Raw genomic sequence first — 218,393 nt, 5'->3', positions numbered from 1 at the left:
CAGCGCATCCTCTCGTGGTCGGCGGACGGATCGCACTTCCAGGTCTACGATGTTCCCCGGCTCGAGATGGAGGTGCTGCGCAAGTACTTCAAGCACGGCAAGTTCACTAGCTTCCAGCGCCAGCTCAACAACTTCGGCTTCCACAAGTGGACCAAGACACGCGCCAGCGTGGCCACGTTCAGCCACACCGTGCTCGTGCGGTGCCACCCGTCTCAGCTTGCCACCTTGGTGAGCCACATGAAGGTCAAGACGGCGGTAGCGGCGGCAGCAGCGGTCACACCAGCGAGGGCCACGACGTCCGCGAAGCGGCCTCGGAGTCTTCTGGCTGCGACGCCCCAGTCCTTGAATGCAGTGAAGAAGCAGAAGCTGTCTCCGCGCGACGTGTGCGCCGTGGACGACCTGACGGAAGTCAGTTTCTCGTCCATGCTGGAGCTAGACCCGCTGTGGGCGCTGGGTGACAGCAGCAGCGACGGCGGGGTTCAGCCACTGAACTCTATCGAGCTAGCCGAGCTTGCAGACCTGGACTGGGACGCTGCCGTCTCGCCACTGGAGTTGTATACTTGCGACAGCGACAGTAACACTGACACTGACGCCAAGACAGACTGCACTGCATCGAGGCTGCTTACCGAAGACGACGTGGCCGCCGTGCTCTACAACCTTGACGCCGCACAGGCGCTGTCGGACTGCGAGCTGGACTCTCTACTTGGCGGTAACTCGGACATTCACGCTGACCTCGCAATCGACGCTGACCTCGCAATCGACGCTGACCTTGCAATCGACGATGCATTCAATATGGACGCCAGCTTGGACATCATCGATGTCGCTCTCGACGTCGACACACTGCTTTTGTGTAGACCTGCACCACTGCCAATGAGCCATACAGCGCTGTACAGTGCGCGTTGGTGGTGCTTCCTCGTATGTATAGCTAGTATCAAGCACAAAATAATGGAACTAATTTATGAATGGACGTACGCACTTCAGTATGTACTTCGTATCCACCAAGGCCAACTCAACGGATCAATCGGCCGTGGTCTGACTAGCACTGAGCGTCGTCGTCCGTCAGCGAAGAGGGCTCCTCTGGTATTTCTCCGCTATTTCAAATTGGATCTCGCCGTTGTTGAAGTTGTTTTCAGTGGTCGTATCCCGGCCGTTTTATGGCAACATTCGACTATGTAACAGTACACTTTGAGTCGTCTACATGGCTACTCTTTCGTGATCGACACTTCGACTGCAATGTCCGGTCCAAATCGCCCCCGAGCTGTACTTACCACTGCATGTATTATATACCACTGCAATATAATGTACCGCACAACCGTTCGCGCAAGGCAGATTGAATCCAGTCTACTCTACTCGATTCTATTCGACACAATATGCAAAGTTGGTGTGCAACGCTGCGCATCCAGCCCAGGCGGGAGGGAGAGGGAGGGAGGGACATGTCGTAGATTTGACTGCAACGTTGAAAGCTCGGTCGGTGTATTAGCGGGGCTACACAGCTCAGACTTGCCCTCTCTCACGAACGAAACATTCGCGAAGCTATTCACGGCGCAGGCACCTGCTTTTTCGGAACCGCGCTCGCCACTTGTGTTCTCGGGGAGTTCCCTGCCAACAGTGCCATACGAGCATAACTAGCGCACACACGCAGCAGCAACAGCAGCAGCATTTTATGTGCCAGCAGCAGCTCTGACTTCAGCAGACACAACCCGAGCAGAAGCCAAAGCAGAAACAGAAGCCTACACGAGCTTTCTTAGATCTTAGCGCCACCTGGCCGTCTACCCTCGTGTGTCGGTCGATCTTGTCAAATGCGACAAAGCGCCTCGCCTTGGAGCTTTGCACGCTCCTCGTCACCCGTATGCTGCAGCAGAAGCAGCCAGCAAGCGAGCTTACCGCACGACAGTTGCCTGCCCGATCGTGGATCTCCATTTGACGTCTCCGTCATAACTCAATCGGGCTCGACCCACACACCATCACCAACACCAACGCCAATACAGATACACCACAAACCGCTCACATCAACGGAAGATGAGTCTTACAGCCAGTGACGCCGGCCTTGTCCCCACCGTGCCGCGCTTCGTACGCGCCGTTTATGACATGCTGGAGAACGAAGACCAGCGCATCCTCTCGTGGTCGGCGGACGGATCGCACTTCCAGGTCTACGATGTTCCCCGGCTCGAGATGGAGGTGCTGCGCAAGTACTTCAAGCACGGCAAGTTCACTAGCTTCCAGCGCCAGCTCAACAACTTCGGCTTCCACAAGTGGACCAAGACACGCGCCAGCGTGGCCACGTTCAGCCACACCGTGCTCGTGCGGTGCCACCCGTCTCAGCTTGCCACCTTGGTGAGCCACATGAAGGTCAAGACGGCGGTAGCGGCGGCAGCAGCGGTCACACCAGCGAGGGCCACGACGTCCGCGAAGCGGCCTCGGAGTCTCCTGGCTGCGACGCCCCAGTCCTTGAATGCAGTGAAGAAGCAGAAGCTGTCTCCGCGCGACGTGTGCGCCGTGGACGACCTGACGGAAGTCAGTTTCTCGTCCATGCTGGAGCTAGACCCGCTGTGGGCGCTGGGTGACAGCAGCAGCGACGGCGGGGTTCAGCCACTGAACTCTATCGAGCTAGCCGAGCTGGCAGACCTGGACTGGGACGCTGCCGTCTCGCCACTGGAGTTGTATACTTGCGACAGCGACAGTAACACTGACACTGACGCCAAGACAGACTGCACTGCATCGAGGCTGCTTACCGAAGACGACGTGGCCGCCGTGCTCTACAACCTTGACGCCGCACAGGCGCTGTCGGACTGCGAGCTGGACTCTCTACTTGGCGGTAACTCGGACATTCACGCTGACCTCGCAATCGAGGCTGACCTCGCAATCGACGCTGACCTCGCAATCGACGCTGACCTTGCAATCGACGATGCATTCAATATGGACGCCAGCTTGGACATCATCGATGTCGCTCTCGACGTCGACACACTGCTTTTTGTGTAGACCTGCACCACTGCCAATGAGCCATACAGCGCTGTACAGTGCGCGTTGGTGGTGCTTCCTCGTATGTATAGCTAGTATCAAGCACAAAATAATGGAACTAATTTATGAATGGACGTACGCACTTCAGTATGTACTTCGTATCCACCAAGGCCAACTCAACGGATCAATCGGCCGTGGTCTGACTAGCACTGAGCGTCGTCGTCCGTCAGCGAAGAGGGCTCCTCTGGTATTTCTCCGCTATTTCAAATTGGATCTCGCCGTTGTTGAAGTTGTTTTCAGTGGTCGTATCCCGGCCGTTTTATGGCAACATTCGACTATGTAACAGTACACTTTGAGTCGTCTACATGGCTACTCTTTCGTGATCGACACTTCGACTGCAATGTCCGGTCCAAATCGCCCCCGAGCTGTACTTACCACTGCATGTATTATATACCACTGCAATATAATGTACCGCACAACCGTTCGCGCAAGGCAGATTGAATCCAGTCTACTCTACTCGATTCTATTCGACACAATATGCAAAGTTGGTGTGCAACGCTGCGCATCCAGCCCAGGCGGGAGGGAGAGGGAGGGAGGGACATGTCGTAGATTTGACTGCAACGTTGAAAGCTCGGTCGGTGTATTAGCGGGGCTACACAGCTCAGACTTGCCCTCTCTCACGAACGAAACATTCGCGAAGCTATTCACGGCGCAGGCACCTGCTTTTTCGGAACCGCGCTCGCCACTTGTGTTCTCGGGGAGTTCCCTGCCAACAGTGCCATACGAGCATAACTAGCGCACACACGCAGCAGCAACAGCAGCAGCATTTTATGTGCCACCAGCAGTTCTGACTTCAGCAGACACAACCCGAGCAGAAGCCAAAGCAGAAACAGAAGCCTACGCGAGCTTTCTTAGATCTTAGCGCCACCTGGCCGTCTACCCGCGTGTGTCGGTCGATCTTGTCAAATGCGACAAAGCGCCTCGCCTTGGAGCTTTGCACGCTCCTCGTCACCCGTATGCTGCAGCAGAAGCAGCCAGCAAGCGAGCTTACCGCACGACGGTTGCCTGCCCGATCGTGGATCTCCAATTGACGTCTCCGTCATAACTCAATCGGGCTCGACCCACACACCATCACCAACACCAACGCCAATAGAGATACACCACAAACCGCTCACATCAACGGAAGATGAGTCTTACAGCCAGTGACGCCGGCCTTGTCCCCACCGTGCCGCGCTTCGTACGCGCCGTTTATGACATGCTGGAGAACGAAGACCAGCGCATCCTCTCGTGGTCGGCGGACGGATCGCACTTCCAGGTCTACGATGTTCCCCGGCTCGAGATGGAGGTGCTGCGCAAGTACTTCAAGCACGGCAAGTTCACTAGCTTCCAGCGCCAGCTCAACAACTTCGGCTTCCACAAGTGGACCAAGACACGCGCCAGCGTGGCCACGTTCAGCCACACCGTGCTCGTGCGGTGCCACCCGTCTCAGCTTGCCACCTTGGTGAGCCACATGAAGGTCAAGACGGCGGTAGCGGCGGCAGCAGCGGTCACACCAGCGAGGGCCACGACGTCCGCGAAGCGGCCTCGGAGTCTCCTGGCTGCGACGCCCCAGTCCTTGAATGCAGTGAAGAAGCAGAAGCTGTCTCCGCGCGACGTGTGCGCCGTGGACGACCTGACGGAAGTCAGTTTCTCGTCCATGCTGGAGCTAGACCCGCTGTGGGCGCTGGGTGACAGCAGCAGCGACGGCGGGGTTCAGCCACTGAACTCTATCGAGCTAGCCGAGCTGGCAGACCTGGACTGGGACGCTGCCGTCTCGCCACTGGAGTTGTATACTTGCGACAGCGACAGTAACACTGACACTGACGCCAAGACAGACTGCACTGCATCGAGGCTGCTTACCGAAGACGACGTGGCCGCCGTGCTCTACAACCTTGACGCCGCACAGGCGCTGTCGGACTGCGAGCTGGACTCTCTACTTGGCGGTAACTCGGACATTCACGCTGACCTCGCAATCGACGCTGACCTCGCAATCGACGCTGACCTCGCAATCGACGATGCATTCAATATGGACGCCAGCTTGGACATCATCGATGTCGCTCTCGACGTCGACACACTGCTTTTTGTGTAGACCTGCACCACTGCCAATGAGCCATACAGCGCTGTACAGTGCGCGTTGGTGGTGCTTCCTCGTATGTATAGCTAGTATCAAGCACAAAATAATGGAACTAATTTATGAATGGACGTACGCACTTCAGTATGTACTTCGTATCCACCAAGGCCAACTCAACGGATCAATCGGCCGTGGTCTGACTAGCACTGAGCGTCGTCGTCCGTCAGCGAAGAGGGCTCCTCTGGTATTTCTCCGCTATTTCAAATTGGATCTCGCCGTTGTTGAAGTTGTTTTCAGTGGTCGTATCCCGGCCGTTTTATGGCAACATTCGACTATGTAACAGTACACTTTGAGTCGTCTACATGGCTACTCTTTCGTGATCGACACTTCGACTGCAATGTCCGGTCCAAATCGCCCCCGAGCTGTACTTACCACTGCATGTATTATATACCACTGCAATATAATGTACCGCACAACCGTTCGCGCAAGGCAGATTGAATCCAGTCTACTCTACTCGATTCTATTCGACACAATATGCAAAGTTGGTGTGCAACGCTGCGCATCCAGCCCAGGCGGGAGGGAGAGGGAGGGAGGGACATGTCGTAGATTTGACTGCAACGTTGAAAGCTCGGTCGGTGTATTAGCGGGGCTACACAGCTCAGACTTGCCCTCTCTCACGAACGAAACATTCGCGAAGCTATTCACGGTGGCGCGGGCACCTGCTTTTTCGGAACCGCGCTCGCCACTTGTGTTCTCGGGGAGTTCCCTGCCAACAGTGCCATACGAGCATAACTAGCGCACACACGCAGCAGCAACAGCAGCAGCATTTTGTGTGCCAGCAGCAGTTCTGACTTCAGCAGACACAACCCGAGCAGAAACCAAAGCAGAAACAGAAGCCTACGCGAGCTTTCTTAGATCTTAACGCCACCTGGCCGTCTACCCGCGTGTGTCGGTCGATCTTGTCAAATGCGACAAAGCGCCTCGCCTTGGAGCTTTGCACGCTCCTCGTCACCCGTATGCTGCAGCAGAAGCAGCCAGCAAGCGAGCTTACCGCACGACGGTTGCCTGCCCGATCGTGGATCTCCAATTGACGTCTCCGTCATAACTCAATCGGGCTCGACCCACACACCATCACCAACACCAACGCCAATAGAGATACACCACAAACCGCTCACATCAACGGAAGATGAGTCTTACAGCCAGTGACGCTGGCCTTGTCCCCACCGTGCCGCGCTTCGTACGCGCCGTTTATGACATGCTGGAGAACGAAGACCAGCGCATCCTCTCGTGGTCGGCGGACGGATCGCACTTCCAGGTCTACGATGTTCCCCGGCTCGAGATGGAGGTGCTGCGCAAGTACTTCAAGCACGGCAAGTTCACTAGCTTCCAGCGCCAGCTCAACAACTTCGGCTTCCACAAGTGGACCAAGACACGCGCCAGCGTGGCCACGTTCAGCCACACCGTGCTCGTGCGGTGCCACCCGTCTCAGCTTGCCACCTTGGTGAGCCACATGAAGGTCAAGACGGCGGTAGCGGCGGCAGCAGCGGTCACACCAGCGAGGGCCACGACGTCCGCGAAGCGGCCTCGGAGTCTCCTGGCTGCGACGCCCCAGTCCTTGAATGCAGTGAAGAAGCAGAAGCTGTCTCCGCGCGACGTGTGCGCCGTGGACGACCTGACGGAAGTCAGTTTCTCGTCCATGCTGGAGCTAGACCCGCTGTGGGCGCTGGGTGACAGCAGCAGCGACGGCGGGGTTCAGCCACTGAACTCTATCGAGCTAGCCGAGCTGGCAGACCTGGACTGGGACGCTGCCGTCTCGCCACTGGAGTTGTATACTTGCGACAGCGACAGTAACACTGACACTGACGCCAAGACAGACTGCACTGCATCGAGGCTGCTTACCGAAGACGACGTGGCCGCCGTGCTCTACAACCTTGACGCCGCACAGGCGCTGTCGGACTGCGAGCTGGACTCTCTACTTGGCGGTAACTCGGACATTCACGCTGACCTCGCAATCGAGGCTGACCTCGCAATCGACGCTGACCTCGCAATCGACGCTGACCTTGCAATCGACGATGCATTCAATATGGACGCCAGCTTGGACATCATCGATGTCGCTCTCGACGTCGACACACTGCTTTTTGTGTAGACCTGCACCACTGCCAATGAGCCATACAGCGCTGTACAGTGCGCGTTGGTGGTGCTTCCTCGTATGTATAGCTAGTATCAAGCACAAAATAATGGAACTAATTTATGAATGGACGTACGCACTTCAGTATGTACTTCGTATCCACCAAGGCCAACTCAACGGATCAATCGGCCGTGGTCTGACTAGCACTGAGCGTCGTCGTCCGTCAGCGAAGAGGGCTCCTCTGGTATTTCTCCGCTATTTCAAATTGGATCTCGCCGTTGTTGAAGTTGTTTTCAGTGGTCGTATCCCGGCCGTTTTATGGCAACATTCGACTATGTAACAGTACACTTTGAGTCGTCTACATGGCTACTCTTTCGTGATCGACACTTCGACTGCAATGTCCGGTCCAAATCGCCCCCGAGCTGTACTTACCACTGCATGTATTATATACCACTGCAATATAATGTACTGCACAACCGTTCGCGCAAGGCAGATTGAATCCAGTCTACTCTACTCGATTCTATTCGACACAATATGCAAAGTTGGTGTGCAACGCTGCGCATCCAGCCCAGGCGGGAGGGAGAGGGAGGGAGGGACATGTCGTAGATTTGACTGCAACGTTGAAAGCTCGGTCGGTGTATTAGCGGGGCTACACAGCTCAGACTTGCCCTCTCTCACGAACGAAACATTCGCGAAGCTATTCACGGCGCAGGCACCTGCTTTTTCGGAACCGCGCTCGCCACTTGTGTTCTCGGGGAGTTCCCTGCCAACAGTGCCATACGAGCATAACTAGCGCACACACGCAGCAGCAACAGCAGCAGCATTTTATGTGCCAGCAGCAGTTCTGACTTCAGCAGACACAACCCGAGCAGAAGCCAAAGCAGAAACAGAAGCCTACGCGAGCTTTCTTAGATCTTAACGCCACCTGGCCGTCTACCCGCGTGTGTCGGTCGATCTTGTCAAATGCGACAAAGCGCCTCGCCTTGGAGCTTTGCACGCTCCTCGTCACCCGTATGCTGCAGCAGAAGCAGCCAGCAAGCGAGCTTACCGCACGACGGTTGCCTGCCCGATCGTGGATCTCCAATTGACGTCTCCGTCATAACTCAATCGGGCTCGACCCACACACCATCACCAACACCAACGCCAATAGAGATACACCACAAACCGCTCACATCAACGGAAGATGAGTCTTACAGCCAGTGACGCCGGCCTTGTCCCCACCGTGCCGCGCTTCGTACGCGCCGTTTATGACATGCTGGAGAACGAAGACCAGCGCATCCTCTCGTGGTCGGCGGACGGATCGCACTTCCAGGTCTACGATGTTCCCCGGCTCGAGATGGAGGTGCTGCACAAGTACTTCAAGCACGGCAAGTTCACTAGCTTCCAGCGCCAGCTCAACAACTTCGGCTTCCACAAGTGGACCAAGACACGCGCCAGCGTGGCCACGTTCAGCCACACCGTGCTCGTGCGGTGCCACCCGTCTCAGCTTGCCACCTTGGTGAGCCACATGAAGGTCAAGACGGCGGTAGCGGCGGCAGCAGCGGTCACACCAGCGAGGGCCACGACGTCCGCGAAGCGGCCTCGGAGTCTCCTGGCTGCGACGCCCCAGTCCTTGAATGCAGTGAAGAAGCAGAAGCTGTCTCCGCGCGACGTGTGCGCCGTGGACGACCTGACGGAAGTCAGTTTCTCGTCCATGCTGGAGCTAGACCCGCTGTGGGCGCTGGGTGACAGCAGCAGCGACGGCGGGGTTCAGCCACTGAACTCTATCGAGCTAGCCGAGCTGGCAGACCTGGACTGGGACGCTGCCGTCTCGCCACTGGAGTTGTATACTTGCGACAGCGACAGTAACACTGACACTGACGCCAAGACAGACTGCACTGCATCGAGGCTGCTTACCGAAGACGACGTGGCCGCCGTGCTCTACAACCTTGACGCCGCACAGGCGCTGTCGGACTGCGAGCTGGACTCTCTACTTGGCGGTAACTCGGACATTCACGCTGACCTCGCAATCGAGGCTGACCTCGCAATCGACGCTGACCTCGCAATCGACGCTGACCTTGCAATCGACGATGCATTCAATATGGACGCCAGCTTGGACATCATCGATGTCGCTCTCGACGTCGACACACTGCTTTTTGTGTAGACCTGCACCACTGCCAATGAGCCATACAGCGCTGTACAGTGCGCGTTGGTGGTGCTTCCTCGTATGTATAGCTAGTATCAAGCACAAAATAATGGAACTAATTTATGAATGGACGTACGCACTTCAGTATGTACTTCGTATCCACCAAGGCCAACTCAACGGATCAATCGGCCGTGGTCTGACTAGCACTGAGCGTCGTCGTCCGTCAGCGAAGAGGGCTCCTCTGGTATTTTCCGCTATTTCAAATTGGATCTCGCCGTTGTTGAAGTTGTTTTCAGTGGTCGTATCCCGGCCGTTTTATGGCAACATTCGACTATGTAACAGTACACTTTGAGTCGTCTACATGGCTACTCTTTCGTGATCGACACTTCGACTGCAATGTCCGGTCCAAATCGCCCCCGAGCTGTACTTACCACTGCATGTATTATATACCACTGCAATATAATGTACCGCACAACCGTTCGCGCAAGGCAGATTGAATCCAGTCTACTCTACTCGATTCTATTCGACACAATATGCAAAGTTGGTGTGCAACGCTGCGCATCCAGCCCAGGCGGGAGGGAGAGGGAGGGAGGGACATGTCGTAGATTTGACTGCAACGTTGAAAGCTCGGTCGGTGTATTAGCGGGGCTACACAGCTCAGACTTGCCCTCTCTCACGAACGAAACATTCGCGAAGCTATTCACGGTGGCGCGGGCACCTGCTTTTTCGGAACCGCGCTCGCCACTTGTGTTCTCGGGGAGTTCCCTGCCAACAGTGCCATACGAGCATAACTAGCGCACACACGCAGCAGCAACAGCAGCAGCATTTTATGTGCCAGCAGCAGCTCTGACTTCAGCAGACACAACCCGAGCAGAAGCCAAAGCAGAAACAGAAGCCTACGCGAGCTTTCTTAGATCTTAACGCCACCTGGCCGTCTACCCATATGTGTCGGTCGATCTTGTCAAATGCGACAAAGCGCCTCGCCTTGGAGCTTTGCACGCTCCTCGTCACCCGTATGCTGCAGCAGAAGCAGCCAGCAAGCGAGCTTACCGCACGACGGTTGCCTGCCCGATCGTGGATCTCCAATTGACGTCTCCGTCATAACTCAATCGGGCTCGACCCACACACCATCACCAACACCAACGCCAATAGAGATACACCACAAACCGCTCACATCAACGGAAGATGAGTCTTACAGCCAGTGACGCCGGCCTTGTCCCCACCGTGCCGCGCTTCGTACGCGCCGTTTATGACATGCTGGAGAACGAAGACCAGCGCATCCTCTCGTGGTCGGCGGACGGATCGCACTTCCAGGTCTACGATGTTCCCCGGCTCGAGATGGAGGTGCTGCGCAAGTACTTCAAGCACGGCAAGTTCACTAGCTTCCAGCGCCAGCTCAACAACTTCGGCTTCCACAAGTGGACCAAGACACGCGCCAGCGTGGCCACGTTCAGCCACACCGTGCTCGTGCGGTGCCACCCGTCTCAGCTTGCCACCTTGGTGAGCCACATGAAGGTCAAGACGGCGGTAGCGGCGGCAGCAGCGGTCACACCAGCGAGGGCCACGACGTCCGCGAAGCGGCCTCGGAGTCTCCTGGCTGCGACGCCCCAGTCCTTGAATGCAGTGAAGAAGCAGAAGCTGTCTCCGCGCGACGTGTGCGCCGTGGACGACCTGACGGAAGTCAGTTTCTCGTCCATGCTGGAGCTAGACCCGCTGTGGGCGCTGGGTGACAGCAGCAGCGACGGCGGGGTTCAGCCACTGAACTCTATCGAGCTAGCCGAGCTGGCAGACCTGGACTGGGACGCTGCCGTCTCGCCACTGGAGTTGTATACTTGCGACAGCGACAGTGACACTGACACTGACGCCAAGACAGACTGCACTGCATCGAGGCTGCTTACCGAAGACGACGTGGCCGCCGTGCTCTACAACCTTGACGCCGCACAGGCGCTGTCGGACTGCGAGCTGGACTCTCTACTTGGCGGTAACTCGGACATTCACGCTGACCTCGCAATCGAGGCTGACCTCGCAATCGACGCTGACCTCGCAATCGACGCTGACCTTGCAATCGACGATGCATTCAATATGGACGCCAGCTTGGACATCATCGATGTCGCTCTCGACGTCGACACACTGCTTTTTGTGTAGACCTGCACCACTGCCAATGAGCCATACAGCGCTGTACAGTGCGCGTTGGTGGTGCTTCCTCGTATGTATAGCTAGTATCAAGCACAAAATAATGGAACTAATTTATGAATGGACGTACGCACTTCAGTATGTACATCGTATCCACCAAGGCCGACTCAACGGATCAATCGGCCGTGGTCTGACTAGCACTGAGCGTCGTCGTCCGTCAGCGAAGAGGGCTCCTCTGGTATTTCTCCGCTATTTCAAATTGGATCTCGCCGTTGTTGAAGTTGTTTTCAGTGGTCGTATCCCGGCCGTTTTATGGCAACATTCGACTATGTAACAGTACACTTTGAGTCGTCTACATGGCTACTCTTTCGTGATCGACACTTCGACTGCAATGTCCGGTCCAAATCGCCCCGAGCTGTACTTACCACTGCATGTATTATATACCACTGCAATATAATGTACCGCACAACCGTTCGCGCAAGGCAGATTGAATCCAGTCTACTCTACTCGATTCTATTCGACACAATATGCAAAGTTGGTGTGCAACGCTGCGCATCCAGCCCAGGCGGGAGGGAGAGGGAGGGAGGGACATGTCGTAGATTTGACTGCAACGTTGAAAGCTCGGTCGGTGTATTAGCGGGGCTACACAGCTCAGACTTGCCCTCTCTCACGAACGAAACATTCGCGAAGCTATTCACGGTGGCGCAGGCACCTGCTTTTTCGGAACCGCGCTCGCCACTTGTGTTCTCGGGGAGTTCCCTGCCAACAGTGCCATACGAGCATAACTAGCGCACACACGCAGCAGCAACAGCAGCAGCATTTTATGTGCCAGCAGCAGCTCTGACTTCAGCAGACACAACCCGAGCAGAAGCCAAAGCAGAAACAGAAGCCTACGCGAGCTTTCTTAGATCTTAGCGCCACCTGGCCGTCTACCCGCGTGTGTCGGTCGATCTTGTCAAATGCGACAAAGCGCCTCGCCTTGGAGCTTTGCACGCTCCTCGTCACCCGTATGCTGCAGCAGAAGCAGCCAGCAAGCGAGCTTACCGCACGACGGTTGCCTGCCCGATCGTGGATCTCCAATTGACGTCTCCGTCATAACTCAATCGGGCTCGACCCACACACCATCACCAACACCAACGCCAATAGAGATACACCACAAACCGCTCACATCAACGGAAGATGAGTCTTACAGCCAGTGACGCCGGCCTTGTCCCCACCGTGCCGCGCTTCGTACGCGCCGTTTATGACATGCTGGAGAACGAAGACCAGCGCATCCTCTCGTGGTCGGCGGACGGATCGCACTTCCAGGTCTACGATGTTCCCCGGCTCGAGATGGAGGTGCTGCGCAAGTACTTCAAGCACGGCAAGTTCACTAGCTTCCAGTGCCAGCTCAACAACTTCGGCTTCCACAAGTGGACCAAGACACGCGCCAGCGTGGCCACGTTCAGCCACACCGTGCTCGTGCGGTGCCACCCGTCTCAGCTTGCCACCTTGGTGAGCCACATGAAGGTCAAGACGGCGGTAGCGGCGGCAGCAGCGGTCACACCAGCGAGGGCCACGACGTCCGCGAAGCGGCCTCGGAGTCTCCTGGCTGCGACGCCCCAGTCCTTGAATGCAGTGAAGAAGCAGAAGCTGTCTCCGCGCGACGTGTGCGCCGTGGACGACCTGACGGAAGTCAGTTTCTCGTCCATGCTGGAGCTAGACCCGCTGTGGGCGCTGGGTGACAGCAGCAGTGACGGCGGGCCACTGAACTCTATCGAGCTAGCCGAGCTTGCAGACCTGGACTGGGACGCTGCCGTCTCGCCACTGGAGTTGTATACTTGCGACAGCGACAGTGACACTGACACTGACGCCAAGACAGACTGCACTGCATCGAGGCTGCTTACCGAAGACGACGTGGCCGCCGTGCTCTACAACCTTGACGCCGCACAGGCGCTGTCGGACTGCGAGCTGGACTCTCTACTTGGCGGTAACTCGGACATTCACGCTGACCTCGCAATCGAGGCTGACCTCGCAATCGACGCTGACCTCGCAATCGACGCTGACCTTGCAATCGACGATGCATTCAATATGGACGCCAGCTTGGACATCATCGATGTCGCTCTCGACGTCGACACACTGCTTTTTGTGTAGACCTGCACCACTGCCAATGAGCCATACAGCGCTGTACAGTGCGCGTTGGTGGTGCTTCCTCGTATGTATAGCTAGTATCAAGCACAAAATAATGGAACTAATTTATGAATGGACGTACGCACTTCAGTATGTACATCGTATCCACCAAGGCCGACTCAACGGATCAATCGGCCGTGGTCTGACTAGCACTGAGCGTCGTCGTCCGTCAGCGAAGAGGGCTCCTCTGGTATTTCTCCGCTATTTCAAATTGGATCTCGCCGTTGTTGAAGTTGTTTTCAGTGGTCGTATCCCGGCCGTTTTATGGCAACATTCGACTATGTAACAGTACACTTTGAGTCGTCTACATGGCTACTCTTTCGTGATCGACACTTCGACTGCAATGTCCGGTCCAAATCGCCCCCGAGCTGAACTTACCACTGCATGTATTATATACCACTGCAATATAATGTACCGCACAACCGTTCGCGCAAGGCAGATTGAATCCAGTCTACTCTACTCGATTCTATTCGACACAATATGCAAAGTTGGTGTGCAACGCTGCGCATCCAGCCCAGGCGGGAGGGAGGGAGGGAGGGACATGTCGTAGATTTGACTGCAACGTTGAAAGCTCGGTCGGTGTATTAGCGGGGCTACACAGCTCAGACTTGCCCTCTCTCACGAACGAAACATTCGCGAAGCTATTCACGGTGGCGCAGGCACCTGCTTTTTCGGAACCGCGCTCGCCACTTGTGTTCTCGGGGAGTTCCCTGCCAACAGTGCCATACGAGCATAACTAGCGCACACACGCAGCAGCAACAGCAGCAGCATTTTGTGTGCCAGCAGCAGTTCTGACTTCAGCAGACACAACCCGAGCAGAAGCCAAAGCAGAAACAGAAGCCTACGCGAGCTTTCTTAGATCTTAACGCCACCTGGCCGTCTACCCGCGTGTGTCGGTCGATCTTGTCAAATGCGACAAAGCGCCTCGCCTTGGAGCTTTGCACGCTCCTCGTCACCCGTATGCTGCAGCAGAAGCAGCCAGCAAGCGAGCTTACCGCACGACGGTTGCCTGCCCGATCGTGGATCTCCAATTGACGTCTCCGTCATAACTCAATCGGGCTCGACCCACACACCATCACCAACACCAACGCCAATACAGATACACCACAAACCGCTCACATCAACGGAAGATGAGTCTTACAGCCAGTGACGCCAGCCTTGTCCCCACCGTGCCGCGCTTCGTACGCGCCGTTTATGACATGCTGGAGAACGAAGACCAGCGCATCCTCTCGTGGTCGGCGGACGGATCGCACTTCCAGGTCTACGATGTTCCCCGGCTCGAGATGGAGGTGCTGCACAAGTACTTCAAGCACGGCAAGTTCACTAGCTTCCAGCGCCAGCTCAACAACTTCGGCTTCCACAAGTGGACCAAGACACGCGCCAGCGTGGCCACGTTCAGCCACACCGTGCTCGTGCGGTGCCACCCGTCTCAGCTTGCCACCTTGGTGAGCCACATGAAGGTCAAGACGGCGGTAGCGGCGGCAGCAGCGGTCACACCAGCGAGGGCCACGACGTCCGCGAAGCGGCCTCAGAGTCTCCTTGTCACGTAATAAGCTGAAAGTCGATGAGTCTTGGGCAACTTGGTAGGTTGAAGGCAAAAGAAAGACTGATGTATTTTGGTTAAGGGAAAGAATGCCGTGCGCTGGTGGTGGTTACCTACGAGCACAGGGGAGAGTAAAGAGTAGTTACTAGCGACTGCTGCGTAGAAGCTGCACCGAAGCCTGACGTCTGAGGAACGGCGAAGCTGCCGATGCTGTCGTGCTCGTCCGTTGGGAACGGATGCTAGATCCGTTACAGTCCCTCCTGTAGACGAGCTGTTGTCCTCGTGGACGGCAAGCTCGAAAGATATCCGCGAATAAGACCACGAACTTGATTGAGATTGGAGAGCGGTTCCCAAGAGGGTTTGATGCCTGAGTCCATCCAGCAAACACGATACTGCTGGGCACCCTTGCGGCGGCGATGCCCCGTAATGGATCGGACGAGCAAGCCCTCGCTTCCGTCGGCGACAATGACGCGAGGAACTCGATTAACACGACTTGGGTCGTCGTCGTGGACGTAGGGCTTCAAGAGGGAAACGTGAAATTCAGGAAAAAGACGTAATCCTGGAGGTAGCGTGAGCCGATATCGCGAGGGACCTGCCACTGCCTCCACTGTGTAGGGTCCGAGGAATCGTGATGCCAGCTTTCGTCGGCCTGAAGCGCCGATGTGCGCCAGATCGAGGTTCTGGCTGTCGAGTAGGACTTTGTCACCCACAGCGAAGCTCTGATGACGCCGATTGCGATCAAATGCGGTACTCATACGCTGCTGAGGTCTTGCCATCGCGTCCTGGGCTTCGAGTAGGAGCGAACGCTGGTGGTCGACGAATGATACAGCAGCAGGAAGCACATTCTGCTGGGGAATGGTGAGGTCGAGCACGGACCGGGGCTGATAACCGAGGTCCGCTTCGAATGGGGACATGCCGATCGATGCATGTGGACGCGAGTTGTAAGCAAATTCAGCGAAGTGCACGTAGTGGTCCCAGTCAGTCTGATGAGGCCCGATGAAATGTCGTAAAAATTCCAAAACAAACTTGTTCGTCACCTCCGACTGGCCGTCCGTGGCGGGCTGGAAAGCTGAACTGAGCCGAAGCTGAGTATCCTGGAGCTGCATGATGCCAGACCATAGCTTCGAAGTAAATTTCACATCACGATCGCTGACAATCGTCCGCGGGAGACCATGTAGCTTTGATAGGACGAGCAAAACAGTTGAGCGATGTCCTTGGCCGTCGCGTCCGTGCGGGTTGGAAGAAAATGCGCGCGCTTCGTCAGTCTGTCCACGATGACGAGGATAGAGTCGAAGTGAGTGTGTTGGGTCTCTGGTAGTTGAACGAGAAAATCCATACTGATGTCGCTCCACCTTCTATCCGGAATATCCAAAGTGTGCAAATGGCCAGGTCGCTTGCCGCGAGGTAGCTTGTTCCGCTGACACCGTTCGCAGGATGCAACGTAGGCTTGAATATCGACAAACATGCGCGGCCAGAAGAATTTCGCCGCCATCAGCAGTCGAGTCTTGTGCTGTCCTGGGTGTCCGCGGGTGACTGCGTCGTGTTCTTCAAAGAGAAGCTGATTGCGAAGCTCTTTGTCCGTTGGAATACACAGTCGACGCGGCGCCGTGGGGTTGACCTGAAAGTACAAAAGCCCGTCTTCTAGGGAAAATTTAGCGAGCTGACGCGAATCCTGTGGGTTATCTTCGCCCAACGCACGAAGAATCGGAGCAAAGTACGGGTCCTCCAGATAACCACGACGACATCGAGTCGGTAAATTTGACCGCGTAAGGCGCTGATACAGTAGCGCGTTGGGCTCCTCATCGGGTTGCGACGTCGTTAAGGCCTGGAGTACTGTTTGGAGGCTCACTGCGCGTGACGTTCTGTCCGACCAGAGTGGGTTCCTCGAAATTGTGTCCGCGACGACGTTGGTGTTGCCAGCCACCCAGCGGAAGCGCGGCTGAAACAGAGAGAGCTCGTTCAACCAGCGAGCGAGTCTCTGTGAGCACGTTTGTTGCGTGAGCAGGCTCTCGATCGTCTTGTGGTCAGTATTGATGAAAAATGGGCTGTCGAGCAGGTATACCTTCCACAAGCGCATGGCATGTAGTGCCGCCAGCAGTTCCTTCTCGCGAGTCGGGTAGATAACTTCGGCCTTGGACAATTTGCGGCCACCGTACGCGATAATTTTCTCGGATCCATCTTCTGCTAGCTGGAACAAGTAGCCGCCGACAGCAAAATCACTGGCGTCCATATTAACGTGAAATGGTCGAGAAAAGTCAGGATGTGAGAGAATGCTTGGCGACGACAGCCTTGACTTCAGCTCGTTGAACACCCTGGTGTGTTCCTCCTCAAACACCACGGGGTCTCTGCGACCCTTTCCTTTGGTAAGTTCGATGAGGGGCACGCTCAGCTCAGCGAAGTCAGGACAGAAGCGAACCACGTAAACGCATGTCCCTAGGAAAGACTGCAGCTCGTGCTTGGTCTGAGGAACGGGCCAATTGCGGATCAGCTCCGTCTTAGCGGGGTCCATTCAAACGCCGTCACGGCCAATGCGATCGCCGAGACAGGGGATCTCCTCAGCGCAAAATGTGCATTTGGACAGCTTGATAAAGAGCTGCTGCTCCTTGCACCGCTCGAACACCTGCTCTAAAGCGGCGAGATGGTCGTCGATGGAATCGCTGGGCGTGAAGACGAAAATGTCGTCAAAATACGTTCGGCAGAAGTCTTGTGTGGCGAGGCGGGTGAGCGCCTTTTGCCGCCCAGGTGTATAGCACGATGCCATGGGGCCGCCCGTCCGGAGAATTACTCCTCCTTACGGATTTTCCCAATGGGGTCAGACTCCGATAGCAGCACTAGGTGCTCCCAACGGAGGTGGCGTGTGACCTTGTGAATCCCTGTAGGTGTCGTTTATCTTCGATAGAACGAACTTCACCTGATGAGTTGTCTTCACAATGATAAGGTCTTGGGTGTAGAGCGCTTACGTTACTTCAAACGTAGGTCTCCACGACTGGGGTTGAGATCACAAGCAGATCCTTCTAGCCAAACCTTCAAAATCAGAGAGTTAATATGCAAATATACAAATATACAGCCGCTACTTATTCTTTGGGGGGCCCTTGAGCGGGGGGCCCGTACACCGGTCTACTGGAGTTTCTTCCGGACCACCGGTCGAGTCCGAAAGCACCCTTCACTCACGCGCACCAGCTCCCGCAAGGAGATAATTAGCTCCAGGCGGAAGACTCTCCAAATGTTCAACTCCAAAAAAGGAGAACAACCTCCGGTCAGACAATATACAATCCTATCACACAGTAGTCAATCAATCGGATCTAGGGGTGACTACACACAACCTCCTAGAAACGCAGTTAATATGAAATGGGACCTCCGAATGGAGGACCAACAACTGGAATATGAAATAGGACAGGTCACTTCGGAGCGCGCGTCGCCCGATCACCGCCTAACTTGGTCTTAGCCTTTGGGAGAGTTCCACGGCGGTATTCGCGGTCACGACGCGTCCAAGCGCAGGTCTTGTAGCTTAGGGCCGCCGGCAGGGTTAATCCCTCCGGTCGAGGCTTGTTCCTCTCGCTTACTTGACAGCACACCTCGTCCCTGGGGACGGGGAAGCACTGCGCCCTTCTTGGCAAATTGAACTCTCTGATTATCTTTTCTTAGGCTTCTGTATCCACTGTTCTCTCTGGAATCAGCTCTTTTATCTTTGTTTCACTATAGTCGGGGCGTGGCGTAATCACGTCGCATGTCGAGCAGGTCATGGATAGGGCAGGAATCTGGTCAGTGCATAACATATCATGGTCGGTCGTCTTGGTCGGTCGTTAACATCTTGGTCGGAGTATACTTGAAACTTGGAAGGCCTTTCTGGGTACAAATCAGGCTGGGACAGGGCGCGACCGGTCGCCCATCGAAGATCTTCGTCCGGAGCCTGGTGTCTGGAATCCTGCGTCCGGGGTCCGGAGACCAATGAGTCTGGGGTTTGACTTGATTTCACTATGGCGGGAGTCTGGACGATCTTGAGCAATCTTCTTCGGCTCTCTGTCTGGACTTGCTTGAGTCTTCTTTCTCGCTTGTGTCTTCGCTCTTCTCTTGTGCTCTTCCGTCGCATGTCTTACGGGCCTGTCGCTGGCCGGGTCACTGAGCAGAGACTTGGGCAAATTTTCTGGAGCCGCTTCGTGTCAACCGTCCCTCTCATCCCAATCTCTCATAGAGGAATTTACTCCCGAACTGATAGGTTGCGATGAGACCACGCGTAGCAAGGCGGACGAAAATGTCCAAACGTCGGAGTGGTCCGGAGGGCGGCAAGGTAGCCCAGCTCGCAGAGGTGGCCTCCCTTCTTTGTCCCATGTCGCGTCAGCCAATCGGGTCGCAAAACATCAATCGGAAACTTCTTTCGTCGAAACGCAGCCAAATCGCGATTTCCCATCAGCCAAACAAGACGATGGTGGTCGCGCCTGCAACGAGCGCCGCGAGTAGCGCCCCAGCCGGGGCTGGCTCCGCCACATCAGGCGTAGGCGATGGACCTCGTCCGAGCGCCTCTCGTAGCTCGAGCGATGAGAGCGAGGCGGAGGAAGAGGAGGAGGAGGAGGAGACGGAGTGGCAGCCGCCCGCCCCGAAAGGGGGAACTCCGGCCTCCGGATCCAAGAACAAGACGCCCACGCCTCCACCCAGCAGAAGAGCCTCGAGCCCGGCGAATCAGCCACAAGGGTCAGGTGCCGCGGTCCTCAAGAGCCTTCAAACGCTCGACACTGAGCAAGCGAAGGTTCTCCAAGTGCAGGGTCGGCTTTCGTCCGGGCAGGGCTCCACGCCTAGTCAGCCTGCGGCGTTTGACATCGCGCCAGGGGAGGCTCCAGACACCACCGTCCGGGCTGTCGGGATTCCGGCGACCGAGAGACACAACGACGGCAGGACCTTCCTGCAAGATGGCTTCGGCGGTCTGGAGGCATTGGTCCAGATGGAGAGTCTGGGGGCTGCTGAGTTGGCTCACCTCTATGACTTCTTCGAGGAAGACGATGTCATCAGCGACTTCATCTTGACTCCGCGCGAGGATCCGCTTTCGGAGTCCGAGCTCACGGCCCAACTCAAGAGCTTCCGTGTCAAGCGCGAGCTGGCGAGCATCCTGTCTCAGTTCGACGCCAAGCAACTGGCCTATCGCACATTCGGAACGGTATCCCTCCTTCGGAAGGTGACAGCCAAGTACGACATGATCAAGCGTCGACTGGGACAGGACGCAGCAGTGAAGTCGGAGGTCGAACTTCAGGAGGAAGTTCTTCGGCTCAAGCGCGCAGCAGTTCCAAGCGGACTACTGGGTTTCCAAAGTGGCGGGGCTCCAGAAAGAGAAGAACGCGGCCATGGCTCAAGCGCGTGCTGACTTCCTACTTCTGATGGAGGAGCGTGAGAGCGACGTCCGGGGCTTGCGCGCTCAAGTCAAGACTTTGGAAGCGGAGTTGAAGGTCGCGCGGGCGTCTCGACCACCCCTGGCTCCACGGTCCCAAGGACCGCGTCTCCGAACGGCTCATGTGATGAACTTTCTCCACGCGCACGCGGCGGTCATGATGAATTGGCCTAGGCTCCGCGACCTCCTGGACCATCTGGAGTCTGGAACCCCAGTCCCTCCAGATTGGCAGACTGTCATTACGGTCATGGCCAACGACAACCTGGGTTTCCAGGCACCAAGCTTCGTCCGGCTGGACCCGCCTGCGGACGAGGACGAGGAGACCAAGGAGAGTGAGCCGCCTCCGCCGGGTCCTGTCATCGACTTGTCGCAGGGTTCACCGTCCAAGGCGTCCGGGTCCAAGCGCAAGCGTTCGGGTCAAGCGGAGTCCCTTCCCAAGTCAAAGTCCAAGTCGAGCAAGGTGGCTCCGGACCAAGCGCAGGAGTTCCCAACAGACTGGGTTCCGGACTCGAGCTCTCGGTGCCGTCCAGAGGAATCGCCTCTGCCTTTGTCGAGCGCGAAGGCCCGGGCGCACTTGGCGGACTATCCGGTCGTCTGGAAGGACTTGCGTCCAGATCTCCAGCTCCTGATGAAGGATGGTCTGGAATTCCCGGATGCACTGGACTTGATCAATCAGGACAAGTGTCTCCACTCGAGGTTCCCCTTGTATCACCTAGTGGCCATGCTCGTGTCGATGATGCGCTGGCACCGTCTGGATACTGCGCTGTGGACTAAGCATGTGCCGCGTCGTTACCTGTCAGTCGCCTCGGTTGCTCTGGACAGTCTGCGCAAGGTCGACGACGATGTTCCAGAGTGGGATGGCTCACTCCCGAGTCTCAATCCCGACGCAGCCGAGCTCGAGGATGACGAGGACGACGATGATGACGAGGCTGAAGACAAGGACGAAGAATACGACCCTCAGCAAGATCCGGATGACGGTGTCGACGACGAATATGACGGAGGCAACGGGGATGATGACGCAGGCGAAGTATCCGACCACGGTGAGGCAGACGATGATGATGACGGCTCTCCGGATGGCATCCCTCCTAGCATTGCTAAGCGAGCCTCCAAGCGCCGACGTCTGAGTCAATCCTCAGCTGAATCGGGCACGCCCAAGAAGCTCAAGCCGGAGACCAAATCCAAGTCGTCGTCCAGGAAGAAGTCCAGATCCGGGATCAAGGCGGAGTCCAAGTCTGGAAAGTCGAAACGTCGCAGCTCTGGAGGCCCGACTGCACTCGCGGCCAAGCGTCCGGCTAAACTGACGGCGAAAGAGCGACGACTGATTGAGTCACCTGGCCCGAATGAAGTGTCCTGGATGTATTTTGGTGTCCGCACGAAACCTGGTAGTCCGACCGCACATGCACCGTTCCAGACGCTGGGTTTTCCGGATTTCGAGACGATCTGGACATCTTGAAAGACCGTTGTCAACCCGACGAGCTCAAGGAATTCCTGGCTACACGCCCTTGGGTCAAGATGTCCGGCGAGCGCCTGGCGGAGTTCTTCTTCCACCGACGTTCCAGTCTCAGCACAAGTGCGATCAAGGCAATCGAAGATTGGATTGATTTCATGGAAGACAATGCAGAGGCGTTTTGGCATGCGCTCCACTGGATCGTGCTGGATCGAGACTGCGACTCCAAGTTTGTCCGGAAGCTCAGCCTCCGGCGTGGCAAGAACCATGAGAGCGTCAGGAAGCGGGCTGCCACCGAGGAGAAGCACATTGACAAGGTCGTCCCGGCTTCCATCTGAAACGAGCCGGGCATCTGGAAGTTTCCCAAGCGTGTCTGCTACTGGATCCTGATGAGTCGGGACCACACCAAGCCTGGAACCGATGTCCGCTACACTCTGAAGGAACAGATGGAGCTTCTGGATGCTCGCGAGCCGGCCCGTACGGAATGGGGACTCTGCTCTTCGGACGACGAGCGCATCGCCCATCTGCCGGAAGATGTTCGCCGCACTCTGATTCCAGCCGGACAGCGTGACTCGATCGAAGATTAATCTCCGGACCAAGTCGCAGGCGTAGCGTCCGCACTCATTATGCGTAATTCCTCTTGAATACATCTTCTACGTTTTCCTCATTCTTATCCCTTTGTCACCTTAGTCCTGAAACTCCAAACTTCTCAAACTCCAAGCTTCGTCTTTCCGAAACTCTCCACTCGTTCTCCACTTGGCACTCCGAAAATATCATATCTGAACTCACATCGCAAATCTATCGATTCAAAGCACATTCCGTCGAGGGGCACATCCACGCAGTCGATCCAGTTCAGACATGTACTAGGCTCTGGGGTGATCGTCCCCAACCTGCATCGTCTGGAACCGGGCTCGTGCGCGTGCACCTTGATTGAACGCGTACAGCAATGCTCCACAACTGAGTTGAGATACGGGCAACCATTCGGGGTCGTCATACCCTTTCCACTTAACGAGGTACTCTCGAGTGCGTCTAGACGTTCGGGTCCGTTTAGACCACCTGAGGTCCAGAATATTCTCCACTTCATACTCGTCACGCTCGGAGTCTGGCTCCCAGCTGTCCTCCGGAAGTAAGGCCGCGTCGAAATCATCGTCTCCGGACACTTCGACCTCTCCGACTGGACGCTTCGGGAAGAGGGCACGTGGCTTAAGTCGACTGACATGTACCCAGGGATTAACCTGGTACCCAGTGTCATCAACCTTGAGCTTGACTCGGAAGTTGTCGTGCATCTCTTCAATCCGGAAGGGGCCATGCCACATATGGGCAAGTTTGCGGCTGAGACCCGGCTGGACTTTCGGAATGTATAGCCAGACCGAATCTCCCTTCTCGAACCCAGACTTCAGTCGTGCGGACAGCTCTCTCCACCTTTGCGTCTGGACCTCAGAACGCTGGCGTTTCGCCTTCTTCTGCAGATCCTCGGCACATGCTTGCGCGTAGCTATATTGTCGTTGAAGCTTCCGACGCCACTCATAGGCAGTCCGCTCCGGAACGCTAGAGGGTTTCGGACCCAACATCGCAGACAGCGTCCCTTGAGCGTCCCAACCATGCACTAGGTAGAAGGGTGTATCCAGACGCGTGGCATCGAACGACGTGTTCAGAGCGAACATGAGCCTCTCCGCGTGGTCGTCCCAGTCACTTTGGTCCGCCTCAGCAATGTACGCTCGGATACTTCGAACGACAGTCTGGACGGACCGCTCCTGTTGACCATTAGCTTGCGGACGATAAGCGAGAGTGGCTCGCTGCTTGCTTCCCAGAAGTTCTCTGAACCGTGTGAAGACCTCACTCATGAAGCGGGGTCCTGATCATGTCGGACCATGGAGCTCGCTCCAAACCTCCGGAACACACATTCTTCGTAGACCTCTGCGACGTCTTGAGCAGTAGTCGACCGCATGGGCTTGCACATCACGAACCCGGAAAACGCATCCTGGAACAACAACAGAAAGGTGTTTCCACGTTCGGACTCCGGCATGTGAGTGACAAAGTCCATCGAGACAACTTCGAACGGACGTCTGGGCTCAATATTTCCGGGCGACGGTCCTTCGTTGGGCGGTCGTCCCTGCCACTCGCACAGTCGACACACTCCTTGACACAGCGCTCAACATCAGCGTACATCCCTGGCCAGTAGAATTCCGAACGGAGTCTCTCGTACGTCCGGGTGATGCCTTGGTGGCCACCTTGGAAATCCTCGTGTGCGTAGTGCAGCATGTCTGGCCGCAGGGATTCCGGGATCACCAGTCTCGGCTCATCTTCAAAGTCGCGAGGGCGGTCTCGGGTCGATCGGGCCAGACGGTATAACACATTCCGAGCATCTAACGCAAACAAGTCCGCCACCTTAGCAATCTTGCGGAGCCTTCTCGGCGAGAATCCGTCGATATCCCCTTTCAGGAACGACTTGATTTCGGACAAGTAAGCATCCTGATCCTGGTGCGTCCTGATACGTCTCCACCGTTCGGCCTGATACTCGAGGGGACCCATGGGTCGCTGAGGTTCACCATCACCAGGAGGAGCAATGTCCCCAACTCCCGGATCCGGATGTACGGCGTCCCTGGCCTTCGACCTCGTCAACGCAGCGAAGACTCTTGCCGCACGAGAGAGCGGCGCGGATTGTGAGTCTGCAGCCACTGCGTCACTTTCCATCCGGGCCGAAGTCTCAGGACGCGGAGATAGGTCTCCTTCCAGATGGACCACCTTTGGCTTCATCAGCCTCTCCGCAATCTTCGACACTCTTTCCAGGTGTGTCCGCTCTTCGGGATCCTGAACAGTCCAGGACCCTCCGAGTGCCAGCGTCTTCGACGTCAGGTAGTCGGCAGCTTGATTGTACTCGCGCTTAACATGGACCAGTCGCAACGTCCGGAACTTATCCCTCTGGACTTCACACTCAGCCAAGTGTTTCTGGAGGTTCGGCTGGTGACAGTTGATGAGACCTTGGACTTGTTGAATCACGATCCGAGAGTCTCCCACAACCACCAAGTCTTCGACCTGACGGTCGAGCGCCATCTGGACTCCTTTCAGGAATCCATGATACTCCGCATCGTTGACTGTCACGTCGTCCAAAACGAAACCTCGGGCTTCGAGCACCTTCCAGCCGGGGAGCTGCCAGAGAATACACCCGCAGCTTCCTTGCCGAGTCGACGTCTTGGCCGCACCATCGAAACTCAGGACGACGCCCTGATAGGTATCGTCGAGCATCTCCACACTGAGAACTGGGGGCTTCTGAACGCGTCCCTTGGCAGGTATCAGTGCTTCTGCGACTTCGTCCAAATGCTCACGCGGGGTGATCCCAGCTCCCATGATAGCCGCCAGACCGTCTTCATCCTTCTGGACCTTCCGGACGGTGATGTCCCAGTGTGAGAGCATAACCCCCCACGGAACACAGCGTCCGTCAGCAGACTTCGACTGGAGTATCCACCTGAAGACTGAGTGCCGAGTGTAGACTTCCAGGTGACAACCCTCGAGAAGTGTTCGGAAGACTTGAAGGACTCTTAGCACAGCAATCACCTCCTTTTCAGCTATGTGATAACGGAGCTCAGCATCATTCAGAACTCGTCCAGTAAATCGCACCGGTTGGATCTTTCCATCGTATTCCTGACCGAGGACCGCGCAAGCAGCCCAACGGTTAGCATGTGGGATGATCACGAACGGCTTTGTCCGGTCTGGATGCCGGAGCGGTGGGGTTGAAACGATCTTCTTCTTGAGAATCTCGAACGCAGCCTTGGCCCTGGTGAGATCTCGTCCGGCTTGCACTTGGTCGTCTGAAAGCTCGTACAAGACTGCAGCCACTACCGGAAAGTCTTCAATAAACTTATGATAGTAGTTCAGACTTCCAAGGAAGGACTGCACTCCTTTCAGAGTCTTCGGGAATGGCAGGTCTTGAACTCCCTTAGCGATTTTCGGAACTGCCCGAATCCCCTCTGCACTAATTTCGTGCGACAGGTATGGAATCGACAGCTTCCCAAACTCACTTTTCGGGAGACTCACAGAAATATTCCAGTAGCGCAAGCGGAATAGAAGAGCATTCAAATCCTCACAAAGCTTGTCCCAGGTGGGCGCGCCATGTGCGATGTCATCAATGTACGAGCTCCGTCCCAAAACCGGACCCATGCTGTCTGGAGCAGGGATGTTCCTCTGGAACACCGTCGCTGTATCCGTCAGTGCCAACACTTGGCCTTCGGAGTCACTCCTGGACGGGTCCAAGCTCAGGAAGTCCAGAACATCTTGGTCCACCTCCAATTCTTCTTCCGGGGACAGTCTCACGAAACCCCACAGGCAGTTATTAATCACTGCCTGGTAGACGAGAGGGCATTCTTGAGTCCAAACGGCATCCGAACCCACTGGAAGTGCCCGAACGGACAGACGAAGGCCGAGATCAGCTTCGCACGCTTAGTCATCCGGATGGCCCAGAATCCACTCGCCATGTCCAGACTCATAAACCACATTGCACTCTCAAAGCCAATCAATAGATCGTCGATCAAAGGCAGAGGATAATTGGACAGTTGAATGAATCCATTCACCACTCGGTAGTCGATACACATCCGGATGTCCACGCCGTTCTTCTTCAGGACGATGACGATCGGGGAAGCCCACAGCGATTCGGAGTGTTCTATCAGCCCTGTCTCTAAGAGCTTCTTCAGCAACTCGTAGACCTTGATCGCTAAGTGTGGGGCGATTGACCTCGGACGCTGAGCAACTGGTTTAGCATCACCGACATCTAGATCACACCACACTCCACGAGCCGGCGCGGGGCAGCATTCCCGTCTCCCAAGAATATCTTGTGGTGATACCTCAGGTGCATTCGAAGTTTCTCCTCTTCGGCCGAAGTAGTCCGTCCAGGTTCTCCAACGTCGGCCTTCTCGATATCACACCTTGGACTCAACTCTTGGAGTTCCGGAAGCATGGCCAGTTCGTCGCGCAGCTGAGCCAGCAACTCACTACCTTCGTGGATGTACACGGCTGGTTCCAGGTTCAGTTCTTCCGCACTCATCTGCATGCATCGTTCGTACTCCACTTCGAGCCTTCGGACCGGAATAGACGATCGTTCAGGGCTCCGATCAACATTCGGCTTGACTCCAACGGGGATTTCCGGAACGTACTCGGTCAGACACTCATCGTCAAAACTGATCGCGTCATAAAACTCGTCCAAGTCCGAACCGGAGTCCTCATCCGGGTTCCTATCAGGATCTTCGATCGTTACCAGCTGGACCTTCGCAACTTCGGACACCGAGCTCGCATTCTCAACATTCTCGCCTGGTCCGGGTACCTCACCTGGAGCAGCCTCAGGAACCGTGTATTCTCCTTCGGACGCTCCGGATATCTCGGTTTCCGAAAGGCGAGGAGTCTGATCCGGGCAACGACCTTCCGTCTTCACGCCAGGTTTAGGCTGCAGGCGCACCATGTGCACCTTCGCCGAATCAGCCGGTGACCGAGTGAGTAACTTCGTGGGCCACGTGTAATCGGGAGTTTGGACACACGGCGGTTCGGAACTCTGCTGCGCTCGAGCGAGCCGTTCCTCACGCTCTCTGAGCTCCCTCGAGTTGGTACTTTCATAAATCATCACTTGCCATTCTCGATACCTCCGTAATCCTGGACGGACAAACCTTCCGGCTGTCGGGAAAATCCAAACTCCACAACCCGGGCCACCGCCGTTCGAGGGTCAATCCAGACTGTCTTGTCCGAGATGTTAACCACCTTCACAGCAACTGGCCAGGACTTCGCAGCATAGATAATCTGCGTAACCCAGCGGTCACCTCGCCCAGCCCAAACGACTTCGCGTTGCGGATTGCTCTGACCGTAGTCAATTCGGACGACGGCCGCCTCACCTGGGGCTAAGTACAGACTCTCTTTCGGAGTGACGGCCAGGTCCAGGCCACGTCCCATGTGGTCCGCAGTCCGACCAGCTAACAGTACCGTCTCTTCGTCCGGCAGCTTGACCAACCCTTCCTGAGCACACAATCGAACCCCAGCCGAGTACATGAAGTTCATACCGAGAAGCACATCCACACCTTCGCCAATGTTCGCGACCCATAGTTCCATAATGTAGACCACGCGAGGTCCTAAGGTAATCTTCACCTCGGTAGTAGCCGTGATAATCGTCGGGACACCACCCAGTCCAGACACCCGGAGCTGTTTGCAAAACTTAAGCCGGAGTTTGAGCCTACGCGCAAGGTCCAAACTCACCATGCTAACAGATGCTCCGGAGTCCAGGAGGATATCCGTTCGATAATTGTTCACAGCGCCATGCACCATCGCCACTTTCTTGGTGTCCTCAGGGTTGTGCTCTTTCCACCATCCATACCTTTGGCCGGGCCCCAGTCGGAATTCGGGAGGGTCGTCTGAATTATTATCCCCCAGACGACCTTCTTCCAGCCGAGACCGCTCCAAACGCTGTTGATCGGATAGGTACTTGTCGTTTTCCTCTGAAATCACAGTCATGCATTGATGGTTATCTTGGTGCTTGTCCCTCAACTCTGGTCCAATATACACTAGGACACACAATTCCGGGGTAGTCTTGTACCCGACGCGTTCTGGATCCCCATCCAGCGGGCTTGTTAGTTTAACTGTTGTTCCCCAGAGTCGACGTCCCCATCCAGTAGTTGATTCCGGATAGCGGACGGAAGGTCCAGTGTCCCTTGACGAGCGAGAGTCTTCACAGCTTGGAACTTCTTCCACTCTTCACATTGGTCTTCATGAAACTTCTTGCAGAATAGGCAAGGTCGAACTCTGCACAGGCGGGCAGGGTGCCCTTTCCGGCCGCAGCGATCACACTTGAGGTCGGTCCAGCAGCTCTCCGTAGAATGTCCAAAATCATTGCAGCGCTCACAGAACTTGGTGCGGTTCGCAGTGTCGAAACGAGGGGACCGAGGTGGTGTTCGGAAATCTCCGCTCAAGGGAGGTCTCCAACCTGAATTCTCCATAATCCGGAAGACAGTGCTTGAAATATCTTGCACGCGATCTTCGTCTCGCCTGGAATCACCTCCGGTTGGCGCTCCTCCAACAGCCGAGCTTGCCGTCGACGGAGTGGCAGGAACTTCTTCCACCGCATCTTGGAACCGCACTTCCCGATCATCTTCACCTTCATCCGACACATCTTCGTCCTGAACCACATACGCGCGGCCGGCACGCTTCGACTGGAACCGTCCGTGCGGAACATTGTCCGCCCGGAAGTCTCGCTTGGCCTGAGGAGCATCGTAGTCGTCGCCTTGGGTCATCTCTTCGTGCTGCTTTAGGACGTACTCCAAGTCACGTAGTCTCCGGATGCGTTGGCCTTGCAACGTCGATCGAAGGCGTGAGTCCAAGAGCTTCTTCGTGAATACCTTCAGATGACGTTCCCGCTGCTTGGACGACGAGTCGAAATCGATACCCGCCTTATCTGCCACCTTGTTCAGGCGATAGTAAAACTCTAGTGGGCTTTCTGACTTCCTTTGAACCACCGTGCCACCTTGTCCGGACCGCCAGCGACGCCTTCTCATCGAAATCCTCCAGGCTGTTCGCATTCACATATGGCCGGAACGTGAATAGCGTTCCTCCGGGCCCTGCAACAGTCGGCGTGTTCGGGGCGACATCTTCAAACGACGAGCTATCGGGGCTGTCGGAGTCCGAAGAACTCCCGTCGGAGCTTGAGCCAGAATCGGAACTATCCGGATCACCACGGTGCTTGGGGGCTTCTTCGATTTCTCTCCACGGGACAAGGCGTCCCTTCCCCCTCGCTCTGTCGACTTGCCACTCGCAGACTTCCCCCGTCTCGCCGAGCCAGCTTGTGCCTTGCGCTGTGGCACGCCCTCCGCCTGCGCCTTTCGTTCGGGGCGCGCGTCGGCGTGTCCTCGTGCGGAGGCGTCGGGGGCGCTCTCGGTCTTGGCGCGCGTCGGCGCGGCGTCGGCCTTGGTGGCGGCGCTGAGAGTCGCCCGAAGCTGGGCCGCCAGGAATTCGTCGAGGTTCGTCGAGGTCCGTATGACATCTCCCCTGATTACGCCACTGGATTCTGGACGCCTGACCTGACGACTGGTCGCCACTGGATTTTCCGTTGTCACATGAGGGTCCCGAGTTGCCGAATCAGGTCTGAATGCGAATGGTCGCGGAGGCGTCTGGGCGGATGTTGCACGAAGGTCGCGCAACTGTCCAGTCAGAAACTTCTGGACATTCTTGGCCGCCTCTCGCTCCTGGGCCCGCCCCGCGCGCATGTCTTCTAGCTCGCGCTGCAAGGACTCCATCATGGCCACCACGCGCTGCGCTTCTTCGGCCTGACATGTCTCCGTCTGGGCACGATACTGTGCCAAGAGTGCGTCCGCTCGCTCACGTTCCAGACGCGCGGCTTCCAGTCGAGCGGCTTCCCTGGTCTCCACCTCGCGGCGTGTCCAAGTGTCGTCGGCCGGGTTCCGGGTGGACTCCTCCTTCGCAGGTGGGTCCCGAGCCGGCGGTCCGAACCTCCGAGCGACTTCCAAGTCCAGCTTGGTGTTCAGCTTCTCGAGCGCGGAGTCCTGGTGCCTCTCCATCCTGGCGACCGCCTCCTGCACCTGGAACATGGCGTTCAAGGCAACTTGGGTGCTTCCAGAACTGGCTGAATCATGTGACCGTCCCGAGCGGTACGAACGCTCAGACTGGGAGCGCCGGCTGGACCTGCGGCGGCGGCTATCATCGTCGCTGCTGGAACTGTCGGATGGCGACGGACTTCGACGCTTGGAGCGACGCCGGAATGTCTTCGACCTCCGTCCCCGGGCGTGCGATCGTTCGGACTCAGACATAACGACATCGTCCTGATCCACGCGCACCGGGTTCGGGGGGAGAGCTTCCTGGGTGACGTACATGGCCATCGCGGATTCGACCGGAGCCACTCCACCAAGCGTCTGGGCAGTCATCGCCATCGGAACGGCCGGCATGTGCGATCCAGCGTCTTGACCCCAGCTCAGTCCCGAAGAACCGGACGAGCTGTCCCTCGAGGTTCGCAATCCTGACGTGGCGCTAGCAAGCGACTCGTCCGAGCCACCTGACGTTCCGAAGAGGCTTGACGATGCTCGAGATTCCGACTTGACCGAGGCATCCAGACCGGACGCCACACTGCCAGGTCGAGCACCTTCCAGACTTCGGAAAGCAGACGACGACACAGACTGCGGGGACTCAGGCGTCGGGATGGACGACGAAGGTGCGAGCGCCGGCACACGTTGGACGCGCTTGGGTCCAGGCTCACTCACCGCGGGGCTCCTCGGACTTCGCGGCGTCTGAAGTCCAGACACCTTGAGCATCTGGATGTAGCCGCGTCCCAGCAACTCGACTTCGTGGTCGGTCATCTCCGCGTCAAGCTCCGGTGCAGTCAAGTCTGGACGCGATCGTTCGGGGCGAGCCGTCTGCGCTTGGACTTCGGTCGCCTTGATCATCAGCTGCTTCAGCTCGGCCATCTCGATGGACAGCAACAGGAGCATCTCTGCGACGACGTGGCGGACCAAGTCCGGGTGCGCCTTGTTAGCTCGTGTCCGGAACCAGCCAGGAACCAAGTTCAGAAAACTGAAGCCGGACTCGAACAATTGCGTCTGAAGGACCGCAACACCCTCGCGTGGGGAGAAGAGTCCGACCGGGATCGTCGCAGCCGTCCAGTCTCGGGTGACCCCAAACGTCCGACGTGTCAGTTCCATCTCGGCGATCCAAGCGTCCGCCTCCACGGCCATCGACGTCCGCTTCCGTAAGTACTCAGATGTAGTCAGGATAGCAGACATGTAAGCCGTTGAATCCAAATGAGCTTGAGGCCATTCATACTTGATGTTCGGAGGAACACTTCTTTCGGAGACGTCCCTCTCCCATCGTCGCACTTGGTCAGCCACATACGCCTTCACTTGATCTTCCGATGGAGACACCGGCGTCGGTCGGACTTGAGTCGGCATTCGGGCAGAAGCCGTTGCGGAGGACATCCGCGAAGACACTTCGGTGTCCTCGAGCACTTGGTCTTCCTGAACCGTAGACAGGTGAGCTTCCTTCCTGACCGCCGGTTCGACCTTCACCAGCTGCACTTCGTCGTCCGGCTCGGAGTCGACTTCGACGACTTCGACGTCGTCAGCCGGACCTTCTAAAGGCTTCTTCGTTCCAACGTATTGGACTTCGTCGTCGACGTCCGAAGCCTCGACCTCATGTTCCGGTTGGGGGGAGTCCGAAACTCGACCACCCACCGGGGGCTCAACCACATCGGCGCCTCCCGCAGACGCCTTGGCGGACATGTCCGGAGCGGACTTGTCCTCGTCATCCGGACCCAACTTCGAGTCCGCCGACATGGAAGTGTCAGCATCTCCCGGAGCCGTCTCCTGATCGCCGTCCTTGGACACTTGGTGCGCGTCTGGAACAGCGGGTCCAGAAGTCGTCTCGCCTGGAGCCGACGCTGCCTTCGCTTCCTTGGCAGCCCTGCGTTTTGCCGCGTTGGCCTTCCGGGCGTCACGTTCGACGTCTTCCAGAGGTCGATGCGGCTCGACTCCCAAGTTCGCGACTCGGCGCGACTGCCGGCTTGGTTCAGACTCCGCCGACTGCCGTCGCCCTTCCTTCTTCCTGCTTCCACTTCCAGCCATATCAACCACGGTTAGAAGATCGTTAGCAGTCAACACCCTAGATCTCAATCAATATAATATAAAAAACAACTCGGTGAAATTACACGGACTACCAAATCCGGGCACGCGCACCAGCTGTGACGAGGCGGGTGAGCGCCTTTTGCCGCCCAGGTGTATAGCACGATGCCACGGGGCCGCCCGTCCGGAGAATTACTCCTCCTTACGGATTTTCCCAATGGGGTCAGACTCCGATAGCAGCACTAGGTGCTCCCAACGGAGGTGGCGTGTGACCTTGTGAATCCCTGTAGGTGTCGTTTATCTTCGATAGAACGAACTTCACCTGATGAGTTGTCTTCACAATGATAAGGTCTTGGGTGTAGAGCGCTTACGTTACTTCAAACGTAGGTCTCCACGACTGGGGTTGAGATCACAAGCAGATCCTTCTAGCCAAACCTTCAAAATCAGAGAGTTAATATGCAAATATACAAATATACAGCCGCTACTTATTCTTTGGGGGGCCCTTGAGCGGGGGGCCCGTACACCGGTCTACTGGAGTTTCTTCCGGACCACCGGTCGAGTCCGAAAGCACCCTTCACTCACGCGCACCAGCTCCCGCAAGGAGATAATTAGCTCCAGGCGGAAGACTCTCCAAATGTTCAACTCCAAAAAAGGAGAACAACCTCCGGTCAGACAATATACAATCCTATCACACAGTAGTCAATCAATCGGATCTAGGGGTGACTACACACAACCTCCTAGAAACGCAGTTAATATGAAATGGGACCTCCGAATGGAGGACCAACAACTGGAATATGAAATAGGACAGGTCACTTCGGAGCGCGCGTCGCCCGATCACCGCCTAACTTGGTCTTAGCCTTTGGGAGAGTTCCACGGCGGTATTCGCGGTCACGACGCGTCCAAGCGCAGGTCTTGTAGCTTAGGGCCGCCGGCAGGGTTAATCCCTCCGGTCGAGGCTTGTTCCTCTCGCTTACTTGACAGCACACCTCGTCCCTGGGGACGGGGAAGCACTGCGCCCTTCTTGGCAAATTGAACTCTCTGATTATCTTTTCTTAGGCTTCTGTATCCACTGTTCTCTCTGGAATCAGCTCTTTTATCTTGGTTTCACTATAGTCGGGGCGTGGCGTAATCACGTCGCATGTCGAGCAGGTCATGGATAGGGCAGGAATCTGGTCAGTGCATAACATATCATGGTCGGTCGTCTTGGTCGGTCGTTAACATCTTGGTCGGAGTATACTTGAAACTTGGAAGGCCTTTCTGGGTACAAATCAGGCTGGGACAGGGCGCGACCGGTCGCCCATCGAAGATCTTCGTCCGGAGCCTGGTGTCTGGAATCCTGCGTCCGGGGTCCGGAGACCAATGAGTCTGGAGTTTGACTTGACTTTACTATGGCGGGAGTCTGGACGATCTTGAGCAATCTTCTTCGGCTCTCTGTCTGGACTTGCTTGAGTCTTCTTTCTCGCTTGTGTCTTCGCTCTTCTCTTGTGCTCTTCCGTCGCATGTCTTACGGGCCTGTCGCTGGCCGGGTCACTGAGCAGAGACTTGGGCAAATTTTCTGGAGCCGCTTCGTGTCACTTGTTGGTCGGCGAAAATGTGCTGCACCAAACGGTTGAAGCACGAAGGACTGCTAGACACGCCCATCGGCGTGACTAGGTACTCGTACAGTCCATCGGGCGTAGCAAAGGCTGTAAACGGAATTGAGTCCTCGCGCAGTCGGACTTGGTAGAATCCCCAGAGTAGATCCATGGCGGAGAAAACGCGACCCTGAGCCATTGCACGGTAGATATCGTCCTTGCGCGGGATAGGATTGGCCGGAACTCGCATCTTGGCATTGATTCCTCTGAAGTCGTGCACGATTCGCCACTCGCCGTTCGCCTTCCGAACGCAAAAGGTCGGGGCGCAGTACGGGGAGTTTGAAGGGCGAATTATCTTGGCGGCGACCATCTCCTGCGTCCACGCACGTATGGCCTCGCGCATTGCGGCAGATAGGGGGTACTGCTTGCGGTGAACTGGCACGTCGTCATTGAGCTCGATTGTCGCCTCCATTCCGGTGAAGCGAGTCGGCGGTACTAACGGCAACTCCGAGCGGAAAATAGAGTCCTTGTAGCGAATTGCAAGTGGGTACACGGGGTTATCGACGAGATTTTCCCATGTCAGCTTCTCTGGAACCGAAGCATTTTCCTCAGCATTTTCGCCCGCAGTGATGAAGAAGCAGAATTTGTTATCGGAGGCACGCAGCAGTTTCTTGAGCCGGTGACTCGACACCAACCGAGTCATTCCGCGCGCCGACAGGTAACCGTGCTGGTTAATGTAGTTGAGGGAGCCCTGGTCTGTAGCCGAGGGAGCGCGGTGTACAGCCGAGCGGCGCGAGCCCCCAGCCGTACGAGCTCGAGCAGGTTGCACGCACTGCTGAAAAGCGAGACGGAGGTCAGTCGAGCGAGGGCGGACCGTGCGTTCGGACCAGTCGACGTCGGGATTAGCCGTACTAAACCACGGCATGCCGAGCAGCACTTCGCGCTTCTCGGGGACGTCCATGACGAAAGCCTCGGTCTCGTAGGGTCCGAAGCCAGCGATCTGAACCGTTATTGTCGTTACTTGCCGGGGAATTGTAATAAACTTGTTGCCGCCCAGTTGAAGCTCCAATGGAATAGGGAAGTCGCGAACAGCGAGTTGAAGCTGGGAAGCAAGCCGTGGGGCTATAGCATTAAAAGAAGCTCCACAGTCGAGAAAAATAGAGCAGACTCGGTCACCAATCGAGCCTGTCTGCTCCAAAAAACCATAAACACCACGTCGCTTGCGGGGCAGTCGAGGGTTGTCTGTCGCGTAGTTGAACGAGTGCGAAGACTTGACCGCGGCGCTAGCAACATGGTTGGCTGGCTCGCCTGCAGGTGTATGGCCACCGCCTACAGGGAGTTGCTCAGCGGGGCGCCAGCCCGCCGAGCCACTTAGTTTTTTGCCGCGCGCGGCTTGCCCTTGTCTGGACAATCCGGCGCGATGTGGCCCTTCACGCCACAGATGTGGCAGATGGCGTTCTTCAAAAACTCGGGATCGTGGCGGCGGGCTAATTTCGGCTTCGTAAATTCGGTCGATGCCGCGGCAGCCTTGGCACTTGGACCACGATTGTTACTCGTTGCGCTCTTCGTTGCCGCGGCAGGCTTCCGGGCATCCTCGAAGCGCTGGGCATGCTCAATAGTCTCCCGCAGAGTAGTTGGCACATTCTGGGAGATATGAGTGCTAGTGTCCGGTCGTAGATTCTGCTGGTAGAGCCAGCGCTTCATCAGGTCAGGCAACTCCAGCGAGGATTGGGAGAGTAACAGCATAAACTTAGCTGTATACTCCTGCTGGGTGCCCGTCGCACGCAGGTCATAGAGACGGGACAACAGCTTGTACTCGAAGTCGCTGTCCCGGAAGCGAATCCGCAGCTGTTGCTTGAACAGGTACCAGGTGCGTGGGTGTTCACCAAGCGTTTGTTTGAACTCTCGGTACCAGGACATTACGTCCGTGCCTAGGTATGGCACCACCAAATCTACGAAGCGCGAGTCGTTGCCGTCTCGCTCGGCTGCGTAGCTGCTGAAGTGCTCTTCAATCTGGAAGAGCCACAGCTCCAGATCCTCCTTAGCCGAGCCGTTGAACTTCGGCGGCTCGCCCTTGCTCCTCTGTCGGCTGGCCTTGGCCTGCTTCTCGAAGAGCTCATTCTGTACTCGGGCCTGGTGCTCCAGGAAGGCCTGGAACTGCTGCTGCTGGGTCTGCATGGCCTGCTGCTGCACGGCCATCATCTGCATCATCTGCATCAGCACACTCTGCTCGGAGACTGGAGGTTGGGTTGTAGACGAACCCACCGGAACTCCCTCAGCCGATGGCATGCCGGCCCCTACGGGTGGCGAAGTACCAGTTGTGCCACGCGGCGACGCAGCCGGTGCACTAGAAGGAGCTGGATCATCCATGTCCGTACGAGGTTGTTGGTGTGGGCGGAGGTTGGGCGACTCGTCTTCGGCAGGGCGAGGTGTTTTCATACCCCGTTTTGAAGTTGAAGTGGTCGAAAATAGTCGGGTCCGAAATTAAGAATCCGGTGCCTTGAATTCGGTCGATCAGAGTTTTACTCTAATTTCGAAATTGTCACGTAATAAGCTGAAAGTCGATGAGTCTTGGGCAACTTGGTAGGTTGAAGGCAAAAGAAAGACTGATGTATTTTGGTTAAGGGAAAGAATGCCGTGCGCTGGTGGTGGTTACCTACGAGCACAGGGGAGAGTAAAGAGTAGTTACTAGCGACTGCTGCGTAGAAGCTGCACCGAAGCCTGACGTCTGAGGAACGGCGAAGCTGCCGATGCTGTCGTGCTCGTCCGTTGGGAACGGATGCTAGATCCGTTACACTCCTGGCTGCGACGCCCCAGTCCTTGAATGCAGTGAAGAAGCAGAAGCTGTCTCCGCGCGACGTGTGCGCCGTGGACGACCTGACGGAAGTCAGTTTCTCGTCCATGCTGGAGCTAGACCCGCTGTGGGCGCTGGGTGACAGCAGCAGCGACGGCGGGGTTCAGCCACTGAACTCTATCGAGCTAGCCGAGCTGGCAGACCTGGACTGGGACGCTGCCGTCTCGCCACTGGAGTTGTATACTTGCGACAGCGACAGTAACACTGACACTGATGCCAAGACAGACTGCACTGCATCGAGGCTGCTTACCGAAGACGACGTGGCCGCCGTGCTCTACAACTTTGACGCCGCACAGGCGCTGTCGGACTGCGAGCTGGACTCTCTACTTGGCGGTAACTCGGACATTCACGCTGACCTCGCAATCGACGCTGACCTCGCAATCGACGCTGACCTTGCAATCGACGATGCATTCAATATGGACGCCAGCTTGGACATCATCGATGTCGCTCTCGACGTCGACACACTGCTTTTTGTGTAGACCTGCACCACTGCCAATGAGCCATACAGCGCTGTACAGTGCGCGTTGGTGGTGCTTCCTCGTATGTATAGCTAGTATCAAGCACAAAATAATGGAACTAATTTATGAATGGACGTACGCACTTCAGTATGTACTTCGTATCCACCAAGGCCAACTCCACGGATCAATCGGCCGTGGTCTGACTAGCACTGAGCGTCGTCGTCCGTCAGCGAAGAGGGCTCCTCCGGTATTTTTCCGCTATTTCAAATTGGATCTCGCCGTTGTTGAAGTTGTTTTCAGTGGTCGTATCTCGGCCGTTTTACGGCAACATTCGACGCCAACTTTGCATATTGTGTCGAATAGAGTAGAGTAGACTGGATTCAATCTGCCTTGCGCGAACGGTTGTGCGGTACATTATATTGCAGTGGTATATAATACACGCAGTGGTAAGTACAGCTCGGGGCGATTTGGACCGGACATTGCAGTCGAAGTGTCGATCACGAAAGAGTAGCCATGTAGACGACTCAAAGTGTACTGTTACATAGTGCAACGCTGCGCATCCAGCCCAGGTGGGAGGGAGGGAGGGAGGGACATGTCGTAGATTTGACTGCAACGTTGAAAGCTCGGTCGGTGTATTAGCGGGGCTACACAGCTCAGACTTGCCCTCTCTCACGAACGAAACATTCGCGAAGCTATTCACGGTGGCGCAGGCACCTGCTTTTTCGGAACCGCGCTCGCCACTTGTGTTCTCGGGGAGTTCCCTGCCAACAGTGCCATACGAGCATAACTAGCGCACACACGCAGCAGCAACAGCAGCAGCATTTTGTGTGCCAGCAGCAGCTCTGACTTCAGCAGACACAACCCGAGCAGAAGCCAAAGCAGAAACAGAAGCCTACGCGAGCTTTCTTAGATCGTAACGCCACCTGGCCGTCTACCCATGTGTGTCGGTCGATCTTGTCAAATGCGACAATGCGCCTCGCCTTGGAGCTTTGCACGCTCCTCGTCACCCGTATGCTGCAGCAGAAGCAGCCAGCAAGCGAGCTTACCGCACGACGGTTGCCTGCCCGATCGTGGATCTCCAATCGACGTCTCCGTCATAACTCAATCGGGCTCGACCCACACACCATCACCAACACCAACGCCAATAGAGATACACCACAAACCGCTCACATCAACGGAAGATGAGTCTTACAGCCAGTGACGCCGGCCTTGTCCCCACCGTGCCGCGCTTCGTACGCGCCGTTTATGACATGCTGGAGAACGAAGACCAGCGCATCCTCTCGTGGTCGGCGGACGGATCGCACTTCCAGGTCTACGATGTTCCCCGGCTCGAGATGGAGGTGCTGCGCAAGTACTTCAAGCACGGCAAGTTCACTAGCTTCCAGCGCCAGCTCAACAACTTCGGCTTCCACAAGTGGACCAAGACACGCGCCAGCGTGGCCACGTTCAGCCACACCGTGCTCGTGCGGTGCCACCCGTCTCAGCTTGCCACCTTGGTGAGCCACATGAAGGTCAAGACGGTGGTAGCGGCGGCAGCAGCGGTCACACCAGCGAGGGCCACGACGTCCGCGAAGCGGCCTCGGAGTCTCCTGGCTGCGACGCCCCAGTCCTTGAATGCAGTGAAGAAGCAGAAACTGTCTCCGCGCGACGTGTGCGCCGTGGACGACCTGACGGAAGTCAGTTTCTCGTCCATGCTGGAGCTAGACCCGCTGTGGGCGCTGGGTGACAGCAGCAGCGACGGCGGGGTTCAGCCACTGAACTCTATTGAGCTAGCCGAGCTGGCAGACCTGGACTGGGACGCTGCCGTCTCGCCACTGGAGTTGTATACTTGCGACAGCGACAGTAACACTGACACTGATGCCAAGACAGACTGCACTGCATCGAGGCTGCTTACCGAAGACGACGTGGCCGCCGTGCTCTACAACCTTGACGCCGCACAGGCGCTGTCGGACTGCGAGCTGGACTCTCTACTTGGCGGTAACTCGGACATTCACGCTGACCTCGCAATCGACGCTGACCTCGCAATCGACGCTGACCTCGCAATCGACGATGCATTCAATATGGACGCCAGCTTGGACATCATCGATGTCGCTCTCGACGTCGACACACTGCTTTTTGTGTAGACCTGCACCACTGCCAATGAGCCATACAGCGCCGTACAGTTGCGCGTTGGTGGTGCTTCCTCGTATGTATAGCTAGTATCAAGCACAAAATAATGGAACTAATTTATGAATGGACGTACGCACTTCAGTATGTACTTCGTATCCACCAAGGTCAACTCAACAGATCAATCGGCCGTGGTCTGACTAGCACTGAGCGTCGTCGTCCGTCAGCGAAGAGGGCTCCTCCGGTATTTCTCCGCTATTTCTAATTTGATCTCGCAGTTGTTGAAGTGTATTTCGACGACGTGGGTGACCTTCAGACTTTTGATTCGAGTCACGAAAGTTGTGCTTCTAGCTAGCAAAACAATAATCATGTATTTCCTACCTTCCTGCGAGTCACTTAGTACTCGATCTCGGAAATCTTCAAGGCTAAGAGAAGTGCATCCTCCTCCGACATGATGCCGGCTTGAGCTGCATTGCTATTATCGCTCGAGTTCCGCCTTCCACCTCGCGGAGCCGTCGTCGACTTTTTACGTTTCCTAGCAGGCTTTGATGTCGTCTTCGGCTTTGTCTTGGATGTATCTTTCGCATTTGAGAGAGCACTTGCATCTTTTGGTTGTGATTTCTTCAGCACGTTCGTGGGGTCTGCGACGTCATTATCTGCCTTCAACAGAGGTGCTGGCGCAGTCCCGTCGGATGTTTTACGTTTCTTGGCAGGCATTGACGTCGTCTTCGATTTCATCTTGGATGTGCCTTTCGCATTTGGGAGAGCGCTTGCATGTTTTGGTTGTGGATTCTTCAGCACGTTCGTGGGGTCTGCGACGTCATTATCTGCCTTCGACAGAGGTGCTGGCGCAGTCCCGTCGGATGTTTTACGTTTCTTGGCTGGCTTTGACATCGTCTTCGGTTTCATCTTGGATGTGCCTTTCGCATTTGGGAGAGCGCTTGCATCTTTTGGTTGTGATTTCTTCAGCACGTTCGTGGGGTCTGCGACGTCATTATCTGTCTTCAACAGAGGTGCTGACGCTGTCCCGTCGGATGCCGACATCTGCAGTGCCAATAAGATGGCGTCCTCTTCTGACAAGTCCAATTGATATTCTTTCATCAAGCGAACATCTTCTGGGTTCTCGTTCGTAGAAGTAGATTCCTCTTCGACTTCATCGTCGGACACACTAGCACGATCATCATCAGAGCTGTCCCCCATCATCAGCGACAAGTCCGACTCCTCTTCCTCGTCATCTTCCTCTTCAAACTCTGGCTCCTCTTCTTCTTCGACGCTGTCCTCCAGCTCTATTTCTCCATCTTCCTGGATGAAAGACTTCTTTTGCTGCTTCCCTTTTCTTTTCCCAAGTGACGTTTTCTTGTATTTGCTCAAGGCTGTATGCATACCTTTAGCTTTGGCAAAACTCCCAAGTGTTCGTGCTTTTCGCGCCCCACTCATCGCAGCTGCTGGCACAGGTCCAGCTTGCTTGCTTGCTTCCGTCTCCAGCTCGTTGAGACCACCAACTGCTGTAAATACCTTCTTCGGCCGACCGATCTTTTTGGATGGTGGCAAGAAGAAAGTAGAGATCAGCGTGTCAAGCACCTCCTGCATCTCGAGCAGGATCACAAGCCCTGCATGGCCTCCAGCCGCAAGATAGCACGGGTAATCGCCTGGGGTACTGGAAGATAGTCGCAGACGATGTAGAGCAGCATCCCTTTCGCAAAATTCGCGCGTATTTAGACTCGTAGAATCGGCAGTCCCCAGCACTGAGTGTTTGTTGAATGATACGGTTAACGACTTGAACGGCTTCTCAACGCTGGGGTCCTTTTCTCCTGATAGACGGCAGATTTCGACGCAGTTCTGGGGTGCCCGGTACAGTTTTTTGGCCGGAGCCGCTCGGATGCTTCCAGACGTGCAGGATGAAACAAGTAATGGCACGGCACCACGTCGAGCGAACTGCAGATCCCAGACAGGTGAGTCAATTTGCGGGTGGAAGTGCAGCTTTTGATAGCTTCCACTCTGTAAGCAACACGCGAACAAAAGCTCGTAAGTGGGTGACCAAAGTATACCATTTTGCGCAATCACATTCAACTCTTACCAAGATGTCATACATATAGACGGAGCCTTGGTCGCCAGATATTTGAATTGACGTTTGATCCATCCACTGAAGAGCAAGCCCCCAGGTTGATCGTATTCGGTGTGATCGAAGGCACACTCGAGGCTCACGGACGTCCCATACTTTGAATACTGAGTCCTGCAAAACCACACCCAAGACCTTAAGGCCAACATCACTCGATGATAGCACCATACAAACGCTACGTACATTTCCGGTCGTCGCAAAGAGATGTTCATCAAACGGTGACCACGCTACGGCACGGATTGCGACCCACCCACAGCCCCAATCGAAGGCTTCCTGCTTTCCGACAGTGTCGGCTATTCAATTCGTGAGATAATCAGCTTAAACATTGATTGATTTACATGAACAATACGAACAAGCATACCGTCTTGGAAGCGCCGTTGTGGTTCGATTGGTTCGGGGTCCCTGCGCTCGTTGTTCAGGCTGTCGCTTTCGCTGACAGCTGTTTTAATATTCCATAGCAACACGGAGCCTACGGGATTGACACCAAAAGGTTCACGCAAGATATCAGCCTCGCTATTTCCGCAATAAACCCCAAAAGCATAAACGTACCATCGGATCCTCCAGTGAGCAGCATCTTCCAACTGTGTGGAGACCACTGTAAACTCAGCTGTAAAATTCGCGGTAACCTGGCGACGACGACGGGGGAGTTCCTTTCCACTACCCCCTCCTTGCTGATCTCCTCCTGTAGACGTCCTTCAGGAACCTCGGGGATCTCGAAAACTCGCATGCTTCCATCGCCAAAGCACGCCGCCAAAATCCCCAAAATATTCTCCCTACGATCTGCCTTCGGGAACTTTTTCACCAGCGGACACCATTGCAAGTCCCACACCACACCACTCTCGTGGTCTATGGCATACACCATCCGAGGCTTCACCGCCTTCCTCTTGACAGCCTTGCCCCTCTTCTTCCCTGTATTAACGACCTTCGGTCGGTGCACGGGCACGGCCCAGATCTGAATCAAACTCCGGGCACTTTCCGGCACATCGTAGTAGTGGTCTGGAGGCGTGGTCTTCACCACCTTGCCGTCCTCTACCTGGCACGGCGGGTGCGCCGCCAACGCCAGGAACCGCCACCGCTGCTTGGCGTCTTCTTCAGGCTCCGCACTGCCGTTGGAGGCCCCTGTCGTCTCTCCGTCGACCTCCTCCGGCAACTCCACTTTATTGTTCTCCTTGCCTTTCGCAGCAGCTTTGGCCGCCGCCTTGGCAACTGCAGAGCCCCGTCGAGCCTTCTTCTGTTTAGGCTTCACCAGAGCAGCAGCCACCGCCGCCGCGTTGGCCGCCGGCTTGGATGGCAGCCAGTCCATCGCCCACACGGGGCCGCCCACGTTCAGAGCCATCTGCTGGTCGCCGTCGAGGCACTCACTGGCGTACGGAGGTATCACCGTGGCGCCTGCGGCGTTGAGTGTCAACGGATCTGCATTTTGCGTAGTTTCTGGGTCTGTGGGCGGCTCTGGAGGCGACGGATCGGCCGGGACTCCGTTAGGGGAATGCTCCGAGCACTTTGCACGGGCCTGGGACGCCTTCTGCGCCGATTTGGACGGCGATTCTTGGCAAGCAGGTGAGGCTGAATGCAGTGGATTGGATGCCGCGATCTTCAGGTGGATCGGCTGCATGTACGCGCCGTAAGGCACTGCGGCGCGCCACGCGCTGAGCTCCATGACTGCCGCCGTCCAGTGCTCGCTGCTTCTAATTGGGCATGCCCGTCTAAGTGCGGACTTCAAAATGGTGTGGCGTACGCCATATCGCACTTAATACGGGGTGGCGCTCTGGTATAATAGTTTAAGGAGTTTAAAAAAATAAGGGTTTAGCCCCTAATGGGTTTCGGGTTAAACCTTATACCCTTACGCTTTTTAGGCCGCCCATGAGACCTTGGAGTGTATAATAGGACTAATGAATCATGAGTCATGATACAGCGCCTTCGCGATTCAGCTGAATTTTGCCGTTATAATAGTAGTTTCATTGAATGCATAAGACGTGTCCTATCAAACCGTTTACGTGGCTGGGTGGGTCACCGACGACGCCCCACTGGCGATATCGAACTCCAAGCAAGACTCTGCCGGTACGTCTCTGACATGGATGCTGATATCGATATGTTCTTCTGCCAGCGAGCATACTAGGTGGTCAGGGGGATATCGCGCTAGGTAGGATGTAATACCCTGGCAGGGTCGCAAGACCCTGCCTACGTTCGGGCTTTGCTCGTTGTCTAGATTAAGTGAACAAACACCTCTAGAATTAGCCCTAGTTTGAGTCCCAACAGTTGTTTGACTTGGAGTCCAGTTTATTGTATTTCCTTTCGCATCACCAGCCCATGTTGCTGTTTTGTTCGCTTGCTGTTTTATGTTCTCGAATGCTTGGTCTTGCTCGACTTGCTTTAGCAAGTCTATTTCCGCTCTCGATCGCTATTGTTCTTAAAGTTTGGATACATTATGCTTCAGTATATTGAATGATAGAAGTTATTAAGGCACAGTCCCCACGGGAAGTATTCCCGTTCCAGCTGACGGGGGCACGGCGCCGGCGGCTGAAAGCATCGCCGTCCACGCAGTAGCGGACGGTTGAGCGGGCGGGACGACCAAGGGCACCCCCTGGCCACTTGCAGCGTTCGAAGGCACTGTCCCCACAGGAGGGATTAATATTAATAATTAGAAATTTAGGTGAATTTGCAATTCGGTCAGATGTTTGCTAATCAGTCAGGGCGCGAAACTTAGAACTATGACACTCCTAAAATTAGAATGACTAGACTGCAGACATGCAAGCAACGCCCCACCACCACTCCACAACATACTTTCGCTTCCAGGCAAGAAATCCTAGTCATGGAGGACGCAGACGATGATGTGGAACTTGCGGTTGGCATGGAATTCCTCAGCATCAAAGAGCTGAAGGCCAGAGTTGCGCGATACTGCGTAGTTCACGCTGTTGCTCACGATAAACCCTCAAATCGATGCGACTTCTTAAAAGTAGTCTGCTCCTCACACGCCGAGTATTCCTTTCAGCTGCGTGGATCTCGATCATCGAAAACAGGAGTCGTGCGTATAACCTTTCTGGACAAGACTCATTCTGCCACCATGTTGCGCACACGGATCTACGTCAGCGGCTACCATCCCATATAAGCCAGGCATTCTTGGTTGAAGCTGCTCGAGATTGCATGGCGTGTAACCGAGACGGGAAGAGTCCGAAGCTGGTTGTCAACTGGGCACGCAGTGCTTATGGGCTAACGATTTCTTACCATGCGGCTTGGCGTGCGTTGAAACAGTTACATGAGGGATCGGTTCTCAGCCAACAGCACAGCTATCAGTTCCTTCAAAGTTACTTGGATATGTTCGTCGTAAATAATCCCGGAACGATTGCAGATTACGAGCGAACCAACAACAACAAGTTCAAACGTTTGTGCCTCATTTACGGCATTTATATCGACACGATCCAGTACTGTCTACCAATAATTGCTCTAGATGCATGTCATTTGCGCGGAGCGGATAATGGTATTCTCCACGTTGCCGATACGATGACCGGTGCGCACGACATTTTAGTAATTAGAGTAGCAATATCGAATGCGGCGGAATGTGGCGAGGGCTGGACTTGGTTTTTGCAACACCTATTGGAGGCTCTGTCATGTCTAAAAGATTTATTTGGTCTTTTCTTTATGAGCGATCGTGACAAGGGTGTCACGCCATCGGTACGTCGTGTGTTCCCGGATTGTCTGCATTCGTGCTGAGCATATTAAACGCAATGTTATCGATGAATGCAAGACCAGATTTGGTGATTTAATTCATAAGTTAGCTCGAGAAACAGACAAGCGGAAGTTGGACGCGGTTTTTGAAGACATCAGGGCCATCAGTACTGATGCAGTCGATTACTTTAAAAATATTGACGAATCGATTTGGATTTCAGCCTATTTTCCGGTTCCCAGATATGGAATAGTGACGTCGAATTCAGCTGAGTCTGTCAACAGCAGCATCGGTGAATTTAAGAGTGGATCTCACGTTAAGGTCGTTGCTGGTATCAACGAAATGATTATGCGAAGATCGTTCGAACTTCAGCCGAAGTACGACCGCCACGACGCAATGGATATCATTCCCTTGTTGTTGATGAAGCTGAATGTCAACAAGAAAGCAGGACGCAAACGAATGGTGGTGCCTCTGGGAAATGGCAAGTTAGCTGTTCAACGCACGAATGGTTTGAATCGGATAGTTGACTTAGATGCGAAGCATTACGCCTGTGGCCTTTGGGCGGAGTATCAGTATCTATGCGTGCATGGCTGTGCTGCGTTCCAAAGTATGCATTTGTCGGTGTTCACTTCAGTTGCACCGTATTATCGCTACGGATGCCGACAAGCCACCTTCGTCAACTCGATGGTCCCTATAGATATCGAGTCGGCAATCGGTGATGGCACGACAAAAGGTTCAGAACCATACCGTAGAGCAGGTCGCCCAAAAAACCAAAACGGATACGCAGCCGAGCCGAATGTATACCCGATGACTCGCCGATCGTCTGCTCACGCTGTCGCGAAAGGGGTCACAACGTTCGGACCTGCGAAAGAAGACAACAACTGAAGCTACAACGCCACCAGGCCCCAAAGTAGTTTTAGCTTCGCATTTACTTCTACTTGAATTCCATCAGTCTAAACTGCTCCACTTAACCCCTTAACTGTTGCTGGAGTTGATCAATCGAATGGAGTATGCTTTTGATGTGTAAGGGGTAGATGATGAAGAAGTGACCGCCACGGTCCCCTCGAGACCCTTGGTGAGCAAATTGATGAGCAGTGTCAGCAGCACGCGGATCTCGGTAGCTCCATGACTTCGGTGTTGTGAAGTGGTGGAAGGACATCGCTTGCATGTCTGCAGTCTAGTCACTAATTTTAGTAGAGTCATAGTTCTAAGTTTCGCGCCCTGATTGATTAGCAAACACCTGACCGAATTGCAAATTCCCCTAGAAATTAATTGATTGATCAAAGCGCTATCCACCCAAACACCCAGTTACCACTCAGGAAGTGTCCGAGGTTGGGTTATTATTGCTGTTACATCTGATTGGCTGAAATATTGTGGGCGGGAAAGCCCATCAAGAGGAAACATGGTGAAGCTGGCCTGCGCGATCGTAGGCGGGGGTGGAAGCGCCTTCGGCGTGGATATCGATGCAAGCAAGTGGGTGGATGACTTGAAGGAGGCCATTAAGAAGAAGCTAGATTCACCTTCGCTGCGAGCAAGTTGGAGCTGTTCCTCGCCAAGAAGGGCGGCGCGTGGTTGAACGAAAACGAGGTCAAACAAGTGACTGACACCAACGGCCTGAAGCATTTAAGTGCTGCTCGAGCGAAGCTCCGCCGCGTTGGCTTGTCTGATGAGCAAGTGAAAGTGGATGAAGACAAGGAAGCAGAGGAAGTAGAAGGAAATGGCCCAGTGAATGTGTTGGTGGTGGTTCCGGAAGGTTCAGGCATTTCGCAGATGGTCGAGCGGAGCGCCAACGTCCTGCTTGAAGCGTCTCGAGATAGCACAGACGAATGGCTGGCGGAGTTCCACACGAAAAGAATCAAGTTTGGCTTGTTGCCATCGATTGCGTCGCTACCAAAGTTCATCGAGCAATCACTGCCTGTGAAGATTCGCATGCCAAGACACTTGCTTGCCTCATGGTCTTCCTCGCCAGTATCGCTCAGTCGTCAATTTCAGGAAAAGATGTTTGCGATAGACGACGAATCTCCATGCAATCGTTTCAGGTCGCTGGTGCTGAGCGATCGCATGTTGGAACCGCTGCGAAGTGGAGACACTCAGTCTTCTTTCATTTGGTTCTGGGATACGGCGATTCGCACCGTGTTGGATTGTGTGTTCGTCGACGCTCGCGTAATCCGTGATACGAGCCATCCGTCATCTACCGCAAAGAAGCGAGCAGACGTTTTGTTCTTTTTGAACGAGGTGTGTGTATTCCGTGGTGAGAGAAACAACCTGCTGTTGATATGCAGACGCCTCGTTCGGTACCCACCGAAATGCTGATCTGGAGCTACGGAACGGTACCGTACTTATTCGGCTATGCTGCCTCGGGCTACAAGATCCAGCTTTTTGCTATGGTTCACCCTGGTGATGGCCTGACAAACGTGAACACCAACTGGATTGGGTCTTTCGACTTGGAGCGTCCAGCAGATCGATTTCGACTGGTGCATGCGCTCCTGAACTTGTGTCTACTCTTTCCCGCCGTCACAGAGGTTTGTCCAGATTTTGGTCGAAATGAATACAGGAGCATTCTTTGTTCCAATGGTGTCGTTGTGCGATTGAATCCAACATACGTCGAGAAGTTTTTTTTCGAATGAACAAGGCTTCGATCAGCTGGAGCGCATCTATCGCATTATATAAAATGCCGATGTCCCCAATGTTGATCGTCTTATCAAGCTGAAGCGGACGAAGAAGACGGCCAGATTTGAGCCTCGTGGTACGATGGTAAAACCATCCAACTTGCTGGAGTTGCTTGTTGCCCTTCGGAACGTCCTTGAGGCATTGGTTGTACTTCATCGTGAATTGGTGATCCATCGAGACATCCGCTGGTCGAACGTGATCAAGCGATGTGATTGTGATGCGTGGTTCTTGATCGAATTCGCTGATGAAGCCACAAGCCCGCAACACTTCCCCAACGGCGAACACCTGAGCAAGGAAGAACATGTACCTGAGATTTTTGTGAGCGGCAGCATTCATACAACTGCTGTTGACATCTGGGCAGTGGGATACTTGATTGAGACAAGTGGTGTGCAATGTGATGACCTCGCTAGAAGAACGGCATTTGTGAAGTGGTTGATGCTGAAAGACCCGACCATCTCTGCGCGATCTGGTGGAGCTCCAAGAGGAAGCGAAGCAGGAGCAACCTATGATTGAAAACTTGGGAAAGACGCAAATACAGACACGCAAGCGCAAGCAAGAGCAGGCGTCAAAACGAAAAAATAAGAGATATTTGCAATCTGATCAAGGCAACACAACAATCGGTCGAAAACGTATGAACGTCTCCTGAATCTTCATCTTCTTCTGAAATCTCTCAGCTAGATTCGTGCACTTTGCACGAACTTCATGAATCGCGTAGAACTCGCGCAGTTGCTCCTCGGTCGGACCGTCATCAATATGCGTGGTGAAATCTAAAACTTCACGATGGACCTGTTCAGTCATATCCCATTCACGCAGAAGCTCCATCGTCTTGACCTCCACCTGGCAGCTTCATCTTCACGTATAGGACCCGTTCATGTAGATGACGTGACAGAACTTCTTGCGGGTCGATGCCATCGAAACATGGACGATCCTTGTCTGACAGCCAAAACTGACACGTTCGTTTCTTCTTGATTGTCGTCGATCGCGGATCGCGAGGGGCGCTTCTTAGGCGTAGCTTTCTCTTTGCCAGACTTCACGTTCTTGGATGGCTTCGTCGTGCCCATCTTTGCAATGTTCTAATGGCACGTGTGCGGGGATAAGCTCATCAGGTCTGAGGACGAAAGCACAACTTTGCTTCATCTATAACCTTTCGAATTCGCTTACGTCGTTTTGCCGACGTTTTGCCCTCAGTTTGCCATTCCTTAGAGTACCTGATACTGACCCACCAATCGCACCATCAGGATAGAGGAACAGCTCCTTGTTTCTCTCTATAACCATTCAAAATCGCTAGCGTGTGGAGATGTGGCTAGGCAACTATTATAGTGTTTTATACAGATATGGTTGGTGGGTGTTTTTAAACACTTTGTAATATATTAAAATATACAATGTCATGTATCAACAAATGGGGGAAATGAAGGTGTCAAGGAGATGCTGTTAATATGCGTTCAAAGCCCGCATTTGATTTTGCCCAATCGCATGGCACTGTGGCGAACGACTGTGTTGTCAATGGAGTTAGATAACCGAGCAGGTATGTACAATCACTGGATCCACTGCATCGGAAATCGCTAATAGTCGAAGTCGTCCCGCTCAGTATAGTCGTCCTCGGTGTTGAGCCAACGACGTCTCGCGCCGATCTACGAAAACACAAAGACACGCACGTGCCCTCTGAATCACATCCGGAAATACCGCAAAACTACCACCAGCGCTTGCGCGTACCTCGTCAAGGTCCTCGCTGTCGGCCAGGGACTCGTCCGATGACTCTTCGTCAGGATAGTCGTTCGCGACATGGTCTTCGTCGTTCGAGTCCTCGCTCAATCTACATAGCACGCAACACGACAAAAGCAAGCGTTAAAACAAATCCAGCAGAGGTCGCCATCACCAGCTACCCGCCGCTTCTCAGCATTATGATCTTTAGATCGGTCCCGTTCGCGCCCACGTGCCCTCGTCACGCGCGCCTCAGCGGTCCCAGGGATATCTATACAGGCATGCGTACCCGTCCACTTCTTCGTTGCTATCAATGTCGGACTCCAGCATGTACTCCTCCACCTCGTCACTCGGCTCTTCGGACAGCCACCGATGCACCTCCGAACTCACACTCACAACGGGCACTCCACTCACGCTCGCTTGTTCAGAAGCACCCTCGGAGGTCGTAGCAGTGTCATGTGCTCTGTCTTGCTGCTCGCTGGCGGAGATGTCTACGCAGTAGACGTCGTACACGTAGTCCTTCTCCTGCTCTGCCTCCTCGCATGCCAGCAACGCCGTCTCCACATTCGCGTGCCCCCCACGCTTCGCAAAAACCGCGGCCGTAGCTCCCTCCCAATCTCGTTGAAGAACACTCGCAGTTCCGGAGCGCAGCAATACTTCAATCACATCACTTCGTCCATGCAGCGCCGCCGCCATGAGAATCGTACTCCCATCCGCCGGTCTCTGAAATGCCACGGGGTCCACACGCAGCTCCGGCCTCCGCCCATGGTAAATCTGGAAGAACGGGGCAAAGTCGTCGGCGCGGAAGGCGTTCCAAATGGCCTCGTCCAGCTCTCGCTCGTGCGGGTTCAGCACCCGAGTGGGCTTCAGCCGCGCGCCATTGACCGTGACCAAGTCCGCCTTGCTCTTCTCCGAAGCACCGTCCCATTCCCGCTCCTCCTGTTTTTCCTTCTCCTCCTTATCAGGGACGGCGGACACCTGCAGGTCCACGAGTCGGATGCCGTGCAGTTCCATCGTCTGCTTCTCCTTGATCTCCACCACGGGCTGCAAGCCTCTGGACTTGAGCACGTCCTCGCTGCGCCGCGCCTTGAGGCGGCTCTGCTGCTGCTTGACGCGCCTCTCCGTCTGCTTGGAGGCCGTCGGGTCCTTCTGGAACACGGGCGCGATCTGCCTCCGAGCCAGCATGTCGGCGCGCTCGTCCTTGAGCGAGCGCGCCTTGCGCTTGAGCCGCTCTGTCCACTTGGCGCGGCCGGGCGCCAGCAGCTCCTCCATCGTGTCGATGTGCTTGAACACGAAGCGCTTCTCGGCGGTCGACAGCTTGGTGAAGGCCTGCAGCAGGTCCGCGCTCTGGCCGCGGCTGCGCTTGGCGTCGGGCTCGCTGTGCACCACCAGACACTCCATCGGGTCGTCCGTGCGCTTGCGCTTCAGCCGCAGGAACACGAACGACGCCGGCTTCTCATTGGATCCCTCTGCCTTCGACTTGGACGTGCGGGACGCGCGCGCGGCGGCGGCCGACGGCGCGGCGCGGGCGCTGGCACTGACGCTGACGCTGACACTGCCCGAAGGTGTCGCCGAGGTCGACGCCTTCTCGTCCACCATTGCAGTTTTGAACACGTTTTGAACACTGATTACTCAGGTGATCGATTGGGCTCAGAGCGTACTTAAGCGGGGATTTTTGTGCGTGTACCTGTGTTGTGGTACATGTTTTGGCTGTAGACGAATGGGTGTAGCCATTTTTGGACAAGTAGCAAAAGTGCAACGTGTGTGGGGAAGCGTATTAATAGCGGGGAGTGAGCGGCGGGGTGAGCCATGCTGGGCTAGTGCTGCAATTGACGAGGAGGTTTCGAGCTGCTGGAGCCATGAGCTCGGTCGTGGTGGATGATCTGCGCCACGAGATGGACGAGAACGTAGTCGCCGCCTCCGCGACGACCAAGCGGAAGGCGAGTGTAGCGGCCGGACCCAAATCTGCGGATGTCAAGGCGAGCTTCCTTATTCGAACGCTGCCCAGAGATTGCAACCCAACGCCGGTCCCTACAGGTGGCATGAGTGCGAGCGCGTCGGGGTTGCTGTCGCCACTGATGAGCAAGATCGGCAGTCGACAGGAAGCGGAGCTGGAGATTCTGCAGCTCGACAACCCGTTCGACGACATTACGGAAGAAAAGTTGGTGCGTTGCCAGGTGTTGCAAGGTGTTGGTGCGTGTTTAGTTCCATTCGTCTAATGTAAGTTTTGCTGTCGATGTTGCAGAGACAACTGACAGGAAGTCAAGACCTCGAGCGGGTCACTTCGCTGCAGATTTCGGTCGACTCGTCGAAGCAGTCCGTGGAGACGATCGGAGAGCTCTTGCCATCATTGCAGCAGCTGCGACTTCAACAAAGCACGCTGAGCAGCTTTCGTGATCTTGGCACGTCGCTTAGATCGCTGCGCATTCTGTGGGCAATGCACTGCCAGATATCCGACCTCGACGGCATCGGGGCGCTGCTGAATTTGCAGGAGTTGTATCTCCAGCACAACAATGTGAGCGATATCAGTCCATTGACAATGCACGATGAGCTCCGCGTTGTTGGTGAGGACAAAATGAATTGGAGATGGAAGGGAGTGCTGAAGCTCACTGTATTCCATTGTTGCTGTTGTACCTGTACAGATCTGGAGGGGAATCGCGTTGCTGACATTGGGCAGACTGAGCAACTAGGTCAGCGGTCTTTGCGCTAAGTATCGTGTAGCCGAATCTAACGGTGTGTGTTCACTGGTTGTAGCTTTTTGTCCGCAACTAACGTCACTGAACTTGGCCGGAAACCCCGTCGAGAGCGTCGAGCGGTACAGACAAATTGTAGCCAACTTTGTGCCGCAACTCGTGTCGCTAGATGATCGTGCATTCTCCGAGAGTGAACGAGTCAAACTTTCGGACTCTCAAATTGACGCTGCCATTCTCAAACACCGAGAGCACCAGCAAGCAGATCTATCGAGTTGCGAGTCTATCAATAATTTAAGAACGATCGGGTCGAACGATTTCAACAGTCCTCGCCAGCTTTCATACTCGTCGAGCGCTGCAAGCCTCAACGGGCTACCAGTTGATTCGCCGCGCAACGATGACTCGGGCAGCCGTCTCACGCACGGAACTGATATTGTGTTCGCTGGAAATGTTTCGAGCGCTTTGCGCCGACATCGACACGAAGCTGAAACAGGATTGACGTGTGACCTGCAGAGCTCCTCCGGGACCAATTCTGAAGGATCTACCGATGCTCCCGACTCGCGCCCCTCTTCAGCCCATGGGCTACCTGACCGTCCAAAGACACCAGCACGGCGTATTTCCATCACCGACACATTAGATCGAGCAAAAGAGCTCGATACCCAGAAGCACAAGTCGCGTGATGCTATCCTCGACGAACTGAAGTCGTGGCAACTAGACAGTGTTGGAACTTCCCAAATTGGGGTTCCTCGTGACGCCGACGAAGCGCTTTACACGGAGTTGGATAGCTCATCGAACCGAAGTAGATCTCGGAGAAAAGGAAGTGTCAATATCGCCGGGAGTGATGCAACCATTGCTAGAGCAGGACTTGAGCGGCGTCCTAATACTTCCGCTGGAGTGTTGCGTAATGGTGTCAACGTGCGAGAAGCTTTTGTCGAGATGTCAACAAGTAAAAGCAATTGTCCACGGCCGATCTCTCGAGGAGGATCTTCGAGACAGCGCGGTTCACCATTGAGTTCTCCAGGTGTGGACATCCTGGTCTTAGATGGCAGTGACGACACTAAAAGACCTTGCTCCCCGACAAAGACACCCAGAGGAATTTACACAACCGCATCTAGTTGCACGAAAGCCTTGGGCCACCATCATGATTGGAATTTGGGGGTACTCTCCCCCAAAGTGGATATCACGACGGCAAAACGTCACTTGCCATCTTCATTAACCAGTAAACAGCAACTTGAGCGCGCTCAAAAACGAGGATCCAGGAAAACGGAAGGCGATGAATCTAGTGACAGTGACGCCGACGATGAGTAAGTATCCCGTGAGTATTGAGCTTGCTCGCTTGTCATGGTGGGATTACTATACGTGGGTGCCTCAGTAAATAACGTTTGCCTTTTGTGTGAACTTGTCACTTCAGATCAAGCGTCTGCCCAGCCGTGTCAACCGAGTTCGGTAGCCCGACACCTGTGCCCAAGACCGCGTTCTTCAATGTGGCTGAGAGTTTGAATGCCATTGAAAAGTGGAGAGACGAAATGGAGTACGACGCAGAGGACACCGCCATATTGAGTATCGCCAGTCTTCAGCAGAGTTGTCTTTCACCACGCACCGCAAGCGAGTCCACGAGCTTCAGCGGGTCCGATAGGAGTAATTGTGACAGTGGTGGCAATCAACAGCACTCACCTACACGTCAGCAACAACAAGACTCAAAGTTAGTGTTTGGCCCAGGAAACCACGAAAGTGATCAACACAATGTCCAGCTCTTGAAAGAAAAGCACGGCCAACTCAAAACTCGTGACGGCTTCCGCTCCTACTTCCGCGGCATCGAAGAAGAGCGTCTGGAGGGTATTCTACGGCAAGCATTTGCAGAGAGCGACAAAGTGCGGCGTCGAATGCAGCTCATGAGCGGGTTCTTCCGCCACGAATTACAGTAAAACTAGTGAAGCAATACAGCAAACAGTGAACACAAGCAGTACGTACAGTAGTCACCTGGTGTATTAGGGAATAGGACACGGGTGGCTTTGGTGCGTTAGTTCCTTCTACCTCGTTGGCAGCCGTGTGGTCACCCAACAATGCAACGCCCCCGCGTTAGTGGCTCCAGCCAAGCCGTTGACGATAATTCACGCCTAATCTGGTGCAATCTACGACCGGTAGTCCGCGTTAATGGCCACGTACTCGTGCGTAAGGTCGATACCCAGCACCTGAGTCTCCTCGGAACCAACACCCAAGTCAATCTCCATCTGCCATCAACTCGCAGTTAGAATCATCGCTCAGTAGATACAATAAAACAATGAAATGCGCGTACCTCGACAAACTTCCCGTGCGGCGGGTAGTTGTGCGAGCTAGCGTCAAGGCCACCACGGGTGGGCTCGATCAGCATGGCGTCGCGCATGTGGGCCACAAGCTTGGCCTCAATCTCGTCGTTGAGCACCATCTCGCCGTTCTCGAAGATTTCGACCCCGCCCATGCGGATCGTCATGCGGCGCTGGATATCCACGTCCTTGTGGTGCAGGCCCATGTACTTGCCAACGGCCATGACAAGACGGCCCACGTTCGGGTCGTTACCGGCCACAGCGCACTTGAGCAGCGGCGAGTTCACCACCGACTTACCCACACCCTTGGCCATCTCCTTGGTCACGGCGCCACGCACGCGCACGCGCATGACGTGGTGCGCGCCCTCGCCGTTGCGCACGATGTCCTCGCTCAGGCCCAGACACACCTCGTGCAGCGCCTTCTTAAACTCGTCCAGCTTGTCCATGTCGAAGGGGATCTGGTCCGACGACACGAGGGTCACCGTGTCGGACGTGCTCTGGTCCGTGTCCACGCTGAGCGAGTTGTACGTGTCGCCCACCACCTCCGTCAGCAGCTGACGGAGCACGTCACGCGGAATCGACAGGTCTGCAGCAGCAACCACCACATCCCCGTCAGCAACGCATCAACTCCGATGCACTATGGTCATCCATCCACTCACCCGTGAGGATGTAGGACAGCATGGTGGCCATGTTGGGCTCAATCATGCCGGCGCCCTTGGCAATGCCGACGATGCGGCCGCCGCACACGTCCATGGAGCGGATCTTCGGGTACAGGTCTGCCACCAACGGATTCAATTGTCAAAACACAAGAACTCAATGAAAACCAACTGCGGCCGACCGACTCACCCGTGGTCATGATACCCTCGGCAGCCGGCAGCACCGAGTCGGACTGCAGGTTGGCCACGAGCCTGGGCAGGTTCTCGACCATGGCGTCCACGGGGATGCGCCAGCCGATGACGCCCGTGGAGCAGGGCAGCACCTGCGCGCCGCCGTCCAGCCGCAGGTGCTTGGCCAGACCGTCGCAGACCTCCTCCGCGTCGGCCACGCCGCCGCCGCTGGCGCAGACGTTGGAGATCTTGTTGTTGACGAGGATGGCGCCGAGCGTGGGCTCGTGCAGGCGCTTGCGCCCCACGAGCACGGGCGCGCCCGGGAAGGCGTTCTGCGTGAACACGGCGGCGAAGAGCGGCGTGGGCTTGGCCGGCTTGATGAGCGTCATGGTCATCTTGGCCGGCAGGTGCGGCGCCTCCCGCGGGATGAAGTCGAACTGGGTGGTGGCCACGGAGAAGCCCCAGGGCAGGCGGCTCTGGTGCTTCTGCAGGTACTCGGTGTACTCCTGCCGCGACTCGAACACGAACGGGTGGCCGTGGGTCGACATGCAACGCGCCTGCAGCAGCGCACGCGGACGCAGCGACAGCGACGACAACCGTAGGAGCGTCATGACCGGGAGGGAGGAGGTGGAGGTGGAGTGGGCGGGCGGACGCCGCTTGGGAGGTGTGACCACCAACGGTTCAACGGGATCTGAGGATTTTTCCTGTGGCGGAGCGCACAAGATCGGCCTCTAAACGTCTGTTTAGCGCCTCGGCGTGCGTGGCCAGGTCGACAGTGGGCGCATTCCCGCTGTACTGGTACTAGTACACGAGAGAGAGCTCGCGAGTTGAAGACTAGAGGAAGGGCTGGTTGTGTGTGCTGCACAAGTTGTGCAGTTGAGCTCAAGTGGTGGGCAGCGACTCGAATTTGCCTTTAAGCTGCGGAGTTCGTCATGGCGTCTTGGGACTGTACTGTTTCTAGGAAGAAGTCTTAGTGTGCAGGGGGCGAGGCTTCGACAACTACGACTACGAGATGAGTAGGAAAGTAGCGAAGTTCTTGATACTGTAGTGTGCCTACATATGCACGTGTGGGGCCTAATGCCGATGTTGTTTAGCAGTCGCTGAGTGTGCTTGCAGTTGGAAATGGGCGAGTCATATCGCTGTGTGTAGGCTCCAAGACACTATTGCATGTATAGCGAGTGAGGGGCTTAGTCTCTGAGCCGCATAGCAGCAATTACAAGCCGTAATTTACGGTCCGTAAATTACACGGTGTGTCGTGCAGGTTGAAGTGGTTGAATTGTATTACTTAACCAACCACAGTGCAAAAACCACATTCCGCCGCTGAATTTCCTCTTTTCAACTCGAAAATTTCAGCAAACAGTCGCAATAATGACGAAGGACGAGGCGATGGCGCCGCCGCCCGCGCACGAGGACGGCACCGACTCGGAGGCGCCGCTGCCTCCCCCTCCTCCTCCGCCGCCCCCTCCGCAGGTGCGCCCCGAGGACGAGCTCAAGAAGAAGCGCGCGCAGCCGCAGCCACAGCCGCTCAAGCCCAAGCAGAAGAAGAAGGACTTCCGCGAGATTCTGGCGCTCTTCCACGACGAGAGCGCGGACGCGGCGCGCACCTCGCGCGTGTGGGGCGCGCTCTGGCAGGCCACGCTGGCGGAGGCGCAGGAGGACCACAAGCGGCGCCGCCAGCAGGAGCAGCACGGGCTCAAGCGCAAGAAGGACGAGCTGGGCGGCCCCATGCGCGGCTCGCTCTCGCGCCACGGCAGCCTGACCCAGGACCACCTCAAGCGCGCGCGACAGGTGCGGGCTTTTCGCTCGCTTTTGTATTCTTTACGGTGCATTTATTGTGATTTTTTTGTTTTTTGTGTTTTTTCAGGGCTCGTCGGCCAGCACGGACTCGTCCGAGTCCAACAAGGCCGGTCGACTGGGAGGCAGGTTCCCCAAGAACGCGCCCAAAGGGTCCAAGCTCATGCACAAGTTCGGTGGCCGTAGTTAAGTAAATATATAGATACACATGGGGTCGGAGCGACTTCACTGCTCGATGGAGCGTCGTTTTCGTGGCTTCTCGGCGTCGAGAACGCCGGTCCCAGAGATTCGGGGACCTTCCTGGCTCAGGTTGAGTGGCGTCACGGACGATGACAGGAGACTGAAGCTGCTGCGCGGCGTGCTGAACACGGTGCTGGATCGACGCCGTGATCGTACGGTTGGAGACTCACTTTCGGCTTGGAGACTGATGCGCTTGTGCTGCTTCGTGAAGACGCCCCAGAAACAGACACGCGAGTGCGCTTCCCCGTCGCGAACCATGACGCCGAAGTCTAGGGCGCAACTCGGACTCACTTCGGGGAGACCGTGGCTGTTGGTTTTCTCGAGCTCCATCGAGTTGCGAATTATGCTTTTGGCTCGCACTGGACAGTTCAAAAGCACTTCTAGCTCGGACCGTTCATACCGTGACCGGTGTTGCTGACTCTGCTGTCGGGTACTGCCAGTGCTGTCGAGTAGGTCCTGCATGGAGGGAGTCGATTTCAGGATCCCGGACGCAGTGACAACACCCGGGCCTCGTCGTTCTCTCCATATCGAGCTGATCCACGCGGCGACGCGATTGTAGTGCATCAAATAAGCCGTCTTGAGTACACTGTAGAGCAGGAGAACCCCGAAACTTGTGCCGATAATGCGTACCAAAGGCCCATACTGCACCCAGAGAACATCCGCTGGCGTGATCACGACCGAGTCCAAACCCAGGTTGAAGCTGTTGCTGTGCGCCAGAAACCCCGGAAATGACGTGAAGTCGTACAGCCGCTGGCGTTCAAGTGTCCACTTGATCTCACACATCGAGAAGATATGGTTTCGCATCATAAATGACACTACCGTCACGAGCGCTAATATCTCCACGCTGGTAAGATACGTTCGTCGAGCTATTCGGTAAGCGCGCTCCTCTTGAGCGGCGACGAGAAGTCCCCACAAGCCATTCACCATTAGCAATAGCAACACCCACACACGAATGCTGCTCATGTAGGCTTGTAATTTCTGTGCAAATGAATCGCTCCATGTCCAAACGACCGAATTAGGCTGAACGATCTGCCACGAGAGTAACTGGGACACGCAGGTTGCAGCTACCACCCACGGATTTCGATACAGGGATCTCGAGAAGAAGGAGTAAAAGAAGTCCTCGTTCAGAAGCTCCTCGTTTACGGTCGCTGTGCGAGTTGGGCCATGTTCGCGAAAAATTTCTCTGGTTTGAGGAGAAACAGCGAGCTGGTCCTTTGGCGCCGAACCCAATGACGAGCGACGTAAGGTAAGCCTAGAGCTACTATCATTTTCTCGAGATGACAGTCGCTCACGTATTAACGTAAGCCGCTGAATGACCCGGAGGTTTCGAAAATGGCGTGCAGTGGGGTATAGAACCCAGGCTAGCACCTCGAGCGAGCTGAAAAAGTGAAGCAGTAGTAGGCTGATGTCTATGACTGCTAGCATCACGTATAACTGGCCAAAGGAGCTGAAGTTAGCCGTTGTGTGTGTTGTCAAGCGCACGCTCTGACCAACCGATCTCAATCCATTTGACGATAAATTCGACTCGGTTGTCAACCCCATAATGTAGTAGCCATACGTATTTTGGCGTATTCCCCAGCGGATGTTCATCCATTGAATAACGTCCATTGTGAGCCATGCCTTGTCACGAAGCAATCGCTGCACGCCTGTATGCTCAACCCCCACAAAAGCGCTACGATGCTGGTTTGGACTTCCACATATGTACAAGTTTGGCACATACTGGAGTTCATCTGTCACTCCATTCTCTAGGGCAGATGTGTCCACCACAAAACCCTCGGCACACGTGGCTCCATGCAGCGGGACGGCGAAACTCAGCAAGTCCAGTACGTCCAACAACTCCTCTTCTGCAGTACTGCCCACCGGAGCCATCCAGTTCACCGGGATATCCGTAGCTGAAAACACGTAACGATGATTGAAAAGCGCAACAACCCCCTCTTGACAGATTGGCGGTCTTCGAGAGACAAACAGTAGCGAGCAGCTAGCCCATGCTACAGCATCAGCCCGGGTGTCCGCTATCACCACGAAGGAAGACACAACCTTGGTCATGTTTGTCTCCGAATCTCCGTTCAGACGGCAATTTTTTAAAAGTGCACTCAAGAAAAAGGTGCTTCCAGGCGAGCAAAACGGTGTAATGGAGTCGCAACGCGAGAGAAAAGATGACCAACCCGAAGCCATCGTCACGTTATTCGTTGCAGTGGCTGAAGGTATCACCGGCGAGGAATGGAGGTAGACTGTACTACCCATTCCGAAATGATACGAATCTGATGGGCCGACCCAGATCAACTTGTACAAGGCGTCACGAATGTCAAGGCCAAACAATAGTAAAATTGTCGCCAAACTCTTGAGTACAGGAGTCGCATGCTTGAGCCGCTGCCATCGCCTAGTCCAGACCCCTGGTGGCTTCACATACAACGGCGGAGGGATCTGCAGCCCACTGCTTGCGACCATGATAAGCTCACACGGCTACAGAAGGTGAACCTGCTGTGGTATTTGAAGTCGCCGCGAGGAACACCACTCGCTACACAGAGGATCATGAACTGACACAGCAAAAAATAGCAGCACATAAATACATTTTTGGCTCCCCATCCGCATCGAGTGATCAACCTGATCAACCAACGCTGGCCCGAGGAAGTTTCTCGCGACTACCCCTTTTGGACGCCTTCGAATTCTGCAACAAGCGCCGAGCTGCAGCTTGTGCGACTGGGCTCGACAGCAACGAAACGCCTGCACCGCTGTTTTCACTGTCACCTGAGCGCAAATCATGCAATAGCTCACTAAACCCACGCCCATAGCTGATATCACTGGAGAAAATGTAGCCTCGGGCCTCTCGCTCAAGCAGTCTACCCAATGTTGAATCTACACCTCGCGGCCGCTTGGAGAAATATATCGGTACAATTGTCTTGCCTTTGTCTTCAGCAAATGCCAACTGGTCACTGACCAACTCGGTCTTAACGCTGCGTTCCGAAAGCACAACGAGAAAAACGGAGCTTTGCAGAATTGCATCTTTTGCTGCCAAGATACGCTCCTTTGTGCTGGACACATTCGTCATCGAATCCACCACGAACGGTAACTGGTGGCGGCGCAGCTCTGTGCACAAGCGTGTTACGAAGTCACGGTGGCAGTCTCCGTGCGATACAAATATGGAGAACATTGGCCCGCCAAAGGTATTCCGTCTCGCACTTCCTCGCACAATCACGGCATTCACAATCTCATCCATTCGCCGGCGTCTTAGAGTTGCCGCCCTACTCAGCGGCTCGTGCTTACTTAACACCGTGTGAGCAAGATCTCGATCGCCTCCAAGCCGATGCATCTCCACTTCGTCACGTAACCCATCAATGAGGCTCCTGAGACTTGCCTGAAACTTATCTTCGTCGATTTCAAACTCAACGTGGTCGACAGTCGATGTGTCTGATGAAGTAGAACCATCGTCACTTGTATTGACCATTTTCGAGTGGTGTGAAGTCACTGCCTGTCCAAAGGGCACGATCTGCCGCGTGAAAACAAACAATTGCAATTCCTCCGACATTTTGACGGACTCGCACGAAATCGGCACCACCGGGACCTCGCGCTGTTTTGCAAACGCGAGTTCGTCCATACACAAAACGCTCTGCGCGTATCCTTCGCTGAGCATGCAAACAATAGCAGAAGCATTCTTCATCACTTCTAACGATTTTTCAGATGCACCGCCACCCTCTCTTCCCACTGTATCTTCAGCCTGACTGCGCATATACACAGTCATAAAATTTTGCTCAATGCCGATGCGCACACGTTCAGCGAACGTGCGGAACACCGGATCAAACGAAAGCACCACATCAACACAACTACCCGCAACCTTGACTGCATATTGGAGTTCCGCTGATGCGCAGCACTCCACTGCGCGACGACCGTCTCCATTCAATGCGTATAGGTCAGCTTTACCCTCCACAAGCAGAGCTAACGCAGTATCCTTGTACCCGAATCGCAACGCGATGTGAAGAGGGGTTTCTTCGACCTCGTTGGGAACAAGCGCGTTGACATCTGCCCCAAAACGGACAAACAGTTCCACACAGTCACCCCGCAACAGCCCGCCATCCACTGCAAACGCTAGCGGCGTCATTCCATCGTGGTCTAGTAGCAAGTAGTCTGCATCCACGGCAAGAAGTTCCTCGACAGCCCCAGCGTAGTTATGGCGAGCTGCCCAGTGCAGAGGTGTCCGCCCATGGCTATCCTTCGCGTTGACGTCCGCACCATGCTTCACTAACTCGCTAATCACACGATGTCTTCCCATTACCGCCGCCCAGTGCAGTGGAGTGCGGGTGTTCACTCCACGCTGAAATTCGCCCAATATATCAGGACTGATGCCCCAAGACAACAAATGTTGCACGGCAGCCAAGTTTCCTGCTGCTGCAGCTTCGTGTAGCGGGGTAAGAGCAACATCAGCACCCCACTCCTCAAGTACAGTCGCGAGTTCGCGACGACCAGAGAGCTGGGCTCGTTGAAGCACCGTCGTGCTGGCCGCATTTCCACCGCCCGGGACAAGGAGGATGTTGGCTCGATGTCGAATCAGGCATTCCACAACGTCAGCGGAGTCTGCCAGAAATATTGGAGTGACCCGCATGGAGCGCGAGAAAAAGCTCGACCGGGCTAGGATGTCCAAGTTAGCTCCATACTTCACCAAGAGATCAATAACCTGCGTGTGGCCGTGCAATGCGGCTACATGCAGTGGAGCTCCTAGTATATGCGTAACTTTCTTCACGCGGAGCTGGCACAATTCGTACAGCAGCTCCAGATTCAATGTAGCGCCTGAGATTTTGTCGAGAAAGTTGGGATTTAATCCAGCTTCCAGCAGCACTGACACGACTCGCACGTCGCCGGCGCGGCACGCCACGTGCAACGGGTTGTGCGTCCGATGCGAGAACATCCAGCACACCAGCGTAGGCGTCGTGTACATCCTGTTAAACAGCATATCCAGCTGCATCTTGGATCCGAGCACGTGCTGTGCGCGCTCGAGCAATTTCTCCACGGCGGCGCAATTCCCACTCGCGGCGGCATCGTACAGCGCGCCGCGCAGTTGTTTCTCCACTGTACGCACCGTGTTCTGCGTCGTTGCCCACGGATGCAGCTCCTGGTTCAGCGTCAAGTACGAGTCCACGTGGTTCGACTGCAGAATCGGCGTGTTCACGCTACTAGCAGCCGTGGTCTTGTCCGTCGTAGCATCAGCGTCACCAGCAGCAGCAGCAGCTCCGTTCGTCCCCGCCAGCGCCGTGGGCGCCACGGCCATGAGCTCGTCCTCCTCCAGCCCCGCTCCGAGCTGCAGCTGCTGGTGGGCACGCAGCCGATCGAACTGCTGCGCGTGCAGCGCAATGGTAAGGATGGCCAGCAGCGCGACGTACGACATGGGGTCCGTCCAAATGGCCCACACGCCGTCCTCCGTGAGGTCGCCGAAGGCCCAGTACATGCCCAGCATGAGCACGACGATCCACGTGAGCGACACCGTCTGCACCACCACGATGGCCTCGAACACGGCCAGCGCCAGCGTGCGCTCCAGCGTCACGCCGGGCGCGTCGAAGGCCGAGCGCGAGAGCGAGAAGGAGCTCACGGCGCGTGTTCCCAGCAGCTGCTCGCTCGTGGTGGCATCCTCCGTGGCAGCGGGAGGCTCCACCACCCGCACGCGGTAGAGCGCCACGCACGGGAGGGCGGCGAGCCCCAGCGACACGTTGAGCGCCTGCAGGCCGAGCCAAATGTTGAGCACCACGCCTTCGTTGCTGGTGAAGAAGAGCAGCAGCAGCGAGCCCAGCGACAGCACGGCCGTGGCCGCCACGCGCCACGTGTAGTACGAGTTGGACCACTGCAGATACGCGTCCGTGCCGCGCCAGCCGCCGCGCGGGGAAGAGGGCGGCGGCGCCGGCGAAGGAGACGTCACCCGATCGGCGGCGTCCGCTGCCATTTTGGTTTTTTCGGAGTGGTCCGCCCTGATGTTGATTATCGGTTTGTAAAGGATATTGGTATCGGTTTGAAGAGGGGAAAAGAGTTTTGACGAATGAGGGACAGAGCAGCTGCTGCAACTTATCCGACGCGGTCGGATTCTGATACAGTTTGAAGGACAGAGTGTTGGTGCGTTGGGTGCGAAGGGTCCATACGCGTAAGTTGCCGAGCAACCGTGCAATTTTTCCGCGAGGAAAGGTAAACACTTGCATATTTTACATGTCCCGCGCGAAACGCCCACCATTCGCCTCCGCCGCGATTGGCCAAAATATTTTTAAGGTCCACCGGCTCGTCTGCTCGACGCGGTCCGGAATTCCGCAACACAAGGAAGGCGCACAGTAGCGAAGCTCGACAGGCGTTTTCCGGCATACAAAGGCGGTCGGTCAACCAATCAACCGAACGCCGACTTCAGAAAGGAAGAAGGGCGGGACGAGGAAGAGTGCTCACGTCGCAGACGCAGCGCTCTCGCGGACCCCACAGGCAGCGCCAGACAGCAGCACCCACAGCGCCAGACGCACAGCTCTCCCAGCTACTCGGCGACCCCCTCACGCCCTCGAACAGACCAGCAGAAGCGCAGATAGACAGGGTTGAATTGAACCAACGGGCCATGGCCAAGCGCATCCGAGTGACCAAGCAGGACGCGGCCGCACCGGCGCCCACAGGCCTCGCAGACGCAGCCAAGACGAACGCACCCAAGGCCAAGGCGGCCACGCCCACCAACGCGGAGGGGAAGCACGTGATGCTTCCCGCGTTCCTGTCCAAGACGTACGAGATCTTCAGCATGCCCGAGTTCTCGCACGTGTGCGGCTGGAACGCCAACGGAGATACCATCATCGTGTCGCAGCTCGAGGCCTTCGTGGCGCTGGTGCTGCCGCGCTTCTTCAAGCACCGCAACTTCCCGTCGTTCGTGCGCCAGCTGAACCTCTACGGCTTCCACAAGACGGTGCTGGACTCGAAGCGCCTGGAGTTCCAGCACCCCTTCTTCAAGCGCGGCCGGCCGGACCTGCTGCACAACATCAAGCGCAAGGTGTCCAGCAGCAGCCACCACAACCAGCAGCTCGTCAGCTCGTCGCTCCAGGTGGGTTACGACCGACGATGGGACTGGAGAGGTGGGACAACAGACTTACTCTATTTTTTTTTACTTTTTTTTTTGTGTTACAGAACTCGCGACTTGATGCGCATCGGGAGATCTCCGACACGCTGCTGCGCGAGATGAAGGAGCTTCGACAGCGGAGTGATGCCATGGAGAAGCGACTGCGCGAATTGGAGATAGACAATGCGGTACGGGTGATGGGCTACTGTGCATTTTATTTTGCCATTTTTTATTGGAGAAGACTTATTGTATTTTATTTTGGATTTATGTAGATTGTGCGCAGTGACAACCTCAAGTTGTGGAAGCACCTGGAGTCGGCGAAGGATAAACAGCTGATCATGCAGGAGAAGATGAAGAAGATCATGTGGATTCTGTTCCAGATCTACCGGGGAAAGCAGCAGAACCTCCCCAAAATCTCCAGCAACGATGCTACGGGCGCCGTGATCAGCGAAGAGTAAGTGTCGTAAACTTGCTGACCTGGCTGGCGTGTTTTTGCAAGGCGGAGTATGTGATTTGTGACTAACCAGTTTTGCTGCTGTGTGGTGTTTGCAATTCGTGCCTGCTTCTCGTTGGCTTCGAACTTTTCTTTGACCTATTGGTAGCTGCTACATCAACAGTAGTATGCTTGGTCCGAAGGAATTCCGAGACGTACTGCGATTTTTGGCGATGGACGAGCCCGCGTTGCTGCCTGGAGCCGCTACCAATGTAGCAGCTGCAACAACGGGATCTCGAAAGCGAAAGTTTGTTGAAGTTCCGTCCGATATCAGCACTGAAAGTGCTCCATACAAACTAGGTGCGCTACCTGTCTTGCATTGCAGCCGATGGATTTTGTGATTATACTGACTTATCGTGTTTTCCTAGATGTAGAGCCGTCGTCTGTTGTTGAAGTGCCCAGTGCAGTCGAGGACCCCAACCCGTTCGCTATGACTGTGCCATCAAACCCGCTTCCTGTCATGCATCAGGACGCTGTTCAGAACAATATTCTGAGCATCTTCTCACCGATCAAGAACAGCAGTGTGCCCAGTGTGGACTCGACGCTCAGCGGATTCCTTACAAATGGCGTGGATACTCTATCGGTACCTTCTGTATCTGCACCGAAGGTATTGACCCCAACAGTATCAACGCCGACCCCACCTACTCCCACCGTGTCGACGCCGACAGTAACCACGCCGGCTGAAAGCCAACCACCAATGGAAGCTGCCGCCGCAACGCCGAACGGTGCCACGACTGAGTCAACTGGTGACGCTAATAGCAACAATCAGCTGGCATTTTTGGACGAAGAACTTCCTTTGCTGCCCGACTCGGACCACTACAACTTCACTGATGGCGAGCAGGTACTGTAACGCATCCTGCGGTCTTGGTTATCTGTTTGTTGGTTGCTTTGTGATCAGTGGTGTAATGAAGTGTCTTTGTTGCTGGACTGTGCATTAGCAGGCAGTAATGAAGAAACTCGAGGATTTTGAGACGTCTCTACTGGACGAGTACGATGTCAGCTGCCTCGATACACTGCTGCAGCAACTGAAAAACTCGAATGGAGACAAACCAGCAGGCGTTTCAGTGGCAGACCCGGAGGAGGTCGTCGTTGGACCAACCAACGCGTTACCACACGACGCGTAATACGGCAAACCTACAGACCAATACCAGCTACTATCGTGGCTGTGGTCTTGCTCGGGAAGCTGGTGAAACCTGTGAAGACTACCTTATCGAAGAACTTACATATCCACGTACATGTCAAGCGAGTTGCCGCGCGCGCGTGTCGTCACTGGTGAGAAGAGCTGCGCAGCGTTGCAATTGCATGCCTGGCGCTCATTTTGTCAGCTGATAGACAAGCTACAGAGCGCGTTGACCCGCGTCTCCTCGTCCGGATAGAAACAGGTCGAGTGTGGGAAGTCAACAAGAAGAATATCAAGCGGAGCGGTGGGCGCGAGAGAGGAGCTACCTGATCGCGACGCGAAACTAAGAGACGGAGACGAGTTCGTACGAACAAACAGCCAACAGTTGATGCGATGGGCATTCGACGGCAGCGAACGAGCGCTCCGAGACGATGACGAACACATACACGCGGCTGTTTTTATTTATGCAAAGATTGCGAGAATCGAGACAACCAAAACGAGAAAACAAGAAAAATGGTTTAGTGTAAATACTCTTCCTGTCTGGCTGCTGCATGACCAGTGCTCTTTATCCTCTAGGTGCTGTCTGTTGGCGGGTCTGTGTCTCCAATTGACTACGCAGTCGTTGGATCTCCTTGTCCTTGCGACTGAGCTCCAGTTGGGCCGTGGCGAAGAGCGTGGAGATGTTGGTCTCGAGCTGTTTGTTGGCTGCTCCAAGCTGTCGGTTCTGCTCCTGCAGCTGCGCCAGTTCGTCCTGCAGCCGCGTGTTCTCCTTCTCCACTTGAGTCTTGAGGTCCAGCGCCTCCTTCTTCTCCAAGGCACTGGTGGACGTGTCCAGGTCGCCGTATAGGTCTTCCTCGGTATTGCTCATTGTAACCGATTCACAAGTGTGCCATACAAACTCCAAGTCATAACGCATTCGGAATTAGACGGAATTCCAGTAACAGTGTGTTCGTCTCTACTCAACTGTACCAGTAGCGAGACATCATGGACTCGAGGTGCACCAAGTTCTGGGAAGACGGCCAGGCGCTGGTGGCGACCATCTCCGGCCCGGACAGCGCTGCGAAGATGGACACGACGCAGGGCAAGATCTTCAAGGAGCTGCGCACCATGAGTCGCTTCTTACAGCGCAACCAGAGCCAGCGCTTCAGTGACGCGGCGCAGCAGAAGCTCGTGGACTGTGTGGGGCACTACGTGGGGCTCGGCAAGCAGGGACGAGCCATGCTGCCGGTGGCGGAGGCCACGTTCCAGACAGTGAAGGACGGCCTCGCAATGCCCTTCAACGTGGTGGGCACCAAGCAGAAGAAGCGCCTTCTCAAGTGGTACAACGAGCTCATCGCAATCGTCGGCGGCGACCCGGACGCGGCCATCGCTGGCGAGGTGGTGGTCGTCCCCAGCATCGAGTGGAGCGTCATGGACATCGACGGGGACGGCTTCCTGTCACTCATGCAGGTAGAAACGGGAGATACAAATGAGAGCTTCCAGGTCAAGAAGAAGAGCGCAGAGTACAAAAAGATCAAGAAGGCACTGGAGGACCGGGAAGTCATCGTCGTCACCAGTGGCGACGACATCGAGGAAATCCGCGTCCAAGATGAGTAAATGGGGAAAGCTTCCTGCCTGCATGTTAGAGCATAATTAAGGGTAGCCCGAACGCATCGAAAGTTCCAAATGGCTGCGTCATTAGAACGGACTGGCAGCACCCGACTTGTCACGACTCTCACTCCACGCCTTGGCGATCGTGCGCTTCATCTCGTCGTCACCTTCGTCGTACATGTTCTGCCAGGAACAATACACCAAGTCAGAAGATATCACAGCCTTCCACAATTTTATACAGAGCCCAGCACGCACCTTCATCATGTCCATGATGCCCGCCGACGGGTCGCTCGTGTCAGGCTTGCTGGTCTTGAGCGGGTTCTTGGCAGTAAGGTTCATCCACGTGTTGTCCTTGTCCGCCTTGTGCAGCGAGATCGTGACGCGGTTTTTCTTCACGCGGAACGAGCTCTTGGCCGGGTCGATCTCCTTCTCCAAGTGCTGCTTAATCAGACTGCAACAACAGCAACACCAGCACGCAATCATCAGTTCTTCTTTCCACCTTACTCCTGCCTCTCCAGTTAGCAACGCACCGGTAGTTCTTGCTCTCCAGCCCAATAATCTGTCACCACCACCACCACAACAGCAAATAATCATTAATGCAATCTACTACAACTGTCCAGATCCTCGCCTGCCATTGCCAACACACCTTGAGGTCGAACGACGTCTTGGTGAAGTGGCACGTGACGTTCTCCTTGGGTAGATTGCCCACGCCGTCGACGCCCGACATGATGTAGACCGCCACCTTGGGTTTGCCGTAGCCGTCGTCCTCCCACCCGAAGCGGCTGATCTCCGAGAACGTCGCCACGTTGCTGGGCTTGGGCGCAGCAGGCTCAGCCTTGACGGACGAGGCGTCCAGCTTGGGCTTGGGCGCCTCGTCCACCTCCATGGGCTCCTCCTGTTGCTGCTGCTGCTCCGCGGCCTCCAGCGCCTTCTGCTTGTGCTGTAGCAGCTGCTCCAGGTCGCGGCGGTTGCCAGGCGTCTTGGTCTGCGCCAGCAGCGTCTGCAGCTCGGCCACTTCCGCCGCCAGGTCCGTCGCGTCGCCTCCTGCCATTTGGTCCGTAGCTCTTGCGATCCAAATCGAAAAGTGAGGCTACCGACACACAAAATTTCCGAATTTTCTCGATCAGGACTATTTTTTCACCATGCGCACAAAAAATAGTCCTGAGGATAAAGTGCGGACTTATTTGTTAAAAGTATTATTATTAATAATACAAGCCGGCGCGAAGCGATGGAGGGAGCTGCGGGCGCCTCCGAGGCCGCGCCCTCTACGGAGGCGGCGGCGTGTGCAGGGCCGTCTTCGTCCCCGAGCGGATCTCCCGGCCAGTCCTCAGCGCAGCAGCAGCCGCAGGACTCGCCCATGACGCCGGAGACGGCCTCCTCCGGCAGCGACGGAGTGCCCACGCCCACCGAGAGCACGAGGAGAGGCGGCGCCGCGGCAAATGGCGCGACCACGGACCAAAATGGGCCCAAACCGGCCGCTAATGCCTCGGAGACAGCGGCCGCGAGGCCGCAGGACGGAGAGAGGAGGAGAGACGCCGCAGCGGTGGCACCCGCAGAGCCCGACAACAAGACGAAGCGCTGGTTCGAGGTCATCCCGAAGGTTCTGCACAACTTCCGGTCGCACGACCGCGAGCAGATCAAACGTAGGAAAAAGGAGAATTGAGTTTTTTTGTGTATTGTGCGTTGGGTAATGGGGCTGAGCATTTTTTTTTTGTGTATTTGGTGCTTAGAGCTGACGATGCCGAGGTGTTCGATCTGTATACGGAGCGAGCGAGACGTCAAGGCGGAGTTCAGGTGCAAAGAAGAAGGCTGTACTCTACTGGACCAGCCGCTGTGCTCGTCTTGCTGGAAGAACACACACCAGTCGAAAGACGGGAAGGAACACAAGCAGCTCCCAGCGTCGAGTGAGTTTTCTGCGGTGGATGGGGATGGAGGAATTGTGTTGTTAATATTTGTGTGTGTGTGGCAGTTTGTCCGCAGTGCCAACTGGAGCGCATCGCGTACTGGTGCGCAGAGTGCGACCTGAAGTTTTGCAGAGTCTGCTTTGACCAGATTCACAGCGTGGCCAAGGCCAAACAACACCGCAAGCTCGCCACGGAAGGTTCGTGCATGGCATGTTCGATGTCGCTGTACTTTGAATTGTCAAATCGTTTGAAAAACTCAACCCACCCTGTACGCTACCTCACAGGTGCACCCGGAACCTGCTTGGCAAAATCGGACTGGTCGGCACCTTTTCAGAATGCGATCATGCAGCTAATTACCGCGCGAAAGCATCCAGCTTCAGGTCCCGCTACTTCTGAAAGAGATTCTACTGGTCCCAAGCGGAAGCGTGAGGTGGAGGTGATCGTTATAGACGACGACGACGACGATGACGACGATATGGATGGTGGAATGGCTAGTTCCTCGTCTGCTGCCAATGGAACTCCAGAGGTGCCTGTGGATAGCAGTGACGCTGCGATGAATAGGCAGAACGGCAATGTCAGAAATGGGGTTATTCGCCCCAGTGATGTGTTTGCACAACTAAACGTGCCGGTGCGAATTGCTCCCGCTCAGTCCCCAGTTGCTGAGCACTCGACGATTGAGCCCATTCCGTTCCCGCAAGAGCTAACAGGAACAGCACCTTCACCTTCTGTCCAACCCAGCTTGCCGTACAGCTCATCGTCGATGCTGAACGGGACCCACACAGCAAACATTAGCTCCAGTGTGGACAGTATGCAGTGGAACAACAGTGTACCTCAGTTCGCCGCTTCAGCAGGACGTCCAGCCGCAAGTACGGGCTACGGAGCAAGTGCCACCAGCAATGGTATGATGGAGATGTCGTCGAGCTCCGCATCTATGAACTCGGCGAACGGAGTGTGGTCAACAACTTCTGCCATTAGCACAGATTTGGCCAGCATGTCCAACCCCACCAGTCTGCTGCCTCTCGGTGGTGCTGTTTTCGCGGAAAACGCGTTGGTTGACTCGTTAGTGGACCGCTATCACGAGGTGAACCAAACTGTACTTAATTTGGAGCTGCAAACCGAGCAATTCACCAGACAGATAGCCGTCGCAACATGCCAAGGGCCATTCGCGGCAGGGAACTTGATGGCCAGCCTCAACAGTTTGCAACCCATACTGACGTCAGAACGGAACAGACGTGATAACTTGTTTATCGCGATGATTATCCAGTCCCAAGACATCATGGCTGCTGTGCGTCTTCTGCGCCTGACTGAGCTTGGCGACGTGCCGCAAGTCCCCATGATTAGCCATCGCAAATGTCTGCAGATATCAAACGAGATCAACCAACACAAGAAAAAACTGATCGAGCTGAACCAGGAGCTTACTGAGACGCTCACCCAGTCCAACGCGGTCAGCTCCAGTTGGGAAACCTCAGTAATTCGGACGACTAGCGCCAACATTCAGATGCATGAGAAAAGCATCAAGAAGCTGAAGAAAGACCGCGAAGTGGAAATTGTGCGGATTGTGCAGTTCAGTCGCAATATCCGCGAGACGCTGAAGAAAACGTTTCAACGCACGGTGGAGCTGCAGCGTCAGCGGCAGCAACAGCAGCAGCAGCAACAACAATTTCAGCAGTATGGATAGTTTTTAGTCTGAAGAAGGGTCCTCGAGTACACGGTGACTTGGTGATCATCAGTTACTGAGCCCGAAAGCGATTGCAGCGAAGGAGTGACAATGTAGGCAAAGATGATTATTTAAAAGCACTGAATGCGAAAACAACAAGTAGCTGTGTCCATCCGTGTCGATACACGAGGTAGCCGATGTGATCCAGGAAGAGATATAGCATCCTACAGGAGCGGAAGGTAAACCCAGATTGCAAGTGTGAAGGATCACGGTTTGCGTGAATTGGTCGGTCGAGCATCTTCAAGTTGGAAAGGCTGAGATCAAGTGTTACCTTCATGAGTAGCGTCGGTGAACTGAAGCCTCCTGTCAGAAGACAATGGAGGCAACTGGTCGAGTCTCGATCATTCACGAAGCACCGGTTCGGAACGCGGTTCTGGAACCTCGGAAGTACAGCAACTGCGTTGTGAATTGACTACATCACCGCCGAGCTCAAGCCGAAATACTCTCGTCGAAGCTGTTCGACTTTCTTGTGCTTCCATGCCATGCACGTGCAGAATATGACTGGATCTTCAACGTGGACCAACGTTTTCATGACAAGTGGATCGCTCGTTCTAGTCGACTCGTCTTTCAGTCGTCCCAAGAGGACAGCATAATGGTGGCTGTGCACCGACACGTGCAGATCGGCCTAATCGAAAAAAAAATTAAGTCTCTGTCCTCATCCAAAAAGTGGCGTGGACATACCTTGTATCTGTTGTCAAGAACTGGGCCATCAGATACCGATATGACTTCCATATTGACCACAGGGAAGTCGAAGCCCAGCTTATCGTAAGCACCATGCATCTCACGAGAGAGAGCGAGTCGATTGTTGTCGTCATCGTCATACTGGGCATGACTCTTGAATCGACGACAATGAGATCTTGACATCAAGTGAACGCTTTCAGCCTTGCCGTGTGGACCAAAAAATCCTTCAGCTTCAATTCGTTGGTACTTGAAAACAGGATCATCCGGATCAATAAAAGAGAATTCGATCGGAACCGAAGATATTGCTTCTTGAGGCGACTCAGATTCTTGACCGACATAATCATGACTGAAAATGCGCTGCTGATGCCTCGGACAAGGTGCCTGAGAAACAAGCGAAGTGATCGGGATCGTGATGAATTCGGCGTTCAAGCGACTTTGGAAGAATAAGGCATGCGCTTCTGCACAAAGCGTCAGTTGTCTTAGCAGCCACAAAAAAGTAGATGCACACACTCACCTTCCTTGAAAAGAACATGAATATGTAAGTCGGTGTTTGTGTACCAGAATGCTAGAACTTTGTTGTCGGACAGCACATTTGCTGGGTCATAATATCCGAGTTCTGCATCAGCGATTCGATATAATCTGCTGCGAACGTCTTTTGTCTGCAGTGCGTTCTCGACCGAACCAGTCACCAGCCAAAACACAGCTCTCATCGTCGTTCTACACTAGCCGCAGCTTCTGAGCGTTCCACCAGCACGTGAATCTCTCCGTCTATTGTATCGAAACCTACTGTGTGAGTTTCAAAGAAGAACGCATTTTCTTGCAAAGTCTGTCGACATCTCCTCTCAAGGTGGTATCCAAACCATCGTCGTCCTTCAACCACGCGCCGTTCTTCCACGCCAAGTACAAAGTCAGCAACCTTGGGGGACAGTGTGCTGCTCGGTGCTTAAGACACCAGCGATCTTATCCCGCAGCGCCTCCACATATGCATTGTGCTCGATCTCGACGGAGAAGATGCTCCCCTCGCTGTACACACCACAGCGTAGCTTCATGTTTTCACGGAAAGTTCTCGGCAGAGACGCGAGCAGTTGTTGGAGTAGCTCCTATACTACTACAGATATTGTTTCAGAAGCTGAGTCTATTGAAGAACTGTACGGTGAGCACACCATTCAGCGCATTAAATCTGTTGATAACTACAAGTTGGGAGATTCACGAGTATTGTCACCAAGTGATTGGATCAAGGCGAAAATGCACGCTGTTGGTGATTCCATCGACTACAAGCACAGCAACCTGACTTTGGAAAAGACGGATACACGTATCCTTACCATATCAATTCGATCAACTCGATGAATTCTTGACAACTTGTTCTACAAGTCCAGTTAAAACCGTGGATCGTTCGAACAAGCAAACGTTGAATGCGGAGTGTACTACTTAGTTAAACTGTGCGTGCGTTAATCGAACAGACTTTCCTTTCAAAACATTCACGGCCTGCGCTCGACTAAGGTTGACCGTTGACTTTGTGATCATTAGTTGCTGAGCCCGAAAGCGATTGCAGCGAAGGAGTGACGATGTAGGCAAAGTTGATTACTTAAAAGCACTGAATGCGAAAACAAGTAGTTGTGTCATCCGTGTCGATACACGAGGAAGCCGATCTGACCCAGGAAGAAGTACAGCATCCTACAGGCATCGGAAGGTAAGCCCAGAATTGCAAGTGTGAAATGGGTGAAGGTGAGTGTACTTACTTTTTGACCTCATGAGAGACGAAAGAGCCGAAGGACTTGCCGACGATGACATGCCACGCGCCCTCCTGTGTCTCCTCGATTTCGTGCTTGATCTGCTGTGCAACTTCTGTGAAGTGGTTCTTTTCACCCTTGTACAATGCCTTCAGCGCGTTTGTGGCGCTGGAGAGGATGAGTTCTTCCAGTTCCTTGGATGTATCCTGGTACACGATGCGCAGACCGCCCACCGACACGTCGTCCTTCTTCTGAGCCTTGGACATGTTTGAACTTGTGTCCGAGCGGATCTTTGGTCGAGAGTGGCGACCGACCGTTGAGATCGTCTTCCAGCTAAATCAAGGAAAGCGCTGTGAGAGTTTTGGCAGAAGACCATTGAGTGACTCGCCGAGTTGGGGCCATGTCGAGGTCGAGGGACATTTTGGAGCGCTTGGTGCAGCAAACTGTGCGCAATGTGCTGTTCCGTGTGCCATCAGACCAGCCCACGCGGAGCCAAGCAGTAGTCGCTAAACCTACTGTCTTGGCGACCACTGCAAGTAGCATCGACCACCCTACGGCCCTTAAAACGGCAACCCCGATCGAAATTCGCCCAGACTCGCTTCTCCACCTCCTCGTTAGCTCGAACTACGATGGCACCGACAACCCAGCTGAGGATGACGGGGACAACAACGCTGTAAGAACTCGTTGCGGGTCGTGGATCACGGATTGCGTGAATTGGTCGGTCGAGCGTCTACAAGCTGAAAAGGCCGAGATCAAGCGCTACCTTCATCAGCAGCGTCGTGAAACTGAAGGCTCCTGTCAGAAGACAATGGAGGTAACCGGTCAAGTCTCGATCATTCACGAGGCGTACGCGATTCTGAAGCTTTTCCTACTCGAACGGGACCCCGACTATCGCCAGTGTCTGCAGCAGACAATTGGGGGCAGCAACTCGTTCCTGACGTCGCTGCATGTGCTACTCACTCTGTACGCGACCTGCTTTGAACGCGCTCACGGAAGACAGGTGCGTCAAACACGTGCCAACCCTGTATCCGTGTAACTTCAACGTCTCTTATTCACCTTATGACTCGCATCTACGTTGCAGATCTCCAAGAAAGCCGACGTGAAGCCTATCGAGACGCTCTATGAACTCTTCCTCGCTCACCACTGCGCGCCAAAGTCGCAGTAGCTGTAACCGAGTAAAGAGAAATGCACTTGCTTTCACTTTCTTGTTGGTCTTGTGTGATCTTGTCTTATCTGATGCTCTACACGAATGAGCTGTGCGTGGGGATGATGTCGTCCTTTTTTGAGTCCATGCAGGGCACCGACAGCCACGCGTAATAGAAGGCCGCGCCTCCCAGCACGTGCATCAGGCCCTTAGCGAGCCCCAAGGCGGCGTGGTTCTCGTCGTCTTCGAAGAAGATGGCGATGACGCCCACCACCGCAGCAGCGGCCAGGCAGCCCACGCCGTACGTGGCGTTCTGCTTGTTGAGCGGCGAGATGTTGCCGCTCTGCGTGAACAGGCGGCGGTAGGCCACGCCCAGCAGGTAGCAGACCACGAGCAGCCCCTCGTAGAGCGTCGAGTCCCAGCCGTCCTTGGCCTTGAAGAGCCAGGCGCCCGCGAACGCCACGTAGCGCAGCACGATGTTGTGGTTCTCGTCCTTGTAGCCCATGAGGTGCACGCAGAGCAGCAGGAAGTACGTGACGGACAGCACGTCCGAGATGAAGTGCCACTCGTCCTCCTTGAGGAACAGCTGCGAGTCGAAGGCCTCGGCCGCGTTGAAGCAGAAGGCGATCACGAGCTGGAACACGCCCACGAACAGCTCGAAGTGGCGCCGGTTGCGCTTCATCACGTCCAGCGCCGGCAGCATGGCCGCGTCCGTGAGCGCCAGGAACACGAAGCGCCCGAGCTCCAGCAGCATTTTCCCCTGGTGGCAATGGCGAGCGTCCAGCACAGCACTGCACACGTACGTACGACTCCCCTTCTCGCTTCTAATTGGCGAATAATTGAATCCACCAATCAGAGCGCGTCGGGCCAGCATGCACCTGACTAAACCGTTGCATCGGTTTACAAGGGGACCTGCTCGTACTGAATGCGAATCAGTAGTCGAACAGAGACGAGCCACTTTTGAAGGTCAACCTCCGGTCACGGTCTCACTTACTAATTTGCGCAACACCGGACAAGGACCTCGTCGAGCTTGGAGCGCAAGACATTGACACTGTACAATGACTGCCACTGGGTCGAACTCTGCGCTGCTGCTGGACGGCAAGGCCGCGAGCGACGCCATCCGCGAGCAGAAGCTCAAGCCGCAGTGCGCCGCCTTCCAGCAGCGGTATGGCCGCCCCGTGGGGCTGGCGGTCGTGGTCGTGGGCGCCCGCAAGGACTCGGCCACGTACGTGCGCATGAAGCAAAAGGCGTGCTCCGCCGCGGGCATCGAGTCGTGGAAGATCCAGATCGAGCTGCAGCAGGGCGGCGATGAGAGGCCCCCGAGCAGCGTGACCGACGAGCTGCTGCGCACCATCCAGGAGCTCAATGCGCGCGCCGACGTGGACGGCATCATCGTGCAGCTACCGCTGCCCGCGTTCTGCGACGAGGACGCGATTCTCGCCACTATTGACCCCAAGAAGGACGTGGACGGCCTGCACCCGGACAACCACGCGGCGCTCTTCCAGTTCGCGACTAAGAAAGCCGCGAACCAGCATGAGGAGCCACCGTTCGCGCTGCCCTGCACGCCCGCGGGCTGTCTCGAGCTGCTGGACCACTACAACATCCCGCTGGAGGGCAAGCATGTCGTGGTGCTCGGCCGCAGCCAGATTGTCGGCCTGCCCGTGTCGTTGCTCTGCCTGCACCGCAACGCCACGGTCACCATGTGCCACTCGCGAACCCAAGACCTCAAGGCGCGTGTGCTTGAGGCCGACATCGTCATCGCGGCCATCGGACGCGCGCGCTTCGTGCAGGGAGACTGGATTAAGCCCGGTGCTACCGTGATCGATGTCGGTATCAACGCAGTGGAGGACGCGTCCAAGAAGAGCGGCTACCGGCTCGTGGGCGACGTGGACTTCGACGCCGCCGTCAAGGTCGCACATGGCATCACTCCTGTGCCGGGCGGTATTGGCCCGATGACCGTGGCCATGCTGCTGAAGAACACCATCCAGTGCGCCGCGCGACGCGTGCAACAAAAGTAAAGCGGAAGGATACGGCGCGTGAAAAACTACAACTCTTCTTTGGTTTTGGAGAACCACCCGGGCCCAGCAAGCGCACTACAGCTTGCTCGGTTTTGGCTGTTTGTCCTAGATGGTTAGGCGACGCCTTTAAGTACATCGTCCCCTGACCCTCACCGCTACTTCTTCCTGTCCGATGATGCCTTAGAAATTGAGATCGTCGTCACCGTCGTGGCCGAAGAGCAAATCCTCCTCGTCCTCTGACGAGAAGTGCCCGCTCTCTTCCACGAGCTGCACGTCTTGGTGCAGCTCCTCCCAGTACCCGTGCGATTGCTCAGCTTGCGATGCCGCTTCACGATCACCGTCTGCGTCGTTGGTGCTGAGAACATCTAGATCGCTGTCCTGATAAGCAGCGTGATTTGAGTGTGTCGAAGCCTGCCTCTGGTGAAGGTGGTTCACTGCTTCTTCCAGCCGTTGCAATGCTGTTTTCTCACTAGCTGGTCGCATAAGCGTATGCTCTTTCGGTTCACTTGTGGTTACCGCCCCATATCGTCGCTGAGCTTGGAGTAGAAGTCGCATGCAATCGAGTTGGCCATACGCCGCAGCAATTTGAGCTGGCGTCTCCCAGTCGCTGTTGACTAGCGTTGGATCTGCTCCGAGTGTCAGCAAATTTTGTGCCACTGCTGCGCGACCAGAGAATGCTGCCCAATGCAATGGAGTATCACCTCTTTCGTCGGCCACGTTCACAGTAGCTCCGTGTTGAACCAATCGAGCAATGATCGGGAGAGCTGCGGGTGATTCCACCGCGTAGTGCAGCGGAGACCGATGCAGGTCATCGAAGGCATCCACGTTCAAGCCCCCTCCCGGAGTCAGCAGGAACGCTGTCATGGCGGCATCGTGCGTCAGAACCGCAAGGTGCAGTGCAGTTCGGCCCTGGGCATCACCTTGCGCTTGGAGCATACGATTCCATTCGTAGTTCGCTTCGGTAGGAACGACGATCTGCTTCGCACACTCCACGAATCCCTTTTCGGCCAGGCAGTGCAGTGGATACCGCCCTGTGCTGTCTGGTGTGTGAAGTGAAAGTGCTATTGGCGCGAGAGTTGAAACAACCTCGATCGGGATGATGATCTCCGCGACTGAGTCTTTCATCATCAACTGCTGCAAGAAGCCACAGATTTCAACTTGATCATCTTCACACGCTCGGTGTAGTACGTTTTGACCTTTACGGTTGGTCTTCAAGATGTCAGCTCCGTGCTCAAGCAGCTTCTGCATGAATTCGAGATGACCTAGCGAGGCATATAACATTAGTGGTGTATCGCCGTTGCAGTCGACGGAATTCACGTCCAACTTGGCGTCGCAAGCGAGCAAGAACTCCAACATATCGGCACGAGCTCGGTAGTTTTCTTTGGAAAAGGAGAGCATGTGCAGCGCATTGCGCTGCATTTTCGGTTCAACCGCTGCTAGGTTGGCACCTCGTTGCTGAAGAAAAGTGGCGTCTTCCACCGATGCGTTTTCTACTGCAGTGAAGATTGTGACTTCTTTTTTGGCGCGTTGTGAAGGAGAAGACGGCGCAGATTTCCCAATCGGAGAGGACGGGACTGACTTCGCCACTGGAGACGGTGGCGACTTTGGGGGTTCCTCAAAAGTTGTGTCTATCTCCAAGAGCTGCTGGCGTCGATCTTGGGCGCGTTGTTGTGCCATTCCCCGCAGCAGTTTAACTGAATAAGGAAGTTCTATCTCTTCAACGTCGTGGTAACGCAGTTCAGGCCTCACGTTTTTGTGGTCTTGCGCGCAGACTGGGGACTGAAGGATCGGCACAGCGTCAGCCGCGATCTCCTGCAAGACTTGTTGAATATCAGACAGTGCATACTCTTCGCTTGGCTCGAACAACTGCAGCAATCTCCGTGTCAGTTGAGAATCGAATCGAAGCCGCAGAATCGCAGCGGCTTGGTTCGTCGTGTCAGTTCTCAAAAAGACAGACTTGGCTTCGCCACATTCCAGCCAGGCACTAGTCCTCTTGAAGTAGAAATGGAAGTGCTCGGTGTTAAGCTTCCGGTCGTCGTCACATTGTTCACTTGGTAAAGCGATATCACCCGCTCGTTGGAAGTAGATATGCAGCTGCTGTCGTTTTTGATACTCGCGAACGCACTTTTGAAGCACCGCCGCAACATCATGGAAGAACATGATCTGGTTCATGCTGCGGGTCAAAATGTGGGGAAGCTCTCGGTGGCTCCAATTATCAACTGTCATCTCCACACCAGCACGAGTAACATCCTCCTCTGGAATCTCCATCAGTTCTTGGTCATCTTCTGCAGGTTCTTCAATTTGAGGCTGGTCATCGACTGGTTCTTCACTAAGAGGTTTCTCGGCCGGCTCTTCATGCTCAACCACCACTTCCTTCTCTCCAACCTCCTTCTCGGATACATATTTGATATCTTGCAATCTCCTTCGCGAAGCTATAGCTCTTTGAATTCGCTTTGCCGCCAAAGAACGCTTAAGGACAAGAATTTTGCGTTCAAGAGCTTTCGTCTCTTCAATCATGCGAAGCTCATTATCCTTGACAACTGCACGTTTAACTTGTCGAACTCCACCGTGCCATCGACGCCAGCAAACCGGCAGTTTAGTCACGAGTACCGATACTGCCAGTCGATAGGCACGAACCTCTTCAGCGCGTTTTGCTTCCAATGCGTCTAAATAGTGCATCCGATACAGCTTCGCCTTCCACATTGCTTCGATTTTGGTCGCCGCACTATCTTGTCGTCGCATCTGAAGGTACTTCTTGACCGCACGCGCGATACATCTACCATACGTTCGGTGCTTGATGGTGTCTAGCTTCTCATCGCGTTCCTGTTCGTTTTGAAGTTTCGTAGCATCGGAGTGGAGTTGTTGTTCTGCTGTCGAGCTGTCAGCTGACTTTTGTTGGTTGGCACTGCCACTTTTCCCCCTGCTGTGTTGTTCACGCTGAAGATGATACCACCGTCGCCAGTTCTTTTGAATCTTAAGAGCACTTAAATTCTGCTTGTGCCGGAGACGCTCCTCGGCCAACCTCCGTCTGTGATGCGAGATTCTCCAGTGTCGCTGATTCTTGATAGAGCTTTCGTACTGCTCTTGACGAATGAATTCTCTTTCAAGCTCTTCTTTCTGTTCGTGATGCCACCTGAGCCAAAGCGTCTGAATTTTGAGCGCCGCCATGTATTGTTCATGCTGGATGCGCTCTCGCTCCATTTTGCGGCGATGCTGTCGTATGCCCCAGTTCCGCTGAATTTTCAACGAGCTCGCGTTTTGTGTCTGCTTTACACGTTCCAGCTCTTGCTGTTCGCTTTTGGCTATTTGCACCTGAGTATCATACTCGTTTCGAAGTCGTTCGTCTTCCAGCGCCAGACTCTCCTGCGCATTGCGTTCCTGTCTCAACCGAGTCAGTTCGTTTCGAGCAGATTTCACTGATTCCCACCTTTTCCAGGCTCGTTGAATCAATACCGCACTCATACGCTGAGCTTCCGCCTCAGCGCACGCTTTAGCGCGTTTTTCTTCTTCTTGGTTCCGTCGAAGACGTTGCTTCGTCCAATTCTGCTGAATTCGGAGCGCTATTGCACGCTCTTCCTTCTTTTGCTTTTCTTGTTCCGCTTTCGTTAGAGACCGCTGACGCCATCTTCTCCAAGCTCCCTGAATTCGAAGTGCAGATCGTAATACTCGTCGTTGGGTTTGCCTTTCCTTCCACCATCGACAGCAAGCACTTTGTATCTTTGCCGAGCTGAGTTGCTGTAGATGACGCTTTTGATCCTGCTCTTTTTCAAGTTGTCGCTTGTGCTTCCACCGACGCCAAAACTGCTGTATAAGTCCGGCAGCCAGCATTTGTGCGTCTCGTACGCGCGCTGCCTCCTTCTCCTTCTGCCACCTCTCCCAGCGCTTTTGTATTCGCCCTGCGCTTCGTTCTCGTCTCTGTTTCCACTGACACCACATCTTCCACAGTTTCTGAAGTTTTCGAGCACAGGCCTGTCGTAGAATCCGAAGGCGAGTCATCTCTCGCTCGGCTAATTTCCACTGGTGCCACTTCTTCCACGTCCTTTGTATCACGCGAGCGCTGGCATTACGCAAAATTCGGGTTCGTTCAGCCTTTTCTCGCTGTTGCATCTGCCATTTCATCCACCATTTTTGTATGCGAATAGCACTTGAGAGAAGAAGTTTTTGCTTTCTCTGAGCCCAACGTCTCCATGCTCGTTGAATTTTGCGTACGTTGGCCCGTAGTAGAATTGCTTCCAGATGTGCATTAAGCATCAGCTGTTGCTGGTGCTGGCGCTCCTGTTCGCTTCGTATCCATCGCCTCCAGGATCCTTGGATTTTGCGAGCGTTTGCTCGAGCTCGTATTGCTTCCAAATGAGCATGAAAAGCTAATAGCTGTTGACGTCTCCGCTCATATTCAAATTGAACCCACCGTCTCCATGCTGCTTGAATTTTACGCACGTGTGCTCGAACTCGTATCGCTTCAAGGTGCTCGTTAAATTCTAGCTGTTGTTGCTGTCTTCGGTCTCGCTCACGAATGGACCACTGTCTCCATGCACTTTGAATCTTGCGAACATTGGATCGAGTACGGATAACTTCCAGGTGTGCTTCGAAAACTAGTTGCTGCTGTTGCCTTCGGGCTCGCTCGCCTGTCACCCACCGTCGCCACACTACCTGAATTTTGCGTGCATTTGCTCTGACACGGACAGCTTCCAGGTGGGTTTCAAACGCTAATTGCTGTCGACATCGACGTTTTTGTTCACGTTGAACCCAATATCTCCACACACCCTGAATTTTGCGCGCATACGCTCGATCTCGTATCGCTTCCAGATGTGCCCGGAACACAAGCTGCTGCTCACGCCTCCGTTCTCGCTCACGCACTATCCACTTTCTCCAGGCATGTTGGATCTTACGTACGTTGGCTCGAACTCGTATCGCTTCCAGATGAACTTCAAATGCAGCTTGCTGTGCACGCCGCCGCTCGTTCTCACTCCGGACCCAGCGTCTCCATGCTTCCTGAATTTTGCGTACGTTTGCTCGGACTTGAATCGCTTCTAAATGCGCTTGAAACTCGAGTTGCTGTTCTCGCCTTCGCTCTCTTTCGCATGCAATCCAACGATGCCAACAACCTTGAATCTTACGAGCATGGGCTCGAATACATATCGCTTGCAAGTGAGTTTCGAATGTCCGTTGTTGCTGCAGCCTTCGCTCCTTTTCCCGAGTGGCCCAACGTCTCCACACTCCGTGAATTTTGCGTACACTGGCTCGTACTAGAATCGGGTGCAGGTATTCATCCAAGGCAAGCTGTTGCTGATTCCTTCGCTCTTGCCCATACTGAACCCAACGATTCCTCGCTTCAACGCGGATAGCCTCCAGGTGAGCTTTGAACGCCAATTGTCGCTGGCGTTGTCTCTCTCGCTCGTATACGATCCACCGCCTCCATACACCTTGAATCTTTCGCGTGCTGGCCCGTGCACGTATTGAATACAGATGTGCTTCAAACGCATGTTGCTGCTCCATCCTTCGGTCTCGCTCAGATTTCATCCACCGTCTCCAGACCACTTGAATTTTACGCACGTTGGTTCGAACACGGATGGCTTCTAGGTGAGCTTCAAACGCTTGTTGTTGTTGAATTCTTCGCTCTCGCTCACACACGACCCAGCATCTCCAAACTCCCTGGATTCGACGAACGTTAGCTCGAACACGTATCGCTTCAAGATGAGCCTCAAACGCTAGCTGCTGCTCGCGTCGCCGCAGCTGTATCCACTTTCGCCACCACGCTTGTATCTGCCGAGCTAATGCCTGACGCCGTCTAGCCAGCTCCAGCTGAGCTAGTTCCAGCTCTTCAGCTCGCTTTACGTATTGTTGATGGATCCATCGATGCCATACCCGCTGGATCTTTCGAGCAGAATTCATGCTACGCAAGTACTTCAGTCTCGTGTACTTGTGCTTCGTGGCCTTCTGCAAATTCAACACACCACCTAAGCCCTGCATAATGCCTTTACTGCTTTCGCTCTCGGACAGCAACTTGGCGGCGATTATAACTTGCACTACTTGTGCTCGAGTACGCTCAGCGTTAGCCTTCTCAAAGGCAGACTTTTGCTGCTGCTGAATCCGGATCAGTTCTACTGTTCGGTTGTTGCGGTGTTGGCTGATGCGCTGGTGTATGGTACTTGAAGCCTTTATCGAGGTAACCTCGCGGATCTTGGCTTCCATCTCGCGGCGCTGTCTGCGTTTTTCCTCCTCCAATTCGTGAGCTGCCGATTCACGGATCGCAGCTTTCTCCTTCGTGAGTTTTGACAACTGAACCTGCCCAGAAACCCATGAAGCTATCTGCTGCATACTGGCATCGATTCTGCTGCGTTCCAATGCCGCTGCTGCTCGCTGGGCCTCCTGCTCCTTGTCCACCTCCAATTCATATTTTGCTACTAGCAGAGCTTCCGATCGCGCCTCAAGTTCAGACACACGCTGCTGAAGATCGGATGCGACTGAACTTGCAGTTCGTCGTTGTTCCATTTGATCTTCACTAGACATGAATTCGACCTCAATCTTCTCCGCCTGCAGATAGGTTTGTTGTCGCAAAAGCAGGTGCCGCTCCCGCTCGGCTCGTCTACGTAGCACGCGACCGTCAACAAAAGCCTTGATCTTTTGTCGGGCAGCACGTTCTTGCGAAACTATTTCTCGGTTTTGGTGCGCTTGGACAACTTGACGATGGCGTGCATCGGTTTGCAAAGCTTGTCGAGTCATCCGATCAAGCTTACGCTCCAGCACCCGTACTTGGGTGCGGGTCTTCCCAGCGTACCTCTGAGCTTCCATTCCTAGTTTTTCTTTCGCGAATAACTCGTCCTGGAGCTGCATTTCATACTTTTTCTTCTCCAATTCAGCACACTGCAACTTCTTGTGAAGACAACACACCCTGAAGAACATTTGGAGCTTCAACGCGGCAAGTTTTCTTCGCCTCACCTCAACCGCTTGCTGCTGCTGCTGCACAACGCGTTCGTGGTGTGTAAGCAGCTGGAGTCTTTCCTCTTCAGAAGCTTTCCACTTGCGGTCAAGATCTGCCAGCCTTGTATTCATATCTGCGATGAGCTCACGGCGATGCTTCGAGTTGATCTTCATGCTCCTCTCCACATCTCGCTTCGCCTTTGTCCACTTCAACTGCTCCTTGAACAAAATTTTCTTTGCCATCTCTTGAGCTGCTTTCAATTTGCGGCGGAGTAAAACCTCCTTCACGAATCTCCGGATGTCTTTCAGAGCCCTCACTCTTCGCTCTTTTTCGCGAGCAAGTTTTTCCTCGCGTTGTTTTTGCTTCCTGGTTCGCAAGCGCTGCCGTCTCCACCACCGAACCAACTTTTCCTTCGCAAATTCTCGGATTCGCCGCCGCTGGGAAATGCCCACGTAGAATAATGCACGATAAAATGTCATGTGCACAACTCGAAAAACAGCTTTTCGTTGACTAACTTCATCGTTGTGACGATACACTCTCCAGTTCCGCTGTATTCGTGATGCTGCAAGGGATCGAAGGCGGTTTTTCTCGTCTATCTGAGCCTGCAACCGTCGCCGATAGTGGAGGCTAACGAATTGTCTGACTTTTCGCCTTGCAACAAGTCTGCGAACGACGACCCTCGCTCTCTGTTGCTCACATACAAACACTTTCCAGGATGCGAAGTTGCGGCGCAACATCTTCAGCTCGCGCTCCAGATACTTCGGGGCAATATCGACGACAACTGGTCGAGTTGTGGGCGATGAGTACCCCATCAACGATGAGAATGGCTGAGCCACCGACTGAATGTGGTCTTCCACCTCGCGCTGAGATACCCAATGGCTCATATCATACGCTGCTACCTGAATGTCTCGACAGAGTGCGAAGATGCGGTTAAACTCAGAAGGCTCGCTTTCATCATCACCTTGATAGCTGGTAGTTGTCGAGATATCACTGCGAGATGAAACGGGTGGCGCTTGTGTATCCGTGTCACTCCGAATTGAGCTAGATGAATAAGGTAGTTCTTGATCGTCAACCACAACTTCCTCCGGACCGACATCATCTAATGATGGATGTTCGTCCCCCAAAGATCGATAGGTGCTGAGTTTGGTAGAATCAATATCTGTTCGATTTTCTGACTCTCGCTCTTCACGACCAGAGAATGCGTTGTCTCTCCAAGTACTTGGCAGAAGACTCAATGCCATAGCAATATTCGATATAGCTGTGCTTGATGAGTACGCGTACTCATCGTCTTCTGGCTCAGGAGCCTCCGCTCTTTGTTCGACACTTTCCAGCTCACTTGTAACATTTTCCATCGACAGAGTTAATTCATTTAGCGTGGACCGGCCGGTTGATGCAGGGGATACGTTGACGCTCAACACTGTTGTTGATGCACTCGGTAAGGCAATATTTTCAGCAAACGCAGTTTCATGTTCATCCGTTCTGCTTGATATCACACTCTCATAATCATTTGGTGGTATAGCCTCCTCGGGTTTTAACACTTCATCATCTAACGCTGAATCCGTGCTCGACAACGTGAAGTTAGGAAGCATTTGAAGTGCCATAGCAATACTGGATAATGCCTCATTGGACGAGTATTCGAAGTCGCAATCGTATCCGTCGTCAGTGCCCGCCATGACGTTAGCGTTAGCTTCCAATTCATGTTCGAATTCAGTACTTGGTGTTGCCACGATATCGACGACACCACTCAATCCTTCATCAGTTATGTCACGTGAGGAATCTACAACAGAGCGTGAAGAAACGTGCTGTTCAGCTGTAACAGTACTCAATCGAACTAGATCGGTGCAGCTGGCAAAGTCGTCAAGTTCCCTAGATTCCGGGAGATTGTTCTCCATAGGGTCGGTAGCAGGGTTGAGTTCACCGGTTTTGGGCATGCAACCGTCTTCTCGCTCAATTAGAACGGACGGTCTCCTTGCACTTACAAGATTCGTGGACTCGTCTTGATAAACCTGCACCGCTTCATCTCGCATACGCCGTGTGAGAGCATTTACTTCTGATCGTCCCGATGTTGGCATATCCTGTTTTCGAGAAACAGCCAGCGATGGTGTGCTGCGCTCACTTATCTGAGTTCCAGAATCGATGAAGGATTTACGGCTGTCAGGCTTTTCGGTGACCTTGCTGCTTCTCCTTTTCGATGCCGCCCGCTCGGAATCGGTGCTTCTGCAAGACGATTTGGCTATTGCCGACATATCGAGCACGGGTGGTGGTAAAACCGAACGAGTAATTTCCACTTCGGCACTTCCTTCATTCCCAACAGAATCGTTCTCGGCAAGTATGTTTCGTGCGGACGGTGGGGTGCTAGAAGCTGGTAGAGGAGTATTAGGAGTGGTGGATACCGTCCTCGCAGGGAGAGACTCAAGCGAGGTTGGCATTGGTATCCATACCGACGACGGTCGTCGAGTGTCTTCCTCTTTCTTTGTCGAACTTCGAGATGCATCATTGGAAGGCTTGGGCGACGACGATTGTCGGTGAGGTGTATTCTGTGCAGAAGCTGCCGAGAGTGTAGACTGGGGTTCAGGTGCAACAGGAGCCTTCGGTATTGGTGAGCCCGCCCACGCTTCAACCACAGGTATCCCACGAGGAGGGCCATAGTCACTTGATTGAGATACTTGAGAGTCCTGACGATCCAGCTGGTGTATCCTTTCGTCTTCAAACGTGCCGTACCCATACGACGCATTATCCACTCCGCGGGGTTGATGCAAATATCTCTTGCTGTCGATTTGCGATTGCAAATATCTCGGGATCATTCGAACAGCATTGAACCGCGTTTCAAGGTCCATCAAATGCAGTAATGCTGCTGCCACACGCTCTGCTGGTAGAATTTGCCATCCCGGAAGGTATCGTTGAGTTTGCAGCGCAAATGTCTCCAGCTTTTGCTTTAATAGCCGCAAGAGAGACGAAGGGGTCGACGCAGCAGAGCAAAATAAAATGCCGGACGTGGCACTCTGATGACAGGAACAAAGCAGTACCTCTGACGAATCCAACGATAATCCGTCTACGAATGGGTTGCGCGTCAAGTTCACCTCAAAGTCCTCGAAAAAGCGCTGGAGTTGTGGCGAGCAAGCCAGAAAATCCGAGTCGGACGTCATCTGCAGCAAATACCCGAAGAAATCTTGCTCCAAAACTTCATGCTCGACACTAACACCCACAATGTTAGAGTCTCCCAGCTCTCCGCTCAAATACACCACCGCTTCAACAACTGCAAGAGACAAACTTCGCATCCTGTTCAGCAGCTTCACCACTCGTTGCGGCACATTCTTCTCCACGTGAGATGCTCGATGCAACGGCAATACACCCATGATCTCTTGCTGTAAGTGAGCGAGTACCTGGTCGCGTACATGCATGTTCTGCCGGATTGACTCCATGACGAGATGTGCTGGTGATTGCTGCATGGTGGGCGAACGGATTGCACGCCGCGTGGAGCCACCACTGCCCCTTTGAGGAGATTGCTTCTGGTGGGGTGTTGAGTCGTTTCGAGTGACCAGCACCTGCTGCTTCAACTTGTATGGACTTGACAGCCTCTTGGCATTAAGCTGCTGCATCTGACGCTCCGTGAGTGGCTTGGGCACTGCACCTTGAGGATTCCTTGACTGCAAGCGCTGTCTTGGTTCGGCCACGTAGTCACTGTGCTGGAGATGTCGACTGTCTCCGGCGTAAGTTGATCTCCTATCTGGAGTAGGATACCACGGCGCGCGATGTTGCTCAATTCCAGCTTGCAGGCTGCCTTGATACAGCGAGTCATCCAGTTCTAACTCCACCAAAAGTCGTTGCTGATCGTGGCGTCGACGCCCGTCGAAGTCCGTCGTTCTGCGCTGCGCGGGAGCTCTTCCATCTCGGCCGAAGGTCCGATCACCCATACTACCCTTTATATATAGGCAAAAATTGCCGAATGCTGCTCTCGCCCATGAAGCTCCTTCGTCGCTTGAAACGTTTCGTGAAAGCGTTTCGGGGCCTTCGCAATACCTGCGCAAAAACTATCAAGATGAAGCCAACAACGAAGCGGTAGAAAGCTAGCCGCGAAGGCTAGATCTGATAGCTGTCTTTAGTTTTAGCGGAGACAATGTTAGTTCCAGTTGTGTCTAGATAAGCATGTCGTCATCCTCCTCTTCATCACCGTTGGTTACAGTCGTGAGGCCCTGGGCTCGGTACAAGTCGGCAATCTAGCATGACAATCGAATACACCAACGATTAGCTAGCTACCCAATAGCATACGGTAAGCAATGACAGTCAAGTCGTACCTGAGAAGAGTTGGTCGCCTGCGTGGTATCCTTGTCGTCACGGATGCGGATGAAGCGAGGGAAGCGCAGCGAGATACCCTTGTCCTTCGCCACGAGGCCGATGGCTGCCGTGTACTTGGGCGAAATCGAAAGGTCAGCACCTAAGATTTCCCACACGCAGCTAGCCTCGAACCAGACGTCAGGCTTGATTCCTTCGCCGATAGCATAGTCGCTAGGTGGCTTGTCCACCACCTTCTCCTTCAGTTGGTCGTAGAACTGCTTGAGCACTTCATCCGACAAGCCAGTGCCCAGCTTCGTAATGGGCTGGAACATCTCGGTGTCCGGATCATAGCATGCAAGCAAGTACGCGCCGTAGACACCAGTACGCTTGCCCCGACCGTGGAACGCACCGATCGGGACCAGATCAGCAGAGTCACCAATGCCATCGAGATAATCCTTCTTCAATTTGAGCCATTTGTGTGAACGGTTCGCAGGTTCATAGGTTGCCTCCTTCTCGAGAGTCTTCACCATCAAACCCTCGCAGTTCTCACGCACGGCTTCCTCCAGGAACGTGCGCACCTTATCCACGGCTTCATCCATTGCCTCGGGGTTATTCTTCACATCAACGCAATCCTCTACGTCCAATGATGTAGCGAATTCGAAGTTGCCCGGCTTCACCTCAAACATATCCCGAAGCTTCTCACGGCGTTGTGCGAGCGGAGTGGAGAGGAACGACTCACCGTTCAAGAACAGCAAGTCAAACGCGTAGATACACACAGGCACCTTAATGTCTTCCACTTTTACGTTCTGCAGGTAGGGCAAATAGGCGTAGGAACGGTTAGTAAGTGCAAAGTACATCATTAGAACTCGATGCCGTACCTTTCGGGAGCGCGTGCTCAGAATCTGGAATGGCAGGCGCTTGTTGGTGGCACGATCCACAGCCACCACCTCTGCGTCGACGATGCAGCTTTTGACAATACCCTTCTTCTTGGTAGCTTCTGAGATGGCCAACTTGACGTCTGGGAAACGCTCCGTGGAGTTTTCGAAGTTACGCGAGAAGATGGCAATTTCTCCGTTCGGGAGGATGTGGATTTGGGCACGCTCACCGTCGTACTTGTACTCACACGTGAACGGTTTGCCTTCAAAGCGATCAAAGACCATTGCGTATGCCTTTGTCGGTCGCGCAAGCATCGGTGACACCGGTGTACCTGGAGTCAGCACACATTTCTCGGCGACCTTGGCGAAGTCCTTTACACGAAGGAAAGGGGCACTAGGCACCTCCTTCTGGACTTCATAGAACGCAGCAACGAGAGCGTTGTAGCTGGGACACTCAGCGAAAGCCTTCTTGACGAAGGCAAGAGCCTCTTGCTGCTTTTCCTTGTCTTTGTAGGTCTTGTCCGTCATGAACGCGTACGTCAGCCCCATCAGAATTGACTTCTCTGCCAGACCGATTCGAAGTTTACCCTGGAGTCCACGAATGATGTACTTGGCTCCTTCGGCAGACTGCGCGCCGTTGGCTTGAGATTTCTTCTCCTTCTCGCACTTCACCAACAGGCCCTTGATGATGGAGCACTTCTGCTGCTGCGAGTTGTTTCCTGTCATCTTGGCAATCTTGACGAACTGGTTGTACACATGCTGGACGGTGAGTCCGCTGCCTTTAGACGCTGCGGGTTTCATGGACGCGAACGAGAGCGTTTTCTGCTTGGACCGCGCATTCTGGGCAACCTTACCGAGGTCACCCTCTTTGTGGTACATCTCCTTGATGAACTTGAGGTTTGCGCCCGTAGCCTCACCAATGGCCTTCATCAGGATAGCATCGCCAATACCGATCTTGAGGTTCTCGAAAGGCGGGGCCAGGTCGACACACACGCACAGGTAGATACAAGCCAGCAGGTCATCAGGTGAACGCCGGATGACGTCGCGGAAGAACGCCGTGAGCAGATCCTGGATGACAAGACGGCCCGTGACCTCCTCGATCTTCGCGAACAAGTGCGCCAGAGCGAAGTACGGGGTTTCCCGGGGTTCATCGCTTTCATCGTCTTGGGTTTCACTAGCATCAGTCTTCGCCTTCGGTTCCAGGTCATCCGTAATTTTCTTCTCTTTCTTGGCGTCGGCCGGGGCTGCCTTTGCCTTGCTGTTTTTGCTAGACACTGGCGAGAAAAAGCTGGCCTTCGTGCCAGCAGGCGACGTCGCTTTTTCTTTCTTCGTCTCCGTCTGCTTCACCTCCTTTTTCTCTTTCTTCTCCTTCTCCACCTCCTGTTTCACCTCTTTCTTTGTCTGTTGCTTTGGCTTGACCTCTTCCACTTCTTCCACCTCTTCAACTTCATCCTCGTCGTCCTCCTCCTTCGGACTAGGCGGCTTCACCGTCTTCTTCTTTTTCTCCTCCTTCTTGGGGCTCTTGGCTTTCACCGGCTTCTTCGTCTCCTTCTTCTTCGGACTCTTGGCCTTCTCAGGCGTCGACGCCGGCGACGTCATGTCAATCACCTCGTCCTGCTTGGTCTTCGCCGTCTTCTTGTCCGTCGACATGGGCAGCTCCAAGTCGCTGTCCTCGTCCTCGTCCTCCACGACGCGCTGACGCAGGCGACGACGGCCAGCTAGCAACGACAAAAAGAAAATAAACAAAATAGTCAGTCAGCCTCCAACTTTCTCCTCCTTCACCAATAAAAAAGAGAAAATCCACGTACGCTTCGTCTTGCTCTTGACAACCTCCTCTTCCTCTTCCTCTTCTTCTTCTTCTTCTTCTTCTTCTTCTTCTTCTTCTTCTTCTGCGCCCGGCATCTCAATGTCCTCCGGTTCCTCCTCCACGTGCTCCTCCTTCTCTTCTTCTTCCTCTTCTTTTTCTTTCATCTTCTCCTTCTCTTCTCTCTTCTTCTCTTGTTTCTCCTCCTTCTTGGGCTTCTTCACGGGCTTGGGCGGCGCCTCAACGGATTTCTCGACGTCGTCGTCGTCCGCAGCCTTGCGCTTCTTGGCTGGCGGCGGCGTGGACGCCCCCGCGCCGAAGAACGACCTAAATAATAAATAAAAAATAAAAAGGTTACACTCCTGTATTTATTTATCCATCCAAAGGGGTTACGCTACGCTACGCACATGATGGAGCGCTGCGTCTTGGGCGCTGCTACATGTCGCAACCACCAGCACCATGTCAGCTCGTGTATCTACCCACAGAGTACCCCATATAACCCCATACGCACCTTTCTTCCCCATAACCACCAGTCACTCCCAACACCTGCAGCTTTTTTTTTCGCTACTGAAGCAGCAATTGGCGCGCTGAAAAGTGTACCCAACATACCCCACCATACCCCCATCAAAAAAAATGTAGCCAAAAAAGCAGGTTACTTTTGTTTTTGGCGGGAAAACATTTCCAAAAGGGTTACACCGTGACGATCTTCCAGCAGCGACCGTAACCTCCATGACCCGCACGCTGCTGGCGCTGGTGCCGGCGGAGCTGCCGGCCGCCGCCGGCCTCTCTCGCTTCCACGCGGACGCCACCGACGCGCCGCTGCTGTCCGTGGTGCGCTGGGCCTCGCGCGGCGCCGCGCGCACGCGGCAACTGGCGCTGAGCCGCGACCGGCGGCGGCTGCTGGAGCTGCAGCGCGTGGAGGACGCGCGCAGCTGGTTCGTGGGCGGCCGCGTGCTGCAGAGCGGCGCGCTCACGCTCTTCTCGCCGCTGGACGCGCTGTTCGTGCTGCTGGACGCGGCGTGGGCGCATCGCGCGCGCTTCTCGTCCCTCTACGACCTGCTGGCGCGCAGCGGCAACACGTGGCTGCTGCAGCTCGAGACGCTCACGCCCGAGGCCGTGGAGCGCCTGTGCGACGTGCAGCGCGTGGGCGGCGAGCAAGAAGTGGACGACATGTACGTCAAGGCCAGCGAGGAGAAGGTTACGCGCTGGTTACGCGCCAAGGTGGAGCGCGCGGCTGCCGTGCTGGCCAATCAGGAGGCGCAGGCCAACGCTATTATGGCTACACAGGCGGCGGCGGTGGAGGAGCAGGTGAATCTGCCTGGAGTGGAGAAGAAGAGTAACCAGGAGGGTACGCAGGGGGTTACGCAGGAAGATGTGGTGCGCCACTACCGACAAGCCATCGACGTGGTGGGGGACTACCTCCCCACTGAGTGGATCGACCTACTGTGCAAGGAATTCGGGTAGGTTTGGGTAGAGTGGAGGGTAGAGTGAGGTAGAGTGGGGTAGTATGTTGATGCTCGGTGTTTTCTTGTTGTTGTTGTGTAGGGTGGAGAAGCAGGTGGAGGTGAAGGTGGTGCCCAAGGCGGCGGAGGGCGGACCACTGGACACGTTCAAGCGCTTCGATCGGCGCCAGACGCCGGAAAACACGGCCAAGCGCCCCACGCCCTCGAGCGCCGGGGCGGCCAAGAAGAAGAGCAAGCTGGCCAACGTGGATCGCACGGGCATGAAGTCGCTCACGTCCTTCTTCGGCAAGAAGTAAGCGGGTGGGGGCAAGGTGGTGGATGCATTAAACCAATATATAGAGCTCTTTACCGCCGCGACGTGGAGCCCTCCACGCTTACCCGATGCACTGCCACGAAGTCGTTCCAACCGGAGAGGATCCGGAACTTGACGAAGGACGCGTCGGTCGGCTTGACGTTCTCGCTCACGATCTGCAGCTCTCCGTCCGACTCCTTCAACTCTGCAGGTGGACAGCACAACATTACACGTACAGGACAATTAGACAAGACGGACACAACAGTCGACACTTTCAACCTTACTGGTATCGAAGAGCTTCTCCCATTTAGTCGGCGTCGGCCCGCTGCAGGACTCCACAGACACCTCCTTGGCATTCCGCGTCCACATCTTGGCTCGTACAACGGAGGCCGTCGTTGCAAGCTGAACCACGATCTCCTGCGGAAAACTCCCCGTCGTCACCCACTTGGACGATTGCTCTCTATCATACGCAAACGCAGCAAGCACGGAGCAATAAGGAACGCAGTTGCAAGTCCAGCGTAATAACTACAAGCTCACCCGTCCAAGATGTTGACCGGCGGGAAGTTCGAATCGAAAGACGTCACGGCAGTCACCTGGGCGCCCTCTTCATCCAAGGCAAGCTCCATCACGAACACAACGACTCCGGGCTTTTGTGAGTATGCTTAGACCCTCCCTCCCGTTTCCTGAAGCCCCTAGCAGAGGCTTAACTTAGAACAACCGCGGCATGACAAAACCAAGTAATAATAGGTGAAGGCACGCACTCATACTTATCATCTCGATTTTGCGCTGCGCAGCGCACATGCACTGCGACTTACTTGAACACCCTCCTAGATACCAACGTCACAGATGGTCGCACGAATCCTTCGGCGCTGTTGATCACTTCCCGTGGCTTCGATGCTCCCTCAGTGAAGTTTTTCAAGCGTCCAATCCACGCCACTGTCGACATCCTTCTCACGAGGACAGAGGCCGCTGAATGGACTCTTTGTACAGACGCTCGAAACCCGCGGACAGGATGTCGGCCGCACGCGTAATCCCCGATCCATCGTCATTGAAAAGCTTGCAGTTCGACCACATCAGACGGATATCGTTGGCGAAGTGCGTGGAGTCCAGTTCCTTCACACCAGCAGCGACAGTGTTGCTGTCCACGACGTACGCGCCCTTCTTTAGTTTATTCTCGATCTTCGACAAATCCATCGGCTGCTTCACCACCCGCGTGTAGAGCGGCACATTTTCCACAGGCGTGAGGAACGGCTTGGAAAACGGATGCGACTTTAAGCACTCGACAACCTTCAGGCACCTATCCAGCAAACTCTGCTCTGCAGCCACAGCAACGGAGTAGGCGTCGAACCGCGAAGGTTTCTTGCACTCGTCACACTGCCAATCACCCTCAGGCAAGTCGTTCTCCGTCATGTGCAGACACTTCAAGTGGTAAGAGCGCGGGCACTTATCGCAGCATACCAGGTCACCAGCGCGTTGGCAAACCTCACAGAAATCTAGGTTGGCGTCCAACTCACTGTCCGAACCGTCTTCGTCTTCATCTTGGTCTTCGTCATCTTCGTTGTAGGCCTCATCCTCTGTGTCATCATCGTCATTCTGCGCGCGCTTGAGGCGTTTAAAAGCACGTCTACCACGGCCTCTGCCCCTACCTCTTCCTCTGGCCTTCGGGGGCGGGGAAGTCTTACGATCTTGTGGGATCTTCTTCTCCACGCGTGGCATAGCGGGGGTCCCATCCTTACGTGGACGTCCTGGTCCACGACGCATCGGTTGCGGTTGCAGTTGCGATGTCTGAATAACATGATGCTCCTTTTCAGCCTTGGGTGCACTTTCCCTTTCATGATCGTTTCGCTTTGTACTCAGCAACGATCTCGGCTCAGATCCATACCGGTTCTTGGGTTCATTATCTTCTTCAGTTCCGGAATCTTCAGCGCGATGTGATGCCCTCGAATAATCTCGTGATTCCACGTCGTCCGATTCGCGTGGGGCAGCACTGTCTTCGCCATCGCTATCGCTAGCACTAGCATCATGCTTCCGCGGTTCACTTTTTTCGCCGTCGCTGTCGCTTGCTTTCCGCTTCCGTGCCAGATTCGCCTCACCAGGCCGTGCACCCTGTGAACGCTCACGGGGAGTGCTATCACCTGAGTCCACTGAGCTGGTGGATGATTGATCTTGGTAAGAGCTATCCGTTTGACGACGCCTGTCAGCGATGCCACGACCAGCATACACCCGAGGTGTTGTTCCCGCTTCCGCCTCGCCCGAAACTTGCGCATTCTCGCTATTTCCGTTTCCATCAGCAATTCCATTCGTACCGTGGCGCGAATCACTCTGGGGGTGGCTGCTGTCTTTGCTGGACTGGCTGCTGGCGTCCATCGCCGTCGAAGTCTTGGGAGTTCCATTTTGATGCAACGAGCTTAAAAGTCGAACTAGAGATTGCTCCGACTCGGCACAATTGATAACAGTAGTCGCTGGCGGAGAATCCACGGAGGTTGGGTGAACACGTGGCGAAGCAACTCTAGGACCAACTCGGGAATCAGTGGCTTGCGCACTATCAGCCATTACAGAGAGCATATCAGCAGGGGTATCCTTGGCTGCTCGCTTCGGAATGGGAGGATACTGCGACGGAGTCTTCTGCTGCGCCTGCATGCTGGGATATTCATCACGACTATTTCGTTCATCTTTCGGACGTTGTTCATACTCGGACTGCTGAGGCTGCATGTGTCGACGCCCTTCGAATGTTTTTCCTGGCTCCGTGGTTCGAGCAGAAAAGCCGTCGCGCCGAATAGGAGGACGGCCTTCTGCCGATGAAGTGGGAGGGTACTGTGCGTACCGACGACCGTCGCTCGTCCCCATGCTTTGAGCACTAGCGTACGCCATTCGCCCCTCGGGTGTTGGCGCTGAGACGACGGTGGACGTGGCAGCAGCAGTGGGGGCAGCAATAGCGCGGTCGCCCTTCATTGCAGGTGTTGAGCCTTGTCCACTGCGACGAAGTGTATCCAGCAGATATCGCTTGTATTTCTGAACTTCCTTCTCCTTTCCTGCAGTGCAACCAGTGCACGGGCATCCGTGGGTGCAAATCAAGCAGCGCAGCAAGCGTCGGTTGGGTGCGGATCCGTTCCGGCCGACGAACAACGCCTCCATCCTCACTCTGTAAACACTGCGTAAATGCTCACGACACAGCGAATGGTTCTCATCTGCGTGCGGGCAAAAGTTCACCACCGGGACGAAGTGGTTCTCGCTGATACCGCACAAGTGACACAGTCCCTTCGCCACAAAGTTGGCTTCCTTTTCCGGGATCAAGTCTTCCATCGCCACTGCGAACGCATCGTGCAGCACCGACTCGTCCAGACTCACTTGCTCGCGGAGCATCTCCTCCACCCTCGGGGGCAGCTTCCTCTCCCGCTTGTAATCCTCCGCCAACTTCCCGGACGAGCCTTCCTTCGTTCTACCCTGATACATGTTACCAGCCGAGCCGTCCACGACTCGCCCCTGGTAGCCTGCTGGGACCTGAACCACCCTGCCCTGGTAACCTGTAGCTGCTTCCGGCGGTCTCGCTGGGTACCCCGGTCTGGGCTCGTTCGTTCTACCCTGGTACCCCGGCGCTCCATCACTCGGTCTACCCTGGTATCCCGCAGGAGCTTCGCTCGTTCTGACCTGGTACCCCGGCGTTCCATCACTCGGTCTACCCTGGTATCCCGCAGGTGCTTCGCTCGTTCTGACCTGGTATCCTGGCGGAGCATCGCTCATTCTACCTTGAGGCCCTGGCGGTCCATCGCCCATTCTACCTTGGTAGGCCGCCGGTCTCCCCTGGTATCCAGCCGTTCTTTCGGGCATTCTACCTTGGTATCCCGCCGCTTCCATCGTCGTTCTCCCCTGGTAGGTCGGCGCTGCGTCGTTCACTCTCGCCTGATACTGCATCGTTCTACCTTGGGGGTACGGGGTAGGGCCCTCCACGGGGGGTCTCCCCTTGTACCCATCCACGGCTCTGGCGGGGTACCCCGTCGCCTTCTCGGGCATTCTCCCTTGGTACCCAGCGGGAGCTTCGGCCGCCCTCCCCTGGTAGGGCGTGGGGCGTTCTCCCGCCCTCCCAGCGTACGCAGCAGCGTACTGCTGGTACTGCACGGGCCCCTGCGGGGCCGCCGAGGCCGGTGGGGGGCCCTCCCAGTCGGGCGACGGCCTGGCGCGGCCCTGCCAGGCGGCGCCCGAGGGCGGCGCGGCGCTCACAGCCGCGTTGTAGCCATCTTGTGCCTTGTAGCCATCTTGTGCCTTGCCCTTGCTCATGATGGCTTCCATCCACACTTCGTTGGGCGGGGGCGTGAGTCGCTGGCGCTGGGAGGAACCGTGGAAGTTTGTGCGCGGAGATAAGGTTAGAGAGGGAGGGGGCGGGGGGTATAAAGACTCAGGGGGGGAAGAAGACGCACCTTGTCCCCGCGGTCCCGAGGCGCCCCATGGTACATGCTGGCCGCTGGCTGCGTGGCGCTCGCTTCCTGGCTGAGGCGTCAGCCGCTTGTCCGGCCCAAGGCTTCTTGAGATTTGTTAGCACTGCGAGTCGTGGGTTTGGCGCCGCTGCGGTCCGTGAGAGTTTATAATTTACCTTGGATAGTTGATACACGGTGAAAACGGATGTGAATGCGGTGTAGAGGATGCGTTTGTGGAGGTACCCATCGCACTCGGTGCCTGCAGAGGATTTCAGTCTGCTCGATAGTTTGTGCTTTCCGGCCATGTGGTAGCGTCAACAGGACTGTGCTGGCGTTCGAGTCGCGACACCTGGCCGCGCTTTCCCATCTCGCGACAACCAGAGCGCGCTCCGAATCGCCGATTCGGAATCGGAAGTTCCGAGGCCGCCCGTGGCGGTCGAGACGCTGCATGCTGCCAACGATAAATAATCATGTTGAAGTGGTAAGGGCGGAGCTGCCTGCGACAGGACGACAGAGTCGGGGGCTTACGAGAGGAAGCAGAGGTGGGAGTAAACTTAGCTTCAGTTCGGTTGGCGCTGGTTCCGTTCCATATCATTAGAACATTGTTAGGCGAAAAGACTCTTGCCTTCGCCGCTTCTTCCGCGGTGCCATTTTCCGATCATCAAGACTCGATGGGCAACTTTGCTATTTCGGTTCAGTCATTTCTTGGTCATTTCAAATTTGTGGGTGGGCTCCCTTTGGGAGACGCGCTGTTCGCTGTCTGAGCTGGTGTATCTCCCAATGTATCGGAGAGTCCTGTGTTTCCCAACTAACTGTATATGATGCGTTCAAGGTTTGTGTTGGGCCACACTGCTTATAAAGTCTGACACTGTTCAGATATCCATCTCTGATGCCGTCAACTAGCCAAGTGTCGTCGCTTTGCAACGGTAAGTTTAGTTTGGTTGGAGCGCTCCGCTCGCGTTGTGGGCGCGCTGCACTACACGCAGTGTTAGGTTAGTAAGTAGTGCAGTGGTTGACCGGCCCTGTTGGGCCCGCAGCGCAGTGTGACGAGGCCTTCGGCGGGCGGAGGCCGCCTTCGCTGCGCTCGGCAGCAATTTTGAATTCACGGGATCTACGCGCAGACAGCACGTCGCTCTGATTGATTCTTTGGTATTTTAACGTCCACATGTACATGTATCAAGTACAGGTGCAAAGTATCCCTACCCAGCACTCATGAAATCTTGCTGTTTTTCCAAAGGTACAAAGCTAGGGATGTGAAACCACGAAAGCCACTACCCTGCCCACCAGACCGCGAGATATGAAGGAAACCTATACCGAGATCTGCGGAGCCAGCAGACTATCGCCTACAATCATAGCGCGGCTTCGATGTTCAGCACTAGCTAGAGTATTCCTATCGAATCAACTATCTCGGCTAGCCTTGTACTAGTAATTGTCTCCGTTGGTTGTCTCGGCAAATTGTCTCCGAGAGCTGTTTCAGGGACGCGATCCGGCTTTCTATGATTCAGACTCCATGCAGTACCGTACTCGCTCTGATTTTAATTTACACATCTCGAAGTTGATCATTGATCAAATTCAAGATGTGCAAGTTACGGAACGAGGTTCTGACTCAACGGATTCATCCAAGTGGCTTTTCCGCGTAATACATGTACTGGCCGTATTGTATACGACGCAGAATCATCACCACCCTCGAGCTACAGAACCCCTCGATACCTATATCTAAGCGTTTTAAAAAATAAATAGATAATGACATGCATTTTTTTTCAAAAGGAAAATAATGGTGCTAGCCTGCGATGTAACAACACGTAAGTACTCGAGATACAGTATTGCTCACGCCTGTTGTCGTAGGTTCGCTAGAAGCTACTGTAGTTTACTAAGCTACTAATGTTATCATGCTGGAGCGGTCGAGTGGTGATTGTTTGGCTCGTTTGTTTTAAGTCGGTAATGTGGTAGGCTAGACCATATATAATAAATAGCACATGCGCGTGTCTAGAGCGCGCATCAGTTTAACTGAATATGTTCTTCGCTTTGTATTCAGCTACATTTATATTAATACATGTAGTGAATAAAGTACAAAAATTAAAATATCAACCATGGTGAGTATTGTACTACTGTACTGTCCAGAACGAAAACGAGGTTGCACTGGGGCCTTTGAGTGTGTGTTTTATTTACAGAGAGAATTGCGCGGTGCATTGGATGAAAGCGAGATTTTCTCTGCAGCAGCGAACAGGATCAAAGAGCCCCACCGAGTGCACGAGGGCAGATCGCCACGATAAAGCTGACGCCGGTCATTTCCTAAATCAGTTTACCCCCCCCCCCCCCCCCAACACACACACAGCGTGATTCAATTGGTTCTGGTCTAGAACTTCTAGCGTTCATTTCGGCAGTGCACGCCTACTTGATTCTTTTGACGAGTGCTCATTACCGGTGTGGGTGGGTGGAAACCCTAGTCGGACTATAATAACAGCGTGATCTCATGCAAAGACTGCGTATGTAGCCGTCGTGAGAGAGAGGCAAGAAATAGACCCACATGATACGTCATCCCAGGTACATTTTTAATTCAAATAGGCTCTCATCCGTTTTAGTATCAAACACGACCGCCTTCAGATTTTCTCCAAAAAAAACGTGGTGCTGAATACATGTGCACACTTACGATCAACACGCAGTCAGTTGGGATCATAAGCAATTCCGAGTGCGGCGACTGAATCCTACACTTGCACCAGAAGTCTCAAACAAAGGTTCACGGGTCACCCTACCCGTCCGACTGGTGTGCTGATCTGGTATCAGGCACCCGCACCCGTCCAGGAGGTTCCTCCGTGATGTTCGGATAATAATAACCAGCAAAGCAAGTAATCGCTATGGAGTAGATTATGAGAAATACAACATATAGATCGAGAACTGACCCTTCAAAAGGCTCACGTTCTAACCAGAAACGACTGCGATTCTTGGCAACCATGTTTGGATCTATACCTATCCTGCACCTACCGGGTCACCCTGCCCGCCCGCAAGGTCAATCGAGAACCCGTACCCGTCCATAATGCTTTCAGGCGAGTCGGGTCGGGCGGGTACCCGACTTTCGGGTACCTATTGCAAGCTTTGACTTGCACCCAAAACTGTGAAGTTGAGCAATATTATTAGGTCTTTGAGCTCTTGATGGCAGATTCTGATGGAACCATTGATTGAAGCGCGATAGCCCATACAAAATCAAGCACTCCATCTCGGTTTCATTTTCCGTGAAGGCTGCAGAAGCGAGCAAGGCCAACAACTGTGCCGGGGATGCTGCCTCCGGTTAAGCCCGCAGGTGCATTTTGTTAGAAGTAGTGTCTGGTTATCTCATTATGCTGCGACAATGTATATAGTAGGGGAAATTGAGCTACATGTAGAAGCAAATCCAAAAGCAGCCAAGGGGATGAATACCGATCATGTGCACTAAGAGATGCGTTTTCGTGCAGCTGAAACTACGGGCTGGAACGTTGTCGTTTTCTCGGTTTTGTGAACGTCTCAATTAGACGACACTACCTGGGATAACGTCACCAAAAGCAAGGGCGATTTCCTTTTCTGGACAAACGTCGATTTTCCATCGCGATGCCGAGCGGCTTCTGCGCCGGAGAATCTTCAGAGTCATGCAGTAGACAGCTCTGTAAAGATGTCTGGGTATCTGGCCATCCAGGACCTGGGCCATGTGGGCTTTACAAGTCGCTCGACCGTCAGTGCTGGATACAATAGTTCTGTAAGTACAACCTGGGTACATGTGTGTCTGTAGTTTAGCAACAGTAGCCAAAGTAACTAAGTTTGCAAGTGCTCGATAACATTGACAGCGATTTCAGCTTAGTTAGTTTGCAAGTGCTCGATAACATTGACGGCGAATGTCAACTTCGCGTGCTGCACTTCCGTGGACCATAATTTGTGACTACTGTTTTCTCACTAAGGAGCGGTGTGCCTCAACGCCGTGGTAACCACGCAGACAAAGGAACAACACGCAAAGACTGCGGTGGCAGCACTTCAAGCGTCTCGCAATCCTGCCATCCAGATTGAAGCTGCAAAGCGCGAAGCAGAGCATGATGCTCGGCAAATCGAACCCGAGACGGCGAAGATTCCACGCTGCGGCTTTTGGAGCCATCCATCGGCTGTCTCGTAACGCCCTGTCCCCCCGTGTTTGAGTGGAGTCCTGCAATGCTGAGCGCTTCCTCATGAAGTTCCTACGATTCTGAGACCCGAGCGCTGGCTGGCGGGCAACACTCCGCCGACATGGTGCGCGTATTGTGGGTATCCGCTGGATATTTTGCGTGCATGTGTGTGTGCCGCACACTGTGCGTGCATGTCGCCTTCGTCGCACTTCCCATGGTCGTGGGTCATCACCATCGCGAAAAGGATGTGGGGCGATTACGGCAGGAAGGGAGGCCTCGCAGGCGATAAATTACTTAGTTGGCTATCGTATCGAGCGCTCGCCGAGGGCGGTAGGTGTCCGTAATCACCCGCTGCCGGGAAGGCAGAGCGCCCGCGTCTATTTTGTGGGCGGGGTCTACATGACCCGCTGGCGCTTGAGGGGCCCACCGCACGAGAGCGAGGGCGCGGCCTGGTACTTGGTCCACCGGCGGGCCAGAATGGCCTCCTCCTGCTTCCGGCGGATGTAGCTGCTGTGTGCCGGCAGGTTGGCCACTGCAAGGCGTTTGGGCGCGGCGGGCGCAGCGGTGCACTCGACGAACAAGCTCGGGTCCAGCTCGTTCAGGTACTCGTCGAGGCTGCGGATGAGCACGCGCTCGGTCGGCTGTTGTTGCTGCTGCTGCTGCTGCTCGAGCTGGTGCTTGCGCTCGAGGAAGTCCTGGATCTCCTCGTACTGGCTGCGCGAGCGACTGTCGTGCACGCCGAGCAGCAGAGTGGAGGCCTCGTCGAGGCCGCCCACCTGCGCGCAGATGTAGCGCTGCACGTGGTCCATCTCGGCGCGGTACTGCTGCTCCTTGGCGGGCGACGCGAACTGCAGCGGGCGCCGCACCACACGGCGCAGTGGCGGCTGCGGCTTGCTGCTGCTGCTGGGCATCATGGGCTTTCGGGGCGGACGGCGAATGCTGGAATGACACCGAAGCTGCTGCGGCCGGCACCGAGCGAGGTCCAACGGCGGCTGTTACAGCCGCTTCAAGCACTGCGGGCGCCCATCACGCGACGCGACGACGCGCGTGACATCTAGGTATCAATCAGGGCGGGCTGGATTTCTTTTTTACTGACCTACACCTGAAACATAAAGGTCTGCTGCTGCAGTGGGTGTATCGAACATGTAAAAACAGATAGGGATGTGATATGGGGGGTATGTGGTGTAGCGGGTCCGGGGCACTGTCATCTGGTTCTAAAAAATCGGGAAAAACAAGTCGACTTTTGCTCGAAAGCGCCATGGAGACATCTTGCCAGCGCTTTGCCCCGATTTGCCCTGAGACGCCGGGGCTGGATTATTATATCGCGCCGCACGGAACTCGCGTCGATAGAGGCGGGATTTTGTTGCCGCCACGCCGGTGGTCGAGGTGATCACTACCTCGCGCTGTCCGCCGACGGGCCGACGCTGTGGATTCACTCTGCACGAGCCGCAGATCGGATCGGGGCGCAGTGCTCCTGCCCGTGTGACTTCGGTCCAAGTCGCTCCGAGTCGAATGTCAGATGGCTGCCCCGCCTCGGCTCACCTGCCGGCTGGCTGATTATTATTGACGCGCACAGGCCGTTGGCGAGAGAAATCCGCCCAGGGTTGATTCCTGGCAAACGAACGATATGAACCTTCGGTGCAGTAGCCACTTGCAGCTACATTCATGTACTATATGAAGCGAAGATCACAGGCAGCGGATACCAGAAAGACTCGACTAGCTAACGCCATTAGCTACAGGCCCCGCCACTGTAGCTACACAGCAGCGGGGCCGAGCTGGTCTGGTCCTGTCATCGGGATCGGCCACGCACGTCACTGGTCAAAAGCGTCCCCCATTTCGCCCAATCACCCGTCGCATACGTCGATGCGTGGGGTTCCGCAAAGTTCAATCAAGCATCACCCACCCACCCACGCTCGCTCCATGGCTGTGGCTGTGGCGGACGGCGCCGAGCGCGCGCTGCTGGCTGGCGGCTTCCTGCTCTTCTCGTCGTCCGTGGCGCTCTTCTGCCTGGAGCGCAAGCGCCACCGCCAGCGCGTGTGGCGCCAGCGCCTCACCTACAAGAAGCTCTCCAAATCGTATTCTACACTATAATTTAATTAATTAGCCAGTATAATAACACTAATTAAATAAGGATATTAACCCCCGCTGGTGGCCTGCTGCAGGTCGGACCTGGGCGCGTCCTTCGGGCTGGACATCGGTGCGTCGCGGACGGGAAAAATCCATCGCTAGGCCTTCTGACTCATGAGCTGTGCTGTGCTGTGCTGTGGTAGGGGGTACACTGGCCAAGATCGTGTACTTCGAGCGCCACGACGCGGCCTCCGACACGCGCAAGCGGCCGCGCTCGGCGTCGCTGGACGTGGCGGCGGGCGAGATGAACAAGTTCCTGCGCGAGAACCAGTCCTTCGGCAGCACGGGCGTGCAGGACGTGCGGCTGAGAATCCACTCCAAGACGCTCAACGGGGTGGGCGCTGCAGCTGCGGCTGCTGCTGTGGGTTGACCACGGACTCACCAGTGTTGCTGTGTATCCATTCTGGTTGCAGATCTTCCACTTCGTCCGGTTCGAGAGCAGCAAGACGCGCGAGGCGATCGAGTTCATCGCGGTAAATGGGATCAACCAGTCGCTCCGGATCCTGCCCTGCACGGGCGGCGGCGCCCACAAGGTTCGTGCTGCTGGGTGAGTGGAGTGCCGGTGGAGAGAGGTGCTGACCTTGTTGTGATGTTCTGCGAGTAGTATGGACACGCTTTCAACGAGATTGCTGGGGTTGAGCTGGAGAAGTACGACGAGATTGAGTGCACCATTTTGGGCCTGCACCTGCTGCTCACGACGCTGTCCGATGAAGTGTACACCTTTGAGGTGCGTACGAAATGCTGCGCCTACAGGTTCATTACGGTGGTGAGGCTAACTTTCATTCTTGTTTTGCCGTGCAGGTTGTGGATTTCAACTCGCTTGCAGCGTCGCGCGTGAAGGTCATCCAAACTGACGTGAACGAAGACGTGTACCCGTATCTGGTATGTATCGCGGTTGTTGTATTTCTTTTATTGCATGCAGCTCAGATATTCAAACTCACTATCCCTGCTGCAGCTTGTCAGTATTGGTTCTGGTGTTAGTGTGCTTTATGTGAAGGGCCCCGGAGAATACGAGCGTGTGAGCGGCAGCAGCATTGGCGGCGGTACCTATTGGGGACTTTGTCGTCTGATGACTCATTGCGAATCCTATGACGATGCGCTGGATTTGTGTGTCCACGGCACCAACAAAACAGTTGATATGAGCGTTGGAGATATCTATGGCGGAGCGTACGACAAGTTTAAGCTACCAGCGTCCACCGTGGCTAGCAGTTTCGGCAAAATGATCTCGACCTCCCGCGAAAGCGTGAGCGAAGCGGATCTGGCTCGATCGCTGCTGGTCATGATCACACAGAACATCGGTCAAGTCGCCTTTTTGAATGCGACCTTATACAAGACCAAGAACATTTTCTTCGTTGGCAACTTTCTCCGGCACAACAAGATTTCGTCACGGACACTGGCGTATGCTATCAATTTTTGGTCGAACGGAGCGATGGAGGCTCGCTTTTGCAAGCACGAAGGCTATTTGGGAGCGCTGGGTGCGTTCTTGCGGCACGCGGAGGTAACTAACGCTCACGGGCACGAATTCGTGTCAGCAACTAGAGTATCGAGGCGACCATCTGAGATCTAGGATGGACGAAACTCGTGCAAAGTACTAGCGTGGATAGAGCGCTGCGTGCCAATAAAAGCGTTTATGGCTGTGGCTATTGGGTTGAGGCCATTGACAGCGTTTCATAGCGAGCACTAGGAACCTCTTGAGATAAAAACCTATGAAGGATAAAAAGAAAGTTTGCTGGGTGAAAACCAAACACGACAGCAGCTATTCCAATAGGGACATCATTGATGTCACATCAATAGGGACATACATGTAGCAATTGGGCATTCCGCGTGGAACGTGGAACTGCCACTGGCAGGGCAAGGGCGCGATGAGTGCCGCTGGTAGATTACGGGTCACCCCCGCGTGCGCACAGCATACCATATAGGTACACTCGATTCTCCTAGATGAAGATGGTGGATAACGCCAAATTGTTCAGCGTTCATTCTGCAATTTCCTACCAAGCGACTAAGCACCGCACTGCATCGCCCAACTAGACCCAAACAGCCATGCCGCTCACCGTTCCTGGCATCCACACCAACACGCCGCTGGACGCGACCTTCGACAAGGACATCCGCGACCTGCACCTCATCTACGACTACGACGCCGAGTCGGCAGACGGCAAGCCGGAGAAGTGGCGCTACGAGCTGTGGTTTTTCTCGCATGACCGTGTGGCGTACGCCATCCACGGCGGCCCCATGGCCGGCCGCGTGAACTACCAGACGTGCTCGTACCAGTGCATCCGCCCCGGCGAGCTGTGGCAGTGCAACTGGCTGGAGGAGACAGGCACCATCGTGAGTCTGGTGTTTGACATTAAGGTGCAGAAGCTCACGACCATGATCGGCTTCTCCAAGGGCCACTGGGAGCACCCGGTTGAGGCTCACGGCGACAAGCGCAACGCCAATGACTTCGCTCGCTGGCGCAATTTGGCCGAATACGGCAACCAGAAGGACCGACTGCTATTGTGCGAGCAGGCCGACATCCTCGAGTCGTTCAAGGGCAAGGGAGATCTGGAGCCCATCGTGCCGGACGCCGAGACGCTATAAATTGCAGCTGCCCCAGGTTCGCAACATGCGGCATTGTCGCTGATGGTTGCCGTATCCTATGCGGCGAGTGCCGTGATCTGTAGTGTAGTTAGCTGCCAGCGAGAGGGTGAATTGACCTTTTTTGCTTGTGTTGCTAGCCGTAATGATATTAGTATAGGATTATAACTCATGGTGACAAATGCCTCAAGATTCGATCACTACCACGAAATAGAAGAGACTCGAGCACATGTTGGCTGCGCCAGCGTGTGCTAAAGTATTGCCACTGGTATGTCGAAGGCATTTCGTTAGGTAAGTCCCCTACACTTGATAGTGAGATTTCAGGCTGCTGCAGCAGTGATGATAGAAATATGCGTACTATGCTTGGTGTGTGTATGCGTTGTGAGATCAACGAGATATCCTATAGCAATCTGGCTGCCAAGGAACTAACCGGGGTGATTCTAAGGGAAAGGTTCTTATCTGATCAAACACACGGGTCCAGATATTGAGGCTAGTCTACGGAACTATCCCAGCGACCAAATACTCGGTGCTTAACTGTGTCAGTTGTCGTCGCTTGCCACCTCGCTATCCGAATTCACAGGCGGTACCTCCATTGCCAGGCGCAGTTGCCGCCTCTCACGAGCACGGCGGTTCGTATCTCGTCTCCTTGCGAGCTGTGTCGTTCCGATGTAGCTCAGGCGTCGCAAATAGTCTCGGTAGTGCTCGCCATCTTCTGCTCCAAGCGGGTACGCTCGAACTTGCACATTTGTTAACGCCACGCACGCTCTAAAGTACATTTCGTACCTCGCCTCCTTCCACCGATACTTATCACTGCATAAGGCCCACAGCGTGCAGAGCCGCCCGAAGTAGTTTGCAATAATGCTCCGATCCGAGGAAATGTTGTGGTTTGTAGCCTCTTCTTCGAGTGTCAGAGGGGCGGATGGAAGGCGGCGTTTGGGGTGCACCACTCGGTGGGTCTCAGCAAGACCCTGGTAGCCTTTATCAGCGATAATTATCCACGCCGATGGATATGTTTCCTGGAGGGGCCCGTCGTCCGGCAGCGTTTCCTCTGAAGCGAGTTTGGTAGCAGTAGCTTCATGAAAAGCCTTGTTGTTGCGGAAGATGGTTATATCAGCCACCGAGCCACGGTCGTGCGTCGAGCAATTAATTGCGATGCCGGTGGGTGTTACCGAGAGTTCCGTCTTGTACCCGTGCAGCTTGTGTTTAGCGTTATAAAACCCAGCACGCTCTTCTTGCGTACCACCGCTCTTCACAGTGGACTGCTGAAATATCACGTCGACCGCGTAACGAGCAGCGGGGTAGTGGCGAAAACTATGACCACTTAGAGCCACCTTCTTCATCGACTCAGTCTTGGCGGCGTCCTCTACGTACAACGCGTACAGATGTGGAGATAGGATCTCCAGAAAACGCACAATCATCTTCTCGAACGCGGGTGGTTTGGCTCCGAAAGACGTCGCCAGGACCCCCCAATCGCCTCCGTTCTTTAAGACACTCAGTGTCATAAAAAACATGTCCACAGCCGTCTCACTGGACCTTTTCCTCCTGCCAACGTTCAATCTCGTCGACATAAAGTCGCTCAGAAAGCCGTACAACCGCACTATCTCAGTGGGCGTAAAGTTTGTCATGCTCTGTATGCCCTCGTCGCCGATGCTGTCGCGGAACGTGTCGAGCAGCGGGTGGGGCGAGTCTTCCTCCTCATCGCTTGAAGGCAGTGGGTCATGGTGATGGCGGGCGCGCTTGCGAACGCGCTCCGCCTCTCGTTCTTGGAGTTGCAGGTAAGCTCGACGTGCGTCTTGGCCGTCGAACGCACGTCTTGAAGCCCTCGAGGCGGTTGAGGAACCGCTCGGGCTTCGGCCACGTGGCCCCGAGCCTTGACGTGTCGACGTGGAGGCAGTACCGGTCGAAGGGCGGCTTGAGTTAGGTGCCAGGCGATAGAAAAGCGCCGTTTCATCGAAGTTGAACACATCATCGGGTGCAGACTGTGCTACCAGCTCTTGTAGCTCTAGCCTGGCACCACGCACTGCATCATCTTCTACAGCTCCACCTTCTCCGTGTAGCACATGGGAGCGGATACCATTGCGCTTCTTAAAGCTTTGGAGCCAGCCGTTGCTAAACCTGAGTTGCGTGGAATCGATGCCTAAGCGCCCCGCCAGCTCGTGCGCCTTCAGCAGGAGCACGTCGTCCGCCATTGCCGTTTTAGCTTCGTTCTGAAAGAAAAATTCCCTCAGTTCCCGCTCGAACTGTGGGAATTTCACTCGGCGCCGCTTGGTTGCACTCAGGTCGACGTGGCTGAAGTAGGAAGAAGGCAGGTTGCGCAGTCGGGCAAGTGTGGCACGGCTGACCCGGGCCTTGAACGTCGCGTAGATCCACTCAGCGAGCATGGGGTTGTTCATGCCAGGATTCTGCTTGAGCTTTAGGTGCACTTGGAGCTTTTGTTTTAGCGTCAGACAGGTGCGAGGAGACATTGCGTTGGGCGTTGAGCAGTGGGGGCTTTAAAGAGTGTGTGGTGTGAATCAAATAAACAGGTTAGACCTAATTTGGTCCTCCAAAATGTGACTCATATACCTTGTATACATTTAAACAGCGGTTATACAAAAACGAAGTAAAATATTTGGTAGCAACAAAGCTTGCATCAAATAAATGGCAAGGCTCAAATAGGGAGGATCATATAAACAGGTTTGACTGTACTGTGCAGAAGGCGTTTTTACAGATTTCGCTAGCTCGCTCTTTCGGTACTGTGATTATCTAATAACCTTGACCTGATTTATAGTATTATTTTAAGGAGTGAGGGAGAGGTCCAGGTGGCCAGTTTGAATTTGGGCGCGAAACACGCTTTCATTAATAAACGAATATCCTCAAATTTTGAGGATATCCGGAGCTACATACCATGGGAGCCCGGATGAAGATCGACGGACGCCGTCTACGTCGATCCTTCAACCAAGCCGACGACAAGATGAAGGTGTCACAGATCGTGAAGCTCACCTCTGGCTTCTGGCTCACGTTCTTGGTGCCGCTTCTGTAGCCATTCCAATACGGTTGGTCCACGTCGCAACTCAATCTCGACACGTTCAATAACGAAGATGAGTACCACGGTATAGCGCACGGCCCGTAGTCGACGGCACCTGCATCATGTTTCCTGGCCACAGCAAGAGCTCCTGGACCTTGGCCGTTAACGCCTGGGTTGTAGGCGGTATGGTGGGAAGTCTCTGCTGTGAGCCTCTTGCTCAGCGCCTCGGTCGACGAAAAGTGTTCTTTATCAACGCGCTTGTGATGGTCGTCCGCACCATTATCCAGGCCGCGTCGTTGGACATCGTGCAATTCATCGTCTGTCGGTAGTTCATCTCGGGTCTCGCTTCCGGGTCGCCACGGGTCTGATCGGCAGCTACATCTCCGAGATTTTGCCGCCGCACTTCCAGTCCGTACTGCACCTGGGTCTCCAGTGTTCATTCACGTTTGGTTTGTTGGGTGGTCGTGGTGTTCTTCTTCTTTGCGAACACTGTGGTTGGATGGATGGCGCGTCATCGCTGGGTTCCCCATCATCAACGCGGGACTCTTCCTGATCCTTGCACTATTCTTCATGCTCGAGAGTCCAGTGTGGTTACTTGCTCAAGGCCGCCGCACACATGCAGTCAAGGCGATTTCGCGTCTATATGGACATGACGGTCTCCAGCACGTGATGCAGTGGCTTGAAAAATCTGATAGAAACTCGGGTGATAGTGCTTAAACAGAGCGTGAAGAGGAGAAAGAGACATTCAACGTTTGGGGTTTGATCAACTCGCTAAGTACCGCAAGCCGCTCGTGATTGCCATCGGTGTTGCTTGCGCGCAGCAGATCACGGGTATCGATGCTATCTTCTTCTACTCGGCGACGATATTCGCCCGTGGTAGCATTTCGGATGGCCGCGTAGGCTCGATGATTGACACAACCTGCTCATGATCCGGCTGAGTTTTCGCTGATCGCGCTCACGCAACGCTTTGGCAACCGGAAGATGATGATTGGAAGCTCCGCCGGTATGTTCCTCAGCGCCACTGCTCTGACCGTTTCGTACATCTGCGATGTGCCAACGCTCTCGATCGCTTTCACCGCTACGCTCACGCTTTCGTTTGCACTCGACTGCGGGCCGTTGGTCTGGGGTATCACCTCGGTCTTGTTCCCTTCAGCGCAGAGATCCACTGGTGTCCATCTGCATTGCTATCTACTGGATCTGCAACCTTTTCGTCGGTGTGGTCTTCCGTTACATGAACGATGGCCACGAGGATTACTCGTTCGTGCCCTTCATGGTCGTGACCCTGCTTTACGTCGCCTTCTTCATGTTCTGCATGCCGGAGACTATGGGGAAGACGTCCGACGAGATCCAGTCTTGGTTGCATGGGGAGAAGAGCGAGCCAGCCAACCCCAACTGTAAGCGGCACAGCTCCAAAGTATAACCACGGGTGAGCGCTAATACTCAGTGAATATTAGTTACTGTACCTGTACGGAGGACCCTCGTCAATCACTAGCAGTACGATACGGCAAAAAATTGTTTCCATTCGTCGAGCAAACCAACTCGCACCAAATCTTAATATATTGCCTCCTTGGGTAGACCTCGACCTGGTGCTTTAACTGTGTTCGTTCTTCCCATGACGCGTGACTGATATATATCGCGAGTTGCTCTCCAAATCTTAGACAAATCGCATCCACTACACGTTTTCGATATGCTTGAAACTGGCGGCACTGCTTTCCAGATCAGCGTTCAACCCCGCAGCCTCAGCCATGCCAGTGGCACTGGGACCCGACCGAAACCACTCGAGAGCGTACTCCTTGTTCTTCTGGAAGCATAGGTAGGCCTCCACCATTGCTGCATTATCAGCCAGTGCAGCCTCACGCGCAGGACCTTCTGTACGCACGAGCACACTGTAGATGTTGCTCCGGACAGTTTCGCCACTTGACGACGCCGCTGGTAGCGACAGCACCATTTCAGCGTAAGGTGCAATAAGCGGAAATCGCAGCTGATTTGTCTTCCACCACGTCAATGGGTCCACATTGCGCTCCGACACAGGAAGGCTCAGGAACGCACTCAGTTCCTTCTCCCATGTCGCGATCATCTCGTTCTCGCCCTGCAAAGACGACTTCGACTCGGACGGAAGGTGCGAAAGCAGATCGTCATCTTCATCATCAGCGAGAGACACGTCGTTGCTCGTTGGACTGACCGAGTCCTTTCCTAGCTCTACATAAGTTGCCGCGGCAGCTTCGGTTGAGGACTGCGGATCGCCATCAGACGTAAACATCTGCCGAAGAAACTCCTTTCCGACGTCACATTCGGTCTTGGGGGACAAATAACAGTATTCGCGGTTCTTGTATCGCGGATCAAATAATGTGGCTGCGTAGCAGACCGGTGGAAGTGTGGCGAACTGCTCACGTAACTTCTTCGCGAGGGAATCGAAAAAGCGCCTCCACGTGGCTGGTTCCAAGTGAGCTGGCACACTCTCCACGGCCGAATTCGCTTGCTTCTGTGCATACGTGACTAGGGCCGCCGCAATGGTGGAAATACTCGAGATGCCGTTCTTGTTCACTTCCTTGTCACTGCCAGTTTTCTTGCTCTTTTCTCCCTCTAGCGCCTCCGAGTATCGCGAAAATGGCCGCAGCTTCTTCACTAACAGACTGATGAATTCCACCGTCGATGCCGGTAGGTACTCCACTAAATGTGCGTTTGCGATCTGCTCCAGTGTGGGCAAGTGCTCAAGGAAATCGCGCAGGAAATCGTAGTAGGAAATGGACTCTTGTCCATCTGGAGAGAGTTCGATGTTGAAGAGTGGGCACTTCCGGCTGAGGGCCACCATCGCCTCCTCGCTCTCTGTCAGTCGAGCCACAAACTCCTCGACCTGATTCACCACCACGGGGAAGGCCTTGGCGAAAACCTCCTGGGTCAAGCAGACACGCAGGTGCTGCACCGCCGACGTCAGGAGCAGCGTGCTTTGAGCCGCATCGGGCGAGACGATCCGACCATCAAAATTAATGGGCACGAATAGCGACGGGAGGTCAGAAGCAGTGAGCTCGACCTTGTCGGGCAGCTCGTCCTTGACGCAGGCGATGACCTTGTCCTTGATGCCGAGGCGCTCGAGGTACGAGTCCAGAATGGCCTTGACCGTCTCCAGCCCCGCCGCGTCCTCGAGCGGGGCCACCCCGACGGCGATGTCGAAGAGGCGGAAGTTGACGCTGAAGTGGACCTTGACGGCCAGGTACTGCGTGGGCTTGGGCTCCACCGTGGCCGGGTGCTGCCACACCTCGAGCGACACGGCCACGCTCTTGGCGCGGGCCAGCACCATCTTGGTCGTGAGGAAGACGCTCTCCTGCAGCAGCAGGACGCTCTTGGCCAGCGCCTCCTCGGTGGGCAGCGGCAGCTTCTTGTCCCCGAGCAGCTGGTTCAGCACGTACTGCAAGCCCGGGCGGGCCGTGAAGTCCAGCGGCAGGTTGTCCATGAGCGCCATGAGCGCCAGGTCCTGGCCGAACTGCTCGGCGTTCACCTGCGCGGCCTGCACGCCGTAGGCGGAGCCCAGCGCCTCGCGCTGCTCCTTGCTCATGGCCGGGTACGCGTACAACGCGTCGCGCTTGAGCGCGGCCGAGAACATGCTCGGGGAGCCGCCGGCCGCGGCCACGGCGGCGGCGGCGGCCAGCGCCTGCGAGGCCGCGGGCGGCGCGTACACGGCGAAGTCGGCGGCGGCCGGGCCCGCCGCGTTCACGGCCTGCAGCCCGAGCTTCTGGCGCTTGAGGTGGCGCTTGGTCTCGCGGTGCTCCTCGCACACGCGGTTGGCCTGCTCGTGCGCGCTGTCGGTGCGGCCGGCCGTGCGCAGGTGCGACAGCAGGTTGGACGAGTGGTGGCCCTTGATCACGCGCTCGCAGAACTTGCAGACCGAGTTGCCGCCCTGGTCCTTCTCGAAGTACGACCACACGGCCGACACGCTGGCGGGGCCGCTCGCGTGGCCGGCCGCGGGCGTGGACGGCGCCGAGGACGACGCAGCGGCCGCGGCCGAGGCCGCCGACACCGCGGCGGCGGCGAGGAAGTCGCTCGTGCGCGCCGCCTTCACCACCATCGGTACCGGTAACGCCACGCAGGTATCGGTACAACTGGCGCTGGGGTGAGACTTCCCACTACTAAATTAGATGTCGCCCGGCCCGAACCGCGCGTCATCCCTCCTCACCGCGAAGAGTGACAGGAAGAGTGACACGGATGATGAGCTTCAAGGGACAGTGAGGTATCTGCTTTACCAGCGCCGAGTCTCAAGTCTCTCGTGGCAGTTGGCACTTGCTCGGTTGTCAGGTCCTGAGTGCATTGAAGCCATGCTGCGTCGAGCTCATCTTCGTGGGATTGCGTTGATCGGAAGCCGGAGCTTCTCTGGTTGAGCTTAGATTTCATGCTTGTCACTCTTGTCGTAGGAGGATGGCCCACTGCGTGCTGAGCTTTTTTTTCCTCTGTGATGCGTGCAGCTTCGAGCGCAACGTCTACGGTCGGCTTCATCGGTCTGGGCAACATGGGCTTCCCCATGGCGCACAACCTGCTGAAGGCGGGGGTCGACGTGCTGTGCTTCGACGCCAACCGCGCCAATGTCGATCGGCTGGAGCGGCTCGGAGCCAAGCCCGCCGACTCGGTCGAGCAGGTGGCCGCTCAGACGAGCACGATCTTCTCAGTGCTGCCCAGGGACGAGGTGGTCACGAACGTCGTGCTCGGAGACGAAGCCAAGCCTGGCTCCGGTCTGCTGGCCAACCTGGCGCCCGGCGCGCTGCACGTCGGCTGCTCCACGATCCACCCGAACACTTCGCGAGCTCTGGATGCCAAACACCGCGAGGTCAAAACGAGCTATGTGGCTGCGCCGATCTTTGCGCGACCCGACGGAATGGAGGCGCTGCAGGCGAACTTTGTGCTGTCGGGGTCCGAAGCGAAAGCTGTGGAGCAGGCAGCCCAGTGGCTGCACAAGTGCACGAACGGACGCGTGGCGCCATTCAGCACGGAGGACCCCGGCGCCGCCAACGCAGTCAAGCTCTGCGGGAACTTCCTCATCGCGACCGCCATCGAATCCATGGCCGAGGCGCTCTCACTGCTGGAAGCCAACGGCGTGGATCGCGTGCACGCGATGCAGTTCTACAGCAGCACGTTTCTCAACTCGGTGGTCCACAAGGGCTATGGCCAGCGGGTTTCCGAGCGCGACCACCGTCCTGGAGGCTTTGCGCTGGAGCTGGGCTACAAGGACCAGCGACTGGCTCACCAACTGGCCATGGAATCCCAAGTGCCGATGCCGTTCCTGTCCACGCTCATCGACCGCTTCCTGAGCGAGCGCGCCAAAGGCCGCAGCGACCTGGACTGGTCCGCCATCGGCCTCGGCGTCTGCGAGTCTCGCGGCGTCGATGTCTCGGAAGCTATCGACCGATCTCGCGCAGGACAAGCGCCACCTCCACGTGGTCACCCGTAACACGCGCAAAATATCGCGTTGGATGCACGCAATACCTGCCTGGAGACTCTCGATCCATTCCTTCTGCCTCTCCTTGTGCTTGGCCGGGTGCAGTATTATGATGCAGGTGCAGGCTTTGCTGGTCACCATACCGGTATATTACCACCGTGTTTTGGAACTAACGTTAGTTGAAGTTGCAATCCATCGTCTTTTGAGAACTGGTGTTACCTTCGCGTTACATGGAGTACCTTCGCGTCACATCCTAATCGAGTCCGAGCCATTTCGGGTATCGGAGGACCAGGATGAAGCTGCTCAAGAAGCAGATCAGCGAGAAGGATGGCGCCGGCTCCGTGGTGCTGCGCGCCGAGGAGCCCGAGGACATGTGGCATATCTACAACCTCATCCACGTGTCGGACTCGGTCAAGACCACGACGATCCGCAAGGTGCGGCACCTGCAGCGTTAGGAGGGCGAAGCTACAGCAACCCTATTTCGTACTTAAGAGAATAATCGACTCGTTATGGTCTCTGCAGGTGGTGAAGGAAGGCGTGACGGGTTCCACCAGCAGCCAGCGTGTGCGCATGACGCTACAGATTGAGGTGAGCTACGGTAGTTGCTGTGTTCCTGATGTCAGAGCTGCTAATTGATAATTGGGTTGATGATGATGATGTGTAGGTGGAACAGGTCAACTTCGACCCAGTGCTCTGTGTGCTGCGCATCAAGGGCAAGAACGTGATGGAGAGCCAATACGTCCGGGTATGACAACGGTGATATGGTGCCCATGTGCTTGAGGGCTGGTGTACTGACGGGTTCAATGCTGTAGCTGGGAGCTTACCACACGCTGGATCTGGAGATGAACCGCGACTTCACGCTGGCCAAGAACTGCTGGGACGTCATGTCGCTGGAGCGCATCGAGATGGCCTGCGATATCGCCAAGCAGGCTGAACTGGCGGCGGTGGTGATGCAGGTCGGCCTAGCGCACTTGTGCTTGATCAAGGGTGACATGACGGTCATTCGCGCCAAGATCGAAACGAGCGTGCCCAAGAAGCGCCCCGGAAGCTCGGCGCACGTCAAGGGCACGGAGAAGTTCTACGAGAATATTGTGCGCTCGATTCGACAGCACATTGACTTCAAGCTGGTCAAGTGTGTGCTGCTTGCCAGCCCGGGTTTTGTCAAGGACGACTTTTTCAAGTTTATGATCGAGCAGGCGGTCCGCCAGGACGACAAGCTCATCCTAGAGAACAAGCCCAAGTTTGTGCTGTGCCACTCATCCTCCGGTCACAAGCATGCACTTGATGAGGTACTCAATGACTCATCGATTCAGTCGCAGGTGGCAGACACGAAGGCCGTGGAAGACGTCAAGTGCCTGGAGCGCTTCTTCAACATGCTGCACATTGACCAGGATCGCGCGTACTACGGCTACAAGCACGTCGTGCGTGCCAACGCGAACATGGCGATCGAGACGCTAATGATCACGGACGCTCTATTCCGTTCGCAGGATATCGCCACGCGCCGCAAATACGTCGACCTCGTAGAGAGTGTGCGCGACAACGGCGGCACCGTCCGCCTGTTCAGTAGTTTGCACGTGTCAGGCGAGAAGCTGGGCCAAGTGAGCGGCATTGCTGCCATCCTGCGCTTCCCCATGCCTGAGATCGACGAAGAGGACCAGGACGAGGAGTCCGATTCCGAGGAGGAGGAAGACGACAAGGAGGACGAGAGCGGCGTGGGCGACCTGTCCGTCGAGGCTCTGGGTATGTAGAGGAGGCTGTCAGCAGATAAACAAAAGCATACACGCAGTGCACAACCCAATGAGAGAGAACGGAGCACGGCCGCATTCCGCTTAGCTGGCTGTGTTGTGCTGTACGACGAGGTTCGACACGCGCTTGTCGAACGTCTGCGACGTGAGCCGCTCCCCCAGCGGCGCGAACGGGTTCGACATGGCGTTCACGTACAGGCGGTGCACCTCCGCGAAGAACTGCAAGCACGAAACACACAGCAGCAGCATGAGACCACAGCTCCCAGCCCCGATGGCGATGGCAATGGCGCTGCAGCTCACCGGTCGGAGCTCCGACTCGCGCACGGGCGCGTCCTGCAGCACCACGACGAACTTGACGGACGTGTTGGTCACGTAGCCGTAGACGCGGTAGTCCTCCACGGGCCCCAGGAAGCCCAGGTACATGTCGTCCTTGGAGCTGGTGATGCCCGCGCCGCGCAGCTTCTCCTCGATCACGTCCAGCGACACGTGCGCGATGTAGTGGAAGCCCAAGTCCTCGCCCTCCTCGCCGAACGTGCGGATGTACAGCGGGCTGTTCTGCGCGGCAAAAGAGCGGCAACGTTCTGCGGTTAGTAGGCGATAGTACGCAGGGGTTCATGGGGCTCAAGACGGCCGGGAAGGGCCCTTACAGCGGCGCCGATGACCGCGACGCATGCGATCATGGTGATGAACTTTGGGTTAGAATAATAATTATCTGGAGAATGGAGCGAATGTTGCACAAATGTTGCGTGAAAAACGGAGGGGTACCAGGTACCAAACTGACGTGGTGTATTGAGCTATGTAGTTGATGGAGATCGAGGAGTTCGCGGCGTTCGTGCAATTCATGGAGTTCATGGAGTTCATAGAGCTCACAGAATTCGAGGGGCTCGCGGCGTTCGAGAAGTTTGAATATTTCGCGTATGCCATCGTGGACGTGGAGTTCGAACATAAGTACTCGATGATCGTCAATTACGTTGAAGTTTCCTTTCCTCGGTCTCAAGTGCTTCTTGGCAATGGAAGTCAGGGCGCTGGAACGGCTTCGTCAGGGTGCAAGCGCTTTCGCAGCAGAGGCCAGGGCAAACGGTCGTGGCGCGCAGCTAGAGAGCGCTGCTCGTCGAGCATTAGCCATCCGGCATGGTGGCGTCCACATGGATGCCGAGCTGTCAACCGCTGTAGTTCAGCCAACTCAGCAAGCGGTGTTGGTGGACGCCAGGCCTCGGTCACCATGTAGCGTCCTCATCGCCTGCTGCGTCCGAGTCTCGCCCGGTAGATGGTGGGGTGTAGTCTGGCGTGTCGTTTTCTGCAGGGGTCTCGGCTTCAGACTCCCGAGGAGAGTTCTCGTTCGTTCCTGGCGGGCTGGCGGGCTCTGCTGGCTCAGGCACTTCGACCATGTCCGCGTCAGCATCGCCAAACGTTGGCATATCGTTACCCGACGAAGATTCTATCTGTTTTTCGTCTGCTACAGCCTCCACCTGCGTTGATGTTGGTGCCGTCTCCTCAGCGTCGGTAAAGCTGTTGATTGGCTCGCTGGCGTCTCCGGTGCGAGGATCACGGTTCCATACAGTCCCTTCGCCTCCGTCTTCACCTTCACTATGGCCATTGGTCTGCGTACTCTCAGGTTCAACTACTGGATCGGTAGCGACTCCACTGGGATCCAGATTCCAAGCGTTGTGTTGGCCTACTTCGCTTCCGAGATTGTGGCTACTGGAGTCGGTTTGGGCTAAATGATCATCGCCACCTACATTCGTTACCTCCGGCACACTTGGTTCTTCGTTTTGCACAGGTTCTAAAGACCCTTCGATGACAGAGAGATTTGCATCGGTAGGATAAGGTGCCGAATGTGACGGATTCGGGTCTATATTCCAGGCACTCGATTCGCCTTCCTTGGTAATTGCGGGTTCTGCGATGGGCGTGATGTCCGGTGAATTTTGGTCAACAACCCGGTGTACGTCAGCGCTAGTTTTATCCTCGGCTGCATCATCCTCGGCAAATTCCGGATTAAATTCTTCAGTTTTAACACTATCCCTCGAAGGGGGTAGCTCGGGACTCGCGACAATGTCAGGTACAGAATTTGGATCTAAATTCCAGACTGGTTGCTCCACTTCGTCGCTACGATTGCCTACCGGCTCTATTGTTGCTGAAGGTACCGTTGACACTGATGACGGTGTAGGATCCAAGTTCCACGTACTTCTCTCATCAGCGTCATCAATTATTTTCGATTCTTCCTCTAGGTCAGTTTGCACTTCTGCTGGGTAAGTGGTAACCGTATTATTTCCATTCGTAGGAACTAAAGGACTCGGATCCAGATTCCAGGCAGTATTTGAATCGTCATCTTCACTTGGCACCGAATCTTCTGGTAGTAGTACGGCTTCGGGTTCATCATCATTATCATTACTATTGACAGTCACCGGATCATCCACCGAAGTGCTTGAAGCAACAGCGTGTGGATCAGCATTCCAAATGGTACTCTCGGTACCAACTTCACCACGGGAACCTGATTTGGCTGTAAATTCACCATTACTGTGCAAATTCGGGTCCAAATTCCAAACGCTGGGTTCAGGACCCGGTTTGGCATCTTCATCAATATCACTACCATCGAAATCGTCATCCTCGTACGTCTTTTGTTTGAGATGCATCTGCACACTGTCTTCCTCGTCAACTACAACATTTGGCTCGGTATTTCCTCCATTATCACGATCGCTGGATACATGGGCTTCTTCGATTTTCGGTGCTTGATTAGATTGGTCGTCGCCCAACTCAGTTTGCTCCGTGTCGTGGGTTACCCCTTCCTCACTCGCAGATTGTTCGGTGGTTTGCGAATTGGTACCAGTTGTCGTGTGAACACCCTCCAGAATCTTTTGATCAGTTCCTTGCTCCACGTCATCTACCCGAGCCGGTTCTTCGGTATTGCCAGGCGAGTTGTTGGACTCGACATCTTCAGTGCTGCGCAATATAGCTTGACCATTATTGTCCACAGTAATATCAACTGCTTCTTGAGATCTGGCACTGTCGACCTCAAAACCTACGTGCCTGGTGTTGTGCTCAATTGCTTGAAGCTTTTTAGCCTCACGAGCCGCTCGAATGTGCAGGTTTTCTTCCAATTCGCACTCAACTTCAAGCTGGGCAAGGCGTACTTGCTTGTAGTACTCGGCTTCGAGTGCTTTTCGCCGCGTTTTGGAGACAAACCCCTCACGGGGCCCCACCTTAGCGAGTGGCACGACGCGAACCTGACCAGCAGTACTCTGGGAAGAGAACGCCCTGGTTGCAGCCAAATTGTTTGGAACACTCCCCAAGGTCCTGCTACCTGGGCTATCGTCTACAACCAGATTCAGCGGATCCAGCCTGGTATTTTTCACCAGGCCATCAGAGCCGTTAGTCACCAATGGCACAGAGGAGACCTTTAACTTCCCCGCGATAGTCGGCGATCCTGGCGCGGTCTCTAACTTTGCTCGGAGGCGTCCGATCTCCGTATGGCACTCATCAATTTCAGTCTCCAGTTCCTGGAAACGAAGAAATTTGCTACCATGTACATGAGTGGAAGACGTGCAAATGAATTTTCCAATGCCGCCTACCTGCTATATCGTAACCGGTCGAGCTCTCGCCTCCGTTCTTCTGCTAGCGCTTCAGCAGTTGCAGCCTATCTAACCAGTGCGAATACGGTGTGAATCCTTGAGAGGCAGATATTAATTTACTCAGCTGTCTCTTACCCTCTGCACACACTCTGATACAAGGCGATCGATTAGCTCCTGCTTTCGAGTTTTCGTGGTCTTGGCATCTTGCGGCGATCTCAGGATAGCAAACGCAGCCTGAAGCTAATTTTCACGAAATTGCACGAACACAACCAGTGAGAAGCTGTATAATCGCCAGTCACGTAGCGCAATAAGGGAAGAACAAACTCGTGTCGTACGTCCTTGTCTTTCTTTCGCAGCGTCTCCTGCAGACGGCGAGACGCAGTCTTGAGCTGAATCACCAGTGCGTCCTAACTCATGCGCACTCGTTCAGTCTTCACCATTATGTAGCACACATACAGTGCTTCTCCACCAAGCTGCTCGAACCTTCTCCGTCAATTGCCTCTTCACCAACGCGAGCTCCTGCTTTGTGTTTTCCCACTCCCGCCATCCATCGTCCAGCTAACAGCAAGCAACAATCAGCTCACGAACACCGATTTCTACTGCAAAGGGTCTAAGATTTTATTCTGCCGTACCTCAATGTGCTGGTACGGCGTTACCTGCGGCTGACTGGCGCTGCCCCCTCGCCTGCTCATTAACCGCCTCGCCATCGCGACTGTGATTCACTTGTGAATGCGCTACGTCGTTTCGCGGCCCGGTGTAGCCATCTCGGAGCGTGGCGAAACGTCGCGATCATTTGGCTATTGGTATCACTGCACAGCAGACGAGAATGGGCGAGGCACCGAGCTGGCAGCACATGTGGGGCGCCAAGGTAAAAATGCCGTGCGACATGGAGGACGACGTGCTGGAGGACGCCATCAAGCACGTCACGTCGCGGCTGGCCAAGTTCGACACGGAGGAGTGGGAGAAGAACGGTCTGGCGGTGCGTGAGGCGGCAGCTTCCATCAAGCATTTATCTGATCCGCAGCCGCCTGACGCTGTATGATGTTGTGTACGCTGCTGCGTTGCCAGGTGTGCGAGGAGATCAAAGCCCATCTGGATGAGGCGTGGGACCCGCACTGGGTGGTGTGCATCGGCCGCAACTTTGGCTCGTTCGTGACCCACGTGACGAGAAACTTCGTCTTCTTCTACTACAACGAGAAAGCGGTGATGATATACAAGGCAGGGTAGGCGTACGTACTGGCGCGACCCGTAGCTGGAGCCTTGGAAGTACACGTAATTTTTTTTTGCTTTTTTTTTTCGAGTGGTTACAACCTTTGGAGTACGTAGCACAAGCTACGACCATCGACGCTGCAATGTTGTGTTACATCTTTGCCAGCGCCCCCGTTGTATGGAGGTGATGGCGGCCAAAGTGTAAGGGTATCCATGTCTCTTGAAGGCACGAAATGCTACAGCAGAGAGTGCACTTCAACTTCTGCTATTTTCGACCAATCACCGCGCGACGGCTGCAGCCCAACAGTTTTGACACACAGAGCGCCATTCGCAGTCATGGCCACGCACGTCGCCAAGAAGATGAAGCTGGAGCACGAGCCCGTGGCCGACGCGGCCATGAAGGCGGAGGACCCCAACGCCAGCGACAGCGAAGAGGAGGAGGAGGGCGCTACGTCCGCCATCGCCCAGTTCCAGAGCGAGGACGTGAGTGCCAGGCGAAGTTTGTGTCAATGCGGAGAGGTCCATGGACGCTAATTCCATTGCTGCTGTGGCTGTGGCTGTTGGTGTGGTGTAGGGCACCAATGTGGGCCCGCAACTGGAGATCCCCATGAGCTCCAACGTGCGGCAGATGGAGGAGCTGGTCAACGAGCTGCTGCAGAACGGCAAGAACCGCGTGCCGTACTCGCTGTTCATCGGCGAGACGGAGGTCACCACGTCGCTCAAGGCCACGGTGGAGGAGCTGGTAGGTTGCTGCAAGGCTGCTACTGTCTGCACATAAGTTGCTGACCTGTGCCGTGTATTTTGGTGCAGAAATTGTCGACGGAGACGGCGCTGACCATCACGTTCCAGCCGCTGGCGGCGTTCCGCGTGCGTCCCGTGACGCGCTGCAGTGACACGCTGCAGGGCCACTCGGAGGCGATTCTGCACGTGAGCTTCAGCCCGGACGGAAAGAGGCTGGCGAGCGGCGGAGGCGACGCCACCGTGCGCTTTTGGGACACCAACACGTGCATGCCCAAGCACACTGGACGCGGACACAAGCACCACGTGCTGTGTACGGCGTGGTCTCCAGATGGAACGCGCTTCGCCTCGGCCGACCGCAACGGCGAGATTCGGCTGTGGGACCCGCTGACTGGCAAGCAGATCGGCCAGCCCATGAAAGGCCACAAGCAGTGGGTCAACTCGCTGACGTGGGAGCCGATGCACCGCAATGCCACGTGCGAGCGCTTTGCCAGCTCTTCGAAGGATGGATCGATCAAGGTGTGGAATGCTCGTACGGGACGCTCTGTTGCCTCGCTGTCGGGCCACACGGACTCGGTCGAATGCATCAAGTGGGGAGGCGAAGGTCTGCTGTATAGTGCGTCTCGCGACCGTACTATCAAGGTGTGGGCGATGGAGGGCGAGCACGTCGGCAAGCTCGTGCGCACGCTGATCGGACACGGCCACCGCATCAACACGCTGGCGCTGAACGTGGACTACGTCTGCCGGTCGGGACCGTTCAGCCACAACACCAAGAGCTTCGCGTCGCGCGAGGAGATGCAGCAGGCAGCGCTGAAGCGGTACCAGGAGGTGCGCAAGGGCCAGCCCGAGCGTCTGGTGTCGGGCTCGGATGACTTCACACTGTTCTTCTGGGAGCCATCGGAGAGCAAGAAGCCGCTGGCGCGCCTCACGGGCCACCAGCAGCCCGTGAACCACCTGTGCTTCTCGCCGGACGGACGCTACTTCGCCAGCGCGAGTTTCGACAAGAAGGTGAAGATCTGGAACGGCCAGAACGGCAAGTTCGTCGCCACGCTCACGGGCCATGTCGGCGCGGTGTACCAGGTGTGCTGGTCCAGCGACTCGCGCCTGATCGTGACGGCCAGCAAGGACTCGACTGTCAAGGTCTGGGAGCTGAGCGAGCCCAAAAACGCCAAGACGACGCTGTCGGGCCACGCCGACGAGGTGTACGCGCTGGACTGGAGCCCCAACGGCGACATGGTGGCGTCGGGCAGCAAGGACCGCACTATCAAGATGTAAGTGCCACTGCGATGATGTTGTTGCTGTTGCTGTTGCTGTTGTACCGGTCACTAACTCCCTCGTTTCTGTGTCATCGTTGTCCATCCAGCTGGAAGCACTAGACCCGCACTAATTTGCAATACACTGTCATCCACAAACCGTACCCTGCCACAACTAATGCACCTTCCTTCCTTCTCCATACAAAACTCTTACTCTCTTCCCTTTCCAAATCAATAACCCTGGTTTACCTCCTCGGACCAGCCGTTGCAAATCCACATGCCACTGCGTCCTCGCTGCATTGGTGGCGCCAATCCCCGCCATACTCAAGTCAAGTGAAAATTCAGTTCCCGCCATCTCGCGCCTCACTTCCGCTTTAGCGCGCGGCCAGCACAGCCCCCCCACCCGCCCACGGTACCGCTACCTTCCCCGCCATGAAGCGCGCGAGAGACGAGAGCTCGACGGACTGCGACGCGCTGGGCATGACGCCGCCCCCGTCGTCTCTCTGGGCCTCCATGTCGCCCTGGAAGCCGCCGCAGGCCTCCAAAGCCAAGCGCTGCCGTGACCGCTCCGTGCCCGTAGGTGCGTGGCGCTAATTGCCCTCCGCCCACCTTGTTTTAGCGCCTAAAACTGACCTTTGCCGCGTGGTTTTAGACGCGCTGAGCCGCATGATGTCGGCCGCCGTGACGAACGCGCGCCTCAAGAAGCACAGCAGCATCGGCAAGCTCTTCTTCGGGCGCGCCAAGGACCAGGACGCCGGCATGGACGTGGACGCCTGCTGCGCCGTGTGCGAGAGCGCCAAGCGCCTGTTCGCCGCCAAGCAGATGCAGCGCTGCTCGCACTGCGAGCGCCAAATGGGCGACTGCTGCCGCCGCGAGTGCGACGCGTGCGCGCAGGTCTTCTGCTCGCTGTGCTCGACGCTCAACTGCGACGAGCAGTTCGACCGCGTCTTCTGTCTGTCGTGCAACCAGGAGCAGAGCAGGTAGAGAGAGAGAGAGAGTGGATGGAGGCTGCCGAGCCTCGAGCTGGTGTTTTAATTAGTAATTCTAAAGTGCATGTTGGTAACTTGTACGTACGTGGATGCATCGGTAGACATTCAAGGGAGAGAAGGGTCTAACTGAACATGCCTTCTCCTGGTGCGTCGTACAGGAAGCTGCGGACGATCTCGTACGACGCCGCAGGCTGGTCGTGAGGAACCATCTACAGGCAAACAGAGAGAGCGAGAGCAGCAGGTCGGGTGGGTTAGTTGGGGGGAGTGTGACAGGGACAGCAGGACGTACGTGGCCTGCGCCGTAGACTTTCATGAAGCTCAGTCCGTGCGAGGTGCGGACGCGTCCGATGGCGTGGCCCTGGAAGAAGACGTCGTCGAAGTCGGCGGACGTGAAGGCTTGCTGGTATTCCCACGCGAGAGCGCGCGTCCACGAGTCCTGCGACATCCAGTTGACCACCGTGTCAGCGTCGCCGCCGTAGACCAACACGCGCACTCCGTGCGCGAGCACCCGAGCCACGTTGTACTCGCTTTCTTCGAGTCTGTCCAGCGGCGCCAATTTCTCGGCTGCCCCGGACGAACATACTTTCCAGTTGTGCGAAGCTTCGTCGAAGTAGGCCTTCGTGGCGTCGGTGTTCACGAAGTCTTGCAGACGCGTAAGGCGGTAGCACAGGTGGAGCTCGTCGTCTTTGTGACAGTCACGACGGATATCGTACACGTTTCGACCGAGTTCTAGGACCGATGAAGCAGCTTTGGATGCGAACTCGACGAACCTTTGGACAGCCTCAGCGGAACCAACACCGGCACCACCAGGAGACGAACGGCGCAGATTTCCCTCTCTCCTGCAGTTCGCGATGGCGGATGTGAACAGTTCCGACGCATGCTGGAGGTCGTCTTCGTTCGATCCAATGAGGTGGTACCCGTAGTTGTAGGATTTCAAAAACGGAATGGTCGACTCGACCCAAGCCGTTGTCGACACCACCCCGTTGCCGATTGCGATGCCTTTCAACGTGGGGAGTGAGCTGTCGTCGTCAAACAACCTGGACGCCAAGTCCGGTACGTAGTGTCCCGCATAGCTTTCACCGAACACGTAGAAGTCTTGTGTTTTAAGCGTTGGGTGTTGCAGGTAAAATTGACGGAGGAACTCGCGCATCCTGTCCGCTGCACCCCCGAGCGACCAAGGTTCCGTGACCCCCTTCTCCGCGTCACTGTATCCGGTGCCCTCGGGCTGGTCAAGGTAGATAACGTGAGCGAGACCTGTCCATGAGTACGGATTGAACGAGAGTTTGTCGGCCTCGTCGTCGAACATGCAAGGCCCATTCTCAAACAGCAGTGCGACCAACCCAGAGCACCCTGGACCGCCGGAGAGCCACAGCATCACGGGGACATCATCTCTGATGGAGGACGATTCGTAGAACACGTAGTAGAGACTGTTAAGTGTTCCGGTTTCCTTGGCAAGGTTCTCTCCACACAACGACATCGACGACGGATACTCGTGAGCAAGGTCACTCGCTTGGGCGAACGCGAGATCGCCTCCGGAGATCGTGCTACATCGCGCAATTAGCGCCACCAGGAGCAACCACCAAGCGAGAAGCTGCATTTCGGATGGCAGACTGCGAGTGCAGGAATCCTGACAGGATCCCCGTGACCGCTCACGTGCGACCTTTGCTTTCGAATCTTCGGTGAAGATTGCGACTAGCGGAACGGACAGCGATGCAGGCGGCCTGGAAACCGTGAAGCAGTTGAGAGAATGAAAGCCGGGGTTAGGAATAGCTCGTGAGCCAAGTAAACGTGTCAAATGATCGCACGACAAAACATCTCAGCGTGTGTAGAGCTACCGGTGGGTTCTACTAGCCGGACGATACTGACGCGATCCATCCTTCCCACAAGATGCCATGGGCTTAAAAGAAGATGGAGTCCATGCTGGCGCAGAGAGGGTCGTAGCTGGCGACGAGAACTTCCGGAGCAGGAACTTCTGTGAAGCTTTCTGGTTGGCTTTGCTTGGCCGGTTGGAGGCCGCCGAGTTGACCGGAGTTGCTCCGTGGAGCTGCAGGCGCTCCGAATTTTGAGGGCCTGAACGCTGTGGAAGGAACCTGCAGTACTCAACTCGTTAGTTTTGCTCGATCGACAGCAGATACGTACCCCAACAACTGACCTGGCCGATTCGGTGCCCAGAACTGGCAACACTTGGCCGGTGTCGTGACTGCGTAGTTCCTGACATGTCAGCATTACGACTTGTTTTTATGGGCTGGACAGACTTGCTTACAGCACTTTGCACTGCTGCAATTGGTGGCTCCGAATTTTCGCCGCGTTTTGCAGTGGCTGTCGCCTGTGTCTTGTCTCGCCAGGTTCCATTGAGTCGGAACCGATCCAACGACCCAAGGCTGGTGCTTTGCTGGCTTCTTCCTGGTGCTTCCTTCACCTTCTTTCGCTGCCGACGATTTGGGGCTCCTTCGTTTTGGCGCTTCGCCCGTGGGCGGGCTTCATTCCTGCGACCAACAGCTTTCCCCTTGCCGCTGCGACTACTGCTAGCAGTAGTCTCGATCTGTAGCAGCTTGGTGTGCTCTCTTGACGCACTCTTCCCCTGTGGCTGTGGTGCTGGAGATGGCGTTGCCGCTAAAGTCTTCAGTATGTCTTGATGTTTGCTTCCAGCCGGCTTGAGGCCGTTTGCGGCGAGCTGCTCTGTCGACTGAGGGTGCTTGACTTGGCGAAGGTAGCGATCCATCCGCTGCTGCTTCGCGTTTGTCTGGTGACTCGTCAGCGTCTTGATGTACCGGAGGATGCTGCTGTCTCCCGAGTTGTCGTTCGAAGCTGCATAACCCCCCGCATCTCGCCGATCTGGGGTCGTAACAGAGCGCTGCAGCACCGCATTCTGCTGCCAATTCATCTCGACCGGCTAGATGCAGCCGCGACGTGTGGTGCTAGCTTAACGAACAGTTAACTCGGTGAGGAATCGTCCTCTACCTTGCGCCTACCTTGCTCAGGTCGTGCGTGCACTCAGGAATGCGGAATGCGGAGTGATGGTCTCACTTCAACTTGTATTATTGTCAATGTTAGTGTAAAATATAGCATTTTAGTGTAAAAGATAGAAGATAAAAAACGATGTTGCTCTTCAAGCTACATGTACAGCAGCTATCTGTTGAACCATTTCTTACGGCCCTTGGACTTGTGGCGGCTGTATATGGCAGCAGCTCGGCGACCTCGTCGGGAGATGGTGAGCGATGTGAGCGACGAGTTTGGCGCCGTGGAACTCGGCGGCTTCCACGAGTCCAGCAGGGAATATCGTCGCTCAGACGGCACGCCACTTGTCCCGCTTTGTCGACTCAAGTATGTCGACGTCTCCGAAGGAACTTCGCCTGTCGCTTGTGTGTGCCGTCGAGTCGATGGCGCTTGGGAGTAGTCGAGGTTGATGCTACTCATGGGGATGTCGCCTACAGCTGAGACCAACCCGTTGATCTTCTTCACCTCGACGTCGTCTGGCCTCATCGGCAGACTTCCACGGCGCGGTCGCGTGGCGAAAATGTCTTCATCGTCCTCATGCTCGTCGTATTCAGCCGCTTTTTTTGAGTGATACTGGGAATCGACCGGCTCGTAATGAGCTCCCAGCGTCGAGTAGCGGACCGATGTTGGAGATGGTAACGGCGAGTGATGCGCGGCTTCGCCCTTGTACCGGAAACTACGGGGCGCAACGGCATCTCCAACTTCAACAGCACCGTCCGCGAAGTTGATGCTCTTCGGAGGTGCTCGGATAAACGTGGCGTCGATGTCAACTTCGCGCTCGTCAGGCATGGCTTTGATGTCGACGCGGATGGAAGGCTCTCGCTCGTGATCCACATCGAAGCTTTGAGTACTTGCTATCATAGCTGAGGGCCGTTCTCTCGCCTGATCCACATCGAAACTTTGCGTACTCAGAGTGTCTGGGTTAGCCGATACAATGTTTGTTGTCGTGGTTCCCACGGGCTGCTTTGATTGCGGCTGTCCAGTCTTCGTTGAGTTACGAATTAGTGAAGGCCTGCTTTCCAACGTGAAGTTGTGCCATCGACCCATGAAGCTTCGTGATATCTGCTTCAAATGGGTTTCCTTCGGTTCCTCGGCGTGAATAATCCTCAAGACACGGTTCACATTGGACAGGAGAGGTGCTTCGAGCTGCTCTTTGTTTTCTACTATTCCTTCCAAGAATGCGAGCATTTGAGGGTAGTATTTGAGATCTTTTAGCCAATACTCAGGCTCATCCTTCGTCTCGCTTTCTGTAAGTGCCGCGTTGCGAGCTTCCAGGACACGACGGAGAACCTTGAGCAACGGCGGGATGTCCGGATGTTGCATAGTGACTCGACATATTAGCAACTCCACGAAGTCTTTCGAGGTGATCTCCGGGAACTGCACCAAGCGCCGGGCGATTCGCAAAACGGAACGGTACGGAAAACTTGTAATCAAGTGCTGATTGCAATAGCGCACTAGTTTCACAATCTGCTCTGGCATGCGATTATCAGCGATGCTTTCATCGATATCAAGTGAAGCCCGCAAGATGTGCGTAATCGCCATGGTGTACTTGTCGATCTCATCAGCTGTCTTCTTCAGGGTGTCGGGGGGATTCTGTAGATCAAAGCCCATCAAAAGGTTGAGTTGAGTTCTCCAAAGCTGGAAAAGGAGCTCCAGGTTGTAGGCTGGGTTAGTCAACTTTTCTGGATCTGGTCGTGACAAGAAGCGATCGATATATAGACCAGCCACAAAGTTGTGTGGTAACGGAATAACATCAGTCTCGTCATCCAGTAGGACGGAATCTCGCTTTGCGATTGATCGCTCCATTCGATTTCGACAAATGATTTCGTCGAGCTTCTTGCGCACTTCGGTTCGCCTGTGAGAGTTCCATATCAAATCACTCTTCTCGTGATTATCGTCGAAGAACCGTGTTGCCTTGTTTGGATCCAAGTGAATTTGATACACTATCGGATACGGAAGAAAGCGACAGAGTCCGCTGTACATATTCTCTCGTAGATCTAGATCTTTCGTCAACAATGCGTATAATACTTCGAACGCAGGCTCTCGTAGAGCTTCAGCTCGGAGAAATTGTTCGTGAAGAACATGCTGCCTAGATTGAAGAGCGATACCTAATATCTCGACCCAGAGTCCGCTGATGTGAACGTACTCAGCGATCACGAGACAAGTATCACACAACTCAGCCAGACAGGACAAAGCATAGAACGCTTGCTCATAGGCGAGGTGGTCTGTGATCACCTGAAGGCACCATGTAAACTGACAGAAAGGTGCCAGCATACGCTCCAAATTGCACTCAAAACCACAGATTTTGTTAAGAATAAGTAGCGCGAGCTCTTGGCGGTTCAGGTAGTCCACGTTACCGAATTCAGCCTCCATGTCGGTAGAAACAGCATCGGATGCGACCTTTGCTTTAAACCCATAGGTCGATAATGACCGACGAGATGATATAGACACAATCTTTGATTTGTCGTCACCGGTAAAAGGCAGCAGATATCTGCCAAGCGTTGCAACAGATATTGAAGCGTTCACAGGATCCACATCGTCAATGTGCTGCTCCAAGCATTCCACTATGGCGGGTCGAAAGGCGGGTAAATCACAAAGAAGACTTAAGCAGTCCAGAGCAGGTAGTGTATCCGAATAAATCGCGATGTTGGGGTCTCTGTTCTCGTTCAAAAATAAGAACAGTTCTGACACAAACTCAACGGCAGTGATCGGATACAAAATATCCTCCGTAATTGTTTGTGGATTTTCCACTGATTTCTCCAGTAAAACCTGCAGATAGACTCCTCCAACAGACGGCTCAGAGCTTAGACATTCGTACGAGTAATTTGTAACACTTTCCAAAATGGAAATTCCGTCGATGCTTGAGTCCATGTAAAATTCGTCCGTAAGTTTCTGCGAGAGTTCATGTCGCGTGTTTTCATTCCAAATGCATGTAGGTTCGCATATATCAGACAACAAAATTGCACAGAAATCACGACCATCAGGCTTGGCGAGAAGCTCCAAGAAGTTTATTGGAAGGAGATTTGCCAAGGCATCAAGCCCTGCTGATCGACGGTCACCATCCGGACCCAAAGCTAGTGAGCGGAGTACCCCAAATGCACTCTCTAACATTTCACGCTCTTGCTTTTCCAGAGCAGTCGTACTTTCCTGTGTCGTATCAATTCCTGACGAACTCTCTGCGGACGCCAAAATCAAATAGAGACCTTTCCAAAACACTCGCGTAGAATGCATGATTTGCTCTTGCAGTTCAGGGCTTCTGCAAAGGGACGACGCGATTTCAAATGACATTTTCTGAATACGCCACGGTTGAATGTTCTCGAACGAAAGAATAACATCATCGAGCAATGAGTATACGCGCTGGGCGTATTTGAGCTTGCTCCCTCCGTTTTGAGATGGGAACTCCGTCGCAGTAAAAAACGAGGTGTTGTCATCGTCCCCAAAGGTGCTAAAATCAAAAGTCTTGGACGGCGGCACCTCGTTCGATGTACTGTTATCTCCCTCCATAAGCGATTGTACTCCTTCTTCGGATGCGAGAATCAGCTTCAAGATGCAGAACATGCTCTCTTTCTCTTCCACGTCGTGACCTGATGCACACCTTTCTACTAATTCGAGAATCGTACCCCAGCTATCTTCGATTTTTACGACCAACGGACCATTTTGTGGTGCAACGGAGAGCAGTTGTTGCAGCACTTTTCTTGCAATACCTCGAAATTTGGATTCGCGTTCCGATCGAGAGGATAACACACGGATGAGCAGGTCAAGTGTTGAAGACTCAAATGAAAAGAACTGATAGCCAAACTTGTCCAGCAATTGCAACTGTGCCTTCAAAATCCGCTCGATAACTTCGTCTGACGTTCGTCCACCGCTAGCTTTGTTTTTATGCTCGAGTGCCGCAGAAAGCGAGTCAAACGCATGACGAACTGCCGCCACTTCAATATTTTGTTGGCACAGCTCCCGATAGCGTGATCGCAAGGCAGATGAAGAGTACGTTGCATCTTCACTCCAGCCGAAAAGCTTGTACGCGTCCGAGTGATCCATATCGTCATCCATACCATCTGCTTGACGCCGTGCTAGATATCGCCACTTCTCTTCGATACTCTTCATCAAGAATACAGGATCATCTACCTCTTCGGCCTCTGAACTCGACTGGTTGAATGTAGAAAGATAGAAGCCGCTCAAATAAACGTCCCCGGACAACTCTAGGTAAGATATGGGAGGAATGGGTGTGTGGTTGTATCTTGCCGCCACGCTTGTTTTCAAGCTATCTTTGAACTCCAGCAGATGCTCATCCATCATTTCTTGTAAATGTAGCCTCATTGGTGATGACCATACCGCACGCTTGTCGTGCTTGCGACCACAATACACATCTGCAAACTGCTCTGGTGTTTCCGAGTCCAGAATACCGATGAGGGATTCAGGAAGAATGTCCGTTAAATAACTCTGCCCAGGGAATCGATCAGAGGATCTTTGAGAACGATGAATACGCTTCAGTAGCGCTGCCTCCGGAACGAAAGCAGGTACCTTGTCAGTCCCTCTAGGATTCGCAGCCGTAGACAGAATAAAATAGAAGATTCCATATAGGTATAACTCTTGTACCGCTTCTTCGCTCAGAGACATCAGCATCTCACAGACGTACCGTCGAACATTAGGATCATTCACCACGAGTAACTGAACCAGCAAGGCTAACGATGACGTATTAGCCACAATTGTGTTTACCAAGGCTGGCGGCCACAGATTTGTGTTCCCAGCTGTTATGGAGTGTTGATCTTTGATCATGAAGTTTCGTAATGTCTTCAAGGCAAATGCTGCACAATTCGTGTCAATCGGCTCGTCGGTTAGCTCCATCCAGCGCAACTCGGGAAATTCAAACATCGACTTCCAAATGTGATCATCGCTGTCATGGGCGGAGCAGCAACAAACATACAGAGCGCAAATTTGCCGATGTCGAATAAACGGGTCAGCATCTAAGTACTCTTTCAGACCGTTCGCTGAAAACGGGCCTCTAACCACACTCCCTTCGTCTGTTTCTCCAACAGCCTTTAACCTGATACTCCATTTTAAAGCAAACCTCGTCTCATTGTAGAGGGATAGTTCTGCTATCGGAACGGAGGAGGTTTCATCAACCTCCGAAACGTTCAGGGAGTCCATCATCGGTATATCACCAGAATCGTTCATCACGCCACCAGTTACAGCCGCTGTCTGGCCTCGGTGCGACAACACGGACATGTACAGCAACACTTGGATGTGATTCTTTGTACACAGCTCGGAACAAGCGTCACCAGACAAACTTAACCCAGACATCAGCTCAACGATATCTTGGATCTCACTTGCCAGGTATGAATTACGTAGAAGCTCGGTGAGGAATCGAGCGCGGTGCTTTGTAATTGGCCGAGCTTCAGGAAATACGTGGGCTAACTCGATCAAGATTTTTAGCATGGAGTGACCATGCTGCTCGTTACCGGTTCCTCCATAAAATTGAGGAAGTCCATTGCTTCCACTGGCGGACCAATCGTTTGTTCCCGATAGCGGGATATTGTTGAGGTGAAGATGCTCTAGCCAGCACTGATACACCTCGTTAAAAAACTTCGCCGGGTCCTTAGCAATATCCATGCTCGCAAAAAAGAGGCTGGTTGAGTTTTTAAGCTTTCCACGATGCGTTCCTGCTTCCATTGAGCGGGCTATTTGGGCAACTTCAGCCAACTGCAATGATCCATCGTTTATCCTTTCGGTGATGACGCGCAGGTAAAAACGATCAACTTGAAGTTCTTGGGCAATGCTTTCGTACCTCACTGAAAATTGGGCGTGATTCCATTTAGGTTCACTGCTTCCTTTTCGAGATACAATCAAGGATAACGAAGCTGCTCGATTAGTTTTGAACTGATCGAATTCGTTGATTGCCAACGTTAGAGCAGCTTTTAATTCTGCTCGTGTCAGTTCGTTCCAAATCAGGTCAGGCAGCAAAAAGTCTTTTCCAACCATACTGGAAAGGAGAGCCATGTCTGTCGATGACTCACCAGGGTAATTCAAACATGAAGCATCCTCCTTGACTCTAGCCTCTTTCACGGAGCCGCTAGCAAACAATGTTCCAATCTGGAGCTGCATGCGGCGGATGAACCATTCGGAACCGTCAACTTGCTTTTGAAGCTGAAGCCGGGTTTTCCGCCGTACAGACTCTGTCTGCCGAGCCCGCTGTTTTTTTAATAACTTCCGTACCATCGGGCTTGAAATCATTCGAATAAATCCATGGGGAAGGATCCTCACCAGCAATTCATGGGATGCTTTGTGGTGAGTTACCCAGATACTCGCAATATACTGATATGTTTCTTTTGCATTATCGGAGGGATGGAAAAACGCTTTGTGGAGGTGCCTTAGAGTCAGTCCGGAATCCAGAGCAAGGTCACAAATACGTCGTCGAACTTTGTGATCGCCGTTGTCAACAATCACCTTCAAAACACAAATAACAGCGGCAGACAACCCTGCGACCATATTTTGTGACGCAAGCTCCAGCAGTAGTGCATACTTCCCCCCCAAAGCCTTCACGATGACATCAAAGTGATTGTTGTCGGTGCTGTGACGAGAAACAACTAGCACATCTAGCACCAATTGCAACATGACCAATGTAGAGCTGGGATTGTGTTGCTCCAGCAGGTCAGTCAGTAGCGATATCAGCTTCTTGTGCTCAAACACTTGATACCGAATCGCCTTTTCAGCGGCTCGATGCGCATTGGATCGCGATTTATCGGCAACCAATGAATGAAGCGCGTTTACAGCCCACACAGTTGCGATAGGGTCGCCAGAGACCAATACCTGGGCCAGCGTCGGAACAAGAATCATAGCTCCACCATTCGACTGCTCCATTGCAATGCGATAACAACCGTCGTTAATGCGACAAAATGTTTCCAAAATGACACAAATCTCGCTGGCACGAATCGGAGGCTTGCATGAATGCTCGAGCTAGAAATACACAATACAATATTTCGTTAGAACCAACATATCACGAGACGTCATTTATAGTTTTCCAACGTACCAAGTTGTTGATTCCGCGTAGAAGAGAACCATATGAAAGCTTTTCCAAACGCCCGCGCATTAACTTTCCCGCGAAATCCTCTATTTCAACATTCATATTTAAGCTCTCCAAAGCAAAAGTAACCCGGTTTGTGGCCGACGTGATACTAACTCCTTCTCCACTCATGGTTTCAATCTCCTTTTCCAGGACAATGTGAGCGGGAATATACAGTCCGTCGTGGTTGAGGTAAAGAAAGCGTTCGTGCTCATCCTTCAACAAGACCCTTGGGGACATTCTCGGGTTTAATTTTGGGAACTCTCTGCTCAGCGATACGTCAAAGTTTTCGACGTAGCGATATCCGTCGTATAGTGCCGCCAAGAACTTTTCCATGTCGTATGGCACATACACTACGCGACTACAGTCTGAGAATTCCAATGCCACCACAGCTTGAGAATCATCACTCCCCAGTTCTGGTATCACTACCCGCCGTAGATTCTTCAGATCGTAGGTCTTTCTTGAAGAATTTGAGAATTCTTCAATGGTTCCATCAACAAAGCAGAGCTTTTTCTTTCGCAAGTGCGTTGATCCATGTCTGCCCGTTCGTCTTTGGACATCAAACAAATCGTTCGATTGAAAAGCGGAATGGTCCATGGGTGTTTCAACGTGCTGTTTGGGAAGTTTGTCCCGCGTTGTAAATCGTAAGTGAATACCGATAACACCAGCTAAGGCCCTCATTTTCTCCACGATATCGCTGCTTTGATCCGAATATATGAACTTTAATTTCGTTTTCGCCGTGAGTATGAATGCGTCTGGTATTGATGTGGCTCGAGTGATTTCTTCAATCGTGCGATACTCAATTTCATGAGTATGACGCCCCACAACTTGAACAGCAATGAGAGCACGTGGCGTTAGATAAAAGTTGGTCTTTTCTCGTTGGCCATTGGCTGTGCCAATAAATCCATTAAACTGACAACAGTCAACACTGTACACACGCTTGAACTCCTCAAAGTTACCCACCAAATGACTCATGAGCTCCTGCAAGAAAACATTTCGGCATCGGTAGCGAAGACGCAGGAATACGGGGTCGTCGTATTGATCTATCCCCATCTTGAGAGCGCCACACGCAGCCTCAAGAAATTGCCGGTATTGCCGAAGCAGCACTTCCGGATTCTGGACCACGACTATATTTGATTCAGTTTCAGTGCCACTAGACGAAGATCCTGCCGATGACAACGTATTGTGGCGGCTTGACGAGAAAATGTTCCTTCTGGATGAATAGATATTGGGGCGAGAAGAGATTACCGGCGCTACGCGCTGGCTGCTCGGCCCAAAATTCAGCGTCTCTCCAAAACTGAGCGTTTGTCGAGGGACTTTCCCATCATTTGACCGCAGCGGTGAACCCATATTGCCGAAGTGTAAAAATGCTGGATTTTTCGTCATTCGACTCAGAATACCCACGCAAGCCTCAACAGTTGCTAGCCCCGGAAAACTGAATAGAATTCGGAGCATCATTCGGTACTTAGTCGCCAGGTGCTGATACAGCGTTTCAGAAAGCTTCCGCTGCTTTTCAACGTTTGCCTTCACCAGCAGCAGTATAAATTGACACAGCTTCATTGTCGGTAGGTCAGAGAGGAAAGATCCCGTCTACGTGAACGACACGAATTAAAAAATTAGAGCTAAATCATGTAGCATGAAAATGTACGACTGGTGTCAAACTTACATGGCTGTCTTCGTCTAACATGGACAGTAGCGTCATCATGAAAAGACTGTTGGATAGCAAGAGCTGTCGGCACTGAAGCTTGTGTGCCTTCGACTCCATGAGCCGACTCAACATCATGAACATCCAATATGTTGCAATCGAGTTCTTGCTAATCAGTATTTTTGATATCATACCGATATACTCGTCTCCACGCTAAAACAAACAGCAAAAAAGAGAAAAGGAATGAGTTCGTCGTACCAATTGCGGCACGTATCAAACGACCAGATTAATGTACCTCCGTCAGAATTTGCATGAACTCATTGATAGCAGGAGGCGCGAGAGTTAAACGATAAATCGACTGAAGATATGTACTCACAAAGTCATGCGAAGCACCGTGGCGGTTGACAATGTCATATAGCTCCCGGGCAAGTACGTACAACACTTTTTCGTACGGTTTGCTGGGTTGTGCGATCACACCTGAAGTCGGCGTATTTGCATTAAGCTCCACTGCCAAAGAGTGCATCTCTTCGTCAAGCCCACGGGGAAGCTGTCGTTGCGAGCGCGCTGTCTTGCGATTGCCGAGAACCGCCAGTAGCTGAAGAATACTGGACTGTGCAACTCGGAGCTCACGATCCATCACATTCACGTTTGGCGCAATATTCGCGATCTTGTTGCCCTCTTGCAAAATTATCTTACGCGGGATCATGCGCACCCAATCCGCAACTTCAGTCATCTCCACACCCACCTGATAGTTCCCTAGCGCGTGACATGACGCCAACAGCTCACACACAATCTTCTCGCGCTGAGCAGAATAGTACTTTCGCCTGACTCCATCCACGTATACGACTTCAAATGCCTGCAGCGTATCTGGGTACATGATCAGACTGTAAATGCGCGACAGGGGGCGACTGGAGATCACCGTCTTCGCGTCCGCATACTCCGTAATGTACTTTTCCGAGACGGACAGTGTCCTCGGAGCAGCAGTCGACTCGTTCGACTGCGAAACCTTTAGCACTTGGTACTCGAACGACACACCGGTCGTCAAGGAAGCTTTGCCGTCGTCTTTCAACGCCGCTTCCATGGTTTTCTTGCGGTACTCGTTGATCTGCATGCCGTAGGCCTTCATGACTCTGTTGATCGCCTGTGCCAGCTCCGTGCGTCGTGGTACGATGAAGAGGCTGGAGTTGTCCGAGTGGTTCAGCGCAATGGCCTCGTGGTCGTCACAGATGAGGTCGATGGAGACCAGACTCGTGTACGGTATGTGGCTCATGAGGTCGCCCTCGGTGTCTTTCTGGTAGATGCCGTCCGGGCGGATCTCCACGACGCACGTGGACTGCACGCCGCTCTTGTGGTACTTGAGGCTCTGGAACTCGTGCGTCTGCAGCTCCGGGGGCGTCTTGGGCTGCGCGTCGGGCATCTTGGCGTAGTGCTGGCTGCGCAGGCGCATGAGACAGACCAGCACCTCCATGCGGAAGTGGCAGCGGAACACCGTCTTCTTGATGCGGTGGCGCGGCGTGTGGATGACGAAGTCCGTCTCGCCCTCCAGCACGTTGGCGCTGTCCACGTCCTCGTAGGGCCACGTGTTGGTCACGTGCTGGTTCTCCCGGTCCACCGTCGAGAACGAGTACTCGCCGAAGCACAGCACGCGCTCCTTGACCACGAAGCTGCCCACCTTGTGCACCATGAAGCGCGCCACCACGCGCTTCATCTCCATGGCGGGCCGCGCTCCTTCTCCTACCGCGCCGGTTGCCTTCTGCCTCGCTGGATTTCTCTCCAGCAGCTGGAGGAGCTTCCGGCAGCGGCGATCTTGCTCTTGCTTACGCTCTGCGCTCTGCGCGGTCTAAACGCAAGTGAAGCCATGCGGCAGAGAGCGCGAAAGGTCGCAACTTCAACTAAGTCCGAAGTGACCATCACTCCGCACAGATGGTGCGATCATTTCGCACACTCCGCATTATGCGCTGGTACTGCGTGCATCCAGGGCTGCCGCTGCAGGCGGAGCTGCGCGTCCGCGCGGCGCCCGCCAGCGGCTCGGCCGAGCGCGCGCGCGTGCCCCAAGGACGCGCCATCGCTGCGTGTTCCCCCGTGTTCCAGGTGGCCGGTGACACCGAGGACGACGCGCCCGTCTCGTGGCTGCAGGTGGCGTACCAGGACGCGGCGTCGGGCGAGACGGAGGGCGGCTTCATGATGGCCTCGCTGCCCGACGGCACGCCGCTGCTGACGCCCTGGGAGACGACGGACTTCCGCGGCTGCTGCGAGGTCACGGACCCGGCCGCGCTGCTGTTCGACGGGCCGCAGGAGACGGCGCGGAGCCTCGGGCCCGTGCAGAGCGTCAACCTGCTCTACTGCGTCGTGGAAGCGCGCGGGGGGAGGACGCGCATCTTCCACCCGACGCTCGAGAGCGCGTGGGTCGACTCGGAGCACGTGCACGCTGTGTGCTGCAGGCTCAAGCACGACTTCTGCAGCAGTAGGTGCCGCTTTTGGGGGGGAGACAGCTGGTGCCGGGACTTGAAGAGCTAATTGGGTCTGTCATCTGTCGTGCTGTGTTGCAGCCTTGCATACGTTCTATGAGCTGAACGAGACGCTGCCGGAGGAGGCGCAGATCGCGATCCGAGAGTTCCCGTCCAAGGAGGCGCAGGCGGTGGGGCTCTTGAGTCGAGGGGAGACGCTCGAGGTTACGGTTCGAGGCGGCAACTGGCTGAAGATTGCTGGGGGAAGTGTTGACAAGGCCTGGATCATGTGGCGGACAGACGCGCTGGAGCTGCTTCAAGAAGCGCCGGACGTGTGCTCGCCGAACTGCGAAGGGATTGCAGCCATACTTGACAACGCTGTCGCTGACGGAGGCGGACACGATCAAGTTTCCGTCGGTAATCAGACAGAATCGCCCTCTCCGCACGAAGTTGCGGGACAGATTACAGGAGATGGAGCATCCGGCCCGAGCAGCGAGATTAATTCTTCGCTAGAGCTGGATGCAGCTGCCGTTGCTGGTGTACCGGGTTCAATGGAAGAAGCGTCCACAGTTGTGAGCGAGTTGCCTGCTACAAAAGATATCCAGGACGAGGCTGAAAAGATAGAGACGAATGACCCCTCTCAAGATCATGACTCTGGTGTTTTGGCGAATTGTGCCATGAGCAAGGAAACAGAATCAGGGGATCAACCCATTCAGCCTGCGAAAGCCCTCCACAACGAGATTATTAATGATGCTGCAACCTCCGCCATCACCGCTGAAGTGGAGGACACGGCTGCCGCCAACGAGAACGACCCGGACGCTGTTGCCAATGAAGTAGTCGAGGAGGCCGGGCTAGCACAGGCTGCACAGTCGTGGGATGATCGGCCGATTCGGCCCGCACCTACAGCTTTTGATGCGAGTGAAGATGCCGACGGTGAAGTGCCGGATGCGGGAGTGGACCAGGCCGCGCTGTTTTGTGATGATCGACCGATTCGACCGGCGCCTGTTGTTCCTGACGTTGGCGATGATGACAATGCGACCGTGGAGGTGGTGGCCGAAGTGGAAGACGCCGTTGCAGCCGAGGAGAACGATACGGACGCTGTTGCCAATGAAGTAGTCGAGGAGGCCGAGCTAGCACAGGCTGCACAGTCGTGGGATGATCGGCCGATTCGGCCCGCACCGACAGCTTTTGATGCGAGTGTAGATGCCGACGGTGAAGTGCCGGATGCGGGAGTGGACCAGGCCGCGCTGTTTTGTGATGATCGACCGATTCGACCGGCGCCTGTTGTTCCCGACGTTGGCGATGATGACAATGCGACCGTGGAGGTGGTGGCCGAAGTGGAAGACGCCGTTGCAGCCGAGGAGAACGATACGGACGCTGTTGCCAATGAAGTAGTCGAGGAGGCCGAGCTAGCACAGGCTGCACAGTCGTGGGATGATCGGCCGATTCGGCCCGCACCTACAGCTTTTGATGCGAGTGTAGATGCCGACGGTGAAGTGCCGGATGCGGGAGTGGACCAGGCCGCGCTGTTTTGTGATGATCGACCGATTCGACTGGCGCCTGTTGTTCCTGACGTTGGCGATGATGACAATGCGACCGTGGAGGTGGTGGCCGAAGTGGAAGACGCCGTTGCAGCCGAGGAGAACGATACGGACGCTGTTGCCAATGAAGTAGTCGAGGAGGCCGAGCTAGCACAGGCTGCACAGTCGTGGGATGATCGGCCGATTCGGCCCGCACCTACAGCTTTTGATGCGAGTGTAGATGCCGACGGTGATGTGCAGGGCGTCGAAGTAGTGCAAGCACCGCCGTCTAGGGACGATCAACAGATCGGGCCATCACGTAGAGGGGGTGGCAAAGGAGAGAATGATGTTACTGATGTTGACGCTGCTGTGGAGAATAGTGCAGCTGCTCACGCGGTATCTGATGTGAAGGTTGTGAAGACCACACAGTCAACTGGTGCTGGAGAAGATCGACCAGTCCGATCAGTGCATGCTAGAGCAAAAGAAGACAACAACGGTGTTCCGAGTGATTTTTCACGCGTTGCAACTAGTGACGAAACAAATATGCGCGGCAGTACACCTACCACCCCACATTATGGAGCGACAAAGGAGAGCGTGTCAGCATTTAGCAGCGTCTCGGTCGAATCTTCAGGTGCTGGAAGACTTCAGCTAAGCCACTACTCGCAACCGATGAACCCTTTTGAAAGGCGTTATGCGGAGTCTGAAACTACATCGGGAAGCGAAAGTGGCGAAATCGCGCTTCTTGGAGGCTTGGAGGATGTGTTTGAGCCTGTTGATGAGTTACTTCCCGCTATGGCTGAAGACATCATACAGGAAATTGATAACGGCATCACAGGAGTATTATCAGCTGCAGCGAGCAACCTGGCATCTTTTGGAGCGGCAGGCGTTGGTGCTAAGTTGGATGATGTTAACCGAGCTGCTCAGGAGAAGACACTCTTTGGAAATACCAGCCCGTCCGATGGGATCTCGTATCTACAGCATTTCGGTATTGGAAGGTACTGCGAGCACAAGCAGTCCCTCGTTGCCTCTAGCGACGAGCTATCACAAGCAATGTACGAAGCCAACCAAGATGACTCTGATCTTGTGTTCCAAGCTCTAGTAGGCGACGAACCCCTGAGCGATGAGTGGTTCCACGATGTGTCCTTACGTGACCTCGATGGAGGCCCGCATCTGAGAGCGGGGCTGAAAACTACGTACGACTTGATCATGTCCAACGCCAGCCCAGAAGAAATCTTGGAGGCAGAACTTTCGGACGACGAGGAGGGAGCCTTCGATCTTGTGATGTCCTTCCAGTATCCAGTGCCCAAGCGAAGAGCTATTGAGCCAAGCAGAGCGCCTCCTCTCTTCAGGCGAGTACCAAGTGCTCCCACCGGAATGTCTGTCCCCGAGACAAAAACCGTGATCTCTCCGGTAAAACCGTCAAGCGAAAGCGATTTGGACGCTGATGATTCGCCTTCGGGGTCTCGACAACCGAGCCCAGCCAGCCACCGCACGTCGGTTTCCGATAGAACGTCTCCATTACTCGCCAAGTCATCTACGCCGCCGAAGAGCGTGCTACCGAGACAGCCTGCTGTCCCGCCCTCAACACCCGTACCGCCACCTGCAGGATCGCGACTGATGCAGCGAAAGTCCATTACAACTCCAAGCAGCATCGGCAAGCCACCCAACTCACTCGTGCGACCGCGTTCTTTCGTGCAGTCTTCACAGTTAGCAGCACCATCAAGCCCCGCACTCCCGAAGCCAGCTGCATCCGGTCTGACTCCAAGGTCACAAGTCTCGGCGTCTTCCATTCCTGCAGCTTCAACTTCGTCCATCGCGACTCCAAAGAGGTCGTTGCTGCAGCGGCGGAGTATGCTGTCGGCGCCGAGCCCCGCGAAGGCAATCGGCGCACCGAGCGCGACGACGAGAAGCAGCATCACGGGCTCGATCCCGAAGCCCACGGATGTGAGCAGCGGGCTGCAAGCGCCGCGCAAGTCGTTCGGCTTTCGACGCCCGTCGGGCCTGGCCAAGAAGACGTGAGTAGACCCTGCGCGTGGAGCGAGCCTGCGACGTCAGGAGCACATATTTATCGCCTGTGGGTTGCCGACTGGCTGACTGCTGTGTAGTCCGAGTGTGTGAAGTAGTAGAGCAAGTAGAAGTGCTTATTGTTGCAAAAATGACTTCGCTTGTGATTCAGAGCCATACTCAGGTCAAGTTAAAGTGTCATTTTATTTGAGCAGATGCTATAAGCTATTATAGACACTTTTCACGTTAGTATTGCGCGTCAATGGACAACGAAAGACAGCACGCTGCCATCGAATAGAAGAAGGAATGAACCACGTGAAAATGGCTTTAGATGCTCGTAGGTAGAGCTCTACATGTAAAACTTTTGCTCGTTTTTTCATCCTACCGCCCACATAGATACGAATTCACCTGCCAACTTGGTTTTTGTATGGGCATACTCCGCGCCAGCCTTGTACATTCGCATTTAGCCGAACGTAGCTCTCCGCGGCCCGCCAATCAGCGCGCGGCGCGGCTGAGCTCTCCTCAGCCGCTCGTGCAGCGCACCCCCGGGATTCACGGCCGCCCAGCGCAGAAACGCGTTGGCCCCACCGCTCTGATCGCTTCGCCCAGCCCCCGCCCCCGCCCCCGATGCTCGCGTCGTCCTCCTCCAAGCTCGCGGCCCGCGCGTCGCGCTCGCTGTTCACCAAGGCCAGCGCCATGCCCAGCGTGGCCCTGAGCGAGGAGTTCCCGGCCGTGCCCAAGTCGCAGCCGCAGCCCGCGGCCGCCGCCAAGCTCACCACGTCGTCGGCCTCGTCCGGCCTGGCGCTGGGCTCGGACGACCGCGCCGCGCCCGTGGCCACCATCGGCGTGCAGCTCCGCACGGGCGTGCGCGACGAGAGCGAGGAGACCGCCGGCGTGTCGCAGCTGTTCGCCAAGATGGCCTTCCGCGCCACGCAGAGCCGCTCGGACCTGCGTCTGTACCGCGACATCGAGGCGCTCGGCGGCGTCGTGAGCGCCCAGGCCGGCCGCGACTTCGTGCGCTACAGCGTGAGCGTGCTGCCCGACCAGCTGGAGGCGGCCGCCGAGATCCTGGCCGAGACCACGCTGGCCCCCAAGTTCGCGCTCTACGACGTGGACGTGCAGAAGAAGGTGGCGCAGGCCGAGTTCGAGAGCATCTCCGAGGACGCCTCGGCCTCGCTGCTCGAGGGCATCCACGCCGCCGCCTTCTACGACGACGTGACGCTGGGCCGCTCGCTCGCCGCCGCCGACAACCTGGCCGCGCTCTCGCCCGAGGCCCTCTGGGCCTACTACGACAAGTACGTGAACACGGCCAACGCCGCCCTCGTTGGCGCCGGCGTGGCCCACAGCACGCTCACGGACCTGGCCAACGCCTACTTCGGCGACCTCGCCAAGGGCAGCAAGGCGGCCAGCGCCGCGGCCAAGTACGTCGGCGGCGAGAGCCGCGTCAAGAAGAACGGCAAGTTCACGCACGTCGCCCTGGCCCTGCCCACGGCTGGCCGCGACTCCGCCGACTTCGGCGCCTCGCAGGTGCTGCGCGCGCTGCTGAGCCTGCGACTCAACAACAAGAAGGCCTCGGCCTTCCTCGCCAGCTACAGCGACGCCGCGCTCGTGGGTCTGTCGGGCTACGCCGCCCACTCGGAGGCGGGCGCCCTTGTGGACTCGTTCGCTGCCGAGCTCAAGAACGCCGCTTCGGCCCCAGCCACCAAGGAGGAGCTCGCTGCCGCCAAAACCACGGCCGCGCTTGAGGCTCTGGAGCAGAGCACGCTGAGCCGTGTGGGCCTTGCCGCCACCACGGGCGTTGTGCCCAAGTCGCCGTCGGAGCTCGTCGAGGGTGTGTCCGCCGCCAAGCTGCAGGAGCTGGCCCAGAAGGCGTTGAAGGCTACGCCGTCTGTGGCGGCCGTTGGCAAGCTGTCCGCCGTCCCCCACGTGGACGCCGTGGCCAGCAAGCTGCAGTAAACGACCAGTACGATCGATCAAGAGTGAGGTACATACATCAGTTTAGCAACCGGAGCTTTTGGTGGGGCATGTTGAAGTGACCTTGGATTGAGTGCGGATGGACAGGGTGTTGTCGACTGTGTGGAAGCAATGCAGTGACGCGGTAGAACCCTCGGGTTAGGACGGGGATATACAGCGCTGGAGGTGGAGAGAACTGCGCCGACATACACGCAGCTAGACTAGCGCCAAGGTGATGGAGCGTGCGAAGAGCGCACTAAATGCAAGAAAAAAGAACCAACTTTTTAACGACAATGCTCAGTGAACGGAAGCCGCTGTTCTGTCTCGCGGGTGTGGAGGTTCGTTCAGTCGCGCAGGAGCTGGCAAACGACTGCAGCAAGGAACAATGCCAGATGAGTGCAAGGAAACCTTGTGTGATGTGTGTAGAAAGCTGTGTGTATGTGCCTTTACCAGATTTGTCGGCGGCATCGAGCTCGCTTGGATACGCGATGTTGAAGTGGACAAGCAAGTCTCCAAATTCTCCTGGTCGCTGTCGGATAGGCATACCTTCGTTTAGAATCGTCCAAACTGTGGTGGGCTGCACAACAGCTTCACGGTCCAGCTTGATTGTGTGCCCATCGAGGTGCGAAAGCTCTCGAGAAAACCCCACCAGCGCCTGCAAAAGCAGATACGGATTCGTCAATGCCACCCGCCTCATCAACGAAGTCGTGAAGGATGCTGCTAGATAACGTTCCTCGAGCAGCGAAATTTCCAGCGTCAGCTCTAGGTCATCGCCTCGCCGTGTGAAAACTGGATGCGGGGCCATTGTCTGGGTATGCAGCATGATCAGCTCACGTTTCCTCCAATGTATTTCATTCCGACGGTAGCAGTCTTACCACATGCACGACGACGTGTCCAGGAATGTGGAGTGGAGCCTGATCTCCTTCGCGAGCTAATAGCAGCTCGTCACCATGACGAACACCTCTTTCGATGTGGACGTTGAGAGTGGTGGACTCGTGTCGCAGACCGAGTCCTCCGCAGACCTCACACTTGCTGTTTGCAATGCGACCTCGTCCTTGACATATGTTGCAACTGGCAATGCGCAGGTCATGAGCAACACAGCACTAACACTACGGAACGCCACACTTACACTGATCGGACGCGTTGCTGGAAGGGCCCAACTTGCTCAATAGACTCGGACACCCCAGTGCCCTTGCATTTTGGGCATTCATGGTATCCGGCGCTAATATCGTGCCCGGTACCAGCGCACTTGGAGCACACGATCGTCCGGTCCGCGTTGATCTACATGGTTTATCAAAAGCAATGTAGATCATGAGGTGCACTGTGACGTATACACACTGTTTTGTCTTACCTCAACATGATCACCCGTGTAGAGTTGAGCGAGACTAACTTTTACGTGCACGTGCTTGGGCTGAACCTGAGGCATTCCTGCATCCGCCAACATATATTGTCATCAAACGCTCGTAATGTAGACTCAAGGTTAAAGCCTACGTTGTTCCAGTCGTCGAGCAAAAGCTGCTTCATCAGCGCGCATCATCTGCACGACGAGAACTGCGCACACCGCCAGGAATCCAGCAAAAAATAGCGTTACGAGCACCATCGTGAACGTGCTGCTTTCCTCTGAAGTTGAATGGTTTTGAGTCGGTTCCTCGCCCTCGTCGTCTTCCTCCTCTCCTTCTTCTCCTTTGTCCTTGGCATCTTCATCGGCTAGTTTGTCTAGTTCGGAGCAGGAAAATGCCGAGCGTTTGATGCTACTAGCATCGTCCAGCACCGCTACGCCTGGACCAAGCAGCGAAGCACTAGCCGTGTCCGTCATGAAAACACCTTTTTCTTCTTGAGACTAAGATATATAGCCACCGCGCGAAGAGACACTGTTCTCGGCCGAGATGGTGGTCAAGTACGTCTATTTAGTCTCGGTTAAGTCGGTAACTTTGCATCTACTCGTCCTTCAGGTAACTGGACTCGTCTGCTGGCCACAGCGCTCCCCAGTGCGCCTTGCGTGACGCACGATACACGTCGCGGATAGCCTTACCTCTGGTGACGCTGCGGCGCTCCATCGTTCCCTGTATTCAGCAAAATACCGCAAGTGCCCATTAGCGATTCGTTGCGAGGCTTCAAGCGATCAACCAGTATGCTTACCTCTGGAGTGCACAAATCAAGATGGACATGTCGCGTTGCGAGCAGAGGACTTCTCAGCATACGTGCAATCGGCTTCTTCTTCTTGGCAGCTGCATCTTCGTCGCTCCCCTTGCGGGTCTTCTGCATGATCATGTACGAGAACTTGGAGCCCTTTTGTCCGTGCCAACGCTTTGTGGTGGCCTCACGGGGGCGGTTCACGACTGGCGAGCGCTGCACGAAGTGGCACCACGTACTCCCCGCTGCTGGACACTACCAACGTAGAAAGAAAAAAAAAGTTAACATTTGCAGCAACAACAGATATGACAGCTATCATCTTACCTCAAAATGATGCGGGCACGGTGCGATGATGCGCACGTCCTCCTGTCCGTTCTCGTCTTCTTTCACCGAGTCCAGCACGAACTGGCGCGCCGAGCGCACATGGTGCGACCCCCACGGGCTGCCGCGGTCCACGATCACCAGACAGCCGTTCTCGCTCAGCAGCTCCCACAGCGCCGAGGTCGTCGCCACGCGCTCGAAGTCGTTCGTGATGTCCGAGAACACGTAGCTCACCACGATCAGATCATACTTGTTGCCTGCATTGATGTCCCGCGACAGGTCGGCGATGTTGCGGCGCACACTGAGGCCCGGGAAGCCGTCCAGCAGCACTTCGGCCGCGTCCACCATGGACTGGCTGGGCTCCACGACGCGGTACTTGTCCAGTGACTGGTCGTAGAAGTCCTTGGCCACCCACGAGGCCGTGCCCGGGCCGGCGCCGAAGTCCAGCACAGACGTGGGCTTGAAGTCGGGCAGCCGCTTGTGCAGCTCGGTGAACACGGCGTGCGTGCAGGCGTAGGTGGCCTCCATCTCGAAGGCCAGGAAGGCCAGCGTCTCCGCCGGCCCGTAGGCGAAGGGCGGGATCTGCTGGCTGCGGTCCATGGTCCAGCCCAGCGGCGTCTTGCTCATGTCCAGCGGCAGCTGGCGCGTGTTGCGCGGGTCGCCCACGTGCTTCTGGCGCAGCGTCTCGAGCTGCGAGTGCGTGCGGCTGCGCACCACGGACGTCAGGCGCTGCAGCAGCTCGGCGGGCATCTCCACGCGCTGCGCGAGGCCGTTGCGCGACAGCCGCTCGATGTCGGCCAGCAGTGACGGGGTGCGCGGGTCCGGAGCGGCCGCCTGGGCGCTGGCCTTGGCCCGGCGCAGGCGGCGAGCGCGCCGGTTGGCGGCCGGCGACGAGAAACTGGCCGAGAGCACGGCCGCGCTGGCGCCTCCTGCCGCGACGCCATGTGCGCCGAGCGCCCGCAGCAGCGTCAGGCGAGACAGCATTTTGGTGGTGGCGACTTGGTCGGGCACGCTTACAAGCTAATAGCCGGTTTGACTTGATTTTACTATAGTCACGATTTGGGATGTCACCGAAGCGCTCTAATAGTCGGTTTTCTCTTATAATCGGCGCCACTATAACCGGTGGTCTCTGTATTGCACGGGTAACCGATCCCCGTGGGCCAGTGGTCAAACCCTGACGCGGAGACCGGGAGGTACCGGGATCGATCCCCGCCGAGTGCGGGACTTTCCACGGAGGCCGGAGATAGGCAATATCTTGGACGAGCAGCCACTCCGTGGAGTGGTCCGCCCTGCCAACCCGCACCCCGGTGTAGGATAGTTGGGTGGGCTGGAGGCCCCAAGTGCCGAAAAATACCCCATAGTGTAATGAGGGGTATCAGAACCCGGTCCCGAAATGGGTCGGATAGCCACAGGCATCCCCACCAGAGCAAGCCTCAAGCCTGGTGTGTGGGTTCTGGTGGCTTAAATCTCTCTGTATTGCACGGGTAATATACTTACTACCCAGAAACTTAATTCATTAATTCACTACGCACAAACTTGTATATGGGTGGGAGTATGCAAAAGGGTCTCTCCCGGATCCAGGAGAATCTATGGCGCGTTCTTGTGTCCGCAATGGTTGCAGAGTCGAGCCGAAAATAAGTTTCTCCCGGATGATGAAATACAGGGCAAAAAGCGGCAAATTTCGGCGGAATTCACAATAATATTGTGAATTACATATTATGTGATGAGCCAATAATAGTGGCATTCTTGGATCAATTTCTTAGGCTTCGTTTCATTGGAGGAAACACATACAGTATTTACAAAGTCGTACGCTGCACGATGAGAAGCTCTGAAATTTCGTTTACCTAAATCAGCGGTATCAAGCACTTTCACTTTCGAAGACAGAACTGCAAGCAGTGAAAAGTTTCGTGGTGACGCAATCTCAAGGCCTATTGGAATTCAGCGATGAGCCTGCCAACCGAACCACTTTTGGAGTCGGACGCGAAAAAAATAGCTAAAAGAATATGATTTACTAAGTTTTAGGGGGTAACAAAGTCCATCCATAACTCGTAATAGAACTCCAGTCAGTCTATCAGAGTAGCTTAATTAAAAAGGAGCGAGGTGATGAAGAAAGAGGATTCGACGGAAAAATAGACATTTGCATCGGACGACTTGTTCCAGACAGGTTCAGGAATCCATGCTGCATTGACTTCTCAACATTACCTTGGATCGGTGAAGACATCTGTATGCTGTGAAGTACTTCCTCTGTTTGATAATGATCACCACAAAATCGTATTTTTGGCCTATCTCCGTCAAAAAGAGAGCTTTTTTCGATCTGATTAGTTATAAATGAAGACACCTTCAGCGGTATTGGACGATATTTGTTTTCGCGTACTTCGAAGTAGTTCCGCCAGGACGCGCCTCCGTTGATCTCAACCACCGCCACTCATTCTTAAAGTTTCCGCCACGCCATACAGGAGACTCCAGAAGCGACGTAATTGTTATGATCTGAAGAGTGTCGATTGATCTTTTTTTCACTATATGACACTTTGCACCTTGAGAGCAAATTATAGAGTGATTGATTGATTGAAATGAAAAGCTGAGAATCAAACTGAGTAGCTACACTACCTTGGCCAGAGGGCGCGTTCTTGGCCCTTGTCCGTCGTGTCCTCTTGGCCTGTGTCCTACGCAGATTTGTAGCAAATTGTAGTGGGTCTAACTTGACTCACTACTTTAGCTTACACGTTGCGCAACGTGTATGAGGAAGCGTAACTACTTAGTAATTACTTAGGTTAATTATATTTGAATACACAAATATAAGTTAACTTAGACAAGACTCCAAGTAGCTAGTTTAAGGTAAAATGAGAACTGTATTGCTTGTAGATTGATCTTCCTCTAATATCTGCTAAAAACTGTTTATCATCTATGAAAGGGTTGACAGCGGCTGGCTGTCAGAGCCCCGCTAATATGCATGGCTCTGATTGGTAGAAAGATGCTGCTTTCTACCAATAGGATCTTTGGGTAGGTGTGGACCACTCACTGTGGTGGTCCACTTCAATGTATCCATCGGTGTGTCTTACACCAATGTGAGGAAGTATCCAAAACGTTTAACAGATAACCTATCCGTTAAATTCACAAGTGGCTTGCAGCCACTTGTACGTGTAACCCCGTTACACCATCCCCCCTTAAGGTTAGACGCGCGGGGTCTCCGCACGTCAATCTTCGGAATTGACCATTCGTCAATTCTCCGCGTTTGGAGAAGAAACCCGCGCTCATTCAACGATGAGCGCGCCACAGAAGAAGACCTCGAAGTCGGTGGGGAGTCATCTCTCCATCGACGACTACTTCGAGCGTCAGAAGGCGAAGTACGGCGACGTCGTCGACTTCGACGACGACGATGAAGACATGGAGGGCGAGGAGGACTCGCCCTCAAAGCGTAAAGACTCAGTGTCGAGCGAATCGCTCGACCCTCACGCCAAGAACGTTCGCCCGCGTGAAGGGGACGAATCGGACGCTTCGAGTTCGAAGCGTTCGCGTACTGAGAGCGATACCCCACTCGCTTCCGCTGGGGCTCTCAGTACTCCGCGCGCTGCTGCTGCAGCGCGTGATGTCAAAGCTCAAGGCTCTCCGCGCGCTGCGTCTGCAGCGCGCGATCCGTGGATGCCGTCCGCGTCCGAGATCGCGGACCGGTATGGGAACTCGGTACCTCCGAATGAGGTGCCGCTGTACGTATGCAGCGCCATCAAAGATGACGCTGTGGCTGCCGAGCTGCACTTTGATGCGGAAACGCATCAAAGGCGCGATTACTACATCGGACTCTTTCATGATCTCCGATGGTTTCAAAGCAAGAAGACCTCTTCTCGCAGCAAAGTGCCCGAATGGCAGGCACTTTGTCAAAGCTGGAACGCCTTTGTTGAAAACTTCAACAAGAGGCCGAGTGCTTACCGTGATCGGATTAAGCAAGCGCGTGATCGCTTCGAGACGTACTCGAAGCGTGGAAAGCTGGAGCAACTTCATGTTGCTGCTGAGGAGGCAAATGTGCCGTGCGCTGTGCCCGAGGGCTTTCAGTGCACGAAGTGCTTCCCAGGCGCGGTCCGCTTGAGCGACCGCGACCTGAACGGGTACACGTCGTTCCGTGTGCCCGAGCGTCTCAAAGAGCTCCGTGCTAAGTTCTTAGCACGTGAGGGTTCGGGCGCTAGCGATGATCGCAGCGCTCGTGTTACTTCCGCTGCGCCAGCGCGTACTGCTCTTCGTACGCCCTCACCATTTCCGGAACGTCCTCCACCAAGACGTTCCGCGGCTCCCATGTATCTCGATGGGGAGGAAATCCTCTCCAACGAATACGAAAACGAGCCCCTTGAGGGTTCGTATTCGGGATACTATGGTCAACAATCCGCTCAACAATCCAGCGGGTTGAGCCGCGGGCGTCACGGATCGGCGGTGGCGGGGGTGGGAACACGCCCCGGGTATGATCAGCCCCGGGCTGATCAGTATGCGCCTCTCTACGACCGGGTGACCGTCGTGGAGCGTCTGCAGGGCGCTGAGTTCGCCGCCCTGAAACAGGAGCTGGCGAACCAGAAGGCCCAAGTCGCGGCGGTCTCGCAGACCGCCTCGAATATCCAGGTCGAGCTGGGGACCCAGATGAAGGGGTTGCTCCAGCGCGTCCGCGCGCTGGAGGAGAGGTTGCTCGTCGCCGAGGCCAAGTCCTCCGCTTCTGCCTCGGCTCCTGCCGAGGCTTCGGGTCAGCCGAGCTAGATGGCTCGTGCTGCAGGTATGGCTTCAGCCGTCCGACGTAAAAGGTCGGATGGAGGCGCATGCTAGACGGTATGTCTAGCGTGTATGCGTTGCCGTGCCGTGCCAACACAGTGAACGGCCCGATGAAGCGCGGAGCAAGCTTGCTTGCTCCGAAATCCGAAACTGCATGTCTAGGCAGGTTTTGTGTAGCTAACAAAACTAATGAACCAACTTTAAATTCATTTGTGTTGCCTCTGCCCGCATTGTCTGCGTTCAGCTTCTGTTGATCAACAGAAGCTGCTATAGTGTCTTGGACAAACCGAATCACGGCTTGTCTTTTGGTGATGAAACTGATTGCATCCGAGCTGAAGTCATTCAGCTCGCTCTCCGCTAGAGGCCCGGCCTCTGCGTGGTTTTTTGCGGTGTCTGCGCCCTGCGCAGACCCGTGGTCGTTGGCCATGTTGTTGGGGGAGTCTGCGCCCTGCGCAGACTCATGTGGTTTGTCCATTGTTGCAGCTGACACTGTGCAAGTGTCAGCGGTTTTCTGCGGCTGCTGTATTGCAGTCGTAGATCCTCCCCCACTTAAAGTGGGAGCCATCACTCCGAGTAAACTCGGTAGACGTGGATGCCGCATGGCATTCACGTAGAACGGTGTATGCCCGGTCGAGGCATGCACTGAGTTGTTGATGGCAAACTCTGCCATCGATAAGCACTCGCTCCAGTATTGGAACGAGTGAGCGTAGCTCTTCAACATATCGACGAGCACGCGATTCACGCGCTCGGTTTGACCGTCCGTCTGCGGATGATCCGCAGTCGACATGGAAAGCTGGCTCCCAAGAAGTGTAAACACTTCTTGCCACAGGTGCGCTGTGAAGCGCGGGTCTCTGTCCGACACGATGTCGGACGGCATGCCATGGTGTTTGAACACCATGTCGACGAGCAGACGGGCCGTCTGCTTCGCGGTCACCTTTGCTGGCACCGCAGCAAGATGTACCATCTTGCTGAAACGGTCTACAAAGACCACAACACCGGTGTTCCCTCCGCTATCCGGGGGAAGACCAAAGGTGAAGTCCAAAGACATGGACTTCCAACACTCCGACGGAGTCGGTAGTGATTGCAGTGGAGCCTGCGCGAATGGCGCAGGCTTCACGCGTTGGCATACCTCGCAAGCACGGATGTACTTGCGCACCCACTTATACTGGTGGTGCCAGTAGAAGTCGCGCGTGAGAAGGACGTAAGTCTTCTCACGTCCGAGATGTCCCGCAGTCGGGGCATCGTGATACTCGTACATGATCCTGAGTTGCAGGTCATGGTCATTTGGCACGACAACGCGATCCGCGTTGTCGTCGACTGCGTTGTAAAGTAGCCGTCCGTCGTGCACATGAAAGCGGTGTGCACGCGCTCGAAGGTGCTTGGGCAGCTTCTGACGGGACTTGTCAGAAGGCGCTGTGCCATAGGCCAGCAAGAGCTTCGCGTCCGCGTCGTGCGCGTACGCGGCCTTCACATCGTCCAACAGAGACGACGTGGGTGTGCTCGTTCGCATAGCGTCAATGGCATTGACGTCAGCAGCTTCTGCGTAGTCCGGCCGACGTGATAACGCGTCGGCCACCACATTCAATCTTCCGGGTTTGTATTCGACCCGGAAGTTATATTCTGCAAAGAATGAGAGCCATCTCGCCATTCTTTGTGATATGTGTGGCGACTTCACTGCGGTGCGCAGTGATGCATGGTCGGTGTAGACCACAAATGGTCTACTCCCAAGCAAATACACTCGGAACTTTGCGAGTGCATACTTCATGGCAAGGAGTTCCTTGTCATGCACCGGATAGTTGCGCTCAGCTGGCTTCAGCTGACGCGATTGGTAGTAGACGACGCGATCACGGCCCTCGTGATCGTGCTGCATCAACGCGCATCCGACCGCGAAATCGGATGCGTCACACACTACGTGAAATGGGCGATCTTGGTCAGCCACTGCCAAGATCGGCGCCTCAGTCAAGCCCCGCTTGACTGCATCGAATGCCTTTTGGCAATCGGGTGTCCAATTCCACACAGCTTCTTTCTTAAGAAGCTGTGACAGCGGGCGGATCTTGCCCGCGTAACCCTCCACGTATTTGCGCAAGTACGTGGCCAAGCCAAGGAACTGCCTCTGTAACGGGGTTACACGTACAAGTGGCTGCAAGCCACTTGTGAATTTAACAGATAGGTTATCTGTTAAACGTTTTGGATACTTCCTCACATTGGTGTAAGACACACAGATGGATACATTGAAGTGGACCACCACAGTGAGTGGTCCACACCTACCCAAAGATCCTATTGGTAGAAAGCAGCATCTTTCTACCAATCAGAGTCATGCATATTAGCGGGGCTCTGACAGCCAGCCGCTGTCAACCCCTTCCATAGATGATAAACAGTTTTAGCAGATTTAGGAGGAAGATCAATTTACAAACAATACAGTTCTCATTTTACCTTAAACTAGCTACTTGGAGTCTTGTCTAAGTTAACTTATATTTGTGTATTCAAATATAATTAACCTAAGTAATTACTAAGTACTTACGCTTCCTCATACACGTTGCGCAACGTGTAAGCTAAAGTAGTGAGTCAAGTTAGACCCACTACACCTGGTAGCACTTTGTAGTCCGTCCAACGACCGACTGCTTGACGTTCGTACGCGGTGTACGAACGCGGAGCCGAGAACCACATGAGCACGGAGGTGCCCATAGAGAGCTCCAACACGCCTGCAACGCATGTTGCACGCGCTGACTGCCCCCACCTGTCCGACCCAGAGTGGGAGGCCCTCCAACGACTGTCAACAGTCATTGGAGAAGCGGCGATAGCTACAATGCTGCGTACGCTATCGCCGACGGAGCAACATGGTGTTGCTCTGGGATTCATCATGAAGGAGCAGCGTGACGCTGCTTCAGTGACGGCGTCGTCAGGGACGACACCGCGTGCTCAACCATTAAAGTTGAGCGTAAGCAATTACGTGGGAAGAGAGGGCGAGCCTCTCCTCCGATGGCTTGTCGAACTCGACACAGCCATAGCGGCTCGACGCATCGTCAACCCGCTGTCGAAGGTCGCGTTCGCCATGTCCTGCCTTGGCGGACGCGCAAGGAGTTGGGCGTATGGACGCCGACTCTCCGATCCTACGTGCTTCAGCACGTACGAAGTGTTCAAAGAGGAGCTCAAACAAGCGTTTGAGCCCCCCGCAAACGAGTTCCGGTCGAGGGCGGAGTTCCTCGACCTTCAGCAGGGTAAGCATGACGTCCATGCTTACGCGCAGCGCGCACGATATTTGGTATCAAATATCGTGACTAACCCGATTGATGAGGCGACCAAGGTCGTCACGTTCATGAAGGGGCTTAGAGATGGGCCTGTGAAGACCTATCTCTTCCGAGAGTACCCGAGTACTCTCGAAGCTGCGATTACTCTCGCAATGCAAGAAGGGTTTAGCCTGCGGCAGACTAAACTGCATGCGAACGTGCCGAGGCCGCAACCGCGCCCGGTAGCGAGGCCGGGAGGTCCAGAACCAATGGACCTCTCGAACGCAACAACTGCTGGTTACCAGCAGCAGGGAGGTAACGTGCGATGCTTCCGTTGCGGAAGGATCGGTCACTTTGCACGGGAGTGCACAGCTCTCATGTCCCCTGGAGGTGGCTGTCGTGGCGATGCTAGGTATCACCGGGGACCAACAAAAACGCGAACATCCAGTAGGCGCGGGGCGCCCTACTGGTAATGCAGTCACGCGTGCCGACATCGGACACGCGACACTGAGGACTGCAGCCCCTAGTGAGACCAGCTCTCACTGTAAGAAACAAGATGACAGGCCGAACCTAGTCATCTTGAGGTTTACTCGAAGAGAGCGAGTGACTCTCTTCGAGCTTTGGTAGATTCAGGCGCGTCGAACAACTTTGTTCGACTACGAAGCCTGTCGAGACTTGACTTCGAGGAGGTAGATACACCTCGAAGTCTTCTGGAGGTACGACTGGCAACAGGTGCCATCGTGAAGACTGAGAAGCGCGTCGTGAACGTGCGCTTCTCGTACAAACAACGAGTGTTTGTCGAACACTTTATCGTCCTGGACCTGGACGATAAGTTCGACGTAGTAATGGGCATGCCGTGGCTTGCACGGCATGATCCGGTGATAGACTGGAAGAAGCGCACGCTCGTGCGCTTCGGACGCGACAGCGGAACAGAGAGCGATGGCCCTGTTACCGCGGCCCACCAGTCGAGACAGCGCTTTATGCTGCTGTCCCGGAGTGCCCCAAGAAGTGCGCGAGGGCGCGCACAAGTGAGACCCACGTCGGCAATGATGCCGACGTCGGAAGAAAAAGATGTGTTGGTTCCGGGAACCAACACCCACGTTCAAGCGTGTAAGGGACAGTCCCTGACCCGAAGCGGTCAGGTCGACAACGACGCGTCGGCTCCGGGAGCCGACGCACCCTCGGTCATGAGGGGCTCCGCCAATGAATGGCGTCGAGGTGACGAAGGCGTGTCAACTCCGGGAGTTGACGCTGCAAACAGTGCGGACGGTTGCAAACGTACCGCACTGACGCAATTTGCATGCTGTCGTGCAGCCGGGCTGCACGACGAAGCGCCATGCGATCAAGCCGGGCTTGATATCGCGCGCCCGCAGACAGGGTCCGCCGGCGAACAACTGTCCACGGCCGGGCCTGGACCAGAAGAACAACTGTGCGGAGCCGGGCTCCGCACAACAAGAAGACGGCGCAAGCGGAAAACGCTGCGCAAGTCTCGGTCCGGGACCGAGACGCTACAAGAACTGTCTGCCGGGCAGACTGCGGCGGTGACGCCAAATGTCAAGACGCTAAGCGTCTTGACGCGCACCGATACTGGATTCCAGTATCGTGACATGGAACTCGCTAGTCCTCCGACGACGGCGTCGGAGTTGACTTCGCTTCCAGCCATGAGCTGGAAGCGCTTCACGCGCGACTTGCACGATGGACGCATCGAGCAAGTCTGCGTTCTTTCGGACAGCGAAAGAACGGCGAGCGAGAGCGAAGAGCTGAGGCAGCTCTTCATGGGAAGTACCACTGAGGGTGAAGACACTCTCAGTGCGAAGACGAAGCGAGAGCGCTTCGAGGAACAAGGTTGGGACTCGCTGAAGTCGAGTCCCTATTACGAATTGTTGAGGGAGTACAAAGACGTACTCCCGGAAGACATTCCTGCGGAGCTTCCGCAGGATAAGGGCATTCAGCACGAGATTGATCTCGTGCCGGGCACGAAGTACTGTGTCACGCGGCAGTGGCCACTGCCGCGAGAGCAAGTGAAAGCGATCGACGACTTCTTTGAAAGTCGTCGTAAAGCAGGACAAGTGCGGGAATCAAAGTCCCCGCACAGTGCTCCGACGTTCTGTGTCAAGAAGCCACAGGGCGGATGGCGCATCGTTCATGCCTACAACAAGCTGAACGATGCGACGGTACCGGCGCAGACGCCGATACCACGAAAAGATGTTATCATCGATTCGATGGCCGGGAGCACCGTTTACAGTGCTCTCGACTTGCGAGATGGATTTTATCAAATCCTAATGCGTGAGAGCGATATCCCTCTCACGGCAGTGAGCACGACAAGCGGCATGCTCTGGGAATGGCTAGTAATGCCACAGGGGCTTAAGAATGCCCCTGTGACTTTCAACAGGTGCGTGACGCACTTGTTGCGCTCGGTGCGCGACTTCGCACCGAGCTACTTCGATGATGTATTCATCCACAGCCAGACTGTGGACGGGAAGGCCGACGTAGAGATGCACAGCGTGCATCTCCGGAAGCTACTTGAGCTGATGCGAAAACATAGGCTCTACGCGAACCTGAAGAAGTGTATCTTCGGGGCGAGATACCCGTCCTCGGGTGTCTCGTAGGGAAGAATGGTGTTCGCCCTGACCCGGAAAAGGTCAGAGTGATCAATGAATGGCCAACGCCTTCAAGTGTCAAGGAACTGAGGCAGTTCCTTGGCTTGGCCACGTACTTGTGCAAGTACGTGGAAGACTATGCGGGCAAGATCCGCCCGCTGCCACAGCTTCTTAAGAAAGAAGCTGTGTGGAATTGGACACCCGATTGCCAAAAGGCATTCGATGCAGTCAAGCGGGGCTTGACTGAGGCGCCGATCTTGGCAGTGGCTGACCAAGATCGCCCATTTCACGTAGTGTGTGACGCATCCGATTTCGCGGTCGGATGCGCGTTGATGCAGCACGATCACGAGGGCCGTGATCGCGTCGTCTACTACCAATCGCGTCAGCTGAAGCCAGCTGAGCGCAACTATCCGGTGCATGACAAGGAACTCCTTGCCATGAAGTATGCACTCGCAAAGTTCCGAGTGTATTTGCTTGGGAGTAGACCATTTGTGGTCTACACCGACCATGCATCACTGCGCACCGCAGTGAAGTCGCCACACATATCACAAAGAATGGCGAGATGGCTCTCATTCTTTGCAGAATATAACTTCCGGGTCGAATACAAACCCGGAAGATTGAATGTGGTGGCCGACGCGTTATCACGTCGGCCGGACTACGCAGAAGCTGCTGACGTCAATGCCATTGACGCCATGCGAACGAGCACACCCACATCGTCTCTGTTGGACGATGTGAAGGCCGCGTACGCGCACGACGCGGACGCGAAGCTCTTGCTGGCCTATGGCACAGCGTCTTCTGACAAGTCCCGTCAGAAGCTGCCCAAGCACCTTCGAGCGCGTGCACACCGCTTTCATGTGCACGACGGACGGCTACTTTACAACGCAGTCGACGACAACGCGGATCGCGTTGTCGTGCCAAATGACCATGACCTGCAACTCAGGATCATGTACGAGTATCACGATGCCCCGACTGCGGGACATCTCGGACGTGAGAAGACTTACGTCCTTCTCACGCGCGACTTCTACTGGCACCACCAGTATAAGTGGGTGCGCAAGTACATCCGTGCTTGCGAGGTATGCCAACGCGTGAAGCCTGCGCCATTCGCGCAGGCTCCACTGCAATCACTACCGACTCCGTCGGAGTGTTGGAAGTCCATGTCTTTGGACTTCACCTTTGGTCTTCCCCGGATAGCGGAGGGAACACCGGTGTTGTGGTCTTTGTAGACCGTTTCAGCAAGATGGTACATCTTGCTGCGGTGCCAGCAAAGGTGACCGCGAAGCAGACGGCCCGTCTGCTCGTCGACATGGTGTTCAAACACCATGGCATGCCGTCCGACATCGTGTCGGACAGAGACCCGCGCTTCACAGCGCACCTGTGGCAAGAAGTGTTTACACTTCTTGGGAGCCAGCTTTCCATGTCGACTGCGGATCATCCGCAGACGGACGGTCAAACCGAGCGCGTGAATCGCGTGCTCGTCGATATGTTGAAGAGCTACGCTCACTCGTTCCAATACTGGAGCGAGTGCTTATCGATGGCAGAGTTTGCCATCAACAACTCAGTGCATGCCTCGACCGGGCATACACCGTTCTACGTGAATGCCATGCGGCATCCACGTCTACCGAGTTTACTCGGAGTGATGGCTCCCACTTTAAGTGGGGGAGGATCTACGACTGCAATACAGCAGCCGCAGAAAACCGCTGACACTTGCACAGTGTCAGCTGCAACAATGGACAAACCACATGAGTCTGCGCAGGGCGCAGACTCCCCTAACAACATGGCTTAACGACCACGGGTCTGCGCAGGGCGCAGACACCGCAAAGAACCACGCAGAGGCCGGGCCTCTAGCGGAGAGCGAGCTGAATGACTTCAGCTCGGATGCAATCAGTTTCATCACCAAAAGACAAGCCGTGATTCGGTTTGTCCAAGACACTATAGCAGCTTCTGTTGATCAACAGAAGCTGAACGCAGACAATGCGGGCAGAGGCAACACAAATGAATTTAAAGTTGGTTCATTAGTTTTGTTAGCTACACAAAACCTGCCTAGACATGCAGTTTCGGATTTCGGAGCAAGCAAGCTTGCTCCGCGCTTCATCGGGCCGTTCACTGTGTTGGCACGGCACGGCAACGCATACACGCTAGACATACCGTCTAGCATGCGCCTCCATCCGACCTTTTACGTCGGACGGCTGAAGCCATACCTGCAGCACGAGCCATCTAGCTCGGCTGACCCGAAGCCTCGGCAGGAGCCGAGGCAGAAGCGGAGGACTTGGCCTCGGCGACGAGCAACCTCTCCTCCAGCGCGCGGACGCGCTGGAGCAACCCTCATCTGGGTCCCCAGCTCGACCTGGATATTCGAGGCGGTCTGCGAGACCGCCGCGACTTGGGCCTTCTGGTTCGCCAGCTCCTGTTTCAGGGCGGCGAACTCAGCGCCCTGCAGACGCTCCACGACGGTCACCCGGTCGTAGAGAGGCGCATACTGATCAGCCCGGGGCTGATCATACCCGGGCGTGTTCCCACCCCGCCACCGCCGATCCGTGACGCCCGCGGCTCAACCCGCTGGATTGTTGAGCGGATTGTTGACCATAGTATCCCGAATACGAACCCTCAAGGGGCTCGTTTTCGTATTCGTTGGAGAGGATTTCCTCCCCATCGAGATACATGGGAGCCGCGGAACGTCTTGGTGGAGGACGTTCCGGAAATGGTGAGGGCGTACGAAGAGCAGTACGCGCTGGCGCAGCGGAAGTAACACGAGCGCTGCGATCATCGCTAGCGCCCGAACCCTCACGTGCTAAGAACTTAGCACGGAGCTCTTGAGACGCTCGGGCACACGGAACGACGTGTACCCGTTCAGGTCGCGGTCGCTCAAGCGGACCGCGCCTGAAGCACTTCGTGCACTGAAAGCCCTCGGGCACAGCGCACGGCACATTTGCCTCCTCAGCAGCAACATGAAGTTGCTCCAGCTTTCCACGCTTCGAGTACGTCTCGAAGCGATCACGCGCTTGCTTAATCCGATCACGGTAAGCACTCGGCCTCTTGTTGAAGTTTTCAACAAAGGCGTTCCAGCTTTGACAAAGTGCCTGCCATTCGGGCACTTTGCTGCGAGAAGAGGTCTTCTTGCTTTGAAACCATCGGAGATCATGAAAGAGTCCGATGTAGTAATCGCGCCTTTGATGCGTTTCCGCATCAAAGTGCAGCTCGGCAGCCACAGCGTCATCTTTGATGGCGCTGCATACGTACAGCGGCACCTCATTCGGAGGTACCGAGTTCCCATACCGGTCCGCGATCTCGGACGCGGACGGCATCCACGGATCGCGCGCTGCAGACGCAGCGCGCGAGAGCCTGAGCTTTGACATCACGCGCTGCAGCAGCAGCGCGGAGTACTGAGAGCCCCAGCGGAAGCGAGTGGGGTATCGCTCTCAGTACGCGAACGCTTCGAACTCGAAGCGTCCGATTCGTCCCCTTCACGCGGGCGAACGTTCTTGGCGTGAGGGTCGAGCGATTCGCTCGACACTGAGTCTTTACGCTTTGAGGGCGAGTCCTCCTCGCCCTCCATGTCTTCATCGTCGTCGTCGAAGTCGACGACGTCGCCGTACTTCGCCTTCTGACGCTCGAAGTAGTCGTCGATGGAGAGATGACTCCCCACCGACTTCGAGGTCTTCTTCTGTGGCGCGCTCATCGTTGAATGAGCGCGGGTTTCTTCTCCAAACGCGGAGAATTGACGAATGGTCAATTCCGAAGATTGACGTGCGGAGACCCCGCGCGTCTAACCTTAAGGGGGGATGGTGTAACGGGGTTACACGTACAAGTGGCTGCAAGCCACTTGTGAATTTAACGGATAGGTTATCTGTTAAACGTTTTGGATACTTCCTCACATTGGTGTAAGACACACCGATGGATACATTGAAGTGGACCACCACAGTGAGTGGTCCACACCTACCCAAAGATCCTATTGGTAGAAAGCAGCATCTTTCTACCAATCAGAGTCATGCATATTAGCGGGGCTCTGACAGCCAGCCGCTGTCAACCCTTTCATAGATGATAAACAGTTTTTAGCAGATATTAGAGGAAGATCAATCTACAAGCAATACAGTTCTCATTTTACCTTAAACTAGCTACTTGGAGTCTTGTCTAAGTTAACTTATATTTGTGTATTCAAATATAATTAACCTAAGTAATTACTAAGTAGTTACGCTTCCTCATACACGTTGCGCAACGTGTAAGCTAAAGTAGTGACTCAAGTTAGACCCACTACAGCCTCGGTTCCTTGACACTTGAAGGCGTTGGCCATTCATTGATCACTCTGACCTTTTCCGGGTCAGGGCGAACACCATTCTTCCCTACGAGACACCCGAGGACGGGTATCTCGCCCCGAAGATACACTTCTTCAGGTTCGCGTAGAGCCTATGTTTTCGCATCAGCTCAAGTAGCTTCCGGAGATGCACGCTGTGCATCTCTACGTCGGCCTTCCCGTCCACAGTCTGGCTGTGGATGAATACATCATCGAAGTAGCTCGGTGCGAAGTCGCGCACCGAGCGCAACAAGTGCGTCACGCACCTGTTGAAAGTCACAGGGGCATTCTTAAGCCCCTGTGGCATTACTAGCCATTCCCAGAGCATGCCGCTTGTCGTGCTCACTGCCGTGAGAGGGATATCGCTCTCACGCATTAGGATTTGATAAAATCCATCTCGCAAGTCGAGAGCACTGTAAACGGTGCTCCCGGCCATCGAATCGATGATAACATCTTTTCGTGGTATCGGCGTCTGCGCCGGTACCGTCGCATCGTTCAGCTTGTTGTAGGCATGAACGATGCGCCATCCGCCCTGTGGCTTCTTGACACAGAACGTCGGAGCACTGTGCGGGGACTTTGATTCCCGCACTTGTCCTGCTTTACGACGACTTTCAAAGAAGTCGTCGATCGCTTTCACTTGCTCTCGCGGCAGTGGCCACTGCCGCGTGACACAGTACTTCGTGCCCGGCACGAGATCAATCTCGTGCTGAATGCCCTTATCCTGCGGAAGCTCCGCAGAAATGTCTTCCGGGAGTACGTCTTTGTACTCCCTCAACAATTCGTAATAGGGACTCGACTTCAGCGAGTCCCAACCTTGTTCCTCGAAGCGCTCTCGCTTCGTCTTCGCACTGAGAGTGTCTTCACCCTCAGTGGTACTTCCCATGAAGAGCTGCCTCAGCTCTTCGCTCTCGCTCGCCGTTCTTTCGCTGTCCGAAAGAACGCAGACTTGCTCGATGCGTCCATCGTGCAAGTCGCGCGTGAAGCGCTTCCAGCTCATGGCTGGAAGCGAAGTCAACTCCGACGCCGTCGTCGGAGGACTAGCGAGTTCCATGTCACGATACTGGAATCCAGTATCGGTGCGCGTCAAGACGCTTAGCGTCTTGACATTTGGCGTCACCGCCGCAGTCTGCCCGGCAGACAGTTCTTGTAGCGTCTCGGTCCCGGACCGAGACTTGCGCAGCGTTTTCCGCTTGCGCCGTCTTCTTGTTGTGCGGAGCTGGGCTCCGCACAGTTGTTCTTCTGGTCCAGGCCCGGCCGTGGACAGTTGTTCGCCGGCGGACCCTGTCTGCGGGCGCGCGATATCAAGCCCGGCTTGATCGCATGGCGCTTCGTCGTGCAGCCCGGCTGCACGACAGCATGCAAATTGCGTCAGTGCGGTACGTTTGCAACCGTCCGCACTGTTTGCAGCGTCAACTCCCGGAGTTGACACGCCTTCGTCACCTCGACGCCATTCATTGGCGGAGCCCCTCATGACCGAGGGTGCGTCGGCTCCCGGAGCCGACGCGTCGTTGTCGACCTGACCGCTTCGGGTCAGGGACTGTCCCTACACGCTTGAACGTGGGTGTTGGTTCCCGGAACCAACACATCTTTTGTCTTCCGACGTCGGCATCATTGCCGACGTGGGTCTCACTGTGCGCGCCCTCGCGCACTTCTTGGCACTCCGGGACAGCAGCATAAAGCGCTGTCTCGACTGGTGGGCCGCGGTAACAGGGCCATCGCTCTCTGTTCCGCTGTCGCGTCCGAAGCGCACGAGCGTGCGCTTCTTCCAGTCTATCACCGGATCATGCCGTGCAAGCCACGGCATGCCCATTACTACGTCGAACTTATCGTCCAGGTCCAGGACGATAAAGTGTTCGACAAACACTCGTTGTTTGTACGAGAAGCGCACGTTCACGACGCGCTTCTCAGTCTTCACGATGGCACCTGTTGCCAGTCGTACCTCCAGAAGACTTCGAGGTGTATCTACCTCCTCGAAGTCAAGTCTCGACAGGCTTCGTAGTCGAACAAAGTTGTTCGACGCGCCTGAATCTACCAAAGCTCGAAGAGAGTCACTCGCTCTCTTCGAGTAAACCTTCAAGATGACTAGGTTCGGCCTGTCATCTTGTTTCTTGCAGTGAGAGCTGGTCTCACTAGGGGCTGCAGTCCTCAGTGTCGCGTGTCCGATGTCGGCACGCGTGACTGCATTACCAGTAGGGCGCCCCGCGCCTACTGGATGTTCGCGTTTTTTGTTGGTCCCCGGTGATACCTAGCATCGCCACGACAGCCACCTCCAGGGGACATGAGAGCTGTGCACTCCCGTGCAAAGTGACCGATCCTTCCGCAACGGAAGCATCGCACGTTACCTCCCTGCTGCTGGTAACCAGCAGTTGTTGCGTTCGAGAGGTCCATTGGTTCTGGACCTCCCGGCCTCGCTACCGGGCGCGGTTGCGGCCTCGGCACGTTCGCATGCAGTTTAGTCTGCCGCAGGCTAAACCCTTCTTGCATTGCGAGAGTAATCGCAGCTTCGAGAGTACTCGGGTACTCTCGGAAGAGATAGGTCTTCACAGGCCCATCTCTCAGTCCCTTCATGAACGTGACGACCTTGGTCGCCTCGTCTATCGGGTTGGTCACGATGTTCGAGACCAAGTACTGTGCACGCTGCGCGTAAGCATGGACGTCATGGTTACCCTGTTGCAGGTCGAGGAATTCCGCCCTCGACCGGAACTCATTTTGCGGAGGCTCAAACGCTTGTCTGAGCTCCTCTTTGAATATCTCGTACGTGCTAAAGCACGTAGGATCGGAGAGTCGGCGTCCATACGCCCAACTCCTTGCGCGTCCGCCAAGGCAGGACATGGCGAACGCGACCTTCGACAGCGGGTTGACGATGCGTCGAGCCGCTATGGCTGTGTCGAGTTCGACAAGCCATCGGAGGAGAGGCTCGCCCTCTCTTCCCACGTAATTGCTTACGCTCAACTTTAATGGTTGAGCACGCGGTGTCGTCCCTGACGACGCCGTCACTGAGGAAGCAGCGTCACGCTGCTCCTTCATGATGAATCCCAGAGCAACACCATGTTGCTCCGTCGGCGATAGCGTACGCAGCATTGTAGCTATCGCCGCTTCTCCAATGACTGTTGACAGTCGTTGGAGGGCCTCCCACTCTGGGTCGGACAGGTGGGGGCAGTCAGCGCGTGCAACATGCGTTGCAGGCGTGTTGGAGCTCTCTATGGGCACCTCCGTGCTCATGTGGTTCTCGGCTCCGCGTTCGTACACCGCGTACGAACGTCAAGCAGTCGGTCGTTGGACGGACTACAAAGTGCTACCAGGTGTAGTGGGTCTAACTTGACTCACTACTTTAGCTTACACGTTGCGCAACGTGTATGAGGAAGCGTAAGTACTTAGTAATTACTTAGGTTAATTATATTTGAATACACAAATATAAGTTAACTTAGACAAGACTCCAAGTAGCTAGTTTAAGGTAAAATGAGAACTGTATTGTTTGTAAATTGATCTTCCTCCTAAATCTGCTAAAACTGTTTATCATCTATGGAAGGGGTTGACAGCGGCTGGCTGTCAGAGCCCCGCTAATATGCATGACTCTGATTGGTAGAAAGATGCTGCTTTCTACCAATAGGATCTTTGGGTAGGTGTGGACCACTCACTGTGGTGGTCCACTTCAATGTATCCATCGGTGTGTCTTACACCAATGTGAGGAAGTATCCAAAACGTTTAACAGATAACCTATCCGTTAAATTCACAAGTGGCTTGCAGCCCGTTACACAAATTGCCGGTATTGTTAGTAGCCATGCCAGAGTCGACGCACAACGCCACGCATACGTGCGGCAACGACACAAGTCGTTGCACACTGTTTGCTACATGAGATCTCAGGCTGCAGGTTGCACTGGGATCCTGAGATATGCCCACACCGCCCCCAAAACCTGCAGCGCTGAGTCATCGCTTCGGACAGCGAAAACCGAATTAATCCTCGGGAACAGGTGCAACCTGGAGCCAGCCGAGGTCGGTGATCGTGTTGGAGGCAATATACTCCTGCACCTTTGTCGGAACGTCGGCGTAGATGGTCCGCAGTGGCTCCCACGAGTTCTCGACGTCCTCCAGTCCGATCCAAGCGACCTGGACTTCCCACTCGGATGTTTCCGGTGATCAACGATCGCCCGCACCCCCAGCACAATTCCTTGTTTCGCAACATGTTCTTTGAGCTCGGCCGTCACATCCAGTGACGAATCACAGTAGCATTTGAGACGGGACCCATGCACTTCGACCTTGTCCTTGGTAATCAGGTGCTCAACGATGAAGGAGTGCTGACGAGCTTCGAGGACGCGAAATGGGCCGACCCATCGCACAAGTAGCTTGTTCCCTTGCAAGCGTGAGTCCACCCGCGACCAGAGAACGAAGTCGCCCACCTCAAAGTTGCAGACACTGCCTTTCGCGCGCGCCATTTCGTAGAGACGCTTCTTCTCCTTCTGAGTGGCAGCTTCCTTGTGCATAGCGTGCAAACTGCGGCGCGACCTCGCTGCCAGCAGAGTCCGCTGGAACCAGCTCACAAAAATGCGTTAGCTCATCCTTGAGCACCAACACGTACTTAGTCGGGCCGTACGTGTCTCCGAGGAACAGATAGTCCATATGAAGGCGCTCGTTGCGCACGGAGACTTCTCGGTCCGTGGTCCATGGACGCTGTATGATCTTGCCGCCTTTAACATGCTTACACAGGAGACACTCACGCACAAACTTGGCTACCCTCGCGGCCAGCTTCGTGATGAAGAACCGCGCACTCAACTGCACAGCCATCACATGTTCACTCCTGTGGCCTTGAACACCACAATGGGCAATAACAAAAACTCGAAGCAGCAGCGACTGTGGCGTCGACGGAATCCAGATCTTCCCACCAACAGTGACAAGACCATCAACAATGCGTGCAGTAGGATGTATCTCCTTTTTGCAACGAGCTTGGATGACCTTGACTTCAGAGACGGTGGGCCGGTTGAACGAGCCGTCTTCTCACGGCCGGAGTCGTGAGACTGCACTCTCGCTGCGCGTCGTCACATGGTGCACCCTTACGCTGCTGACCGTTGCAGGTTCTGAAGGAGGCTTCCCCCAGCGCGAAACAATGTCGGCCCACAGGTTGTGCTCACCCGGGATATGCTCGATCGTGTAGCGACACCCAGTGATGCGCAGAGCCCAACGCTGAAGCTTCCCCTTCACGTGCTGCCTTACCTCTCGTCCTGGCGCAAAACTTTGGATGAGATTAGAGTGATCACAGTAAATGTGGAACCCCTTCTCTCAGTCCAGCAAATACTCGAGGTCAGCACAGGCACGGGCGATTGGGTAGCCTTCCTTTTCGACGACGGACCAATTGATCTGCGACTTGGTGAACGTTCCGCCGCGGCAAATCGGCATGTCATGAACTTGTTCCTCAACCGGAGTATCTACCGTCCACTCGCGCACTTGGGTGAGGACTACGACCCAACCGGACGCTGATGCATCTGAGAACAAACAGACATGTGCATCGCGATCAGGAAAAAAATAACTTGCTCGAAAGCGGCTTGAGCACCTCACGAAAAGAAGTCCCATCGTCCTTGGTCCACGTAAGGTCTACTCCAGCAAGGCGTGACTTTCGTCGTCCTCGTGCCGCCATAACCACTTCCAACTTATGTGGTAATGGCGCTACCGTGCGCGCGTAGTCCACCATAGATTCTCGGAGCCAGTTAATCGCGCACAGAAAATGCTGCAAAGCTGCAGCCGTTGGTGGTAGGGACATGTTCTGCAGCGCTTGTAGGCGGGACGGGTCGTGCTCAATACCGGTACCATCTATCACTTTACCGCACCAGATGACCTTCTTCGAGAATAACTCGCACTTCTTGGCGTTAAGCTTGAGATTGCGCTGACGGAGAATGATGAAAAATGCACGGAGCTTCTCCAAAACCTGACCAGGGCTGTGGGCGAATAGCAAGATGTCATCAATCCAAACCAGTGCAGCACTGTACAGTAGGGACCGAAAACAATCTTGCATCTGCGCCTGGAAATGCAACGCCGAATCGGAGGCACCTTGAGGGACCCGAGTTGGAGTAAAGACGCCATCTTCCGTACGAAAACTGAAGAGCTCTTGGCTGGCCGGGGATAATGGCAATTGTCAAAAACCCTTGAACAAGTCGAATGACCCAAAGCCGTATGCACCCTTCACGCTCTGCGTAACCACCGCCAAATTCGGAGTTGCTGCTGCAAGTGGGACTGTAAGACGGTTGACTGGGCGATAGTCGACAGTCAACCTGTACTCGTCGTTGGCCTTCTTGACAGGCAGGGCAGCAGATGCCCAGCGACTGTCGTTATTGCGCCTCACCAAACCAGCGTCCATAAGCTGCTGGACGTGCTCGCGCAAAAATGCTCGCTGCCACTCAGGATACTTGCGCAACTTGCACCGGAATGGCGTGGCCCCTGGCACCACCTGCACCTCGAGAGACTCCACATCCGCAGCGAGATCATTCCCAACATGGAGGCGGAAGACATCAGGGAATTCGCGGACCAGACCCCGAAGACCCTCCACGTGCTCTTCGGCGAAGCCGTTGGTGACTGCCTGCTCCACCAAATTATCCATTACCGCTGAGACATCCTCACCCTCCGCTTCAAATATTAGCTCCTTCACCGGGGGAAGATCATCCCCATCCGCAGCAATGATCTCACCATCCCTTCCATCACTCGCCATCTGCTCCAAGAGATGGTCGATGTCGATACCAATCTCCTTCAGCGTGACTCGGCCCAAAAGGAACTCGTCCTCGGGTCCTTCTAACACGATGACCGGAACGCGAGGGTGATGTAACGGCCCTGCAGCCGTGGTCAGCTTCAGATCGAGCTTCGTACCTTCCCTGCATACAAATTCTGCTCCTCCCGTCGCCTTCACAGTAATAACCTCAGGAAGTGGCGTAGTAGTCACCTCCGCATCCAGCTCCTTCAGCTCATGTAGATTGTCGCGAGAGATGATATTGCGGTCAGACCCCGTATCTGGACACAGCGGGATCTCCAGAATACCGTTGACCAATACCACCTTCTTGCCCATGCGTTCAGTGACGTGCTTGGCGCGCTCGGGTTGAGACTTGCGTTGTTCACGCCACGCAGCCACAGCTGCGTCCTTCTCGGCATCAGTGGCGGTGGGGCAGTCACGCATCTTGTGTCCACCCTTGCAGACCCAGCACACTACTTTACCTTCTACTGAGACCTTCACACTTGTCCTCGGCTTCGTGATGCCACCAATCTCAGCCTTAGCAGCAGTCGTCTTCGCCGCCACAGTCGCAGACACCGCTCGCGCCTTCGGTGCAGCTCGCGGCTCCTTGGTTTCCTTCTGCATCAGATGGAAATGGCGCTGCATCGTCACTCGTTCCACAATCAGCTGGTACAGGAGCACATCGTCAGTACGAGCATCCCGATGCGTCATCTCGACGAGTCGCTTCACATCCACCTGCAGCACCGTTGGGGCGAGGTTCTCCACCAAGATGCGGCAACGCAGTTTCATCTTCTGTCGGTCTGGCACTTGTCCTCCCGTACTGCGGCCTAGCACTCCAATGAAACCCTTCTCCTCCACGAGGCGGTCAAAATCAACGAAGTACTTGCTGATGCGGGCCTCAACGTCTTGTTCATGCAGATCCATGTTGAGCCACTCCTTGAACATACCTGTAACGGGGTTACACACACAAGTGACAACAGTCACTTGTGCATGACATTTGTCGCTTATGGTTGAACAGATAAATATCTGTTAAGGGTTTTAGATACTTCCTCACATTGGTGTAAGGCACACCAATGGATACATTGAAGTGGGCCACCACAATGAGTGGTCCACACCTACCCAAAGATCCTATTAGTAGAAAACAGCATCTTTCTACCAATTCGAGACGTGCATATTGGCGGGGCTCTGACAGCCAGCCGCTGTCAACCCCTTCCATAGATGATAAACAGTTTTAGCAGATTTAGGAGGAAGATCAATTTACAAACAATACAATTCTCATTTTACCTTAAATTAGCTATTTGGTGTTTTATTTGATTTATATTATACTTGTGGAGTCAAGTATAATTAATTCAAATTATTAATAAATTCCTACGCTTCCTCATACACGTAGCGCGACGTGTAAGCTAAAGTAGTGAGCCAAAGTAGGCCCACTACACCTGGTAGCACTATGTAGTCCGTCCAACGACCGACTACATGACGTTCGTACGAGGTGTACGAACGCGGAGCCGAGAACCCCATGAGCACGGAGGTGCCCATGGAGAGCTTCAATACGCCTGCAACGCATGTTGCACGCGCGGACTGCCCCCACCTGTCCGACCCAGAGTGGGAGGCCCTCCAACGACTGTCAACAGTCATTGGAGAAGCGGCGATAGCTACAATGCTGCGTACGCTATCGCCGACGGAGCAACATGGTGTTGCTCTGGGATTCATCATGAAGGAGCAGCGTGACGCTGCTTCCTCAGTGACGGCGTCGTCAGGGACGACACCGCGTGCTCAACCATTAAAGTTGAGCGTAAGCAATTACGTGGGAAGAGAGGGCGAGCCTCTCCTCCGATGGCTTGTCGAACTCGACACAGCCATAGCGGCTCGACGCATCGTCAACCCGCTGTCGAAGGTCGCGTTCGCCATGTCCTGCCTTGGTGGACGCGCATGGAGTTGGGCGTATGGGCGCCGACTCTCCGATCCTACGTGCTTTAGCACGTACGAGATATTCAAAGAGGAGCTCAGACAAGCGTTTGAGCCTCCGCAAAATGAGTTCCGGTCGAGGGCGGAATTCCTCGACCTGCAACAGGGTAACCATGACGTCCATGCTTACGCGCAGCGTGCACAGTACTTGGTCTCGAACATCGTGACCAACCCGATAGACGAGGCGACCAAGGTCGTCACGTTCATGAAGGGACTGAGAGATGGGCCTGTGAAGACCTATCTCTTCCGAGAGTACCCGAGTACTCTCGAAGCTGCGATTACTCTCGCAATGCAAGAAGGGTTTAGCCTGCGGCAGACTAAACTGCATGCGAACGTGCCGAGGCCGCAACCGCGCCCGGTAGCGAGGCCGGGAGGTCCAGAACCAATGGACCTCTCGAACGCAACAACTGCTGGTTACCAGCAGCAGGGAGGTAACGTGCGATGCTTCCGTTGCGGAAGGATCGGTCACTTTGCACGGGAGTGCACAGCTCTCATGTCCCCTGGAGGTGGCTGTCGTGGCGATGCTAGGTATCACCGGGGACCAACAAAAACGCGAACATCCAGTAGGCGCGGGGCGCCCTACTGGTAATGCAGTCACGCGTGCCGACATCGGACACGCGACACTGAGGACTGCAGCCCCTAGTGAGACCAGCTCTCACTGCAAGAAACAAGATGACAGGCCGAACCTAGTCATCTTGAAGGTTTACTCGAAGAGAGCGAGTGACTCTCTTCGAGCTTTGGTAGATTCAGGCGCGTCGAACAACTTTGTTCGACTACGAAGCCTGTCGAGACTTGACTTCGAGGAGGTAGATACACCTCGAAGTCTTCTGGAGGTACGACTGGCAACAGGTGCCATCGTGAAGACTGAGAAGCGCGTCGTGAACGTGCGCTTCTCGTACAAACAACGAGTGTTTGTCGAACACTTTATCGTCCTGGACCTGGACGATAAGTTCGACGTAGTAATGGGCATGCCGTGGCTTGCACGGCATGATCCGGTGATAGACTGGAAGAAGCGCACGCTCGTGCGCTTCGGACGCGACAGCGGAACAGAGAGCGATGGCCCTGTTACCGCGGCCCACCAGTCGAGACAGCGCTTTATGCTGCTGTCCCGGAGTGCCCAAGAAGTGCGCGAGGGCGCGCACAAGTGAGACCCACGTCGGCAATGATGCCGACGTCGGAAGAAAAAGATGTGTTGGTTCCGGGAACCAACACCCACGTTCAAGCGTGTAAGGGACAGTCCCTGACCCGAAGCGGTCAGGTCGACAACGACGCGTCGGCTCCGGGAGCCGACGCACCCTCGGTCATGAGGGGCTCCGCCAATGAATGGCGTCGAGGTGACGAAGGCGTGTCAACTCCGGGAGTTGACGCTGCAAACAGTGCGGACGGTTGCAAACGTACCGCACTGACGCAATTTGCATGCTGTCGTGCAGCCGGGCTGCACGACGAAGCGCCATGCGATCAAGCCGGGCTTGATATCGCGCGCCCGCAGACAGGGTCCGCCGGCGAACAACTGTCCACGGCCGGGCCTGGACCAGAAGAACAACTGTGCGGAGCCCAGCTCCGCACAACAAGAAGACGGCGCAAGCGGAAAACGCTGCGCAAGTCTCGGTCCGGGACCGAGACGCTACAAGAACTGTCTGCCGGGCAGACTGCGGCGGTGACGCCAAATGTCAAGACGCTAAGCGTCTTGACGCGCACCGATACTGGATTCCAGTATCGTGACATGGAACTCGCTAGTCCTCCGACGACGGCGTCGGAGTTGACTTCGCTTCCAGCCATGAGCTGGAAGCGCTTCACGCGCGACTTGCACGATGGACGCATCGAGCAAGTCTGCGTTCTTTCGGACAGCGAAAGAACGGCGAGCGAGAGCGAAGAGCTGAGGCAGCTCTTCATGGGAAGTACCACTGAGGGTGAATACACTCTCAGTGCGAAGACGAAGCGAGAGCGCTTCGAGGAACAAGGTTGGGACTCGCTGAAGTCGAGTCCCTATTACGAATTGTTGAGGGAGTACAAAGACGTACTCCCGGAAGACATTCCTGCGGAGCTTCCGCAGGATAGGGGGCATTCAGCACGAGATTGATCTCGTGCCGGGCACGAAGTACTGTGTCACGCGGCAGTGGCCACTGCCGCGAGAGCAAGTGAAAGCGATCGACGACTTCATTGAAAGTCGTCGTAAAGCAGGACAAGTGCGGGAATCAAAGTCCCCGCACAGTGCTCCGACGTTCTGTGTCAAGAAGCCACAGGGCGGATGGCGCATCGTTCATGCCTACAACAAGCTGAACGATGCGACGGTACCGGCGCAGACGCCGATACCACGAAAAGATGTTATCATCGATTCGATGGCCGGGAGCACCGTTTACAGTGCTCTCGACTTGCGAGATGGATTTTATCAAATCCTAATGCGTGAGAGCGATATCCCTCTCACGGCAGTGAGCACGACAAGCGGCATGCTCTGGGAATGGCTAGTAATGCCACAGGGGCTTAAGAATGCCCCTGCGACTTTCAACAGGTGCGTGACGCACTTGTTGCGCTCGGTGCGCGACTTCGCACCGAGCTCCTTCGATGATGTATTCATCCACAGCCGGGCTGTGGACGGGAAGACCGACGTAGAGATACACAGGGTGCATCTCCGGAAGCTACTTGAGCTTATGCGAAAGCATAAGCTCTACGCGAACCTGAAGAAGTGTATCTTCGGGGCAAGCGAGATACCCGTCCTCGGGTGTCTCGTAGGGAAAAATGGTGTTCGCCCTGACCCGGAAAAGGTCAGAGTGATCAATGAATGGCCAACGCCTTCAAGTGTCAAGGAACCGAGGCAGTTCCTTGGCTTGGCCACGTACTTGTGCAAATACGTGGAGGGTTACGCGGGCAAGATCCGCCCGCTGTCACAGCTTCTTAAGAAAGAAGCTGTGTGGAATTGGACACCCGATTGCCAAAAGGCATTCGATGCAGGCGAGCGGGGCTTGCCTGAGGCGCCAATCTTGGCAGTGGCTGATCAAGATCGCCCATTTCACGTAGTGTGCGACGCATCCGACTTCGCGGTCGGATGCGCGTTAATGCAGCACGATCACGAGGGCCGTGATCGTGTCGTCTACTACCAATCGCGTCAGCTGAAAGCAGCTGAGCGTAATTATCCGGTACGTGACAAGGAACTCCTTGCCATGAAATACGCACTCGCAAAGTTCCGAGTGTATTTGCTTGGAAGTAGACCGTTTGTGGTCTACACCGACCATGCATCACTGCGCACTGCAGTGAAGTCACCACACATTTCACAAAGAATGGCGAGATGGCTCTCATTCTTTGCGGAGTATAACTTCCGGGTCGAATACAAACCCGGAAGATTGAATGTAGTGGCCGACGCGTTATCACGTCAACCGGACTATGCAGAAGCTGTTGACGTCAATGCCATTGACGCCATGCGATCGAGCAAACCCACATCATCTCTGTTGGATGATGTGAAGGCCGCGTACGCGCACGACGCGGACGCGAAGCTCTTGCTGGCCTATGGCACAGCGCCTTCTGACAAGTCCCGTCATAAGCTGCCCAAGCACCTTCGAGCGCGTGCACATCGCTTTCGTGTGCACGACGGACTACTGCTTTACAATGCAGTCGACGACAACTCGGATCGCGTTGTCGTGCCGAATGATCATGACCTGCGGCTCAGGATCATGTACGAATATCATGATGCCCCGACTGCGGGATCTCGGACGTGAGAAGACATACGTCCTTCTCACGCGCGACTTCTACTGGCACCACCAGTATAAGTGCGTGCGCAAGTACATCCGTGCTTGCGAGGTATGCCAACGCGTAAAGCCTGCGCCATTCGCGCAGGCTCCTTTGCAATCACTACCGACTCCGTCGGAGTGTTGGAAGTCCATGTCTTTGGACTTCACCTTTGGTCTTCCCCCGGATAGCGGAGGGAACACCGGTGTTGTGGTCTTTGTAGACCGTTTCAGCAAGATGGTACATCTTGCTGCGGTTCCAGCAAAGGTGACTGCGAAGCAGACGGCCCGTCTGCTCGTCGACATGGTGTTCAAACACCATGGCATGCCGTCCGACATCGTGTCGGACAGAGACCCGCGCTTCACAGCGCACCTGTGGCAAGAAGTGTTTACACTTCTTGGGAGCCAACTTTCAATGTCGACTGCGGATCATCCGCAGACGGACGGCCAAACCGAGCGCGTGAATCGCGTGCTCGTCGATATGTTGAAGAGCTACGCTCACTCGTTCCAATACTGGAGCGAGTGTTTGTCGATGGCGGAACTCGCCATCAACAACACAGTGCATGCCTCGACCGGGCATACACCGTTTTATGTGAATGCCATGCGGCATCCCCGTCTGCCGAGTTTACTCGGAGTGGTGGCTCCCACTTTAAGTGGGAGAGGATCTACGACTGCAACACAGCAGTCCCAAAAAGCCGTTGACACCTGCACAGTGTCAGCCGCGACAACAAGGAACAAGACAACCAGGTCTGTGCGGGGCCCAGACCTTGGCAGGAAGAACCAAGGGTCAGCGCAGAGCGCTGACCCCAGAACAAGGAAAACGAGTCTGTGCAGAGCACAGACTCCACAAGGAACAAGGACCACGAGTCTGCGCAAGGCGCAGACACCGCGAAGAACCACGCAGAGGCCGAGCCTCTAGCGCAGAGCGAGCTGAATGACTTCAGCTCGGATGCAATCAACTTCCTTACCAAAAGACAAGCCGTGATTCGGTTTGTCCAAGATGCAATAGCAGCTTCTGTTGATCAACAGAAGCTGAACGCCGATAAATATCGGCAGGGGCAACACAAATGAATTCAAAGTGGATTCATTGGTTTTGTTATCTACTCAAAACCTGCCTAAACATGCAGTTTCCGATTTCGGAGCAAGTAAGCTTGCTCCGCGCTTCATCGGTCCATTCACGGTGATGGCACGCCACAGTAACGCCTACACGCTAGATATACCGTCTAGCATGCGCCTCCATCCGACCTTTTACGTCGGGCGGTTAAAGCCATACCTCCAGCACGAGCCAAGTGGCTCGTCTGACCCGAAGAGACAGACTCGGCAGGGGAAACCCTCCTCCCCAGCGCGTGGTCGCGCTGGAGCAGTTAATACAGTCGGGCCTACAGCCCGATCGGCACGTTCAAGGCGGTCTGGGAGACCGCCACAGCCGGGACACGAAGGTACAGAGCGGCAACCGCCGCGCTCTGAAGGTACGCCACGACCGTCACCTGGTCGTGGAGCAACACGAGATGAAGGTCAACACGGCGTTGACCATCGGGGCGTGTTTCCACCACCTCCGCCACCGCTGCGAGACGCACGCGGAGAAATTCGCTGGATCGTCCAGCGAATTGTTGATCATAGGAAAACAATCCGAGGTCCGGATTGTTTTCGCATTCGCTGGAGAGGTTTCCCTCCCCAACACGACACGTGGGAACCACGGAACGTCATGATGGAAGACGTTCCGGACATGGTGAAGGAATACGAAACCCAACACGCACTACCAGCAAGAAGGTAGTGCGAGCGCTGTAGTAATCTACAACGCCTGACGACTCGCGTGCTAGATAATTAGCACGGAGATCATGGAAGCTTTCAGGTATACATATAGTATACCTGTTGTGGTCGCGGTTGCCAATACGCACCGCCACCTGGACGGACAGTGCGCACGGCGCACGGACACCAGCCTCCAGCGCAACAGCGTGGAGTTGCTAATACTTGTTTCACTTCGAGAAGGACTCGAAGTGCTTTGGCGCTTGCTTACCCGATCACGGTAAGCCACAGAAATTCGCTTAGAGATGTCGACACACAGACGCGGTCGACTTCGAAAAATCGTACACAGACACTGTGTTGTGTGTCCCCGTGGTAGCGGCGCACCTCGCGCTACCGCGCATTGTACTCAGCAACAGAGAGTTTACACTCAGTTGCAATCGTGGTCTTCAGCTTGATCGTGCTCATTGCGGATGAGCACGGAAATCCCCAGCATAAACAATTGACAAGCAGTCAATATTAATTGACCTGTCGAGACCGACACATCTAAGCTTAACGGGGGGATGGTGTAACGGGGTTACACACACAAGTGACAACAATCACTTGTGCATGACATTTGTCACTTATGGTTTAACAGATAAATACCTGTTAAGGGTTTTAGATACTTCCTCACATTGGTGTAAGGCACACCAATGGATACATTGAAGTGGGCCACCACAATGAGTGGTCCACACCTACCCAAAGATCCTATTAGTAGAAAGCAGCATCTTTCTACCAATTCGAGACGTGCATATTGGCGGGGCTCTGACAGCCAGCCGCTGTCAACCCCTTTCATAGATGATAAATAGTTTTAGCAGATTTAGGAGGAAGATTAATTTACAACAGTACAGTTCTCATTTTACCTTAAACTAATATATTTTGTGACGGGGCCACACGAGTACCTTGCACAGAGGAAGTGTGCTAACGAGAGTATACAAACTCTCAGTGAACGGCAGTTCACGTGTCCCTGGCCTAAGGGGACTGATTAATCAGCAGTACGGTAGATCTAAGACTGAGTGTATTTATAGGTTAGTACAGATTTGGCCTGCATACAAATCCGAAGTTCCCTATAGTTTATCCTATATAAAATCGATCGGTTGGCTCTCAAGCCTACTGTGTCACTACTCAGGGGAGTGAGTTTTTGTAGCCATCACTGAATAGTGCCAGGGTCACTATTCCATGTAACCCCGTTACATCCTCCCCCACTTAGATTCGATCATATCGACGAATCAGAGCGAGGGTACGGTGGCGGCTGTCATTTCACTCGCACAGTCGAAATCCATCGACAACGGCGCGAGCTCTTGCGTCTCGGCTCTCGCGCCCCAGAAAGCAACTGACGCATCGCTGAACAAGCCCCACGGTTTCCACGTCGACCGGAGGCATGCCTCCCAAACGCAGCTCGCGCGGTGCGAAAGCACCTTCAAAACCCCGGGCCGTGAGGCCGAAGGCCAAGAAGGCCAAAGCCAAGAACGAGTCGGCCGCGCAGAAGGAAGCCACGGGCGCGGCCGCCGAGGAGGTACGCTCTCCGTGCAGTTCTCCGGAGGAGTCGCACGGCGAACATGCGTCTCGCAAGTCGCCCAATGCTCCACCGGATGAGGGGACAACCCCAGGTTCTGTTATGAGCGGCGCAGCCCGCGCCGGGACTGGGACTCGCCCGAGTTTAGCAGCACCAAAGTCGTGTACTTGGGTGAGAGCTCACAAGAGGAGGAGGACACCTCCGAAGGTAGCGCGCAGGCCGCCAACGACAAGAAGCCGGAGGAGGGCGACGTGTCCAACGCCCCGGCTGACCCGGACACCCAGGCCGAGGTGACGTCGAGCGGCAAGACGGGCATTGAGCCCATGGCAGCTCCGCCGGTAAAGAACCTGACCCCGGGGGAAGGCCTCGCGCACCTAAGCTACCATGGCCGCCGCTGCTGTGGAGAGCGACGCCCCTGGTGGGAAGAAGCGTGCCTCGCGATGACTACTGGGGTCTGTTCGATGACTCCGAGTATGAAGAAGGGCTGTCTACGAGCCCCTTGAGGTCTCTAATGACCTCCATGAGCAGCAGGCGCAGTACTACAGCGCTGGCTTGGCCGCCCGTGCAGGAAAAGCAACGGTGCCGGCCACGGCTACTGTAGGCCCTCTTTCTGGCGGGGGCGCTGCGCGTCCAAAGGGCTATTACCCGCCCGATGACGGCACTTGTGCTGTACAGCTCCTGGAGAAGTTCACGCCTTCTCGTGGCCTTGTCAGCGGCTACACCTCGAGGGGCGCCTATGAGCGCGCTCTGGTTGAGACAGAGCCGCTCTTTGTCAGCGACATTGAAGCCGCTCGGTGTGTGGTCTTAGCACCACACAAGATCCCTTTGAGGGAGTTCATCAACCTTCGTAAGAAGGCGGAGGACGTGGGTGGACTCCATCCAGTTTGGGGTTATCCCTGGGTCAAGCCTTCCGAGGCTATGGCCTGGATTGAGATGGAAGACCTCTTCTCGCAAAGGGTATTCCGACCAGGAGTATAATAAACTCCGTGAGGACAGCCTGCTGCCCGCTATACTGGACCAGCGCGGCTTCCGTGTCGAGTTCGCTCACCTCGTGAGCAAACGTAAGCTCTACCCAATGATGGAGGAGATCAAGCAACAGACACAAGCCAAAGATCGTGAAGAGCGTGGGCGCGGTGCGACTCCGTCTGCTACCGTGCCCCGTACATCGGCCAAGAAGCCAAGGACTACTTACGAAGCGTCCGCTGCTTCTCGTCCCAGATCGCAACAGCCTTCGGGCGGTCAGCCTGGAGCTGGTCAACAGACTCCCACGAGTTTTCTGACTGTGGGCAACCCCTCCACTTCTCGAGAAGTTGGCGCTTGCCGTGGAGACGCCGCTCCTGGAGGACCCGCTCCACGTGGAAGTGCAGCCCCCATTCCGGTCAAGGAAGGAAGGCGGTGGCCTCGCACGACCATGGTTACGAGCTGGAGGCGTTGCCGCCGCGCACTGAAATCCCGAGCCAGGTAGTGGCTCTTCAGCAAGAGGAGACTCGCCTTATCCGGGAGCGTGTGTACTCGCTCGAGATCGCGTTGGGGACTGGTCTTGGTGGCGAGGCTGCCTTTCGGACTGGTCAGCCCGTCGCCGTGGATCAGCTTCGTGAGGACGTTGGTTCACTGTTCCGGGAGGTTCGCGACCTCCATGCTCGGGTTGAGCGTCGGTCTTACGCGTCGGACTTCGAGTCCCTGCGTGACGGTCTTGCGGGCCTTCGGGCCGAACTTCGTGGCCGCGCGCCCTATCAGGAGCCGCAGCATTTCCCATACCCGGCTCCGTACGGCCACGGCTCTTACGGGGGCCCTGCTTATGGCACCCCGATGTACGCGTCGCCATCCTACGACCAGCGGGCGTACCAGCCGCCTTATCGCGAGCCGACGCCCTGCTTCGAGGAGTTGCACCCTCCTCCACATGGCCGCCCACCGCTTCGTGCGGGGCAGCCTGAGCCTGAGGGTCGTGGTACCGCTTAAGACGACCCACGTAAAACGTCGGGTGAGTCGTCATCGACTTAGGCAAGTCTATGGTGTACGCAGCACCGTGTCGGCTGAGGACCGTGAAAGGTCCAATGAAGCGTTGATTCAGTTTGTTGCTCGCGACTGAGCTAACTGTGTTTTGCGGTAGGTTTCTAGTATCTAGGAGAACCAAGTCCCAAACCTTAAACACGTTTAAGTTTCCTAGTCCCTTTTGGTCTGAGTACTCCTTTTGTTTGTCTTGGGCTTTTGCCATTGCATTTCTCGCCCTGCTGATGATATTCAGCCTGTCCTCGTTTGTCGAGGACGCGCATTCACCGTGTACCCTGCGGCCACTCCGAGACCCCATAGTCTCAGGCGAGATTCCAACTGAGACCCCCGGCATAAGCGTCCACCAGTGTCCGCATCATCTGAGACCTGGGTCGCCAAACTGAGACTCCGGAGCGTCCGCTGAACCCAAGCACATCCCGCTGAAACATCTGAGCCGAGACATCCAGATTCCAGCTGCTCCGGCTGCGACCACCCAAGGAGGAATTACTTTATCGAAGTGAAAGAGCACTTAGATGTGCGAACACATGGCATTCACTTAGTAGTTTTTGACTAGGTTCGCACACTTGCTACATTAGGTTCGCACCTCCCTTGGGAAGCACCAACAATGCCCACGGAATTCCGCACGCAGCCCGGTCGACCACGCCAGCGCAAGCCGCGCTCGTGCTGGAAGTGTGCGAAAGTATTCGCACGACCTGCCAACTTGCGCCGGCACCTTCAAAAGTAAAAAAAATGCGACAAGAAGTCGAAAAAGGCGCAGCAGGAGGCGCGGAAGGTAGCGATTCGCCTCAGCAATCGAGTCCACTACCTAAAGAAAAAGCTCGAACGCGCCGGCGGGCTCGCTGTTGATGATGCAGCCAAAGCGGCTTGGGAAGATCCCGCCTCAGGCCTGGCGTCTGCCAAAGAGCTCGCCAAGGTTAACTTTCCGGACCTCGTAGACCTTTGTTAACGGCGATTAATAAATTGGTGCTCCAACTCTTACCACTGTTTTACTACCATTCAGTTTTGTACCCATACGTGTTACCGAGAGTGTTCATGCAATTGTGTCCAATTTCCGTCAGACTTTTCGATTCCCAACTGCAATGGGGTGTCCGAAAGGTGTCAGAATCACTGCTAATTCACTTCAAATTCACCGCAACCAGTGCGTAAACGTACATTTTAAAAATTAATGCCCTAAAATTGATCAGATAGCATTTCTAACTAACAAACGAATTTCTAAATGAAGTGACGCAAATTTCTACCGACTAAAATAAATGATATACACTCAGACTCTCCATTTTAGACGCTTTTTAGAAATTGTTAACTAAAAAATAAATTTCTACATGAAGTGATCCGAATTTCTACCGACTAAACTAAATTGTGTACACTCAGACTTTGCATTTTAGACGCCGTTTAGAAATTGATAACTATCCAATAAATTTCTACATGAAATTATGCGAATTTATACCGACTAAACTAAATTGTATACACTTAGACTTTGCCTTTTAGACGCCATATAGTAACTATTAACTAAAAAAATAAACTTTTTTCATGAAGTTATGCTAATTTCTACCAGCTAAAATGAATGGTATGCACTCAGACTTTGCCTTTTAGACGCCGTTCTTCGCTCTTTTGCGCTTGTGATTCTTCTTGGGGCCAGGCTTTTTGCCACGAGATCCCATTTCCTCTTGTTCAACCAAGACAGTGGGCTCTCGCACGGTCTCATCTCGGGAAAGAGGAACCTCAGTTGGCCATGGCTTGAACGGACAATTGTATGCGTCGTTGTAGTGACGCAGAGAAAGTCGTTCCTTGTCGTATAGAGTGTCCAGTGCTGAACCTTCAACGATTGCAGCTTTTACATCGTCCACGCAGGGAAATTCGAGGTCTACCCAGTCTCCACAAGTACACTCTCTGTCGGGTAGGTCGACTTGGCGCCAGGGATGAATGTACCCGGCCTGCTTGATTGGTCCTATGAATTGGATTGAGTAAGAACCAGCCATGCATGGCGTAAACTGGCACTTGTTTGCTGCCTTGGTTTAATCGCTGGGTTTGGCTTGTAACCTTGGTATGAGATTGGTATCCGCTGAATTACCGATCCATTTAGCGGCAATTTGGCGTCGAGCTGACAGCAACTCACTCCGTTTTCGAAAGTAGATGCTAAAAGCATCTAGGGGCTTGGCACTCCGACATTCGTTTCCGATCCAATTGTTGGCTTGCTCCGATAAAATTGACATGATCTCCCCATACGTAGGTAGTTTGTAGTATTCTGTGAACTTGTATTTTACTCAGTTCTGCGGAGCCAATTTTTTGTTGTCTTCAAAGTAAGCCATGGCCTTGGGATTGACAGCTAACAACTCGGATTTATACAAATTGTAGTCGTTCTCGCAGTCGCTTGTCGCGAGTTTGCAGATCGTACCCCGATCTTCGGTGGTGAGCGGCATCTTGCTACTTGTCATGTTGTGCATAATATGCCATAGACAAAACCGGTTACCAGCGTGCGGAAAAACCTCTGAGACAGCAGAGAGGAGACCTTTCTGATGACCCGATACTGCTGTAATTTTGTCGAGCCCACAGAGAGCTTGCTTGACGAGGTTTAGAAACCAGCACCAATCCTCGTACTTTCCTTCGGGACAATGCTAAATGCAAAATGAACAATAGACTTGTCGAAATCTTTTGCAGTAGCAACCAAAAACACGCCATACTGGTTCATCTCCCCTTTTAAATGCGCACCATCAAAACCAAACAGACGTCTAGTGATTTTCGCGATGTGAATCCCAACAGTAGGAATAAATCCAGCTCGCATAAATGTTGCATCGGAATACGTCTCGAACCTCCAAACTGATCCAGGATTTTTTACAGCCATCAGCTGCAAATAGGCTTCCAGTTTTTGATAGCTATCCTGTCTATCTCCATGGAGTTTGTCATCAATCTGCATTTAGATGCGAGAGATTGCCGTACGGGACCGAGGCCTTTGCTTCTTAGAAACGTCGAAATTGCAGTCTCTGCCACTGTTGCGGTAGAGCGGTCATGAGCAGGCAGCATCTCCGTTTCTACCAGCGAGACAATTTCCGCTGTTTGTTGAGTCGTGTTTCGCAGCGCTTTCTCTGTTCCTTGCACCGATCCTTCTACACACGGAGCAGACGTCGAACCGACGAACACGACGTGGTTGTGACAGAAGTTTACTTTAGTCAATCTCCAAAATCCGTCTGCCCCAGCTGCATTGAAATAGCAGGGACATTCTTGTGCAGAATCAGCGCCGTCATTGAGCTGTCCTCCGTTCAGTCTTTTGCAACAATACTTCGCGTTGCCGCCGTTGTTTTACTTGTAGCTGTTGTCTTTCACATACAGCTGGAAGCCGCATTTCGTAGCAAATTCCTTGCACCGACGTTGAACAGCACTCTGAGAGCCAAATGTATCCAAGCCGATATTGTTGCGCTTTCGGTATGCTTCCCCAAACTGAAAAGTACGTGGTGTCGATTCGTTCACAGGCACATCAGGACGAAGTATTCCAATTTAACCGGCTGTCTGGATATGGTCTTGTGACAAGACCCAGCCTTGACAAGTATCACCCGGAGTGGAGCTCATCCTGAGCAAAATGGAGAGTGAAAAATGAACCGAAAACGCTGTACTTATCTCTTTATATAGACCTCCTCCCCGAGTGAGACGGTGAAGGCTCAACGGACTCAACTTAGAAACACGCAGCCATTTCTAATTTGCGCTACCCGAGATATGGGTTATTTCTAATTTCGTAGCGAACTTAACTTCTTACTACAGAACCGGACTTAAAGACCTGTCCACTTAGATGCTGCAACTGCTCGCCATGTGTTAGCACATCTAAGTGCTCTTTCACTTAGATAAGGTAATTCCTCCCACCCAAGCTCAGAGTTGTGAGATCTGAAACCGACTGGCTTCAGCTGAGACCAGCTAGTCTCAGTGATCCAAGCTGAGACCCGGGGACTTCAGTTCTTCCAGCTGAGCCGAGACATACGGATTCCAGCTGTTCCGGCTGAGACCACCCAAGCGCAGAGTAGTGAGATCTGAAACCAACTGGCTTCAACTGAGACCAGCTAGTCTCAGTGATCCAAGCTGAGACCCGGGGACTTCAGTTCTTCAAGCTGAGACTTGGAGACTTCAGCGCCTTCACCACCAAAGCTGACCGACTCTCAGCCGAGCCGCAACGAGTTCAGCTGAGACCAGGTCGGCTCAACCTTCCACGTATCCAGCCATCAACAGGTGTCTATCCGGGACGTCTGAGCTCAGCGTAGCTCAGCGGGGTGACCGCAATCCAAACTTCACAGGAGTCAAGCCAATCCATAGTCAACTTCAGTCATCGTGGCTTCAGAGTCGCAATAGTCTCAGCGAAATAGCTGAGCCTCCCAGCTAAGGCCTGGGGCTTCGGCCGACAGTGTGTCCATGGTCTCCGAGCCAGTTCTCGTTGAAGCGGCGGTTCCTTGAAGCCAGCTGCCCTTTCCCATCCACTAAGGGTCGTGCATGGGACATGGAGTGCGTTGGCGGCAGGCTATTGACGGGTTCGCCGGAAAGATCCGAGCGAGCCTCGTCACAACCGTCCTATATGAGGACCGAGTCCAAAGAGCTCTATCACGATTTGGACTCAGCCTAACCAAGCATGCCGTCAATCGCCTCGTCCCGCCCTCGTCGGATCCTGCCGAACCTGTGGTCTGTCTTACCAGGCCATTTAGCAAATTCCAACACCGAGCGAGCGCGGCGTCTCCGCCGCCTCCATTTTGCACAACCGCAGATGCCGGGCAGTATTACAGAGGGTCACTCGCTTCCGGCGCCCTCTTCGAGCACGGGGAGTGACTGAGGGGGGCAGCAGGGCATTCCTGCGGCTCCTGCGACCACCGCGCACCCTCCGGCACCCTCCACAACCACACAAGCGACATCCGGCAGTATTACAACGGGTGGCAGCCACGGCAGAACGCGCCCGACGGTGCCTCCGGGGCGCCCGGAAGCAGCTCCACCGCGCTCCCGACCACCGCGACGACGCCTGCAAGCCTCGCGACGACAACCAGCGCGACGGTGGCACCTGCAGGTGCCTCTGCAGCGTCCCATGAGCTGCCGGAGACCACCAGTACGCCACTGGCGGCTCCTGGGGAGCCGCAGGCGCCTGCAGGCGCTTCTTCGACGGAGCCGCGGCCAGGACCGGGCGGTGGAGAGTCGCGAGCGTCGCTCCCATCGTCCGACGCGTTGAGTGCGGCGTCCGCGCTCGTAATGCGGTTCACGACAGCGGCAGCAAGCGGCTACGCGCGCGCCGGGCCGTCCTTCATCCAGCCTGATCCCTCCATTGCCAGCAGTACCGCAATTTCTATCCCAGTAGCCACAACGACGACGGTGACCGCGTCGATACAAGATATTAATCGCGGTAGTGTCCTCGCGGGCACCGTCGATGGTCTTTCGCGAGTGGCCCCGCTCCCTCGGCTTACAGACACGGAGCTCGTGCGGCTGAGTTCTCTGCTCGGCAGTGACGCGGTCGCTGAAGTGCTGCGCCCCGAACCAAGACGTCCGGCGAATCTCACGGACTTCAGAGTCCAGGTGGCATTACAGCGTGAAGCTTTCGCGCTCGCTGAGGTCTACGGGGTCGAAAAACTTGCGGCCCGGACGGTGAACACGACTCGGCACTTGCAGGCCGTGGTCCAGCGCTTGCTGACCGTGGAGCAGGAGAGCTCAGCGCCGGACGCCTCGGCTCAGACCGCCCGTCTGAGGGCTGAGTGCGATCGCTTGACCGCCAAGCTCGCTAAGCAGAAGGCCGATCATGCTGCTAGTGTGGCGGCTGTGGAAGCTGCTCACGCTGAGCAAATTCTGAACCTCCCAGACTCGGCATCGGGCTCTTCCACGTCGGACAAGTTCCCAGCCGAGATCGACGCGCTCCGAGCTGTCGCTGGGCGCCTCAGTACCGAGAAGTCCAACTTGCAGGATCGGCTCGTGGCGTCGACTTCAGAGGTGGCCGAGCTCCAACGCGTGCAGGACCTCCGCGACAAGCAGATTGCTGAGCTTGAAGCCCGGCTTGCGGCTGCGAAGCCATTCTCGGCTGATGACTTGATGGAATTCTTGGGTGACACCACCAACCTCAGCGGCCACTGGAAACGGTTGCTCGAGCTGCACCGCATTTACCAGCGAGGACACGCTGTCCCAGCTCAGTACCGGACGTCGCTCCTGGTCTCAGCTCGTGACGAAGACTCCGACGACTGTGGCCCCTACGTGCCTCAAGAAAGCAAAGCAGCGGTGCCCAAGTCGGCTCAGCCGAGCAGCACATCGCCTCAGCAAGCTAAGGCTGGATCCAAGCGGACATCTCTCGGCAAGTCTCATCCAGCGGCGACCTCGCCCGGCAAATCAAGTCGCAAGCTACCAAGGTTGCCGTTGTCTGGGGCCCCATCTCCACCGGGGTCTCAGAAAGCTGACACTTCGGCGGTCCATGGGGCTAGCTCAGCGGGCCACTCAACCATTGACCTGACCCACTCAGCGCCAAGTACTCCAAGCTCTACTCGAGTGATGCTGTACGTTGACCGGGTCAAGCTAGACCAGCGGCCGAAGATGTTCAAGCCTCAGAAGGTTCGGGCGCTGAAGAAGTCTCCGTCGCCGGTCACTGAAGCCAAGGCCCTCAGCCGCGTTCCCAAGCCGTACCAATGGGAGGACCTGCGTGCCGACGTTCGGGAGCTGATGCTCAACGGGCTCACGTTCTGGGATGCCGTTGCTCAGGTCCGCAAGCACCAAATTCTCACGACCTGTTCGGCAAGCGTGCTCTGGTGGGCATGTTGGTCTCGGCCATTTACTGGGAGGGCCTGGACCGGACACCGTGGACTTCGTACGTCCCAGGTAGCTACTACGAGGCGGCGTTGAAGCAGATCCTGGATCCCGCGCTGGACCACGTCCCTGAAAGCTGGGGCTCCCTGCCTATGCACCCAAGTCCGGGGTCTCCGCCCAGCCAAGACGACTCCATCTTCGAGTTCGTCTCCTCGGACTCTGAGGACGATCCCAAGACCGACAAGACTTTCCAGGGCAAGACCGCTAAGGGTCCCAGCGCAGTACAGACTCGCGGGCAGCAGCCTTCGTCTGGTGGCAAGCGTCCTCGCGGCTCAGCAGGGTCCAGCAGCGGTTCAGGCAAGGCAGCCAAGGCTTCGGCTCAGAGCTCAGCCGGGAAACTAGCCGAGCTAAGCTAAACATCCCTGAGCCCACTGAGGACGACGGAGACATCGAGCGGCCTCGGCGCCGTAGTTGGTTCCACTACGGGATCAAGGTCCAAGAGCTGCTCCAGCAAACCTTCGGGTTTCCGCGGTACATGCCCGTAAAGTCCATGATGAAGCACCTGCACCTCCGCTGGAGGGCGCTCGACTACTGGAGGCTCCTGTTGACTTCTCCCTGGGACGAGATGTGGAACGGCCGGGTTCGCTCGCTTGGCTTCTTCCAGTATGGCGACATGCAGCCCGGCATGGTCCAAGCGCTGACGGTCATCGCCAATTTCATGAGTCGCTAGAGACGCGAATATTGGGAGCGGCTCCACTGGGTTACGATGGATCCCAGTCACGACTACCAGGCCTCAGCTGAGATGCGTGGCATCCCTGGCCTGGCTGAGATGTACCGAGATAGCAAGGAGCGGGGTTCCGAGTTCGACGCCATGCGGAAGGAGCTGATGACCAGCCTGTAGAAGATCGATGGCTACGACGAGAAGATCTGGTACGAGCCGTGTCTCTGGGTGGTTCCCCGAGACCCCTGCTACTGGATCACGAGAGATCCCAAGCTCGGCTTTTCGCTCTCCTCTCAGCTGGACACGATCGATGACCTCGAGTGCGCTCGGACCCAGTGGGCAACGCGTTGTTCTGACAACGCCTTCATGATTCTGGCGCCAGACGAGCTGGTGAATCAATTTCTCAGCGACGAGGAGCGCTCCGAGAACCCTATCAAGCCGGATCCAGCTTTCAACCACGACAGGCTTGAAGATGCGCTCGCGGCCATCCGCTGAGCTTCCGCCAAGTTTCTTTGCATGTGATTCGTGAGTTTCGAAGTCGCTAATTATTTACAACTCCATGTATTTTTATTTTCACCACTTGCTCAGAGCCTTAGCTTTTCATCTTCTTGAGACTTCATTGCATATTCCAAAGTCCTTCCCGGGTCGGCAGCCTCACTCCAGTCGAAATATCATTCTCCACTATCTATAGTCAGATCGTAAAACAAATCAAAGCTTGAGTTTTCACACAAAGACGTCACGCACATGCACGGTTCAGCTGAGACTAGCCTATTGAGCCTCATGCTCAGGCAGCTCGTCTCCAGCTTGCATAGCTCTGAACCGTGCTTGTACTTTTACGCCCTTGTTAAACTCATAGAGAAGCGCTCCACAATTCAACTGAGACACGGGCAGCCATTATAGCTCAAAGTAGCCTTTCCACTTCACCAAGTACTCCCGGACCCGTCCGGGTTCGTTTCACCCAGCGAACATCTCGGATGCCCTCAACTTCATATTTTGTTTTAGCTTCATCTGGACCATCCACATCTTCAGGTAGGATTGCAGCGTCACAGTCATCTTCCTCAGCGACTTCCACAGCTTCGGTCGGACGATCGGGGAACAGCGCTCTAGGCTTTAACCGGCTTATATGAACCTAGGGGTACAGCTTGTAGCCTGAGCCCTCGATCTTAAGCTTGCAACGGAAGTCGTCTGAGGTCTCCATGATTCTGAACGGACCACGCCACAGATGAGCGAATTTCTTCGTGAATCCAGGTTGGATTCGAGCCAGGTATAACCAAACCGCGTCCCCGACCTCAAAGCATTTCTTGAGCCTCTTGGACAATTCCCACCAAACTTTCGCGTGAGATTCTGAGCGTTTCGCCTTAGCCTGATCTTGTAGATCCTTAGCCCAAGTCTGAGCGTACTCGTACCGCCGCTGAACACCTCGACGCCACTTGTAAGCAGTTTTCTGGCCAAGCCCGACTGGCTGAGGTCCAAGCATGGCGGATACTGTACTCTGAGTGTCCCAGCCATGCACCAAATAAAACGGAGTGTCCAGACGAGTAGTATCAAAGGATGTGTTCAAAGCCCACATCAACTTCTCAACTTGGTCGTCCCAGTCACTCTGATCTGGCTCAGCCACGTAAGCTCGGATCACAGTATGAACGGATCGTTCCTGTTGGCCGTTAGCCTGAGGCCTGTACGCCAGCGTAGCTGTCTGACGGCTTCCCAACATGTCTCTTAACCTCGCGAAAACCTCGCCCATGAATATAGGGTCTCGGTCATGGCGTATCTTCTCACTTGCACCAAACCGCTGAAACACCCGATCCATGTAGGCTTCGGCCACTTCTTGAGCTCCATCGGCTTACAGATCACATAACCCGAGAACAGACACCGGAAGAGCAATAAGTACGTATTGCCGCGATCAGACCTTGGTAGATTTGTAACAAAGTCCATGGAGACCACCTCAAACGGCCGTCGCCAGGATATTTCCTGGTGACGGCCCAGGGTTGGGCGGATCTCCTTTGGCTGTGACGCAATCCACACATTCTTTGACAAAGCGCTCTACATCAGCGTACATTCCAGGCCAGTAATACTCTTGGCGCAATCGCTCAAACGTCCGGGTGATTCCCTGATGAGCACCCTGAAAATCTTCATGACTCAGGTGTAGCAGGTCAGTCCGGAGCGAACTTGGCACCATTAGTCTCAGGCTATTGGCTGCATTCCGAGGGCGTCTTGGCGTAGCTCTGCTCAGGTAATACAAGGCTCCACGAGAGTCCAGCACAAACTGATTAGCAATTTTGGCCACATCTTCAGCTTCAGCGGAGGGCAGTTCCGTCAGATCCCCACTCAAGTAGTTTCGGGGCCTGTTGATCCACGGCTCAGCTTCCCACTGGGCTAACATTCGCCGCCACCTCTCGGCAATCGCTAAAGTTGGTGTCGTAGCCTCAGGCGAGAAGTGGTTAGAAGATTCCTCGGCTCCCATCCGAGAATTGCCTTCGGCATTTGAGTCCGGATCACCTCTTTTGGCCTCAGCTGAAGTCTCTTCAGCCCGGGCTTCTCGTGACAACAAATATCCTAGCTTCAGGCGACAAAGGTTCAGCTACTTCAGCCAACGTCGTAGGCTCGACTACAATATCCAGCTTGACTCCGGATCCTTGATCGAGATCTGGCTCGAGCGGTTCAGCCTCAGACCTCTGTTCTTTGATCAACTTCTCAGGAATGCGATTCAGCTGTTTCAGCTGAGCCAATTCGACCGAGTCATCAATTGTTACAGAGTGTGAAGCAGCTAAAGGCTTCGTCGTCAGGTAATCAGCTGCTCGTTGAACTCGCGCTTAACATGAACCAGCTTGACTGATCTGAACTTTGGGCGTAGATTCTCAAATTCATTGACCAACATATGAAGTCTCGAATTCAGGCACTGGATGAGACCCTGAGCCTGTTGTATTGCAATCCGAGAATCACCAACAATGACCAACTCTGAGATCCCTCTAGCCAATGCCATCTTCACGCCTTCGATCAACCCATGGTACTCACCCTCATTCACCGTAGCATCCTCAAAATGAAAACCGCAAGCTTCGACCACATCCCAAGACGGTAATTTCCAGAGAATACATCCTGCTGAGCCTCGATGATCTGATAGCTTGGCCGTTCCATCAAAGCTGAGCAACCAGCCTTCATAATCGGCTTCGAGCATCTCAAGACTAACAGGATGAGCTCGGATGACTCGTCCCTTGATCGGGATAAGTTTCTCAGCTATTTGGTCCAGCTGATCACGGGGGGTAACCCCAGCTCCCATAATCGCTGCTAAGCCGTCCTCATTTCGTTGGATCTTGTGAATTTCCAAAGGCCAAGGTGCCAATGGGTCGCCCATTGCTCGCAGCGTCCCTCAAGTGATCGTGACGTGAATGTCCACTTCAGCACCGAATGTTGGGTATAGACTTTGATCAGTTTCGTCCCAGCCAGCATAGTATAGAAAACGCTGAGAACTCTGATCAGCGCCGCTACCTCCTTCTCAGCCGGATGGTATCTGAGCTCTTGGTCATGTAAGACACGTCCAGTGAAACGAACCAGAAGTGTAACTCCATCATATTATTTGCCCAGCACAGCGCAAGCTGCCCATGGGTTTGCATGCACGATGATCACAAACGGTTTCTGAGAGTCCGGATGCCTGAGCAGAGGTGTCAACACAATCTTACGCTTCAGAACCTCGAAGCCTCTTTGGCTTGGCTGAGGTCTCGGCCAGCTTGGATCTGCTCGTCCGTCACCTCGTGAAGTACAGATGCTATAACCGGGAGGTCTTCAATAAACTTGTTGTAGTAATTGAGACTTCCCAGAAAGACTGAACACCTTTCAATGTCGACGGGAACGGGAGATCCATCACACCCTTGGCAATTTTCGGCTTGGCTCAAATTCCTTCGGCTCCAATTTCATGAGACAAATACGAAATCGTCCTCTTGCCAAATTCGCTCTTGGGCAGGCTTACTGAGATTCCCAATACCTCAGCCGGTACAGCAATTGGTCCAGATCCTCGCACATTTGCTCCCAGGTCTCAGCTCCATAAGCGATATCGTCAATGTATGACCCAAAACAGGGTTCAGCTGAGGTGGTGCCGGGATGTTCCTTTGGAATACAGTCATATTCTCAGCCATAGCGGTTAAGTCATGCTCAGTTGAGCTTCCGACATTAATTCCCGGATACTCCAAGACTTCAGCGTCCACCTGAGACTCTTCTGAGGCCGGGAGACGTACGAAACCCCACAAACAATTGGCTAGCATCTGCTGGTAGATCAATGGAGCATTTTTCAGACCAAACGGCATCCTCGTCCCCCAGCGGACAGATAAAAGCTGAGATGTGCTTCGCTCTGAAAGTCATCGGCACCGCCCAGAACCCGCTAGCCATGTCCAAGCTCAGGAACCACATTGCACACTCGAACCCAATCAACAGATCGTCGACCAAAGGCAAAGGGTAATGCATGAGCTTGATTAGCTGGTTCACCAGTCGGTAATCGATACAGAGTCTGATATCGATTCCGTTCTTTTTCATCACGATGACAATTGGCGATGCCCACACTGAGTCCGAATACTCGATCAGCTTAGTTTCCAAGCGCTTCTTGAGCATGTCATACACTTTCTGAAGGTGTTCCGGCCGAATTGGTCTGGACCGCTGAGCTACCGGATTAGTGTCACCCACATCCAAGTCGCAGACTACGCCCCTGGCTGGAGTCGTCACAGCGTTTCCGTCCCCTAGAAAACTTGAGTGATGTCTTTCCAAGATAATTCTGACTTGGGATTCCATCTCTGCAGCCGTTATCCCAGGTTCTCCAATATTTGCCGTACTCGGATCCGCCTTGGGGCTGAGATCTCTGAGTTCAGGAAGAGCAGCCAGCTGTTTCCTCAGGTCACTCAAAAGTTCAGTGCCTTCATGAAAATACACAGTCGTTTCTTCTTCATCCGAGAAATCAATCTCCAGCCGCATACACTGAGCCAAAGCATCGTGTAGTCGCAACGTCGGATCAGCAACAAAGTCCACCGGCTGCTCCCGAAATACGTATTCCAATCCTGTTGAGCCTACTGAGACGTGCTTCCACCTCCGGTCATCCTGATAGACTCCATGTCGGGTTCTGAACCTTCGCCAACTGAGCCGCCTTCAACCCGGCCGACCTCATACCGAGAATCTTCAGCTTCCTCGGCAATTACTGGCAGACTGGGCGACACCTTTGATAGGTCACTCGAGGGCGGTCGTGGCGGCTTTAGCAACCTACGTCCCTGCCCCAGCTGAACGGGCGGGTTGGTGTTTACCATGAACACTCCAGCGTCAAGCTCAGACCTAGCGGCACATGCATTGCTCTGATCTGAGGGCTTCTCCTTCAGGAGTAGCTTCTTCGGCCATTGGTGAGCTGACTTTTGACGGCAGGAGGTCCTACAAGTTCAGCCTGCCTCGCAACCATCTCTTCCAGCTTCAGATATTCCGGGGAGGGCTCAGCTTCATAAATCAATGCACTCCATTCCCGGTACTTCTGAGCCCTGGGCCGGACAAAACGATCTCCCCGAGGTAAATGCCCCTTCTGAACCAGACATGCAACCACAGTGTGCTGAGTAATGCGTGCCACCTGGTCTGAGATGTTTACCACCTTACCAGCCTTGGGTCTCCTTCCAGCACCATAGATGAACTGAGTCACCCATTGATCACCACGCCCGGCCCACTCAGTAACCTTATCGGGCTCAGCTTGGTGATATTTGACTGGAAGAACCATGGACCGTCCCGACTGAAGTCGTACAGTCTCAGGTAAAGATACTCCGACCTCAAGCCCACGTGGTCGAACGCAGGCCCACCAACCAAGTACAAAGACTCTTTATCTGGGAGTCGGACGACACCTTCGCGAGGACAAAGTCGGACACCAGCAGCAATCATAAAGTCCATCCCTAAGAGACAGTATATGCCTGCACCAATGTTCCCAACCCACATATCCATAACCTTAAACAACACGTACACCGAGCGCCAGCTTAATCTTAGCGTGAGCTGTAGCGTATGTCGGAACATCTCCAAACCCCGTAACCCGGAGTCTATAGCCACGTCTGAGCTTCAGCTTCAACCTGCGTGCAAAGTCTAGGCTCATAATGCTCGTCTTGGCTCCAGTATCCATCAGTATTTGTCTCCGACGGTTGAAAATTGCTCCATGCACCATAGCCATATCACGTCTGTTACCAACCAAGACATGGTCACTCCACCAGCCATATCGTTCTCCATAAGACAGAGAGCACTCGAGATGGTTCTCAAACTCCAGCTCTGAGCTCGGATCATCGATCTCAGCTGAATTCGAATAAACTCGGGCTTGGTCAGATGAATTTGTGCATTTGGGGTTATTATTGCGCCAACATGGAAGGGATGGACTGTAGTGGGTCTAACTTGACTCACTACTTTTGCTTACACGTTGCGCTACGCGTATGAGGAAGCGTAAGTACTTAGTAATTACTTAGGTTAATTATATTTGAATACACAAATATAAGTTAACTTAGACAAGACTCCAAGTAGCTAGTTTAAGGTAAAATGAGAACTGTATTGCTTGTAGATTGATCTTCCTCTAAAATCTGCTAAAAACTGTTTATCATCTATGAAAGGGTTGACAGCGGCTGGCTGTCAGAGCCCCGCTAATATGCATGACTCTGATTGGTAGAAAGATGCTGCTTTCTACCAATAGGATCTTTGGGTAGGTGTGGACCACTCACTGTGGTGGTCCACTTCAATGTATCCATCGGTGTGTCTTACACCAATGTGAGGAAGTATCCAAAACGTTTAACAGATAACCTATCCGTTAAATTCACAAGTGGCTTGCAGCCACTTGTACGTGTAACCGTTACACCATCCCCCCCTTAAGGTTAGACGCGCGGGGTCTCCCGCACGTCAATCTTCGGAATTGACCATTCGTCAATTCTCCGCGTTTGGAGAAGAAACCCGCGCTCATTCAACGATGAGCGCGCCACAGAAGAAGACCTCGAAGTCGGTGGGGAGTCATCTCTCCATCGACGACTACTTCGAGCGTCAGAAGGCGAAGTACGGCGACGTCGTCGACTTCGACGACGACGATGAAGACATGGAGGGCGAGGAGGACTCGCCCTCAAAGCGTAAAGACTCAGTGTCGAGCGAATCGCTCGACCCTCACGCCAAGAACGTTCGCCCGCGTGAAGGGGACGAATCGGACGCTTCGAGTTCGAAGCGTTCGCGTACTGAGAGCGATACCCCACTCGCTTCCGCTGGGGCTCTCAGTACTCCGCGCGCTGCTGCTGCAGCGCGTGATGTCAAAGCTCAAGGCTCTCCGCGCGCTGCGCCTGCAGCGCGCGATCCGTGGATGCCGTCCACGTCCGAGATCACGGACCGGTATGGGAACTCGTTACCTCCGAATGAGGTGCCGCTGTACGTATGCAGCGCCATCAAAGATGACGCCGTGGCTGCCGAGCTGCACTTTGATGCGGAGATGCATCAAAGGCGCGATTATTACATCGGACCCTTCGATGAGCTCCGATGGTTTCAAAGCAAGAAGACATCTTCTCGCAGCAAAGTGCCCGAGTGGCAAGAACTTCAACAAGAGGCCGAGTGCTTACCGTGATCGGATTAAGCAAGCGCGTGATCGCTTCGAGACGTACTCGAAGTGTGGAAAGTTGGAGCAACTCCACGTTGCCGCGGAGGAGGCTAATGTACCGTGCGCTGTGCCCGAGGGCTTTCAGTGCGCGAAGAGCTTCCCAGGCGCGGTCCGCTTGAGCGACTGCGACCTGAACGGGTACACGTCATTCCGTGTGCCCGAAAGTCTCATAGAACTCCGTGCTAATTTCTTAGTACGTGAGGGTTCGGGCGCTAGCGATGATCGCAGCGCTCGTGTTACTTCCGCTGCGCCAGCGCGTACTGCTCTTCGTACGCCCTCACCATTTCCGGAACGTCCTCCACCAAGACGTTCCGCGGCTCCCATGTATCTCGATGGGGAGGAAATCCTCTCCAACGAATACGAAAACGAGCCCCTTGAGGGTTCGTATTCGGGATACTATGGTCAACAATCCGCTCAACAATCCAGCGGGTTGAGCCGCGGGCGTCACGGATCGGCGGTGGCGGGGGTGGGAACACGCCCCGGGTATGATCAGCCACGGGCTGATCAGTATGCGCCTCTCCACGACCGGGTGACCGTCGTGGAGCGTCTGCAGGGTGCTGAGTTCGCCGCCCTGAAGCAGGAGCTGGCGAACCAGAAGGCCCAAGTCGCGGCGGTCTCGCAGACCGCCTCGAATATCCAGGTCGAGTTGGGGACCCAGATGAAGGGGTTGCTCCAGCGCGTCCGCGCGCTGGAGGAGAGGCTGCTCGTCGCCGAGGCCAATGCTGCCGCTTCTGCCTCGGCTCCTGCCGAGGCTTCTGGTCAGCTGAGCTAGATGGCTCGTGCTGCAGGTATGGCTTCAGCCGTCCGACGTAAAAGGTCGGATGGAGGCGCATGCTAGACGGTATATCTAGCGTGTAGGCGTTACCGTGCCGTGCCAGCACAGTGAACGGCCCGATGAAGCGCGGAGCAAGCTTGCTTGCTCCGAAATCCGAAACTGCATGTTTAGGCAGGTTTTGCGTAGCTAACACAACTAATGAACTAACTTTGAATTCATTTGTGTTGCCTCTGCCCGCATTGTCTGCGTTCAGCTTCTGTTGATCAACAGAAGCTGCTATTGCATCTTGGACAAACCGAATCACGGCTTGTCTTTTGGTAAGGAAGTTGATTGCATCCGAGCTGAAGTCATTCAGCTCGCTCTGCGCTAGAGGCTCGGCCTCTGCGTGGTTCTTCGCGGTGTCTGCGCCCTGCGCAGACCCGTAGTCTTTGTTCTTGTTGTTGGGGGAGTCTGCGCCCTGCGCGGACTCATGCGTTTTGTTCTTTGTTGTTGCAGCTGGCACCGTGCAAGTATCAGCGGGATTCTGCGGCTGCCGTATTGCAGTCGTAGATCCTCCCCCACTTAAAGTGGGAGCCACCACTCCGAGTAAACTCGGCAGACGGGGATGCCGCATGGCATTCACATAAAACGGTGTATGCCCGGTCGAGACATGTACTGTGTTGTTGATGGCGAATTCCGCCATCGATAAGTACTCGCTCCAGTATTGGATCGAGTGAGCGTAGCTCTTCAAAATGTCGACGAGCACGAGATTCACGCGCTCGGTTTGACCGTCCGTCTGCGGATGATCCGCAGTCGACATGGAAAGCTGGCTCCCAAGAAGTGTAAACACTTCTTGCCACAGGTGCGCTGTGAAGCGCGGGTCTCTGTCCGACACGATGTCGGTCGGCATGCCATGGTGTTTGAACACCATGTCGACGAACAGACGTGCCGTCTGCTTCGCGGTCACCTCTGCCGGCACCGCAGCAGGACGTGCCATCTTGCTGAAGCGGTCGACAAAGACCACAACACCGGTATTCCCTCCGCTGTCCGGGGGAAGACCAAAGATGAAGTCCAAAGACATGGACTTCCAACACTCCGACGGAGTCGGTAGTGATTGCAAAGGAGCCTGCGCGAATGGCGCAGGCTTTACGCGTTGGCATACCTCGCAAGCACGGATGTACTTGCGCACGCACTTATACTGGTGGTGCCAGTAGAAGTCGCGCGTGAGAAGGACGTATGTCTTCTCACGTCCGAGATGTCCCGCAGTCGGGGCATCATGATATTCGTACATGATCCTGAGCCGCAGGTCATGATCATTCGGCACGACAACGCGATCCGAGTTGTCGTCGACTGCATTGTAAAGCAGTAGTCCGTCGTGCACACGAAAGCGATGTGCACGCGCTCGAAGGTGCTTGGGCAGCTTATGACGGGACTTGTCAGAAGGCGCTGTGCCATAGGCCAGCAAGAGCTTTGCGTCCGCGTCGTGCGCGTACGCGGCCTTCACATCATCCAACAGAGATGATGTGGGTTTGCTCGATCGCATGGCGTCAATGGCATTGACGTCAACAGCTTCTGCATAGTCCGGTTGACGTGATAACGCGTCGGCCACTACATTCAATCTTCCGGGTTTGTATTCGACCCGGAAGTTATACTCCGCAAAGAATGAGAGCCATCTCGCCATTCTTTGTGAAATGTGTGGTGACTTCACTGCAGTGCGCAGTGATGCATGGTCGGTGTAGACCACAAACGGTCTACTTCCAAGCAAATACACTCGGAACTTTGCGAGTGCGTATTTCATGGCAAGGAGTTCCTTGTCACGTACCGGATAATTACGCTCAGCTGCTTTCAGCTGACGCGATTGGTAGTAGACGACACGATCACGGCCCTCGTGATCGTGCTGCATTAACGCGCGTCCGATCGCGAAGTCGGATGCGTCGCACACTACGTGAAATGGGCGATCTTGATCAGCCACTGCCAAGATTGGCGCCTCAGGCAAGCCCCGCTCGCCTGCATCGAATGCCTTTTGGCAATCGGGTGTCCAATTCCACACAGCTTCCTTCTTAAGAAGCTGTGATAGCGGGCGGATCTTGCCCGCATAATCCTCCACGTACTTGCACAAGTACGTGGCCAAGCCAAGGAACTGCCTCAGTTCCTTGACACTTGAAGGCGTTGGTCATTCATTGATCACTCTGACCTTTTCCGGGTCAGGGCGAACACCATTTTTCCCTACGAGACACCCGGGTATCTCGTTCGCCCCGAAGATACACTTCTTCAGGTTCGCGTAGAGCTTATGCTTTCGCATAAGCTCAAGTAGCTTCCGGAGATACACCCGGTGCATCTCTGCGTCGGTCTTCCCGTCCACAGCCCGGCTGTGGATGAATACATCATCGAAGGAGCTCGGTGCGAAGTCGCGCACCGAGCGCAACAAGTGCGTCACGCACCTGTTGAAAGTCGCAGGGGCATTCTTAAGCCCCTGTGGCATTACTAGCCATTCCCAGAGCATGCCGCTTGTCGTGCTCACTGCCGTGAGAGGGATGTCGCTCTCACGCATTAGGATTTGGTAAAATCCGTCTCGCAAGTCGAGAGCACTGTAAACGGTGCTCCCGGCCATCGAATCGATGATAACATCTTTTCGCGGTATCGGCGTCTGCGCCGGTACCGTCTCATCGTTCAGCTTGTTATACTCATGAACGAATCGCCATCCGCCCTGTGGCTTTTTGACACAGAACGTCGGAGCACTGTGCGGGGACTTTGATTCCCGCACTTGTCCTGCTTTACGACGACTTTCAAAGAAGTCGTCGATCGCTTTCACTTGCTCTCGCGGCAGTGGCCACTGCCGCGTGACACAGTACTTCGTGCCCGGCACGAGATCAATCTCGTGCTGAATGCCCTTATCCTGCGGAAGCTCCGCAGGAATCTCTTCCGGGAGTACGTCTTTGTACTCCCTCAACAATTCGTAATAGGGACTCGACTTCAGCGCAGCGTTCTCCGCGTGCGCTGTCTTCTTGTTGTGCGGAGCCCGGCTCCGCACAGTTGTTCTTCTGGTCCAGGCACGGCCGTGGACAGCTGTTCGCGGGTGAACTCGGTCCTCGGGCGCGCGGTATCAAGCCCGGCTTGACCGCATGGCGCTTCATCGTGCATCCCGGCTGCACGACAGCATACAAATTGCGTCAGTGCGGTACGTTTGCAACCGTCTGCAGTGTTTGTAGCGTCAACACCCGGAGTCGACACGCCTTTGTCACCTCGACGCCATTCATTGGCGGAGCCCCTCATAACCGAGGGTGCGTCGGCTCCCGGAGTCGACGCGTCGTCGTCAACCTGACCTCTTCGGGTCAGGGACTGTCCCATGCGTACTTGAACGCGAGTGTTGGTTCCCGGAACCGACACATCTTTTCCTTCCGACGTCGGGAGCCTTGCCGACGTGGATTCCTCTTGTGCGCATCCTCGCGCACCCCTTGGGCACCCCGGGACAGCGGCATTAAGCGCTGTCTCGACTGGTGAGCCGCGCGCACCAGCAGGTGCGCGCGCTGCGGTAACAGGGCCATCACTCTCTGTTCCGCTGTCGCGTCCGAAGCGCACGAGCGTGCGCTTCTTCCAGTCTATCACCGGATCATGCCGTGCAAGCCACGGCATGCCCATTACCACGTCGAACTTATCGTCCAGGTCCAGGACGATAAAGTGTTCGACAAACACTCGTTGTTTGTACGAGAAGCGCACGTTCACGACGCGCTTCTCGGTCTTCACGATGGCACCTGTTGCCAGTCGTACCTCCAGAAGACTTCGAGGTACATTTACCTCCTCGAAGTCAAGTCTCGGCAGGCTGCGTAGTCGAACAAAGTTGTTCGACGCGCCTGAATCTACCAGAGCGCGAAGAGAATCACTCGCTCTCTTCGAGTAAACTTTCAAGATGACTAGGTTCGGCCTGTCATCTTGTTTCTTGCAGCGAGAGCTAGTCTCACTGGGGGCTGCAGTCCTCAGTGTCGCGTGCCCGATGTCGGCACGCGCGACTGCATTACGAGTAGGGCGCCCCGCGCCTACTGGATGTTCGCGTTTTTTGTTGGTCCGCGGCGATGCCTAGCATCGCCACGACGGCCACCTCCAGGGGACATGAGAGCTGTGCACTCCCGTGCAAAGTGACCGATCCTTCCGCAACGGAAGCATCGCACGTTACCTCCCTGCTGCTGGTAACCAGCAGTTGTTGCGTTCGAGAGGTCCATTGGCTCCGGACCTTCCGTCCTCACTACCGGGCGCGGTTGCGGCCACGGCACATTTGCATGGAGTTTAGCCTGCTGCAGGCTAAACTCTTCTTGCATGGCAAGGGTGATTGCAGCTTCGAGAGTACCCGGGTACTCTCGGAAGAGATAGGTCTTCATGGGCCCATCTCTAAGCCCCTTCATGAACGTGACGACCTTGGTCGCCTCGTCAATCGGGTTAGTCACGATATTTGATACCAAATATCGTGCGCGCTGCGCGTAAGCATGGACGTCATGCTTGCCCTGCTGAAGGTCGAGGAACTCCGCCCTCGACCGGAACTCGTTTTGCGGGGGCTCAAACGCTTGTTTGAGCTCCTCTTTGAACACTTCGTACGTGCTGAAGCACGTAGGATCGGAGAGTCGGCGTCCATACGCCCAACTCCTTGCGCGTCCGCCAAGGCAGGACATGGCGAACGCGACCTTCGACAGCGGGTCGACGATACGTCAAGCCGCTATGGCTGTGTCGAGCTCGACAAGCCACCGGAGGAGATGCTCGCCCTCTCTTCCCACGTAATTGCTTACGCTCAATTTCAATGATTGAGCACGCGGTGTCGTCCCTGACGACGCCGTCACTGAGGAAGCAGCATCACGCTGCTTTTTCATGACGAATCCTAGAGCAACACCATGTTGCTCCGTCGGCGATAGCGTACGCAGCATTGTAGCTATCGCCGCTTCTCCAATGACTGTTGACAGTCGTTGGAGGGCCTCCCACTCTGGGTCGGACAGGTGGGGGCAGTCAGCGCGTGCAACATGCGTTGCAGGCGTGTTGGAGCTCTCCATGGGCACCTCCGTGCTCATGTGGTTCTCGGCTCCGCGTTCGTACACCGCGTACGAACGTCAAGCAGTCGGTCGTTGGACGGACTACAAAGTGCTACCAGGTGTAGTGGGTCTAATTTGACTCACTACTTTAGCTTACACGTTGCGCAACGTGTATGAGGAAGCGTAGGAGTTTATTAAAAATTTGAATTAACTATACTTGAGTCCACAACTATAATATAAATCAAAGAAAGACTCCAAGTGACTTAGATTAGGTAAAATGAGAACTATATTGTTTGTAAACTGATCTTCCTCCTAAATCTGCTAAAACTGTTTATCATCTATGAAAGGGGTTGACAGCGGCTGGCTGTCAGAGCCCCGCTAATATGCATGTCTCTGATTGGTAGAAAGATGCTGCTTTCTACCAATATGATCTTTGGGTAGGTGTGGACCACTCATTGTGGTGGCCCACTTCAATGTATCCATTGGTGTGTCTTACACCAATGTGAGAAAGTATCCAAAACATTTAACAGATGGCCTATCTGTTAAATTCACAAGTGATTTGTAGCCACTGGTGCGTGTAACCCCGTTACAGGTTTGATCTTGGTGACGGCGCGGCGCAAACTTGTCTCTGGTAAGGTAGTAGGTGTTGCGGTTCCGGTACACGTAGAACCATTTTTCGTCAACATCCACCACATCATGCATGCCATCGAATTGGTATCCGCGCTAAACTAAATACCAAACATTACGTTACATAACGCCAGACACTGTGTCAATTACGTATAACAGATAAAGTTGCAGTCGAAACTCTTACGATGAAGCTTCGTCACAAAAAAACAACGCGAACTGGCGGCGCTGCGCCATGTGCTCACGAGTGAGTAGCAGCTTTGGCACGACAGTGACTCACCTGACCACTCCGCGCTCGTGCAAGCGTCGAAAGAACTGGGTCCGCATAATATGCGAGACCACGCAGTGTAGTCTGACTCTCCACCGGGACTGATTCAATCTTGGTCTTGATGGCCCCATCAGTGAAGGCCCGGAGCCGGCCACGGTTGCTTGGGCCGCTGCACAACAATAGTGGCGCGGCCACTTCACAGATTGTACACGGTGTTGCGAAGGCGACCGAATGGTGGTGCAACCTCAGAGATAGCCCCCGTGACAGGTGGCCATGCCCGAGAGAAAAAGCACGATCTCCAGCTTCGTGGACACCGGTAGATCTTTTGTGTTGGGGATGCGCGGCATCTTAGGAGGGTCTGGTAGCCGCATTGATAGAAAAATTGTGATACCTCGCTTTGGCGCGAGTTTCAGCCTTAGGGGCTGCAAAAAAGTAATGGCTCTGAGCTAATAAATTAAATTATCGGATGTTTTAGGGTGACGCGGTCCCCACCTCGTCCCCACCCCGTCCCTCGCCCGTCACTCTGATATGTCAACTATCTGAAGTTTGGACTTCCGGATAACAGCACATATCCACGTACTCAAAACACACAAAAAAACATTTGCACAACACACATTTAAACAAAATCCATTTGACAGAACGCAGCGGCACCAGCGCACTGGGCGGAGTACCACACGGACGTCGACCGCGCCGGCGCCGAGGGAGTGATGGCCTGAAGGGTGGCGCGGCGGAGCAGAGCAGCAAGGGCCAGCGCTGCTACGACTAGCGCGCCGACGACGACCGCGCCGACGCTGGAGGGGGTGATGGCCTGAAGGGCGGCGCGGTGAAACAGAGCAGCAGGGCCAGCGCCAGTGCTAAAGAGCGGCAGTCAAATCTGTCCGTACAACAAGGGGGAGGGGGCTGAGCATGGATTGAACTACTAACTGGTTTTGAAATTGGTTTTAAATGTGAACAAGGAATTGCCATTGAGACTGTCGCTCAGCGCATTGAGTGTAAGCTTGCTCTGTGTACGGTGTGCTTCGACAGCACAGGTGGATTGCTCGCGTTCGTGTTAAACGGAGGATTTGCCCACAGCTTATGGGATGGATGCACTTCACACAGCAGCACAGCATCTTGTAGGACGACTATCCAGAGATACAGTTGCAATTCCAAAAATCCTCCAGTTGATATGTGCGGTGTTGACTGTTTTACCTATGTTGTCATGTAGTTAAATGGAAACACTTCGCGTTGCAGACTATCAGGAGGTGTAAGAGCAGCTCGATCTAAAACGAATGAGCGGCGGTCCGAGGGAACCCCAGCGAGGGAGCGCATGGCGTTCCGAGGCAAAGCCGCCAGGTAATATCCCTCGACAGCACCAGCATTCCAGCGCCCCCAACCTTCTAATCTGTGACTCTGTTGCTCCAGCTAGTTCAGCCATTCGGGATCCAGATCCTCGGGTAGCGTGGGTCTTAGCTTTGAGTGCATACTGAGGGCAGAGAACGATTTGCGGTAGCGCCGTAATGTGCTCGGTATGTCGTTGCTTTTGTTGATTTTTTATCCTGCCTTGAGAATTTAAAATTATACGACAGTGCAGGCTCTAGAAAATTAGAAACAGCTTCCTTAGGCGCGTATGCGCAGGTCGTGTCGGCAGGTCTTGCCTCAACAGCGATCTAGCGTTGCGTTACCGTCCTCTTCGAGCTCAACTTGCAACCCTGGTGGCTCCATGGCACCCCAAACACAATTTACGATACCGTATGGACTACTTTTTGCTATCACCGAAGAGCTGTCTGCAGGGAGGGACGCCGTCCCCATTCTATAGTGCATTCGAGTACAGCTACACCTAACCCTAGGGAGATAACCTCTCAGTATCGTTTTCGTTATATTTCTGTATCGTCAACGTAATGTTTCGGGAAACGTTCACATTTGTTTCCAAGACATCATGGAGAGGCTTGCAGCGCCGGTCAACGACTTGGCTGCGAACGCTGAGGCCAAACCCCGTCGAGTGTGCACTTTCTCCGGCTGCACGAAGGCCATTCGCTCGAGAGGACTCTGCAAGGCTCACGGCGGCGGCCGTCGGTGCGAGGTGGAGGGCTGCAGCCGCTCCAGCCAATCTCGAGGACTCTGCATCCGTCATGGCGGGGGCAAGCGCTGCTCGCGGTCTGGCTGCACGAAGGCGTCGCAGACCAACGGGCTCTGTAAAGCGCACGGAGGTGGTCCGCGTTGCCAGCGTCCAGGCTGCCCTAGGAGCAGCCAGGGCGGAGGCCTCTGCCGCGCTCACGGCGGCGGTCAGTCCTGCTCGCAACAAGGCTGCACCAAGGGCGCCCAGCGCGGAGGGCTCTGTGCCAGCCACGGCGGTGTGCGGACTTGCCGGCACCCGAACTGCTATAAGCACGACCGAGGTGGGGGGTTGTGTGCTGTGCACGGCGGCAAGATTCGCTGCGAGCTCATGGGTTGCAGCAAGTTAGCGAGGAAGGAGGGCAAGTGCTGGGACCACTGGAACACGACAGGAACGAAGACGACTGCGGCAGTTGTTCGGCGAAGTTTTAAGGACGAGCGAGTCGTGGCAGATGTGCAGCTGCACATCAACAGTTTTGGAGCAACGATAAGCAGCGATGAGCACTGCGCAGAGGTCGAGACAGCTGCGAAGACCTCGGATCAGGTATCGCGCAAGGAGTTTTTCCTTTAATCTGGTTCAGCAGAATCGACTTGGTAGCTCGCGGCTCGAAGCTGTTCGTTTTGAAGCTGGATTGTTATGGATCTACTGGCACATCGCTTTCGTCTAGTAAGTTTATGGTCATCCTGAGGATGGCAACATATCTAGCTCGGCACAGTTGACCAATCGACCAAGGGTTAAGTGGCGAGACTGTCCAGACATTGGTCGTATTGCAAACACCAGCTCCTTGGATACAAGATAAATACTGGGCTCAGGTCGGTGTGGATGCACGATGTCTCGACGTCACGTCAACATCACCCAATGGTGGTATATTTCTCGAAGTCATGCAGTTGAGAAATGTGCAAGTTCTGTTTTGGATCAAAAGAGGGTCACTTGAGCATGAGCTATCATGCAAAAGAAATTGGATGTCATATTGGTGCTGAAACATACACGATAAAGGTTCTTTTGAAGGCTCTGCGAGCGTTTGCGACGGCTCAACGCATTGGCAGTTCCCTCGGTGCTCTCGCTGCTGATGGTTTGGTGCTTCACCAAGATGGCATCCGCGACTACGTTCTCGCCGATGCCATTACCGAGGCGCGCAGTTGGGCTTCCCTACAAACTCAACGGGTATCCTCCCGGGGTCGAGGGGTTGATGCTCCAACCCGCGGTGATTGGAGACTTGGGTCTTCCAGTTCACCGCGGATCTGGTTCAGATTCTGAGCCCCCACCAAGGCCCAGATGGCGATGACTACCCTCGAGTTCATCAGCCTGCTCAAGCAGCAGGCGGTCGACGATGATCGCATCTTGGACGCTGCGATCCAAAGCTCCCGCGGCAACTTTGACGCCCAGCACAGTCAATTCAGCAATGCAATTGAATCATGATTGCTCTGCATACTGGCAATCCATGTTACGCAACCGTCGGTTGCACTTCAAATACTTGCACCACAATCACCACAACACGCCCACTTCTTGATGATGCTTCTCGATGACCCCTTCAAATCGTCCTCGTATCCGACGTTAAATAGCCTCTCGTCACAATGGAACAAGTGCCACCACACAGGAGTATACAACGACGGCGTTGCGTCGGCGCCAGCAAAAAATGGACTTGCCGTCAAGGTGGATGAGAAGTGTGTGTGGGGGGGGGAGGGTCGGTTGTAACTTCCAATTTGTAAGTCAAAGATGACGCCATTCATGACCCAGGGCGAAACACTTGCGCAATGACAGCCATGGTGCAGCTCCTGGCAGCGACCGTCAGCATGGGAGGGACCCTCGGCGTAGGCGCGTAGTTGAAGAGGAGATCCATCGTGGAGAAGGAGACGTCGTCGGGGCGAGCAGGAGAAGCAGAAGTTAGGAGCATGGTGGAGGCCTCGTTTGTGTGGCGGGAGGCTTGGCGGCAATTGCGTCTTGCCGTAAGCCGCGGTTATTGTACTAGTCGTGCGATGTCGCAGCGGTGTGAGGCGGGACGTGTAGTCATTCGGACTTCGGAGTTGAACTTGAAGCCAAGGTTGTGTTGTGCTGTTGCGTGTTTTGATGCAGCAGTCCCAATCTTTCAGCGGGGTAGCGGTATGCTGCTGTCTGCAACGCATGTAAGGCTAATATGTCAAAATGAACGAGTGGTGTACGGAGTACACCAGCCTTACACCTTCGACATGTAGACACGTCGATAATGTTGATGTAGCCCTCACGGTCGAGCGGGTACGTGTCATGTAGATCTTGCACTTGGCATTGTATGCTGAAGGTGTAAGACTGCCGCGCACTCTGCAATTATACTCGTCGCAGAAGTATGCCCACTACACTTTTTAATGTTATTTTTTTTCATTTCACTCTACTTGAGTTGCCAACTGAAGCTGATACCTTATGCGTGCTTTGATCGCGTCCACATGAAATGTAGCAAGTACTGCGGGCACAGCTTCCAAAGGTTGCGTGCAGTACCTCCGCGCGGAGTCGGCACAAGCAGGAGGACTGGATAGCACGGGGCGTCCATCCCTGCAGTGGATGCACAATTGTGGCAGCAGGCTAAACTGCGATGAAGTGCAGCGAAGCAGCTCAAATAGAACTGTCGGTCTGACTGTCTGAGTGAAACTTCGCGGTAGTGAACATGTGATACTCAAACTGATCCTGAACCGCAGTTTGGATGGAACAAGAAAGGATGGCAAAGATTCGGTATTTTCAATTTAGCGGGTCCGCATGCTACGTGTACATGAATAACTGTGGTCTACGTGTAGCTTACACCTTCGCTTCAACTACAACACCCGACCGGGGCTACGATGCAAAGCAGCCCACGGCTTTCCATGCCGAGAGGCCTGCATGTAGAAGAGTCTCAAGTGAACAGCAACTGCAATCCGACTCACGTGTTCAACAACAGCCAGACAATGTCTACAGCCGAACATATCCTGCATTTAAAACAATACCCGTATATGTAATTGCGTCCACGGAGCAATCTCCCTTGATGTGAGCTAGCAGCGCTCTTTCGGGCTCAACACCCATGTTCGAGTTCACTCGTCTCGTGCGTGCATCAGTGATGGCCAAAAATACATTGCTGGGCATTGTAAAAAAGTAAAAAGCACGCAATATCTATTGCAACTACTCTCCGGTCCTGCAGTAAGTACTGCAATACCTGGTTTGTTTGCAATACTATTGCAATACTACCCCTCAACACTAGCGTCGCTGCTGCCGTTGCCCCCCTTCATCGCCTGGGATACCATGTCGGCTAACGAGTTCGCGCCCAAATTTGGAGGGTGACCACACGCCTCCCAGTTCGCGCCAAAAGCGCTCGATGCGTAAATCAGCGGGACCTTTGGATATCACCTTGAAAAGGGATCCCGGAATCGCTTGAAAATATGTACTGCAATATCCGGCGCCGCTGCAATACGTATTGCAATACCCCAGAGCGCTTGCAATAAAGTATTTCTACTGGTATTGCAAAATGCCAATACCTGCAATACAGTTTTGGCCATCACTGGCGTGCAACAAACAATAGAACGCTGATCTGCGCGGTTTCCACAATGCTGTTGTAGCGTAAAGACCACTCGAGTCGTGTGCATATCTACTCGCGTTGCGAGCAGCAAGTGCTTCAAGTTCTAGTTGCAGGTTGGCACACACATGTACTTGCACATGGTACAAACTTCCATGTAGTTCGGTCGTACAGGTATGCTGCAACGTGCAGAACACACCGGGGCTGTTGGCGTCGCTGGCCGATCACCGGAAAAGGCGGACCTTGCGTGCCATGAAGTCGGCGCTGCCAGGAGGACAAGATAACACGGGGGCTTTGATTCCGGTGCGCAGATGAGGCCACAGAGGCTCGAGGAGTCCTGGACGGCGCCGTCACCTCTGTCTTCACATTTGTGCTGCTGGTGCTAATCTCTCGCGGCAGCGCGCGGCCTCCCACTGTCACCTCCCTGGATAAAGCCTCCGTCAAAGTACACCCGTCACCTGCGCCGCAACACAGGCCCGGCAAAGATGAAAAATGCTACATCGATACCATGTACATGTTCACACAAACAAAGTGCGAGGGTGTTGCGATACAAGCTGGGCGCGGATAAATGCGATTCACCAGTCACACCCAAGTGCCGTCAGCAGCCTGCTGAATCATCAGCAGTGCTGATGCCTGGGTCAACAAGCTTCAACTTGGAGCAAGATCGCTGTCTGTGGATCGCAGAGCAGGTCGAAGAGTCCGAAGCGCTGGTGTTTGTGTTAGCCCAACACTGTTTGGCGGCCGTGGCGGTGCCACCAGGCACGTATCGAAATGAGCAGCAACGCTCAGGGGCGCCACGCCACGGCAGGGCGACATAAGGCGGCCGGGGCAATTCTCCGGGTCCCCATGTGCGCGCGACCATCCAAATGGCCGCCCGGCAGAAAAGGGAATTCGCGGCGGGGGCCTGCCCGCCCAAAGCCCCGTGCACCGTGCACGAGCCGAGCGGCGAGCCTCCGCAGAGCTCCAGAACAAGAGCGCGGCCACGGAGATGGAGGCCTGCGCGGCGGTGCCGCACGCACACGCGCGAACGAATGCGGACCTCAAGCAAAGGTGTCCACCAGCATTGACGAGCGCGTGCACGAGGCGGACGCCGCCGCCATCTACAGTACGGAAAGGTCCGCCATGCTGGCCATGCTGCGGCGCCAGCCCTTCTTTGCATTCCGGAGCTCGTCACCAAGATCGCGATAACGACAGCGGAGACCGCCGCCCAAGCAACTAAGGCTGCTTGGGTTGCTTCAAGAGGAGGCAATTGGCACACGATGATGGCCGCCGCCACCAAGCCCTGCCGACGGCGGGGATTGCTAACCAGGGCCTGCCGCGCTCTCTGCGTCCTCCCCGCAATACGGACCGGCGGATCCCGGCCCCGATCCTACGAGCTGGCGCCGCCTTCACCCACCACAGCGTCGTGGCCGAGCGGGTCATCGACGAGCAGGTCCAGGAAACCAGGTGTGTCTGCCAGAGGCAGGCGCTCTGCGATACGCGAAGAGCCGGGGCGCAGTCACCTCATCGCGGAGGAGCTGCTCGCCGCGGGCTGGGCTGTGCAGTTGTTGCCGCACTCACAGCGCGATGATGACTCGGAGCCGACAACGGGCGCCGGCCGCAGCTACAGAAGCACTTGTAGCGCAATGCCCGCATGGCGCGAAGCTCACGGGCAGCACCCGGCAGGAGTCGGCGACCGAAATCGGCCATGCGGCCGCGCCGCACTAATGAAATGCGGGCCTGGCCCGTGCACGGTTAATCCGCCGGCCGCGCGGTTTCGTACGGCCATTGCCTTGACCGCTGGCTCTTCTCTTCGTGAGCGGCGGCGCGCTTGCAATCCTGAAGTGCAAGGCCGGCCCCGCCACGCTCGCCGCGCTGCGCGTTTGAAATGGCCACAGCGCTCGACGAAAAAAGCCGCGAGCTGGGGACAGCAATGTCGCCGCAGCGGCAGCCAGCCCCCCTCTGCGCTGCGCTGCGCCGCACTGCACTGCAGACAGCAGGCATCACGGCTGCAGACAGCAGCATTGACGAATGTGGTTTTCGCAGGCGAAAAGGGCCTAACAGGCACCGAAAACGCTGGCCGGGCCGTAGAGCCTCTACTACAGGACCCAGCGGTGCGGCCCCCGAACTGCAATCACCACGATCACGCTTGCTAGCGCGCTGCTTCAATAGCGGAGGCAGCGGTGCGTCCAAACGCGGGTGCAGGACGGCAGGCGGCGCACATCGTGCAGGAGCCCGCTGCTGTTCTCGCGGAGCGAGCCGACGCGCACATACAGCGTCGCCGTTAAATCGCCCTGAACCCCGCGTTTGAATCCGGCCAATGGGCGGGCTTCGCGGGCTCTCGGAGCCCGCGCATTGGTTCATCACGCGCCTGCTCTCTCGTCATGCATCCGCCCAGAAACTGGGCTTTCAAGGGGGATGGGCTTGGGACACGCGAGGGGATCGGTCTGCCAGCGTTGTACCTTTGCTACCGCGTCGCGCGCCGCCGATTGGATGGCCGGCGCCCCAGATGGGAGCCCGGTTGATTTCTCGCGCTGTCTGCATTTAGCCAGCTAACTTTGGCTCGCTCCAGCAGTGGCTTCAGCAGAGGCGACACCAGCGCTGGGGGTCTTGATCGCTCGGTGGGGAGCCCCCTCCTTTCGGCGCTAACCGCCATATCAGTTGACACGTGGCTCAAGAGAACGGGCAACCGGCTCCGTCCCGTCGTGAGCGCCCTTCTCCGACCGGAACAGGCGGAGACTTTTTTGAGTGGGGCACTCACAACCGGACGCATTCAAATTCCGGTTGCAGCTGCTCCCCTAGCCCCGCGGCTGCCCCTTCTTTCCCGCTCTGTGCAAGAACCCGAGGGGGGGGGGGCCAAAGGGGGCCCGCCCGAGAGTGAGTGGTCGTCCTGCGCTTACCATTGTGTTTCCTACCAGGCCGTTGGTACTCAGTCGCTCTCGCCGCCAGGTGCCCGTCTCCGCCAAGGGCCCAAGTATTTTTTCTGCCGGAGTCGGGGCAGTTAGTTTTATGGCCTCCACGTCCGCGTCCTCGGCGTCCCAGTCCAGCAGCTCCGCCAACGCCATGCAGCCGCAAGATCCCGCCGCCGCCGCCGCGCTCGAGGCCTCCTCGGCCGCCGCGCAGGCCTTCAGCTACGACCCGGCCGCCTACCAGCCGTACGGCCAGGCCATGACCGGTTCCGCGTCCAAGCCCGCCGCCTCCGCCGCCCCCTCGCAGTCCAAGACTGAGTCCGCCGCAGCGTCCAGCACGCGCGCCAAGACGGAGTCCTCGTCCGCCAGCACGTCCCCCACCAGCGTCGCCAAGGTCCAGAACCAGACCCCCGCCTCTGCAGGGGCCGGCAAGCCCGCCCCGGCCGCCGCCGCGCCGGCGCGCAACGAGTCACTCAAGTCCAACCGCCTCTGTACCATGCCCGGTTGCACCAAGCGCGTGCGCTCCAAGGGCCTGTGCAAGGCCCACGGCGGCGGCCGCCGCTGCATGGTCGACGGCTGCGAGCGCAGCAGCCAGGGCCAGGGCCTCTGCATCCGCCACGGCGGCGGCAAGCGCTGCACGCAGCCCGGCTGCACCAAGGCGTCGCAGTCAAACGGCCTGTGCAAGGCCCACGGCGGCGGCCTGCGCTGCCAGAGCCCCGGCTGCACCAAGAGCAGCCAGGGCGGCGGCTTCTGCCGCGCGCACGGCGGCGGCCAGCGATGCGAGAAGGAGGGCTGCAACAAGGGCGCCCAGCGCGGCGGCTTCTGCGCCGGCCACGGTGGCAGCCGCTTCTGCCAGCACCCGGACTGCACCAAGAACGACCGCGGCGGAGGCTTCTGCGCTGAGCACGGCGGTGGCAAGCGCTGCGACCACGCCGGCTGCAACAAGCCCGCGCGCAAGAAGGGCAAGTGCTCGTACCACGCCAACGCCGCCAAGGGCAAGCTCCCCAAGGACCAGCTCGCCACGGCCGGAGTGCCCGGAGCTTCGCTGCCTCAGCACATGATGGATATGCGACAGATCACGACGCCGACGTTCGCAATGGGTGTCAAGGATTTGCGCGACCCCCACGTCGCCGGCCAAGTGGACTCGCGCGCCGCGTACGTGCAGCAGCAGCGTGTTGAGATGGAGATGCGCTACAAGGGCTACGAAGCGCCGAACGCCAGCCAGTACCTGCAGATCCACGCCGACCAGCGCTCGTACGAGCCCATTAGTCTGCAGGCCGGCGGCGCCGCGCGACACTACATGCCTGTGGACAGCAACGCCCTGCCTCCTGTGTCTGGCAGCATGTACAAGCCGGCCGGCGCCATGGACCGCCAGGCGTACGCCCCGCGCACCGCCGAGCAGATGAAGAATCCGTACACGCAGCACTGGGCAGCCAAGCCGGAGCTGCCGCAGCACCACCCGGACGGAAGGGTTGACTATTTCGAAGTGAACAAGGAGCAGCAGCAGCAGGCGCAGCAGCAGCCGAACCACCACCTGCCGTACCCGGCGCAGTCTACGCAGTACCACCACCACCTTAGCGCCGCAGACTCCGCTGCCGCCGCTGCTGCGGCTTACGGCCAGCAGCAGCAGGCTCCGCGGGGATACTACACTCAGCAGTCCGCGCAGGCTCCCGCATCCGGTGACCAGTCCGCGCCTCAGCAGCAACAGCAGCAGCAGCAGCCCAACATGATGTATTACTCGGCCAACGGGTACCCGCAGCACCAGATGCACAACCTGCAGCAGCAACAGATGCAGATGTTATAAGTCCAGCGATGCCGGAGTGCAGTCGCTGAACGGGTCTGCTTCCCTCTCGTCGCGCGATATGAGACCAAGGTGACGGACCGAGTGCAAGCGACTGGAAGCTGACTGCATTGCGCTGCAAGGCTGTAATAGAGATAGAAACAACCCCCTATGGATCGGAGCTCCTCGCACTCGAGGAAGCGGCAGAGAAGTGTTTTCGTGCCGTCGGAGTTGGGAACGTAGTCTTCCTCCCTACCAGTTTTGACCAAGCTAAAGGAAGCAATGAGCAACAACTAGCATTATCCACATGACTTGTTTCGGCACGTTCGTGTGCCTGCTGTAGGTGCTCTTGTCCTGTGTTCGATCACATGTACAGCGGCACCACCGACATCTTGGTGTCCTCATGGTGCAGAAGCCCGTCGGCGGCATTACCTTCCCCTTCTCTTGGGCGTGCAAGCCCGGACGCTCTCGGTGCAGGGGCTCAAACGTCCCGGAGGCCGAGAGGACGCAAGCGTTGGCGCGTCTGAAGCGTACAGCTCTAGGTCACATTGCACAAGCTAACATTTGTCTAATAGTCGTACGAACGTCTGTACGGATACAGTATCCACAAGCTACGAGCTGCTCCGACTGTACTCCGTCGGCGTGGACGCTCGTCGCGCGAGCAGCGCGGCCTCGTCCTCGTCGTCCTCGTAGCTGCTGCTGCTGAGTTCGCCCGCCTCGTGTTGTAGCCTGGCTGTGAAGCTGGTGGCCCGCCGTCGGGGCGCCACGGCCGCGGGGCGACATCTACTGGGGCTGTTTGTTGCTACGGCGGCCGTGGGGCCCCGCACGTCCTCCAGCTTGGCGTTGCGGGCCGCGTCGCCGCGCCGCGACTGCAGCTTGGCCTGCAGGTACGTGCCAATGGCCGACGTGGGCAGGTGCAGCGGCCCGGGGGACGAGACCCGCGGCGAGCCGGCCTCCTGGTTGTCGTCCAGCGCCACGCGAAAGCTGCCCTTGCCGGCGTAGTAGTGGCGGTAGCACTCGACGAGCTCGTGCTCCATGCCCGCGTACGTCTCCAGAAGCTGCGCGGCCGACGCCTCGTTGCCCGGCTCATAGACGCGCAGCAGCCGCGTGAGCTCCGACCGGTAGTCGCTCGAGTCGCGCTGGTTGTCGCCTCGGCTCGGGCTGCTCTGCTTCTGCGGACGCATGCTCAACTCAATTGGGGCTAGTGCTACTGCTGCCGGAGATCTTGACAAAGTGGAAATGGACGCTGCTCAGGTTCGAGTAGCCCCGACCAATTCTATATAATTTTTTTTTTCTCGAAAACGGTTTTTTCCACGACTTTCGACTTCAACTAGACCCCCTGCTGCAGGTTACACCCCTTCGAGGCTTCTCATTTGTGCGGCTGGTCATGAGGTCATGCGGATCTTCAGTGCTGGGCCTGGGCTTCGCGCAGCAAGGTCTGGAAGCACTGGATGAGAGTGGCGATGCCGGTCCGAAGCCCCTCGTCCCGCTGGGGAGGAGCGGGCGTGGTGACGTGGGCGAAGTCGATGAGCCGGATGTCGGCTGCGTGCGAGTCGGGCCCGGGCTCGCCGTCGTACAGGAACAGGAAGGAGCTGGCGATGAACTCCGTGCCTTGCTGCTCGTCGAACCACGTCCTGAGTTTATCCAGACGCCGCAGAAACTGAATGGAATGTGCATTACCAACCAGCACAAGAGCGTCAATACCGCGATATCATCTCCACCGACACTGTCGTCGCAGCAAACGCACCACTTCCAACAACTTGATGATCCTGGGTGTGTCTCCCTGCGGGAAGTAGTTTCGGAAGGCTGGCGCGAGCTCGTCCACGGACGCGATGCCGCGACCAAAATGCTTGTCAAACTCAACGTAGCCGCCCGTCTTCGGGTCAAACACCTTGATCCCCTGGATGCGGAAGCCAACCGCCTCCTGCAACGGGAACTTGGACTTCTCGTACGCGATCTTATCGGCCGACGCGTCCTCTTCGTACGACCGGGTGCCCATCTTGACATCCATGATGCACGGCCACTGTCGCCCCCAGGTCAAGTCCTCCAACGCCAAATACTCTAAAAGCAACGGCAAACGCAGCACCAATTACTGCACACCCTCGGCACTAGTAAGTAAAGCTTTTCGCCTGCTGCGTACGTCCAGGGTGCAGTCCATTGCTCTCGTCGCCACCCTCTGCTTCAGGGACCACGACCGTCCCATGATACCCCGGCAGAAATTGCCTCAGAGCGGCAAACTCTGGCGAGTCCTTCTCCGATACAAACACGCGCTCGTAGAAGTCGCGCTCGCGCTCCCCTCTCCGTTTGCTCTGGAAGGGCTTCAAGATGCGGCCGTTGTGCGACTTGAGACCTTGCAATATTTGAATGCACTTTAGCGCCCGAGACGTGAGGATATTACGGCACAGATGCTGCGCGGCTTCGTACTCGTATTGGACGTGGCGTGGCCGCCCACTTGGTGTGCCATCTCCACGAAGCCCGCCATCGTTTTGAGCGCTTGCGATCCAATTTCCAACTCGAAAAGTGACGCTAACGGTACACAAAATAGGGGGTTTCACTATAAGCATTACTGACAAAATTCTTTTAGAAAAAAAAGGATTCGTTCGCGTAAAGATGAGCCTCTTGAGAATTTTTGGGGGGCGTGATTTTTGGGTTCTTACAGAGTTTTTACGAGATGCGTATTTACGTGCATCATATCACTCATGACTCATGAGCAGCAAAACAGAGCATTCAGATATGAAAATGACGCGACAACGAGCTGATGGTACCGATAGCGGACCGACAACGCTGTTGCAGAAGCAGTTTATGACAGAATGGCTAGAAATCCCGTCCCAGTTCAACATAATCGCCGGAAAATCTACTGATGAGAGTGAACTAACTCCTTTGGTGACAGGTGATGCAACTACCCATTGGAATGCAGATAACGTTGCAAGCTGACACGCGTTTACTTTGACTTCGTAGCACCCGAGCGACACCCTAGCGTTCACTGGGTACGCTAAGGGCTAATACGCCCGTGCAACCGAGACTTCTGACTGCAGAACAGAAGAAGGTATCCATTGCGTTTTGAATCAGCACTTGAAAGCTTCTGACCCCTCTTTTTCTCTTTTTCTCTTAGTTCCCCTCAGCATTCTTGCTGAAGTGTTGCCTCCTGCCGCTGATTCGCGTACGGCCAGTACCCCTGCTTGACATCATGAAGTATCGAAACGTACTAACATGATTGGCACATGTTTGACCATGTTTGTGTATATTTTCGTTTTATTATACAGCAACGGTTACAGCTGCAACGATGGCTCGCACCAAGAAGACAGCGCACATATTGCGCAAACTCCAAATCGAGGCTAGTTCAAGCAGTAGCGAAGTCGATAGTGCCGAGAACGCCGGAAGCTCACCATTGGGAAATGAAGCTACGAATGCAAGCGAAAGTGAGATCGTCCAGAATGCACAGGATAAGTTCGCCAGCCAGGATGATGGTGTCAAGCATAGTGGTGACGAAAGCCGCGCGAGCGATGCAGGAGAGGAAGGCAAACGCACTTCGAGTCCAGAAGACGACAACGACGACGCTTCCGGGAGCAGGGAGCAGACTTCTGGGGCATCTCGCGGTAGTCGTAAAAGGGCGTTTGCTGATTGCAACGACGAACTTTACTACGTCTCACCTTTGAAAACGTACCACCGGTTGTGGGACGCATTTGACACTTATTTGGGGAAATATCAACAAGAGTCGCTTACCGTTATCGTAATCTGCGAGACGGAGAACGTAAAGTTACGCAATCGCCAGATCGCAGCCATGAAAGTTCACGCTGGAAAGCCCAAGACTGAGCTGCCGCTTGTACCACCGGAATTGGACACCTACCAGCGCGTGTATATATGCACACACGGGTGGAAAACACGCACACGATATATAGGGCTGCGCCCTGCACATAAGGTCAAAGGGGTTGGATGCCAGATGCGCTTCCGGGCTCAGTGGGGGTTGTGTTCAAGTGGCAAATGGCGGATTCGAATTAAGAATGCGTTTTATGGTCATTGCCATCCGGTATCAGAAGAAGTTTATTGCAGCTACCCTTCGGTGCGTCAAGTCCCAAAATCCGCTCCGATTATGAAGGACGTTGAGCTTATGGTTGCAAGTGGCAGCAAGGCGAGTCGCATTTACGAGCACATTCGTACAAATTCGCCTCACTACGTGCAGTTGACCGAAGTGTACAACATGATTGCGAGAATCAAGAAGTCGGGTGCGTGTTAATTTAAAATGTTGTGAGCTACGGCATACCGACTAAGGTGCATGTGGTGAATGTTACAGTAGTGCTACATTGACCGACGAAGATCAAGTTGTTGAATTGTTGGTAAACTTTGAGCTGGAGGCGCCTGGAAACGTTTGTTCGGTTGATGAGAATGCGACCGGAGATACTGCCGTCGTGTCCATTTGCTCGCAGCACAGGCGCAAGTTGTACCGGAGATTCCCTGAAATTCTGCTTATAGACTGCACACACAAGACGAACAGGTACATGGATTTTCCATGTTTTTCACGATATCCATTTTTTTATGTTTGGACGTGTATTAACCATGATTTGGTTATGGTTGCTATGTTTCGCCATGTTTCGATGTAAATCTACAGATACAACTACCAGTTGTGCACGCTAATGGTTATGGACCAATTCGGGAATGTGCAAGCCGTACAACACTCGGTAATCAAGCGAAATGCAGACTGGCACATGATAAAGGTTGTGGAGCAGTTTCAGTCAGCAAACGACTGGGAGCGAACCAAACTGATCATGGTTGACAAACACCTCAACGAAACCGAGGTATTGCGAACTATATTCCCGGCGTGCGCATTCTACTGTGTCACTTCCATGTGATAAAGTGGCTGCGTGGTGCCATCAGAGATGACAAAAAGTACGGGACGTATTCAAGTGACATTTTGACGCAGATGGACTTCTGTGTATCGAACATGGTGTATTCAAAGTCGTCTGAGGAGTTGCAGAACCACGCAGAGGAGTTCAAAGCCCTTGCATGCCATGAGGGTCGCACTACATTATGGAGCTACTTTGATGCCAATTAGATGGCTTCAAAAGACATGTGGGTTACACTGTATTGAATGGACCTTCCACATTTTCGTAACAACACCAACAATCGATAGGAGAATTTAGTCGGGAAGCTTAAGGCTGACCTACACTGTAACGGGGTTACACGTACAAGTGGCTGCAAGCCACTTGTGAATTTAACAGATAGGTTATCTGTTAAACGTTTTGGATACTTCCTCACATTGGTGTAAGACACACCGATGGATACATTGAAGTGGACCACCACAGTGAGTGGTCCACACACACCCAAAAGATCCTATTGGTAGAAAGCAGCATCTTTCTACCAATCAGAGACATGCATATTAGCGGGGCTCTGACAGCCAGCCGCTGCCAACCCTTTCATAGATGATAAACAGTTTTTAGCAGATTTTAGAGGAAGATCAATTCACAAACAATACAGTTCTCATTTTACCTAATCTAAGTCACTTGGAATCCTTTCTTACTTAACTTATATTTGTGTATTCAAATATAATTAACCTAAGTAATTACTAAGTACTTACGCTTCCTCATACACGTTGCGCAACGTGTAAAGCTAAAGTAGTGAGTCAAGTTAGACCCACTACACCTGGTAGCACTTGTTGGTCCGTCCAACGACCGACTGCTTGACGTTCGTACGCGGTGTACGAACGCGGAGCCGAAACCACATGAGCACGGAGGTGCCCATGGAAACTCCAACACGCCTGCAACGCATGTTGCACGCGCTGACTGCCCCCACCTGTCTGACCCAGAGTGGGAGGCCCTCCAACGACTGTCAACAGTCATTGGAGAAGCGGCGATAGCTACAATGCTGCGTACGCTATCGCCGACGGAGCAACATGGTGTTGCTCTGGGATTCATCATGAAGGAGCAGCGTGACGCTGCTTCCTCAGTGACGGCGTCGTCAGGGACGACACCGCGTGCTCAACCATTAAAGTTGAGCGTAAGCAATTACGTGGGAAGAGAGGGCGAGCCTCTCCTCCGATGGCTTGTCGAACTCGACACAGCCATAGCGGCTCGACGCATCGTCGACCCGCTGTCGAAGGTCGCGTTCGCCATGTCCTGCCTTGGCGGACGCGCAAGGAGTTGGGCGTATGGACGCCGACTCTCCGATCCTACGTGCTTCAGCACGTACGAAGTATTCAAGGAGGAGCTCAAACAAGCGTTTGAGCCCCCGCAAAACGAATTCCGGTCGAGGGCGGAGTTCCTCGACCTTCAGCAGGGTAAGCATGATGTCCATGCTTACGCGCAGCGCGCACGATATTTGGTATCAAATATCGTGACTAACCCGATTGACGAGGCGACCAAGGTCGTCACGTTCATGAAAGGACTTAGAGATGGGCCTGTGAAGACCTATCTCTTCCGAGAGTACCCGAGTACTCTCGAAGCTGCGATCACTCTTGCCATGCAAGAGGAGTTTAGCCTGCGGCAGGCTAAACTGCATGTGAACGTGCCGAGGCCACAACCTCGCCCGGTAGCGAGGCCGGGAGGTCCAGAACCAATGGACCTCTCGAACGCAACAACTGCTGGTTACCAGCAGCACGGAGGCAACGTGCGATGCTTCCGTTGCGGAAGGATCGGTCACTTTGCACGGGAGTGCACAGCTCCCATGCCCCCTGGAGGTGGCCGTCGTGGCGATGCTAGGCATCGCCGCGGACCAACAAAAAACGCGAACATCCAGTAGGCGCGGGGCGCCCTACTGGTAATGCAGTCGCGCGTGCCGACATCGGGCACGCGACACTGAGGACTGCAGCCCCCAGTGAGACCAGCTCTCACTGCAAGAAGCAAGATGACAGGCCGAACCTAGTCATCTTGAAGGTTTACTCGAAGAGAGCGAGTGACTCTCTTCGAGCTTTGGTAGACTCTGGCGCGTCGAACAACTTTGTTCGACTACGGAGCCTGCCGAGACTTGACTTCGAGGAGGTAGATACACCTCGAAGTCTTCTGGAGGTACGATTGGCAACAGGTGCCATCGTAAAAACCGAGAAGCGCGTCGTGAACGTGCGCTTCTCGTACAAACAACAAGTGTTTGTCGAACACTTTATCGTCCTGGACCTGGACGATAAGTTCGACGTGGTAATGGGCATGCCGTGGCTTGCACGGCATGATCCGGTGATAGACTGGAAGAAGCGCACGCTCGTGCGCTTCGGACGCGATAGCGGAACAGAGAGCGATGGCCCTGTTACCGCAGCGCGCGCACCAGCAGGTGCGCGCGGCTCACCAGTCGAGACAGCGCTTCATGCTGCTGTCCCGGAGTGCCAGGAAGTGCGCGAGGGCGCGCACAAGTGAGACCCACGTCGGCAATGCTGCCGACGTCGGAAGAAAAGATGTGTTGGTTCCGGGAACCAACACCCACGTTCAAGCGTGTAAGGGACAGCCCCTGACCCGAAGCGGTCAGGTCGACAACGACGCGTCGGCTCCGGGAGCCGACGCACCCTCGGCTCATGAGGGGCTCCGCCAATGAATGGCGTCGAGGTGACGAAGGCGTGTCAACTCCGGGAGTTGACGCTGCAAACAGTGCGGACGGTTGCAAACGTACCGCACTGACGCAATTACATGCTGTCGTGCAGCCGGGCTGCACGACGAAGCGCCATGCGATCAAGCCGGGCTTGATATCGCGCGCCCGCAGACAGGGTCTGCCGGCGAAGGACACATTACCGTGCAGCCGGGCTGCACGAAGGAAAATGCGGTCAAGCCGGGCTTGATACCGCGCGCCCGCGGACAGGGTCCGCCGGCGAACGACTGTCCACGGCCGGGCCTGGACAAGAAGAACAACTGTGCGGAGCCGGGCTCCGCACAACAAGAAGACGGCGCAAGCGGAAAACGCTGCGCAAGTCTCGGTCCGGGACCGAGACGCAACA

At 55.1% G+C, this 218,393-nt stretch overlaps 50 protein-coding genes across 53 annotated transcripts; 23 read left to right on the top strand and 27 right to left on the bottom strand.

Moving 5' to 3' along the window:
* Positions 1-34,109: 34,109 nt before the first annotated feature.
* Positions 34,110-35,117, bottom strand: IUM83_01485 (reverse transcriptase; the record flags this gene model as incomplete). The annotated part of the gene is made up of 1 exon (XM_067925343.1): positions 34,110-35,117. The coding sequence occupies one exon, from the start codon at positions 35,115-35,117 to the stop codon at positions 34,110-34,112; it is 1,008 nt and encodes a 335-aa protein (XP_067797139.1).
* A 410-nt stretch (positions 35,118-35,527) lies between these two features.
* Positions 35,528-36,445, bottom strand: IUM83_01484 (uncharacterized protein; the record flags this gene model as incomplete). Its single annotated transcript, XM_067925342.1, has 1 exon — positions 35,528-36,445. One exon carries the CDS (start codon positions 36,443-36,445, stop codon positions 35,528-35,530), a length of 918 nt encoding a protein of 305 aa, XP_067797140.1.
* A 531-nt stretch (positions 36,446-36,976) lies between these two features.
* Positions 36,977-37,489, top strand: IUM83_01483 (Transient receptor potential Ca2 channel (TRP-CC) family protein; the record flags this gene model as incomplete). Its single annotated transcript, XM_067925341.1, has 1 exon — positions 36,977-37,489. One exon carries the CDS (start codon positions 36,977-36,979, stop codon positions 37,487-37,489), a length of 513 nt encoding a protein of 170 aa, XP_067797137.1.
* Positions 37,490-38,649: 1,160 nt separating this feature from the next.
* IUM83_01482 (Transient receptor potential Ca2 channel (TRP-CC) family protein) lies at positions 38,650-39,591 on the top strand (the record flags this gene model as incomplete). Its single annotated transcript, XM_067925340.1, has 1 exon — positions 38,650-39,591. One exon carries the CDS (start codon positions 38,650-38,652, stop codon positions 39,589-39,591), a length of 942 nt encoding a protein of 313 aa, XP_067797138.1.
* A 379-nt stretch (positions 39,592-39,970) lies between these two features.
* IUM83_01481 (3-methyladenine DNA glycosidase) lies at positions 39,971-43,350 on the bottom strand (the record flags this gene model as incomplete). Its single annotated transcript, XM_067925339.1, has 5 exons — positions 39,971-41,572; positions 41,652-41,807; positions 41,877-41,986; positions 42,055-42,162; positions 42,243-43,350. The coding sequence occupies 5 exons, from the start codon at positions 43,348-43,350 to the stop codon at positions 39,971-39,973; spliced, it is 3,084 nt and encodes a 1,027-aa protein (XP_067797556.1).
* A 6,236-nt stretch (positions 43,351-49,586) lies between these two features.
* Positions 49,587-51,324, bottom strand: IUM83_01480 (Transcription factor Iwr1; the record flags this gene model as incomplete). Its single annotated transcript, XM_067925338.1, has 3 exons — positions 49,587-49,655; positions 49,738-49,837; positions 50,015-51,324. The coding sequence occupies 3 exons, from the start codon at positions 51,322-51,324 to the stop codon at positions 49,587-49,589; spliced, it is 1,479 nt and encodes a 492-aa protein (XP_067797136.1).
* Positions 51,325-51,584: 260 nt separating this feature from the next.
* Positions 51,585-52,435, top strand: IUM83_01479 (Protein phosphatase 1, regulatory subunit; the record flags this gene model as incomplete). Its single annotated transcript, XM_067925337.1, has 3 exons — positions 51,585-51,890; positions 51,971-52,289; positions 52,368-52,435. 3 exons carry the CDS (start codon positions 51,585-51,587, stop codon positions 52,433-52,435), a joined length of 693 nt encoding a protein of 230 aa, XP_067797520.1.
* A 2,112-nt stretch (positions 52,436-54,547) lies between these two features.
* On the bottom strand, positions 54,548-56,156 carry IUM83_01478 (arginine biosynthesis ArgJ, mitochondrial; the record flags this gene model as incomplete). Its single annotated transcript, XM_067925336.1, has 4 exons — positions 54,548-54,646; positions 54,712-55,304; positions 55,378-55,494; positions 55,565-56,156. The coding sequence occupies 4 exons, from the start codon at positions 56,154-56,156 to the stop codon at positions 54,548-54,550; spliced, it is 1,401 nt and encodes a 466-aa protein (XP_067797103.1).
* A 775-nt stretch (positions 56,157-56,931) lies between these two features.
* IUM83_01477 (uncharacterized protein) lies at positions 56,932-57,529 on the top strand (the record flags this gene model as incomplete). The annotated part of the gene is made up of 2 exons (XM_067925335.1): positions 56,932-57,333; positions 57,410-57,529. 2 exons carry the CDS (start codon positions 56,932-56,934, stop codon positions 57,527-57,529), a joined length of 522 nt encoding a protein of 173 aa, XP_067797742.1.
* Positions 57,530-62,310: 4,781 nt separating this feature from the next.
* On the bottom strand, positions 62,311-63,505 carry IUM83_01476 (transient receptor potential Ca2 channel (TRP-CC) family protein; the record flags this gene model as incomplete). Its single annotated transcript, XM_067925334.1, has 2 exons — positions 62,311-62,320; positions 62,415-63,505. The coding sequence occupies 2 exons, from the start codon at positions 63,503-63,505 to the stop codon at positions 62,311-62,313; spliced, it is 1,101 nt and encodes a 366-aa protein (XP_067797741.1).
* Positions 63,506-64,150: 645 nt separating this feature from the next.
* IUM83_01475 (Heat shock factor protein 2) lies at positions 64,151-66,253 on the top strand (the record flags this gene model as incomplete). 3 transcript variants are annotated; one of them, XM_067925331.1, is made up of 6 exons in its annotated part: positions 64,151-64,621; positions 64,705-64,824; positions 64,909-65,090; positions 65,254-65,429; positions 65,498-65,970; positions 66,071-66,253. In XM_067925331.1, 6 exons carry the CDS (start codon positions 64,151-64,153, stop codon positions 66,251-66,253), a joined length of 1,605 nt encoding a protein of 534 aa, XP_067797519.1. The 3 variants fall into 3 exon arrangements, with proteins under 3 accessions (XP_067797519.1, XP_067797518.1, XP_067797517.1); XM_067925332.1 differs by having other exon boundaries at positions 65,239-65,429; XM_067925333.1 differs by having other exon boundaries at positions 65,239-65,429; positions 66,068-66,253.
* Positions 66,254-66,814: 561 nt separating this feature from the next.
* IUM83_01474 (Heat stress transcription factor A-1a) lies at positions 66,815-67,117 on the bottom strand (the record flags this gene model as incomplete). Its single annotated transcript, XM_067925330.1, has 1 exon — positions 66,815-67,117. The coding sequence occupies one exon, from the start codon at positions 67,115-67,117 to the stop codon at positions 66,815-66,817; it is 303 nt and encodes a 100-aa protein (XP_067797494.1).
* A 116-nt stretch (positions 67,118-67,233) lies between these two features.
* IUM83_01473 (uncharacterized protein) lies at positions 67,234-67,845 on the top strand (the record flags this gene model as incomplete). Its single annotated transcript, XM_067925329.1, has 1 exon — positions 67,234-67,845. The coding sequence occupies one exon, from the start codon at positions 67,234-67,236 to the stop codon at positions 67,843-67,845; it is 612 nt and encodes a 203-aa protein (XP_067797516.1).
* An 81-nt stretch (positions 67,846-67,926) lies between these two features.
* IUM83_01472 (Calcyclin-binding protein) lies at positions 67,927-68,890 on the bottom strand (the record flags this gene model as incomplete). The annotated part of the gene is made up of 4 exons (XM_067925328.1): positions 67,927-68,022; positions 68,095-68,290; positions 68,370-68,398; positions 68,486-68,890. 4 exons carry the CDS (start codon positions 68,888-68,890, stop codon positions 67,927-67,929), a joined length of 726 nt encoding a protein of 241 aa, XP_067797515.1.
* Positions 68,891-69,067: 177 nt separating this feature from the next.
* IUM83_01471 (Zinc finger, B-box) lies at positions 69,068-71,421 on the top strand (the record flags this gene model as incomplete). The annotated part of the gene is made up of 4 exons (XM_067925327.1): positions 69,068-69,482; positions 69,570-69,743; positions 69,809-69,940; positions 70,028-71,421. 4 exons carry the CDS (start codon positions 69,068-69,070, stop codon positions 71,419-71,421), a joined length of 2,115 nt encoding a protein of 704 aa, XP_067797102.1.
* A 2,339-nt stretch (positions 71,422-73,760) lies between these two features.
* IUM83_01470 (Cytoplasmic dynein light chain 2) lies at positions 73,761-74,137 on the bottom strand (the record flags this gene model as incomplete). Its single annotated transcript, XM_067925326.1, has 2 exons — positions 73,761-73,815; positions 73,881-74,137. The coding sequence occupies 2 exons, from the start codon at positions 74,135-74,137 to the stop codon at positions 73,761-73,763; spliced, it is 312 nt and encodes a 103-aa protein (XP_067797623.1).
* Positions 74,138-74,271: 134 nt separating this feature from the next.
* IUM83_01469 (uncharacterized protein) lies at positions 74,272-75,036 on the top strand (the record flags this gene model as incomplete). The annotated part of the gene is made up of 2 exons (XM_067925325.1): positions 74,272-74,871; positions 74,953-75,036. 2 exons carry the CDS (start codon positions 74,272-74,274, stop codon positions 75,034-75,036), a joined length of 684 nt encoding a protein of 227 aa, XP_067797425.1.
* A 76-nt stretch (positions 75,037-75,112) lies between these two features.
* On the bottom strand, positions 75,113-75,769 carry IUM83_01468 (uncharacterized protein; the record flags this gene model as incomplete). The annotated part of the gene is made up of 1 exon (XM_067925324.1): positions 75,113-75,769. The coding sequence occupies one exon, from the start codon at positions 75,767-75,769 to the stop codon at positions 75,113-75,115; it is 657 nt and encodes a 218-aa protein (XP_067797161.1).
* Positions 75,770-76,073: 304 nt separating this feature from the next.
* Positions 76,074-77,033, top strand: IUM83_01467 (Bifunctional folD protein; the record flags this gene model as incomplete). The annotated part of the gene is made up of 1 exon (XM_067925323.1): positions 76,074-77,033. The coding sequence occupies one exon, from the start codon at positions 76,074-76,076 to the stop codon at positions 77,031-77,033; it is 960 nt and encodes a 319-aa protein (XP_067797422.1).
* A 180-nt stretch (positions 77,034-77,213) lies between these two features.
* Positions 77,214-84,197, bottom strand: IUM83_01466 (putative DNA ligase; the record flags this gene model as incomplete). Its single annotated transcript, XM_067925322.1, has 4 exons — positions 77,214-79,421; positions 82,899-83,619; positions 83,812-83,897; positions 83,973-84,197. The coding sequence occupies 4 exons, from the start codon at positions 84,195-84,197 to the stop codon at positions 77,214-77,216; spliced, it is 3,240 nt and encodes a 1,079-aa protein (XP_067797159.1).
* A 3,894-nt stretch (positions 84,198-88,091) lies between these two features.
* On the bottom strand, positions 88,092-91,433 carry IUM83_01465 (DNA ligase; the record flags this gene model as incomplete). Of its 2 annotated transcripts, none has more annotated exons than XM_067925321.1 (6): positions 88,092-88,172; positions 88,251-89,036; positions 89,109-90,823; positions 90,914-91,236; positions 91,317-91,344; positions 91,421-91,433. In XM_067925321.1, the coding sequence occupies 6 exons, from the start codon at positions 91,431-91,433 to the stop codon at positions 88,092-88,094; spliced, it is 2,946 nt and encodes a 981-aa protein (XP_067797424.1). The 2 variants fall into 2 exon arrangements, with proteins under 2 accessions (XP_067797424.1, XP_067797423.1); XM_067925320.1 differs by having other exon boundaries at positions 91,317-91,341.
* Positions 91,434-91,638: 205 nt separating this feature from the next.
* Positions 91,639-92,668, top strand: IUM83_01464 (Ribonuclease H2 subunit B; the record flags this gene model as incomplete). The annotated part of the gene is made up of 2 exons (XM_067925319.1): positions 91,639-92,369; positions 92,455-92,668. The coding sequence occupies 2 exons, from the start codon at positions 91,639-91,641 to the stop codon at positions 92,666-92,668; spliced, it is 945 nt and encodes a 314-aa protein (XP_067797160.1).
* A 49-nt stretch (positions 92,669-92,717) lies between these two features.
* IUM83_01463 (uncharacterized protein) lies at positions 92,718-93,290 on the bottom strand (the record flags this gene model as incomplete). The annotated part of the gene is made up of 3 exons (XM_067925318.1): positions 92,718-92,869; positions 92,949-93,124; positions 93,202-93,290. 3 exons carry the CDS (start codon positions 93,288-93,290, stop codon positions 92,718-92,720), a joined length of 417 nt encoding a protein of 138 aa, XP_067797727.1.
* Positions 93,291-93,615: 325 nt separating this feature from the next.
* On the bottom strand, positions 93,616-97,115 carry IUM83_01462 (Transcription intermediary factor 1-alpha; the record flags this gene model as incomplete). The annotated part of the gene is made up of 3 exons (XM_067925317.1): positions 93,616-94,107; positions 95,806-96,987; positions 97,080-97,115. 3 exons carry the CDS (start codon positions 97,113-97,115, stop codon positions 93,616-93,618), a joined length of 1,710 nt encoding a protein of 569 aa, XP_067797157.1.
* Positions 97,116-101,595: 4,480 nt separating this feature from the next.
* Positions 101,596-102,114, bottom strand: IUM83_01461 (uncharacterized protein; the record flags this gene model as incomplete). Its single annotated transcript, XM_067925316.1, has 1 exon — positions 101,596-102,114. One exon carries the CDS (start codon positions 102,112-102,114, stop codon positions 101,596-101,598), a length of 519 nt encoding a protein of 172 aa, XP_067797728.1.
* Positions 102,115-103,120: 1,006 nt separating this feature from the next.
* IUM83_01460 (pantothenate kinase) lies at positions 103,121-104,894 on the top strand (the record flags this gene model as incomplete). The annotated part of the gene is made up of 7 exons (XM_067925315.1): positions 103,121-103,275; positions 103,363-103,397; positions 103,471-103,661; positions 103,741-103,860; positions 103,932-104,054; positions 104,129-104,209; positions 104,283-104,894. The coding sequence occupies 7 exons, from the start codon at positions 103,121-103,123 to the stop codon at positions 104,892-104,894; spliced, it is 1,317 nt and encodes a 438-aa protein (XP_067797158.1).
* Positions 104,895-105,367: 473 nt separating this feature from the next.
* IUM83_01459 (Phenol acid carboxylase) lies at positions 105,368-105,904 on the top strand (the record flags this gene model as incomplete). Its single annotated transcript, XM_067925314.1, has 1 exon — positions 105,368-105,904. One exon carries the CDS (start codon positions 105,368-105,370, stop codon positions 105,902-105,904), a length of 537 nt encoding a protein of 178 aa, XP_067797246.1.
* A 536-nt stretch (positions 105,905-106,440) lies between these two features.
* On the bottom strand, positions 106,441-108,366 carry IUM83_01458 (succinyl-CoA:3-ketoacid coenzyme A transferase; the record flags this gene model as incomplete). The annotated part of the gene is made up of 1 exon (XM_067925313.1): positions 106,441-108,366. The coding sequence occupies one exon, from the start codon at positions 108,364-108,366 to the stop codon at positions 106,441-106,443; it is 1,926 nt and encodes a 641-aa protein (XP_067797245.1).
* A 2,214-nt stretch (positions 108,367-110,580) lies between these two features.
* Positions 110,581-112,971, bottom strand: IUM83_01457 (zinc finger bed domain-containing protein 1-like; the record flags this gene model as incomplete). Its single annotated transcript, XM_067925312.1, has 1 exon — positions 110,581-112,971. One exon carries the CDS (start codon positions 112,969-112,971, stop codon positions 110,581-110,583), a length of 2,391 nt encoding a protein of 796 aa, XP_067797545.1.
* Positions 112,972-113,218: 247 nt separating this feature from the next.
* On the top strand, positions 113,219-114,345 carry IUM83_01456 (NAD(P)-dependent oxidoreductase; the record flags this gene model as incomplete). Its single annotated transcript, XM_067925311.1, has 2 exons — positions 113,219-113,276; positions 113,366-114,345. 2 exons carry the CDS (start codon positions 113,219-113,221, stop codon positions 114,343-114,345), a joined length of 1,038 nt encoding a protein of 345 aa, XP_067797544.1.
* Positions 114,346-114,626: 281 nt separating this feature from the next.
* Positions 114,627-116,081, top strand: IUM83_01455 (mRNA surveillance protein pelota; the record flags this gene model as incomplete). The annotated part of the gene is made up of 4 exons (XM_067925310.1): positions 114,627-114,767; positions 114,856-114,921; positions 114,998-115,078; positions 115,146-116,081. The coding sequence occupies 4 exons, from the start codon at positions 114,627-114,629 to the stop codon at positions 116,079-116,081; spliced, it is 1,224 nt and encodes a 407-aa protein (XP_067797715.1).
* Positions 116,082-116,162: 81 nt separating this feature from the next.
* Positions 116,163-116,758, bottom strand: IUM83_01454 (Trafficking protein particle complex subunit 2-like protein; the record flags this gene model as incomplete). Its single annotated transcript, XM_067925309.1, has 3 exons — positions 116,163-116,297; positions 116,379-116,633; positions 116,726-116,758. 3 exons carry the CDS (start codon positions 116,756-116,758, stop codon positions 116,163-116,165), a joined length of 423 nt encoding a protein of 140 aa, XP_067797248.1.
* A 2,940-nt stretch (positions 116,759-119,698) lies between these two features.
* On the bottom strand, positions 119,699-120,354 carry IUM83_01453 (dolichyl pyrophosphate Man9GlcNAc2 alpha-1; the record flags this gene model as incomplete). Its single annotated transcript, XM_067925308.1, has 5 exons — positions 119,699-119,716; positions 119,783-119,887; positions 119,983-120,054; positions 120,131-120,205; positions 120,280-120,354. 5 exons carry the CDS (start codon positions 120,352-120,354, stop codon positions 119,699-119,701), a joined length of 345 nt encoding a protein of 114 aa, XP_067797542.1.
* A 119-nt stretch (positions 120,355-120,473) lies between these two features.
* On the top strand, positions 120,474-120,874 carry IUM83_01452 (dynein light chain/pantothenate kinase; the record flags this gene model as incomplete). The annotated part of the gene is made up of 2 exons (XM_067925307.1): positions 120,474-120,626; positions 120,716-120,874. 2 exons carry the CDS (start codon positions 120,474-120,476, stop codon positions 120,872-120,874), a joined length of 312 nt encoding a protein of 103 aa, XP_067797541.1.
* Positions 120,875-121,192: 318 nt separating this feature from the next.
* On the top strand, positions 121,193-122,970 carry IUM83_01451 (Notchless family protein; the record flags this gene model as incomplete). The annotated part of the gene is made up of 4 exons (XM_067925306.1): positions 121,193-121,339; positions 121,431-121,598; positions 121,667-122,865; positions 122,958-122,970. The coding sequence occupies 4 exons, from the start codon at positions 121,193-121,195 to the stop codon at positions 122,968-122,970; spliced, it is 1,527 nt and encodes a 508-aa protein (XP_067797543.1).
* Positions 122,971-123,279: 309 nt separating this feature from the next.
* On the top strand, positions 123,280-123,831 carry IUM83_01450 (Metal ion binding protein; the record flags this gene model as incomplete). The annotated part of the gene is made up of 2 exons (XM_067925305.1): positions 123,280-123,427; positions 123,500-123,831. 2 exons carry the CDS (start codon positions 123,280-123,282, stop codon positions 123,829-123,831), a joined length of 480 nt encoding a protein of 159 aa, XP_067797708.1.
* Positions 123,832-123,958: 127 nt separating this feature from the next.
* On the bottom strand, positions 123,959-124,715 carry IUM83_01449 (Serine protease family S10; the record flags this gene model as incomplete). The annotated part of the gene is made up of 4 exons (XM_067925304.1): positions 123,959-124,045; positions 124,126-124,272; positions 124,420-124,520; positions 124,607-124,715. 4 exons carry the CDS (start codon positions 124,713-124,715, stop codon positions 123,959-123,961), a joined length of 444 nt encoding a protein of 147 aa, XP_067797393.1.
* A 2,250-nt stretch (positions 124,716-126,965) lies between these two features.
* On the bottom strand, positions 126,966-137,252 carry IUM83_01448 (DnaJ subfamily C member 13; the record flags this gene model as incomplete). Its single annotated transcript, XM_067925303.1, has 6 exons — positions 126,966-128,426; positions 133,641-133,787; positions 133,861-133,940; positions 135,294-135,483; positions 135,560-135,751; positions 135,834-137,252. The coding sequence occupies 6 exons, from the start codon at positions 137,250-137,252 to the stop codon at positions 126,966-126,968; spliced, it is 3,489 nt and encodes a 1,162-aa protein (XP_067797203.1).
* Positions 137,253-137,461: 209 nt separating this feature from the next.
* Positions 137,462-141,524, top strand: IUM83_01447 (uncharacterized protein; the record flags this gene model as incomplete). Its single annotated transcript, XM_067925302.1, has 3 exons — positions 137,462-138,002; positions 138,088-139,755; positions 141,304-141,524. The coding sequence occupies 3 exons, from the start codon at positions 137,462-137,464 to the stop codon at positions 141,522-141,524; spliced, it is 2,430 nt and encodes an 809-aa protein (XP_067797133.1).
* Positions 141,525-142,136: 612 nt separating this feature from the next.
* Positions 142,137-143,625, top strand: IUM83_01446 (Mitochondrial-processing peptidase subunit alpha; the record flags this gene model as incomplete). Its single annotated transcript, XM_067925301.1, has 3 exons — positions 142,137-143,340; positions 143,418-143,493; positions 143,571-143,625. The coding sequence occupies 3 exons, from the start codon at positions 142,137-142,139 to the stop codon at positions 143,623-143,625; spliced, it is 1,335 nt and encodes a 444-aa protein (XP_067797198.1).
* A 181-nt stretch (positions 143,626-143,806) lies between these two features.
* IUM83_01445 (Heat shock protein DnaJ family protein) lies at positions 143,807-145,062 on the bottom strand (the record flags this gene model as incomplete). The annotated part of the gene is made up of 6 exons (XM_067925300.1): positions 143,807-143,832; positions 143,913-144,270; positions 144,338-144,533; positions 144,592-144,743; positions 144,814-144,890; positions 144,954-145,062. 6 exons carry the CDS (start codon positions 145,060-145,062, stop codon positions 143,807-143,809), a joined length of 918 nt encoding a protein of 305 aa, XP_067797171.1.
* Positions 145,063-145,399: 337 nt separating this feature from the next.
* Positions 145,400-146,900, bottom strand: IUM83_01444 (putative secreted RxLR effector protein; the record flags this gene model as incomplete). Its single annotated transcript, XM_067925299.1, has 3 exons — positions 145,400-145,525; positions 145,602-145,850; positions 145,920-146,900. The coding sequence occupies 3 exons, from the start codon at positions 146,898-146,900 to the stop codon at positions 145,400-145,402; spliced, it is 1,356 nt and encodes a 451-aa protein (XP_067797107.1).
* A 17,831-nt stretch (positions 146,901-164,731) lies between these two features.
* IUM83_01443 (uncharacterized protein) lies at positions 164,732-165,258 on the bottom strand (the record flags this gene model as incomplete). The annotated part of the gene is made up of 2 exons (XM_067925298.1): positions 164,732-164,863; positions 164,932-165,258. The coding sequence occupies 2 exons, from the start codon at positions 165,256-165,258 to the stop codon at positions 164,732-164,734; spliced, it is 459 nt and encodes a 152-aa protein (XP_067797200.1).
* A 1,643-nt stretch (positions 165,259-166,901) lies between these two features.
* IUM83_01442 (uncharacterized protein) lies at positions 166,902-168,431 on the bottom strand (the record flags this gene model as incomplete). Its single annotated transcript, XM_067925297.1, has 1 exon — positions 166,902-168,431. One exon carries the CDS (start codon positions 168,429-168,431, stop codon positions 166,902-166,904), a length of 1,530 nt encoding a protein of 509 aa, XP_067797391.1.
* Positions 168,432-176,333: 7,902 nt separating this feature from the next.
* IUM83_01441 (uncharacterized protein) lies at positions 176,334-176,971 on the top strand (the record flags this gene model as incomplete). The annotated part of the gene is made up of 2 exons (XM_067925296.1): positions 176,334-176,479; positions 176,584-176,971. 2 exons carry the CDS (start codon positions 176,334-176,336, stop codon positions 176,969-176,971), a joined length of 534 nt encoding a protein of 177 aa, XP_067797199.1.
* Positions 176,972-177,785: 814 nt separating this feature from the next.
* Positions 177,786-178,427, top strand: IUM83_01440 (ABC Superfamily; the record flags this gene model as incomplete). Its single annotated transcript, XM_067925295.1, has 1 exon — positions 177,786-178,427. One exon carries the CDS (start codon positions 177,786-177,788, stop codon positions 178,425-178,427), a length of 642 nt encoding a protein of 213 aa, XP_067797121.1.
* Positions 178,428-202,128: 23,701 nt separating this feature from the next.
* Positions 202,129-202,875, top strand: IUM83_01439 (WRKY transcription factor 19; the record flags this gene model as incomplete). Its single annotated transcript, XM_067925294.1, has 1 exon — positions 202,129-202,875. One exon carries the CDS (start codon positions 202,129-202,131, stop codon positions 202,873-202,875), a length of 747 nt encoding a protein of 248 aa, XP_067797560.1.
* A 5,929-nt stretch (positions 202,876-208,804) lies between these two features.
* Positions 208,805-210,508, top strand: IUM83_01438 (WRKY transcription factor 19; the record flags this gene model as incomplete). Its single annotated transcript, XM_067925293.1, has 1 exon — positions 208,805-210,508. One exon carries the CDS (start codon positions 208,805-208,807, stop codon positions 210,506-210,508), a length of 1,704 nt encoding a protein of 567 aa, XP_067797559.1.
* A 587-nt stretch (positions 210,509-211,095) lies between these two features.
* IUM83_01437 (uncharacterized protein) lies at positions 211,096-211,668 on the bottom strand (the record flags this gene model as incomplete). The annotated part of the gene is made up of 1 exon (XM_067925292.1): positions 211,096-211,668. The coding sequence occupies one exon, from the start codon at positions 211,666-211,668 to the stop codon at positions 211,096-211,098; it is 573 nt and encodes a 190-aa protein (XP_067797405.1).
* A 221-nt stretch (positions 211,669-211,889) lies between these two features.
* Positions 211,890-212,966, bottom strand: IUM83_01436 (putative inositol polyphosphate multikinase; the record flags this gene model as incomplete). The annotated part of the gene is made up of 4 exons (XM_067925291.1): positions 211,890-212,144; positions 212,232-212,545; positions 212,625-212,834; positions 212,909-212,966. 4 exons carry the CDS (start codon positions 212,964-212,966, stop codon positions 211,890-211,892), a joined length of 837 nt encoding a protein of 278 aa, XP_067797404.1.
* Positions 212,967-218,393: the final 5,427 nt, after the last annotated feature.

The sequence above is a fragment of the Phytophthora cinnamomi genome (assembly GCF_018691715.1).
Source record: "Phytophthora cinnamomi strain GKB4 chromosome Unknown Contig14, whole genome shotgun sequence".
NCBI lineage: Eukaryota > Oomycota > Peronosporomycetes > Peronosporales > Peronosporaceae > Phytophthora > Phytophthora cinnamomi.
The sequence above is the reverse complement of the archived record's forward strand: the minus strand, read 5'-3'. Positions and strand labels throughout refer to the sequence as shown.